Source organism: Hemiscyllium ocellatum, chromosome 3 (assembly GCF_020745735.1).
Source record: "Hemiscyllium ocellatum isolate sHemOce1 chromosome 3, sHemOce1.pat.X.cur, whole genome shotgun sequence".
In the NCBI taxonomy this organism is placed as follows: Eukaryota; Metazoa; Chordata; class Chondrichthyes; order Orectolobiformes; family Hemiscylliidae; genus Hemiscyllium; species Hemiscyllium ocellatum.
Genome location: NC_083403.1, coordinates 50,127,529 through 50,415,886, shown reverse-complemented (window position 1 = coordinate 50,415,886; position 288,358 = coordinate 50,127,529). Strand labels below are relative to the sequence as shown.

At 40.2% G+C, this 288,358-nt stretch overlaps 3 protein-coding genes across 10 annotated transcripts in view; 2 read left to right on the top strand and 1 right to left on the bottom strand.

Moving 5' to 3' along the window:
- The window catches only part of map7b (microtubule-associated protein 7b), a 142,308-nt gene extending 14,069 nt beyond the window's left edge, over nt 1–128,239 (top strand). For 2 of the 5 annotated variants that reach the window (XM_060849888.1, XM_060849896.1), the window contains exons 2-19: nt 53,893–53,952; nt 54,878–54,976; nt 60,705–60,779; nt 76,326–76,489; nt 79,348–79,465; nt 84,149–84,259; nt 88,741–88,863; nt 94,101–94,225; nt 100,284–100,420; nt 100,626–100,894; nt 108,348–108,507; nt 109,855–110,038; nt 114,190–114,291; nt 117,580–117,630; nt 117,713–117,782; nt 120,167–120,299; nt 125,311–125,546; nt 126,337–128,239. In XM_060849888.1, coding sequence (XP_060705871.1) covers nt 53,893–53,952; nt 54,878–54,976; nt 60,705–60,779; nt 76,326–76,489; nt 79,348–79,465; nt 84,149–84,259; nt 88,741–88,863; nt 94,101–94,225; nt 100,284–100,420; nt 100,626–100,894; nt 108,348–108,507; nt 109,855–110,038; nt 114,190–114,291; nt 117,580–117,630; nt 117,713–117,782; nt 120,167–120,299; nt 125,311–125,546; nt 126,337–126,347 — 2,228 coding nt within the window. In that variant the 3' untranslated portion in view covers nt 126,348–128,239. The remainder of the gene's footprint in view (nt 1–53,892; nt 53,953–54,877; nt 54,977–60,704; nt 60,780–76,325; nt 76,490–79,347; nt 79,466–84,148; nt 84,260–88,740; nt 88,864–94,100; nt 94,226–100,283; nt 100,421–100,625; nt 100,895–108,347; nt 108,508–109,854; nt 110,039–114,189; nt 114,292–117,579; nt 117,631–117,712; nt 117,783–120,166; nt 120,300–125,310; nt 125,547–126,336) is intronic. The other 3 variants (XM_060849904.1, XM_060849909.1, XM_060849918.1) reach the window with 2 other exon arrangements.
- Nucleotides 128,240–142,359: 14,120 nt separating this feature from the next.
- Nucleotides 142,360–206,529, bottom strand: LOC132805468 (uncharacterized). The gene is made up of 14 exons (XM_060820561.1): nt 206,189–206,529; nt 202,716–202,829; nt 201,433–201,552; nt 199,922–200,041; nt 197,392–197,514; nt 195,861–195,943; nt 184,446–184,571; nt 182,355–182,400; nt 170,918–171,051; nt 160,313–160,441; nt 152,250–152,364; nt 146,838–146,972; nt 145,868–145,993; nt 142,360–144,947 (listed from the first exon to the last, which is right to left on the bottom strand). Exons 1-14 carry the CDS (start codon nt 206,412–206,414, stop codon nt 144,823–144,825), a joined length of 1,722 nt encoding a protein of 573 aa, XP_060676544.1. The 5' UTR covers nt 206,415–206,529; the 3' UTR covers nt 142,360–144,822.
- A 7,736-nt stretch (nt 206,530–214,265) lies between these two features.
- LOC132832121 (bcl-2-associated transcription factor 1-like) lies at nt 214,266–286,104 on the top strand. Of its 4 annotated transcripts, none has more exons than XM_060849858.1 (12): nt 214,266–214,339; nt 227,585–227,732; nt 229,873–230,775; nt 233,960–234,700; nt 249,248–249,420; nt 255,916–256,021; nt 256,287–256,371; nt 262,184–262,365; nt 262,852–263,026; nt 277,443–277,595; nt 278,409–278,637; nt 285,652–286,104. In XM_060849858.1, the coding sequence occupies exons 2-12, from the start codon at nt 227,623–227,625 to the stop codon at nt 285,693–285,695; spliced, it is 2,901 nt and encodes a 966-aa protein (XP_060705841.1). In that variant the 5' UTR covers nt 214,266–214,339; nt 227,585–227,622; the 3' UTR covers nt 285,696–286,104. The 4 variants fall into 4 exon arrangements, with proteins under 4 accessions (XP_060705841.1, XP_060705850.1, XP_060705833.1 ...); XM_060849867.1 differs by having other exon boundaries at nt 277,440–277,595; nt 278,409–278,624; XM_060849850.1 differs by having other exon boundaries at nt 277,440–277,595.
- The last annotated feature ends 2,254 nt before the right edge of the window (nt 286,105–288,358 follow it).

Here is a 288,358-nt window from a genome sequence, read left to right as displayed (position 1 = left end):
TAAAGTTAATGGCCAGTTTTGCTGATTCATCATAGCATGTAGGGCGCTCTTAAATACGAAAAACATTGTGCTAAATGCAAGTGGCTCACTAATAGTTTTACGATTCTTGATATGGGTGTAAAATTCTTGCCTGTAAAATCATTGTCTAGCCCTAATGCATCACAGTAATCTGCAGTCCTTTTTTTTTCTTGTCAAAAACTTGAAATAACTGCCTCACTCTAATCTGTCAATGTGGGAACAATCTTGATTCCCTTCCTCTCTTCAATGCACATTTTTAATCTGGATTTTGCAAGAATCCTGAGCACTGACTTACAAGGAGTCTTGCTTCTAGATTTAGTGCCCTTGGTGGTGAGAATCTTTCTCTGTTTGTAACATTGTTCATTCAGTATCTCCATATCAAGTTTCATTCAAGACATTAAGCTGTCAAGCAGATGATCCGGTTGAAGAATTTTCAATCAGCCAAACAAAAATGAAAGATTAATCAAACCACTTCCATGAAGTTTTGCATGGTGTAAAATTAAAGATTGCATTGGGCACAAGGTGAAAGGGAAATCTTAAATATCTAGTAACATTCATAATATGAACATTTAACAACATTCCACATTTTATGGCCAGATCAGTTCTGCAGCAGGTTTTATATTGTCATTAAAAACAACTGAGGCTCATTGATCAAGGCTAATTGCTAACTTAAACCTGACACACAGATAAGCTTACTTTGCACCGTAGTCTGTTAAATTTCGAGAGGCAAAGAACACATTTCACTATTTAAAGTAAAAATTAACAATTTTATTCTTTAAGCCCAAAAGATAACATCAGACAAAACCTATTTACAACTCCTTTCTCTTAAACCCAACCTTTACCTACCACTCTACAATACTGGTCCAATTTTGTGTAAAAAATAATCTGATTAAGATTTCCAAAAAAACTGCATTCGAAAATGAGTCCGCTTTGTCGATTCACCTTTGTAGATTTTCCTCCCTAGATTTTTCTAGTTTGGCCTTTCTTTAGTCTTCTGCACAACCTTTCTTTTGGACAGGTACCTTTTCAGAGAGCTATTCAGCTAGCTGTCTATACTTATTGGTGTTCTTGGCAGTTCTTCCCCCTAACTGTTGAAAATGTCCAGTTTTATACTCCACAACATCAGATCATTTCATTGGTTTGATGCCGTGAAAACATTAAATTCAAATTCGATTGGATTTTGATCTCTGGAGAATAATATAAACTGGCTGAATTTTTGAAATTGTTTTTGTACCAGCTATTTGTCATTCAAATGTTACATTTTAAATTGTTCAGCACACCATGTACTTCAGTTCTTGCCAACATCCTCTGTCTTAAAGATACAGTACACACCTGCGAAAGTGCCTAAGTTATAAGTAGGTTGGGAAAAGAGTTAAGTTTTTTTGAGTTTTGTGAAACAAGAAGTTCAGCTGAGCAAGACTGAGATCATAAGAATCTGCAGTTAACTGTGGGGTGCTGGAGGCAAGGGTAGTGGTGGAAAAGTTCATTATGTGGAGCCATTTAACAATATTGAAAGCATTCAGTATGTAAGGTCAGTTAACAAGGTGAAAAGTATTCATTACGTGAAGCCAGTTAAGGTTAAGAACATTCATTGTGTAACAGCAGATGGCTTAATCTTGACTGATGCTTGTTGATTGTAATGGTCACCCAATCAATATGTTGCCTTATTTGGATGCTCCTTCCTGTAAAATGACTGTATAATTCATTAAGAAACTGCTTTTTCAGAGAGCACTGAACTCGTCTATGTGCACATGGGCAATTGTTCTCTCTCTCTCTCCAGGGCCTGGACTAAAGATGGAGGTAAAGCCATATTGTGTCTGAGCTTTGACTGAGGGAGCAATGGGATGACAGACCTACACCTTCATAACAATAAGGTGATAGATTGGAAAAGGATTAGTTTCGACAAGATATGGATGTCCTTGTACATCAGTTGCTGAAAGTAACTACACTGGTACAGCAGCGAAGGTAAATTGTGTGTTGTTGGCCTTTGCAGTGAGAGCATTCAAGTACAGCAGCAGAACTGTCTTGCTATAATTGTCCAGGACCTTTGAGCAACCATACCTGAAGTATTGTGTGTATTTTTGGCCTCATTGGAGGGAAGGGTGTTCTGGCTATGGTCAAGTGTAACAAAGGTTTATCTTTGGGAAGCCAAGACTGATGTATGATGAGAAACTGGGACAAGTTGTCCCAGAGAGACTGTACTGTCGTTCAGAAGAATGAGTGTGGAAATGTCATAGAAACGTTGAAAAGTCAAAACAGGACCGGGTAAGCACAGGAAGGATGTTTCCAGTGAGCAAGGGGTCGCAGTTTAAGAATATCAGTCCATTTAGAACTGAGATGAGGAAACATTTCTTCAACCAGAGAGTGGTGAGCCTTTGGAATTCACCACCATTTGAATATTTTCAAGACTGAGATATATTTCATGGAGCTTAAAAGTTCAAAAGGTATAGGAAGAAGTGAAGACAGGGTACTAAGTTGGATGATCAACTATGATCATATTGAATGGAAGTGGGTGACACGGTGGCACAGTGGCTAGCACTGCTGCCTCACAGCGCCAGAAACCAGAGTTCAATTCCCACCTCGGGCAACTGTCTGTGTGGAGTTTGCACATTCTCTCCATGTCTGTATGAGTTTCCTCCCACAGTCCAAAAATATGCAGGTTAGGTGAATTGGCCATGCTAAATTGCCCATAGTGTTAGGTGAAGGGGTAAATGTAGGGGAATGGGTCTGGGTGGGTTGCGCGCCGGTGTGGACTTGTTGGACCGAAGGGCCTGTTTCCACACTGTAAGTAATCTAATCTAATCTAATCTAAATAGCAGGCTCGAAGGCTGAAGAGCCTACCCATCATATCATTTGTATGTTTAATACCAGTATGAATGACATTTGGAGTTCACTGTTGTAGTTTAATAGCAACAGAAGTGCATACTGTATCATTACTTAAGGTATCATGAGCAAACATTGCCACATTTGCCTTTCTAGATTTTCTATTCCTGAGCTGCCCCATGCAGCACAATGGCATTTACAAGCTTAGTTTTTAAAAATATTTTGCTGGACACCAGGTACTGCACAATGAAGTGTACAGGCCGTGTGGTTTAGTGGTACTCTGAGGAAGGGCCACCGGACCCAAAACATTAACTTTTCGATTTATCTTCACAGATGCTGTGAGACCTGCTCAGCTTTTTCAACAACCTTTTTTTATTTATAGCATCCACAGTTTTTTTTAAAATTTAGTTTAGTGATGTAATTCCTCTATCTCCAAAACCCCCATCCCAGATACCAATTTTGCAAAATGAGAATAGCTTTGTGGTTGCATTGTAAGATCTTTGACCAATGGTACAACTCTAGTCCTTAGTATGGTGCTTTGTATGGTAGTATTTTAGTGAAACTGGTGACATTGGTTGCAGTTAAATAAAGTTTATTTTTTACATATCACTTTACAAAATAGAATTTAAACATTACGGCTTTATAAATTGATTATATGAAAATATATTTTTGGAACTGCTGACAATGTCAAGATGTAATTGAGAAATCCATTACTATTTTTGGATTAGTGTGGAAACAGACCCATCGACCCAACAAGCCCAGACCTACCCTCTGAAGTGCAACCCAACCAGACTCATTCCCCTATAGTTTATCCCTGACTAATGCACCTAACACTGAGCAATTTAGCATGGCCAATTCACCTAATCTGCACATCTTTGGATTATGGGAGGAAACCTGAGTACCCGGAGGGAACCCGCGCAGACACAGGGAGAATGTGCAAACTCTACACACAGTTGCCCAAGGCGGGAATCGAACTCGGGTCCCTGGTGCTGTGATACAGCACTGTGTGTAGCACTTGTCTGTACACTGGTCTGTGTAACCATCTCTATAGCAGTAATTAACTTCCTCGAGTGTATTTTGGAGTATCTTGAAGACATTACCAAAATGTAAGTTTCTTTCTACAGAGCAACTCCTCTTGCTCGCCATTGTTTTGCAGAAATTGAGTGCATAATGCCATAATGTAAAGATGAAACTCTTCTTACAAGATTTAGGAGAATTTGACCTGCCCTGAATCTTTGGATCCTCTGCCAGAAAATCTTTAACTACTTAGTGCTCTTAGTCAAGTGCGCTTCAGGGTGGTGTTTAACTATTTTGCTAGAGTCTGAAGATTCTTTTCTTTGGAAAAGAAAATCAAATGTAATTTAGGAGATTTAATTTTTTTTCTGTTCTTGGGAAAGAATTTAAAGTGGGATGAACTTAACCTTTTACAGAAATGAAGATAAGTCTGCGAGACTCTTGCATGGAAAAAGGAATAGTTCATGGACCCGTATCAATGCCCCTGGAATGTTGGCTTAACAACGTGTATTTCAAAGTTTGATGGAGGAACAAGGAAAACTGTTAACTTCTTAATGCAATTTAATATTATATTCATCAAATGTGAATTCAATGAAATATGTAAGACTGACTCGTTCAGGGCTCTCTATGCCCTGAAGTTCCACGAAACTTCAATTGGAACGGATTGGCTTAGAATATTACATCTGGCCATTTCCAGAGAATACAAAATCTTAAGCAGTCATGATACTGATTACCCATTTATGGCTACATTTCAATTAAGTCAAGGGACAGGCAGCAGAGTTGAGGCAGAGAAATCACAATAAAAATGATGTGTAAGAACTGCAAATGACTGGAGTTTATAGAAGAAATGTCCTGCAAATGGATTGAATTGCAGGTTTTGTACAAAGTGCAATCACTGGAAAGATTTGCAGAACAAAGACAACAAATTTGTTTAATTGCACCCCACTGGGATAGCTGGAAGTTGAGTTGTTCTGAGTTGTAGCAAAGTCCCCAAACTACAATCTGAAGAAGGGTTAAACGTTAACTTTGCATTCTTTCTACAGATGCTGCCAAACCTCCTGAGTTTTTCCAGCATTTTGTGTTTCTGTCCCCAGATTAGCTGTCTGGTAGACCCAGGTTAACAGAAGACACAGACCAGGTTTCTGTACTTAACTAATCTTATTAGACTATAGGTGCAGGAGTAGGCCGTTCTGCCCTTCAAGCTTGCAACACCATTCAATATGATCATGGCTGATCATCCTTAATCAGTATCCTGTTTCTACGTTATCTCCATAACCCTTGATTCCACTACCCTTGAGAGCTCTATCCAACTCTTTCTTAAATGAATCCAGAGACTGGGCCTCCACTGCCCTCTGGGGCAGAGCATTCCACACAGCCACCATTCTCTGGGTGAAGAAGTTTCTCCTCATCTCTGTCCTAAATGGTCTGCCCCGTATTTTTAAGCTGTGACCTCTGGTTCGGTACTCACCCATCAGTGGAAACATGCTTCCTGCCTCCAGAGTGTCCAATCCTTTAATAATCTTATATGTCTCAATCAGATCCCCTCTCAGTCTTCTGAACTCAAGGGTATACAAGTCCAGTCGCTCCAGTCTTTCAGCGTAAGGTAGTCCCGCCATTCCAGGAATTGACCTCGTGAACCTATGTTGCACTCCCTCAATAGCCAGAATGTCTTTCCTCAAATTTGGAGACCAGAACTGCACACAGTACTCCAGGTGTGGTCTCACCAGGGCCCTGTACAGCTGCAGAAGAACCTCTTTGCTTCTATACTCAATTCCTCTTGTTATGAAGGCCAGTATGCTATTAGCCGCCTTCACGACCTGCTGTACCTGCATGCTTACCTTCATTGACTGGTGTACAAGAACACCCAGATCTCTTTGTACTACCCCTTTACCTAAATTTATTCCATTTAGGTAGTAATCTGCCTTTCTGTTTTTGCCACCAAAGTGGATAACCGTACATTTATCCACATTAAACTGCATCTGCCATGCATCTGACCATTCACCTAACCTATCCAGGTCACCCTGTAATCTCCTAACATCCTCCTCACATTTCACCCTGCCACCCAGTTTGGTATCATCAGCAAATTTGCTAGTGTTATTACTAATACCATCTATTTAAAAAGCTGCAGTCCCAGCACTGATCCCTGCGGTACCCCACTGGTCACTGTCTGCCATTCCGAAATGGAGCCGTTTATCACTACTCTTTGTTTCCTATCAGCCAACCAACTTTCAATCCAAGTCAGTACCTTGCCCCCAATACCATGCGCCCTAATTTTGCTCACTAACCTCCTTTGTGGGACTTTATGAAAAGCTTTCTGGTAGTCCAGGTACACTACATCTATTGGATCTTCCTCGTCCATCTTCAGAGTTACATCCTCAAAAAAATTTCCAGAAGATTAGTCAAACATGATTTCCCCTTCATAAATCCATGCTGACTCTGTCCTATCCTGTTACTACTATCCAGATGTGTCGTAATTTCATCCTTTTTAATAGACTCCAGCATCTTTCTTACCACTGAAGTCAGACCAACTGGTCTATAATTTCCTGCTTTCTCTCTCCTACTGCCCTTATAAAGTGGTATGACATTAGCCACCCTCCAATCCGCAGGAACTCATCCCAAATCTATCGAACTCTCTGGAAAATCACCAACGCATCCACGATTTCTCGAGCTACCTCCTTCAGTACCCTGGGGTGTAGACCATCAGGCCCCGGGGACTTATCAACCTTTAGACCTAACAGTGTCTCCAACACCAATTCCTGGCAAATATAAATTTCCTTCAGTTCAGATCCTTCAGCCACTTGCCTCAGGGAGATTGCTTGTGTCTCCCCCAGTGAACACAGATCTGAACTACCAATTCAATTCTACTGCCATTTCTTTGTTCCCTGTAATATATTCCCCAGTTTCTGTCTTCGGGGACCCAATTTTAGTCTTCACCATATTTTTGCTTTTCATATACCTAAAAAAGCTTTTACTATCCTCCTTTATATTATTGGCCAGTTTACCTTTGTACCTCTTTTTTTTTCTCTCTGCGTATTTCCTTCTTGGTAATCCTCTGTTCTTTAAAAGCTTCCCAGTCCTCCATTTTCCCATGTATCTTTGCTATGTTATACTTTTTCTCTTTTATATGTCTCTTAACTTCCCTCGTCAGCCACAGCCACCCATGCCTCCTCCTAGGATCTTTCTTCCTTTTTGGAATGAACTGATCCTGCAACTTCTGCATTATACACAGAAATATCTGCCATTGTTCCTCCACTGTCATCCCTGCTAAGGTATTGCACCATTGAACTTTGGCCAGCTCAATCCTCTATAGTTCCCTTTATTCAACAGAAATATTGTCATTTCCGATTGTACCCTCTCCCTCTCGAATTGCAGATTGAAGCTTATTATATTATGGTCACTACTTCCCAATGGCTCCTTCACTTCGAGGTTCCTGATCAATTCTGGTTTGTTGCACAATACCAGATCCAGAATTGCCTTCTCCCTGGTAGGCTGCAGCACCATCTGTTCTAAGAATCCATCTCGAAGGCACTCCACAAAGTCTCTTTCTTGAGATCCAGTACCATCCTGATTCTTCCAGTCTACCTGCATGTTGAAATCCCCCATAACGACTGTAGTAACATCTTTGCGACAGGCCAATTTCAGCTCTTGATTTAACTTGCATCCCGACATCCAGACTACTGTTTGGGGGCCTGTAGATAACTCCCAAGAGGGTCTTTTTTACCCATAGAATTTCTCAGCTCTAACCACACTGACTTTACATCCCCTGATTCTAGATCTCCCTGCGCAAGGGACTGGATATCATCCCTTACCGACATGGCTACCCCACCCCCTCTGTCCATCAGTCTATCCTTATGATAGCATTTGTCGCCTTGAATATTCATTTCCCAGGCCCTGTCTACTTGAAGCCACGTCTCAGTTATCCCCACAATATCGTATCTGCCAATTTCAAAAGAACCTCAAGCTCATCCATCTTCTTTCTAATGCTTCGTGCATTCATGTATAGTATTTCTTTAGTTTGTTACTGCCCTCACCCTTCCCATCAACTCCTATTTCACTCACCATGATCCCTTTGAGTTTTCTGCTTCATTGATACAGTTGTGTTTCTTGACCTCCCTTGTTCTAGCTTTCCCTTCAATTTCCTTCTTAAACATCCAGTTGTTCCCCCCGCCCCAACTTAGTTTAAACGTAGCTGTGTTGCAGTAGCAAACCTGCTTGCCAGAATGCTGGTCCCCAACCTATTAAGGTGCAAACCGTCTCCCTTGTAGAATTTATGCTTAACCACAAAACATACTCCAATGATCCAAGAATTTAAATCCTTGCTTCCTACACTCGTTCCCCAGCCACATGTTCAAGTCCATTATCTCCGTTTCTGGCCTCACCAGCCTAAGGAACTAAAGCAAACCGGAGATAACCACCCTGCATGTCCTGCTTTTCAGCCTTCTTCCTAGTTCTCCAAAGTCCCGCTGTAATATGTTCCTCCTCTTCTTCCCGACATCATTTGTGCCGACATGTGCCACCACCTCTGGCTCTTCACCTTCGTCCTTGAGGATTTCCTGCACTCTGTCTGTGATGTCTTTAACTCTGGCACCAGGAAGGCAACACACCATCCTTAAGTCCCGCCTGCTGCCACAAAAACCCCGGTCTGTTCCTCTCGCTATGGAGTCCCCTGTTACCACGGCTCTGTGCGATGTCCAACTCTTCCGCTCTGCCTCCACGCCAGCTTTTGATTGACAGACCTGGCCGCCTCATGGACTGGCAGTGTCATCTGTCTCTACTGTTTCCAAAAGATTCAACTTGTTCCTGACAGGTACTTCCCCTGGGGTCTCTTGCACCTGTCTCCTCTCTGCCTTCCTCATCGTCTGCTCTCTTCTGTTCTTTTCTGGTATGGTCTGTGTAATAACCTCGCTGAAGGTCTTGTCCAGAAAGATCTTGTTCTCTTGGATGAGTCTAAGCTCCTCGAGTTCTTTCATCAGTGCTGCGATATGCTCTGTCAGCAGCTGAATGTGCACACACAAATTAATGCCAATAAATAACTATACACTGTTGACTTATAACTTGATTAGTTAAAGCTTGAGCTCCCTCATTAAGACCCTTTAGAAAAGCACTGACAGAAATTGGGGGAGTGGTTCAATGGGCCCAGTCCACAAGTTTCAATGAGATCTTTCTGCTTGCCAGGACTTTGTTTTTTGATCTCTTTTTCTCTCTTCAGGTTTTCTTCACTTCGTAAGAGGTACAAGTAATTGATTCACTAACTGCTAAGTCTTAGTTACTAGTTAAAGGCCACAGTTTATAGTAATTGATGAAAAATAAACTGACCTCATGTTCTGGGTATTTTACTGGACAAAAAAACGACACTATCTGTTTTTTGCATAGTCTGATGGTTTCTGCCAAATTCATTCACATCCACAAGCTGATCAGCTACCCAACCAGAAAGTTGTCGTCAGGCTGATGGGCTTTAGCATCTACAACTAGTCACAACACAATTAACCAGTCAGCAACCTGTTACTGGCTGAATCTCATTTTGTCCACACCCCCTCCAGCTCAACAAGCAGCCTCTCGCACTTCAAGTCAAGCAGTGAAGTTTTTTTTAAAAAAGGCTGCAATGTCTTTGTCCTTTTGCTGTAAAATTCTTTTCCATTTAAAATAAGTCTTTTCCATGAGCAGGTTCAAAAGGCAGAGCAACGAGGAATGAAATATCTGTACTGTATTATAAAAGATAAGAACATAATAGGCAAAAACCATATGACTGCATGAAATGGGTGGGTGAGAGCGTTCTCAAAAACAAAATTTCTCTCAACCATTTCAGATCAGGCAAAAGGAACTAGCTGAAGTTAGGATATCTGGTCTGCTTGTTCAAGTTGGAGCGAAGGGTCTGATTCTGTGCTGTACATCTGACTTTAAGTGCAATGGAACCAAGGGTCTAGTGTAAAGGAGGAATTGAAAGAAATTAGTAAGCAAACAAAAGCATTGAAAAACTTGGTGGGATTGAAGGCTGTTGAATACCCAAGGCCTGATTAATCTATAAACCAGTATTCGAAAGAGCAAATTGTTGGGTTGTCTTTTCAGTGCAAGTTCCAAAACCTCTGCAGATTTTTCTTGCTGTTAAGCATGCAAGGCGAGCAATTATACAGTTGTGGTCTCTGGTTGAATCTTAGGGATTCTTTAAATTTTGAAATAGCCAGTTCTTAATTTTATTTTTTGTTCCAGATTTTCTTTTTTAAACTTCATGCATGTTTGTGTTGGATCTTACATTTTAGTTTTCTCTGGATCAGTAAGTAATAATATCCCCCCCCCCCCCCCCCCCCCCCCCCACCCACCCCCACCTACCCTAAACGTAACTTCTTAATTTTGACTAATACATTTTAATACTGAATTTTAAAATTGTCACCTTATATTGTCATGCTGGAATTTTTTGCTTTCAAAAGTTAACATCATGCTGAGCCTCAATAACATTTTCATCTGAGCAACCACACAGACAACATGTTGGAATGTTTAGATATGCAGACTTCTAGAAATTTTTCAGTGCACCCAGTCATTGATTAGTTCCTTGCTTTTTAATTAAGCTACACAGTTGAAAGGTTTGCATTTTTCTAAATGAAGTTAGTTGAATTGAACAAACAAGTTGATTAGGGCAAAGAAACTAGATCTGTTGTAGCTCTTAGTTGTCAGGAGTGAAGATATGAATGAAAGCTTAAATAAAACCTGAAGTTTCAGTTGAAACATGTTGTTGACCTGATAATGTCTGTTTTGAAAAATTAGTTTTAAATATTTGATTACTGGTTGGTTTCAGAATAACTAAAAATAAAATTGTAGGCATTATTTATTTAATCATGCGTGCTGTTGCTTGGTCGTACCTCTGAGCTAATATTTTAAACAATATTCTACTTTCTCTTTGATTTTAAACCTATGCTCTTCTGATTTATAGCTGGTTTGTAGCTAGAGCCTTCAATTTTAGGATTCTGTCTCTGTCCAGCAGTCAGCTGTTTATGCAGCATCATTCCATTCTGTACCAACCACAGCTGAGGGGAAGGCAATGCCGTTAATTTGATAGTGCCAGTTCCTGAATTGGCTGAAAGTGATGCAGGAGCATTCCAGTATTCCGTGATATCCAGCTGAAGAGGCATTTATAGCTCCATTATATTTGTGTATGTCACTGTTGTTGTGGCAACCATTTTAATAGATGGTTCTTTATTTATTTAGAGGTTTTTTTGTGCTTTTTTTTTCTGAGCAAGTCATAAGTGGCTCTGCAGGAAGGAGAAAGACGTGCACCAGGATCTATTTGTGAGCATTTGCTGCAGGTCAGAAGAGGTAACCCTGCTAAAGCAATGTTTAATTAGGACATGGAAGGTGAGGAGCTGTAGGCCCCCAAATGCTGCACGGGTGTTCGTATTTGTTAGCTGTTATTCATCCAAAACAAATCTGTTTGAAATGCACAGAAGAATGGAGATTTTTGGAGGTTTTTAAATCTATTTCACCAGGCTGCTGGATCAGTGGCAACAGTAGTTCTGTGGCAAAGACTGTTGTAGCAGCATGCCCGGCTCAACCACTGCCAGAAAACGGAGGTTGAAAAAGACTACTGCAAAGTCAAAGCTCCATGGTTTATTCACTATTAATGAAGATGATGAACTCAAAAGAGCTAGATATTCGAGACGGCCAAAAGGTATTGTATCGAATTACTGGAGTGGCTACTGTAAGCTATATCATATGAACTGATGTAGGTAATCTTGATGTAACAAAATCATTATGAACTAATTTTGCATTATATTTGACATTTTTAAAAAAAATTGTTTTATTGTGCCCTTCTACTTTGCTGGCATTTTAGCCTGAAGATTGTTTCCTAAATGTACAAATGTCTTAGTCATGCTGGAAGTACAAAAGCATTGCATGGTATTTTTTAAAAACAAATTGCAGGCGTTCATTAATTTAGTGTAATTGATAGGATTTTGCTACATAGAAATTCAGAATTGTAATTTTCAACTGGCTAGCCTTGAACAATTGTTTTTCCTCGGCAGCAGTGCCTTTCAGTGATAGCACTGACTGCGTAATGGCTTCATAAAATATAATTGGTGCTTTGATTAGCCCAGAGCTACAAATTGCAATATGCTATTGTTTTTGTGTAGAAATTCAACTGTTTTGGATGAATACTAAACAAAATTCTGCTTTTCTCAAATGACCTTCACGTGCACTCCCATGATGTTGGTAAAACATGAGGCTTCATTTACTGGGTCATACATCTTGCTGTATCAATGTTTTCAGTCTACATTTAAATTTGATGTAAAGTTCTATGTAGATATTTCCTATTGAAGACCATTATACTTTGTGTTCTTTTAAAGTTAACCATGCAAAATAATTTAATATTACTTGCTAACTTTAAAAGTACCTGCAGTTCATTGCTTTGGACTGCTCCTGTCATTCCATTCAAATTAGTTTCTCCTCTGTCTACACTATAGAATGAATGTAATTATTGGCTGTGCATTATCTTGCTATAATAGTATGCAAACTAATAACTTGGCTTTTGCAGTACATTGATGAAACATGTCCTCGGATCGTTCCGATTATTGGCTATTGTGAAAGGACAGATGCAATGAGTTATGTTGATTTTGCGAATCTGGTAGTGGGACACTGCAGTTGATGATTTTTGCATTAGCTAAGTTCCAAAAATGCATACAATGAGCAGCTTTTTTTTAAAGCTGATTTTTATAAAATTTTGAGGCCTGGTTTCCAGTTCCACTATTTGTCATACTTTTTTAAATTGTTGTGGTTCTGTTCACCGAGCTGGGAGTTTTTCTTGCAAACGTTTCGTCCCCTTTCTAGGTGACATCTTCAGTGCTTGGGAGCCTCCTGTGAAGCGGTTCTGTGCTGATTCCTCCGGCATTTATACTGGTTTGAATCTGCCGCTTCCGGTTGTCAGTAGCTGTCCGCTGTAGTGGCCGCTATATAAGGTCTATGTCGATGTGTATGTTAATCGAATTCGTGGATGAGTGCCACGAATTTGATTAACAGACACATCGACATAGACCCTATATAGCGGACAGCTACTGACAACCGGAAGCGGCAGATTCAAACCAGTATAAATGCCGGAGGAATCAGCACGGAAGCGCTTCACAGGAGGCTCCCAAGCATTGAAGATGTCATCTAGAAAGGGGATGAAACGTTTGCAAGAAAAACTCCCAGCTCGGCGAACAGAACCACAACAACGAGCACCTGAGCTACAAATCTTCTCACAAACTTTGAACTTTTTAAAATTGTAAATATGTTTCTTTAAAGTACAGCACAAAATAAAAGCTGCTGAAAAACTTAATCTGGTTCTTTCTGTTGAATATTTGACTACCTTCGGAGTGTAAGTTTTTTTTTGTGAATCTTCAAATTTCAAGGAAAGAGTGGTAGTTATACTGATACAGGATTTGTGTTACTATAAAATCCATAATGAGGTTCTCAATTTCCATAAAATATTACTTTTTATAATGCAATTTTTTCACTTGAATTTAAACATACTTTTACTATATCTGATCACTCCTGTTTTCTTGAATTTGTTGTGAAAGGTTATGACAATACTTTGAATGTCATAAGTAGCAAAATGTTTTTCCTCTGGACTTTAATTGTGGACATTTTTGGAGGGGAAAAATAATAATTTGTGAAAAGGCCCAACTTGGGTCAAAAAGTGTGGCAGTTGATTAATGAATGGAGCAACTCTCTTTACTCTGTTCATAGTTGATTTTAGTTTCTCATTGTATGCTGGGGCAAGGAGAACCTCAAACAATTTCACTTTGAGCTGTGAACAGACTTCCATTTAAAACGTACATTTTATGTGTACAAAATGTCTGAAAGTGCTTTAAAGCCATTGAAGTATGTTGAAATGTAATTACCATTGTAGTGTCACAAAGTGAAGATATCCCATGATTTCTGAAGTTTATGAAGTACTTGGTTGTTTGACTTAGTTCCAAATTCCATAATACACTGTTGAGCAGGTATTAATGAAGGGTTTTTTAAAAGCTTGCAATGTAGGGGACATAATATGAAGGTGGTGAATAGTCTTCATTTCTTGCCATTGTATGTATTTCTACTTGTTGCACAGTTCTGGATTCATGAGTCAGTAGGAACAAAAATTTAGCTCCTAGTTTTTAAAACAACTCTTCTGTTCTGAATTTTTAATGAAGGAGCACCATCTTGTAACAGTGAGGCTGCCTAAATCAAAGTAACCCTCCTGACTCTCCTTTGCTGGTTGGGTGCAGTTGCACCAGCACTTGAGAAGCTTGACTCAATCAAGGACAGAGCAGCTGCTTAATTTTGCACCCCATCCACCACAGCTGCACGAAGGGAGCGGTGTGTTGTAAGATGCACTACAGCAACTCACCAAAGATTCTTTTGAAAGCAGCTTCTAAACCTGTGAACTCTAATATCACGAAGAACATGTGTATAGATGATGCATCAAACACCACAATGTACCCTGCCAAACCGCATCTTGCCCTGACTTGCAATACAGAACAGCCTCTGTTATCCAAACAAGACAGGCAGGGAGTATATTGTTTGGATAATGTTTTTACGGGACCTTGATCTTGTTCGGATAATCTGAAATTCAGATAACTGACGTTCGGACAGCTGAGGTTGTTCTCTATATTGTTCCTTCACTGTCACTGGATTAAAATCCTGGAACTTCCTTCCTAACAACAATGTGGATGCACTACATGACTAGGATTGTAACAGCAGTTCAGGAAAGCAACTTGTTAGTACCTTTTTGTTCTGAAGGAATTTAGGGGTGTGCAATAAATGCTGACCAAGCCAAGGCTGCCCATATCCTGTGAACAAATATATTAAAAGTTAAATTATTTCAGTAACCAAGGAAAAACAGGACACGTTGGAAGAGTCTAGGTAAGGCAGCATGAGTGAAAGAAACATTTTCAATTGATCAACAATCCTCAGAACTGAGGAGAGATGGATCGAAGATGCAGTGTCAGGCAGGAGAGATTAGATGACGACGGTAAAATGCTGATAGGCCAAAGGGGATCGTAATAGGTAAAGTTTTGTTTTTAAAAAAAATCTACAATATCTAGAGGTGTGAATAACTGAGTCTGTCTGAATACAAGAAATGAAAGTGTTGCTAACAACAAGATAACCTTTACGGTCTACATAGACAGATGTCACTAGCATTGCACCACTGTGACAGGATGTATTTGCACATGCAAAAATGGAAATTTATGCAGGCAACCATTGACTCGTTGTTCGGCTGTCCTTCACGCGGTCCCCACTGCACGCTGCTTGGCATGAGCGTAGAATCCCTACAGTGTGGAAACAACAGCCATTTGGCCCAACAAGTCCACACTGACCCTCCTGAAGATGAACCTACCCAAATCCATTCCCCATTACTCTACATTTACCCCTGAATAATGCATCTAACCTGCATACCACTTAACACTATAGGTGAATTGTCCTTGCTAAATTGCCCAACCTGCACATCTTTGGATTGTGGGAGGAAACCCATGCAGACATGGTGAGAATGTGCCAACTCCACACATTTGCCTGAGGCTGGAATCGAACACCGTTCCGTGGTGCTGTGAGTCAGCAATGCTAACCACTGAGCCACTGTGCACCCTGTGGTCATGTGGGCAACAAAAATAACTCCACCATTGTGGCGGACAGAAAACAGCCAAAGAAGAAAGGAAAGAAATCCGATGGGTAAAAGATGTTACAGAATCAAACTGGAGGTTATGATCCAAAATTGTGGAACTTAGTGGGTGCATCCCGAGTGCCCACCTCAAAAACAGGATGGTGGTTTTTCTTTTAAGTTTAGTTTGAACTTCATTGGAACACTGGCATCATTAGCTGCTTCTCATTTTGAAGATGACTTCTATGCAACAGTTAACTGATGTTTACTTTGAGACTGAGCAGACTGAACAGACTTCCCTGAAGTACTGGGATCCAGAGTGAAAGATTTTTTTTTCTTTGCTTAGTTTCATTTGTACGATTATATGACTGAAGCGTGATTTACCCTGATAGACATGTTACCACCACTTTGATAGTAAGCTCTTTCCAATGACTACTCTTAATGCTGACATGTTTCAAAGAGAAAATCAGGGAATTGTTTTGTTGTATTGCATTATGCCCTCTGGTCCTAGAATCTCCCACAAAGGGAAATAACCTTTTCTGTTATACCCTTGCAAATCCTCCCTCAATCTTGTACATTTCAAATAAGGTCACCTCTCATTTTGTTATATTCTAATGAGTGTAGTAGACAACAAAGAAGGTTACCTCCGAATACAACGAGATCTTGACCTGATGAGCGGATGGGCCGAGGAGTGTCAGATGGAGTTTAATTTAGATAAATGTGAGGTGCTTCATTTTGGAAAGGCAAATCAGGGTAGGTTCTGGGGAGTGTTGCTGAACAAAGAAACCTTGGAGTTTAGGTTCATAGTTCCTCAAAAGTGGACACAGAAAGGAAGGTGACATTTGGCATGCTTGCCTTTATTGGTCAGTGCATTGAGTATAGGAGTTGGGAGGTCATGTTGCAGCTATAAAAGGTATTGGTTAGGCCACTTTTGGGATACTGCATTCAGATCTGATATCTGTGCTATTGGAAAGATGTTAAACTTGAAAGAGTTCTGAAAAGATTTACAAGGAAGTTGCCGGGATTTGGAGGATTTGAGCTCGAGGGAGAGGTTGAATAGGCTGGGGCTATTTTCCTTGGAGTGTCAGAGGCTGTAGGGTGATCATATAGAGGTTTTAAAAAATCATTAGGGGCATGGATATAGGGTAAATAGACAAGGTTTTGTTTGCCAGGATGAGGGAGTCCAACGGTAGGATACATAGGTTTAAGGTGCGAGGAGAAAAGATTAAAAAGGGATTTCGGGGGCAACTTTTTCAGAGGATGGAGTATGTATAGAATGAGCTGCCGAAGGAAATGGTGGTGCTGGTACAATTACGACAATTAAAAGGCATCTGGACAGGTATATGAGCAGGAAAGGTTTCGTATCAAATGCTGGCAAATGGGACTAGATGAATTTAAGATATCTGGTTGGTGGGGACACATTGGACTGAAGGGTCTGTTTCTGTGCTGTACATCTCTTGGTCTGTATTCAGACTCCATCTACTCAACAACTCATAAGACAGCCTGTCCATACTTGATATCAGTCTAGTGAACCTTCTGTGGTCAACATCCAATGCCAGTATACCTTTTTTTAAAATAAAGGGCCGAAAGCTGTTTTCTGTATTCCGCTAGTGTTCTGACTACTGCCTTTTTAGTTTTAGCAAAATTTATGTTCAAATGCCATTCCATTTTGAAATAGAGTCCACTTTTATTTCCCTTCTCTATTACCCACTGAACATTGAATCACAAAAAGCTAGCCAAATCCCCCCTGCTCTATAATCTTCTGTACGTAAAAAAATATTGAGTTTGTGTATTGTTACTGCCAAAGTGCATGACCTCACCTTTCACCACATTGTATATTTCTCCCACTCACTGACTTAACCTGTCCTCTGCCTCTGCAAACACTGGATCATTCTTGCTACTTGGCACAAGTGAGGACTGCAGATGCTGGAAACCGGAGTTGAGATCACAGTGGTGCTGGAAAAGAACAGCAGGTCAGGCAGCATCCGAGGAGCAGAAAAATTGATGTTTCGGGAAAAAGCCTTTCATCAGGAATACCTTTCCATCTATTTTGTATCTGCATTTACCTTTTCAGCATCCAACCTATGATCTATATATTCAGCATTGATCTCTGTGGCACTCCAGTAGTTGCAGGTTGCCTTTTGAGTTGGCCAATCCTTTATCCATGCTAATATACTGCCTCCCAACACCATCGTTTGTCTAATTAAAGAGCCTAATGTGTAGTGCCTTTATCAAATGCCTTCTCAAAAAACTACATTCTCAAATATTACATTCACTTATTTGCCTTTTATCTATCCTGTCTGTTAATTTTTCAAAGAATTCTGGCAAATGTTTGTCAGGCATAATTTCTCCTTTTTGTAAAGCCATGCTGGCTCTCCTTGATTGTCATGAATTTCTAAATGCTGCACTGTGATAAGTAAAGATACACTCGACGTAGTCTCCAGAGGGACCGTTGGGCTGCTCACTCATGAGAGAGAACTGGTGGTGATTTAGCCTGTAGGTCACCATACTTTAGCTGAGGGAAGAAGTTGAGAAGGAGAGTCCTTCAGCTAGCGCACAAATTGAACACTGTTGGCATTACTCTGCAGCAAACCAGCCTACCTCTACTAATTACTTTTTTTAATATAGTAGGTTCTAACATTTTCCCAGTGCTAAGCTAACTGTCCATGTGTTTGTTGATAGAGGTCTGGTTGGAATGCCAGGTTTCTAGGAATTCTCGTGCATGTCTCTGTTTGTTTGGCTTGTCCTAGGATGGATGTGTTGTCCCAGTTGAAGTGGTGTCCTTCCTTATCTGTATGTAAGTATACTAGTGACAGAGGGTCATGTCATCTTGTGGCTAGTTGATGTTCACGTATCCTGGTGGCTAGTTTTCTGCCTGTTTGTCCAATGTAGTGTTTGCTTCATTCCAACCAGAACTCTATCAACAAATATATTGACTTGGATCCCATATACCACCCCCTGAGATAAAGAACACAAAATGGCATCACCATAGGAAGTGACATCACAACAGAAAATGACATCACCATCCCCAACCCAAGGAAACCCAAACACACAAATATAAAGCAGGAAATGCAGGTGCTTTGTTTGAAGGCTCACTGAAGAGGTTACCTGTATGGTGACAAAATGTCTGAAAATGAACCTTCCAACTCGGCAAGCAAACCTACATCCAGAACCTCCAACCTGAGCTTCAAATCTTCTCAAAACTCGCTAAGACATAAACTGCATTGACTGCTTTTTCTTTACTTGATTTGCTACAGTGTGGAAACAGGCCCTTCAGCCCAACAAGTCCACACCCACCCTCTGAAGAGTAACCCACCCAGACCCATCTCCCTCCGACTAATGCACCTAACACTATGGGGCATATTTAGCATGGCCAGTTCACCTGGCCTGCGCATCTTTGAATTGTGGAAGGAAACCCACGCAGACACGGGAGAATGTGCAAACGCCACACAGATATTCGCCCGAGGCTGGAATCAAACCCGGGTCCCTTGCACTGTGAGGCAGCAGTGCTAACCACTGAGCCACCGTGCTGCCCTAACTTCTTCAACCCTCCTTGTTAGCTTATCCAAAAGTCTAAATGAATTTCGTTACTGTGGTGAAGAGGGGTTAATTGTATCCCCTCTTATCCTTTCTGTCAATTGGAACAAATAATTTGCTCTTATCATATGAATGTCAGTTAAACTACTAGTTAAAATTCAGCAGCCGATTACAGGATTTCCTTGAATGAAAGAGTGAAATTTTTATTCCTTATCAACTGAAATAATAAAATGTGACATCAAACACACTAACAAGTGTAAAGCTAAAGAACTGAAAAATGTGTTGCTGGAAAAGTGCAGCAGGTCAGGCAGCATCCCAGGAGCCGGAGAATCGACGTTTTGGGCATAAGCCCTTCTTCAGGATGCCCGAAACGTCGATTCTCCTGCTCCTGGGATGCTGCCTGACCTGCTACACTTTTCCAGCAAAACATTTTTCAGCTCTGATTTCCAGCATCTGCAGTCCTCACTGTCTCCTAGTAAAGCTAAAGAATAGTGTGTCTCATGCAGTGATGCTGCTCCTTTAACAAGGTTATGCTGTCCTTGCTTTTTTTGTTGAGGTTGTAAAAGCAGTGATTCTGACAAGTTGAAGTTTGAAGGATTTTAGGGCCAATTTGATTATAGCTAACAGATACTACCTCAGGCAAAAGCCTTTCGAGTTCTTTTTTAATAAAAAGACAGACACGTGTACAAGAAAGGGGAGTGGCCAGTTCTCCCAGCTCAGCTTTTCTCTATATGGTTTGGTTTGGATTTTAGCAATCTGGCTGTTCACTGAAAGCAGGCAATAAGTGAGGCTGCTGGTCCAAGAAAGGGCTACATGGAAGAAGGTCTTCCATGCTGAATATCTCTGCCATCTCTCTTGTAAGACTCAGTTTGATTTTACCTTTTGGAGTGTTTATGGGGATTGTTGCAGGAATTTGGAAAAGCATCATTTAAATTGTGATAAGTTTTAGGGTTTTTTGATTAGATTAAGTTATTCCATATTCTGTTTTTGTTTTGTTCCATTTTGGTAATCTTAGCTTTACACAAACCAGAATTTAATGACAAGTGATTTGACCATCTGTATGTCTCCCGGAATAACCGTGTTACACCTGCTTAAAACAATTAGCAAAGTTTTTAGGGTCTGAGCTACTTCCTTAATGGTTTGAGAAGCCTGGCCTAGTCCATAATGCTAGTGCAAAGGAAGCATGAAGAATAAGTCTTCAAGATTTTTTGAGTTTTTAGAGTAGAACTTGAGACTATGGCTGTTTTAGTTATATAAAGTATTCTCAGCATTAGCAAGATATGCAGGGTCCTTGAATTCAGTTTTTTGATTTGATTTATTATTAGTGCTAGCTTTTAAGAGATTGAGGTGGAAACGTAAAGAACACATCTAGAAACATAAATGCTGCGGATCACAGTTTAGGCAACATCCATGAAGAGAAAGTAAGCTAGCGTCTAGATGCCTGCTCATCAGAGCTGAAATGTGGAGGGGGCAGCATTTATGATGCAGTAGTAGGTAGGGAGGGTGTTGGAGTGCTGGAGGAGAAAGGGTGTTGATAGCTCAAATTGTGATCGGGGGAATGAGAATGGCAGAACAATGGTGCATCTAACTGCCAGGCTTGAAAGAACTTGCAGTCCCATTGGAGTGGAGGTAGGGGAGAGAGGACATGACTACAATGTAATTAGCAATTTGAAGATGTTGGACTCAATATTTAAGCCAGAATCTGCAGTAATTTGTTCTGAGAGCAAGGCTTCCAGGTTCTGTTGTTAGGAATGCATTTTTCCTCTGCCCAAAAGCTGTTTTATGGAAATACAGTTCATTTGTATATTTCTGTGTCTGGAGTTTTTTTTAAGCTTGAAAATCTGTGTGATATTCTTCTCAATGTGAAACTTTTGGAAAGGTAAATTTAAAAATAGACTTTTCTTTCAGGCCTAACTGAGTTTGTTTTGTTTCAAATATTGATTTCAGCTTAGACTTTCTCACATTCCCTTCATAAGCTTGAATCAACCTGGACAGATGAGAACTGCAACCACCTTAATTCAGTGTTTCATCCACGAAAATCATTTTATTCCATGAAAATCTCAGTTTTAAAATTTGCAATTGGAAATTAATGATCTATATTTTACCATTATTATGACACAATCACTCTTCTTTCATACGTGCAGGTTGATTAATTAGTACCTTCCTAAATGTTTAAAACTTTTCCTCTGATTTTTTTCTAAAAATTTGCCCATCACTGTATTGGGCAGTCTGCTCTGTAATTATTCAGTCATCTCCTCTTCCTTTTTAAACAATGATGCATCTGTATTTCTAAATATGCTCAGGGATGCCCTTCTTCATGGCATTTGTGTTAGTGATTTATAATTTTTGTTTTGAGTGCAAATTTAAACCAAAGTCCAACTTTGCTTTCATTGTATATTTGTCACTGCTTTAAACTTCACCAGAAGGATTCCATTCTTTAACCAGTATTCTTGTCTATAATTTTATTTGCCTATTAACACCTCCATTAGAGTGCCAGCTTACCACACTACAAAGGATTAGGGTTTGTGCTTGCAGCTTCCTTGGACAAATTCTAGCTTGATTTGTGCTAGCTGATGTTGTGGTTCTGTTCGCCAAGCTGGGAATTTGTGTTGCAGACGTTTCATCCCCTGTCGAGGTGACATCCTCAGTGCTTGGGAGCCTCCTGTGAAGCGCTTCTGTGATGTTTCCTCCGGCATTTATAGTGATTTGTATCTGCTGCTTTCGGTTGTCAGTTCTAGCTGTCCACTGCAGTGGCCGATATATTGGATCCAAGTCGATGTGCTTATTGATTGGCACCCGTCCACAGATTCAATGTTGAGTTCAGTCTATACGTTTTATGATGAAGATGTTAGTTGCTTTTTCAAAGTAACACCTTTGCTGTATGTAAGGAGATCTCTGCAATGTGGGAATTTGACAATAACCGTGTCATTATCAGGAAACCAAATAATTGTCAAAAGCAATAGTTGTCTTAACTTGTATGTTTGCTCAAAAAATTTATAATGGGTATGACATTCATGATTTTACCTTGCTAGATTTAAAAACTGTAGCAATTTTCAGTACATTCAAGTATAGTCATTTCTTGTGTAAATAGCTTTCCAGCATTGCTAGTTGTGATTTTTAACATGTTTATCAATAATAAAATGCACAGCCGTATCAAAATGCAGGCCATTGTTTACCTTGAAGGAGAAGCATTACCAAAATCTAGGATATATACTATTTATTACGTTGACTAATAGAAAATTGTTTGAAATGTATTTCAAGCTGAACCAGTAATTCTTTGTTTATGCAAATATGCAAGTTCCTCAGCTTCCCTGAAGAGTTATTTCCGTCTTTGGTGGGTGTGGAAAAGAACACGACACTAAGCTTCATTTTGACACGTCAGCAGATCAGTGAGCAGTGAATTATTTTAATAAGGAGTGAGACTGGGATGGGTGGTAAAATGGATAAAATAATTCAAGGGGAAAAAAACACTCATTACTGCAATTCTGTAGAGAAGTGTGATTCATTTCAACATTATTCAACCAGTAGTGTAATGGAAAATGCAGGGCAAGTGCTCAAATTTAAAACAACTGGGACTGTGACAATAATATTAAATCAAACTATTTAATTTGAACGAACAAATCTGTATCATCTGTTTTAATTTGGAAACCCAGAAGGAAGCTGGTAATGAAGGGCCTGGCAACTACAATTACATGTTATTCTCTAGAAAAACCTGAATTTGGACAGCCATTTAACTATTTTGGGATTGTGATATACTGCGCAGAAACAGGCCATTCAGCCCAACCAGTCCATGCCATTGTTTATGCTCCAATCAAGCCACTGTTCACTGTCTAAATGTAACATTTTAAACATGTGTCCATTTCCTTATGCATGTCTAGTTTCATCCGCAAACACATCTACACTGTCAACATGACCTAGTTCCTGTTGTAGAGCATTTACATTCTTAGCATTATTTTGGTTAGCATCTGTCTCCTGAATACCCTTTTACTTTGTTTTAGAGGACATTGATGTCCTCTAGTTCAGCTCTTCTTTCATGAAGAAATACTTTTTGTGCCCATCCTAACAAAACCTTTTCAATAGTTTTAAAGGTTTAATTAGATTGCTCTGTTGTTTTTTTTATTTTCGAGATAAGGCACTCTACCTATCAGTCCTTTCCTGATGTTATATCAATGCATTTCTGGTACTTTCAGTGGGAGATGGGACATGCCAGTATTTATGGACACGTAGGTCCCAAATAAAGACTGAACTAAGACATTCTGCATGGAGTGTATGAGGAGCTAGGCGCTAAATTGAAAAGCAAACCTCCAAAAGTTATGAATTCTGGATTCTTAAGTAGACTGTGTGCAGATTTGCACAGAGTTAAAAAAAAAATTGGAAGAGGACAGAACGGGTTTTGATTCATGAGGCACTGGCATCGGTATGGGGCAAGTGGGGACTGTACTGTTGGGGTGGTCAACATTTGAACCATGCTGCAACCAGTGTTCTTGTGAACTGCATAAAACTAGAGAAAAAGAGAGGATTTTAAATTCAGTAGAGACAAGGGATCAGATATGAAAAATATCAAAGAAGGCATAAGGTAAGAGGAAAATTAGTCATACATGAAGGTCAGAGGAGCAAAAAGGGACTGAGGGTGCAACAGAAGCTAGGAATACACCAGCAATCAACGCTAGATGTTCTAAAGAGAACAATTGCATGCAATATTCATAATATAGCCAATTCATATACAGGTAATAGCAAATAAGTATGATAGTCATTATGAGATGGCTTCAGGATACCAAGGATTTGGATTTGAATTTTGAGGGCTACTTGACATTTTAAAACATAGGGATCTAGAGGGGTAGTATTGTAATTAAAAAAAATCCATTTTAAATAATCCGTAGGGTTCAGTTGTGGATGTAGAATCCGTTTGGGTGCCGATGAGAAATAGGGGAGTGAAGTCAATAGTGGGAGCGTTCTACAAACCCCCTAACAGTAACCACTGGGGTTGGGGAATATAAGAATAAATGTTAGGTGTTTGTGATATAGGGACAATAATAATCATGGGTGACTTTGCACTTTACAATTAGTGGCCAGTGTGAAGAATTCATAGAATTTCTTTGAGATGGTTTCTTAGAGTGTAGCATGTTTCGCAACCAACAAGAACAGATTGTATTGGTATTCTGTAATGTGACAGGATTAATTCATGATCTCTGGTAGCAGTAGCTGCAATGATTAAATTTTACCTGCATTTTGACGGAGAATCTTTGGGCTAAGACAAGGATTTTAAACCTAAATAAAAGCAAATGTATGCCATGAAAGTTGACCTAGCTGAATTTAATTGATATAGTAGGCTAGGGGTTAGATCAATAGTGACACAGTGACAGACACTTTTGGGGATATTTCAGAATAAGTATATTCTGACTATAAAGAAAAGTTGTAAAGAAAGGAACCTACCATCCATGAATAACTGAAGTTAGGCAAAGCATCACATTTGAAAAAGCTCATTACTGTGTAATGCTAATTCAGGTTAGGTGATTGGTAAGAATGTAAAGAATGACAATGTCTAAAATCATATTTGGCATGAAGAAATTCAAGTGAGGGGGAGCTGGCAGAGGATGTTTTAAGTGGATTGCATCAGTTTCTATAGGACTTTTTTTAGAAAATGAACTCTGTATTGGTTTTTTTTAAAAAGAAAAAATAGATAATAGATTAGTAGATAATAAGAAAATGACTGGATGAGCAAGTTTTTTGCTTTTGTCTTCAAGAGCATTAAAACAAAAAAAATCCAGTAAAGACTGTAACTCCTGAAATGGAAGGAAGAGAGGGACCTGATGAAATTAACGATTAAGAAAGAAATGATGATGAGCAAACTGATTTGATAGAACTCTGGACAGAGAGGTCTCTGAGTCCAGATGGATTTCTTCCTAGTCTTGAGGTTTCTAATGAGAAAATTTAATTCCTTACATTCAGGAAAGGTTCCATCAGATTGGAAGGTGGAAAATATAAAACCTGTATTCAAGAATAGTGAGTGCGCAATAATCTGTCAGATGATGTGTTATATGCTAGAATGTGAACGAGGAATGAAAAAGCACACTGTCACTTAAAAGGAGGATAACTACTGAATTTCGAGATGCAGCAGGATTTGGGTTTTCTGGTACAGGAGCCACAAGAAATTAGAATGAAGGGGCAGTATGTAATCAAACCTAATGGAATGGTGCCCTTGACGACACAGAATTGAATATAAAAGTAGGAATTTTATACTAAAGTTGTTATATCAGGCTTTAATGAGTTGACAGTACAAATATTGTGTGCAGTTTTCATTTCCTTTATTTTAAGGAAGTATATAAATATGTTGGGGGCAGTTCAGAGAAGTCTTACCTAGAATGATATTTGGAATGAGTGGGTTGTTGTATGACAGTAGATTGAATATGAGCAACCTGTCCAATCAAGCCTCACTTCATTTCTTTGAACAAATATAAGGTCCTGAATATGTAACACCATCTCTGAACAGATTGATTAGAGTAAGTTTAGGGAATGTTGTGGCAAAATGACACTGCCGTACCTCTGATTCAAGAGGCCTAGGTTTAGGTACCATCTGGTCCAGAGGTTGTTTATATCTAAGATCATGAATGGTCTTGGGAACATTGGTTGTGGGGTGGAAAGAAAAGTTTCCTCTTGTGAAGCAGTCTAGAATTAGAGTGCACTGGTTTTAAAAAAAAAGTTGCCCTTTCAAAACAGGTGAGAAGTTTGATTTCTAGACTTGTCCAACTTTTAAATTCAGAAGGCAGTGGAGACAGGGTCATTGAATATTTAAGGCCGAAGTGGATTGATGCTTCTATGCATTGGTTTGAGGATTATTTGAGGGGTAGATCTGAATATGGAATTTGAAATACAAGCAGCTCATCAATTATTGAATTTCAGAGCAGTCTAGAAGAGTCAAATAGTTTCCTTCGCTCCCATTTCATATGGTCATATGATAATTTTTGAAGCATACAGATCCTGAAGTACTTGACTAAGTACTGGCAGGATGTTTCCTTTTCACAGGGAGATTAGAATTAGGGGGCAGTTAAATCAAGTCTCCCTTTTAAGACTAAGAGGGTAATTTACAATAAGAAATTTTGGTTCCTAGTGAGCAATGGAGGCTGAATCAGACGGAGTTGGACCAAGAGTTGATGATAACTGCAGGCATTGAGGACAAAAGTGGAATTCACACCACAACGAGGTTAGCCTGATCTTTATGTTGGTGGGGCATGTTTGAAAGGCTAAATTACCTATTTCTGCTGCTGAGGGGACTAGACATTTAAGTAGTGTACCAAAACAGAAGTTGCTGGAAAAGCTCAGCAAGTTTGGCAGCATCTGTGACGAGGAATCCGTTAATGTTTTGAGTCCACTGACTCTTCCTCAGAACTGATAGCAAGGAAAATGTTGGTTTATATGCAGAAGATAGGGTGGGGGGGGAGCAAGTAAGGACTAAAACAATAGGTGGGGATAGAGCCTAAAAAGAGAACAGTTGGGCAGACAAAGGAGTGGGTAATGATCTGGTTAGGAGGGTGACAAGCTGTTAATGAAGACTGTTAGTGACTAACAATAGGTAGTGTGTAATGGCAGACTATGATAACAAGGATAAAAAATGAGGTCTGCAGATGCTGGAGATCACAGCTGAAAATGTGTGGAAAGGGGGTTGGACATGGGAGACTTCAGGCCCTAAAATTATTGAACTCCTATATTGAGTTTGGAGGCTGCAAGGTCCCCAAACCAAAAATGGGATGATCTTTCACCTTGCGCCGAGCTTCGCTGGAACACCAAACCTGACAGAGATGTTGGCTAGGGAACAGGGTTGTATGTTAAAGTGGCAGATGAATGGAAGCTCTAGGTCTTTCTTGCAGGCAGAATGTCGATGAAGCTATTTATGCCTGCTGAGCTTTTCCAGCAACTTATGTTTTTGTCTCTGATTTACAGCATCTGCAATTCTTTCAACTTTCGTTTTAAATACTGTAGCTAGAGCAGGTCACCGGTTTGGGATTATTCTAAAAGGGAGTCAAAAAACAGGCTGTTTAGCTTAATGTCTGTTTTGGGGGTAAAATGTAAGAGTATTATAAAAAATAATAGAGCATTTAGAAATACATAATATGAAGCAGCGTTAGCATAGTTTCGTGAAGGGGAAATCGTGCCTGACAAATTCATTAGACCAGAAGTGGATGTAATGTGTTTGGATTTTGAAATGGCATTTGAGGCACTGTATAATAAAGCTACTTAAGATGAGAATCCATGGTATTGGGGAAAGCATGGGTAGAGGATTGGCAAATTAATAAGAGCTGGGATAAGGAAGTTTTCAACCTGTAATTCATGTAATGCAACAGATCAGTGCTAGGATTACAATTATTTAAAATATCTTAATGACTTGCATGAGAATGTAATATTGCCAAATTTATGGATGCCAGAAGTAGGAAGGCAAGTGGTGAAGATCACTGTCTTCAGAGGGTTGTTGAATGATTAACTGAGTTGGAATAGAAGAGGTAAAAACAATGACTGCAGATGCTGGAAACCAGATTCTGGATCAGTGGTGCTGGAAGAGCACAGCAGTTCAGGCAGCATCCAACGAGCAGCGAAGAGCTGAGTGTCATTTACATAGACCTTTTTTTTGTCCTGGAGAAAGTTTGTACTGGTGTTGCCCAGGTGTCTAAATGAAGTCCCTTGTTTTTCTGATTTATGTAAATGATCCAGGTCTTGCTATTGCAGGGTACAGTTTCGTAGTTTACAAATGGCGCAGAATTGTAAATTGAGGACAATGTAGTACTCTAGAAGAGCATTGACAAGTTGGCATAGTTGGTGAATAGGCAACAGATTAAGTTCAGTCCAAAGAAGTGTGAGGTGATGCACGTCTGTACAAGAACATACAATAGGAAATGGTGCTATTCCAAATGATGACCATAAGCAGAGAGCTGGATGTACCCGTGCGAATCATTAAAGGTGACCGGAGTCTACAAGTCTTGATTTATCTTGAATAAAATTTATTTTACAGATTAGCTCTTGTTATTAAGGTAGTTGATTCTTCATTTGAAGGAACAAAAGGCATGTTCACCAATAATAGAGGAATTAAAAAATGGGCATTGGTTCTTGTAAGAAGTTTGAGGAGCTTGGATATTTTGGAATATGGTATGGTTGAAGATGTTGATACAGCAGGAGGAGAAATGACACCATGTTTTAAATGTGAACGGTTTCACTCCTTGAATCAGTGAAAATAGAGCAGAATGTGAATAGTTTGGAAATTGATGTTTGTCATGAATGTTGAAGACTGCTTAAGACTTCTTGTGCTAAGGGAATATTTTCTGTCTTACTTGTGGGACAGATAGATGTATTCCATTGGACTATCTCATGACTATTAGTAATGGATAATACCATTTGTCTTGAATTTTTTACACTGTATATTTTAAATTGTAAAAGAACAAACATAGTCTTACGGGTATTTCAAAACTGAAGACCTTGTTCATTAAATTTGTATTTTCTTCTCTTTCTGGTTTCCCTTTATGATGGGTCTTACATTTTGACTGTATTGAATACCTGAATTTATTGATAATTTTCACTGGATTCTTACAACTCTTGTGGGACTCTTGCCTCCTCCCCTTCCTGTCACCCAATCCTGTTCTGTTTCCATTTTACCTCTAGTCAAGTAACCTTCTCCCCATTTCACCCAAACTGATAACTATTTATTTGCCACCTTAGTTTTTGGAGTCAGAGTCATAGAGATGTACAAAACGGAAACAGACCCTTCAGTCCAACTCATCCATGCCGATCAGATATCCCAACCCAATCTAGTCCCATTGGATACAGCACCTGGCCTGTATTACTCCAAGCCCTTCCTATTCATATACCCATCCAAATGCCTTTTAAATGATGCAATTGTACCAACCTCCACCACTTCCTCTGGCAGCTCGTTTCATACACGTACCACACTCTGCGTGGAAAAGTTGCCCCTTAAGCCTCTTTTATATCTTTTTCCTTTTACCCTAAACCTATGCCTTCTACTTCTGGACTCCCCCACTCCAGGGGAAAGACTATCTGTCTATTTATCCTATCCATGCCCCTCATGAATTTTATAAACCTCTATAAGGTCACCCCTCAGTCTGTGTCGCTTCAGGGAAAGCAGCCCCAGCCGATTCACCCCCTCCCTGTAGCTCAAATCCTTCAACCCTGGCAACATCCTTGTAAATCTTTTCTGAACCCTTTCAAGTTTCACGAATCTTCCTGATAGGAAGGAGACCAGAATTGCAAGCAATATTCCAACAGCAGCCTAACCAATGTCTTGTACAGCTGCAACATGACCTCCCAACTCCTGTACTCTATACTCTGGCCAATAAAGAAAAGCATACCAAACGCTGCCTTCACTATCCTATCTACCTGTGACTCTACTTTCAAGGAGTAATGAACCTGCACTCCAAGATCTCTTTCTTCAGCAACACTCCCTCGGACCTTAGCATTAAGTGTGTACGTCCTGCTCAGATTTGTTTTCCCAAAATGCAGCACCTCGCACTTGTTTAAATTTAAACTCCACCTGCCACGTCTCAGCCCATTGGTCCATCTGATCAAACTCCCATTGTAGTTGGAGTCCTCTGTAATATGGACATTTTTCAAGATGTTACCATCTATTTCCCTACATTCTATATCTGCCATGTCGTTTTCCACAGTGAATACCGATGCAAAATACTTGTTTAGTATTTTCAACCACCTGCGGCTCCACATAAAGGCCGCCTTGCTGATCTTTGAGGGGCTCTATTCCCTTGCTAGTTACCCTTTTGTCTTTAAGAAGAATCCAAAGGGTTTTTACATTAACTCTAACTCTATTTGCCAAAACTATCTCATGTCCCCTTTTTGCCCTCCTGATTTCCCTCTTAAGTATACTTCTACTGCCTTTAAGGATTCACTTGATCTATCCTGTCTATACCTGACATATGCTTCCATCCTTTTCTTAAGCAAACCGTCAATTTCTTTCATCATCCAGCGTTCCCTCCACCTAGCAGCCTTTTCCTTTTTGTCCATACTGTCTCTGGACACTTGTTATCGCATTTCTGAAGGTTTACCATTTTCTAGCTGTCCCTTTACCTGTGAAATCTGCCCCCAATCAGCTTTTGAAAGTTCCTCCAATTTAAGAGTACGGCCACGTTTGACAGTATTAGGCAAAAGTAGGTCCAGTTTTTGCACCTTCTCTAGTAGGTACATCCACATACCGGATCAGAAAATTTTCTTAAATTCCTCTCCATCTAAACCCTTAACACTATGGCAGTCCTCGTCTGTTTGGAAAGTTAAAAGCCTCTACCATAACCACCCTATTATTCTTACAGATAATGGAGGTCTCCTTACAAGTTTGTTTGTCAATTTCCTCTGACGATTAGGGGGTCTACTATAAATAAAATCCCAATAAGGTGATCATCCCTTTCTCCTTTCTCATTTCCACCCAAATAACTTCCCTGGATGTATTTCTGGGAATATCCTCCCTCAGCACAGCTGTAATGCAATCCCTTATCAAAAACGCCACTCCTGCTCTCGCCTCTCTTTCTGTCCTTCCTATAGCATTTGTATCCTGGAATAGCAAGCCGCCAGTCCTTTCTATCGCGGAGCCACATTTCTGTAATTGCTATGATATCCCAGTCCCATGTTCCTAACCATGACCTAGTTCATCTGTCTTCCCCATTAGGCCTCTTGCATTGAAATAAATGCAGTTTAATTTCAGTCCCACCTTGTTCTCTGTTTTGTCCCTTGATTCACCTTTTGTTCTCAACTGTATCAGTGTTGGATTGATCTCTTTCCTCACTATCTCCTTGGGTCCTCTTTTTTTCCCCCCTCCCCACTAGTTTAAATCCTCCCAAGCAGCTCTAGCACATCTCCCTACCAGGATATTAGTCCCCTTCCAATTTAGGTGCAATCCATCCTTCTTGGACAGGTCACTTCTACACCAGAAGAGATTTCCAGTGATCCAAAAATGTGAATCCTTCTTCCATACACCAGTTCCTCAGCCATGCATTTATCTGCTCGGTCCTCCTATTCCTGCCCTCACTAGCTCGTAGCACCGGGAGTAATCCAGATATTAGTGCTCTCGAGGACCTCTTTTTAAAAAATTCCTGCCTAACTCTCTGTAATCTCTCTTTAGAATCTCATCCTTTCTCCTTCCTGTGTCATTGGTTCCAATGTGTACAGTGACCTGCTGGGCCCTCATCCTCCTTGGGAGCATTCTGCACCCTCTTTGAGACATCCTTGATTCTGGCAAAGGGAAACAACACACCATTCTGATTTTTCGCTGTTGGCCACAGAAACATCTGTCTGTACTTTGGACTCGACTTCCCTCACACAATTGATCTCTTGGAATCCGACGTACCCCTCGATGCATTAGATCCAGTCTCCATACCAGAAACTTGGCTGTTTGTGCTACGTTCCCCTGAGAATCGATCATTCCCTACATTTTCCAAAACAGCATACTTGTTTGAAATGGGGATAGCCACAGAAGACTCCTGCACTACCTGCCTACCTCTCTTACCTTTCCTGGAGTTAACCCATATATGTGACTGTATCGGAGACATTTTCCCCCCTTCCTATAAGTGCCATCCATCACATCCCCTTGCTCTTGTAAATTCCTCATTGCCTCTAGCTGTCTCTCCAACTGATCCATTCGATCTGATAGGATTTGCAACCAGCTGCATTATTGCAGATATAATCCTCAGGAACCCCTAAACTCCCACATCCGCCAAGAGTATATCTCTCTACTCAAGGCCATTTTTGCTTCTTTCAACCTACAGTCCCAGAAAATAACACTTCTGACCTTTTTACCCTCCTGTAGCAAGGAAGAGAGAAGGGTTGACTAGGTTAACTGTTCTGTTAAAAATTCAGTTTGTACATGAGGATAGGACTGAGTTAATCTATCAGCCGTCCACTGTGAAATTTGCTAGTTATTATTTCCATTTTGTATTGATTTAATGAATAATGACTCAATAATGATAGTGTCCCTACTCCTTGACCAGGAGACCCATGTTCAAGTTCAAGGCGAGTTATAAGGAACAGAGCTGAAAATGTGTTGCTGAAAAAGCGCAGCAGGTCAGGCAGCATCCCAGGAACAGGAAATTTGACATTTTGGGCATAAGCCCTTCATCAGGAATGAAAGGCTTATGCCCGAAATGTCGAATTTCCTGTTCCTTGGATGCTGCCTGACCGCTTTTCCAGCAACACATTTTCAGCTCTGATCTCCAGCATCTGCAGACCTCGCTTTCTCCTCGAATAATAAGGAACAGGTTGGTTAGGAAAATAGGTTTAAAAAAAAACTCTTGAGAGAGCTGCTGTGAAACAGTGGTGGTATCCCTACCTCCTGGGCCAGAAGGCTTGGGTTGAAGTCCCACCTTCTCTCAGGGTATCTTTCAACAATTTGGTTAGAAAATATCTAAGGGCTCTTCAGAGATGTGCAGTGATAGTGTCCCTATCTCTGAGCCAGGAGATTGGATTCAGGTCCCATTTGCGCCAGAGATGATGTAATGCCATTGCTGAACAGGATTAATGAAATTAATAAGGGGTCTTGTACAACAGTGTTAGTGTCCCTACCTCTGAGTCAGGAGATCTGAATTCAAGTCCCACTTGCTCCAGAAATGTAATAACATCTCCGCACTGATTAGAAAATAGATAAGTGCTCTTGTGATAAAGTGGTAGTGTTCCTACCTCGAAGCAAACTGAGTTTCATACTTAAGCATTGGCTGGTGATACTGTGGCATGTCCTCAAGATTTGAGATTTATGTGGATAGCACATTGAGAGATGGTCACACTGTCACTTAAGGGACAAGAGGAAGAAAGGAAATGGGTTACTGCCAGGAAGTCTCAAATAGCAGTAGTTCCTTGGGGTTCCACTCTCAAATCAGTTTTCTACTTTGGAAGCTGATGGTGCTAGTTTCTGAAGGCAGTGCAGTCAGAGCCAAGCTTCTCATTCTACAAGTGGCCCAATTGTACAGGAGGGGAGGAAGAAGAAAGGAGGAGCACTAGTGATAAGGGACTTATTAAGTAAGGGAACCGACAGTTGTCTGACTCCAGGATGATCATCTTAGTTAGGTCCACTATACTAGAAATCTAAGGGGACAATGGCACCTGTACAATCCAGACAGGTCATACTTGATCAGAGTTGGGATTGAGGTTCCTGTAGAAGTTGTGCTAGTCTGTTGGGAGGGCTTTAACTTAATTTGGTGAGGCTATGGGAACCAAGAAAAAATAGCAGTGAGTACCATGGATTGCAAAATACTTGAGTACACAGCTAACAGTAGTATAAAAGTTAATAGGTGAAGCCTGAGTAGGGGGAGAAAGAAGTCTAAAACACAGTTAATGTGCATGCATGTAAATGCAAGGAGTATAGTAAATTTGGGGAGTTAGGAACTTATTACAATGTCACTGCCATATCATAATTCTGCAAAGGTCTGGCTCAAGGAAGGGCAAGACTGGGTGTTAAATATTCCTGAGTATATGTTTTTCAGTTACGTTAGAAAAAGGAAAGGAGGAGGATAAACTTGGTTAAAAATATTGCAGTGCTGGAGAGGGAAGAGTCTCTGGTTCAAGGACAGTCACTTTGGCTGGACCTATTTAATAAGGAGGAGGGTGCAGTTACATTGCTCAGTGTACTCTATAGACCACCAATTCTTGAAGGATGTAGGGTCATAGTTATAGCATGGAAACAGACCGTTTGGTCCAACTAGTCCACTGACCATGTTACCAAACTAAAGTAGCCCCACTTGTCTGTGTTTGGCTTCTAACACACCAAATCTTTCCTATTCATTTATTTCTCCAAATGTCTTTTTAAATGATATAACTGTAGCTGCATCCACCACTTTCTCAGGCAGTTTATTCCACAAGAAAATTAGAAATCTAACATTTTATAGAGTAATTAGAATTGAGGAGTTCGGTTACTCAAGTATAGACTGGGATACTGGTAGATAACAGGGCAGTGAGATTCCTGCAGGAAACCAATCCAACTAGGAATAATGCAGTGTTGAGCCTGGTCAACACCTTGGAGGTGAGTCAAATGTCAGCGGGGGAACATCTAGGAGACTGTGGTATTGGAGAATGAAAATCAACAATCCAAAGTAAGAAAAAACATTTGTCAGAGAACCATCTTTAATGGAGCAAGAACAGGGCTGAGCAGAATTGATTTGGCAAAAGAGATTAGTGGGAAAAACAGTACCCAAGCCATCTGCTCTTTCAAGAAGTTACAGTTGTTATATTCCCTCTAATGGAAAAGATGGGAAAAACAAAGAGTTCCCTGGATGACAAAGGAGATAGAACTTAATGTTTGAAAGAGAAAATGCGTATGACTGGTGTAAAGTAGAAAATAAAGTTGAAAATAAACTGGAATTACTGAAGGTATAGGAGTGGGTAAGCAAGCAAATACAAGATTCACAGAGGAAATATGAGTAAAGACTGGCAGCTAACATAAGGGGAAGTCCCAAAGTTTTTAATAGGCGTATAGGTGATAAGGGAGTGAACAATAAAGGAGTTGTAGGACTAATCAGAAACCAAACCGCAGATTGATGCATTGAGGCAAGGGACATGGCTGAGGTATTAATGAATAGTTTGCACCTGTCTTTACATAAGAGGAGGGTGCTATTCAGACCATGGTGACAGAGGAAGAAACTCTGTCACTAGAAGAGTTCAACATTATAAAGGAGGAAGTTTGGATAAATTGTTGACACTTAAAACTTGAAAAGGCACCAGTTCCAGGTGAGATGCATCTAAGCATTCTAATGGAAGTGAGGGTAAAAATTGTGGTGCCATCAACCATAATCCTTTTGATCTATCTTGGACTCGGAGATGCCAGAAGACTGGAGAACAGAAAACATTGCACCTTTGTTCAAGAAGGACTGTTAGGATTAGACCAGCAATTACAAAGCACCATGTTTAATTTTGAGAAGCTTCTAGAAATACTTGTTTTCGGATAGAATTAGAATTAGTAATTGCATGGAGAAAGGTTGGTCGATTCTAAAGGCAAAATAGTGTTTCACTTGCTGGAGGTTTTTGAAGAGGTGACGAGAATGATCACTGAGGGTAATGCTGTTGATATAGTAGTATACATGGATTTTGAGAAGGTGTTTGATACAATGTAACATAATTGAGAGGGAAGTTGTATGTCATGATATGAGAGAGACAAAACTCAGATTGTACAAAATTGGCAAAGTCATAGAAAAGAATATAATGCTCAATTGATATTTTTTGAGCTGGAGGAAGATTCGTAGTGGAGTCCCCAGGTGGTATTGGGACCATACTTTTCCTGACATATATTAATGATCTTGGTGTGCAGTGGACAACTTTTGAAGTTTTGCAGATTAATTAAACTTGGAAGAATTGTAAAATATGAGGAGGATCATGTGGAACTCCAAAGCAACATTGACAAGTAGTGGAGTGTGAATAGCTGGTAAATGAGGTGATGTATTTTGGGGGAATTAACATTGAAAGCCAATATAAAATAAGGGATACAACATTAAAGGAAGTACAGGAGAGAGGGACCAGGGTTTACGGGGTATGCAGATCATTGAAGTTGGGACAAGTGGAGAGAGCAGTTAAGAGGATATAGTGTTCTTAATTTTACTAACAGAGGCATAGAAGACAAGATCAGGAAGCTGATGTTGAGCTCGCACAAGACTCTTGTTCAACCTTAGCGGGAGTATCACATACAGTTGTGCACAATTTGTAGGAAAAACATGAGTACATCGGAGAGAGTGCAAAAGCAATTTACCAGAATGATTCCAGGAATGATAAAGTTCAGTTATGAAGATAGTTTGAAAAAGTTGGGACTGTTCTCCTTGGGCAGAAGAAGACCGAAAATTTGATTAGAGGTTTTCACATCATGAGTGGGCTAGATAGCATGGGTGAAGAGAAGCTATTTTTCTCCTGTAAATGAGAAGGCATAGATTAAAGTGATGTGCAAAAGAATAGAGGATGACACTAGAAAAAGAATAGGATATGGAATATATGGCGTGGCAATGTAGTGGAGGGAGGTTCAGTTGAGGCTTTTAAGAAGACATTGGATGATTACTTGGTTAGAAGTGATGTGCAGGGATATGGGGACAAGGCAGGAGATTGGCATTAGGTAATAGAACTGGTGCTAACATGTTGCGTCAATACACCTCTTTCTAATCCGTAACGACTGATACCTCTGACCCCAGGTTCAGGTCCTACCCACTCCGGAGATGCATGCTAACACCGCTGCACAGGTTGATTTTGGAAAAATGTTTTTGAATAAAGTAAGGAAGTGACCAAGGGGTCAATTCCCACCTGCATCAGAGGTATGTCATAACTTCACTGAACAGATTGAAATAAGATGATAAATGGGATTGACAGAATAGACATGGAACAGATGTTTCCCCTTGAGGGGCAATCTAGAACAAAAGGTCATAGTTTTAGGCTAATGGGTAGCAGATTTAAGAGATAATCAGAAATCTCATGACATCTGGTTACAGCTCAACAAGTTTATTTGAAATCACAGGCTTTTGAAGTGTAGCCCCTTCGTCAGGTGAAGTGAGAGGGAAGTGCATAGAACACTATGTATGGGCAGAGAGATCAGAAGATCATACAAATGGTGTGAATGGAGTGCTGAATAATAAGACTGTACAGGTGACCAAAGGGTGTTAGTGGTGTGTGTGTGTGAAGTGCCAATAGCTGAATAACAACTGAAGGATGACCAAAAATCCGATTTAAATGAGGCAGAGATAATTACAAAATATTCCTGATGAAGGGCTTATGCCCGAAATGTTGATTCTCTTGCTCCTCGGATGCTGCCTGACCTACTATTCTTTTCCAGCACCACAGTCTTGAATCTGATCTCCAGCATCTGCAGTCTTTGCTTTCTCCCTGTTCTGCTGTAACGTGTGTTTTCTTATTACAAATTTGCTATAGCACAATTGACGAATTGGAGACACTTTATAAAATGTGAACTTTTAAAATGTGTTGGAAGTAATGTAATTACATCGCCAACACTTAAAGCAAGGGTTTACTATAACACGGGTTGCACAAGAATGTAACCATTGTGTTTATAGAAGAACTGTCTGTAATCCAAAACTGTCCAAACTAATTGAGATCAAACCAATTTATCGAGGAGATGTTGTCAAAACAGGACAGTAAGAAAGACTTTTCAGATGCAGAACAAGGTGGTGTTGGTGTTACATGTAGCACGCCATGAACCCAAGACAGTTGAGGCCGTCTCCCTAGGTATGGGACTTGGCTGTTAGTTTCTGCTCGAGGCAAACATCTGCAGCTGCTGGAATCCAAAGTAGACAGACAGGAAGCTAGAAGAACACAACAAGCCAGACAGCATCAGGAAGTGGAGACGTCAAAGTTTCGAGTGTAACCCTTCAGGTCAGTTTCTGCTCTGCAATTGTTGCGTATCTCAAAAACTGCCATGGACGCTTAGCCAAAGATTGGAGGCAGAATATCTTTGTGCACTGAAGTGCTTCCCAACTGTGAGGCAACATTCCTATCCGGCAACTATTACATGGTGTCCATTCATCCATTGTCGTAGCGTCTGCATAGTCTCACTAGTATTTCATTCCATGGGGCATTCTTGCCAGCAGCATATGAGTTGGCTATCCGTTTCTGCTCGCCGATAGTCTTAAGCATCATACCCATGAAGATAGCCTCTACTGTGATCTTGGATTCATGTCACACTACATGAATTCTGTAACCTTGCTCCATTTAAGTAACACTTTTTTTTTTCATTCTTCCTGCATTTACTTCAATTTTTATGGCCCTCTTGAAATATTTGCAGTTCGAAAGCACAAAAGGATGGTTTAAATAGTCAGTTCTGGTATAACATAGTTCCATTCCCATGCAGCCCTGCATTATAAGAAAATTACATAATAGCAGCACCATTTAAACTAGTGGAGCCCGAGTCACGTTTATAGCCAGTACAGGTAAGGAGTGTTCACGTTCTACAAAATGGTCTAAATTCTTCAATCGTATTCTAGCCAATTCCAGTTAGAGAACCTCGCATTATAGGGGAACCAAATATTTTTCTGTACATTATCTAAAGAGAGAGGTGTAGGTCACACCTAATTTACTGTTATCTGAATTTGAGGTTGTAGAATTAAATATTTGCTCCTTTTGTATTGGCAGCATAAACTACAAACTGTTTTAGACTTGTTCTGGTATGTTTCCCAATTTGTCCCTAAGTTGTTTACAATATCAATTGGAAAAATGCAAAGTTAGTCAACTATGCCAGTGTTCCTAGTCTTTCAAGAAAGTACAACTTGCCTTCTGAGAAGGAAACTGAAAACATACTTTGGAATGTGACAGTCTTCTATTTGTAACCACTTTTGTTTTGTACAGAGTAAGCCATTGATCTGTGATTAGTAACATTTTATGGAATAGTGTTCAAGAGTTGAAATCGCGCCATTTCAATTCTGCTCAGCTTTTGAGAAGCGAATATGGCAAGATCACTCAGGATAGTTTGGGGGTCTGTGAAGAAGAGTTCAAAGGTTCTAGGCATTTGGGAATGTGAAAGGGAGACTGTTAGAGTTGATAAACTAAGTGGGTTTTGTGTCATGACTCTGAAGTACAACAGTAGTTAAATAACTTTGTATAGTAAGGGCACAGAGAAGTTGTAGGAGCTCAGAAGGAGCTATGTGCCATTTAATTGTTTCATACACCTGAGACTGGATGTTGAAAAGAACATCAGCACTGTTTGCTGGAAGCAACTGAGCAAGATTAAAACTCTGCAAAGCTCCAGGCTTAGTACTGACTTGTGAAAGCCTATTATTTGTGAAAACTGGAGTTCTGCTGTGAGAAAGTACAGTTTTGGAGTCTTGGAGTATACTCCCAGGAAAAGAGGATGATGAATCGGAACAGGAGAACTGCTAAGATGGTCTGTGATGGTGTTGTTAATTGCCACAAGCTACCTTGTAATTCAGCTACTTTTTAAGAAATTTCCGAGGCAATCAAATACTGAACCAGTTGTTTGAAGTTTATTGCATTTGGCAACCAAATAAGCGCCCTCAAGTAATCAAGTTAAGTCTCACAGTCAAACTTGGCTTTAACTTGATTTAGTAGTGGGATTTAGCTACGATTCCAACCAAGAGCACCTGTCTCTGGATGTCCAGGGTTCAAACCTCATACAGCGTTGTTCTCTGGAATTCTGCTACTGAAAAGTCCAGAGTTGAATTCTGAAAGTATTTTCTGTCCTTCAGGTTCATGCTTTGAAATTATGGATGATCTCTTTGATTCTTCCACCCACAATATTGCAAGTCTGCAGCTTGCTGCCTTATAAATATCTTCCCTATTCCTTGTCGCAGACAGAGTTCCTACCAGACAGAGTGTGATTGCTCATTCTTTCAATCCAAGAGCAGCTAAGGTTCTCAAGTTTACGCAACCACAATGGAATGGCTGTTGAGTGGGAGTTTCAAGACCAAATTGGCAAAAATGAAGCATTATGATCCCTCGTGAACTTGAATGCATTTTGATTATCCACTGGGAGAATTGCTGAGAAATCCATGAGATAGTTGTTCTTTGTGTTGTGAGGTATTCAGTCACAATCTATCATTCACATATCTCTGAGTGGCTAGAATCAGGGCGAGTCTGAGGACTGGAAAAATCCCTAACGTGACACCCCTGTTATAAAAAGGGAGTGAGGCAAAAGATGGAAAATTACAGATTGATTGATCAGCTTAACCTTGACCATGGTTAAGATCCTGGAATCCATTGTGAAGGATGAGATTTCTGAATACTTGGAAGTGTGTGGTAAAATAGGGCAAAGTCAGCATGGTTTCATCCAGGGATGTCATGCCTGACACATTTTGTAAAATTCTTTTGAGGAAGTAATGAACAAGTTAGACCAAGGAGAAGCAATGGATGTTACCTACCTGGACTTAGTGAAGGCCTGTGACAAGCAAGATGCTGCACAAGAGGATACGGAGTATGCTAAGGTATGTATAGTGTTAGAGGCAAGATGCTGGCATAGATAAAATGTTTGTGTTATGAACTTGAATGCTGTTCTGCCCTGAAAGCTTACAAGAGCAGTCTGAGTACTGGAAAATTGAAAATATGTAGGAGTTGGTTGCTGTTTTGACAATAATTCTAATTCAACCAATCAGTTTAAATTATGCCCCAGATACTAAAACCCAATCTATTTTTAATTTATTGTTTTGCCAACATATGACCAATGAGACGATCTGATGTTGGGGATATTTTAAAAAAAAAAGTCAGGCATTATGAAAATCAGACTGTGCAGCTGTCAGAAAGAGACCCAAGACATTGAAACGCTATTTGTCAAAGGTACATTTTCATATGAAACTTACTCGCAATAAAAAGAAAGAAGATAATCTGGGGAGATATTAGCCGGAAGAAGACAGACTTCAAAAATGACAGCTGCTGTAGGGCTTTGAAATTTAAGTTGTTGTTATTTTAATAGTTGGAGCAGTATATTGTGAAGAGGTAGAGGCAGGTAATAAGCAGTTAAGATAAAGGGGGGGGTGGGGTTTAGAGTTGTAAATCATTTCATGTTCACTTTTAGAGTTAAAGAATAAATTGATATTTTCTTTAAATAGTGGAATTTGGGAATTCTCTATCACTCGTTTAACAGATTACAAGAGGAGGTCAGCTTTTCTGGGTGTTTAATTTAATTAAGAGGGTCTCACCACCAAGTTGCAACACTTGGCTGTCTGGCAGAAAGTGGAGAGTGGGGATAAAAGGATCCTTCACAGGATAGTAACTGGTGACAGCTGGATTTCCGCAAGGCAATGTTGGGACCACAACTTACACTTCAGACATTAACAATCTATATGAAGGAACTGAGGATATTCTGGCTAAGTTTGCAGATGATACAAAGATAGGTAGAGGGGCAGGTAGTATTGAGGAGGCAGGGAGAGTGCAGAAGGATTTGACAGGTTTAGGAGAATGGGCAAAGAAGTGGCAGATGGAATACAAGTTGGGAAGGTAAGGTACAAAATATCTTTGGTTAAAAAGTACAGAGGCATTGAGAACTTTCAGAAGTCTGAAGTGCAAACAGACTTGGGAGTTCCAGTCCAGGATTCTCTCAAAATAAACTTGCAGGTTGAGTCAGCAGTTAGGAAAATAAATGCAATGCAGACATGTATTTTGAGAGGATTGAATATAAAAGCAGGGATGTACTTCTGAGGCCCTAAGGCTCTGGCCGGACAACATTTGGAGTATTGTGTGCAGTTTTGGGCCCCATATCTCAGGAAAGATGTACTGGCCCCGGAGCAGGTTCAGAGGAGGTTCAGGAGAACGGTCCCAAGAATGAAAAGCTTGACATAGGAGGAACGTTCGAGGACCCTGGGACTGTACTTTGAGTTTAGAAGAATGAGAGGGGATCTAATTGAAACAGAGTACTGAATGGACTGGACAGAGGTAGGTGTTGGGAAGATGTTTCCTTCTGTAGGAGAAACTAGGACCTGAGAGTATGGGTGGGTTGCGCTTCGACGGGTCGGTGTGGACTTGTTGGGCCAAAAGGCCTGTTTCCACACTGTAAGTAATCTTTATATTCCAGCCCCCTTGAAATAAGCCCCAACATTCTATTAACCTTTTTTGACAATCTGCTGCATCTACGTTTACGTTTCATGCACTAGTGCCCCATTGTTCCTTTTTGTGGCAGATTTTTCTAGTAAGTCTCTTTTTTTAAAAAAAAAAATGCTCTTAGATCAGGTTGTCTCTTATTGGAGATGGTAATTGTATGGCATTTGTACAGTGCGAATGTTAATTGCCACTTTTCAGTTCAACACTAGATATTGTCCAGGTCTTGTTGTGTTTACTAAGACTGTTTTAATTTCTGTGGAGCCATGAATGTGCTAAACATTGCATAATCAACAAACATCCCCATTTCTGACCTGATGGAGGGGAGGACATTGATGCAGCTGAGGATGGTTGGGTCTAGGGCAGTATCCTGAAGAACTCTTGCTGAAATGATTGTCGTCCAACAACCACAGCCATCTTCCTGTGTCAGCTGTGACTCCACCCAGTGAAGAGTTTTCCCTCAACTCTCATTGATCTTATTTTTGCCAGAGCTCAGCTCTTTTTTGTTTTTTGTCCATGTTTTGAGCAAGGCTATAATGAGGTCAGGAGCTGAGTGGCCCCAGCCGAACCTAAACAGGATGTTTAGTGCTAAGTAGGTGCTGCTTCATAGCACTGCTAATGACCTGTTCCTTTAATGATTGAGTAGATTGTGAGGGAGATTATTATTAAGTTGGATTTTTCCTGCTTATTGTGTGTAGGACATATCTGGCCAATTTTTCACACTGTTTGGTAGATGCCAGTGTCACGGCTGTACATGGCTGGGGCGTGGCAGGTTCTGGAATATTGTTGCAAGGGCCCAGAGCAGTTTCTTGATATCATGTGGAGTGAATTGAATTGGCTGAAGACAACATCTGTGATGCTGGTGACCACTGGAGAAGGCCAAGATTGTATTTGCCTTCCTAACTAACGACTCAATCTGCAAGTTTGAGTCTTAGAGATGTACAGCATGGAAACAGACCCTTTGGTCCAACTCGTCTATGCCAACAAGACATTCCAACCCAATCTAGTCCCACCTGCCATCACCAAGCACATATCCCTCCAAACCTTTCCTATTCATATACCCATCCAGATGCCTTTTAAATGTTGCAACTGTACTAGCCTCCATGTTTTCACAGTTCACCTATTTGTAACTATTCATGAGCAATGGATTAAAACAAAACACAAAGAGTAAATTGCAGTTTACCGAGTTAGTGGGAAACCTGGGCCAGCTGGTTTGTGCAGAACCTTTTGACCCAGGGAGGAAGTGATGAGAGAGCCACCTGCAAATCTTGCTCCATTGACAAGGGCTCCCTCCTGTTACTTTTAATTTGCATCAGTATTGAAAATGCTGACCCTCAGGAATATATTGTTGGAAGTGACAAGAATACTGTAAGAGTACGGTCAGATTGTGGGATATTCATGTATTGCAAGCAGCCAAAACACTTCTCCAAATCAGCTAGTTTGTGTGATCTATCTATGCACGTGCAAGCAGGCTGTGTAACTAAGCAGATTTCTGTGTCTGTGTTGTATCAAATCTGTACATGCATGACTCTGGAGGTTTAAACTTGCAAATCAGTAGGGGCATCTTCAATAATAGATAATGAGGCTGTGAGAAGTGTGGCATGGCTTTGACGCTCAAATAAAGTGCTATTTTCAGGAAATTTTGAGGCCTGCTTCTCACCTTATCTCAGCACACCAGTTGAAAACCATTTGAAGACATGTAATTTGAATCCTGCATGTCAACTTTCTTACCCTCAAAATAACATATCTATTTTATTAAGTGAAAGGGTTGAATCCAAGTTGTGTTGAATGTAGTTTTGTTTGCATAAAAATTCCAAGTTAGACACAATGAAAACAAACTAAATGTTCTCATGCCTAAGTTTCTAACTCTGGTTTTGAGAAATTCATACATGATGGCCTTGGAATGTTGTTAAGTGATAATACTCATTGCTTTTCTTCAAATTTAAACTTTTTAAAAAATGAGAACATGCTATCAAAAATTATTCCATTATAACCTGATGTTCCCTCTTTTTTGTTTTGTCTATTTTCTCCTGGAGTTACAATTCCTTAGATCATTGGCCCTGTGGTTCCTTTTACATAAAGGCATCTTTAAAAGATACTTCATGGTCATGCAGAACTATTTATCCTATCAGCCTTGTGGCAGCTTGTTGGAAAAGTTATGCTTTTAGTCACACCTTTCTTTCTGACTGTATGATGCTACAAATTTTTCCCTTCTGACATATACATCCAATTGAATGGATGCAGTTTCAGCTGAATCTGGAATGCATCACTTGTTCAGAAAATACATTCCAGAACATCATAACTCGCTGTGTCATCATTTTTATATACTCTGGAAGGCCCAGTGACTGCAGAGATCAGTTAGTTTGTCTGAGTTTTTTGTTTAGTTTGCAACTATTTAAACAGGAATGCCTAGTATAATTATAATGCTGACATGCAGTTAATGTGACACAGACTGCTTTGGTGCTAGACCTGACATTACCTGGCTCCTTCTATTTCATTCTGGTATGATTTTCATTAAATAAACTTGCCTTGCATTTAGGGAAGCAGTCCAATACTTCATTTGATTGCTAACCTTTAGTTGGGTTTGCAGATAGATTAGTTTGTCAATTAAAGGCTTATTCACTCATTGGGCATTTTACAGAATAGTGATTGCAACTAAATAGCAGTGGGAAAATACTTGGAATCAGAGTACAGCAATTACTATGCAAGCTATGTTGAAAAATAAACATCATAGACTGGCAGTCAGCCTTTATTTATGACTGACAAATCCAGCCCAAGCTCTGTCTTTTGAGTACAGACTGTACGTACTGACACGTGGTTTGAAGTTGATGAACAAATTGTTCAGGTCTCAAAGCAATACAGAAAATGAAATATTTTTACAAAAATCATGCAATCCGGAAGTCAAATTAGCAAGCATTTTAGAAAGAACTCTCCAATCATCGCAACAAGGAAACTTTATCTATTCACCACCTAAAGGTTGAAGTGCTGTTGTCATCAGGTGATGGCTGTACTAATACAGGTTTTGGATTAGTGGTGCTGGAAGAGCACAGCAGTTCAGGCAGCATCCAAGGAGCAGCGAAATCAACGTTTCAGGCAAAAGCCCTTCATCAGGAATAAAGGCAGTGAGCCTGAAGCATGGAGAGATAAGCTAGAGGAGGGTGGGGGCGGGGAGAAAGTAGCATAGAGTACAATGGGTGAGTGGGGGAGGGGATGAAGGTGATAGGTCAGGGAGGAAAGGGTGGAGTGGATAGGTGGATAAGGAGATAGGCAGGTAGGACAAGTCATGGGTACAGTGCTGAGCTGGAAGTTTGGAACTAGGGTGAGGTGGAGGAAGGGGAAATGAGGAAACTGGTGAAGTCCACATTGATGCCCTGGGGTTGAAGTGTTCCAAGGCGGAAGATGAGGCGTTCTTCCTCCAGGCATCTGGTGGTGAGGGAGCGGCGGTGAAGGAGGCCCAGGACCTCCATGTCCTCGGCAGAGTGGGCTGGGGAGTTGAAATGTTGGGCCACGGGCGGTGTGGTTGATTGGTGTGGGTGTCCTGGAGGTGTTCCCGAAAGCGCTGTGCTAGGAGGCGCCCAGTCTCCCCAATGTAGAGGAGACCACATCGGGAGTAACGGATACAATAAATAATACTAGTGGATGTGGAAGGCTCCTTTAGGGCCTTGGATGGAGGTGTGTGCGCAGGTTTTACAGTTCCTGTGGTGGCAGGGGAAGATGCCAGGATGGGAGGGTGGGTTGTAGGGTGCGTGGACCTGACCAGATAGTCACGGAGGGAACGGTCTTTGCGGAAGGCGGAAAGGAGTGGGGTGGGAAATATATCCCAGGTGGTGGGGTCTTTTTGGAGGTGGCGGAAATGTTGGTGGATGATTTGGTTTATGCAAAGGTTAGTAGGGTGGAAAGTGAGCACCAGGGGCGTTCTGTCCTTGTTACGGTTGGAGGGGTGGGGTCTGAGGGTGGAGGTGCGGGATGTGGACGAGATGCATTGGAGGGCATCTTTAACCACGTGGGAAGTACCTCCCTCTCTCTAAGCCATGATTCCTGGATGTTATTAGGGTCCTTCTTTGTGAAGAAGCAAAGCATGATTTTAGTTTAGCCATTTTTAAAATTCCCCATTGAGGTCCCTTGTTTCTAACTGTAAGGGGCGTACATTGGTGCAACTAATGTCTTTCTCTTGACAGCAACTTTTGTAGTCAGTTCTTATGTTCCCTGAAAGTGTGCCCAGCTTCCTACACAGAACAGGAGGAGCACACCATGGCTTTGAATTCTCCAGCCAACATCTACCCCTTTCAACATTTTGGAAAATGCTTAATATAATATCAATTCTTGCCTTCTCTCCTGTTTCTAGTTACTATAGTACGTAGCCCTTAGAAACTATAAACCACCAAAAGATCTTAAACTTTTGCTTATAGTTTGTAAATATGTATCTGACTTTACCTACTAACGGCCAAACAGCTCTTTTCCATGGAACCTCTACTCCTACATTAGGCTAAGACAACATTGGATTTCCCATGGTGTCATTCTTTGTTTCTTCCCAACAAGCAGGACACCTTCCCATACTGCTTCACTGTAATGCTGACTGCAAGCACACCATTTCTATCATAGCCTCTCCATAGCTGATGTCAGCTCAGTGAACTTTCTTTCAGCTTCCTCTACTTAGGATATCTTTCCTAGGATGAAAACACTTCATGATATTCCAGCTGTGGTCTGCATCGTGCCTTATAGAGTTTTAATGAAACACCCTAAATTTATGCTCCTTTTCCTTTGAAATAAAGGCCAATATTTCAATTACCTGTCATATTACCCACTGAACTTGGATGCTAGCTTTTTGAGATTCATTGACAAGCAATCCCAATTCCCTCTGTTCTGCTTTCTGCAGTCTTTCTCTATTTAAATATTCAGTTCCTGTATTCTTGCTAAAGTGCATAATTCGACATTTTTCCCGTATCATGATATTCCATCTGTTAAGTTTCTGCCGCACTTAACCTGTGATATACCTGTTCAGCTTCCTTACACCAACCTCCTACCTACCTATTTTGGTGTCATCTGCAAACTTGGCTCTAGTACAGTTACTTTCTTTATCCAACTCATTTGTAAATACTGTAAATAGTTGTGACCCCATCATTAATCCTTGTGGTACTTCACTGGTTATAGATTGCTGTCCTGTGAATGCCATCCTGATACCAAGTCTATCTCTTCTGTTAGTTACCCAATTTTCTATTCATGCAGATATCCTGCATGGCCTCTTATCTTGAGCCTAATGCACGGTATGCTTACAAATGCCTTCTGAAAATCCCAACAGTCTATATTTGCTGCTTCCCCTTTCTCTATCTGATCCAAATGGCCTGATCCACAATGTAATGTTCTGGGAAACTGTCCCAAATTCTTCCTCATGGCTTCCTCTTCTAATATCCCAATCTGCATGAACATTGGGTAAATTTAATGTTAATGAACTGCCTTTGTTACATGCCCTCATTATTTCTGGGTTTTTTTCTCTGCCCATTGTATAGCCACTGATGGAGGACCCATGGACTGCTCCTATCAGTGTTGTCTTTTCATTTCTCAACTCCATCCTTATGGATGTTGCATCTTCCAATTCAAGATCACTTCTATTGTACTTATTCCATCCCATATGCAAGATGCAACTCTGGCTGGAAGGAAAGGGCAGCAAAGTCATAGAGATGTACAGCATGGAAATAGATCCTCTGGTCCAAGTCATCCATGCTGACCAGATATCCTAACCTAATCTAGCCCTATTTGCCAGCACTTGGCCTATTTCCCTCCCATCCCTTCCTGTTCATATACTCATTCAGATGCCTTTTTAAATAGTGTAATTGTATCAGCCTCCTCCACTTCTTCTGGTAACTCATTATAAACACGTACCACCCTCTGCATGAAAAGGTTGCTCCTTGGGTCCCTTTTTAAATCTTCCCACTTCCACCCTAAACCTATGCCCTCTAGTTCTGGACTCCCCAACCCCAGGGAAAAGACCTTTTTTGTCTATTTATCCAATCCATGTCTGTCATGATTTTGTAAACCTCCATAAGGCCACCCTTAGTCACCAATGCTCCAGGGGAAACAACAGCCCCAGCCTATTCAGTTGCATGCCCTTAAAGATTTAGTTCTGAGCTTTTATCTCCTTAACTGTCTCCATAATGGCTACACGATCATATACTGGGGAACTTCGATTATCTGAGCGAGATGGGCGGGCACTATTTCATTGATTTTTTTTATTATTCGGTTAATCGATTTAAATGTCTTTCCTCTGGGGCTCAGTTTTTAAAGTCTGCTCCCCATTCTGGAGACTGCAGCAGGACACAGCGCCCAAGCCTCCGCTCCCAACAGTGCCTCCCTCGCCCACCCCCAGAACCTCGTCTAATCCCTGGCCTCCAGTCCCATCCAATGCTGCCCCTGCCCCCCCAATCCTGTCCAACACCACCCCTGTACAAGCGCCCCCCGCCCACTCTCTGGGGCAGCCGGACCGGGCATCAGCAACAGGACTGCTGCTACTGCAGCTGCCTTTGTGGGGTAAGTCTCTAAATAGCTAGCGTGCACACCTGCACATGCAGGCACATAACTTTTTACTGCAACTTTTTGACAGGTTCCACTTTTACCCTGTACAGGACCATATTGGAGAGATTATCTGGGGAAGGGGGAGGTGTGTGGTTAGAATACACCTCTGTGTAGAACTCCAGGGAAAGTGTGGGGAGAGAGAAAGGGTGGGAGGTCAGTCATTTGGAGACTGTGCTGGTTTAATCACTGTAAACAAAAAATGCGATTACTTTTGAAAACACATCATTGATGTAATGTTTCTGTTGGGACCTTGATCTCCTTCAGATAATCCAATTTTTGGATAATTGGTGTTCTGATAATCGAGGTTTCTCTGTTAACCTGTATTTGTTCGGCAATTCATCTGTTTAGTTCTAAACCTTTTAGGGTGTTCTGCTGGCTCTGATTAGCAAACCACAGAAAAGCTGAGCTGGGAGCACTGGCCATTCCCCTTACATTGTATACATTTTTTTTTAACTCTAGCCTTTTGCCTGGGGCAGTATCTATTAGCCATGATCAAACCGGCCCAAAAACCCTTCAACTTAGACGTGAGTGTCACTTTTACAACCCTGTTTGGGGGGACAAAAAAAATCAAGGACAACATAACCTTTTAAAGGGGCAGCATTGCCACAAGTTTTACTCTGGGAATATCCCTTTGTTGGATTATTGATAACCAATGTTCTTTTTGATACAAACAGCACTAAAACACTAAAAATGTTAGTACAGGCTTGCTGGGCCAAAGGCCCCCTCCTGTGCTCTGACGCTATGGCCCTAAACTGCAAATGTACGCATAGTATTTAAAATCACAAATGAACCAATTTACATGGACTTATCTGCAGATCGGACTGAAACAGATTATCCACCTACTTGGTTCCAACCTCCAACTGCTGATCCCCTTAGGATTTTGTTTCACAAGATCGTCTCTAATTGACTGTTTTAAATTTGAGCAAACAGGCTTAATGTCTAGGTTTTCCTCAAGGCAATTCATACATTCCAGGTAATAGTCGAGTAATCCTTCCCTGAATTGCTTCTATTGCATTTATGGTCAATCTGTACATCTAGTGACAATATTTGAACAATACTCCTGATGTGATCTTTCTTGGTGTGATATGAGGTCATCCTGAGATTCCACTTCCTGTATATTTCAAACAAAACCCCTCTGCTGTTTTGCTGTATTCCCTTTATCAATAAAACGTAGAATCTATTAGCTATCCTGATTAATTGCTTTACCTGAACATGAACCTCCAGTGATTCATGCACTAGGACCTCCAAATCTCTCTCCACCTCAGCTCTGCAATCTCTAACCATTTAGATAATATGCTTCTTTTATTCTTTCTGCCAAAATGGACATTTTCCCACTTTCCCACAATGTACTCCATTTGCCAGATATATCTCAGCTTGCCTATGTCCCTTTATAGGCACCTCTGTCCTCTTCACAACTCACTTTTTCCTACCTTTCTTTGTGCCAAGAGTAAACTTAGCTACCATACCTTCAGTCTTTTTTATCAAAGTTATTTATTATACTACTTGTATTTTTCTGGCTGGCAGAATATCACCAGTTTATTCCTATTCTCTGCTTCCTATTAGTTAGCCAATCTTGTATCTACGCCATTCTGTTACTCCTCTGTGCCATAAGCTTTTGTTTTCTGCAATAACCATTGATGTGACACGCTATAAAATGCTTTCAGGAAATCTAAGCACAGTACATCCACTGCTTCCTCTTTATCTACAGTACAGTTTATTATTAAAGAGAACTCCAATAAATTAGTGTTATAATTATTTTTAAGAAAAATATTTCAGGAGCCTCCGGTACCGGTTAAGGATCTGTTAGGAACGTTAGGAAAGTCCACCTTAGGAAAGATTCTAAAGTAGCCCTCTAACCCAGTGAGTGAATACATTACTTGTTCTGAAATGGTCTGTTTTCAACAACACTTTGTTTTTCCATTTTCCAAAAATGGCAAGTCACCTGCTATACCTGGTCTCACCACTCACCAACTTCCCAGTTGCCTCCTACCTCTTTGAGCCTAGAATTTAGACAAAGATCATATTATTTCATCTTTCTTGGTGTGATATGAGGTCATCCTGAGATTCTACTTCCAGATAAGGCCTCAGGATTAATGTTGGTTCAGCTATATTCATTTTCACAGAAGTTGCCTGCATCAGCATCAGAACATGTTTATGCAGTTTCAATCTGGGATTAATTTCAATCTGGGATTAGAATGAAATAGAATGTTATAGTTAGCTTAATAAGCTAATATAAATCATTTAATATTTAACAAAGCAGTCGTCAGGTTTAAAAAAGAAAATTTAATTTCATTCTAATCCCAGATCGAAATTTATGTGGACTTATCGGTTTACTCATGTCAACTCAAATTTCCCCCAACAATTAGTTTAATATGGCTTTCCATTGACAAAAGCATGTTGACTCTGCCGCATTTACCTTCAACGTATCCAAGTGAGCCATTGTAATGTATTTAATGGCTTCTCACATTTTTCCTATGACAGATATTAAACTAACTAGCCTGTAGTTTACTGCTTTCTGTCACCCTTTTTGAATAAAGGAGTAACATTTTTATTTTTCCGGTCTAAAGGAACCATCCGTGAATCAGAAGTTTTGAAAAATTAAAACCAACACACAACACTCTCTCACTGATTACTACTTCAGAGATCCTACAATGAAATCTTATGATTTGGACATTTGTCAACTTTCAATTCCAATAAATTACTTCCTTTTTCCCTAGTAATTGTTGTCTTGACTTCCTCCCTACCTATCCCTGATTTATATTTCCAGGATGCTACTTGTATGTCCTCTCTAGAGAAGATTGCAACAAAATTTCTGTTCAATTTTTCTGCTGTCTTCTATTAATAATTCCCAGACTCCTTTTCTGTTGGATCAACACTTTGTTAACTGTTTAAAAATACTTGAAGCAACTTTGCCAAAGATATAAAAAGATAGGATAACTTATTTTCCTGAATCTTTTATTAATTTTTGTGTCATTTCTTCCATTCTTCTGATCTGCCAATTATCTGTGCAAAGTTGTGTTTTCTTTAGATTTAATATGATCGCCTTTTTTAAAGTTAACCACAGATGGTGTACCTTTAGAATTTTCTTATTTATTAGAATATATCTATTGTGTGTGTTCTGGAATGTCCCTCTTAAGTGTTTGCTGTATTGACCCATCTATCCTTTAACCTAAATTCAGTTTTGCTAGCTCTGTTTTCATGTCCTCACAATTGCCCTTGTTTACATTTCAAAATTGTACCCACACTTCCCTATTATAAACTGTATGTAAATGTCAGTCATATGATTGCTACCATCCAGGGGAGCTTTCATTCTGAAGTCAATACTTAATTCTATCTCATTGTTCAAAGCCAAGTCTAGTACGGTTCGCTGCCATTTAATGCCATAACGTGCTGGTCTAAGAAGCTGTCCCATAAACATTCAATGTACTCCACATCTAGACTACCTTTTCCTCACCTGATTTTTTTTTCTACTGTACATGTAGGTTAAAATCCACCATGATAATAGCTGTACTCTTCTGACAAACTCCCATTATTTCTTTCTTGATACCCTGTCCTGTTGTGTGGTTACTGTTAGGAGCGCTTGTGTACGGCTCTCACAAAAGAGCTCTTGCCTTGTATTATTCTTCATTGCTACCAAGAATAGTACTGTGTTCTGGTTTTCCTGAATTTAGGTTATCCCGCCACTCTATTGTGCTAATGTCACTATTAATTAACCGAGCCACTCCCCAACCCTTTCCTAGCTGCTCTATCCTTCTAAATATCACATACCTTTAGGTCACCTTGCAGCCACGTCTCAGCAGTGGCCAATAGATTGTACTTATTGCTGTTTGTGCTACTAGTTCACCTATTTTCAAATCCAGCACCCTAAGTTTTTTCTTTTGATTATCTCTCAACATATGGGAAGCTAGGGAGGAGATAGCAGAGCCATTGGCCTGGATTTTTATGTCGTCATTGTCAACGGGAATAGTACCAGAGGACTGGAGGATAGCGAATGTGGTACCCTTGTTCAAGAAAGGGAGTAGGGATAGCCCTAGTAACTATAGGCCAGTGAGTCTGACTTCAGTGGTGGGCAGAGTCTTAGAGAGAATGGTAAGGGATAAGATTTATGAACATCTGGATAGGAATAACGTGATCAAGGATAGCCAGCATGGTTTTGTGAAGAGCAGGTCGTGCCTCACAAACCTTATTGAGTTCTTTGAGAAGGTGACTAAGGAAGTGGACGAGGGTAAAGCAGTAGATGTTGTGTATGTGGATTTTAGTAAGGCGTTCGATAAGGTTCCCCATGGTAGGCTAATGCTAAAACTACGGAGGTATGGCATTGAGGATACATTAGAGGTTTGGATTAGGAATTGGCTGGCTGGAAGGAGACAGAGGGTAGTAATTGATGGACTAGGTTCATCTTGGAGTGCAGTTACTAGCAGTGTACCACAAGGATCTGTTTTGGGACCATTGCTTTTTGTTATCTTTATAAATGATTTAGAGGAAGGGCTTGAAAGCTGGGTAAGCAAGTTTGCGGATGACACAAAAGTCGGTGGAGTTGTGGATAGTGAGGAAGGAAGTGGTAGGTTACAGCGGGATATAGATAAGTTGCAGAGCTGGGCAGAAAGGTGGCAAATGGAATTCAATGTAGCTAAGTGTGAAGTCATTCACTTTGGTAGGAGTAACAAGAAGGTGGATTACTGGGCTAATGGTAGGCTACTTGGTAGTGTGGATGAGCAGAGGGATCTTGGTGTCCATGTACACAGATCTCTGAAAGTTGCCACCCAGGTAAATAGTGCTGTGAGGAAGGCATATGGTGTACTGGGCTTTATTGGTAGAGGAATTGAGTTCCGGAATCCTGAGGTCATGTTGCAACTGTATAAGACTCTGGTGCGGCCTCATCTGGAGTATTGTGTGCAGTTTTGGTCGCCATACTATAGGAAGGATGTGGAGGCATTGGAACGAGTGCAGAGGAGGTTTACCAGGATGTTGCCTGGCATGGTAGGAAGATCGTATGAGGAAAGGCTGAGGCACTTGGGGCTGTTCTCATTGGAGAAGAGAAGGTTTAGGGGAGATTTGATAGAGGTGTATAAGATGATTAGGGGTTTAGATAGGGTCGACACTGAGAACCTTTTACCGCTAATGGAGTCAGGTGTTACTAGGGGACACAGCTTTAAATTAAGGGGTGGTAGGTATAGGACAGATGTTAGGGGTAGATTCTTTACACAGTGGGTTGTGAGTTCATGGAATGCCCTGCCAGTAGCAGTGGTGAACTCTCCTTCTTTATGGTCATTTAAGCGGGCATTGGATAGGCATTTGGAAGTTATTGGGATAGTGTAGGTTAGGTAGGATTCGGTCGGCGCAACATCGAGGGCCGAAGGGCCTGTACTGCGCTGTATCTTTCTATGTTCTATGTTCTATATCTGCTGGTTTGTTCTTAGCTCTATTCTCTCTGCATGTCAACAGGTTTATTATTTTCCACATTAATTCTTTCTCTTTCATTTTCTGCACTCTTTGATTCACCACAACCTCCCAATTGTGGCCCTTGTTCCCACTATTTCTTTTAAAACCCACACTTCCCTAGTTATGTGGATTGCAAGAATACTAGTCCCAGTACAATTCAGGAGTAGACCATCCCATTTTCACCAGTATTGGTGCCGGTACCTACAAACTGGAACCCACTTCTTCCACACCAATCTTTCAGCTACACATTCATTTCTCTAACTTTGTTTACCCTATGCCAATTTGTATATGACTCAGTGCAAATAAATGGTAATATTCCAAAGATTTAATTTCTGCTGCTTTTCGTGCCTAAACCCCCTCATCTTTTTTCCTAGTTCTACCTCTGCCAAAGGTGCTGCCATGGACCTCAACAGCTGGATCCTCCCTCTCCCACTGTAAGTTGTCCTCCTGTCCAGAGGAGATATCCATAACTCTGGAAGTGAACAAACAGCTGTCCGGATTTGCGCTCTTTACTCAGTCGTCTCATTTAACTGCCCAGGGTGCGCCCCCAACCAAAAAATAATTTATCATTTCTACAGCCCCCGGCTATTAAAACAAGCTGAAAGAACCTCAAGCCTGTTGGACAGTTGCACATCTGACACTCTTGCACTGGTGTTCTGAATCTCTTTACCTGCCTCGCTTGTTTACTGTAAATAGATCTTGTCCTTGACCACTAATTGCCACCTGGTACCAAAAAATCCTCCTTCTCCTCCTCCCTGATAAGTTGCAGTGTCTGTAGTTCAGTTTGTAGTTCAAATTGTGGGCCATAGCTATTCAAATTTCAAACACTTATTGCTGATATGTTTGCTCTGCATCAGTGGTACCCTTGAGCTCCCATATGCTATTGCTTTGGCTTACCATCTGTACAAAATTCTTAATAAGATTTTAATTTATTTATTCTTCACTTGTATTTTTATGAATGACAGGTACTTTGTCAGCAAATACATAAACTGTATTATAACTTGAGAAACTTAACAAATGCTCATTCCTGATAAACTGACATCTGTCAGATCTGATGTTTAGTTTGAGCTTCCTGCGTTCTAATCCTCTTTTCAATGCAAGCTGATGAAATTATAGACTTTGTGGTATCACTTATTTTATGTAGAATGACTGACTCTTTCCAGTTTGCCTCACTGTGATGCTAAATGTAGGCTACTGACTTTTATATGAGCCTTCCATTCTTTCATTTTAGATCTATATTTATACTGCTTTGCTTCCCCAATTAATACAGTAAATTAAGGGACCACGTTTCTTTTTTATTCCAAAATTTTGCACATCAGCATTGATTTTTTTTATATATATATTGTTTCACTCCACCAGCTGCTGATGCACATGTGAAAGTGGAGGACCAAAAAGGCCAATTAAGTAATCACTCTATTTCGACTACTGGGCAAAGTGTGAACTCTGGAACCAAACAAGGTGTGTAGTTTTAAATTATGTACAGTTTGTGCTTTTTTTTTCAGTATGTGAGATTTCAGATGTCCAAAGCAAGACTTCAAAAGTGACATTTACATGTGTGTATTAAAAAATTATTTTGGCTCCCTTTTTAAATAATTTCAAGTCTCAATATAATCGCCAACGCTTGTAAAGTATAAAGATGATTCTTCAAAAATCTGCCTGTACTAATCTGAATCCTGTGTCATCTTGCCCTGTTCATGTCATTAAGGTACCATTGTCCATATTTACTTTTTTCCAGACATTTTGCCAGTACATCTAAGATTACCACTTGGTTTTACCTGTTGATTTTGCACTCTGCATTGGTTACACCTGTTCTTTATCAGGATGAAAACTTTCAGTTCCACCATTAATTTGGACCCATTGTGAATGCCATGTTTCTTTATTTTGGTTACCCTTGTTTTGCAATTCATGCAACAAATAACTAATTTGCACGAATTTTGATTACTGCCTTTTCAGTGCTGCTTGAGATTTGCCTGGTTCCTGTATGGTTTAGATAAAGTTTTTTTTTCTGATGGTAAAATGTCACTTATGGAAGTGTATTTCCGCGATGTTGACCGTTCACTTAAATCCTTTTGTTGTCTTGGTGAACTTTCTTCCATGTCCAATTACCAATTGTCAAGAGCAAGCTTCTTCACCATCTTTCTGTCTTATGGAAATTCTGTATATTTTCCATCCATCATTTACATGTACATATAACCCTGGATGCCTTCCTATGGCTGAGTTTTCCTTCTAATCTTGCATTCACACTGTTCTACCTCTGAAACTTATAATTTGATTATTGTCTTTACTTCAATAAATGTAATTCAGTCAATCTCTACTGACCACCATATTTTGCATCAGTTTTCTAATAGGACTTGAGACTAAACTATCTTTAACAAGTGGAATTCAGCACCCAAGTGTAGTTGACCTGAAATTATCTGTGTTTCCGTGTATTGAGATCATTCCTTGTCGTAGAAGGAAGATTTAAACCTGTGTTGTCCAGTACTTGCATATTGTGGCAGTTTTTGGAAGTGGGGATAGCCATAAGTGTACCTTGATGAATTAGTGTTGAAGTTACCAAAATAGTAAGTGAGAAACATTTTGTGGCAAGTGGGAGAAGGTTGGATTTAGAGGCTACATTTTGAAAGAGATTATGCAAAAAAGAAAAATGGGTATACTGATGGATATTTAAACAAGACGACTTGTTAAACATACCAGAAGAATCTCATTGAGACCTCATACTGTCTGATATGCTAAATGACCATAAGTTGAGTACAAGTGTTAGGAATTGAAATCAAAAAGTGTACTTCAAAAATCATTAGGTTATGGCACAAAGAGACCATTTGGTCCATTGTATCCATCGCAGCCATAAACAAGCCGCCCAGCCTAATTCCACTTGCCAGTATTTTGGACTGTAGTGCTCAGGTGCATTTCCAGAAACCTGTTAAATGTGTTCATGTTTTCAGTCTTGCTTTATCTCCCATCTAGTCTTCCTATCAACCACTTTAAATCTACGTCCCCGGACCCTGACTTTTCTACTGAGATAAATAGCTGTACCATCCACTCTATTCAGGAACCTCAATCTAGTCTATCTCAATCAAATTTCCTTGGGCCTTTTTTGCTTTATTGAAAAAAAACTTAAGTTTGTCTAACCATTCCTCAGATCTGCACTTTTCCCAGTTCTGGCTGCATCTTCATAAATCTGTTTGTACCCTCTGTAGTGCAATAATATACCTGCAATGATGTGACCAAAGCTATCCATGGTACTTAAGTGTGTCTCAACTCATGACGTATACAGTTCAATATCATGTCCCTCTTGCATTCTATGACTTCTCTAAAGTTAGAGAGGATATCATATGCTGTCTTAACTACCATTTTTAGTCTGTCTCCTACCTTCAGGGATATGTGGATTTGCATTCCAAGATGATGCATTCCCAGGATGCGGTTATTCCTTTTGCTTTAGTTGAACTTCAAGGAGTTAAATTCCATTTGCCACTTTTCTTTGTCCCCCACCTGACCATTAATATTTTCCTGATGTCCACCACTTTTTTTCTCCCTGTCAACTGTGTGACCAATTTCTTAATTGTCTGCAAACTTAATCATTTAGATTTGGCCATTGCACCTTTGGTCAGTGTTGAGAACATGTTTGCTTCGAATTCCTTCAATTATGTCTTTGAATGCCCCCCATTGCTCTGATACTGGTTTGCCTTCAAGTACTTATTTCCAGTTCACTTTTGCTGCTTAGTTTAATAAAATTGGCCTTAACTCAGTTGGGAACTCTGACTCTATTGTGTTGTTATCCTTGATCACCACTACCACCAAAATACTTTCCCACTGCTATTCCTTCCACATGCCCAGCCTAATCTTCTAAAATTAAATCCAGAATTCTGATCTTTCCTGTTGGGCTTGCTACATGTGGGCCCCCAAAAAATTGGAACAAACCTTAAGCATTATCACCCCATTCCCAATTCCCCCCTCTAACTCCTTTTCTATCCTGTCTGAAAGCCCTGCAACCAGCAATGATGTCATAACCCTGCCATCCTTGTCCCCTCGGGTCACACTTCTGTAATGGCTATGATCTCATCTAGTCTTATTTCTCCATGCCCTTAGTTTGTCTGCTTTACTTGCAGTTCTCATTGCAGTAAAGCAGATAACCTTGAACACTGCCAGATTTTATTTTCACTTTCTAACTTTGTTTTCTTTGCTTTCAAAACCCCTGTGTTAATTTTGTCTGCCATTTTAATTTGATTTCTCCCAACTGAATCTACCTTTGTTTCTACTCCCTGCCAAATTAGTTTTAACCTCAAAAACAGCAGTACTGAAATGTCCTGCAAGAAAATCAGTCTTGGTTCTAATCAAGTTCAGCCTGTTCTGCTCCTGTATATCCTAGGGTCAGTCCCAACATCAAGAGTCTAAAGCCTTCCCACTTGTAACAGCTGTCCTTCCACACATTCATCTGTTTTTATCATACAAAGATGTAGTACAAAAGAGGCCCTAAGTCCATTGAGTCTGTAATGAGGGAGGAAAAAAAAAGTCTACACTTATCCCACTTTCCAGCACTTGACCCTTAGCTTTGAATGCTTTGCAATTTAAGTGCTCATCCAAGTGCTTTTCAAAGGTTGAGGTTTCCTGCCTCCTGTCCCAAACCAGGCATTCCAAATCACCACCACCACCTGAATGATTTTTTTTCCTCAAAGCCCCTCTAAATCTCCTGTCTTTCATCTTAAAATGATGTACTACAGTTGGTTCTGCTACAATGCAAATTGACTTAAATGCAATTGATAGATTGAGACTGTTATTTGTAGAACACTAATGTTCCTTGCCTATTTTGGCTATAACACAATTCTGGCCCCATGTAGTTTAAATGGGGCAGCTATTACATGATTTTCTTGCAATGCAAGAACTCGTAAGAATGGAACTATAACATTATATCAAAATCAACAGTATTGTCATTGACCTTTCAACCAAACAGAAAAGCTGCTTTCTATCCTATCCAAGCCTCTCATACACCTTAATTAGGTACCTTCTTGGCCATCTCTGCTCCAAAGGAAACAACCTGAGTTTATCCAGCCTCTCTCATAGCTAAACTTCTCTATCCCAGGCAAAAATCCTGGTGAATCTCCTTTGCAACCCCTCTAGTGCAAGCACAACCTTGTTTGCTATCTAGCTCCCTAAATCCTGACTATAGGATTATATCCTGCTTTCTGCCTATTGATTGGATCCAATGAGAACCATAGCTGCTGGCTGTTCAAAACTCCCCCGAAAATACTGTCACACCTTAGTGCCCTACCAGCAAGGAGGCAACACAAATCCTGGAATCATCATTGCGGGTGCAGAAACAAATTACCTCTCATTCTGGTTTCTCAGTTCATCCTTATTTAGCCGAGCCAGTTAAAATGTGATGAATCAGCCTCTGGCTGCATACCCTGGATGAACCATCACTCATATACTTAGAACTGAATACTGGTTGGAAATCAGTATGCATTCTAAACTTTTGAACTGCCCACCTGTTTCTTTGACACCTTGATCACCAATTCCATCTCTGTCTGCATACTCTTGAGCTGTGAAGCAACCACATTGATCAAACATGCTGACCACCCAGCTTCACAGTTGCACCAGAGATGACAGCTGCTGTTCAAGCTCTGAAACTGAGCTCAATCAGCTCTAACTGAAGACTCTAGCAAAATGGTAACCATCTGAATTTCTCACAATGCATAGGATAATAATTCTTGAGGTTAAAGTAGTCCTGCTCTTGCTGTTCATTAAAAATAACTTTCCAATTCCCAAAACCCTTTACTTGAACTGATATACCTTACTGAATTTACTTATTTGATTTGCACATTTGTTGGTACATTACATGATAGAGAATGTAGAACATTACAGTGCAGAACAGGCCCTTCAGCCCTTAATGTTGTGCCAACCTGTGAAACCAATCTGAAGCCCATCTAACCCACACTATTCCATTTTCATCCATATGGTTATCCAATGCCCATTTAAATGCCCTTAATGTTGGCGAGTCTACTACTATTACAGGCAGTGTTGCATGCCCCTACTGCTCTGAGTAAAGAAACTACCCCTGACATTTGTCCTCTGTCAGCCCTCAATTTAAAGCGGTCTCTCATGCTAGCCATCACCATCCAAGAAAAAAGGCTCTCACTGTCCACCCTATCTAACTTTGATCATCTTTTATGTCTCAATTAAGTCACCTCTGAACCTTTAACAAAAATAGCCTCAAGATAATAGATGAATAAGTTAATAGAAATGTGTACTTCACAATCTTAAAAACAGAAAGAGGAAACTCATCTACTGGAGAAAGATGATAAAGGTTTAAAAATATAAGATCTCTTCCCAGTCTGCACTGAATTCTGACATGAACCAAACTTTCAAATCTACACTGTGTCCCCATCTAACTTAGATATAGCCTTTGAACAGTACACTCCAATTGAGTTTTAGCTGTATAAATGCATTAGTCGTGAAAAGCTCACTGGTGTGAGGAATGGTGTCTTGTCTCTCAGGTGCCAGGAAAAGGAGCAGTAACATTGTCATAGAGATGTACAGCACGGAAACAGATCCTTCACTCCAACTCATCTATACCGACCAAATATCCTAACCTAATCTAGTCCCATTTGCCAGCACTTGGCCCACATTCCTCCAAACCCTTCCTAAAGCGTATACCCATCCAGATGCCTTTTAAATGTTGCAATTTTACCAGCCTCTTCCTTTGGCAACTCATTCCATACATGCACCACTCTGAATGAAAAAGATGCCTCTTGGGTCCCTTTTAAATCCTTGATCCAAAGTCCTGAGATATGAAAATCAGTTAAAAGGAATGATTGATATTGGGGCAATCTCTGGAGTGCGTGACATATAGTAAACTATACAAAAAGAAAATTTAAAAGAAGATTTTTGTGCAGAGGATGGTTAGAATCTGGCATTCATTGACAATAAGCAAATTTATTTTAAAAGGACTTGTTTGTTTGCTTGTGGTGAGAAATATTGAAAATGATAGGAAGTGAACAGAGAATAGAATTTAAAAGCAAGCGCAGATTTGATTCCCTGCATGTCCTCATATTCTTCTCAAAAAATATATAAAATCTGACATTATTTATTTTCAGCTATTTATTTGTTATAAAAAAACTTTGAATAAACAAAATTAATTTTCACTGAACTCAAATTTACATCTGGAATAAAAATATTACTTGGTTTACAGATTTTTCTGTGCTTCGTGTTGATGACAAGCAAAGACTTGCAAAGGAACGTAGGGAGGTACGACAAAAGCAGCAAGGTAAGAAAATATGTACACTTGATTTTGTTTTTTAATATTTGAAATATTTTCCAGGTTTATTGGGCATATGGATTATATTATTTTTAATCAACATGTTCAAACCACTCTGACAAGTGGGACTCAAATAGACTTTCTGGCTCAGAAGTAGATACACCCATTTATCGATTGGAGTGGCAGTTTGATGCAGATGTTGAAAAGTGTCATATCTGAGTTTCAGGGATGCGATCACGCCGAAGTTGAGGCAGATAAATGGGTGACTGCCTTCCTGGCAAGTATTCAATCCAGGCGACCCCTGTGGCCCTTCCCCATTCAAAAAGGATGCGATTTTGATATTGTTGGCATGAGTAGGGTTATTACCTATCAAGGAATGGCAGCAACAGTAGCATGAAAAGTGGCACCATGGCTTACTCTGTTGCTCAGGCAAGGAACATCAAAGTGCAGGCAAACAGTGTTAGTTAAGGACTGTATACTTAGGGGCACAGATCTATTTCTTTGGCCACAAGTGAGACACCAGGATGGTATTTGCCTCAACTCCAGGGTCAAGGATATCTGAGCTGGCATAGGGCATTCTGATAGGGAGCGTAAACAGCCAGGGGTTATAGTCCATTTTGGAACTAATGACACAAAGGATGATGAAGTCCTGCAACAGGGATTTAAGAAATTGGGTCAAAGTTGAAATGCAGGACCTCCTAGGGATTATTCCATTTCGTGTTAGTGACGCAGATAAAGGAAGATAGTACAGCTGAATGTGTGGCTAAAGAGATAGTGTAGGAGAGTTTCAGATATCTGAATCATTGGGATCTTATCCAGGGTTGGTGGGACCTGTTCAAAAAGAATGGGTAAGTTTACTTGGATCAAAAGCAGAAATTTCTAGAAAGGATTAGGTCTGGCTGTATCTGTGGAGAGTTGATGTTTCAGGTCTAGTGACCCTTGTTCAGTTACCTGGATGCTGTATTTTGAGGAAGTAGTCATATCTTTTACATTAACTACTTCAGATTCGGTCAGTGGTAGGGACAGAAGGGGTGATGAGTGAAGCAGGCAGAATGATCCAGGAAGTAATGATAAAGGAACTTGAGTAACAGGTTTGAGATTCCTGCTTCCTGTGTAGGGGAAGTGAGGACTATAGGGAGGATGAGCAAACTGACTATAGCACTGTAGAACAGGGAGCCATTCAAGAGGGGGAGAAAAGATAAGTGTAGTTGTAGATAGGATAGTGTAATTATGGGATTAAACACTGTGTTCTGTGGCCAGGATGAAGAGTCCTGAAGATAGAGTTGCCTGCATGATGCCCAGATTCAGTATATCAGATTGGAATTTGGAGTGAGAGTATCTTATTTCAAGTAGATACCAACAATATAGGTAGAAAGAAGAAAGGGGGTCTGCTAAGAGGATATGAGCAGGTAGGGGCTCAATTATAAAACAGAACCGAAAAGGTGACAAGCTCCGGGTTAATGCCTGGTACATGAGCAAATTGGCCCAGTGTTAATAATATTAAAGAGGCAAACCTATGACTCAAAGATTGGTGCAGGAGAAACTGCTTCATGGGACATTGGCGCTAATACTTGGGAAGGAGAGAACTGTTCCAAAGGGATGGACTCCATATGAATTATGCTGGGACTAGAGTTTCAGCACATTATGTAACTAGAGCTGTGTATAGGCTTCAAACTAAGTAGTGATTGGGTGGGTTAAGTTGCATGGAAAATCATGGAGAAATGAGGGCTCAAGATGCTGGAGATCAGAGTAGAAAGTGTGATCCTGGAAAAGCACAAGCAGGTCAGGCAGCATCCAAGGAGTGGGAGAAATCGATATTTTGGGCATAAGCCCTTCATTGGGGGCTGTGTGTTTGGGGGAGGGGGGGGTGCTGCTGAGAGGTAAATAGGGGAAAGTGGCTGGGAAGGCAATAGGGAGATGGAGAAAGTCAGTACTGCAGATGCTCGCGAGCAGAGTTGAGGTATTTCACTGGAAAAGCACAGTGGACCAGGCAGCATCCAATTTCTCCTGCAATTGGTAGATTTGAGTTGGTGGATGATAGGTGGGAAGGAAGATTGTCAAGTAGGACAGTTCAAGAGGGCAGTGCCAAGTTGGAAGGTTGGATGTGGGATGAGGTGGGGGAGGGGAGAGGAGGAAAATGGTGAAATCGATGTTGATGCTGTGTGGTTGGATGGTCCTAAGGCAGAGGAGGTGATCTTCTTCCAGGTGTCGGGTGGCTTGGATTAGACAGTGGAGGAGGCCAAGGATTTGGATGTTCATGGGGGAGGGGGGAGTTAAAGTGGTTGGTCACCGGGCGTGTGCTTTCCGAGGGAGGGGGAGTTGTGTACAGGTCACCTAGCAACAATCGGAATGTGGGGAAGAAAATAGATGTAGAAAAACCATGTAAGAAAGGCACTTTACAATAATCATGGGGACTTCAATATGTAGACGGGCTGGGGAAATTCAGATCGGTAGTGGATTCCAAAGAAAGGAATATGTGGAAAGTCTCTATGATGGTCTTTTTGGAGCAGCTTGTGATTGAGCTTGCTAGGGATTGGACAATTGGTTGATATGAAATGAGGCAGATTTGATTAGGGAAGTGAATGTCAAGGAGCCCATAATGGGCAGTGTCCGTAATATGATAGGATTCACCCTGTAGTTTGAGAGGGAGAAGCTGGAATCAGGTATAACAGTTAAGTAAAAGTAACTACAGATATGAGAGAGAAGCTGTCCATAGCTGATTGGAAGGGAACCAAGCGTGAAAAATTGTGTGCAGCAGCAATGGCAGGAAGTTCTGGAGGAATTCACAAAGCACAGCAGAAATTCATCCCAAGGAAGAATAAAGGTACTAAGGGGAGAACAAAGTAGCCTTGGCTGACATTGCAAGTCAGGGACATCATGAGAAGCAAAAGAAAAATCACACAATGTGGTGAGGATTAGTGGGCAGCCAGAGGACTGTGACCCCTTTTTAAAAACCAGCAGACAATATCTAAAAAAAAAAGGAATGAGGGGGGAAGGTGAAATGAGTGTACACTAACCAATAATATTAAAATCGCAAGAATGTTTTGTAGATAAATCAAAGGTATGAGCGAGGCTAGGGTGAATACGGGACTGTTGGAAAACAACGTTGGAGAATTAATAACGGAGAACAAAAAAAGGTGGATGAATTAAATATGTACTTTGCATCAGTTTTCACAGTGGCAGACACCAGCAGCAAACCAAAACTTTGAGGGTCGAGTCAGAGGGGAGTATAGAGGCTATCACTCAGAAAATGATGCTGAGGAAACTGAAGGTTCTGAAGGTGGACAAATCACCTGAACCAGATGAACTACGTCATGGAGCTTTGAAGGAGATAGCTGAGGAGATTGTAGACGATTTGGTGATCTTTCAGGAGTCACGAGTCTGGAAGAGTGTTGGATGACTGGAAAATAATTAATGTAACACCTCTGTTTAAGAAGTGAGGGAGGTGGAAGATAGGAAGCTATAGGCTGTTTAACCTGAGATTAATCATTGATAAACTTTAAAAGTGCATTATTGAGAATGTCGGATGTGGGAACTTAAGGGGAGTTTACATGTTAGTGAGGATTCTATCTGCAATAAATGCTGTTGAATGCAAATCCTACCAGATTGAAGTGATCTGTGAGAGAGAGTTCGAGGCAATGAGGAATTTACAAGAGCAAGGGGATGTGATGGATGGCACTTACAGGAAGGGAAAAATTGTTGCAGATACTCACATAGATGGGTTAACTCCAGGAAAGGTAAGAGAGGTAGGCAAGTAGTGCAGGAGTCTTCTGCGGCTATCCCCATTCCAAACAAGTATGCTATTTTGGAAAATGTAAGGGGCAATGGCTTCTCAAGGGCATGTAGCAAGAACAGCCAAGTTCCTTGTATAAAGACTGGTTTTAATGCAATGAGGAGTATGTCGGGTTCCAAGAGATCAGTTGTGTTAGAGGACTCTTTTGTCCGAGGTTTCTGTGACCAACAGTGAAAAATCAGAATGGTGTGTTGCCTTCCTGGTGCCATGATCATGGATGTCTGAGACTGTGCAGAATGTTCTCAAGGGGGAGAGGGACCAGCAGGAGGTCATTGTCATTGGTGCCAATGTGTACATAGGAAAAGGTTGATATTCTGAAGGGAGAATATAGAGATTTGGGCGTGAATTTAAAAGGGAGGTCCTCGAGAGCAGTAATATCTGGATTACTCCTGGTGCTATGAGCTAGTCAGGGTAGAAATAGGATAGAGCAAATGAATGCATGGCTGAGGAGCTGGTTTATAGGAGAAGATTCACGTTTTTGAATCCTTGGAATCTCTTTTGGGGTAGAAGTGACCTGTACAAGAAGAATGGATTGAACTGAATTGGAAGGGGACTAATAGACTGGCAGGGAGATTTGCTCGAGCTACTTGGGGGTTTAAAATACTAAGATATGGGGGGGGGGGGGGGGGGGGGGGGGGGTGGCGTGGAGGGGTTTGATGGGATCCAAGGAGATAGTGAGGAAAGAGATCAATCTGAGACTAGTACAGTTGAGAAAAGAAACCAGTCCAGCTGTCTGGGACCAAGCAGAGAACAAATAGAACTGATAAATTAAATTACATTTATTTCAATGCAAGAGGCTGAACAGGGAAGGCAGCTGAACTCAGGGCATAGTTAGGAACATGGGACTGGGATATCATAGCAATTACAGAAACATGGCTCAGAGATGGACAGGACTCGCAGCTTGATGTTCCAGGATACAAATGCAATAGGAAGGACAGAAAGGGAGGCAAGAGAGAAGGGGAGTAGCTTTTTTTGATAAGGGATAGCATTAAGCTGTACTGAGGGAGGATATTCTTGGAAATACATCCAGGGTAGTTATTTGGGTGGAACTGAAGTTGCTGGGGTGTTCATTGTATTATAGACCCCCTGATAGTCAGAGGGAAATTGAGAAACAGATTTATAAGGAGATCTCAGATATCTGTAAGAATAATAGGGTAGTTATGGTAGGAGATTTTAACTTAGACTGGGACTGCCAGAGGGTTGAAGGTTTAGGTGGAGAGGAATTTAAGTGTGTGCAAGACAATTTTCTGTTTCAGTATGTGGATGTACCAACCAGAGAAGGTGCAAAACTACTCTTGGGAAATAAGGCAGGGCAGGTGATTGGGATGTTACTGGAGAAGCACCTTGGGGTCAGTGACCATAAGTCTATTAGTTTTAAAATAGTGATGGATAAGGATAGACCAGATCTAAACGTTGAAGTTCTAAATTGGAGGAAGGCTAATTTTGACAGCTTTAGGCAAGAATTTCAAAAGTTGACTGGATGTAGATGTTCGCAGATAAAAGAACTGCTGGAAAATAAGAAGCCTTCAGAAATGAGATGACGACAGTCTATTGACAGCATATTCTTTTTTGAATGAAAGGAAAGGCTGCTAGGTGTAGGGAATGCCTAATGACTAAAGAGATTGAAGGTTTGTTTAAGTAAAAGAAGGAAACACATTCAAAGTTTGTGAGAAGATTTGTAGCTCGGGTGCTTGTTGTTGTGGTTTTGTTCGTCGAGCTGGGAATTTGTGTTGCAGACGTTTCGTCCCCTGTCTAGGTGACATCCTCAGTGCTTGGGAGCCTCCTGTGAAGCGCTTCTGTGATCTTTCCTCCGGCATTTGTAGTGGTTTGAATCTGCCGCTTCCGGTTGTCCGTTCCAGCTGTCGTTGCAGTGGCCAGTATATTGGGTCCAGGTTGATGTGCTTATTGATTGAATCTGTGGACGGGTGCCATGCCTCTAGGAATTCCCTGGCTGTTCTGTTTGGGTTGTCCTATAATAGTAGTGTTGTCCCAGTCGAACTCATGTTGCTTGTCATCTGCATGTGTGGCTACTAAGGATAGCTGGTCGTGTCGTTTCATGGCTAGTTGGTGTTCGTGGATGCGGATCGTTAGCTGTCTTCCTGTTTGTCCTATGTGGTGTTTTGTGCAGTCCTGGCATGGGATTTTGTATAGCTATCCTTAGTAGCCACACGCTCAGATGACAAGCAACAGGAGATTGACTGGGACAATACTACTATTATAGGACAAGTCAAACAGAACAGCCAGGGAATTCCTAGAGGCATGGCACCCATCCACAGATTCAATCATAAGCACATCGACCTGGACCCAATATACCGACCGCTGCAACAGACAGCTGGAACTGACAACCGGAAGCGGCAGATTCAAACCACTACAAATGCCGGAGGAAAGATCACAGAAGCGCTTCACAGGAGGCTCCCTAGCACTGAGGATGTCACTTAGACAGGGGGCGAAATGTCTGCAACACAAATTCCCAGTTCGGCGAACAGAACCACAACAAGGAAGCATATGTCAGGTATAGACAGACAGGATAGATAGTGAATCCTTAGAGTATAAAGGTCAGTAGGAATACACTTAAGAGGGAAATCAGAACCAGAGCAGTGGGTCAGCGTACGAAGTGAAGGTAAAGCTTTTAATAGGATGAATAAACCAATTTAATGAACACGATGGGACTAGGAAGTGTCAAGTGTATTGAGGGAGAAATAAAAAGATCCTGAAAAACCGGATACAATGTAAAGCTCCAATTAGAGTTCTTTATACACGTGCAAGGAACAAATTCAATGAGTGGCAGGCACAGATTCAAATTGGAAACTATGTAGTAGCGATTATGGAGTTATGATTGAAGGTTGGTCAGAATTAGGAACTAAACGTATCAGGTTATAAGGTTTAGAGAAAACAATAGAGGAGTTGGAATAGCATTACTGAGTAGAAATAGACTTATTTCTTTTGAGGGAAGTTGAGTGGAAATAACCCAGTAGAAATTACGTGTCATATAGGCTACCAGGTAGCAGCTTAGAAGTTCTAGATTATGTAAGTGCTGAAATTCGGCAACCATATTACTCCACCAGTATTAATGGTGGAGGGGGAAAGTGTTGATCTTAGACTGGGATAGACAGTCTAATACTTGCTAGAAAGGTTATGAATTTCTAAAGTGTGGTTAGTTTCCTACGGCAGTGTGTCTTGGATGCGACAAAAGGCCAAAAATATTGCATCTAGTAATGAGCAATGAGTTTAATTTTAATTAGTGACCTAGTTGTTTGAGCAACTAGATATCATAACCTGATTGAGTTTCATTTCTGTAAGGAATAAACAAAGATCAGATATTAGAATTTGGGATTTAAGTAAGGCAGACTTTAATGGGATGAGGTAGAAGCTTTCCACAGTAAACTAGGAAGCTCTGCTAATGGGTAAAACAACCAAGGAACAATGGAGGATGTTAAAAGAAAGATTTACTGCTGCTCAAAAGCAGTTTGTACCTATGAGAAGGAAAAGCTCTACTTCCACAAAAAAGCAGCCATGGACATCTAAGGAGACTAGGGACAGCATAAAATTAAAAAAATAAAAGAAATCTAGTTTCATTTCCTTCCTTCAGATTCAAGATACTCATTCCAGAATGGGCCAAAAAGGTTTGAATACTATAATTACATTGCGGTCATTTTTTTCCAAAGGCTTTTGACAATTAAGTTATCAATGAGTCCTTTCTTATTACAAAACCAAAATAGCTCGATCCCTGTTCGGCTGGACCGCTCCAGAAGTTCATCTTGTAGACAAAAATTCGACCTCCATTGCATTAGTGCTAATTTGGTTAATTCAGGCTATGTTATTACTGTAAAAAATGAGGTCTGCAGATGCTGGAGATCACAGCTGCAAATGTGTTGCTGGTCAAAGCACAGCAGGTTAGGCAGCATCTCAGGAATAGAGAATTCGACGTTTCGAGCATAAGCCCTTCATCAGGAATGTACCACCTACATTATCTGCATTTCAAATTCTGATTTATACCATGTCCAACATTTACCACTGCATTTTCAGAGTATAAATGAGCACCATCAATGGTTATTGCTTTTTTTAAGCTCCATCCAAACTTGATTCTACGTCTTGGTCCTTCTGTCTGAGATCCTGACTTATTAATGCTGATCTTGTCCCTTTAAGAGGGCTGCCCAACCAACTATTTTTGTCTTTTATTATGAAATGCCAATTTAAATGGTTTTTAGTTCACAGTCTTGCTCATCTTGCAGCCAGAGTCATATAGTACAGAAGAGGCTCTTTGGCCCATTGAGTCTATAACATTGCAACTGCATTAAATCTATACTAGTCCCATTTTCCAGCACTTGGCTGTTAGTAGAGAATGATATCATACTCATGCACATACTTTACACGCCTTTATGTACTCATTCACATGCCTTCTTAAAGACACTATGAATCTATCCTGTCCTTTTCAGGGAACTGTCGTCAAGATTTTAGGTTAGATTACTTAGTGTGGAAACAGGCCCTTTGGCCCAACAAGTCCACACTGACCCACCGAAGTGCAACCCACCCAGACCCGTTCCCCTACATTTACCCCTGTCCCTAACACTACAGGCAATTTAGCATGGTCAATTCACCGAACCTGCACATTTTTGGACTGTGGGAGGAAACTGGAGCACTCGGAGGAAACCCACGCAGACACTGGGAGAACGTGCAAACTCCACACAGTCAGTCCTGAGGCAGAAATTGAACCCGGGTCTCTAGCGTGTGAGGCAGCAGTGCTATCCACTGCACCACCATGTGAAGATGGAGTTTAATTTGGATAAATGAGAGGTGCTGCATTTTGGGAAAACAAATCTTAGCAGGACTTATGCACTAAATGGTAAGGTCCTCGGGTGTGTTGCTGAACAAAGAGACCTTGGAGTGCAGGTTCATAGCTCCTTGAAAGTGGAGTTGCAGGTAGATAGGATAGTGAAGATGGCGTTTGGTATGCTTTCGTTTATTGGTCAGAGTATGGAGTACAGGAGTTGGGAGGTCATGTTGTGGCTGTACAGGACATTGGTTAAGCCACTGTTGGAATATTGCATGCAGTTCTGGTCTCCTTCCTACTGGAAAGATGTTGTGATACTTGAAAGGGTTCAGAAAAGATTTACAAGGATGTTGCCAGGGTTGGAGGATTTGAGCTATAGGAAGAGGTTAAATAGACTGGGGCTGTTTTCCCTGGAGCGTCAGAGGCTGAGGGGTGACCTTATAGTGGCTTACAAAATTGAGGGGCATGGATAGGGTAAATAGGTAGTCTTTTCCCTGGGGTCGGGGAGTCCAGAACTAAAGGGCATAGGTTTAGGGTGAGAGGGGAAAGATATAAAAGAGACCGAAGGGGCAACGTTTGCATACAGAGGATGGTACATGTATGGAATGAGCTGCCAGAGGAAGTGGTGGAGGCTGGTACGATTGCAACATTTAAAAGGCATTTGGATGGGTATATGAAAAGGAAGGGTTTGGAGAGATATGGGCCAGGTGCTGGCAGGTGGGACTAGATTGGGTTGGGATATCTGGTCGGCATGGACAGGTTGGACCGAAGGGTCTGTTTCCATGCTGTACATCTCTATGACTTTAAGTACCCCAAGATCCCTCTGTTCTTCTAAGCTTCATGCAGTACTGCCATTGACTACTCCCTTGTCTTGTTGCTTCCTCTAAAGTGCGTCACCTCCCACTTATCAGGATTAAATTCTATCTGACCAATCCATTTATGTCCTTCTGTAATCAGCTACTTCCTCACCAGGCATCCAATGTTAATGTGACCTGCAAATCTACTTATGTTTGCTCCTGCACGCACAAACTCATCTATGTTGTTCTTATAAATAATGAAAAATGAGGAACCCAAACTGATCCCTGTCTCACAAATATCCTTTTACCACTATGCTCTGCCTCCAGCCATTAAGCCAATTTGGATCCAACTTGCCAAGTTACTCTAGATTCCATGTAGATTAATTAATTAGCTCAACCAATGTCCTCTAGTGCCATACACAGATTCGCTCCTTGGACTCTAATGGGCCCTACTCTTTCCCTGATCATTCTTCCCCTTGATATGCCAATAGAATATCTTGGGATTCTTCCTAATGTTGCTTGCTAGTGTTTTTTCATGTGTCTCTTTGCTCTACTGATAGTTTTCTTAATTTTCCCCTGCACATTCTATACTCTGGGATCTCTGTTGGCTTGCTTCCTCTGTATCTTATATAGGCATGTCTTTTCCTTTTAAATCCATTGAGTCCAGATTTTGCTGGGCTTGTTGCTTCTATATTTCATCCTAAAAGAAATATGTTGGATCTGTATTCTCCTGAATTCCTTTTCACTAACATCGTCCACTATTCTGCTTTGGATTGCTCCTCAAGTTCCTGTTCCTGGTCTATTTTGATCAGATCCTGCTACATGTTTGATAAAACTGCCACTCCCACACCAGTGAGTTCCCTCCCCAACCAAAACCCTTTTTGTTTGCAGGCCATGTTTCTCTTTCAATACAATAATTTTGTTAATGGAATTTGCTGTCACTAAAATGTTCCCAACTCCCCTCTAACACTTATCCAGCTTTGTTCCCCATCATTGCACTATGCTTTGTAGGACTATATAAATCTTGATATTAAAATCTTGCTCTGAATCCATTTCAAGATATCTATCCTCTAAACCCTTACTACTATGCTTATCCCAATTAATTTTGGGGGAGTTTTACATACTTTGGTGAATTATCGACATATCTGCTCCTCAAATGGCCACTGTTTGAGGGTCCGTTTTTTGTATTCCTAAGCTCCTGCCCATCAAGTCTTATTTGACAACTTTGTAGATATTCTCTCCTTACTGCAGTAACTGACTCCTTAATGCAACACTACCTTCTCTTACATCGTCCTCTGTCCTCCTGAAGATCGTGTACTCTGGGATATTGAGTTGGCAAACCTGTACTACCTCCAATCATGTCTCTGCGATGGCAGCAACATTGCAGGTCCACAACCTTAACTCATCTGCCTGGTCTATAATATTCCTAGCATGGTGGTCACCCATTCCCTTTCTCTCCGTACCCCTGGCCTACTGTCTGACAATTTCTGAACATGCCTTCCATGTACCCTCAGTCTCATTGCATCATGGTGACTCCAACTGCTGCTTGAGCGCAAGTGTGTACAACTGGTAACATAGAATTATAGAGTTGTACAGCATGGAGACAGACCCTTTGGTCAGCATGGACAAATTGAACCAGATATCCTAAATTCATCTAGTCCCATTTGACTCATATCCCTCTCAACCCTTCCTATTTATACATCTATTCATTTGCTTTTTAAATGTTGTAGTTGTACCAGCCACTTCCACTTCCTCTGGCAGCTCATTCCATCCCCTGCATTAAAAAAAAAGTTGCCTGTTAGGTCTTTCCCCTCAAACCTATGACTTCTTGTATTGGACTTCCCCACTGGGCAAAAGACCGTGTCAATTTATCCTATCCATGTCCTCATGACTTTATAAACCTTTATAAGATCACCTCTCGGTCTCTAACGCTGCAGTGAAAATAGCCCCAGTCTATTTAGCCTCTCCCTATAGCTCAAACCATCCAATTCTGACAACGTTCTTGTAAATCTTTTCTGAAACCTTTCAACTTTCACAGTATCCTTTCTATAGGAGGAGACCAGAATTGCATGCAGTATTCCAAAAGTGGACTAACCAACATCCTGTACAGCTGCAAAATGACTCCCTGCTACTATACCCAATATACTGACCAATGAAGGAAAGCATACCGAATACCTCGCTGTAGGGAATCTAATCTTGAATCTAATCTATTATTCCAATTTACCTGTGACTCCCCTTTCAAGGAGCTATGAACCTGCACTTCAGAAATTTACTCTCCACATAAAACTATATAATTTCAGCTCAAGCTCCTTTATTTAACAAGTTGGATGAGGAAAGGGGGACAATAAAGATCAGATAAGGTTCAATAGGGAGAAACTGTTTCTGACGGCATTAATGGCTCGTAACCAGAGGATTCTGACTGAAGATAATTGGCAAAAAAAAATGCTGGGAGAAACTTCACAGAATTCTTCCAGCATCGCAACCACTATCAAATGATTTTGCACCTTAACATTGTTCCCAGTTACAATGCAATTGGAGATTTTGGATGCAAGTTTGCTCACTGAGCTGGAAGGTTCGTTTTCAGAAGTTTTGTCGCCACACTAGGTAATATCATCGGTGAAGCACTGGTATTAGTGACTTGCTTTCAATTTATGTTTAGGTTACCGTGGGGTGGTGATGTCATTTCCTGTTCTTTGACCCCATTTACAACCCTCAGTAAAAATCAATGTGTTTATTGATAGAGTTCTGATTAGAATGCCACGCTTCTAGAAATCACCACAGAAATGACATCACCGGAAATGATGTCACCACCCCAGGGTAACCTAAAATACTAAATAGAAAGCAGGTCACGAACAGCAGTGCTTCACCAGAGGCTCACTGATTGTACTGAATATGGTGGTGAAACGTCTGAGAACTAACCTTCCAACTCAACGAGCAAACTTACATTCAGAACCTCAACCTCAGCTACAAATCTTCTTTAAAACTTGCTAGCAATTGGAGATTAGTTCAGTCGAGCCTACAACCACCCCAGATTTCGCAATGGAGAATGTGATGGGAATTCACTAGATAGCAATCCCAAACCCAAAACCTCCACACAAACTTCCGCATACGTTATTGTTTGCCATTGACAGCATCCACGGGATATACTGCTGCTCACTCCATGTCTCACTTTTATATAGACCTTTTGATGAGTCACTATAGCTTCCTGCTATAGTAATTAACAACAATTAAATCCACTGTCTTCAGCTGATTTAATGGCAGGTAACTGTGTGGCAATCAGACAATTCCCTGTTTGACAAGTTAACAATGTTAACATACTTGATTATTCTCTTTCAGAATCTGACTCTATTTAAATCTGAAAAAGACTTAATAGAATTTGCCATGCATCTGATTTGCCATTTACTCAGTCAGTGTTTCTCTCGAGTAATCTGCGGACTGCATGCTTTTTAACTGACATCAGTGGAAAGTCTATTGATGTTATACACTTCAGTCATGGAGGAGTGACATTCAAAACAGCAATTACTAAACATTCATCTTGCTCATTTGCACTTACCTGAAGTTGCTATCAAATGTTTGCGTGAATAATGTTGTATGCTGTTTGTCTCATTGTCATTATAAAATAAGTTCTAGTTCAGTTTTTTGAACAGAAATTGGGTTCAGTGCTTAAAAAAATTAAAGATGAGATTACTCCACTATTTTAAATTGTCTAATTTGAAGCAAAAAATATTTTTTCCCACCTGCAAGAAATATTACCTATTTGTGTTCTCACAAAAAACCTTTCAGTCATTTAATAGTATTCATGCAGTCACAATGGGCCAAATTGTATTGTTCTTAAGGCTTATTGCTATGCTTTATTTTTCAGGAAATATTTCTTGGGTTGTCCTGAGAACTTTGATTCAGTGACTATAGCAATTTTAAATGGCGTTGAGGATTAAATAATTCCACATGTTTTGATATGATGGGATCAGTAATAATTTTTCACTTTAAGAATGCTGTTGTTCTATCTTGTTTCAGTGAAAATTACTTTCAAATACAATTGCAGAATGCAGGTCTTGAATTCAGAAGCATTGCAATTGTGTAATACAAGAAGCATTAGAATTTTGTTTCTCCGCGAATAATTAGTTAAATAGTTTGGTAGTCCAGACTTGAGGTATTACTGAAAAATACCTATTTGGTTGAAATATTTCATCTTTCACTCAGGGCAATTTAGAAGAACTGTTTTGAAATTTAAAATGGACTTAAAATTTGCAGAGAGCCTGACAGTTAGCTGTCAGTCATCACCAACTTCTCTGTGGAACTGCCTCTACCTATCACAGTCTACTTGCCAACCAATCAGCATTTCTCTCATATCATAAATTCTGCTTTCCTTTTATTGATATTCTGTTAAATTGTCTCGAGTATAAGATAGAATGTTTTGACAATGTATCTCTGAGCAGTAATTAGTGTTCTCACATCCAGCTATGACGTAGTAGAATATTCTCCTTCAAAGAGAGGGAAAATTGTCCAGGACAATTTCTAGTGAGAATTTTAACTACTTAAAAGCAAGCCATAGTCCCAGAAGACCATAGAGCTTCTCTCTTGTTAGAGTGAGGTAGCTGGTGGTAGTTTAACCTGAAGATCACCACACCTCAGGCAATGGGAAAAGTTGAGGAAGGGAACGCTTTTATAGTAAACTCACCCAATGAGGTCATTAAATCCACATTTTTGGCATCAATTGGCATTGCAAACCAGCTGTCCAGCCAACTGAGCTAACCCACCCCACTACATAAACTTATAGTGTGACACAAGGCAGCAAGGGTACTGAATTTAAAGTGCTTCTCTCTGCATGCACCTAAATGGAAGCTGTCTGCATGATGACACCATCGGATGTAGGAGTAGAAGTAGGCCATTCAGGCCATAGAGTCTGCTCTTCCATTCAGTGAGATCATAAATGATCTGATGATCATCAATTCCACTTCCTGGCTTCCCTTAGCGATTCAAAATTTCGGTCTTAGCCCTGAATATACTTAGCGATCATGCAGCTACCGTCACCTGTGGTAAAGAATTCCACTCACTATTTTAAATTTATTATATTCAATACTATAGCCATTTTCTGTTTCCCTGTTACTATTTCTCCAGTCTCATTCTCTGAGATCTCTTTAACTTTGGCCTCTCTCTTCATTTTTATGTATTTTAAAAAAGCTCTTGCAAGAAATATTAAGATGGATAGCAAGTTACCTTCAAAGTTTATTTCCCCAATTCTCTATCTTTCCATTTATCATTACCACATTTAATTAAAAATTGATGCTCTCCTTAAGTTCCCTGGTTAACGATGGTAAGGTGATTTATCCCACTTCGAGAATCTTTCTTTCTCACTTAGGTATATCTTTCCTGAAAGCCACAAGCTGTTTTCTTAAAATATATGCTATTTTTCCTCAACAATACTTGCAATAAACTCCTTTTAATTGTCATTTTTTAATCTAACCTGTTCAGACTCTATGACACAGGTGGGGTTGAACCCATACCTCTTGGTCCATGGGTTCAAGCCACTGCCACTGCACCTTAAGTGGGCCCTTCATTGTCTACTTCGGCAAGCTCTGCCCTCATTTCTTTGTAATTACCTGTAGAGCATTTGTTTTCAACACCAGTTCTTCTTCCTCAAACTGAATTCTGCCATGTTATGGTCACTGCTTCCTAGGGGATCTTTTACTTTGACCTGATTTGTTAAGTTTGCCCCATTGCACATCACCAGATCCAAAATACACTGATCCCCGGTTAGATCAATAACATTTTGTTCCAGAAAACTGTCCCAAATGTAAATCTGAATATGTCAACGTGTCTACCTTTTTGCTAATGTAACTGTTCCAATGTGCATTGATTGAAGTCCCCCATTATTAATCTACTGTCTCTTTTTTATATGCCCTCATTATCTAATACGTACAAACCATCCACGCTATAAATTTCTGATTAACACATACTGAAAAAATGATCATGTAATGCTTGCTTTCTAGGATGCATGCTATTTGATGACTGAAGACTATACTAGACAGGTTATCCATTGGCATTTCAGATTTGCTGGACTACTTTTAAATGTTTCCTTTTTCAATATTGCAATATTTCAATAAGGAAAGATCTTGTGACTTGCGGATTTTGTTTCATTTCATTTCATTTTGAAGCAAATTGTTGTGCTTCAGTTATAATTTTTTTAAATTTAGCTGCAAGGGACCAACTATTGCTTGAGAAAGAGGAAAAAGCAAGACAACATTATGAAAAACAACTTGAGGAGCGTAAGAAGAAAATTGAAGAACAGAGACTAAAAGAGGAAAGGCGACGTGCAGCTGTAGAAGAAAAACGGAAGCAAAGACTTCAAGAAGAAAAGGTACATTTTTGTGAAAGACTACAATAAATTAGAAAAATCTTACGTTGTGTGCATTTCCTTTTCTCCTTCCATCTGCAATCTTTCAACTTTTAAAACCCAAGCTGATTTGTTTGGTTTGATGTGTTCTGATTTTATATGAAGTTAATTTTTTTTTTACTTCGAGTCACTGTACTTGGTTTTTGGACCTTAGATTATTACCACTTGCTAAGTGTGAACCTCTTTAGCAGTGGAGATAATGTGAGGTCCAAGGGGAGATAGTGAGGAAAGAGATCAATCTGAGACTGGTGAAAAGAAGCGAGTTAAACAGTCAGGGCAGGCAGGGACAAGCAGAGAACAAGGTAGGACTGATAAATTAAACTGCATTTATTTCGTGCAAGAGGCCGAACGGAGGCGGCAGATGAATTCAGGGCATGGTTAGGAACATGGGATTGGAATATCATAGCAATGAAGAAACATGGCTCAGGGATGGACAGGATTGGCGGCTGAATGTTCCAGGATACAAGTGCTACAGGAAAGACAGAAAGGGAGGTAAGAGAGGAGGTAGAGTGGCGTTTTTGATAATGTATAGCATTATAGCTGTACTGAGGGAGGATGTTCCTGGAAATACATCCAGGAAGTTATTTGGGTGGAACTGAGAAATAAGAAAGGGATGATCACCTTTTTGGGAGTGTATTATAGACCCCCTAATAATCAGAGGGAAATTGAGACACAAACTTGTAAGGAGATCTCAGCTATCTGTAAGAATAATAGGGTGGTAATGGTAGGGGATTTTAACTTTTCAAACATAGACTCTCGACTATCATAGTGTTAAGGGTGTAGATGGAGAGGAATTTGTTGAGCATGTACAAGAAAGTTTTCTATTTCAGTATGAGAAAGTACCTACAAGAGAAGGTGCAAAACTTGACCTACTCTTGGGAAATAAGGCAGGTCAGGTGACTGAGATGTCAGTGTGGGAGCACTTTGGGGCCATCGACCATAATTCTATTAGTTTTTAAATTGTGGAAGATGTAAATAGGAGTGAAATAGATGGTGACATCTTGAAGAATGTCCATATTACAGAGGAGGGAGTGCTGGATATCTTGTAACACATTTGGGGATAAATCCCAAGGACCTGATCAAGCGTACCTTAGAACTCTGGGAAGCTAGGGAAATGATTGCAGGGCCCCTTGTTGTGATATTTGTTTCATTGATAGTCACAGGTGAGGTGCCAGAAGACTGGAGGTTGGCTAATGTGCCACTGTTTAAGAAAAGTGGTAAGGACTAGACAGGGAACTATAGACCAGTGAGCCTGACATTGATGGTGGGCAAGTTGTTGGAGGGAATCCTGAGGGATAGGATGTACATGTATTTGGAAAGGCAAGGGCTGATCAGGGATAGTTAGCATGGCTTTGTGTGTGGGAAGTCATGTCTCTCAAACTTGGTTGAGTTTTTTGTGGACGTAACAAAGAGGATTGAGGGCAGAGTGGTGGACATGTATATGAACTTCAGTAAGGCGTTTGACATGGTTCACCCTTGGAAGATTGGTTAGCAAGATTAGATCTCATGGAATACACGTGAAAACTAGCCATTTTGATACAGAACTGGCTCGAATGTAAAAGATAGAGGGTGGTGTTGGAGGGTTGTTTTTCAGACTGGAGGCCTGTGACCAGTGGAGTGCCACAAGGATAGGTGCTGGGTCCACTACTTTTCCTCATTTTATATAAATGATATGGATGTGAACATGAGGTACAGTTAGTCAGTTTGCAGATGACATCAAAATTGGAGGTGTAGTGGTCAGCGAAGAAGGTTATCTCCGATTACAACAGGATCTTGATCAGATAGGCCAATGGGCTGAGAAGTGGCCGATGGAGTTTAATAAGATAAATGCGAGGTGCTGCATTTTGGGAAAGCAAATTTTAGCAGGACTTATACACTTAGTGGTAAGATCCTCGGGAGTGTTGATAAACAAAAAGACCTTGGAGTGTAGGTTCATTACTCCTTGAAAGTGGAGTCGCAGGTAGGTGGAATAGTGAAGAACATGTTTGATATGCTTTCCTTTATTGGTCAGAGTATGGAGTACAGGAGTTGTGAGGTCATGTTGCAGCTGTACAGGACACTGGTTAGGCCACTATTGGAATATTGCGTGCAGTTCTGGTCTCCTTCCTATCTGAAGGATGTTGTGAAACTTGAAAGGGTTCAGAAAGGATTTACAAGGATGTTGCCAGGGCTGGAGCATTTGAGCTATAGGGCCAGTCTGAATAGGCTGGGGCTGTTTTCCCTGGAGCGTCGGAGGCTTGAGGTTATCGAGGTTTATAAAATCATGAGGGGCATGGACAGGATAAATAGACAAAGTCTCTTCCCTGGTGTGGGGCAGTCCAGAACTGGAGGGCATAGGCTTAGGGTGAGAGGGGAAAGATATAAAAGAGACCTATGGGGGCAACATTTTCACAGAGGGTGGTACGTGTAAGGAATGAGCTGCCACAGGAAGTGGTGGAGGCTGGTACAATTGCAACATTTAAAAGGCATCTGGATGTGTATATGAATACGAAGGCTTTGGAGGGATATGGGCCAGGTGGTGGCAGGTGGGACTAAATTGGGTTGGGATATCTGGTCGGTATGGACAAGTTGGACCGAAGGGTCTGTTTCTGTGCTGTATGTCTCTGTCTCTATGACTGTGATAGAGAAATTGGTGTGAACTAAATCAGTTCCAGAATAATTAACATTATTCTAAATGTTTTGCTGTGTAGATCCATTGGATTTGTGAATATATAATCAATGAAGATCATTTGGATTTTAACAAAATAGTGTCTCTTACTAGAAATATGTTGCATAAATTTAACATAAATTCATGCATGATAATGTAACTCCTCCTCTTGAAGGAACGACATGAAGCAGTTGTACGCCGCACGATTGAGAGAAGTCAAAGAATAAAGCAGAAGTCCAATCGGTGGTCATGGGGTGGAGCCCTACAAAGCAATGCAGCAATCAACCGAGATGGTATATCTTCTTTAACGAAACATTTGATTTTCCTGACACAACTTATTCTCCTGGGCATGAATGCAAAATGTTTGGACAAAATTGATAAATTTGTTGATACTTTTTTCCTGATTGTTTTTCATGAAATTTTAGAATTCAATTGTTATTGCTTTGGGTCGTAAAGGTTATTAAAAACTTGAGTATAGATAAGGTGAATAGATTTGGTCTTTTTCCAAGGGCAGGGAGTCCAAAACTAGAGGACAGAGGTTTAAGATGTCAGGGGAAAGATTTGAAAAGGACCTGAGGATTAACGTTTTCACGCAGACGGTGGTGTGTATATGGAATGACCTGTCAGAGGAAATGGTGCAGACAAACCATACAGCATTTAAAAGTCATCTGTTTGGGTTTATGAATAGAAAGGGTTGAGAGAGATTGGCCAATGGGCAAATAAGTCCATGCCAGATTGGGATGTGTGATCGGCACCGATGAGTTGGAGCGCGGGGTCTGTTTCTGTGTTGTATGACCCTATGACCATGACTGACTGTAGAAAATCTAATCATAATTATTAATCCATATTAATATAGCTTTCTAAAAAGGGGGTTCTTTCCTTTGCAGTAGTTAGTTTTCTTGGTTTCAAATTTTAATGTAAATGGTCAATGGTATTGGTGTGCAACAACAATTTTCATGAAATTCATTTTCATGAACATTAAACTTCATTTCTCTGCATCTTGAAATTTACTTTAACCATTGTTTTTTGTGATATTTTATTTTTGTTTGCATGCTTCACATGCCATTAAGAAAGAAGGGTGGTGATGCTATAGAAGTCTCAAATAATGTGCTATTATTTTTGTATATCTTTTACACCATATAATATGACTACAGCTCCATCCAAATAATCAACCTATTAAAATTGTTATTAAACATTTTAAATACTGAAAATGTTTTGTGAAAATTTAGTTTCCTGTGTGCACAGTTGTTTTGGATCTTCAAGTTAAGGATACCCTCTAATGTCCTGCATTACCACCATGCTACATTGAACACTTCAAATAGATCCAGCAACTCAACTGGGCATCCTTGAAATGCTGTGGGCATTGTATTAAACTGCAGTCTGTAACCTCCAGCCTGTCACATCCCCACTCTTCCATTACTATCCAGCAAGGAGATCAATTCAGTTCAAGGACAATCGCAGGAGGTCATGCAAGAAGCAGTGCCAAGCACACCTAACAATGAACTATTAACCTTGTAAAGCTATTGCACTGGACTATTTGCATGCCAGCCATTGGAAGCAGGATGTCATAGACTAAGTTATCCTGCATTCTCTGGATCCGACCTAAACTCTGCAGTCATGTCACATCTGGCATGAATGGTAGTTAATGAGCAGTATACTAGAGGAGGCAGTTTCATGAATATCCCAACATTCAGAGGGGGAATCCAATATAAGTAGTGCAAAAGACTAAGCCGATATTACAAAGCCAATCGTCAACCAATTTTTAATTCACTCCATGTGATATTAAGAAATAGCTCAAAGTACCATATACTACAAAGTCAGTGGGCCTTGACAACATTCCAGGAGTAGTAATTTTCCACTTTTATAAAGAAAGTATCAAAGCATGTCAATGAACCTGTTTGTGCGCCGAGTTTCTACATTTCAAAACTGTTGTCTGAATTCTTTAACCTGGAAATGGTCTTATGTTTGACATTGCTTTCTAATCATTGAATTAGTTGTTAGAAATTGCATATCTTAAATGATCATTGATTAAATGATGAAATGATTAAATGGTCTTGCAAGACCATTCTGGCAGGTTCTATGTAGTGGAATACTTACACTCTAAATGTTATTTACCTTGGTGTACCTGGCAAGGTAAATGATTTTTAAATATCTTTTTTACTGAAAGCAAGCTGTTAGTTGACAAAAGTGCTGAACTTGTTTCAACTACAGTCAGGAAAACCAGTTTCTAAAGTACTGTTTATTCGGCGTCTGGTTTGCATAAAGTGTAGATCTCCCCCCTCCCACAATACCCAAGACCTATTGTGGAAGTCCGAAACTGCGAATAGTCACAAACCTGTTCATTTAAATGGGAAACTTACCTTCCTGGTTGCCACCTGGTCCCTGGTTCTGGAACGTTCCCCATAATATGCTCAGGTAAACCGCGGGTAAAGCATGGAAAATTGACCTGCGGATATGGCGGACGGCCTGTGTAGTTTTCTCTGCTTTAATCCCAGCTGTTCCATTGTTATTAAAACACTGGTATCGACCTGACCACATGGAAAATTTACAGCTATGTCCGGTTGTCTGAACAAGACACATCGAACCCATCTAATTACTGTCCCATTATTCTACATTAGAATCAGAAAAATGATGGAAGGAGTCATCCCTACTACTACTTAAGCACGATGTGCTCAGCAAAAATCTTGTTACTGGTTTCAATTTGGGTTTCACCTACAGTCATTTCTCCTCTGACTTCATTACAGCCTTAGCCCAAACATTGACAAAAGAGTTGCTCTCCAGACTTAAGGTGAGATCAGAACAACTGCCCTTGACATTGATGCACTGTTTTACCAAAAAGCATCAAGGAGTTCTGGCAAAATTGAAATCGGGGGAAAATTCTTTGTTGATTTGGGTCATACCTCGCATGAAGGAATATGGTTGGTGGTTGCCAGAGATCAGTCACCCTCTCTTCAGGACATCTCTGCTGGAGTTCCTCAGGGTAGTATATTAAGGCCAGCCATATTTCCAAGGCTGTTTCATCAATGACCTACCTTTATATAATCAGACCATAAATGGCAGAAGTGTTTGCTGATCGTTATGAATTGAGGAAATTAAACAATGACTAAGTCACTGCATCCTATGTTCATTTTGAAGCAGGATTTGAACAACATCCAGGCTTGAGCTAATAAGTGTCAAGTTGTACTACACATATAAAACTGAACATTTTCAAACAAGAGAATCTGACCATCTCCTCTTGACGTTTAAAGCATTACCATCGTTGACTCCCCTTATCAACATCTGGAGGGATATTATTGACCAGAAACTGAATTGGAGCATCCATATAAAACTGACTAGAGGAGCATTGAGTTACCCCAGTGCCTATTTCTCATCTACAATACCCAAATCAACAGTGTGGTGGAATACTCCATACTTGCCTCAACACATGCAACTCCAACAGTAGTAAAGGGGTGTGACGCCATCCAGGAGAAAACCAACCATTCACAAGATGCACAGCAATAACTTGCCAAGGCTCTTCTAACATTTTGCAAACCTGTGACCTCGACCACTTGGATAAAAATAATAGATGCATAAGAGTGCCACATGTTGGCTTCCTTCCAAGCTGCAAAGTATCCTGCCTTAGGACTATATTGCTATTGGTTCACTGTCACGTGTCAAAGTTCTGGAGATTGATTGATTGCTAAAACTCACTGGTTGTTGCTTATTCAAAGGACTCCAACGGTTCCAAAAGCAACTCCTGATGATGACCTTGAGAACAATTGCGGATGGGCTTTAAATATCAGCCTAGTCAGTGAAATCTATGTTTAATGAGTTGATCTAAAAATATTATCCCTCTTAGTTGCACATCCCCGAATTTCCGAACAGAAACAAATTTCATCCTCCAGTTTGTAAACTCAATTTACAAACTTTCCTTAATAGCTTTTTGGAGAAGAGTTCCAGATTTTGACTCCATTGTTTGTGAAACAGCACTTGCTGAAATCAATCTGAATGGCCTAACATGTAAACATGTGCTTTATATGTTGCCAAAGAAAAGATGTTCTCTCTCCACCCCATCAAATTCTCCAAACATCTTAAACTTCAAATCCTTATCCAAAACCCCTGGGACCAGCTGGTTTTCGGAATTGAGTTTTTCAGATTTTTGAATACGTGTCCGTTCAACAGTGAAATCGAAAAAAATCTTACAGCAGATGCACCTGTGAGTACTAAGAGCCCTGAGACAGAATCGACACCTGCCAGTACAAGGCCACATCCCCACATCACATCTGAGCGACATGGGTCGAGTGGGTGTGGAGTTGGGTTGACTGTTTGCACACCAAATAACCTTTTTTTTTAATGGAGGAAAAAAAAATTCATGAAAACAACTTCAGATTTCAGAAAAAGGGTTGTACAAACCTAACCAATGTATCACATTCTTGTAATGACTCTTTTAGGCCAAGTGTAATTCCTTGAAACTGCACCAGGGCCTTTCAAAGGTCAATATCTCCTCCTTTTGAATAAACTAAAGTACTGCAAGTGCTGGAAATCAGAAACAATGTGCTGGAGAAACTCAACAGGTCTACAGCATCTGTAAAGTCCATTTTGATGACTTCAGAAATGAACCTCCTTCATGTGCCAGAAACAAATGTAGTTCTCCCAATTCCGTGAACTAACCAGAACACACTCCCATTTGAACTGCAATCACTTTGCAGTATTTTTCCTCCACTTATGTGGACAGCTCATCCATTAATCTATGTTTCCATATTAATCATGCATTAATTATATGATCTTTTCACTTCAAAAAAAAAGTTCAGTAGAGCCATTTCTGGGATAAATTTGTAACGCCGCTTAATCTTGCAGTTCAACTAAAAAAGACATGCTTTGTAACTTTCATAACTCTGAGGTGTATCTGAAATACTGCAGTTGGTCTTTCAAGTTTAATATTAACAAAGAAATGCTATATATAGGCAATCAACTGCAAATATTTCCATTTGTTTTAGATGCAGATAGGCGATCAGTATCTACAATGAACCTTGCAAAAAATGCTGATCCTGTCATTAGCAAGCGGCTGTCATCCTCATCTGCAACATTACTAAATTCTCCGGACAGAGGTACGTTCTTAGCCACTGGTTTTCTTCACGTAACATTTTGATAAAATACTATATCAAGTTTCTTTTGGATGGATAGTGTAATTTTTTTTCACAATCTCTAGTGTGTTTAATGGTAGCCATTTCATTATACCTGCCATCCCAGTTTACTTCCTCGCATGCTACTTTGTTTACGCATTTTTAATTTTTTGTTTGATTTTTTTTTAGTACAAGTCCTTTTCAATTTGTCTTTTTCATTGCCCTGCACCCAGAACCAGCAGACAATACTGTAAAATATGTATAATCGCATAGTCTTATGCAAGCAGTTAAATATTTTCTCTTGTGCAGTTTTTAAAATGCCTGGCTTTTTCGTGGTTTAGTGTCTTCTTCAAAAATATCCTGCAATTTTTTTAGCAACAGCTTTCCAGATTACCGGAAACACACTCTAGTATTCAGCACAAACAGGAATTGGGGGGTACCTGTTGTGAGCAAGATTGCTCATAAATAGCATCAGCAAGGTTTGATCAAAGCAAGAGAGATGCAGTCAACTTATCAGTTCCTTGAGCAAGGAAACCCTTTCTAGTTGATTGTCAGTTGCATAAAAATTCTGGACAATCATACTTTCTATATTAGTGCAATTTATATGTTAATGCAATTCTTAATTCCTGTTCTCTGATTACTAATCTCTGACTTTTCTTTGTGTTAATGGGTCTTTAAGTTGTCTTGGGTCTTGCCTGCGATTATGAAAAGATCTAAAAGGTGCGGGTGGATAGTTAATAGAAAAGACAAGTTAACAATATTTTTGATTTTTGTACAGCTCTCAAACAAAGGATTGCATACTTTTTAAAGTATCCCTGTAAGCCATGTTCTGTATCAACATCAGAAAAGTCCTGCTTCAAATCTAAACAAGGTTTTCAAAGAAAGATTTATCTAACATTTGTCATCAAACTGTTTATTGGCTGCACCATGAATTTAACTGTGAAACTGACTGCGAAGTGGATCCTTTTTGCATTGTTTCTCACAATAACAAATTAATTTAGCTTTCTGGAATCTTCTGTTTTTAACCTCCTAGGTTTGGTATTTGAATTTGCCCTCAGAGGCAGCATTAAATTACATTTTGTCAGTATCATGTTTCTACGAACCTAATCTTTAATCAATTACATTTGAATTTGAGGAAACTATATACATTTGGATTTTTGAAACCATTTGTCTGAGGTAGCATTTGTTTTTTCTGAGCCATTTAGCTGAACTAAGCATAAATGTCTAACATTTGAGCTTTCCTACTCTTGGTACCCTGCAGATGTATATTACTTGATGTGTTATAGAATATATGCTGCAACCTTACCAAATGTGGAATTGATCTGTAGAATAGAGCACAGAAGGGGACATTCAGCCTATCATATCTGTATTGGCTGTCCAAATGGGCAATTCTGTCTCCGTTATTTCCATCTTCTATCTTCTCCCTCTAACCTTGCATGTTATTTCTCTACTAATAACCACCAAATTGACTTTTCAATGGCCTGATTGAACCTGCATCCTGCAAGTTCTCAGGCAATGTATTCCAGATCGAAACCACTAGTTGGGTAAAAACGTATCTTTTCTTTGCTACTAATTTAAATCTGGGACCCCTCGTTCTTCTTCCTTTCACTAATAGGGAAATGTTCTCCTTATTTACACCGTCCAGACCCCTCATTTTGAAAGTCTCAATCAGATCACTCCTCAACCTCCCCTTCCAAGTGTATCTCTAAACTTCCCAATCCACCTGTGTTTTTATGTTATCCAACATCCATCCTCGACAACTTGAACATAAGGAAAAGACAAATCATTTGCTTTGACCCTCTTCTTAAACCATTTCCCATACCAACTGTCTCCCTCGCTAATTCAATCCCACTCCCTGGTAGCTGTGTTGAAGAAATGAGATTGTTCTCAACATGTCCTTCAGCTAAGGTTCTGGCTTCCTCAACAAGATCGCCCATCTCTTACTGCAAATGAGAATTTAACTCTTCATTTCACTCAGTCCACACTTGGGTTTCTAATTTTAAATGTTTAGTCTTGCATGCATGGGAGATGTACGCATCATGAAAATGGCATGCTGCTCAAATTTTTAATGTAACCAGTTTTATCGCAATTTACAGATAAGCTTCTAATCCACTGTTCTTTAAATGATTATTTCCAATCAAAAGGTTACATGTTTGTTCACTCATATCTCTATCCAACCATATTTATGTAGTTAACATTCCAAATTGTTAACACATGACTATATCTTCCAGTCATATCATATATTCACATCTCAAACTGTATGTACTTATGTGATTGTCTATTTTCCCATTCAGTCCCTCCTACTGCCTATACTGTCTGTTTTTTCTTTCATGGTCCCCAGCTTTGACTAGATTTTATTATTCCAATTCCCTCTTGAAAAACCTGCAATCTTTTACTCCATAAACTTGAGTTTACATAAGCCTTTGACCTATACCCTAAATCATATCAAATCTTGTTTACCCATAAGCCCTGTTTTTTTTTTGAAAAGTTCATGGGTGTGGGTGTTGCTAGCAAGGTAGGCATTTGTTGCTCAGCCTCAATTGGTCAACATTTAACTGCATTCTGAAATAAAGCTCCATGCAAGTCCATGTCATGGGTCTGGAGTCACATGCACACCAGTAAGAATATATTAATTTTTGGGTTGCTACATTGTAACTAGTGAGGTACTGCAAAGATTAATGCTTGAACTATCCACAATCTATATCACTGTTTTGGATGCAGTGATTTGAATATGGTATTTCCAAGTCTAAAGATGACACAAGACTTGGTGAAATTGAGAGTTTCGAATAAGATAAAATTCTTCAAAGGAATTTGGGGAGGCGAAGTGTGTGGTCAGAAGTTTGGCAGATGGGATACAATGTCGAAAAGTGCGATTTTCCATATTGGTAAGCAAAACAGAAATGCAGAATATTTTGTAAAGAGAGGCTAGGAAACATGGAACCTCAAGGGTACTTGGGTATCCTAGTTCATGAGCCACTGAAAATTAATGTGAGGACAGCAAACAATTAAGAAGGAAAGTAGTATCTTGGCCTTTATTGCAAGAGGTTTGAGTAAAGTAGTAAAAGTTTTTACTACAATTACATAGAGCTTTGGTGTGCAATTTTGATCTTAACCAACAGAGGGATTTGCTTGTCAAACAGGGAGTGCAAATAACTTGGAATTAAATTCCAATTTAATTCTGGAAAGGGATTGTCTCATGAGGAAGGATTAAATATTTCTATTTTCTAGGCTTATTAAGAATGAGAGATGATTTCATTCATCAGTTAAATATGCAGAATTCTTACAAGGCTCAATTAGGTAGAGGCGGGAAGAGATTTATCCTGGTTTGCTGGGGTTAAGGGGAAGTTGCAGGTGACACAGTCTCAGCATATGGGGAAGACCCTTTTGGACTGAAGTGATGGAAAATTTCTTCACTCAGAGGATATTGAATTGTTGAGGGCTGTGGAAATTCAGCAAATGAGTACGTTCAAGACTGAGTTTGATTTAGATTTCTGGATTTTAAAAATTCAAAGGATATGCGATAGTGCAGAAACAGTGTTGAAGTAGGAGGTCAGCCATGATCTAATCGAATAGTGGAAAGGGCTTGAAGGGTTGAATGACGTATTTCTCCTATTTGTGTTCTTATGACCTAATTGTAGAGTATTTATAGTTATTAAAGGAGTTAGTTGACTTAATGACATACAATTTTGTTTAAAAGTTACAGTATAGTTGGTAGGCATTGTTATTTGATTCAGTAATTTATAATTATGCAATAAGCTCCCTAATTAAAAATGTTAAAAAGCCTTTCATCAGTATGACAAGAGGATTTGATTTCCAGAGCAGTTTCACGTTACAATTTTGAAGCTTAATGTGTATTTTTGTTTGTAAGGCTCATGCATTGCAATTTTGATATTTTAATATGATCACTTCACACTACTATGCATGAAGTAAATTGTCTGTTTTGCCAATTCCATATAAATTCAGTTTGATACAAATTGCCTTTTCAAATATTTATATAACTATAAGGTTTCAACTTTTTAAATACTTCTGCCTGGTTACTTTGTGGCATGAAATATATTAAATGACATGATGCTTAATTAAGCTAAGGATATGTATGTTGCTGAAGCATCTATAATATCTCACGTAACGCTGAATTTGTTGGTAAATCATAGTACTATCCTGCTGACCAACCTAATGCATTTTTATATTCGCTGCTTCCTCCAGCAACAGCCCACTAAGTTATGTTGGCTATTATTTATGTACTTAACTGCAGTTATGCTGCCAATTGTGCTTTGTCGTTATCCCAGAAGTTTAAGCACTGGCGCAAAGCTCTATATGACCATAAATAGTGTTTAACCCCCCACACACAACCTTTCTTTTGTTCATGCCTCCTCAGAGCTGCTCTGCCAGTGCCTCTCTACACACTTTTTGTATATTTTATCTCTGAGATGTATTGAAATATGCTAACTTTTCTTAATTCTGCATAGCTCGACGTTTGCAGCTCAGTCCTTGGGAAAGTAATATTGTCAATCGCCTGCTGACGCCTACTCATTCGTTCTTAGCCAGGAGCAGAAGTACAGCTGCTTTGTATGGAAATGGTCAGGATTCAGGTAATTCTACACATTGAAATTTCCATTACTTTCCTAATTCTACAGTGTTAAAGTAATTATTTGTTTGCTAACAGACTAGTCAAAAATGGAAGATCTGTGTGTGTATGACATTTTAAAATAAATATGAAAACTTTGAAAGTTGCATACCAAACCCTTTTAGGTAAAGGGCAAAAGGTTTAGAGCAGATTTGAGGAAAAACTTTATTCACCCAGAGGGTGGTGGGAATCTTGAACTCTGTGTCTGTTGGTATGGTAGAGGCAGAAATCCTCATTTCTAAGAAGTAAAGCTATGAACCAAGCTCTGGAAAATGGGATGAGAATAGTTAGGTTGTTTCTGAGTGGCACATACACGATGGGCCAAAAGGCCTTTTTTCTGTGCCGCACATCTCTGACCCGTTCATGTAAAAATCGCATCTCGTTTCCTCAATGTCCTGATCCTGTCTTCCATCAAAATGTCAGAAGTAGGAGTGATCATTGTGCAATCATTAATGTTGCACCATTTGTTGCTACATAGATGTCGAAGTAGCACCGATCCACAGTCTAGACCTGGATGTTGTCCAGGTCTCACTGTATAAATGGCAAGTAACGTTTTATGCCGCAAGTGCTATCTCGAACAAGCCAGAAGCCAGTCAATGCTCCTTAACGTTCATTGGCATTACAGTTGCTGAATCCCTTGCTCCCAACATCCAAAACATTGCCATTACCAGAAACTGAACTGGGCCAGCTATGTGCAAGTGCAAGACAAAGGTTAGGAATTCTTTGTCGAGTAGCACATCTCCTGACTGCCCAGAGTCTATCCGCTATCTACAATCACAAGTCCAAAATATTATGCATTCATCCAGGCAAATGGAATCTCAAAAACACTCCAGAAGCTCAATACTATCCAGGTAAAGCACTGCGTTTGATCAGCACCTGATCCACCACCTTCATCATTTATTCCCTCCTCCACTGACAGTGACAACAGTGTATATCATCCACTTCACTGCCACAATTCACCTAATGCTTCTTCAGTAGTGCCTTCCAAATATGTACCATCTAGCACCTAGAAGGATAAAGGCAATCGATACAAAGAACACCATCACCTGCAAATTCCCCTCTGAGCCACATTTTATCCTATCTGAGAACCATATTGTTACTTTTGTCATTTGTCATTTGGTCAAAATTCTAGAACTTGTTAAGAGTACCTACAGTGCACATGCACTGTGGTGGTTCAAAAAGGCAGCTCACAATTACCCTCCATCACAAGAGCATTTAAGAATAGGCAATAAATCATGGCCTAGCTGTCAACACCCACATCCCATGAATTAATACTTTTAAAAATTATTACAAAAAGGAATTAGTTCTATAATAAGCCAACCAAACTGGAAAAACATTTACATTACTATTTGTATGTGCTTTGTGAATACCAAAATTATCAGAAGTAATTCCAGTAATGCAGAATATAAACCTTGCAAATGTGTAATTCAAGTCTAGTTTGCGAGATTCCTTGATTCAAAAGTATTGACAGATTTATCAGTGCAACTCTTATGCTTATTCAATTCTGGTTTATAAAATTGGTGGCCGTGATTAAGGTTTGCTGAGCTGGGAAGTCTCACGCTTCGGTTTCCATGCATCAATTTAAATAGTGTAGAAGAAGATGGCATTTGAGCAATGGAAGAGAGTGGATGTTGAAGACAGATAACTAGTATGGGTGTGGTCAATCCTATTTATCGTGTACAATGTTGTAGTTCTAAATTACTGTTGATTGATTCTGCTTTTTTAATTTGTTTACTCAGTCTTGTTTAGCTGAAATTGTATATCTGCCTCTGAAATACTCCGAATTAATGGTGGAGGCTGATACAATTGCAACATTTTAAAAGGCTTTTGGATGGGTATATGAATAGGAAAGGTTTGGAGGGATATGGGCTGGGTGCTGGCAGGCGGGACTAGATTGGGTTGGGATATCTGGTTGGCATGGACTTGTTGGACCGAAGGGTCTATTTCCATGCTGTACATTTCTATAGGAAAAAAATTGGATTTAAATTTAAAACTAATAAAGTCTCTGAATAAAAGTTAAAGCCATGGTGACAAATAAGATACCAGCCAACCTGCATCCATTTTAAACAAATTTGCCTACAAAACATCTTAAAGCTGCTTGTAAACGCATCAGCTATTAAATGTTTTCAGCTGTAAAACTTCCTTTTGTACCAATAAGGTATTTGTATTAATTAAAATCTGGGCTGCCACCGCCACCACAATTGGTTTTAAAATATGGCAGTGATGCAAGTTGACTGCTTTGTATGTTGCAAGTTAGGTTATGGGAAGATGATGACTATTACAGTAAAATGAAATAATTTTCAAAGTATTTTGTTTGGAATGATGCACTTCAATTTTGAAGCTTATTTCAATTAATTGCCTTGCATACTATTTTCCTGTTGTCCTTTATTTGAAGTGAAATCTGTCCTATTGATCTTTTCTAATAATCTTTTCTATTATACTGTGCTGCTAGTTTTTGATGTCTGCTCTCTTTGTAGTGTTTTTAGTTGAATGGATGTAATGTAAAACAATGCAAATACTTCATTGTGTTTCAACCAATCAGCTGTTCATAATCTGTTGCTTTGTCTCTATGGACAAGTGTAGTTTTCTTGATGTATGTTTTATAGTTGCACTTTAATACCAAAACCATTACTGTTGGCAGTTTGATACTCTGGTTTGTTTGGAGAAATGCAAAAGGACTCTAGTCAAATATGCATTTTTAACCAATTGACGACAACTGAATCCTAATGTGATTTTGATTTTACTGATGCTATATAGATGCACGTAATCGTACATTGAGATTTTGTAAAAGAAATAACAGTGAAAATAATTGTTTTACTTGTCAGTATTGGGGAACACTGTCAGCTACTTCTGACTCAATTAGGAATAAGTTGTCAGAGTCATCCTGTTTTACCAGAAGCATAGGCAGAAGTGAGGACTGCAGATACCGGAGATTAGAGTGGTGCTGGAAAAGCACAGCAGGTCAGGCAGCATTCGAGGAGCAGGAGCCCTTCATCAGGATTCCTGGAGTGTGGGGGTTGCGAAAGCCTGCTCAAGTTCTAAAATTGTTGAACTTGACATTGAACTCAGAAGTTAGTGGAATTCCCAAGCCAAAATTTAGTTGTTCTTCCAGCTTGTGCTGAGCTTTGCTGGACACTGCAGCAAGCTTGAGATGTTGGCCAGGGAACGAGGTGAAGTGGTTGGCAACTGGAAGATTGGGTCTTTTTTTTAATATATGGACAGAACATGTGTTCAGTGAAGTGGTCACCTAATCTATGCTTTGTTTGCCCTCTGTAGAGGAGATCACATTGATCAGCAAATGCAGTAAAGTAGATTGAGTGAAGTTAAAGTGCTGCTTCGCCTGAAGGTGTGTTGGCCCTTGGATACTGAGGAGTGAGGAAGTAAATAAGCAGGCGTTCAACCTTCTGCAGTTGAAGGAGGAGGTGCCTTGGGCCAGGGTATATTAAAGGGAGTGATCCTTGCAGAAGGCTGGCCAAGGAGGGAAAGGGAATGTGTTTCTGGTGGTGGCATCGAGCTGAAGATACCTGAAATAGCTAATTGGATGGAAAGGGGATCTTATCGTTGTTGTGGGAGGAAAAAGAGGGGGTGAGGCTGAACAGCAGAAAATCCGTCTGACCCCACTGAGGGCCCTGTCAACTACAATGTTAGGAAATCCTCAGTTTAGGAAGCAGGTGGACATTTTGGACGCTGCCTTGTCGAATTTGGCATCGTTGGAACATATGTGACGGAAGAACTGGGAGAATGAAATAGAGGTTTTACAGGATACGGGGTGCAAGGATGTATAATCGAGGTAACTAGGAGTCGGTGGGTTTATAGTGGCCAGTCTATCCTCAGAAATAGAAACAGATTATGGATATAGGTTTGCTTGCAGAGTTGGAATGTTCATTTTCAAACATTTCATCACCATACTAAGTAACATCTTTGTTGAGCCTCTGGATGAGGCACTGTTGGTGTAGCCTGCTTTGTTTATATATTTGGGTTTCCTTGGGTGGGGTGATATCATTTCCTGAAGTGACATCGTTTCTTGTTCTTTTTCTCAGGGGGTGGTAAATGGGATCCAAGTTGATGTGCTTGTTAGTTCTGGTTGGAATGCCATGCTTCTAGGAATTTATGCGTGTCTTTGTTTGTCTTGTCCTAGGATGAATATGTTGTCCCAGTTGAAGTGGTGTCTTTCCTCATCCGTATGTAAGGAAATTGGTGAGACAGGGTCATGCCGTTTTGTGGCTAGTTGGTGGCTAGTTTTCTGCCTGTTTGTCCAATGTAGTGTTTGTTATAATTCTTGCACATCAACTAGCCACAGGAATGACATCACCAACCCAAGGAAACCCAAACCCAAATAGAAAGCAGGCTACACCACCAGTGCTTCATCCGGGGGCTCACTGAAGATGTTACCTAATATGGTGACACATGTCTGAAAACGAACCTTTCAGCTCAGCGAGCAAACTTATATCCAGAATCTCAACCTGAGCTACAAATCTTCTCAACTTAATAGAAACAGAGGTCAAGGAAAGGAGGAGTCAATGGACCAGGTGAACATGAGAGTAGGGTGGAAATTGGAAGTGAAATTGATAAATATTTCCAATTCCAGATGAGAGAAGGAAGCAGCACCAATGATATTGGTATGTCGGAGGAAGAGTTGTGGGTGGAGGGTGGCATAGGACTGAAACAAGGATGTTCTATGTACCCCACAGAGATAGGGATAATTAGGGCCTTTTCAGGTACCCTTGACCACTCTTCTGACCTGAAGAAAATGAGAGTAGTTTAAAACAATGAGAACAAGCTCAGCAAGGCAGAGGGGAATGATGGGTGGGTGTGGTTCAGTCCTTTGTTCCAGGAAGAGGTGGAGAGCGCTAAGAACATCCTGGTGGGGGTGGATGTGTAGAGGAAGGCCCCTTTGCCAAAGTTGTCAAAATTAAATAATTTAGTTAGGATGCTTGGTAGAAGAGTCTTTACTTGTGCCATTTCAATACATTCGCTTGTTTCAGTTCAAAGTTGAACCACCTTTTCAGTTCATCCCTTGGACAATATGTCGGTTTTCATATCCCTTATAGGATAGACAGAAATGGTTTTGGTAGCTCTCTCTTCTTTGCATTTCTTTCAAGCTAATACCACCTGTCTTTTCTTCTCCTCCTTTCTCTTTTTTTCTTCTTCTTTTGTGCACTTCTCATGATACTGCAGTTATCCCAATTTGTCCTCGTTCAGTATCTGCCAGCTCTATTGCCCCACCAACTTGTAAGAATCTTCACAATAGGACGTCTGACTGGTCAAGGTTCGTAGTTGGCATACCTGATGTCAGTGGACAGAAGAAATCCCCTTATCATCCAAAGGTAAGTGGCTGTATTGCTATATTGTGACTCTTTCCATAATTTAACTATTTCTTGTTAAGTAATTTTTGTTTCTTTATAGTCATACAATCCCCACAGTGTGGAAACTGGCCATTCAGCCAAAGCAGTCCGCACTGACCCTCCTGAAGAGATTCACACCCAGACCCATACCCTACCCTATCCCTCTAACCCTACATTTCCCATGGCTAATGCACCTAACTTACAGATCTCTGAACTCTGGGCAATTTAGCATGCCCAGTCCTCCTAACTTCCACATCTTTGGACTTTGGGAGGAAACGAGAGGACCCAGTGAAAGCCACACAAACATGGGGCGAACATGCAAACTCCACACAGTCAATCGCCTGAGGTTGGAATGGAACACTGGTTCCTGTGAGGTAACAGTGCTGACCACTGAGCCCATTGCATTTGTACAAGTGTTCAATTCTGTGGGAGCAAAGAATCACTAAATCCTTAAAACACAATCAAAGAATAAAATGAAGTTTGTGCCAAAATGTTACAGTAAGTTAATTTGGTTTGAAAATTGGTTTTGAAATTTGTGATGAAGCAATCAGCATTCATTATTAACTGGACTTGTGAAAGGTAATCTGATATGTAGAAACGAATAATTTAAAATGCCTTCTCTTGCTTTTCCCATTTACTAAAATTTTTAGAGTCCAGTTAAGCTTGTTAAGTATAACTTTCAATAGTGACAGAATCTAGTGGTCAATGACCTGAACTGTAAAACCCTGTATAGTGGAGAAAATGTTCAGTGCTATTATGTACTTAAGGAAAATTTCTGAAATCACATCATAGTCTTTAGTTGAGCAAGGCATCTTTTTACTTTTTCTCAAACAAAGTAACACACTACATTCTTACTAATACTGTGCTTTCCTGTATTATCTATGCATACTGCAAAACCTGTACCTTTAATTACCTTAGTCATGAATGATTTATCATTGTCCATGAGAGACACCATCTGCTCCCTCAGGCCAACTTGCTTCCAAGCTCCCTTGTTAATTGTTTATCAATAGTTCTCTCCAAGTATCAACCTTGGTAAATCTGTCTCACTCCTCACCTCCGAAGTAAACAGCTTGGCCCCTCAGCCCTTGCAGACTATTGCATCATCATAAGCCTTTGTTTCCTCAGTCCTTGAAGTATTGCCATCTTTCAAATTTATGTCAGTCTTTTCTGTAACTCAAGTCGTAATCTTCAATAAGGTTTCTACTCCTGTCATAGTACTGAAAAGTTTCTTAGTGAAGAATGATAAATTTTGTGACTGTGCTAAAAATACACGATTCCTTCCTTTCTCAGCCTGTCTGCAGCAATTGGCATGGTTGATCACACCATCTTCTTCCATTACTACTTCACTGTTGTCCACTCAGATGGAACTCCAGTCACCTTATTCATTGACTATGATGAGATAAGAAAATCATTTGCAATAGCTTCTCTTCCCACTTTTGCAGGTTTACCCATTATGTTTAAATTAAAACCCCAAGTTCTGGACTCCCTCTGCCATGAGGAACATGCTTCCTGCATCTAACCTGTCTAATCCTGTTAGAATTTTACAGGTTTCTATGTGATCTCACCCTTATTTTTCTTAGGTCCTAGTCAATAAAATCCTAACTGATTCAACCTCTCGTGTCAGTCCTGCCATCCCGTGCATCAATTTGATAATCTTTGCTATACTCTCTCTCTATAGCCAGAATATCCTGTCTCAGATAAGGAGACCAAAGCTGCACACTGTTTCAAGTACAGCCTTGCTAATAACCTATATAGTTGCAGCAAGACTCCTTTGTTCCTATACTCAAATCCTCTCACTATGAAGGCTAAAGTATAGTATGCCACCTTTATTGCCTGCTCCACCTCTGACTGGTGCATCACAACATCCAGGTCTTACTGAACATTCTCCTCTCCCAATGTACAGCCATTCGAAGAATAATCTGCCACATTATTTTTGCTACCAAAGTGGATAACCTCTCCTTTATCCGCATTCTACTGCATCTGCCATGCATTTGCCCACTCACTCAGCCTATCCAAATAACACTGCAACATCTCTGCATTCTCCTTTCAACTCACCAACCCAGCTTTGTGGTGTTTGAAAGTTTTGAGATATTCAATTTAGTTCCCTCATCTAAGTCATTAACACATACTATGAATTGCTGGGGTCTTAGTACTGATTCTTGCAGCACTACTAGTCATTGCCCGCCATTTATGAAAGTGACCCATTTGTTACTACCATTTCCTGTTTACTAGCCAATTTTCTATCTATCTCAATACATTATCCCTAATCCCACACACTTTAATTTTACTCGTTCATCTCTTGTGTGAGACTTTGTCAAAAGCCTTCTGAAAGTCTAAATAAACCACATCCATTGGCTGCCCTGAATCAATTCTGCCAGTTACATCCTTAAAGCATTCTAGTAGATTTGGCAAGTATGATTTCTCTTTTATAAATCCCATGCTGACTGTCTGATTCTACTGCTGTTTTGAAAGTGTTCTGCTTTAAAATCCATGAAAATAAACCCTAGCATACTCCCCACTAATGTCAGAATCACTTTGTCTCTTCTTTTAAATAGTGGATTACATTAGCTACCCTTCAATCTGTAGGAAATGTGCCTGAAGATCTTGGATAATGCATCCAATATTTCTCTGGTCACTTCATCAAATATTCTGGAAGGTAGATTAACAAGCCCTGGAGACTTATCAGCCTTCAATCCCAACAGTTTCTCCAACACCATTTCTCTACAAATACAGATTGTTTCAGTTTCACCCACTGACTAAACCCTGTGTTCCCTTTCATTTCCATTATATCTTTTGTGTCCTCCTTTATGCTAATGTAATACCCCGTTTAAGAAGGGAAGGAGGCAGAAGATGGGAAATTATTAACCACTTAGCCTGACCTCCGATGTTAGAGTCCATTGTTAAGGATTAAATTATGGTGTACTTGGAAGTGCATAGTTAAAATAGGGCAGAATCGGCATGGTTTCGTCAAGGACAGGTAATGCTTGAAAAATCTGTCCGAATTCTCTGAGTAGGTAACAAGCATATTAGGCAAAGGAGAACAATTCAGCATGATCTGTTTGGATTTACAAAAGGCCTTTGACAAAATGCCGCACAGGAGGCTGCTAAATAAAAGCCCGTAGTGTTAGATGTTAATGGCATGGATAGAGGATTGGCTGATTGGCAGCAGCAGAGTGTGGAGATAAAGGGTGGCAGTGCATGACTGATGGAATTCCATCGGGGTCCATGTTGAGCCCACAACTATTCATGCTTACTTATTAACGAATTGGACAAAGCAATTGATGAGGGCTGTTACTAAGTTTCCAGGTAAGAGATTGGCAGGGGGATAGGTAGTGTTGATGAAGTGGGGACACTGCTAGAGGACTTGGACAGGCTAGAATTGGCAGATGGAACACGATGTGAGCAAATGTGAAGTTATGCACTTTGAGGAAGAATAGAGTTATAGACTATTTTCTAAGTTGGGAAAGGGTTTGGAAATCTAAAACAAAAAGAGGCATGGGAGTCTGAATTTAGGCTTCTGTTAAGGATAGCATACAGGTTCAGTTGGCAGTCAGGAAGGAGGCTTTGGTCAGGCCATATTTAGAACATTGAGTAATTTTGAGTCTCTTATCAAAGAAAGATTTTGCTGGCCTTGGGAAAGGACCTGAGAGGTCTGCAAGAGTGATCCCAGGAATGATGGGCTTGTCATATGAGGAGCAGTTGAGAACTCTGGGTCTGTACTTGGAGTTTGGAAGGATGAGGGATGAATCTTATTGAAACTTGCAGAATACTGAGAAGCCGAGATAAAGTGAAGATGGAGAAGATATTTCCACGAGGAGGAGAGACTAGGAACTCGGGGCACAGCTTAGAATGACGAGGCAACCCTTTAAAACAGAGATGATTTTCTTCAGCAAGAGGGTGGTGAATCTGTGCAACTCATTGCCGCAGAAGGCTGTGGAGACCAATCATTGGTTGTATTTAAGACAGCGATATGTTTTTGATTAGTAAGGAAATAGAGGGTTGCAGGGAAAAGGCAGGAGCACGGAGCTGAGAAACCGATCAGCCATGATCGAATGGTGGAGCAGACTCAATGGGTCGAATAACCTAATTCTGTTCCTATATCATATGGTTTTTGCCTTGGTCTTAGACAATGAATTTAGTTCGTAAGCCATTTCTTTGTTCTTTGTTTCTGACTAAGGGACATACATTAGTTTCCACCAATCTTTTTTTCTTTGCATACCCAAAGCAACCCTTAGTTTTTATGTTCCCTGCAAGTTTACCTGCATACCTTTTTTCCCTTCGTAATCAATCCCTTGGACCTCCCCTTAGTAACATGTCCTCAGTATGCTTTTTTCAATCTAATGCTATCTATAATTTTGCATTTAAACCATGGTTTGGTCAATGTTCTCTTTGCACACTTTCATCAGATAGGAAGAAACAACCTTTTCAGGTCACCCATTTGTTCTAAGAATGTTTGACATTGCGTATCCACTGTCAATCCTCACTGAAACATTTTCCCAATTCATCATAGCCTTACACAGTCATATTTTCACGTTTCTTAAGATTCAGAGCCACTATCACTGCAATTCGAGCTCTTATTTCATAGTTATATCTCCTTATGTAATCTATTTACAGAATTGTAGATATTTTCTAACCAGCTCTGTTCAGAGATATGATGCATGTCAAGTGGGGCTTGAACCCAGACCCCAGCTCCAAGGTAGTGAAACTCCAACGGAACCACAAGAGGCCATTCTTGCTCAGATATTATGACACAGCCCTGGAGCAGTTCTAGCCCTGGGGCACGGGCAGTACCACTACCGCAAGATCCCTAAAATTGGATCGTACACTGCCAGCAGTGGAGGTGCTATGGTTAGATATTTTCAAATAAGCCCATGCAGATTTATTATTACATGACCCTGGAGAAAGTGGGGCTTGTGGCCAGGCCTCCTGGCTCAGAAGTTGGGACACTACTACTTTTACTATTACTAAACTACAAGAACCCATTTTATAGGACCAGTTCAGATGTAGCATGAAACATCTCTTAAATCATTAATATGTATTGTGAAGAGTTGGGATCCAAAACTGATCTTTACGGTATTCCACTAGTTGCTGCCTGCCATTCAGGAAAAAACCCTGTTTATTCCTACTTCAACCAGTACACTATCCAAGGCTTAGTATTTGGCTTGGCTAAGCACCATTTCTCTTTTCTTAACTGAATTTCTGTTGTCTTTGTCCTACAGGGAGCTCTAGTTTTGTTTATCCCACCTTCCCTCTTTTGAGAGAATATACTTCACCTGCACGCAAACCATCTCCTCTTTGAAAGTTGTTCAGCTATGTCTTTCCTATAATTCCAGTCTGTGTTCTTGCCCATTGATTTATCCTTACTTGGAAAATGGTATTGGTCAATCTGTTATCCTAAACTTTTTTGGTTAAATGATCACTGTCCCATAAATGTTCCCTCACTTATTAAGTAATATACTTGGTGCATCTCATGCCCAAGAACCCAGTGCTTCCTTTCTTGGACTTAAACACATGCTCCTGTTGGAAATTTGCTACTCCTGATACCACATTGTTTGGGAAATATATTTACTTCCTTTGCATAATAAACTTCTGTTTTATTTTTGAAACTGAATCTGTATCATTGCATGTTTGTATTTCAGTAAAAGAACAATAAAACCAGATTTCAGTCTGGGATTTTAGTTGCTCACTATATTAATGTCACCTGGGATCATCACAACCCAATTAGAAATCAACCTTGGGCTTTTGATAGTTGTAATCTGTCAAAAGTATTTTGTTAGTGAATGTTTGTTACCATGTTATTTTTTGCATCTCTATTGGGGTTGGGTTTGAAACGAAGTGTAGTAGACTAGAAAGATTGAAAGTGTAAAATTGTTCCAGAAAACGAATCATTAAAGTTGAAAGTCCTGGAGATGTATTGGTCGTCATGAACTGAAGTATTATACAAAGTATGTGGATTGATAGATTACGTATTCCAGTATTTTTTTTTTGAGCGTCATCACATTGGTAGTAATAAAATGAATTTGGACTGGACTCGTCCTAGGTTGACAAAAAAGAAAAAGAGAGAGAAAATGAAAGGGAGAAGAATGCACTTGTAGCTTTAACCGCGAATGCAACAGTGAAAAAGTCAAATTCTCCTTTAATCGTGAAACATAAGTCACCAGTGCCATCCACAGTCCGGTAAGGCAGACATCTTGTTCTAGAAATGTAAACTTCTAGAAATGCATAGAACTGTAAACTTCTGAAATTGTGATTTGATGTATTTATTCCATAGTTTGAAATGAAACCTGAATGAAGAATATATAAGGGAAACTTAATTTTTAATTACTTTGTCTCTGTCTTTATGACTTCCTTTGTTTTTACTCTATTGTACTTTTTTAAATAGATCATCAACAAAAGTATCAACTTCTGCAGTGAATGAGAAACCTTTTGATCTGCCACCTGACTCAGTAAAGAGTTCATTAAACCTGCAACTACCTTCTCCAGGAAATGTTGGCCCAGTCAAAACTTCTGAGTGTGAGAAAAAGGATCAAGAGAAAGAAAGACTACAAGATGAAGAAAATGCAGATAAACAGCTTCCTGTCTCCCCTCCAACAGCATCAGTTAAGCAGCCCATGTCTGTTGAAGAGTCTGCTACAAAACCAGAGTGTAAAGGTATTGATGAAAGGAAAAAGATTAGCAAGGATTAAATATGGCCCCATTACAGGTGGGGTCAGGAGAATTTGTAATGGAGAACAGAGAGATGGCAGAGAAACTAAACAGTTACTTTGCACTTGTCTTCATGGAAGAAGATACAGAAAACCCCTCAAATACTAGGGGACCCAGGGACTTGTGTAACTGAAGAGCAAAAACAAGTTAGTATTTGTAAAGAGCTAGTACTGGGAAAATTAGCTGGATTGAGGGTTGATAAATCTGAAACAGATGAGCTTTATCAATGCTGAAGAAAGTAGCAAGGGAGATGGTGGATACATTGGTATTTAACATTTGTAACTCTATAGATTTTAAAAAGGTTCCTCCTGACTGGTCAATAGCAAATGTAACCCCACATTTTAAAGGGAGATTACAGAGTTATTGACCTGTTAGCTTGATGTCCATAGCAAAAGAAAATGTTGGAATCTATTTGAAAAGGATACAATAACCGAACCTTTGGAAAGAGTGGGAAAATTAGGCTGAGTCAACCTAGATTTACGAAAATGAAGTAATATTTGACAAAATTGGAGTATTTTTGAGGTTGCTTGGAGCTATAGGCTCTTTTTCCTGTTGTTCCTGGTCCTTTGGGTTTTTTTAGAACATAGAACATAGAAAAGTACAGCACAGAACAGGCCCTTTGGCCCAGGATGTTGTGCCGAGGTATAATCCTAATGTAAAAAATAATAACAACCTACGTACCCCTCAACTCCCTGCTATCCATGTGCCTGTCCAGCAGCCACTTAAATGTCCCTAATGACTCTGCTTCCACCACCACCGCTGGCAACGCACTCCATGCATTCACAAATCTGCGTAAAGAACCTACCTCTGACGTCTCCTTTATACCTTTCCCCTAATATATTAAAACTGTGACCCCTCGTACCTGTTAATCCTGTCCTGGGGAAAAGTCTCTGGCTATTGACTCTATATATTCCCCTCATTATATTGTATACCTCGATCAGGTCTCCTCTTTCTCTCCTTCTCTCCAGAGAGAAAAGTCCTAGCTTTTTCAACCTTTCTTCATAAGGCAAGCCCTCCAGTTTAGGCAGCATCCTGATAAACCTTCTTTGCACTCTCTCCAAATTCTGTGTCTTTTCTATAGTAGGGTCACCAGAACTGGATACAATATTCCAAGTGTGGTCTCACCAGGAACTTGTAGAGCTGTAGCAAAACCTCGCGGCTCTTAAACTCGATCCCCCTGTTAATGAAAGCCAAAACACCATGTGCTTTCTTAACAACCCTATCCATTTGGGTGGCAACTTTCAGGTATCTATGTACTTGTACACCCAGATCCCTCTGTTCCTCCACACTATCAAGAATCCTGTCTTTAATTCTATATTCAGCATTCCAGTTCGACCTTCCAAAATGCATCACTTCGCATTTATCCAGGTTGAACTCCATTTGCCATTTCTCAGCCCAGCTCTGCATCCTGTCTGTCATGCTGCAGCCTTTAATAGCCCTCAATACTATCAACGACGCCTCCAACCTTTGTGTCATCTGCAAATTTACTAACCCACCCCTCAACTTCCTCATTCAAGTCATTTATAAAAACTACGAAGAGCAGAGGTCCAAGAACAGAGCTCTGCGGGACCCCAGTCAATATTGACCTCCAGGCAGAATACTTTCCATCTACAACCACTCTCTGCTTTCTGTCAGTCAACCAGTTCTGAATAAAAATAGCCAAATCTCCCTGTATCCCATATTTCCTGACTTTATGAATGAGCCTACCATGGAGAATCCTTATCAAATGCCTTGCTGAAGTCCATTTACACCACATCTACTGCTTGATCTTTGTCGACCTGTCTTGTCACTTCCTCGAAGATTTGAGAGGCATGACCTGCCCCTCACAAAGCCATCCTGACTGCCTCAGAATTCTTTCCAAAACTTTGCTGACCACAGACGTAAGACTGACTGGTCTGTAATTGCCAGGGATTTCCCTATTACCCTTGAAAAGAGGAACAACATTCGCCTCCTTCCAATCCTCTGGTACGACACTCGTGGAGAGTGAGGAGGCAGAGATCTTTGCCAGCGACTTGGCAACCTCCTTTCTTGCTTCCCGGAGCAGCCTAGGATAAATCTGGTCTGGCCCTGGGGACTTATCAATCTTAATGTTTTCCAAAATTTACAGCGCATCAACTTTATCAATCTTGATCTGATCAAGCCAGTATCCTAGCTCCTCAAAGGTCTCATTCACAACAAAGTCCTTTTCCTGAGAGAAAACTGAAGCAAGATACTCATTCAGGGCTTCCCCTATCTGCTCAGACTCCACGCACAACTTCCCTACACTATCCTTGATTGGCCCTATCTTCTCCCTGATCATTCTGTTATTCCTCACACGTGTAAAATGCCTTTGGGTTCTCCCTAATCCTATTTGCCAAGCCTTTTTCGTGCCCTGTCCTGGCTCTCCGTCCACTTCTGAGCTCCTTTCGAGCAAGCCTGTAATCCTCTAAAGCTGTGCTAGATCCTTGCTTCGTCGCCTTACGTAAGCTGCCTTTTTGCTTTTGTGGAGAAGCTCCTCTGTTCTCGTCCTCCAAGGTTCCTTAATCTTACCCCTTCTTACCTGTCTCGGGAATAAATGCGTGCGTCACTCTCAACAACAACTCCTTAAACAGTCTCCACATGTCTGCTGTGCCCTTTCTGTGGAACAATTGTTTCCTGTCTGTACTTCCCAACTCCTGTCTGGTAGTGTCATAATTTCCTTTTCCCCAATTAAATGTCTTCCTTCAGTAACTGCTCCTTTCCCTCTCTAAGGCAATGTTAAATGTTGGGCAGTTATGATCACTGTCACCAAAGTGTTCTCCCGCCATGAGATCTAACACCGGTCCTGGCTCATTGCCGAGCACCAAATCTAAAATGGCCTCTCCCCTCGTCAGTCTGTCTACATACTGAGTAAGGACACCCTCTTGAACACACCTGACAAAAACGGCTCCATCCAAACCATCTGCACTTAGGAGGTTCCAGTCGATATTGGGAAAGTTGAAATCACCCATAACTGCAACCCTGCTACTTTTTGCATTTTTCCAAAATCTGCCCGCCTATGCGTTCTTCAATCTCTGTACTGCTATTAGGTGGTCTGTAGAAAACCCCAATGAGGTGGCTGCTCCCTTGCTGTTCCTGACTTCCACCCATACTGACTCAGCAGACAGACCTTCCTCAACAACCTTTGTTTCTGTAGCTGTGATGCACTCTGATTAATAATGCTGCACCCCCCTACTCGTTTTCCACCCTCCTTGTTCTTTTTTTAAATGTTCTAAACCCTGGAACATCAAGCAACCATTCCTGCCCCTGTGATACCCATGTCTCCATTATGGCCACAACATCATATCTCCAAGTACTGATCCATGCTGTAAGCTCATCACTCTTATTTCTGAAATTCTGCATTGAAGCAGACACACTTTAACAATCCCTCTGTTTCATCACATGAGAAACCTTCCCGATTAGATTCACTACCTTCTGTCACTGCCCCATCTGCAAATGTCCCCCTCTCGGATATGTGGCTCTGATTCCCATCCCCCTGCCAATCAAGTTAAAGCCCTCCCAAATCACACGAGCACATCTCTCACCCAGGACATTTGTGCCCCTACAGTTCAGGTGTAACCTGTCCTTCATGTACAGGTCCCACCTTCCCAGAAGGTATCTCAATGATCTAGGTATCTGAAACCCTCCCTCCCGCACCAGCCTCTCAGCCACATGTTAAGCTACGTTCCTCACCTCACTATCTCACGGCACCGGTAGCAAACCTGAGATCACCACTCTACTCATCCTGCTCTTCAGATTCCAACCTAACTGTCTGTAGTCACTTTTCAGATCCTGAATCCCTTTCCTGGCTATATCATTGGTGCCAATATGTACCCCGATATCTGGCTGCTTGCCCTCCCCCTTCAGAATCCTGTAAACCTTCTCCCTATACATCCCCTCGATTTCTCCCTCAGCCTCCTGGATGATCCGAAGTTAATCCAGCTCCAGTTCCAGTTCCCTGACTTGGTTTTCGAGGAGCTGTAGTTGGGTGCACTTCCCACAGATGTAGTTGACAGAGACATGTGAAGTGTTTCTCATCTGCCACATTCTGCAGGAGGAACATGTAACTGCCCTAATATCCATATCCTGCTACGCTGAAAGCCTGCACGGGACTAAACAAAGGAAGAGAAGAAAAAAAAAACTGAAAACTTACCGAGTTTACAGACTCTTAGTAAGGTTAGAGGACGTGGGTGGGAGGGAGGCCCTACAGTATGGGGTCTCCGGTATGGATCTCAACCACTTAAAAACTTCCCAGAAGTCCTTTACTCCTCCCTCGCACCTCTCGGCAAATGGAGGCCCTGACGCCTGAGGTAAGTGTTTTAAACAGTTAGACTCACCTTCCCAGAAGTCCTTCGCTCCTCCCTTGCACCTCTCAGCAAATATCTCAGGATATCAATATCCCAAGACATCCTAACAATGTGATAAACCCAATTGTTCTTTGTTAAAGCAAGGTACGTTACATAATATTGAAATAATACTAACACATCACAAACATATCTGTATAGTACTCACAATTGCAGGTGACCCAGTTTACACAGACTCACCTATGCATAAAATTGAAATAGGTAATTAGACTGATCCATGCCAACCTTCAGTTGTTGATCAGACGATTACTATTCCTGAGGAAGCTAGCTATTGCTCTGAGGCAGTTTCTTCTACTCCCATGCGTGCACCCTGCATGAACAATTCTTCAGCGATTGATCAGCTGATTATGGGAAAACATCACAAGTGTATCACATTTTCTATGATCAGTTAACCTTTCATCAGTGAGGATATGTTTGATTTTCCTGAAAGGAGCTTATTATAAAGTTTTAAATAACCATGACGCCATGTCAGCCTGCTCATGGCTGCTGATAAAAAGCTATTTCCTTGCAGGCTTTTGTCATCCATTCACTATGATATTTACACAGTGCAATCTTGTAGTCACCATCCTCTATTTTTGTTGACAAACAGTCAATTACTACACGTGGTGCCCTGTGTCTGGTTTTAAGTACACCGTGTCACTAGCTCAATACATCCGAGTTGTGCCATCTAATTCTTGATGTGCAACCCCCCCCACCCTCGCCCCCTTTTCAGGAAACACTTTTATGGCACCATCCAACTAATGGACCTTGCAATTAGGCAGGCTTCATAAGTGCTTTCTCATTTTGGTTTGTCCTGACAAATTTAAGATTACAACCTGCACAATGAGCTTTCACACAAAAGGTGAGTAAATAAAATTTAGAGTGCATGGGATTATAATTAGATACTCCTCAGAAAGAGGAGGAGGTGGAATAAACTGGTTGTTCTAGAGATCACAGGCTGTTACTAATGGTGTACTGTGGGATTCTGTTAGGTCCACATCCATAGCAGTTCATCATATACAGGTAGTTCTGGGATTATGGAATAGGAGAAAGCATGGACTGCAGATGCCAGAGATCAGAGTCGAGAGAGTGGTGCAAGAAAAGCACAGTAGGCCAGGCAGCATCCGGGGGGCAGGAGAATCGACGTTTCAGGCATAAGCCTGTTCTCCTGCCCCTCGGATGCTGCCTGGCCTGCTGTGCATTTCCTGCACCACACTTGGGTTCTGGGATAATGTGTGTTTTCGGAGTGCAATTTGGCTATAACGTCGTTGAAGAATTAAGGAATGGAATTTTCTAGACCATTTATCTCTGTTCACAATAATGCAATTCCAACAGGGATCAGTTTGATCCCTTTGTTCTGCGCATGCGCTAATGTCCAAGCAGAAATCTCCACGCTGTTCTGCGCATGCACTGGTGTCTGCGCTGGTAACCTTGCTGTTCTGCACATGCATGATGTTAGCGCTGTTCTTTGTGCTGTACTGCACATGCCAATGTCTGCTGCCAACAGAGCAGTTTTCTATGAGTGATACTATACAGAGAGCATCTTTCTTGAATTTTCTAAATGTACTGTTAAATTTACTTTTGGTAATAAATATGATTTCAACCTTCATTCAGGATGTGCAATTATTCATTTAAGGACCTCTCCTAATTCCTCCAACTCAGGCGCAAACTCCCTCCACTGTCCCTGATTAGCCCTGCCCTTACTCTGGCCATTCTCTTGTTCCTCAAGTGTAGAACTCCTCAAAGTTTTCTTAATCCTACCTGCTAAAGCTTTTCTATGCCCCCTTCGAGCACTCCAAAGTCCATTCTTCAGTTCCTACTAGGCTACCTTGTAATCCTCTAAAGCCCTGTCGGATCCTTGCCATCTCAACCAGCAATAAGTTTCCTCCTTTCTCTTGACTAGATGTTCGATATCCCTTGTCACCCAACGTTCCTTCAGACTACCATCCCTCCTTGGCTCAGTGGGACAAACCTGTCCAGCACGGTCAGCAGGTGCTTCGTAAACAACCTCCACATTTCTGTTGTACATTTTTCTGAGGGCATCTGTTCCCAATTTAGGTGCCCCAGTTCTTGCCTAACAGCATTGTAATTCTCTGACCACCTTCCCCATTAAAAAGTTTACAATACTGTCTACTCCTATCCTCCTTGAGTATAGTAAAGGTCATTGAAGTTGTGATCACCATCACCAAAATGATTTCCCAATGAGCGATCTAACACCTGGCTTGGTTCGTTGCCAAGCACCAAATTCAATATGGACTCCTCTCTGTTTTGCTTATCTACATATTACATCAGGAGCCCTTCCTGGGCACAGCTGACAATAACTGCTCCATCAAAACTATTTGAACTAAGTAGGTTCCAGTCAATATTAGGGAAGTTAAAGTCATCCATGACAACAGCCCTGTTACTTCTGCACCTTTCCAAAATCTGCCTCCCAATCTGCTCCTTCCTATCCCTGTTGCTTTGTGTGGCCTGTAGAAAACTCCAAATAAAGTGATTGCTCCTTTTCTTGTTTCTGACATCCATCCATACATACTCTGCAGACAAACCCTCCTTAACGATCTCCCTTTCTGCAGCTGTGATACTATCCTTGATTAGCAATGCCACTCCTCCACCTCTTTTACCCCCCCCCCCCCTCACCCATTCCTTTTGAAACATTTAAACCCTGGAACATCCACCAACCATTCCTGCCCCTGTACTATCCAAGTCTCTGAAATGGCCACAATATCATAGTTCCAAGTACTGATCTGTGCCATGAGTTCATCACCCTTATTCCTGATATTTTTTGCATTAAAATAGACATACTTCAGTCCATCATACTGACCATACTTTGCCCTATCAAGTGCCAACCCTCCCTTACAAACTCTCTGCATGCTGTATCTGGCTGTTCTCTACCTACTCCATCATTTGACCCATAGCTCAGGTTCCCATCCCCCTGCCAATCTAGTTTAAACCCTCCCTTTTAGTGTCTTCTCTTTTAAGAATCATGGGGTACATGAAACTATTCATGTACATTTAAATTGTACACCTAAATTCCAATATTTATTTTTCTATATACATAGAAATTGATCAAGTCATACTGTCGTCTACTCCTGGTAAAACCACAGCAGGTACTACTGATCCAGCAGAAGCTACGAGACTTCTGGCCGAGAAACGGCGAATAGCACGGGAACAGAGGGATCGGGAAGAAGAGGAGAAAAGAGAACAAGAGGAGAAAGAAAGGTACCTATGTTTGGGAGGCTGGGGAGTTGGAGATAATGAGAGGTAAAGTTGCATTCTGCCCATGTTGCGTTTACTCCTGTGCAGTAAACAATTAGTACAACCAGGACAAGACAAGTTCGAAAGTTGAATTGTCAAAATTACCATTTAATGACTTGGTTACCATAATGATAGCTGTGACAGACTGTTCGGTAAATCTTCAATTAACATTTTTCTTGAAATATTTGTATCAAAATAGGTTCCATTGTGACTGATGCAAAAACAATTTGACAGGAAGTCCATGCTGCAAATCTTGATGTAACATAGTGACTTAATGAGTCCCTGAAACATATCCTAGTGAAGATTTTTTACTTCTGATTTCATGGAAGCAGAATGCTTGTACTACAAAAAGAGGCAGTTCGTGTTGGTCCTTTGCAGGAGCAATTAATCTGCTGATGCTAAACAAAAACTAAAGAACTTTGGATATGTAAATCTAAAACAAAAGTAGAAAGTGCTGGAAAAACTCAGCAGTTCTGGCAAATACTGAGAGAAAGTAGTTCAGGTTTCTGGTTTATTGAGCCCTTAGAACTGCTTGTGGTACGGACAATGTCATGTGTGCTGGAGAAGGGATGGTGTGGTGGAGGGAGGGGAGAAGGTCTGAACAATAGGTAGAGATGGTGCTCAATGAGAGAGGGGGGGATAAAGCAAAACCTAGTTGGGCAGACAAAGGAATGGGTCACGGTCAGCCCGGGAGGATCATAGAATCCCTACAGTGTGGAAGCAGGCAATTCAGCTGAATGTCCTACTTCAGCTCCAATGTCTTATGGTATGAAATACTTGGCGAAGGAGGAAAGTTAGATATTGGAAAGGTTTCCTTTGCAGTTGTGGCTGTATTAATGATTATACTTGGGCAGGTTTCCAAGAGGATAATGAAATATAAAGTTATCGGTTACCTGGAAGTAGAAAGATTTTGGGGATGCAGGTAGTTTTCTGGAACTTTGTTTGATTAGCGGGAGTTTGAGGAACTTTTCAGATCATTTTTCTAAATTTATCTTGGTAGTTTTGCCGCACCTACTAAGTGAATCCTCGAGTGAATGGACCACTGTTATGCATAGCTGTATGACATCTGGATGTAGATGACATAATCAGTCAGGTGGCCTTTATGTATGTATCATGGGTGTCCAGCATTTTTGTTTTCCTTTCCAGCACTCATTTATTTTTTTTAAAAAAATTAAAAGTACATCGCATGATTTAGAGTTTTTAAGATGAGTGCAGACTTGAGCCTCTGATCGAAAGGGAATGCCTCCAAAGTGGGACACTTCTGTTTTGTACATGTCTAAACAGATGTTTATGGATTGCTGTTAAATTTAGGCAAATGAAAGAAGAAATGTTCAGACGAAAATCTGAAGAGAAAGCTCGTCGAGAAGAAGCAGCTCGGAGACTTGAGGAAGAGAGAAAACTTCGAGAAGCACAGCAAAAACTTGAAGAGGAGCAACAATTTCTGGAGGAAAAGGCTCAAAAAGAAAGACTTGAAATAGAGCGTTTGCAAAAGCAAGTAAGTGTTTAGTTTATTACTACTTTATGTAATGAACTAGTTTTTTTTCCCTACCATTTACAAAGACAAGGGTATCAGATGTAGGAGAACATTATTACCTGAAACTTCCAAGTCTCTCTCCATCCTAACTTGGGACTATATCACTGTCATTGAATCAAAATCCTGGAACTCCATAACACATCGGGTATCCCTTCTCCATCCTTTACCTGCAATGGTTTGTGCAGGCAGCTCACCTTGATAACACTTATAGAGACGGGCAGTAAATGCTGGACTAGCCAGTGACACTTAAATTCCAGTAACAAATTTAAAAGAAAAATTTAATATCTGAAGAGAAGTTAATGTATTAAATATTCAAATTTTGACAAACATTGAAGTCTTGGTAGTTGTCACGGAGCCACAGCTTATGCAAGATATGAACTTGCACTAAAATTAAAGATCATCTTTTTAAACAGTACAGTGTATTATTTTCTGCATTGGAGAAAGTGTAAAGCAATTTATAATTATTTCCAGGAATGAGGAACTTCAATAGAGGATAAATTGAAAAAGTTTTAACTGTTCTTCTCTTTAAAGGACAATAATGAGAGGAGATTTGATAAAGGTTTTTAAAATCATGAATGGGCTGGATCGATAGACAGATAGAGGCTGTTCCCCCTCGTAATTGAAAATTAAGATTCAGGGCACATAGATTTAAGTGATGCGCAAAAGAAATGAGGGTGATGTGAGGGGCAAAAGAATTCGGGCATTAAGTTGTTAGGGTATGTACGCCACTGCCTGGAAATTTTGGTGGAGGCAGTTCCAGTTGAGGCATTTAAGAGCATTGGATGATTACTTGGATAGAAGTGGTGTCAGGATTATGAGAAAGGCAGGAAATTGGAACTGGGTAATAGAACTGGTACAGGCACGACGTGTCAAATGGTCTCCCCTTTAAAACATTTCTGATTCTGTGATTGAGATACTTGAGCGCGTAATACCACAAGGATTCTAGGAGCTGCTGTTCCCCACAAAGCTGTGCTAATATAAAGATGTGGTGATAATATCAAACTCCCCTCACAATGTGACGAATTGATTGAACAAAGAATACCGCTGTCAACCCATTCTCTCCACACACACCCACACCCACACCCCTCACCAAGCTACACTTCAGGGTAAAGATTTTGTAAAAGAAATAAAGGACATCTGTATTGATATCTAATCTAGCAGTGCTCCAATCGGACACTAGCCTCTTCTTGAATGAATGTGGTTTGCTTTGTTTCACTGTTGGCTCGAGGTGTTTCATTATGTCACCTGTCAGATTTGAAGTTTCCTTATTAATTTGTTCACCATGTTGTTTACTTTTTCAATAACAGTACTGTGGATCAATCTAAAATACATTCTGGTAGTTTCCAGGGCATTGATCTGTACCAACGTTAATGACTAAATTACTCATTGATGTTTATGAAATATGTATGGACCTGATTTGCCCTGTACTAGCGTAATCCAGCCAGATGGTAGTAGGTACATAGAGCTGTCTTATGGCATTGCCTGTTTCCCTTACAGACATAATCAATTGAGAATCTGAGGCAGGCTAGGTATTTGTGGCTAGTATGATACAGCTATGCCTTATAAGTTAGAAAATTTGGCAATTTTTTTTTCTGTTGCTCGGAGCAACCTGTAGGAAAAATGTTTCAAGACTGCTATTACCTTGATGGCTTCTAGTAGCCATTCCCATTATTCAATGGCATTCAAGTAATTGCTGTAGAGCTGTCATGCAAATTGTGGACATCTATTTCCTAGAGCATGTTTCATACATATTTGGTATGGTTTGATACTATAAACACGAGTTGGCAAACCACTGCAAAAGACCGCTAGTCAACTGAGATTTAGTCATGCAATATTGTGTGTATTACGACAAAAGTAGGCCATTCAGCCTTGAGTCAATTAGATTGTAAAGAGTTAACTAGGGATTTCTGTGTTCACAGTAAAACCAGGAGTTTAGAATTCTCCAAAAACCCTTATATGTCCTAAGACGGAAGTCAGCAGAATGTACGGAAAGGCCTTGAAAACCAATAGGGTTGAAGCAAACAATACTAGGATTGTCAGAATAGGGCAATATAGGGCCTACATGAAGATACATACCTAGGACTTTGTCTGTTGGTTTGTTGTATGGTTATGTATTAAGAAGGTTGGAATTTGAATTACAGAATGTGCAGTCATTACTAAGGGTGTGTAAAAGTGATGAATTTCTTGTATTCAGCAGAATTTTATTTCAGCTACTTTAGAGTGGGCAATCCCTGCATATGTTTCAGTAAAACAGTTGTATACCTGTGTAAGAGTTAGACTGTATAAATTAAAAAAGGATACCTGTGTTCATAGTAAAACCAAGGGAGAATTTTCCACATGAACCTTGGTTATATTGTGACCATAGAAAATCTTATTTAATTTTTCAATTGTCTGCTCCTCCATTCAGTCAGATCATTGTTGATCTGATAATGCTTCAGTTTTCTGCCTTTTCTCCCAAAGCTCTTGGTTTCCATGATAATTAAAAATGTAAGTCTCACATGTAATATACTTATCGACCCAGCTTCCACAGTTTGCAGTTTAAAAAAAATCCTGAGAAACTCTCCCCTGTGAGAAGAAATTCCTTGTCACCTGTTTTAATTGAGTGACCCCTTCCTCCACAATGATGCCCTGTGGTTCTGTTCTCTCCTGCAAGGGGGAACAACCTGTCAAGCCCCCTAAACCTGTTTATATGTTTCAATAAAGTTCCTCTCCTTGTGCTAAATTCCATAAATTCAGATACAACATTGTGAAACACTCCTCATAACAAAATCCCTCAATGTTCAGATCAACCTAGTGAATCTTCTCTGTACTGCATTCCATTCCCAAAGTACATTCATATTCTAGGTATGGTCTAACTAGTGACTTGTATAGTTTTATCAAAATATCCTTACTTTTATACTCCATTCCTTTTGAAGTCAAGGGCCACCTTCCAATTTGCCTTCTATATTACTGACTGAAGTTGTATGCCAGCTTTCTGTAATTCATGCACGAGGAAACCTCTCCCAACCCCATCCCTCAGTATTGTAGCTTTCTGCTGGCTTTCTCCATTTAAATAATATTCACACCATCCCTTTTGCCAAATTACATAAACTCATGTTTTCCCCACATTATATTTGCTAAACCATCTATATCACTGTAGACTGTATGTCATCCTCACCACTTTCCTTCCTGTTTTTGTCATCTGCAAATTGGCTACAGTATGTTCACTTTTCTCATCCAAGTCATAGCATACATTATAAATAATTATTTTTCTAGCACTGGTCCCCGTGGCATACCACTAGTTGTAATTTCCGCCCTTGAAATATTCCCCCTTAGCCCAACTTTGACTTCTGAATTATAAATCTTCTGTCCATCCAAACATACTACTCTCAACATCTTGTGCTCGAGACTTATTAGATAGTCTTATGCATGCTGCCTTATTAAATAAGTTTTTATTGGTAATCCAAGAACTGTATAACACATTACTGGTTTTCCCCTTCTCCCACTAGTTACCTGAAAGATTCTAATAAATTTTCAATGAAGCTTGGGGCCTTAGTCTTGAAATTTGAGTTAACCACATTTCTGTGGATGTGGAGTCCGGCACTTGCAGGCCAAAACGGGTAGTGACAGCAGATTTCATCTCCTGAAGAGCATTGGTTTGATCTGATACTTTCACGACCATTGGTAATGGGGTTTAAATAGCTGATGTTTAAATGATCAACTGCCTCCATTAACCAGGAAGCCTGTGCTGTCCCCAAACTCACCCCTGTGAAAACCACAAAAGACAAGTTTAGGGACAGCACTTCCAATCTTCATGGTTTCATCTGGAGCAAAAATCAGGGCTTTAATTTGGTGTTAAACTGGAAATCAAATGGACATAATAAAGTTCACGTGCCTGGTTTCCATGTCTATTTGGATCGTTGAAAGAGCACTAATTGTCACCTGTTTGACTTAGACTGTTTTGTACAATTGTGCTTAATTAGCTCATTTAATCATTACTAACATTGTTGTCTTTTTGTTTTACATCTTGTGCGTTACTTTTGGTTCTTGTGGACAAGCTGAGAGTTTACAGCACTGAGTTTGCTGATTGTGGTTGTTCAAGTGATAAATCTGGTTAATTACAATGTTTTCAGAAAGAAGATGATGCTCGTGCTAGAGAAGAAGCTGAGAGATTGCGAATAGAACGTGAAAAACACTTTCAAAAAGAAGAACAAGAACGAATGGAAAGGAAAAAGGTAATGTGCCTGTTTTAGGGAATGTCTTTTTTGCTCACTTCTATGTTGCCTTGAATGTTCTGTCACGATGATGGGTTTTAGTGCATTTGCTGGTCACCCTTTGACTTAAAGAAATGGCCAGTTTTCTTTAGCCTAAAGAGGAATACCAACAAGATTTTGAATGGTCACACCTAATATCCGTTCACATGGTTTACAACAAGAGTTACAAAAGTAGCCCTAATTTAAGTGTTTTTTGTTTTTGTTTTCGCCTCCTGTCGCTTGCATTGGTGAAGAAAATTTGTTCTCGCCTTGGCTGGAATAACCTAACTTGGAAAAACTATGGATCCCATTTAGAATGATGTGGCTTTGTTCTGTGTACAAGACAGTGTGCATAACAAGAAATGTCATCTATTTTGTATGGACTAGTTCATGGATTCCCAAACCATGATTACTAGGCCAATTCTTTTGTTTTGGCCCTAGATCACAAGGAGGGCAGAGAATGAGCACAGGCAACATAGGTTCCTCCCATGAGCAAGATCTGTTTTTGTCTTGTCTCTGCCTGTACTTATTTGGGAGGGGAGAGTACCTTCAAATTACCCCACGTGTGACAACATCACATGAACCTGATTGGAAGATCATGCTGGGAAGACTGGTCATGCTGCACTTGGAGAGTTGGTGGCAGGCTTACTCTAGTAAAAAGTGAGGTCTGCAGATCAGAGCTGAAAATGTGTTGCTGGTTAAAGCGCAGCAGGTCAGGCAGCATCCAAGGAACAGGAAATTCGACGTTTCGGGCATGATTCCTGATGAAGGGCTTATGCCCGAAACGTCGAATTTCCTGTTCCTTGGATGCTGCCTGACCTGCTGCGCTTTAACCAGCAACACATTTTCAGGCAGGCTTACTCTATGAAGGTATCCTTGTGTAGCACGTTTCAGAGCTAATTTTTCTATGCATATATGTATGATATATGTTTATCTTTAATGTATGAGCTTTAATGATCAAATATTAGCTGTTACTATCCAGCTGTGTTGTTTCAGTTAGCATCTGGTGTCATCTCCATTTTAATGTTTCAAAATTCAGCACTCAGTGGGGGAGTGTTTGTGAAGTGATAGATTGAATAATGATTGACAATATGATAAAATATTGCACAGATGCCTCACTTTTTCCCCCCTCTATTGAATGGTGTGCATAATTGGATAATTGCAGGAATATATAGAAAGTTTTGTTGAGTAGCTAACTGAGATGTGGTTCAGTTTCCAGAAATGTCAAATAGTGTATTTTCAAGGTCAGGTACAGTGAAAAGAATTGCAGACTTTTGAACATTCTTAGCTTTCTAGATGTGTAGATGGAGCCTTTGTGTATATTTCAATATATTTTAGTAATAATTGTACATAATGGTGTGTAGGGGAGGAGTGTTTTGTTACATCCAGTTTCCTTGAAATGACAGCAGTTGTACTAAGTGCAGCATATTCAGTGTGCTCAGGCAGATTTCTCTATTTCTGGGAGATATCCAGAGCTTAGGGGTGAAGGCCTTGCATAATATTGGTTAGCTTTTTAATCCCAATCAAGCTGGAGTATCAATTAGATAAGTCTTCGAGTAAAAAGTGAGGTCTGCAGATGCTGGAGATCAGAGCTGAAAATGTGTTGCTGGTTAAAGCACAGCAGGTTAGGCAGCATCCAAGGAACAGGAAATTCGATGTTTCGGGCCAGAGCCCTTCATCAGGATGCTGCCTAACCTGCTGTGCTTTAACCAGCAACACATTTTCAGCTATCAATTAGATAAGGCCATAAAAAAGAATTTTAGATTTTATACATTTGGGCGTTTAATTTATTCAAACATTGGCTAAAATAGTGCTTTTCTGGCCATTCTTTAAAAGGTGATAGAGCTGTTGAAGCAATATTGATGTATTAAATTCTGTTTTAAGACAACATGTTGAATAATGGGGAGTATTTTTGTGAGGAAAGGCAAGGTTTAAAATAATGATTTCAAAAAGCTTGAATTTTCTGAGAAACTAAAAGGATTGCTTCCACTGGTTGTTGAATCAGTAATGGATATTGGATAACCATTTATCAGGACTGACACCAAGAAACCAAACTTGGAAAGAAAGCACCTGCATGATAGCTGTCCTGATTATTGCGCACAGGTTATCATGTAAATTCGTGAAAGGGAGTATGCCCATCATGTTTGCCCCTGAACAATGTCCACCTCTACCTCAAATTAACTTGAAAACAAGTCAAACATTTTAACGGTGAAACTGGACCTTACATGTCTACTTCACAGATAACACAAGAACCTATATTTTCTCCATTAACAGAATGTTGCTGATGTTATCCCTGCACTGTCTTCTAATATTAATCACTCCTGCAAACTGACCTTGGAGGGCCATGCAGAAAAAACAAAGTTAGCACAAGTGTGTCTATCACCCAAATGGGCAATATAAACATGAGCTGTGCCAGTGAGATGCCAACTGTATAGGTCATAGATTCCCACTGCTGGCCAATTGTATCAAATAACAAATTTTCGATTTTATTCTATATTTTGCATCTTTTTCACTGAGCACAGGATCATGGCAACCACCTACCTTTACTACATTGGTCAGGGTTTTACCATTAGGAATTAGATCTGCCTGCATTGTCTGAGTTTTTACAACTACCTAAGGATGATAGTCAGTGCTTTTCATTGCATACCAATGAGGCTTCAGCCAATCTGCACGCTCTTCTCATGTTATATAAATTGTGGTTCTCCCCCTCTAATCCCCTTCCCAAGTTTGGTTTCTTTTATCTAAGTTCTTTTATGTGGTTCCATAGCTCAGGGATTAGAGCACTGGCCTTTTAAACAAAGGTTTAACGTGAGTTTAAATCTCAAAGGCCTTGTCATCTTTGCGTCATTCAAGAGGGCATTGGATGATTATTTGGCTAGAAATAGTGTAAAGGAATATGGAGGAAAGACAGGAGATTAGCACTCTGTAATAGAACCATTGCGAGCATGGTAAGCCAAATGGCTACCCTTCTGTGCTGCAACAATTGTGATTCTTAGAGCAAAAGTAGTTGCCTTTTTTGTTTCCCACAATATTTAAGTTCTGAAGTAACAAGCAACTATTTATGTAAAGAAAGGGAATTTAAAAAGGTCAATAAATTCTTCCAGAAAATTTTCAGTGATTGCTGAATAGTGAGGCTTTCTGGGCGGTAATTTTTTGTGGTGTCCGTTGTGCAGAATGTTGATTTTGCTTAGTACTTAGCATGAGCAAAATGTTGGAATTTAATACATTTGGTAATTCACTTTCCATATTGACTGAATTTGTATCTTCTAGAGGCTTGAGCAAATCATGCAAAGAACAAGAAAATCTGACACTTCTGAAAAGGTATCCAGAACTTATGAATTATTCAAAATATCCTGGTATATGTATCGTTTTAGCATTAATTCATATGCACTTTCTTTCACAGAAGGATAATCGTGTAAGTCTAACCGAGCAGAGAAATGGAGAAGTACATAAATTAGCATCTCTCAATGAAGGTAACTTTTAAATAGTATTACCGAGCTGTGTGGATATTGAATTATGCAATTGAACTTTGGCCCTTCACTTCAAGTTTAGACTGTGTAGTCCAGAACAGAATGGTTTTTAACTTCTGGATTTGAGAGAACTAAGTGCCACCATGCTTAATCTATTCTGAAGGCTTTAATAGCCTGGCAACTCCCAAATGAATAGGAAACTGGCTAAAAGTTTCACGTTATAGTTATGAAAAGGTGAATGATACCATAAGAACAAACTTGCACTATACCCCTTGCACTGATTCAAAAAGCATTTACGTACTCACTGATCATCAAGAAATAGGACTTAATGGCTTTTAAATTGGTAAGTATATCTAGAAGTCCTCAAACCTGTTGCCAATGTCCAGTTATACCTGAAAAGCATCCATGTGTGATGCATAAATATAGATTTAATAGATGGATGCTGGTATCTATCCAAGTGGACTTGCATTTGTAACTTTTGCCACCAATATCTGATCTTCAGAAATAGTTCTGAGTATCGCAGGAGTCTGTCTAGCTAGCAGTCCTTTTATTTTAGATCAGGACCCATGAAACCCAAATTGTACAATTTGAACCCAAAATCTAATTTCTGAATTGTTTTCTCCCCACTGAGTGATTACAGCTTTGATCTCCAATTCCTTTGGTACTTGATCTTTGTTTTCTGTCTCACCTAGTGTTTTTTTTGAAAGGACCCTTCCTGGTTCCCGTTGAAACTTTAATTTCTCTGGGTGCGTTCCTCAAAGTCATTAAATTCATAGAATCCCTACAGTGTGGAAAAGAGGCCATTTGACCCATCAAGTCTGCGCTATCCCTCTGAATAGCATCCCACCCAGACTCAGCCCCACCACCTGATCCTTGTCACTGTGATAGGAAACTGGCAGAAACCTGCGCAGACATGGAGAGAATCTGCAAGTTCATAAGGACTGAATTTGAATGCATCTGTAGTGCTGTGAGGCACTGTGTTGTCTCTAAGGGAGAATTCAGCACACCAGCTAGTGTTTGATTGTCAGCTGCAGTAGTGGGATTTGAACCCAAGGATTGGTTCAAGTGTTTGTATTACTAGCCCACTGACATTATCAGTACTCCATTGTCACTCTGTTGCAGAAACTCTTTGCATATGTGGTTACCATAGGTCACATAGGAGTCTACCAGTCTCCATATGCTGGCAATACAATAAATCCTGCCCTGCTATTTTTATTGTTTCATTTAAGTAATTAGGTGTCAATTTAAAAAATCACTCAAAATTATCACTTGCTTTTTTATGTAGTTTAACTAGTTAACATGAATTTATATAATATTTCTTCCTTCTGCGCCATCAAAATGCTGCCCCACTTTAGAAAGGCCGGGAGGAAAATATTAAAATACATTCTAATCTACTCACTTAATCAGTGCCTCTGTCCCTTTCTAGAACCACTGTTTATTTTTTGTGACAGACTAAAACAGCATGTCTATCTGTCCCTCCCTGCCTCCTTCTCTGACCAGGTGTAAGCACTCATCCATGCTGCATTCAAATAAGCCAGCACTTCTGGGTAACCAGAAATTTTAGAGAGTTGAGTTAGCAACCAGTTCTAACTAGCCATAGGATCAACTACTTACAACTGTGTTTCAGCAGGGAGTTTGGTTATCACTGACTGAAACATGAAGAAGCTACAATTTGCTGTTACAGTCAAGTAAAATTTTATCAAGCTTGTGTTTGTGAGATTCTTAATAATTCCCCACTTAGCTTGTTATGCATTTGGCTTTGCTGTTCTCCAACAAACTAACTTTGGACTTCACAGAAATGTGTTGAATTGAACTGAATTGTCATTCATTTAAATTTCAGCATATAAGTTTATCCTACTCAAAACTCTACATTGAGGAGAGAACTTCTTGGCAGGAATCAATTTTGTGAACCTTCACTGATCTCCCCTCCAAATGGAAGATGCAGGCTGTATTTTTCCGTTAGTGAGAGAAATCAAAATTAAGGACCATGAATATAAGAACCACTGTTAAATCCAATTGAAAAGTTATGGGGAACTTCTTTCCCTCAAAGAGTCATTAGAATATAGAGCTTACAATTGCAAGGAGTAGCTTGGACAAACAAACATCACTGCATTATGAGTCAGCCAGATGGAGAAAATAATATGTTCGGTATTAGATGAAGTGGGGAGAAGGCTACTCTGCAACATAAACTCTGGCACTGTCTATTAAGGGCAAACACTCTTTTGGCATTCTGTGAATTCTACACTACATAGTATAGTAGAGTTAGTTACTGTAACTATAGTATGGTTAGAGCCAATAAATATTATGTGATGGATTTAATGATGTAATGTTAAACTTGATCAAGTGTTTTCAAAAAATAGATGCAGAAATAAGTATTTATATTTCAGCATCCAGCCAGAATCCTAACTTAACCGAAGCAATACCAAAAGTCCCAGAAGAAATGGTGGATCAAGAGACAGTAATTAAAAATGTGGACAATAAGGTGGAATTTGTAGACCATTCTCAAATAGATAAAGCATGGTAAGAGTGGTGTTAATTTAGTTAACAATGCTTTTGATACTTGAGTGCTAATCTAGATTAATTGAAAATAAATTAAGAAATATTAGCAAGTGCAATGCAAAAGCTATTGAATACAAGGTATGCTTACTAAATATACTCTGGAAAGTAATTTGATCAATTTTAGTCTTGCATCCTGTAATAGTTATAGAATTTCAAGACGGGGGGAGAAATGCCTCTTGATGTTTTACCTCCTGCCATCCTCTCAACTGCATGATACAACAACGATTAAGTTATTAATTGATCACAGCTGTCGATTTTTATCAGTTGGATCTGGTGTAGAATGGTGTAGATCTTTTTGTAGAATTCAAATGACATCTGCATTTCATTTAGACTCCCCGATCCAAAGTTCCACTCCATGTATTGATCTATTTTGAGCTTGTTTCTCTTGTGCTGCTATCACATTTTATGTTGGAAATAGTGTCGTATCTGCTATCTATAAATCTTTATTACATCATTTACAGAGCTGAAATATTCATGTTTCTTTGTAATTCAGCTCTCTGATACGAATGATCAGTTTTGCAGCATTTCAAAAGGGTTTATTTTAACAACAAGAAAACAGGAATAGGCCATTAGGCCCCTCAAGCCTAGCCTGTCAATTAACAAGATAACAGCTAATCTACCCCAGCCCTCGGTTCTTTTCTTTTATCCATTCATGGGGTTTGGCATATTTGGCCATACTTGGATAGATTGATTGCCCATCCTTAGTTGTTTAGAGAGTAGTTGAGACTCCACTACATTGCTTTTATGGTAGTTCATTGTAGCCTCTATTTCTGTATATATTTCAAAAATCTACCTCCTTTAAATACTGTCAGTGATCTCACACCTCAATTCTGTAAGATCGACCATTCCAGACATCTCAGTTTTAAGAGTGTTACAGAATAAGGAGATAATGTTCCCTAGTTTGAAATACCTTCACTTGTGGAAGCATTATCTCAACGTCTCACCATTAGAAAGTTGTCTGTTTCACCCCTCATTCTTCTAAAGCCTAATGAATAAAAGTCTAAACTGTTTCTGTTCTTGATAAGTCAACCCTTTCATGACAGAGTCTGCCTAGTGAATCTCTTCTGAACTGTCTCCAATGCTAGTATATCCTTCCTTAACTATGGAGCGCAAAGCTATACACTACTCCAAGAGTGGCCTCCACAACGGTTTGCATGGTTGTAACAAAATTACTTTATTTTGGTGTCTCCACTTGTCACCTGTACCTGAACATTGGGAACCCTCCAACCACAAGGGATGAACTCAGATTTCTCCAGTTTCCTCATTCCTCCAACCCCCCACCTTGTCTCAGTCGATTCCCTCGAACTCAGCACCGCCCTCCTAACCTGCAATTTTCTTCCTGACCTCTCCACCCCCACCCCACTCTGGCCTATCACTCTCACCTTGACCTCCTTCCACCTATCACATCTCCATCGCCCCTCCCCCAAGTCCCTCCTCCCTACCTTTTATCTTAGCCTGCTGGACACACTTTCCTCATTTCTGATGAAGGGCTTATGCCCGAAACGTCGAATTTCCTGTTCCTTGGATGCTGCCTGACCTGCTGCGCTTTAACCAGCAACACATTTTCGGCTGCGAACACTTCAGCCTTAGCTTTTGCACTGATGTGCTGGACTGTTCCATCATTAAGGATGGGGATTTTCTGGCGCCGCCTCCTCAGTGAGTTGTTTAATTTTCTACTACCATTCACTGGATGCGGCAGGATCAACAAGGTCATGGAACCACTGGAAATGGGAGAGAGCCTAAACTAATATTTCATGTCAATATTTCATATTGGAGGGGATTCTGAGAGAGAGGCAATTATTGATTCTGGATAATCAGCATGGTTTCATGAGTGGGAGCTTGCCTTTCAAATTTCATTGATGATGTGACCAAGAAGATAGATGAGGGCAGAATAGTACATGTTGTTTACATGGACTTTAGTAAAGCCTTTAACAAGGTTCTACATGGTAGGATGATTTAGTAAAGTTAGAGTACATGGGATTCAGGGACACCTTGCCAACTGGATACAAAATTGATTTGAGTGTATGTTATGGACTAGACCAGACCTCCTCAACATATATTAAGAAGGTAGCCCATACCCTAACCTTTTTCTTACTTTAAAGGTAAATGTCAGGTGCTGCATTCGATTGGTCAAATTACTCAATGTTGAGCAAAACATAGTTTATTCAAACACTATAGTCAAAATGCAACAGAGAGAAGAACTTGAATAATATTGGAAACTTAATTTGTAATAGTTCCTGTATTTATTATTCTGTTGGGTTCCAATGTATTGATATCCGATAAACCACTTTGCAAAAGGCAAATTCAGAAAATAGATTCGTCTTGCATGCCCAGGAAGAGAATCCCCAGCTTTTGGCTGTAATTGAGGGGGGGGGGAAAAATAGCTTCAGCTTCTTCAAGGCCCCAACAGCAACTGCTGCTGAAAAGCTAAAAATCCCCAGTTCTGTGGATGGTAACTTGGCTGCACTCATTCAGGCTGCTTTTGTTGTTCCAGCTTTTAAAAAAGATAAGTTTGGGAGAAGATTTGTAGCTCAGATGCTCGTTGTTGTGGTTCTGTTCGCCAAGCTGGGAATTTGTGTTGCAGATGTTTCGTCCCCTGTCTAGCTGACATCCTCAGTGCTTTGGAGACTCCTGTGAAGCGCTTTTGTGATGTTTCGTCCAGCATTTATAGTGATTTGTACCTGTCGCTTCTGGTTGTCAGTTCCAGCTGTCCGCTGCAGTGGTTGGTATATTGGGTCCAGGTCGATGTGCTTATTGATTGAATCTGTGGATGAGCGCCATGTCTCTATAATAGTAGTGTTGTCCCAGTCGAACTCCTGTTGCTTGTCATCTGAGTGTGTGGCTACTAAGGATAGCTGGTCATGTCATTCCGTGGCTAGTTGGTGTTCATGGATGCAGATCGTTAGCTGTCTTCCTGTTTGTCCTATGTAGTGTTTTGTGCAGTCCTTACATGGGATTTTGTACACTCCATTGGTGTTGCTCATGTTGGGTATCGGGTCCTTCGTCCTGGTGAGTTGTTGTCTGAGAGTGGCTGTTGGTTGTGTGCTGTTACGAGTCCTAGTGGTTGCAGTAGTCTGGCTGTCAGTTCAGAAATGTTTTTGATGTATGGTAGTGTGGCTAGTCCTTTGGTTTGTGGCATGTCCTCATTCCGTTGTCTTTCCCTTAGGCATCTGTTGATGAAATTGCGGGGGTATCCGCTTTTGGCGAATACACTGTACAGGTGGTGTTCTTCCTCTTTTTGCAGTTCTAGTGTACTGCAGTGTGTTGTGGCCCTTTTGACAGTGTCTTGATGCAACTTCTTTTGTGTTGTGTGTGTTGGGTTGGTTGCTTTCATAGTTCAGGACTTGGTCTGTGTGTGTGGCTTTCCTGTATACCCTTTGTGGTGAATTGTCCGTTTGGTGTTCTCTGTACCATCACATCTAGGAATGGGAGTTGGTTGTCCTTTTCTTCCTCTCTAATGAATCGGATTCCTGTGAGTGTGGCGTTGATGATCCGGTGTGTGTTCTCTATTTCTGTGTTTTTAATGATTACAAAGGTATCATCCACATATCTGTCCCAGAGTTTGGGTTGAATTTGCAGTAAGACTGTTTGTTCTAACCTTTGCATTACTGCTTCTGCTATGCGTCCAGAGATGGGTGAGCCCATGGGTGTGCCGTTGATTTGTTCATATATTTGGTTGTTGAATGTGAAGTGTATTGTGAGGCACAGGTCCAGTAGTTTGAGCATACAGTCTTTGTTGATAGGTTCCCATCTTGTTGTCTGTTCTGTATGTCCAGCAGGTTGGCTATTGTTTCTCTGGCTAGGGTCTTGTCGATAGAGGTGAACAGTGCCGTTACATCGAATGAGACCACAGTTTCTTCCTTGTCTATGTGTATATTTCTGATGTCCAAGAATTCCTGTGTTGACTGTATAGAGTGTCTGGATCCGCTGATCAGGTGTTTCAGTTTCTGCTGTAGTTCTTTAGCCACTTTCTGTGATGGTGTCCCTGGTAGTGATACTGTGGGTCTGAGTGGGATGTTTGGTTTGTGCACTTTAGATAGTCCATAGAATCTGAGGGTGTTGTTGCTTTCAGGTTTCATTCTCTGTAGGTCAAACCTGGTTATCTGTCCTTTTTTTTTGCAGGTTCCTCAGTATGTTGTTTAAAAAAGATACTCCAAGGCTTCATAAGCTATTTATCTTCTCATAGACTGCTCATGTACTTCCACACTTGAATACACATGACAATAAAATGCTAATTCATTTATTTTGTTATAAATGCTGCGTGCATTCAGATAAAAAGCCTTAAGCTTTGACTTTTTACCACTGTTACTTATTCTGGTTTATTTTCTGCACTCTTCTGCATATATTTGATGATCAGGATAGTATAGCAAAAAAATTAATGAAACATTAAATAATTGGAATATTGTAGCCACTTCTGGCAACCTTTTTTTGCCAAAATCGGGGAAACCTCAAATCTGTAACCAATGTCGATTAGCAATTTAGGTTGAGACGTTTATGGTACAATTCTAGTTAAAATCTAAATAGAACAATGCAATCTGTAAAACTACATTTGTAAAAGTCATTTGTTGCTGATCCTTTTTTTTAAACGTTTGAATTATGTTGCAGCATGATGTTTGTGTGGCCATGTGGCCTATTCTCCTTATCCATGAGTGGTGTATAATTGATATAAATTGAGCTTCATCTAACATGGCGATGTTTTGCTAACCTCTAACAATCTCCTGCTCAAATTTGGAGTCTTCTCTAAAAAATGGACTGGCAATGTTAGGAAGCCAGCAATGACTTTTTCATCTTACAGAATCTTTGGGAATGCTAGCCTTTTGGCAGATTAAACTCTAAAATATATTGTTGCTAATAAAATTATAATCACAGCTTACTTCTGAAAATATTGCTTAATCGTGGTATCCAAACCAAATAATATTTACTTGGCTGACTTTTTTTTTGTTGTTGTTTTGTTTTGAAACATATTCTTTAGTCCTGCTGCCGAGAAAATCATTAGAGAGAATGGAGTTTCTGTGCAAAATGAAAACTTTGAAGATTTTATTGATCTCTCACTTGAGATAAAAGCTACTAGAGTAGCCACAGAAACTAGAAGTGATAATTGTCAGGGTAAAGATGACATTCCTGTGAATCCTATTATTGCATTTGAGGAAAATGGATCTGTGGAGTTATTGACCAAAGTAGAAAGCATTCAAACTCATCAAACAACAGGTATGTAGCTAACTCACTCTGTTGGTGTATATAAGTTTTTAATGTTTTTTAATAATATTAATATTGTGTATGCAAAGTAGTAAGTTCCAGCACTTGAAGATATGGTAATGAATAGAGAAGTGGGTGTCTGTATATGACTGAAGTTTAAAACCCCAATTTCATGGAGGTTTATGAGGCTGAAGGAGTTTGAGATATGAGATGAAAATTTAAAAATCCAGGTTTATGTTGACTTAAGTGGTTGTTCCAGTAAGCACATGGTGATAAATGAACAGGGCATAGTTCTGGGATATTAGAAACAGTTTTCACTCAAAACACATCTATATTTTCTATCTAGCATTGATTTGAATCTGTGATATTGTTTTGGTTTGGCATCCGAGAAGTCCAACGTGCAGCTTTAAATTTAGAAATAGTTGGTTAGCAAGACGGTGATCAAGGCCAAATGCTGGATTGTCACTAGAGAAACAAAAGTTGAACTTTTTCCTGCATGTTCTGTTTTACAATGGAAATAGACAATAGTTTATCTTGTTCTCTCTCTTTCTGGTACTCTATGCATGTACTTTTGCAGGGTTGAGAAATAAATTGCTGCAAGAAAACTATTGTGAGACCTAGAAGATGGATTAAATGTAAAATTTGTTCAAATTATACTTTTTGGAAGGGTGCTCCAGAACACTGAATTTATACTTTGTCCCCATTTACCCTTTTGTGTTTATCTGATTTCCACATTTTGAATTTCTATTTCATAAATGTAACTACTTACTCTAATTTTATTTCTGTTCTTTATTTCCCCCAGAGGTGATTTAAGAACATTGAGCAGGAATAACAAAGTGTGATGTTCAGTAAGCACAGTCACAGCAACTGGATTTCCATTTGTTTCACATCATGAGGGATTGAAGTGCCACCATTTTGCTATCCAGCATCTAATTTTTAAAAAGCTAGAAACTAGCCGCAACTTTGAAAATGGAAATATGAACTTGAGATGTGGTTAGCGAGGAATTCATCATTGCTAACTGAACATCTAGTTAACTCTGATCACTGGTTAATCATGCTTAGTATGCATTGTATATAAACTGCTTTTCCAACATATTCCTTCAGGAAATTGACATTCTTCTACATAATATGACAAATGAGAATGACAAATTTGTGATGGTGAAGGGCAGTACTTCAAAACTAGCAGTACTTTCACTTTTCAGAAACCTATTACTTGAATAAGCCTGGTTGCGCTGAACATAGTTGGTAATGAGGCCGTATAGATAGATACTTAAACCAATTGTTTAAATATGGCATGGAGAGTTCTGCCAAGTTCTCTGTAATCTCATAAATGCCATTTTAGATACTTCTCTATTGTCTCCAATTCAGAATTTTATTAACACCAGGTCTAATAGAAAAATATCGAAAATAGTGTGTAATTAATTGGATCTAATGGCAAATCTGTGAATAATTAATAAAGGACCTGTTGCACAACAGTTGTTGTTTACCACAAGGATACTTTGAGGCACATTAGTTATGCCAGTTAGATGTCTCAAACCGTGTAATGATCTGATGAGAAGACACTTGAAATTTACATGATACAAGTTAAATATGACTAGTTTTCAATTGCCACATCAGATCATGAGATTAACTAAAAGTGATTTATGAAGTCTTAATTTGTGCTTGTTTCAGAGCAAGAAACTGGATTTGTACCTGGAGTTTGAGATGGCATTCCTTCTGTGACTTTCGAGCACTAGATTTTGAGTCTTTAAATTTAACTCCTTGGTAATTTACTGCGCAAATGAAGCTCATAACTCCATTTCATGTTTAGATCTTGCTGCTACAGAGCATGACTGTAAAACCTTGCACTTTCTCCTTGAGTAGTAAAATTATTGCAGACAATACTAAATATGATCAGAATTCAGTTTTTTTCTCTCGAGAATTATGATTAAAATACTTTGCGAGAGTCCTTTATTCATAAGTGATCATTACAGGAAATAAGTATATAAAATAGGTTAATTTAAAACCAGCTGGTGTACATTTTGTGATAAATGAAAGGCTGGATCTAAGCTTTTAAAATCTTCATCCATCCACAAGTATAAAAAAGCCATTTAGCATTTGTTCAGTAATCATTGTATAGCGGCATATTCTGTTCGCTTTCATTTTTTCTGTATCATCTATTCATCCATGTATATAGAAATTATTTAAAAATGGGGAAGAATCTTTACATTTTCTTTAGCTTTGTTTTAATCTGTATAGATGGGTGTACAAAAATTCTTTTGAGTTAATATTTTTAGATTCTAAATTGGTTTTCAGTTGTAATATGATAATTGCCACACTAATCAAGTGTGTGTTTTTTTTGCTGATTTACTTTTACCAGTGGAATGTTCTGAATTGATTTATTTTCTACTGCAGAGTCTATTCTTAGTGGTTCAGGTCTTTGTACTTCTTTCCTGCCTAATTGCAATACAAAACAATGAACTAAATGAATTTTGTGTTTGTGAATACATTTGGCCAATAAGCTGGCTTCTCGTACGAAAGGCACTTGAGTGAAGGCTCAGAAAAACCTGCTTGATTTTGAAAGAAAAATGCTCCCTTGTTTTCCACTTTCTCTACATTTCCCAACTTACCCAACTTTTGTAGTTCCAAAAGATGTTCCTCAAAATTTGTTGGAGACAAGTTGATGACTTGCACAAACAAATGCAATAAAATAATAGTTTCTGTAACTACTGTGTTTTGCACTTCTCTTGGTTCCAGAAAATTAAATTGAAAATGTGCCTTAGCTTATATTCACACCATTCTGACTGGAATTGGTTTATAGATGTACCTTTTCAGAAAAATATTGAAAAGAGGAGTTTGTGTACTTGTTATGGGTTTTTGTGTTTCAAAACTTACTTGACGTGCTCATATTCACTTCCATTTCAGTATTTAGTAACTTCTCTTGTTCTCACTGATCTAATTTTCCTTTATAAAACTCAAAGCAAGAGTTTAATCATGGAACATCCTACTATTAACAGTGGGACCTACCAACTGAGACTAAGCCCAATAATACACTTTTCTAAACTTACCATCCATACTAAGGCTTTTTTTCCCTCAGTCATTATTCTGCTACGTAATATAGGACATGAAATTTAAGATCTGAAGGGGTGAATCTTGTTATTTCTAAGATCATCTTTTAGAAAACGTCTGTATAATTGTGAGTTATGTCTTTTTAAAAGTATATTTTATCGCTTCGAACTTGCTATAGCTCAAATTATACACTTGACAATGTTCTCCCAAAAAAAACTGTCTTGAAGACTAGTTCAGCAATGGGCTAATACTACCAATATCCTGGACTACCTAGCTAATGATGTATATCCTTGAGAGTTTTCTTGGATTCCAAACACACTTCAGTTAAATTATGGAAGCTTCTGTCTGACCACCTAGCCTTTTGTAAGTGATCAGTTGTTTCTCCTCAATGTGATACTTACATTGAGGAAAATGTTAGTAGAAAACATGCTGTGGATGTAGAATTTTGATATCTCGCCAGTGCAAAGAGATGGGGACAGGAGTAGGCCTGCTCCAACATTCACTGCAATCATGACTAATAATCCAGTTTGTTTCCTTTTTCCCCCACACTACTTGTACATGCTTTTTATGTTATTGGTATTTAAAAATTTGTCAATCACTGCCTTAAACAATATCTTAGCCCCTGAAGACTGAATTTCAGTCCAGAATTGTACATTCTGAAGTGACTAAACATAGTGTTTGATCTATACTGCCTTCTGCAGGTGGTGTTTGAAGAAGTGGATGAATGGGATGCTTGGGTTGTTGTATGTTTCTGTCATTTATGCTCAGCCTCCACTGTAGCCTGATGGAGCTGTTTGATCTTTGGCACCTTTTGTAGATGCTGCTTCTGCATTTTGGGTGTGCAAAGCAGAGATTCCCATACGTCAATGGAAGTGTTAAATTTTTTTTAACCAGCGGCTCATGAATAATGCTGTAGTAATGGTTTGGCCCCTGGAGCCTGCTCTCTTATTCAATAAGATTGTGGCTGATCTGATTTGTAACTTACAGGAAATGGCAGGAAAGTAATCAGATCAGCCACGAGAAGGCAGGGAAGACAGTGGACAGAATGCCATACCCTGATCACCCATCAGCACCTTGCTTAACCATTCCCTCCCTGTCTCTGTTCATCTCAAATACCCACCCAGTCTTTTCAGGAAGTGTTCCAAAGACATTCAAATCTGAAAAATACTTCACCTTTGTCTGTTTGACATGTATTCCACTTAAGTTTTAAACAATTATGTTTGGTCCATGATTCTCTGAAGAGGAAACATCCTCTCCACATCCAGATTTGAAGCAATTATTTGCCCTGCTGGTAACCACTTGCTATGACTGAACAAAGTAGGGTGTGCTTTGGGAGTCTTGTGTCAATCGTGAATTTTGTTGATTGTCAGTGCCTCATTGTTGGCTTGAGAGAAGTCACTGATATTGAAATGCCTACCTCCAGGTTTGTAGCATTTTATGGAGGCATTGCAGGTGATATTTCCTTAGGGACTTGATGTCTAAACATTCTTCATGTCTCTGACCCATACAAAAGTAACTCTACTGCCCTCTAGACCATGAGCATAGTCAGGATTGAGGTCTCTTCCTCAGATGCTCAAAAGTTGCACTGGCAAATTAGAGGATGTGTTAAACTTCAATGTTGAAACTGCTCTGAAAGAAGACTCTTAAATGAGAATTATTCTGTTGTTCAGTAGCTCGCTGTGAGTATTGATAGTCAGGGGACAGTGTTGCATAACATTGTCTTTATGATATTTGGCCTAATGTGCAGTCTTCCCAAATGCTATGTTATGAAGGTGATTTGGAGGAGATAGTGATTTTGTTGTTCTTGGTTCTGGACTGGAAACGATACGGTTAAATATTTCTCTCACTTTCAGTAGTGAAGCTCCACACTGGTGGGAGCTTTTGTGGAAGTGGGATGAAATGTGGCAAAGAAGTTGGAGGAGAGTGGTGTAATAATGTGGCCTTGCTAGACTGCAGTTTGCATGTAGTGGTGGATCCATCGTTGAGGAAAACTACTTGCATGTCGTGCAGCAAGCAAAGAATGGTGACAAGTTCTGTAGGCAGCCAAATTTAAGAAATCCTCCTTGGTTGATGGTATCAAAGACTCTTGTGAGATGGCAAAACATCAAATATAAAGATTGCTGTGCTTTCTGTACTTCTCTTGGATTTATCTTTGCGCAGATCATGTCCACTCTCCTCCTTGATGCATAGAATCTGTCTGGTAGGAGCTCTTTTGCCAGTAGGAGGACGCAATTGAGGCGAAAATTTACTGTCTGCTGCAGAGAAGCTCACTAAGAATCCGGCTGTTAAATTACCACAGTCAGTCTTATCCTCTCTAAAAGATGGTGCCTCATAGATGCACTGCATGCTGTCCTCCAGGGGCCCGGATTTCAGTAGAGTGTAACTCTTCTCCTGGGTCCCTGGTGTCTGTCCACCATCTACAAAGTACAAGCAGCTCCAACAACATATCCAGGTTAAACAGCTTGCTTAGTTGGCACCACTTCTCCCCTGCGCCCACCCCCCACCCCCACCAAATCCAGCATCTTTGGTATTCTCGCAGTAGCAACCATGTGTGTACTCCAAATGATGTCCAGCAGTGGTCGATCAAGGTTCCTTGAATATCACCTTTTATGGACAGACAGCCGGCCATCTGCAAGTTCTGGGGCTGTTTGAGAACAGTGACTGGCTTGGAGAATTTCTTTGCTTCATCTGAACTTCAGTCCGAGAATGAGAAGCCCACGAGGAAGGGCTGCCCAGCTGATCTCTCCTATTTTCTGAAAATAAAATCCTTTTGTTGAATTAAGGATGAAACACTTATTTTTCTGAAAATTGTGTTTTGAGGAATATCCAGATCTTGTAATTCCTAAGCCAGATGCCAAAACTCCAGAGATTACTGTGGAGAACCATATGGAAGCTAGAGAACTTGGAGAAATGAAGCGACATCTTTAAAAATGCTGTTCAGCTCTCAGACTCCTCTGACTCCATGACAACCATTTAACAATGTGACAGAATTCCAAATGATCTATGCATTGCCTTCAGGGCTATTCTCTGACTTGTGGACAAGGGCCATAGCACCCACCTCCAGCCTAGGTTAAAACATTCCCCTCTATGCTTCTGTTTAAAGTGAACAATGATGACTGTGTCAGGATACTAAGTCAGGGCTTCTAAGGATCTGTGCAACAAGAGGGATGTGTCCATTAATCTGTACTACAGAACTACCAATCAAATGAAGAATGGCTCTTCATGCTCAACCATCCCAGTAACTAGCCCTTTCTCTCTTCCAGGGAGAAAGTGGGGATTGCAGATGCTGGAGATCAGAGTGAGTGTGGTGCAGATGCTGCCTGTGCAGGAGCAGCAAGAGTTGGGAGGGACCCATGATTGAACAGTTTGAGCAGTGATACAAGGTGAAACAGAATCTGATTGGGAAAGCTTCTCTCATACTGTCTATCATGTTCACTGCTGCAAGCACAGCTGTGATTTTTCCACTTCAAAGCATTTTTAAGTGTCTAACTTTGTTTGGACCACGGCCAAACTATAACCGGAGGTAACAGATATGGAACAACTTCTCATTTTTCTCCTCTCTTTAATTTTTTTTGTGCATTTTGTTGTGGCTTTCAAAGGTGAATTTGCCTACTGTTGGAAAAATGTCAGTTGTACTCTGGTTGCTCACCAGTTCAGGCTCTGGACTCTTGAGTTCCATAATGAGTGAGTAAATATGAATGAGATTCAGGCGTTTGGTTGGTGTCCAACTTCCTAATTTTCCACAATGTTTTCTAATATTTACAAAATTCACACAGACCTATTGTCAGTGTTTGTTAATAGGTGCTCAGGTCTACAGATGGTTGGCAGGATGGGGGTTTGAATGACATTATTGCTTTTAGGTCCAATTTACGAAAAAAAAACTTAGCCAAAACACAATTTTAAAAGTCAATGTGTATGGTGGGTTTAGTTTTAGCTTTTTCTATTGTTATGGGAATGTGTATTTCATTGTTTAGTCTAGCATTTATTATCACTCCCTAATTACCCTGGAGAAGGTGTTTGTGAGCTGTCTTCTCGAGTACCAGATCGATAGCACAGTGAAGGTAGATAGGATAGCAAAGAAGGCTTTCCTTTATTGGTCAGAGTATTGAATACAGGAGTTGGGAGGTTGTGTTGCAGCCCAACAGGACATTGGTTTGGTTTGGCCACTGTTAGAATATTGCGTGCAATTCTGATCTTCCTATCGGAAAGATGTTGTGAAACTTGAAAGGGTTCAGAAAAGATTTACAAGGATGTTGCCAGGGTTGGAGGATTTGAGCTATAGGAAGAGGCTGAATAGGCTGGGGCTGTTTTCCGTGGAGCATCAGAGGCCTTATGGAGGTTTATAAAATTTGAGGGGCATGGATAGGGTAAATAGAAGTCTTTTCCATGGGGTGATGATGTCCAGAACTAGAGGGCATAAGTTTAGGGTGAGAGGGGAAAGATATAAAAGCGACCTAAGGCGCAGCTTTTTCATAGTAATGTGTATATCGAATTGATGGTGGAGGAAGTGGTGGAGGCTGGTACAATTGCAACATTTAAAAGGCATCTGGATGTATTTATGAATAGGAAGGGTTTGGAGGGTTATGGGCTCGGTGCTGGCAAATGGGACCAGATTAGGTTGGGATATCTGATCGATATGGATAAGTTGGACTGAAGGGTCTGTTTCTGTGCTGTACACCTCTGACACTGATCCTTGGTATGTCAGGGGACCCACAGCGCTGTTAGACACGTTATAGTCCATGATTTTGACTCCACTCAGTGAAGGAATTGTGATTTTAAATCCTCCTGAGCAGCTCTAGCAAATCTGTCAGGCAGTGTATTAGTCCTCTTCCAATTCAGGTGCAATCTGTCCTTCCTGTACAGGTCACCTCTATCCCAGAAGAGATTCCAAAAATTAGAATCCTTTTTCCTATACACTAGCTCCTCAGCCATGCATTCATCAGCTTTATCCTCCCATTCCTACCCTCACTAGCTTGTAGCACCTGGAGTAATCCAGATATTATTACTCTTGAGGACCTCTTTTTTAAATTCCTGCCGACCTCTCTCAACCTCCAACCTTTTTCCTTCCTATATTATTGATTCTGATGTGTACAATGACCTCTTGCTGGTCCCTCTCCCCATTTGAGAACATTCTGCACCCTCTTTGAGACATCCTTGATCCTGGCATAAGGGAGGCAACACACTATTCTGATTTTGTGTTGCTGGCCACAAACATCTGTCTGTGCCTTGGATTACAGAGTCCCTAACACAATCGATCACTTGGAACCTGACGTACCCCTTATTGCATTAGAGTCAGTCTCAATGCCAGAAACTTGGCTGTTCTTGCTACATATCCCTGAGAATCCATCACCCCCTATATTTTCCAAAACAGCATACTTGTTTGAAATGGAGATAGCCACAAAAGACTCCTGCACTGCCTGCCTACCTGTCTTACCTTTCCTCGAGTTAACCCATCTATGTGACTGTATCTGCAACTTTTCTGCCTTCCCATAACTGTCATCCATCACACCCCCTTTTTCTTATAAATTCCTCATTGCTTCTAACTGTCATTCAAACCGATCCATTCGATCTGATAGGATTTGCAACCCATGGCATTTGTTGCAGATATAATCCTCAGTAACACAAACTCTTTCTAAACTCCCACATCCGACAAGGACAGCATATCACTCTACTAAAGGCCACTTTTGCTGCTTCCAATTTGCAGACCAAGAAAATCATACTGTCTTATTCCGCTACAAAGCACTGCTCCAGTCTAACTTAATACTTATGGCTTATATTTTTAGTTTAATCAAGAGATATCTCTCATTAAAACACATAAAGAACCCACTCTACTCACTGCAGACTTAGAGCAAAGCACCAAGGCCACACTTAAAACTATTAATTTATCTGTTGCTGTGCTGTGCTGTGACCTCTCCCAAGATAAGTTGTGAATTTCACTGTTAATTTTCCCAGACACTCCGATATCCAGCAATACATGAATTCAACAGCAAAGGCAGTAACTGTGCAGGTTCAGTTAGCAGTGTGGGTCTCTCTCGACCTGACCATGTGCTGCCTTTGTTTGTCCCTCTCTCTCTTTCTTTTTAAAAGTGATGTCCTGACTACTATTTTCTCCAAAGTTCCAAAACAATGCAACAGCATCTAAAACTGTAATTGCTGCTCCTGGAATTTGAGGAAATCACCTTCAATACGTGAAAAAAGGAGCAGCCTGTTTCAGCCAGAAATTTTCTTGTCTTCCACCTTGCTAATCACCATTTTACAGTGCTTGGGTTTCCAGAAGGCTCTTCGAAAGTCATTGGTTTTAAAAGACTACTTGAAAGATTGCAGCCTATGATGTTTGTAGTATATTAGTATTGATAGAGGATTGGCTAGCTATTACAAGATAGAGTTGGAAAAGAGATGCACCATGGGAAGGATGTATTGGCTTTGGGGAGGGTACATTTTGGGTACATAAGAATGATAGCTGGAATTCAAGAGTTCAGTAATGAGGAAAGATTATACAAATTAGGCCTGTGTTCTCTGGAATTTAGAAGGGGTGATCTGATCAAAATCTTCAAGACATGAACAGGAAAAGATAAGGCACTTCCACCGTTTGGGGATTCTAGCACTAGAGAACATTGTCTGAGAATTAGGGCCAGACCATTCAGGAGAGATCTTAGGAAGCACTTCTACACACAAAAAGGGTAGTTCAGATTTGGAACTATCTTCCACAAACAGCAGTGGATTTGGGCTCAATTGTTAATTTTATATCTGGAATAGTGTTTTTTGTGAAGCAAAGATCTTGGAGGATGTGGACCGAAGGCCAGTAAAGGGAGTTAGGCCACAGATCAGTCATGATCTCATTGAATGATGGAATAGAGTCAAGGAACTGAATAGCCAATTTATGTCCCTATGTTTGTTTTCAGGATGGAAAACTGTAATTAGTGATGGGGCCACACTTATTTACAATATATATTAAGGCTGAGAAATGTGTTGCTGGAAAAGTGCAAGAAGCAGGAGAATCGATGTTTCGGGCATAAGCCCTTCTTCAGGAATGAGGAGGGTGTGCCAAGCAGACTAAGATAAAAGGTATGGAGGAGAGACTTGGGGGAGGGGTGTTGGGAATGCGAAAGGTGGAAGGAGGTTAAGGTGAGGGTGATAGGCTGGAGAGGGAGAGGGAGTGGGAGGGGAGAGGTCGGGAAGAAGATTGCAAGTCAAGAAGGCGGTGTTGAGTCAGAAGGTTGGGATTGAGATATGGTGGGGGGAGGGGAAAGGAGGAAGCTGGAGAAATCTGCATTCATCCTCTGTGGTTGGAGGGTTCCTAGGTGGAAGATGAGGCGCTCTTCCTCCAGCGTCATGTTGCCATGGTCTGGCGATGGAGGAGGCCAAGGACCTGCTTGTCCTTGGCGGAGTGGGAGGAGGAGTTAGTGCTAGATTCATTGGTGCTGGTGTCCCAATGGTTTTCTCTGAAACATTCCACAAGTAGGCGGCCTATCTCTCCAATGTAGACGAGGCCATATCAAGGTGCAGCGGATGCAGGAAATGATGTGTGTGGAGGTGCAGGTGAATTTGTGATGGATATGGAAGGATCCCTTGGGGCCTTGGAGGGAAGTGAGGGGGGAGGTGTGGGCACAAGGTTTGCATTTCTTGCCATTGACGGGGATGGTGCTGGGAGTGGAGGTTGGGTTGGTGGGGGGTGTGGACCTGATGAGGGAGTCGTGGAGGGAGTGGTCTGTCTGGAACACTGATAGGGGAGGGGAGGGAAATATATCCTTAGTGGTGAGGTCTGTTTGGAGGTGGCGGAAATGACGAAGGATGATACGATGTATCAGGAGGTTGATGGGTGGTAGGTGAGGACCAGTGGGGTTCTGACCTGGTGGTGATTGGGGGGCGGGGTTCAAGGGTGGAGGAGATGCAGTGGAGAGCATTATCATCCACGTCCAAGGGGAAATTGTGGTCTTAGAAGGAGGAGGCCATCTGGGTTTTTCGGTATTGGAATTGGCCCTCCTGGGAGCAGATGGTGATTTTGCGGGGCGGCCGGTGGGAGGAGGTCTAACCTAGGTAGCTGTGGGAGTCGGTCCGTTTATAGTAAATATCCATGTTGAGTCGGTCACCCGAGATAGAAATGGAGAGGTCTACGAAGCGGAGGGAGGAGTCTGAGACGGTCCAGGGGTAAATTTGAGGTCGGGGTGGAAGGTGTTAGTAAAGTGGATGAACTATTCAACCTCCTAGTGGGAGCACGAGGCAGCGCTGATACAATCAGTGTAGCTGCGGAAGATGGACTGTTCCACATATCCAGCATCAGCAATCCTCACTTTCTCCTAATATGTTAAGGACCTGAATGAGGAAAGTAACTGTATTTAAGCCATGTTTGTGGATGACACAAACAAGGCATGTGGTAAGCATGACTGTCTACAGAGGGATGTAGACAGATTATGCAAGTGGGCAAAATGTGGAATATTTTATGGGGATGTGGGGTTACACTTTTGGGGGAAGAACAGAGGAGCTGACTTAATTAAATGGAGAAAGTGCAGGAGGTTACAGCAGAAAGATTTGTGCTGAATCCTCATGTATAAATCACAAAAAGCTAGCAAACAAATTCAGATAATAGGAAATGGAATGTTAGACTTTATTTCAAAGGGAATGCAACTTAAAAATAGGGAAATCTTTCTAAAATTATACAAGGCATTAGTTCGACAACACCTAGAACACTGATTTCGGAAAGATGGATTAACATTTGGAATCAGTCCAAGGAAAGTTCATGAAGTTGATCTTCAGAGGGAAGGGATTTTATTATGAGGAGATGTTGGTAAGTTTGGGCCTCATTGGAGTTTAGAAGAATAAGAGATGATCTTATTGAAATATTTAAGATGATGAGGAGACTTGACAGAGTGGATATGGAAAGCTTGGTTCTCCTTGCGGCACAGTCTTGGACCTGAGTTTATAATCTCCATATTGGGGGTCGTACATATAAGGAGTTTTTTTTATGACAAATAGTCCTGAACTTGTGGAATTCGTTCCCACAGAGGTTGGACTTTTAAACATATCCCAGGCTGAGAAAGACTTTTAATCAGAAAGGGAATCGGTTATGGGGAAAAGGCAGGCGAGTGCAGTTGTAGATTATCAATCAGCCATGATCTCATTCAGTGGCAGGGCAGACATGAATGGCTCCAACTTTGCTCCAACGTCCTATGTTCTTATGCTTGAGGACACTATCCTGAGGAACTCCTCTAGAGATGCCCTGGAGCTAAGAAGATTACCCACCAACTACCATGGGCCATCTTCCTATGTAGGCATGATGTCAACAAATGACAAGTTCTTCCCAATTCCCATTGACTCCAGTTTTATCATAAAATCATGGAGTCATACAGCATGGAAACAAACGCTTCAGTCCAAGATGTCCATCCTCACCAAGTTTATCAAATTAAACTAGTCCCACTTGCCTGTATTTGGCCTATATCCCTCTAGGCCTTTCCTATTTAGGTACCTGTCTATTAAATGCAGCTACACAGTTATAATATTTATCATTTCTTCTAGCCCTCTGTGAGATAATGTTGACCCTTAGGTCCCTTTTAAATCTTTCTCCTCTCTCCTTAAAAATAGTCCACTAATTTTGAACTCCACCACCCTGGGGGAAAAGACCTTTGCAAATCACTATCAATGCCACTCAATGATTTTATAAATCCTTTAAGGTCACTCTCAAAAAAGCTCCTGTGAAAAAGTCCCAACTTATCCAGCATCTCCTTATAACTCAAACCTTCTAGTCCTGGCAATATCCTAGTAAAACTTTTCTGAAGCTGTTCCAATTTAATAACATCCTTCCTATATCTGGAAAGTATATTATATAGTATCGTATTCCAAAAGCGGCCTCACCAGCATCCTTTACAACCGCAACATGATTTCCCAACTCGTATAATCCATAGTCTGAGCAATGAAGGCAAAAGGTGTTAAATGCCTTCTTAACCAACCTGTTAACCAACAAACAACTTTCGAATAACTATGTACGTGAACCACTAGGTCTCTGTTTGACAACAGACGCCAGGACCCTTCCTGATGAAGGGCTTATGCTTGAAATGTTGATTCTCCTGCTCCTTGGATGCTGCCTGACCTGCTGTGGTTTTCTAGCACCACACCCCCGACCCTACCATTAACAGTCTCAGTCCTGCCCCTGTTCATCTTACCAAAATACAACACCTCACATTTATTCAAATTAAGCTCCATCTGCCACTCCTCAGTTCATTTGGCCCATTTGATCAAGATCTTTTGTAATCTTAGATAACCTTTTTTAATATTCACTATTCAATTCTAGTGTCATCTACAAATTTTCTTACCATACCTCCTAAATTCTCATACGAATAGTTTATATAAATGACAAACAGCAGTGGATCCAGTACCAATCCCTAGTAAAGACCACTGGTCACAGGCCGGTAGTCCATGTGATCTAACTTTACTTCTCAGTGTACCATGCTGAACCTTGTCAAAGATTTTTTAAAGTCCGTGCAGACACGGTCCTTTGCTCTGTCCTCATCTATCTTTTTGGTTATGTTCTGAAAAATGTCAATCCAGTTTGAGATACAATTTCCTATGCACAAAGCTATGCTGACTATTCCTAACTAGTCCTTGCCTCCCTAAATGCATGTAAATCCTATCACTCAGAATTCCCTTCAACAACTTACCCACCACTGACATTAGACCCAAGATCCCACACTGGGAACATACTGTGCCCTTGCCACCCTCAGTGCTTCCTCCAAGCAGTGTCCAACATGGAGAAGCACTGATTAAAGAGCTGAGGCTACAGTATGTGGTAATCAGGAAGTTTCTTTGCCCAATCTGACCCAATACTATGCAAATTCATGGGATCCAGAAACAATGCTGAGGACTCAGGGCAACTCCTTCCCAGCTGTACACCACTGTATCAGCAACTCTGCTGTGCCTGTCCTGCCCAGGGATAGAGATTGGTGGTGTCTTGGACATTGCAAGGTAAGGTATTATTCTGTGAGTACATGGGACAGCTCTCCCAATATAGCCATTAGACCCCAGATGTTGGTAAGGAGAACTTTGCAGGTTGACGAGGTTGGATTTGTTGTCACCATTTCTGACATCCACGTAGATCTGGGTGATCTATCCATTTTCGATCCTTTGTTCAGATATTGTAGAGCTTGTTAGAGCTCTGAAATTAATCATTTAAGCATCAACTGTATTGCACATTGTCAGGCTAAGGCTGGCAGATTTCATGCAAAAGGACATTCATGAAGAAGATGGCTTTTTATGACAATTGATACATTGTTGGTATTAGACTAGCTTTTCAGAGCAGATTTTGTTAAATTCAAATTTCACTAATGCTGTGGTGGGATTCAGTCACTGCACTTCTGGATTACTAGGCCAGTGACATTACCACTGCCACCACTTCCCCTACAATTAACAGCAAACAGCTTGACAGTTGACAATAATGCCTACCGCAAATCCAAAAACCAAGTAAATCATGTGGAGAACTGCACCCAGAACCCAGCTGTACCCAGAGGGGCAGCAGAAAGGGCAGGAGAACAATACTGGTGAGAGATTCAATAGTGATGGGCATAGATGGGCTTTTCTATAACACAGATGTGAGTCCAGAACGTTGTGCTGACTCCCTGGGACCAGGGTCAAGAATATAACTGAATGGTTGCTGGGCTTTCTGAAGTCAGTGATTGTGGTTCACATTGGCATAAACAACATGGGTACAAAGAGGGTGGAGGTCCTGCACCAAGAATTAAGGAAGTAGATACAACCTTTTCAATCTGCTATCTCGTGGTTGCTCCCAGTGCCATGGGCTTGAGAATATAGGATAGGCAGCTAGAACAGATAAATGTACGGCTAAAGAGTTGTGGCAGGAGAGAGGCTTTAGATTCCTGGATGAATGGGTTCGTTTCTGGGGAAAGTCTGACAGGTTGAACCTGAGGGGAGGGAATGGTACTGTAGCTAGTTTTAGGGAACAAAGCAAGGCAAGCGGTATATGTGCTAAATGTCACTAATGTTCTTTAGGGAAGAAAATCTGCCATCCTCAACTGGTCTGGCCTACATGCGATTCTAGAACCACAGCAATACAACTGACACTCAACAGCTCCTGTCCCTGCTCCCCTCCATATTCCTGATGAAGAGCTTATGCCTGAAACATCAACTCTCCTGCTGCTTAGATGCTGCCTGACCTGCTGTGCTTTTCCAGTTCCATGCTTTTCAAATCTGCCCTCTGAAAGGCCAACCAAGCCACTCAGTTATATCAATCCTTGTGAAGTCTCAAAGAAATGAAACCAGATGACCACCCACCACTGAACTAGGACCAGAGAAAATAAGCGCAGAGAAGGCCCTGATGCCCCTGCAAGTCTTCCTTCCTAACATTTGGGGGCTAGTATTGGGAGAGCTGTCTCACAGCCTAGTCAAGCACCAGGCAGACATAGTCATACTCATGGAATCATACTTTTTGGACAATGTCTCAGTCATCACCATTGCCATGTCTACATATGTCCTGTCACACTAGCAGGACAGACTCAGCAGAGGTGGCAACACAGTGGTGTACAGTTGGGAGGGAGTTGCTCTAGGAGTCCTCAACATTGACTCGATCCCATGAAGTCTCATGGTTCAGGTTAAACATAGGTAAGGAAACCTCCTGCTGATTACCACATACTATCCTCCCTCTGTATTGAATAACACTTAGAGGGAGCACTGAGGAATGCAAGGGCCCAAAATATACTCTGGGTGGAGGATTTCAATGTCTACCAAGGATGGCTTGGTAGCAGCACTACTAATCAAGCTGGTCAGGTCCTAAAGGACATAACTGCTTGACTGGATCTGTAGCAGGTGGTGAGGGAACCAAGAGGGAAAAACATACTTGACCTTACCCTGACCAATCTGCAAATTACTGATGCTCCTATCCATGATCGTATCGGTAAGAGTGATGACTGCCTAGTCCTTGTGGAGATGAAGTCCTGCCTTCACATTATGAATAACCTCCATCGTGTTGTGTGGCACTGTCACTGTGCTAAATGGGACTGACTTCGAACAGATCTAGCAACTAAAGACTGGACATCCATGAGGCACTGTGGACCATCAACAGCAGCGGAATTATATTCCAGCACAATCTGCCACCTCGTGGCCTGGCATATCCCCCAATCAAACATTGCTATCAGTCAGGGAATTAACCCTGGTTTCATGGAGAGTACAGGAGGGCATGCCAGGAGCAATGCCAGAACCTGGTGAAGCTACGAAATAGGATTACAGATATGTCAAACAGCAAGTGATAGACAGAGGTAAGCAATCTGACAACCAACATTCAGGTCTAAGCTCTGCAGTCCTGCCACATCCAGTCATGAGTGGTGGTGGACAATTAAAGAACTCACTGGAGGAGGAGGCTCCACAAATATCTCCATACTCATTGGTGGAGGAGCTCAACACATAAGCTTAGTCTTGCACTAAGCATTCACAGTAATCTTCAGCCAGATGTGCTAAGTGGATGATCTATCCAGGCCTCCTCCACTGCTCCCCAGCATCACAGACACCAGTTTTCAGTCAATTTGATTCACTCCATGTGTTATCAAGAAAGAATTGGAAGCATTGGATACTCCAAAGGCTATGGAGCCTGATAATATTCTTACAATCGTTGTTAGAGGCAAGATAGTGCTGAGAAATGGTGCCGTGGTGAGGCAAGGGGCTCGAGGCTGGGTGATCACTTTGTCCTGATGTTGGTCTCTGTGTCAGGGTGGATAAGCATTTAAGAGGGCCAGTATTGTTAAACTTTTAACTTTATTTATTTATTTTTCCACTTATTTCTGTGCTTTAAGATGGCGACAGCAAGTGGCAACATTATACACATTTTTTACAGTATTTGTAACAATTAGACATGACAAGCACTAAATCAATAAGGCTTATGTTCCAGAAGGTGCCACTTCCCTGGCCAAGCTCTTCTATTATAGTCACAACACAGACATCTACCCGACAATGTGGAAAATTGCCCAGGTATGTCTTTTATACAAAAAAGCATGGCAAATCCAACCCAGTCAAATATTGCCTCATCAGTCTCTTCTCAATCATCAGTAAGCGATGGAACTTTAGTCAACAGTGCTATCAAGCCGCAAATGCTCAGCATTAACCTACCCAGTGATACCCAGTTTGGATTCCACCAGGGCTACTCAGCTCCTGACCTCATTAAAGCCTTGGTACAAATGTGGACAAAAGATCTTGAATTCTAGAGGTGAGGTGAGAGTGACAGCCCTTGACATTAAGGCTGCATTCGTGAATGGCAGCAAGGAACCCTCACAAAACTGGAATCAACAGGAATTTAGGGGGCCAACTCTCTTGTAGTCATACTAGAGGTCATACCTGGCTCATTAGAAGCTGGCTGTGGTTGTTGGAGGTAAGTCATCTCAGCTCCAGGACATTGCTGCAAGAGTTCTTCAGGGTAGTGTCCTAGGCCTAACTATCTTCAGCTGCTTCATCAACAACCTTCCCTCAATCATAAGGGCAGTAGTGGGGATGTTCAACATCATTCTCAACTCCTCAGATATTGAAGTAGTCCATGTTCAAACACAGCAAGATCTGGACAATATCCAGGCTTGGGCCCACAAGTGGCTAGTAACACTTGCACGACACAAAAGCCAGGCAATGACCATCTCCAATGAGAGACAATCTAACCACTGCCCCTTGACATTCAATGGTGTTACCATCAGTGACTTTCCCACTATCAACATCCTTGGGGTGGCCACTGATTAGAAACTCACCTGGACTTGCCACATAAATACAGTAACTAAAAGGGCTGGTTAGAGGCTAGCAAATTCAACAATGAGTAATTCCCCTCCTGAGTCCCAAAGCCTGTCCATCTACCAGGCACAAATCAGAAGTGTGATGGAATACCCCTCACTTGCTTGGATGAGTGCAACAACACTAACACCATCCAGGACAATGCTGCCTACTTAATTGGCATCACACCCACAAATAACCACTCCATTTACTCCAAATAACCAGTGTCTCTGATTTGCAAGGTGCACTAAAGAAATCCACCAAAGATGCTTCGCACCTTCCAAACTCATGACCACTTCTATCTAGAAGGACAAGAACAGCAAACACATGGGAATACCACCACCTACACCACCTTCCCCTTCAAGCCACTCACTCACCTTGGAAATATATCATTGTTCTTTCACTGTCATTGGGTCACAATCCTGGAATTCCCTCCCTAAATGCATTGTGGTGCCACCTATAGCACAGAGACTGTAGCGATTCAAGAAGGCAGCTCACCACCATCACTTTCGCATGGGCAACTAGGGACAGCCTATCAATGCTGGCCAGATATGCACAGACTACAAATGGATTTTAAAAAACTTGGGTGAAAGAGTTTCTATAGCCCAATTTGGAATGGAGCAATGGCACAAACACCACAATCTGCAATAAGCGCAAGTAACATGGACTAATAACAGCAAGGATACTAAAAGTTCTTCTCTGCCTCTCTCAATCTTAGAAACAAGTACAGTTGTAAAATAAAAACCACTTGGAGAAACCAGTGTTCACTGAGAGGTAAGGGTTATCTGCCACTTTGGGACTCATCAGGAAACAGAACAACAGCTGCATAAAACTGACTCAGGTATTAGATTAGATTAGATTACTTACAGTGTGGAAACAGGCCCTTCGGCCCAACAAGTCCACATTTGGCGGCACGGTGGCACAGTGGTTAGCACTGCTGTCTCACAGCGCCTGAGACCCGGGTTCAATTCCCGACTCAGGCGACTGACTGTGTGGAGTTTGCACGTTCTCCCCGTGTCTGCGTGGGTTTCCTCCGGGTGCATGATATGCCGGTCAGGTATCATGCTCCCACTGCAAGGACTGTCGAAAACCTGGAATTGGAACTGCCTTTACTTTCCTGGCTGAATGGAAACAATCCACCAGTCCACCCCCTCAAAACCTTTATTCTCCAGGTTTGTGTGTATGCATTTGATGTCACATTTTCTTATTTTTCTTGTGTTTGAGAGGGAGTAAAACTCTATTCGTTTTCACTCAAGAAAACTTTGGGAATTGCCTTTCCTTAATTTTTGATCTGGTTCACAAAGTTTAATTGAAGCATAATAGTGACGTGCTGAAAAAAGAAACAAAAAATATTTGTGGCGACTGACAGAGGGGGGTTAAAGAAAGGGCACATCACCCCTCTCCTGGTCATGACAAATGTACTTTGCTTTTCTTGTGTTTAGTTTTGACCACCCTGATACTCAGTTCTTAGGTGTCATCATCAGTTATCTCGCATTTAGTTTTCCACTTTCTGGTATAAAACAGCTTGAAGTAGGTCTTGTATTTCTGTTGTTTGCTGAGAAACATTGTTGAGTTGCTCTATCAACTGCCTCTCACTGAACACTGCTGCAAAATGAGAATCTGAAAAAAAAACACAATGTTCCAGTTACCAAAGGGTATTTCAAGGTAACATGTAGAGTTGATTGAGCAAACGATGTGATTTTACAGGGGTGACCAGTCAGAAAAAGCAAGTCCGCAAGTGAGACAGAGGGGGGAGTCATGTCTGCAAGGGAGCAGGTAGCTTACCAGGAGAGATGAGAATGGGCCGCTAGAAAGGGGAAGGGAGAGAAACAAGTGCCTGCTTTGGAAGGAAGGTGGAAGAAGCCAGCAGCTGCAAAGGGGTCTGGATAACTGATTGCCTGAGTAACTCTAAATTGAAATGGGATTAGAGTATACAGAACGACAGTCAGTCAGTCATCCAGAGAGTCAGTCTGTATACTCTAATCCCATTTCAATTTTTCATCTAAATACTTACTAAATGCTGTAATGGATCCTGCCTCTATCATTGTTTAAGGCAGTGAGTTCCTGATACCCACCTCTCTCTGGATGATCTGATTTGAAAAATAAGAAGTCCTGAGGGAAATTCATTTGGTGGATGCTGAAAGGTTCTTTCCCTTGTGGAAGAGATTAGAACAAGGGGACACAATGTAATATTAAAGATCTTTCCACTTTAGGTGAAATTTACTCAGAGTTGTGAGTGTGTGGAATTCTCTTTACCGAAAAGCAGCAGAGGCAGCATTGTTTAAAGCAAGGGCAAGAGAGGCAAAGGTTATTGGGGGAGTAAGCAGCAAAGTGGAACTGAGGTCACAGTCACAATCTTATTAAATGGCATATCAGGATCAAGGGTCAAAGGGCTTACAGATTACCTACACTCAGTCACATCTGAATGAATGAAAAATGATCATTCTTCAGCATAATGAATAAATAAACCAGGGAATTTGCAAATACTTTGGAAAACTGAAAAAAATTCTCTCAGAAACGAGAAAAAAAGATTTGTTTACCTTTTCTGAGATTCCGTATAGTTAAAAGGCCCAGATGTTGAAATCTAATTTCCTGGTGTTTGAGAAAACGTAAGACGTAACCAACAATCTCCCTGATGTGTGGTCTCAACATCAGGGTAAACATTTCTGTAATGGAGACAATCACATTACTGCCTGACCTCTGTTCTATATGTAATTATTTGCCACTAAAGTGTTTTACATGCTTGCAAACATTAAATTATATGTATTTAGATTTTGTTCAGCTGAGAAAAATCGATCCCGTTATTAAAACTTCATTTCTGGATGAAAAGCTGTGAGCGTTATAAACTTGTTGAAAGACGCATGTTTCTTTCCCCTTGAATGAATTGGTATGGTAATTTGGATTACGTACATTTGGAATTGCAATTGTCAAGACCAGAGAAATACAAAGGTTTTCAACTCCAAAGTTCTTTACTGACACACCATCTGAAAAATGGCCAGGTATGGTCTGCTCAGAACAGTATACTTTTTGATTATGACTGTTTCAAACTTGTTCAGCATTCTACTTGCTGTACTGATTGGTTTCCATAATCATTGCAAAACATTACATAACTCTAACAAAACAACTCTACGTAACACAGAGAAAGAAGAATAATTATGGTTCCCTGCTTTGCAAAGGATTATTTTTCTTTTTGGAAGAAAAAGTTATTTTTAGTCAAGTGTGTCATTCTGGCGTTTGGATCACACAAGAGAATTTGGAGTCAAACCACGGCTCAGCTTGCATGTGTACTCGATCTCAAAACCTTGCTCAGAAAATGATGAAGTAATGTTCCCGATCCTCTAATGAAATAGTATTATGTTATTAGCTTGATACCTAAAGGACATACCCAATTACATTTTCTTCTCAAAACAAATATATGTCTTCTACAAAAAAAAAGAACTTTCATAAAAAGTGACAAGGTAAGTTCATACATAAATTTAGCAAAGTATAAGTCTTTATTTCACATTTTACCATCTTGCCCAAGTTGGCTGATTATGTAAGCAGCCTGGAAGGAAAGGTCGATATTTCCAGACTGACTTGAGAGCATCAACAGGTGAGCTGCTATATTTGCATCTGATTCTTGTATTATGTGTGTTCTTATTATTTCTAGAAAAAAATAGAAATTCATTTAACGAGGTCAGTAACTAAGTTCAATACCTTGTAACATCCACAATCAGACCTTACACCTAAAAGAGTAGACTTTGGATCTATATGGACTTCAGTGAGGCATTCGACAAGGTTCCCCATGGGAGACTGGTTAGCAAGGTTAGATCTCACGGAATACAGGGAGAACTAGCCATTTGGATACAGAACTGGCTCAAAGGTAGAAGACAGGGTGGTGGTGGAGGGTTGTTTTTCAGACTGGAGGCCTGTGACCAGTGGAATGCCACAAGGATTGGGGCTGGGTCCTCTACTTTTTGTCATTTACATGACTGATTTGAATGTGAGTATAAGAGGTATAGTTAGTAAGTTTGCAGATGACACCAAAATTGGAGGTGTAATGGACAGTGAAGGTTATCTCAGATTACAACAGGATCTTGATCAGATGGACAAATGGGCTGAGAAGTGGCTGATAGAGTTTAATTTAGATAAATGTGAGGTGCTGCATTTTGGGAAAGCAAATCTTAGCAGGACTTATAACACTTAATGTAAGGTCCTAGGGAGTGTTGCTGAACAAAGAGACTTGGAGTGCAGGTTCATAGCTCCTTGAAAGTGGAGTTGCAAGTAGAGAGAATAGAGAAGAAGGCATTTGATATGCTTTCCTTTATCAGTCAAAAGTATTGAGTACAAGAGTTAGGAGGCCATGTTGCAGTTTTACAGGACATTGGTTAGACCACTGTTGGAATATTGCTTGCAATTCTGGTCTCGTTCCTATCGGAAAGAGGTTGTGATACTTGAAAGGGTTCAGAAGGGATTTACAAGGATGTTGCCAGGGTTGGAGGATTTAAGCTATAGGGAGAGGCTGAACAGGCTGGGGCTGTTTTCCTTGGAGCGTCAGAGGCTGAGGGGTGACCTTATTGAGGTTTATGAGGGATATGGGTAGGATAAGTAGACAAAGTCTTTTCCCTGGGGTGGGGGAGTCCAGAACTAGAGGGCATAGGTTTCGGGTGAGAGGGGAAAGATACAAAAGAGACCTAAGGGGCGATGTTTTCACAGACAGTGGTATGTGTACAGAATGAGCTAGTACAATTGCGACATTTGAAAGGCATCTGGTTGGGTATATGAATAGGAAGAGTTTGGAGGGATATGGGCCGGGTGCTGGCAGGTGGGACTAGATTGGGTTGGGATATCTGGTTAGCATGGACGGGTTGGACCGAAGAGTCTGTTTCTGTGCTGTACATCAATATGACTCAATGACTATAACTCTACCTTGAAAGGGCAGCTCCTAATTTTACAGCAGTGCCTGCTAGTTCTGGACTCGGCCACAACAGAAAGCAGCTTTTTCATGTTCACCTTGTAAGGACCATTCAGGATCTTATATATTCAATCAAGGCACTTCCTCTCTTATAAACTCCAGTGAAACAAGTCTAGCTAATCCAAACTAACTTCATAAGACAGGCCATTCATTCAAGATATCATATCTAACCAATCTCCCTTAAACTGCCTCAAATGCATTTACTTCCCTTCTTGAGAAGAAAACTATACACAGTAGTCAGGTTGTGGTCTCACCAGTGCACTGTAAAACTGAAGTGTAACAACTCTACTGTTACGTTTAATACCACTCATTGTAAAGGACAGCACTCATAGAAAAGGGTGGCATTCCATTATCCTTCTTGACTACATACTGCACCGGCATATTAACCACTGCATCATCCATCCACCAGAACCACTAAATACCACTGCATCTCAATTCTGCAACATTTAAGTCATACTCTGCTTTTCTATTTTTCCTGTTAACAATTTCATATTTTCCCACATTATACTCCAGCTGCTAGATTATTGCTAACTCACTCAACCTCTCTACATCCAACTGTAACTTTGTCTTCTTCACAGCATAATTTCCTACCAGTTTTGGTGTCAGCTATGAATTTAACTAACATGCTTCACTCCCCTCATCGAAGTCATCAATGTAAAATGTGAAAGGTCGAGGTTCCAGCACAGACCCCTGCAGAATTGCACCTCCACATCCTGCCAGCCAGCCAATCTGTGTTAATATTCTACTCCCTACATCATGTGCCTTACAGTCTGCAATAACTTTGATGTGGCACCGTATAAAATGACTTCTTCAAATAAAAGTCTTGTGTATCTATAGACTTCCTCTTGTCCAAGAGCATGTTACTTCTTCAATCAACTGCAATCAATTTGATGAAACCATGCTGACTCTTCTCCATTAGCTTGAGTTTTTCCAAATTCACAGCTATAATCCTGTTCATGATTGGGAACGTGTTAGAATCAATGAAAGATGGCAAGCTAAATGACCTATAGTCTCCCGTTTCCTGCCTCCTTCCTTGAATAAAGGAATTATATTTGCTACTTTTCACTCCAATCTTTGCTGAATCTAGAGAACTTAAAAAAATTTAACACCAAAGCAATAACTACCTCATGAGCAACCTCTTTTAAAATCCTACAATGAAGTCCATCAGAACCTAGAGACTTATCTGTCAATTTGCTTAGTACCACTTCTTACATAAGTGTAACTTTTCTAAGTTTTTCTCTCCACTCCTGCTTTTACAGCTATAGCAAATATAGAAGCAAAGTACTTGTTCTTTTCATCCACTATGTCCTTATTATCTACTATTAATTCCCCATTCTCATCTTCTACAGGATCAACTTTCAATACCTATTCTGTTCCTTTTTAGATACTGAGAAACTCATATACAGTCATTTCATTATGGAGTCATACTGTATGGAAACAGTCCCTTCAGTCCAACTCATCCATGTCAGCCAGGTTTACCAAACTAAACCTTTTGCCTGTGTTTGGCCCACATCTCTAAATCTTTTCTATTCATGTACCTGTCCAAAGGTCTTGTAAATGTGCAACTAAACCTGCATCTCCCACTTCCTCTGGCAGTTCATTCCATATGCACCCCACCTTGTGAAAAAGTTGCCCCTCAGGTCCCTTTTAAATCTTTCCCCTCAAACCTACGTCCTCTAGTTTTGAACTCCCCTACCCCAGGTTGCAATTCAACCTTTACATTCCTACCTGTCTTTCTCTTACACTTTCATTTTTTATTTCCTGATTAACCTTTTAATTATTTTTTATTATTTTTTGTGTTCTATCCAACCATCTGACATGTCACTTACTTTTACATAGTTCCATGTTTTTCTCCTCAAGTTTACTGCACAGATGGTGGGTGCTCCCTTTAGACTATTTCTTTATAGTAGGAATGTATTTGTTTTGGGTTTGCTGAAATGTATGCTTAAAATATTTGTCACTCTGTATCTTTGTTGACCTATATCCTAGTCTAGTACTTTGCTGCACCATCTCCAGTTTCTGAATGTCCTTCTAAATGTAGTAACCACAATAGTACATAATACTTTTGTACAAACTCAGAATCATTTGTTGTTTTGTTCAGTTTGTTTCTACACCAGAAACCACCTCTCCTATAATGTGAATTGTACAATACAAATACTGTTTAAAATTCTTCCCCAATTCATTATAAAAGATTATAAAATTATAAAACCTTAAATATGTATAGTGTTTTTTGTGGACATTGGCTACACACTAAGATACAGCTTCCCAATCATGGGTCATAAGCTCTCATGGGTTATCTGATGAAATACTGGAGTTGCAACTCCTATCCTGGTAATGGCAGGGCCAGAATGGGACAGGACCCAAGACACTGGAAGTAGAGATGCTCAACATCGTACTGTGTGCTCTCACAATGGAGATCCTGCCTCCAATTTGGCAATTCCCAGTTTTACCAACAGAACATTAGTTATAAATGAAGTGCAGAGATGATGGGCTGAATAGCCTCCTTCTGTGCTGTAACTTTTCTATTAGAAGGAGCAGAGTGTGAAACACAAACAGGAAACTTGAACTTAGCAGGCCCGCTTGAAATTAGTGCTTAGTTTAAATCAAAGCCATTTTCACTGATCCAAGGACCTTAACCTGCAGTGTGGAGAATCACAATTTATTGGATTAGACATAAATGGTCTTGAAGTGGCCTGTTTAAGTGTCAAGATCTGAAGTGATTTAACTCCCTAGTCCCTTAAAAATAGAAACAAAGACAATTGTAGCTTGGCATTACAGTAGAAGACATAGTTGCTTGAGTGCATTGATTGATAGGTCATTGCTGATCATTTCCACAAATCTTGTAATGAAGGCTTGGCTGAGCTCTAAAAGTCCCCAAAGCCACATCAATGGGTTACTTCATGTTGATAGTTTTAGGAGGCTAGTACGTAACTAATAGTTTTTGACGTGGTTACTGATTAGAATTATTTTTAAAGACAGATTAATTGCTTAGAAGAATTTAAAGTGTTTGAAAATTCTTCATGAATGAAAGTCTTTTTTTCAATCAAGTATATATAGATGAGAACTTGCTTAGGGTATTAAGAGTTTTTACATCTCCACATGAATTCTATGAGTGGTTATGGAAGTGACAGTGAGAGAAGCAAGGTGAATACCAGAGAAATCACAGAATCCCTACAATGCGGAAAGAAGCCATTTGGTCCATTGGGTCTGCACTAAACCTCCAAAGTACCCCCTACCTTTGTGTTGACCATGGCTAATCCAACTAGCCTGCAAATCCCTGGACACTATAATTTAGCAGGGCTAAGCCACCTAACCTGTACATCTTTGGACTGTGGGAGGAAACTAGAGCACCTAGAGGAAGCCCACGCAATCACATGGAGAACACACAAGCTCCACACAGACAGACCCCCAAAGGTGGAATCAAATCTGGGTCCCTGAGACAGCAGTGCTAACCACTGAGCCACCATGCCGATCTGACTTTTACAAAGAAAAACCAAAAGAACTGCAGATGCTGTAAATCAGAAACAAAAACAGAAATTGCTGGAAAAGCTCAGCATGTCTGGCAACACCTGTGAACAGAAATCAAAGTTAACGTTTCGGATCCGGTGATCCTTCCTCAGAACCCGGACCTGCAACGTTAACTCTGATTTCTCTTCACAGATGTTGCCAGACCTGCTGAACCTTTCCAGCAACTTCTATTTTTGTTTCTATTGGTTGAATTCCTAAAGAACTGAGTTAGGCCTAATAAACAGCCCATCTCTGTACCATCCCACCTCCTTGGTTGTCTTAGGAAGGTGTGACCCAATTTCATCCCACTGCCACCTCCCTGAAATGCTGAGTGAGGCCTTTTGAAAGCTGACATATATTTCCTGCCTCAGATCCCCAGAATCAGAAAGAAAATGAAAGTATTGTTGACTATCACCTACTCATTACATCATTGTAGAGTAGTAATGAATGAATATTGTTACCATTATTTGTGAGCTGAGCAATGCAAGCTGTGACGTACAGCAAAGATTCATCATGAATTGTGAGGAGCCCAAAGACCTGAAGCAGGACCACAACACATCGACTGTCAATAATATCCTGAAATGCAAATCAAAATGAGTTTCTAATGAAGCAAAATCCAAAACTACAATGAAAGCTTGTTTTGACCTTTTAAATTAAGCATTTCGCAGGTTTTTCTTGAAATGAGGAAGTTAAACAGACAGCCGTTCACAGAGAAAGGAGTCAGAGGATACCTTTGCACTCCTCAGTAATCCTGGTATCAGAAGAAAAGGGTTCCGCACCCAAGTGCAAAGAGGGTGGTTTGTGATCTGCTGTGGAATTGTGACAAAGCACATTCAGGTTTGTGCTCCTCTGACAATGGAACATCATTGGACAATCGATAGACCAATAGCGATGGGGAACAATGATTCATTTCTAGGGATAAGGATGTTATGAGGAAAAGTGTGGCAACAGCAGAAGTGCCATGACTTGTGAAGGGATTTGTGAATATGGTTTTGAGGGAGTGAAGGAAGAGCTTCTACCCCCATCCGTCCTAGTAAATGGTAGGATTGAGGGAGCATAGGGAAATATGGCTAGTTGAATGAAACAAGGTCAAGGGAAGTAAGAAGAATAGAATATTAGAATACAGAATGGTTAAAGCACAAAAGGTAGGATATTGTGTTCATTCTGTACCCCTACAAGAGCAACTCAGCCAGTTCCACACTATCTTCTGCATTTTTTTTGTTAAGGTGCTTATTCAATTCCCTTTTGAAAACTCCAGTTGAGTTTGCATCAGCCAAGCTTGGGTAATGACTTTACATCTTAACTAATCCCTGGCATTACAAAAAATCCTCAAATCATCATTGGCAACTTTGCTCATTATCTTGAACGTGTGCTGTTTGATACTCCTCCCCTCTGTCAAAGGGAACAGTCTCTCTCAACCAACTCTCTCTACCTCTCATGATTTTGAACAATCTTTATAAAATCTCTCAAATCTAGTTTCTTCATCAGGTTTCAGCAACTAATTTATGCAAGTTCAGACCCTGAATTCTGGAACCATTCGTGTGCATCATTTCTGCACCCTCTTTAAAACCTTCACATCTTCTTAAGCTATGGTTCCTAGAATTAGAGACAATACTCCAACTGAAGCAGAAACAAAATGTATAAAAGGTCATTCTAACTTGTTTGCTTTTGTATTCTATGCCCTTATTTACGTCACCACAGTCTTATTTGCTTACTCTTCGGAGGGTTGGTGTGGACTCGTTGGGCCAAATGGCCTGTTTCCACATGGTAGGGATTCTAAGATTCTCAAACTGCTATGTGACTTTCGTAGTCATGATTTGGAGATGCCGGTGTTGGACTGGGGTGTCCACCTGATGAAGGAGCATCGCTCCGAAAGCTAGTGTGCTTCCAATTAAACCTGTTGGACTATAACCTAGTGTTGTGTGATTTTTAACTATGTGACTTTCAACTTTATGTCGATATACACTTCCAGGTCCCTCTGTTTCTCACAGACTCATAGACATTTACAGTACAAAAGAAAGGCGTTCAGCCCAATTTCCCCTCCTGCTGACAAAGATCTGACTGCACTAATCTCATTTTCCTTGAATTGTTTTCCCAGCTGCGTGAAAGTTGGTGCAGCAATCAGTGTGCGCGGAAACGTGGAACAGTTGCCAGGGGTGGGGGCTATGCTAACACAAATGAAGTAATACAAATTAAATGCCACAAGACTTTCTCACTGAACCACCCTGTCAGGCATGAATTCCAGGCTTCCATCACCCTCTGAATTCTTTCCGCTTCTTGTTTGGAATTGTATCCTTTATTACTTTGCCATGTTCTCTCTGCCATGATGTACCAATTCACACTTCTCGGTTTATTTCATCCACCATGAATCCACACATTCCACTAGCTGGGCTTTGTTCATGAGTGAATGAACATTCTGCAGTGACAGAGAGAGAAACCTGCACAAATAAGGTTTGTGGTCAAGTACATAAATAGATAAGATTATGTGGAGGGTTAAAAGGGAGAAGACAGAAGAACAGCATGGTCACAAATGGATGTTGAGACATACTGCATCATCACTGACACTGAAATTCATTCACTGCGAAAGCTGTAAGACAGGTCTTTTCAGTACAGAAATCCCATTTGACAAATATGGTAACTAAAGTTTTTTAGAAGAGAAATGAGAGATAGAGGAGAAATGAGAGGTAGAAGAGAGTGAGATGAACAAGAAGACGTCAGAAAAGAAGGAGAAATGATCAAAGTGCAGCTGAGTGATGAAAACCATGTACTTATGATGGCTTTGATGAAACAAGTGGTGAAATTTTTAGAAACACTTATAGAAATATGGCTCTTTCAAAGCCCTTTACATAAGTTCCAGGCTGCTAATACAATAATCCATAAAGAAGTTATAAATAGCAGGGGTCTTATTCACGACTGAGCCAATATTCTGCAAAGTAAATAAAACTGAAAATCAATGGTTCATATCTGCTATGTTCAGCACTTGTTTCATCAAAGCCATCACAAGTATGCTGATCACTAAACTGCATCTTGACCATTTCACTTACTTTTCTGATGCCTTCTTGTTCATGTCTGCTATATTCAGTAATTCCATTCCTGATTTTCACTTTATCAATATTCTGCAAGTTTTTTTTACATTAATTCACTGTTATATTAATGCAGGTTGGGCTGATATTTACTGCCCATTTCTAATGGGCACCAATGCCGTGTGCTAGCCAGGGTAGAAATGAAAGAATAGGCAAGATGAACACGTGACTTGAGGGATGGTGTAGGAGGGAGGAGTTCAGATCTGTGGGACATTGGGACCGGTTCTGGGGAAGGTGAGACTATTACAAACTGGACGGTCTACACCTGAACCAGACTGCAACTAATGTCCTTGGTGGACCTTTTGCTACTGTTGTTGGGAGGTTTTAAACTAATCTGGCATGGGGTTGGAAACCAGAAGAGAAGACTACTAGACAGTGAGGTGGAACTGGAGACTGTAAGGATCACAAAGTTAACATTACCAAGGGGAAGAGTAGGCAGAGAGTAGATATACACAAAAGAACTGGCAGCCTGAAGTGCATATAATTTAATGCAAGGAGTATAGTGGGTAAGGCAGATGAACTTAGGGCCTGGATTGGTGCCTGGGAGTATGACGTTATTGCAATCACGGAGACTTGGTTGAAGGAAGAGCATGAGTGGCAACTAGATGTTCCAGAATATAGATGCTTCAGACAGGACAGGGAGGGAAGTAAAAGGAGGGGAGGAGTTGCATTGCTGGTCAGGGATAGTGCTAAAGGAGGACACTATGGAAGGCTTGAGCAGTGAGGCATTATGGGTGAAGCTGAGAAATAAGAAGGGAGTTACATGGTTGGGGCTATATTACAGGCCTCCCAACAGTGAGCGTGAGGTAGAAGAACCAATAGGTGAACAGATTATGGAAAGATGTAGAAGCAACAGGGTGGTAGTGATGGGAGATTTTAATTTTCTCAACATTGACTGGGATATACTTAGTGTCAGAAGTCTGGATGGGACAGAATTTGTAAGCATCCAGGAAAGTTTTCTACAGCAGTATGTCAATGGTTCAACTAGGAAAGGGGCCATATTGGACCTGGTATTGGGGAATGAGCCAGAAGCTGCAGTGGGGGATTTCTTTGAGAATAGTGACCACAATTCTGTAAGTTTTGGAATACTCGTAGACAAAGATGAGAGTGGTCCTCACGGATGATTATTAAACTGGGCCAAGGCTAATTATATCAAAATTAGACAGGAGCTGGGAAATGTGGATTGGAGCTGAAAAAGTGTTGCTGGAAAAGTGCAGCAGGTCAGGCAGCATCCAAGAAGCAGGAGAATCGGCGTTTCGGGCATGACCCCTTCTTCAGGAAGCGGGCCTTGGATGAATATCGGGAGAGTGGGACCAATCTTAAATGAGAATTCAAGCGGGCTAAAAGGGGTCATGAAGTGGGTTGGGGGAGCAGAATTAGGGAGAATCCCTGACCTTTTATTCTTATATAAGAAGCCAGTGGGTAACCAGAGAAAGGCTTTGTCCACTAAAAGATAAGGAAGGAAGGTTGTGTGTCGAACCTGAGAAAATAGGTGAGATTCTCAATTACTTTTCATCAGTGTTCACTGAGGAGAGGGACATGATGAATGCTGAGATTACAGATAGAAGTTGGTTTACTCTGGATCACGTTGACATAAGGAGGGAAGATGTATTGGGTAGGCTAAAGGATATTAAGGTGGACAAGTCCCTAGGACCGGATGTGATCTATCTCAGATTGCTGAGGGAGGCGAGAGAGGAAGTAACTGGGGCCCTGACAGATATCTTCACAGCATCTTTAAACACAGGTGAGGTGCCGGAGGCCTGGAGGGTTGCTCATGTTGTCCCCCTGTACAAGAAGGGTAGTAGGAATATTCCAGGTAACTACAGACCAGTGAGCCTGATGTCACTGGTGGGAAAGTTGCTGGAGAAGGTATTGAGGGATAGAATCTATTTATATTTGGAAGAGAATAGGATTATCAATAATAGGCAATATGGTTTTGTGAGCAAAATCGTGCCAACTTAATAGGGTTTTTTGTGGAACTGACCAAGTTGATAGATGAAGGAAGGGCTGTAGATGTCATACACATGGACTTTAAGTAAGATGTTTGAAAAGGTTCCCCATGGTAAACTAATGGAGAAAGTGAAGTCACATGGTGTGCAGGGTGTTCCAGCTAAGTAGATAAAGAACTGGTAGAATAACAGGAGACAGAGAGTAATAGTTGAAGGGAGTTTCTCGAATTGGAGAAAGGTGACCAGTGGTGTTCCACAGGGATCAGTGCTGAGGCCGCTGTTGTTTGTGATATGCATAAATGATCTGGAGGAGGACACTGTTGGTCTGATCAGTAAGCGTGCAGATGACATGAAGATTGGTGGAGTAGCAGAAAGCACAGGGGACTGTCAAAGAATACAGGAGAATATAGATAGACTGAAGAGTTGGGCAGAGAAGTGGCAGATAGAGTTCAATCCAGGCAAATGTGAGGTGATGTATTTTGGGAAGTCTAATTCTAAAGCAAACTATACTGTAAATGAAAGAGCCTTGGAAAAAGTTGATGAGCAGAGAGGTCTGGGGGTTCAGGTCCATTGTACCCTGAAGATGGCTGCACAAGTGGGTAGAGTGGTCAAGAAGGCATATGGTCTGCTTGCCTTCATCAGACGGGGTATTGAGTATAAGAGCTGGCAGGTCATGTTAAAATTGTACATGACATTGGTTCAGCCGCACTCAGAATACTGTGTACGGTTCTGGTCGCCACATTGCCAAAAGGATGTGGATGCTCTGGAGAGGGTGTAGAGAAGGTTTACGAGGATGTTGCCTGGTATGGAAGGTGCTAGCTATGAAGAGAGGTTGAGTAGGTTAGGATTGTTCTCATTAGATAAAAAAAGGAGATTGAGGCGGGACCTGATTGAGGTCTACAAAATCATGAAGGGTAAAAACAGGGTAGGTAGAGATAAGCTTTTTTTCCCAGGATAAAGGATTCAATAACGAGAGGTCATGCGTTCAAGGTGAGAGGTGAAAAGTTTAAGGGGGATGTATGCGGCAAGTATTCTACACAGAGGGTGGCAGGTGCCTGGAACACGTTGCCAGTAGAGGCAGCATGGAAGATTCACTTAATGTGCGTCTGGACAGATGCGTGAGTAAGTGGGGAGCAGAGGGATACAGATCCTTAGGAATTGGACAACAGGTTTAGACAATAGATTTGGATCTGCTCAGGCTTGGAGGGCTGAAGGGCCTGTTCCTGGGCTGTAAACTTTCTTTGTTCTTGTTCTAGTTGCCGAGAGGGCAGTTAGAAGTCAACTACATTGCTCTGGGTGTGCAGTTACAAGTAAGCCACCAGTTACTTTCCCTAAAAGATATTAGTCAACCAATTCCACCTTCAGCCATGGCAGGATTTGAACCCAGGTCCCAGAACCATACCTGGGTGTCTGGATTAATAGTCTAACAACAAAACCACTTGGCCATCCCCTCCTTTGGACATGATGAGCAATAACGTTTTTTCGAATTGAAGTGAATGAAGCATTTCAGTGTTACAATATCCTTTACGTTTGAAGTATATTACTGCCACATAGGCAAATTGACTTTTTACTATATTGTACTCACTTTTTACAGTCCTCTATTGTCTGTACATTCATAAACAAAATCAGAAATTGCTAGAGGTCTGGCAGCATCGGTAGAGAACAAGCAGAGTTCACGTTTTGGGACCGGTGACCCTTCTTCAGATTTAACTCTGCTTTCTCTCCACAGATGCTGCCAGACCTGAGTTTTTCCCAACAATTTCTGTTTTTGCTTCAGCGTCTGCAGTTCTTTGGGGTTTTTTTTGATCTGTAAGGCTTTTGTCACTTTGGTTTTTAAAAAAAAGTTCAGAAAAATGCTGGTTTAGTCAAAATAATGAATATTATCTGCCAGATTTTGGGGTCAGTAGCTGACTTCAAAGAAAGTTATCTATTAATTCTAGCAATCACTATGACAGTGGCTCCTATTTTCCTGATGATTTTTTAAATATGGCACCAAGTCATGGGGATTTCCAGCAGCAATGCAAGATGAACAACCAATCATGTTAATGTATTAAACAAACCAGAAAATGTACACCAGTCATTTTACTTTTAAGCTAAAACTTCAGAAAACGATATAACTGATTTGTACTTAGATCAGTTTAGATTCTCAGATAAACTTTAGGAAGAAATTTGCGGCATGTTTTTATTATAATGGATAAATGTGACATGCTACAATTTTAAAATTAGTTTTTCAAGGCTAATGAGAATGTTTATCAATAATCGTTCAGTTAATATGCATTGAAAACACAGGTACGCCTCATTCAACAAGGTGTAACATTTTCAGGATTCTTATAGACTGTGGTGCATCAACAGAGCACCCTCTGCAGAAAAGTACAAACAGTGGCAGCAACCTCCATGTTATTCTATGTATGTGTAGACTCCTGAAATTCATGCCAGTTTCAATGAATTAATGAAGACAAACCATTGGTAGCTTCCTTATCAATACCACTGCCAACTCTGGGTGATCATTTTCCATTTCTTTTCTAAGCTCATTGCCTGCTTCGCAAAATCTGGAGCACTGCAAATTCATGATGTACAATGAAAATAATGAATTAGCATAATTTGGTCTAAATGGCTCACTTTGTATTTTTCCAAAACCTAAAAACAATTAAGCGTTCGACATGCCATATATGCTCTATGTTACATTCCTCCTATACCATGTGGCTGTCCAAAGTGTATTTGAAAAGCAGACTTCTTGAATATCGGCCAATGCCAATCCTGGAAGGTAAGATAGCCATAGTCTGCACTTTACTTCTCACACCAGGTCGCCTTCAAAACCCTGTGACTTCACTTGGCACTTTTTTTGACAGCAGGACAGATAATCCTGCTGTGACACCATTTGCTGATGCTCAAATATCGTTTGTAACTGATCTTCAATTTGTTAAAATGGAAATTTCAGAGAAAATAAAATGTAAACTAATCAATCCCGGACTTCCAGTGAACAGCTATGTTTACAATACATAGGGATCAGAATTGGAGATACAGGTTGTTTTGCTATAACATATGCTTCGATAACGCAAGTTCATTGCAACGCAATTGATTAATTGGGGATGCTGTTTCTAAAGCACAAACTTTTAAAATGTGTGTTGGCTGTAACGTGATTACATCACCAACACTTTAAATGCTGTTTCTAAAGCGCAATTTTTCTATAATGCGGGGTTGCACAAGAACACAACCATTGCGTTATACAAGAACTATCTGGATGTCATATTGCCCTGTAATAATAATTCTCCAAGCTGTGCATTATTGGAGTGTGGCACCCTGAACGTATCACAGTGACTCCTGAATTTAACCTCAAATGGGAACTTAAATGTACAGTCTATCACTTAACATCAAAGAATTGTCACTGAAAATGCACATGTTGTGAACAGAAGCTTTCAAATTGTCATGACTTTGAAATGTTAGGGGAATTCTTGAGTGATTGTGTTTTCCATTTTAAATGCAATAACTTACCTGTTGAGTCTTACTTGTTGCTAGTTTTTGGATTATGTTTCCAACATAATTACTGACTCTTGGACTGGTTCTGTACATTAAGAGTAACTTCCCCAAAATTTTCAAGATATTCTCAGACACAATAGCAGCCTATAAAGAAAATAAAATCTTAACCAAATAAACCACAATGATAACATAATAAAAATACAGATTAACTTAAGGTTTACAGTAAGAAACATAAATAGAATTGTGAAATATTTTCAAAAATTATTTAAATAATAATTCAAAATCCTAAAAGAAATATTGCCGTTACAATGTGGCATTTCCCAAACACTTCTCAAAACACTCCCATCCAAGAAACTCAGCTGCTGATCAGATGTTAGAGAATGATGTTGTATTAGCGATTTTTGAGAAGAATTGTAGCTCAGGTTGATAAGTAAGTTAGCTCACTGAGCTGGAAGATTTGTTTTCAGATGTTTCGGCACCGTACTGGGTGATATTATCAGTGAGAGTCTCAGGATCTCACTGATGATGTTGCCTTGTATGATGATGAAATGTCCAAAAACAAATCTTCCAGCACAGCAAGCTGACTTACATATTTATGATGTTCTGTAGCCAGGACAAGAATTTGGCCCCAGCTTTGCTTCTTTCGGTGTCCAAAATGTACTTGGGTTGTGCGCAACACCTTGGGATTAATTGTCCTTTACTTTTACATCTCTGCTACAACTAGTGCATGAACTTGGTCTTTCTAGCTCAATGCTTTTACATCACTATTCATAAGCTCACAAAGCAATCAAAGGTCATCTATTTTATTCATATGCGATAAGGTATATTGATCTCTCCTACGTGTAAGTTTACAGAAAATGGCAAGATATGGAAATGTAAACATGAATCTGGCTTTGCCTATTTAGATTTAATTTCAAGTCTCTTTACTAGTATTAAACCAAAGTTTAATCTTTCAAAAAAGCGTTTGTCTTATATGGAACTAACATGATTACATATTATCAAATTAAAGCTGGTGAGGTAAAAGACACATGTGATGTAGAGAAGCTGTGGTTGTTCTCACAGCAGAGAAGATTGAAGGGAGATTTAATAGAAGGGTTCTATTAATAGAAGGTATAGAGTAAATAAGAATAGTTGATTTTGAGTAGGAGAGGAGGCAGTCATGCAGATTCAAGGTGTTGTGAATATCTAGTTTATAACTCAGAAGGTTTAGAACATAATTTCTGGATTTAGCAACAAACATTTTAACTGTAGGAAACAGGAGCACAAGATTGAGAAATTGATAAGTAACCATTTAAGTAAATGCGAATGAAACTAGCTTGGAGTTAATTAAAGATAATTGCTAACCCATAACTATCTTGCAAGGTTATGATTTGGAGAAGCTGGTGTTGGACTGGGGTGTACAAAGTTAAAAATCACACAACACCAGGTTATAGTCCAACAGGTTTAATTGGAAGCACACTAGCTTTCAGAGCGACGCTCCTTCATCAGGTGATTGAAGGAGCGTCACCTGATGAAAGCTAGTGTGCTTCAATCCATCATAATTTTATGCATGTTTTCAAACTATCACAGTCTCTTTGGGCAGAATCTTATTAGGCCCTGAGCAAAATGGGCTATGGTGAGAAGTGTCATAGAATCAGGAGAAATGTTTAGTGAGTACTATTGTAATGTCAAAATCATCTTGTTACAGCTTGTACACCTTTCTCAAGTGACATGGTGAGATTCTTGCTAGGCAGCAGCAAGTTCCTTATTAATGTTCATTGCTGCTTGTTAAATTCTTTGTTAACAGCCCAATTTGCCACATATTGTGATCTTTCTAAACTAGCCACTGAGTAGACCAGAGTGAGTTCTTAGCAGGGTCAACTTACCGGTTGCTAGGATATCAACATTTCAGGCACGCTGTATGAGTACTGGCCATATACAACCCACATCCACACACATTGACATCCAACATGTCAGTTCTATGAACCCTTGTGATCCCTCTCCAATCCACTTCCAGGACATTTCTACACTTCAATTCCGTGCCTCAGGCTACACCAGCATTTATCATTGTAATGCTGCAGCAAGGACACTTTGCACTCAAGGACATACACCCAACTTGTGGACTGGACCAGGCTGCACCTCTGGGCTGTTCATTTGCTCTCTTGGCTCCCACTCACTCTGAGCCTACTTGGATACTCGCAGCATCCTTCCCTTGTGGAGCCATTTTATGCTTTGTCCCCTCAAGCAGAGAAACCTGGCTCATACTATAGCTGCCTTTTCGAGGCAGTTAGCACAGGCCCAAAACCAGGAAGTTTGCCCTGGCTGTCAACAGGTCACCATCGAGCTCTGGTTAGGCCCCATTTAGAATACTGTGTCCAGTTTTGGGCCCCACACCTCAGGAAGGACATACTGACACTGGAGCGTGTCCAGCGGAGATTCACACAGATGATCCCTGGAATGGCAGGTTCCTGGGATTGTATTCATTAGAGTTTAGAAGGTTGATGGGAGATCTAATAGAAATTTACAAGATAATGCATGGCTTAGAAAGGGTGGATGCTAGGAACTTGTTTCTGTCAGGCAGGGATGTTAGGACCTGTGAGTACAGCCTTAGAATTAGAGGGGGTCAATTTAAAACAGAAGCCAGAGAGTGGTGGGTCTGTGGAATTCATTGCCGCAGAGTGCAGTGGAGGCTGGGACATGAAATGTCTTCAAAGCAGAGATTGATAAATTCTTAATCTTGCAAGGAATTAAGGAACACGAGGAGAGTGCGGGTAAGTGGCGTTGAAATGCCCATCAGCCATGATTGAATGGCAGAGTGGACTTGATGGGCCAAATAACCTTACTTCCACCCTATGTCTTATGGTCTTAATTCAAGGGGCCCAGTCTTTGCTCAGACAGTCCTGGCACAGTAAGTCGAATCCAGTTTCCGAAACCAGACCAGGGCCTGTTTGAGGCAGTCAAAATCAGGATCCTCTGCTCATAAGAGATGAGCCAAATGAAAGGCAGCTTGTCCTGAGTCTGTCTGCCCTGATGTGACCTGTTTAGTTTCTGAAATGAGAGAGGCAGGTACTGAGGGAGGCACAGGTATTACTGTAGGTGCACCCAAATGCGTGAGTATGCTGCAGTGAGGGCACGCATAGGATCACTGAGGTCACAGGTTTGGATGGGCAAATGCGAGAAGGGAAGATGTTGTGGTCATTCAAGAGAGTGGTGACATATGGCCCCTTTTTGGAACAAAGAACAAAGAAAATTTACAGCCCAGGAACAGGCCCTTCGGCCCTCCAAGCTTGTGCTGATCCAAATCCACTGTCTAAACCTATCACTCAATTCCGAAGGATCTATATCCCTCCTCACCTACTCATGCATCTGTCCAGATGTATCTTAAATGAATCTACCATGCCTGCCTCTACTGCCTTTGCTGGCAATGCATTCCAGGCACCTACCACGCTCTGTGTAAAGTACTTTCCGCGTATATCCCCCTTAAACTTTTCTCATCTCACCCTGAATGCGTGACCTCTCGTTATTGAATTTCTCATCCTTGGAAAAAGCTTATCTCTATCCACCTTTCAAGATTTTGTAGACCTCAATCAGGTTCTCCCCTCAATCTCCTTTTTTTCCTAAAAAACAGTCCTAACCTACTCAACCTCTCTCCATAGCCAGTACCTTCCATAGCAGGCACCATCCTCGTAAACATTCTCTGCTCCCTCTCCAAAATATCCACATCCTTTTGGTAATGTGGCAACCAGAACTGTAGAGTATTCTAAATGCGGCGTGTTCAATTTTAACGTGACCTGTCAGCTCTTATACTCAATACACTGTCTGATGAAGGTAAGCTTACCATATGTCTGTGGTATCCACCTGTATAGCCACCTTCAGGGTACAATGGACCTGAACTCCCAGATTTCTTTACTCATCAACTTTTCCCAAGGCTCTTCTGTTTACAGTATAGATTAGATTACTTACAGTGTGGAAACAGGCCCTTCGGCCCAACAAGTCCACACCGACCCGCCGAAGCGAAACCCACCCATTCCCCTACATTTACCCCTTACCTAACACTATGGGCAATTTAGCATGGCCAATTCACCTGACCCGCACATCTTTGGACTGTGGGAGGAAACCGGAGCACCCGGAGGAAACCCACGCAGACACGGGGAGAATGTGCAAACTCCACACAGTCAGTCGCCTGAGTCAGGAATTGAACCCGGGTCTCTGGTGCTGTGAGGCAGCAGTGCTAACCACTGTGCCACCGTGCCATGCCATAGTTTGCTCTAGAATTAGACTTCCAGCTCTCCAACCAACTCTCCAGTCTATCTATCAACTCCTGTATTCTTTGACAGCCCCTTATGCTTTCTGCTACTCCACCAGTCTTTGTGTCATCTGCACACTTACTGATCAGACCAACAATTGCCTCTTCCAGATCATTTACGTATATTACAAACAACAGCGGCCCCAGCACTGATCCCTGTGGAACACCACTGGTCACCTTTCTCCATTTCAAGAAACTTCCTTCAACTACTATTCTCTGTCTCCTGTTGTTCTACTAGCTCTTTATCCACTTAGCTGGAACACCCTGCACACCATGTGACTTCACTTTCTCCATTAGTCTACCATGGGGAACCTTTTCAAACACCTTACTAAAGTCCATGTATATGACATCTACAGCTCTTCCTTCATCTATCAACTTGGTCATTTACTCAAAGAACTCTATTAAGTTGGTAAGGCACAATCTCCCCCGGACAAAATCATGTTGCCTATCGCTGATAAACCCATTCTCTTCCAAATATAAATAGATTCTATCCCTCAGTACCTTCTCCAGCAACTTTCCCACCAATGACATCAGGGTCACTGGTCTGTATTTACCTGGGATATCACTACTGCCCTTCTTGTACAGGGGGACAACATTAGCAACTCTCTAGTCCTCTGGCACTTCACCTGTGTTTAAGGATGCCACAAAGGACGCCCTTTGTGGGCGGCACGGTGGCACAGTGGTTAGCACTGCTGCCTCACAGCGCCTGAGACCCGGGTTCAATTCCCGACTCAGGCGATTGACTGTGCGGAGTTTGCACGTTCTCCCCGTGTCTGCGTGGGTTTCCTCCGGGTGCTCCGGTTTCCTCCCACAGTCCAAAGATGTGCGGGTCAGGTGAATTGGCCATGCTAAATTGCCCGTAGTGTTAGGTAAGGGGTAAATGTAAGGGTATGGGTGGGTTGCGCTTCGGCGGGTCGGTGTGGACTTGTTGGGCCGAAGGGCCTGTTTCCACACTGCAAGTAATCTAATCTAAAAAAAGGTATCTGTCAGGGCCCCAGCTCTTTCCTCTCTTGCCTCCCTCAGTCACCTGGAATAGATCCCATCCGGTCCTGGGGATTTATCCAAATGATATCCTTTGATCTACCCAATACATCCTCCCTCCTTATGTCAACATGATCCAGAGTAAACAAACTCCCATCTCTAATCTTAACATTCATCATGTCCCTTTCCTCAGTGAACACTGATGCAAAGTAATCATTGAGAATCTCACCCATTTTCTCAGGTTCGACACACAACCTTCCTTCCTTATCCTTTAATGGACCAACCCTTTCTCTCGTTACCCTCTTGCTTCTTCTATATGAATAAAGGCCTTGGGATTCTCCTTAATTCTGCTCACTAAAGTTATTTCATGACCCCTTTTAGTCTGCTTGATTCCTCGTTTTAAGATTGGTCCTACTCTCCCGATATTCCACCAAGGCCTGCTCTGTTTTTAGCTGCCTGGACCTTATGTATGCTCTCCTTTTCCTCTTGAAATTTCTCCTGTCATCCACGGTTCACAAATCTTGCTCTTCCTATCCCTTGTTTTCAAAAGGACATGCCTATCCTGCACTTTCTTTGAAAGTCTCCCACACATCAAATGTGGACTTCCCTTCAAATAGCTGCTCTCAATCCACATTTCACAGCTCCTGTCGAACTTTGATATAATTGGCCTTGGCCCAGTTTAGTAGTCTTCCCTACGGATCACTCTTATCTTTGTCCACAAGTATTCCAAAACTTACAGAACTGTGGTCACTATTCCCAAAGAAATCCCCCACTGCAACCTCTACCACTTGGCCTGACTCATTCCCCAACACCAGGTACAATATGGGCCCTTCCCAACTTTCCTGGATGTTCCTTACAAATTCTGCCTCATCCAGATCTCTGACACTACGTCAATGTTGAGAAAATTAAAATCTCCCACCACCACCACCCTGTTGCCTCTACATCTTTCCATAATCTGTTTTCCAATTTGTTCTTCTACCTCATACTCACTATTGGGAGGCCTGTAGTCCAGCCCCAACCATGTAACTGCACCCTTCTTATTTCTCAGCTCTACCCATAATGCCTCACTGCTAGCCTTCCATAGTGCCCTCCTTTAGCACAGTCGTGATATCATCCCTGACCAGCAATGCAACTCCTCCCCCCCATCTTTTACTTCCCTCCCTGTCCTGTCTGAAGCATCTATATCCTGGAACATTTAGTTGCCAATCATGCCCTTCCTTCATACAAGTCTCTGTGATTGCAATAACGTCATATTCCCAGGCACCAATCCAAACCCTAAGTTGGTCTGCCTTACGTACTATATACTTGCTTTAAAGCATGTGCACTTCAGGCCACCAGTTCCTTTGCATTCATCTGCTCTCTGCCTACTCTTTCCCTTGGTAATGCTAACTTCATGATCCTGTTCCTTATAGTCTCTAGTTTCCTCCTCACTGTCTACTAGTCTCTTCTGGTTCCCAGCCCCCTGCCACATTATTTTAAAACCTCCCCAACAGCAGTAGCAAAAACTCCCCCAAGGACATTAGTTTCAGTCTGGTTCAGGTGTAGACCATCCAAATTGTAATAGTCTCACCTTCCCCATAACCCATCCCAACATCCCACAAATCTGAACCCCTCCCTCCTACAACATCCCTCAAGCCACGTGTTCATCCTGCCTATTCTTTCATTTCTACCCTGGCTCGTACTTGGCACTGGTAGCAATTCTGAGATCACTACCTTTGAGGTCCCCCTCTTTAACTTCACTCCTAGCTCCCTGAATTCTGCTTTCAGGACCTCATCTCATTTTTTTACTTATATCGTTGGTGCCTATATGCACCCGACAACTGGCTGTTCACCTTTCTCTTTCAGAATGCTCTACAGCCAATCAGTGACATCCCTGATCTGAGCACTGGGAGGCACCATACCATCGGGGAGTCTCATTTTCAGCCACAGAACGACCTATCTACTCCCCTTCTAATAGAATCCCCAATGACTATGACCCTATCAGTCTTTTTCTCGCTCTTCTGAACAGTAGAGCCCGCCATGGTGCCATGATCCTGACAACTGCTGCCCTCCTCTGGTGAGCCATCTCCCCCAACAGTATCCAGAACGGTATACCTGTTTTGGAGGAAGATGACTGCAGGGGATACCTGCACTGCCTTCCTACTCTCTCTGCCTTTTAGTCATCCATTCACTTCTCTCTCAATAATTCTAATCTGCGGTGTGACCAATTCACTAAAGGTGCTATCCACGACCTCCTCAGCATCGCAGACGCTCCACAGTGAGTCCACCTGCAGTTCCACAACTGCCATGCGGTGAAACAAGAGCTGCAGCTGGACACACTTCTTGCTAATATGCAAGTGTAAGAGTCAGGAACGTCAGCCACGTCCCTGAGCTCCCACATCAAGCAAGAGGCACATGCCACGGGTCTGAGGCGCCCTGCCGTTGTAAGCCTTAGATTTTAACTAACTAATACCAAACAATGCACTTAAATATATAAAAGAAAAAAAAACTTATCTTACAGAATCTTTTCTTCTGCTTAGATGGGGAATGGTGGGCTGGGGGGAAATACTATACGTGCAGTATCTCAGGTTTAGCCACTGCCCAAATATATACTAAGTCCTTACCTTCCAAGCAATCTCCTGGTCCCCAATGCCACATCTGCTGTGTCTCCCACTGCTCTTGGACAAGAAAATGGTAGAGCCAGTTGACAGAGTGAGTGTGAAGTATCAGAAAGAAGATGTTGGAATGGAGAAGAATACTGACATCTTCCTATAATGCGGGACATTCCTCCAGAAACTGAGACGAGGTGGCAACCTTGGAACAGGCTGGCATGGCCTGGTGTTCTGGCCTGCAGTGCTGGTCCTGGGGGAAGAGGAAGTCTCGCTTATGCACCACCTCAGTCCAGGACCTTGCCCACAAAGTACGGTGACAATTTCTCCCTTTTCACTTTGTCCAGGTCAAATGTCAGAAACCATGCAGGGCTGGTCTGACTGAACGTGCATGTCCAGGTGCACAACAGCCTTTTAAATATGGTGACGGTTCCAGGAATGCCAATCAATTCTAGGATCTCCAGGGAGTGATGGATTGATGTGGGAACAGCGTGTGATAAGATGGGACAGAAATAGAGCATGATATTCATTGTAAGGGCTGAAATGCCAATTAACTCAGTGACTTTGGGAAGATACAGCAAGAAACATCGCCTGCCCTGAGCAAACTTGTCCAATCAAACCTGACTTGACTTACATGTAAGATTCTGCAGCCCCCACCCCTGCACTTTGTACTTTTATTCATTTGTGGTTGTTAACAGGTTGTGGATACCAAAGGCTAATTCAACATTTGTTGCGCATGCAATTGCCTGTGAGAAAGTGATGATGAGCTGCCACCTTAAACATTCACAGTCTATGTGAAGTGGATCCATGTGCAACATTTGAAAGGCATCTGGATGGGTATATGAATAGGAAGGGTTTGGAGGAATATGGGCCAGGTGCTGGCAAGTGGGACCAGATTAGGTTGGGATAGCTGGACGAGTTGGACCGAAGGGTTTGTTTCCATGCCGTACATCTCTATGACTCTATGTGCTGTTAGTGAGCTCAAAGATTGAGCTTGTGAAAGTAAAGGAATGGTAATATAGTTCGATCTCAGTGATGGTGGAGAACTGGCTTGTAATGGCATTCTGATACATCTGCTGCCCCTGTCTGTTTTGGTGGTTGAGTTTGCAGGTTGTACGATGCTATCAATGGAGGGTTGATGAGTTCCTGCAGTTCATCTTGTGACTGTATACACTGCTGTCACTGTGTGTCTATGGTGGAGTGAGTGAATGTTAAGCCAGTGAACAGGGTGCTAACCAAGATGTTAGCTTTGCCATGGATGGTGTAGAATGTTTTAAGTGGTGTTAGGTTTGTGCTCTTCAAGACAGCATTCCATCACATTTGACTTGTGTCTTGTCGATGATGGACAGGCATTAGAGACTCAGGATGTGAGTTACTGACTGCAGAATTCCTAACCTGCTCTTGTAGCCGCAACGTTTACTTGGCTATCCCAGTTCAAGTTCATAGTAACCCCAAAATGTTAATAATAGGTGATGGTAATGCCACTGACTGTCAAGTGGAGCTGGTTAGATTCTCTCTTATTGGAGATTGTCAATACCTGGTACTTGTGCAGTGTGAATATTACTTGCCAATTATTGGCCCAAGTTTCAAGGGTATTCAAGTGTATTTGTACACTGACATAGTCTGCTTCAGAATCTGAGGAGACAGGAAGGTGCTGAACAATTCGCAAACATCCCCACTTCTGATATTATGATAGAGGGAAGGTCACTGATGAAGCAGCTGAAGATGGTTGGGCCTAGCACATGATCATGAGGATATACAGCAAAATGTATATCATACTAACATTTCTAGAATTGGGCTACTGGACATAGACTTCCAGTCACAAAAATACTGTTTGACCACCACCTTGGCTATCTGCCTCTAAACCAAATTTGGATCCATTTTGCAAAATTGCACTAGATCCCATGGGTTCTTAGCATTTTAACTATTCTGCCATGTCAGACCTTGTCAAAAGCCATCCTGAAGTCCATGCAGACTACATCAGCTATGGATTATTTGTCAAGTGCCATTATCACTGTGCTGTCATTTTATCCTGCTCTGCTGTACACCACTTACTTTGTGACTAATTTTTATCTTTTACGTATAAAGAGAGCGAGAGAGACAGACAGAAGAACACACCCATTAACCCTAATCTGTCTTCTGGTAAGCATGAAAGAAGTATTCCACCATAGACGATGATAGGCGGAATACTTCTTTCATGCTTACCAAGGCATAATGCAAGGAAGATACAGAACATTTTTCCAGCCAGCAGTGATGTTATGCACTTCCAATCCCTAGAATAACATAGCTAGATGCAGAATTAGCTTCTTTTACTAGGCTCACTTACATGTTTGAACCCCAAGTTTAGAAATGTGTCAGTGTTACATTCATTTTATCTATTTGTAAACACTTGAGGCAATTTTGCAAGTAGTCCTTAAATGTGGCTGATCTCAAGCTGCTCTCTGAGGTCTTGAATCAGACCACTCCCACCTGATTCTAATTGGAACCTTTTCTGCTGAAATAACGCACTGCTTTTAAGCAAAGGTGGAAGAACAAATACCAACCAACGATAGTGGGAACGGCTCTCCAAGCAGATTTCATTTTTTATTGTTTCTGGTTAACCAGTAATGCTGCAGTCAAACCCAATAAATAATGCTTGCTTGATTGATAACAAAATATATCATGTGCTTCTGGACACCACAGTAAGGCTAGTGCAAATGTTTTACTTTTGTTCACATTGAAGTCCTAAACAATGCAAATAATTTGAAAGCATCAAATATCTCCTACCGTGTTGGAATGATACTCTGTTAGAATGCTGAGAACAGAAAGAGCTGCTTCATTCACAAGTTTATTGGAGAACTTCAACAATTCATATAACTGAGGCAGGTAGTTCATGGCCACAATATCATTTTGAATGTCTGCTGTAATGAAGAAAAATTTCACCAGCACATTGTGAAAAACAATTCATGACATTTCTTCTCAAGCCAGAGCTACTCAACAAAACAAGATATAAACTCATTGAAAGCGAGGAGTGAATTTGGACTGCTTCCTATGAAGACTTTAATTCTGTGTTGAGTATGCTGTAATGTAGACTGACACAAGTGTTCTGACATTAAAAAAAAGCAGAGGCATGGGATCACGTTTGTTCAGTTTCCATAAATTAAATGCAAAAAAAAAAGGCACGAAAACAAGGTAGCAAGAAGAGAAGTAATGATCATAGAGTCATAGAGATGTACAGCATGGAAACAGACCCTTCAGCCCAATCCATCCATGCCAACCCAGATATCCCATCCCAATCTAGTCCCACCTGCAAGCACCTGTCCCATTCCCTCCAAACCCTTCCTATTCATAAACCCATCCAAATGCCTCTTAAATGTTGCAATTGTACCAGTCTCCACCACTTCATACCACATACCACACCTCTGTGTGAAAAAGTTACCCCTTAGGTCTCTTTTATATCTTTCCCCTCTCACCCTAAGCCTATGCCCTCTAGTTCTGGACTCCTCGAACCCAGGGAAAAGACTTTGTCTACTTATCCTATCCATGCCCCTCATAATTTTGTAAACATCTACAAGGTCACCCCTCAGCCTCCAACGCTCCAGGGAAACCAGCCCCAGCCTGTTCAATCTCACCTTATAGCTCACCTCCAACCCTGGCAACATCCTTGTTAATCTTTTCTGAACTCTTTCATGTTTCACAACATCTTTCCGATAGGAAGCAGACCAGAATTGCATGCAATATTCCAACAATGGCCTAACCAATGTCCTGTACAGCTGCAACATGACCTCCCAACTCCTGTACTCAATACTCTGACCAATAAAAGAAAGCATACCCAATGCCTTCTTCACTACCCTATCTACCTGCAGCTCCACTTTCAAGGAGCTACGAATCTGCACTCCAAGGTCTCTGTTCAGCACCACTCCCTAGTGCCTTACCATTAAGTGTATATGTCTTGCTAAGATTTGCTTTCCTAAAATGTAGCACCTTGCATTTATCGGAATTAAACTCCATCTGCCACTTCTCTGCCCAATAGCCCATCTGGTCAAAATCCTGTTGTAATTCGAGGTAATCCTTTCGCTGTCCACTACACCTCCAATTTTGGTGTCACCTGCAAACGTACTAACTGTACCTCTTATGGTCGCATCCAAATCATTTATGTAAATAACAAAAAGTAGAGGACCCAGCACCGATCCTTATGGCACTCCACTGGTCACAGGCCTCCAGTCTGAAAAGCAATCCCCCACCACCATCCTCTGTCTTCTTTGAGCAGTTCTGTATCTAAATGGCTGGTTCTCCCTGTATTCAGTGAGATCTAACCTTGCTCACCAGTCTCCCATGGGGAACCTTGTCAAACGCCTTACTGAAGTCTATATAGATCACATCTACTACTCTGCACTCATCAATCCTCTTTGTTACTTCAAAAACTCACTGGTCTGTAGTTCCCTGGCTTGTCCTTACCACCCTTCTTAAACAGTGGCACCACGTTAGCCAACCTCCAGTCTTTCAGCACCTCATCTGTGACTATCGATGATACAAATATCTCAGCAAGAGGCCCAGTAATCACTTCTCTAGCTTCCCACAGAGTTCTGGATACACCTGATCAGATCCTGGGGATTTATCCACCTTTATGCATTTCAAGACATCCAGCACTTCCTCCTCTGTAATACGGACATTACAGATGCTGGACTGCAGACGCTGGAAATCGGAGTCTAGATTAGAGTGGTGCTGGAAAAGCACAGCAGGTCAGGCAACATCCGAAGAGCAGGAAAATTGACATTTCAGGCAAAAGCCCTTCATCAGGAATGAATGAATTCCTGATGAAGGGCTTTCGCCGAAACATGGATTTTCCTGCTCCTCGGATGCTGCCCGACCTGCACAAATAGCATAGAATTTAAAAATTAGGTGAATGCCACTTAGGTCTGAGATGAATAGAAAAATTTAACTCAGAGGGTTGTGAAATTGTGGAAATCTCAACTAGAGAATGTTGTGGAGGCTCAGTCTTCGAGGATGTTTAAATTTGAAATTTCTGATTATAATTAGCGTACAGGGTTATGGGGATAGAGAGCAAAAGGCACTGAAGTGTTCAATTAGTAATGATTGTATTAAATGGCTAGACTTAGAATGTCCTGGTCCATGAAGCACAAAATGTTTGTGCACAGGTACAGCAAGTGATTAGGATGTCAAATGTTTATTACAAGGGAATGGAATATAAAAACAGGGATGGGTTGTAATAGTTGTATGGAGAGCTTTGGTGAAATTAAGTGGGAATGTCTGCTATAAGGAAGATGTAAAGTGGTTTCAGTAGAATTTAGACAGGCTTAGGAATTGAACAAGAACATGGTAGATGGAATATAATGTGGAAAAATGTGAGGTTATCAACTTTGGGAGGAGAAACAGATGTGCAAAGTATTTCTTAAATGATGAGAGATTGGAAAGCATTGGTGTACCCAGGCATTATTATCGATGAGTCACTGAAGTTGAACATTCAGATGCAGCAAGCTATTAGGAAAGCTAGTGGAATGTCAGCATTTATTGCAGGAGCATTTTTGAGTACAGGAGTAGTAACATGTTGTTTCAATTGTGTAGAAGTTTTGGTTGACTGCAGTTGGAGTACTGAGTGCAATTTTAGTGTCCTTATCTCAGGAAAGATATTATTACATTGAGGAAGTGCAACTAATGTTCACCAGACCTAGTCCTGGGACAGTGGGACTAACCTATAAAGAGGTCTGGGCAAACTTGGCCTGCATTTTCTCAAGTGTCAAATAATGAGAGGTGATCTCGTTTACAAAATACTAATTGAATTGGATAGGGTAGATGCAGACAATATTGTTGAAAATGTGTTGCTGGTTAAAGCACAGCAGGTCAGGCAGCATCCAAGGAATAGGAAATTCGACGTTTACCCGCAGACAATATTGTCCCTAGTTGGTAAGTCCACAAATAGCATAGAATTTAAAAATTAGGTGGATGCCACTTAGGTCTGAGATGAATAGAAAAATTTAACTCAGAGGGTTGTGAAATTGTGGAAATCTCAACTAGAGAATGCTGTGGAGGCTCAGTCTTCGAAGATGTTTAAATTTGAAATTTCTGATTATAATTAGCGTACAGGGTTATGGGGATAGAGAGCAAAAGGCACTGAATTGTTCAATTAGTAATGATTGTATTAAATGGCTAGGCAGGCTCAATGGGCTGAATGTCTTAGTATGTTCCTATTGAGGCCTACATCTGGAGTACCACACACAGTTTTGATCTTTTCTCAGGAAGCATTAGAAACAACTCAGAGGAGGTTCATTCAGCTGATACCGGGCATGAGCAGGTTATCTCAAGAGAAACCTGATATAGGCTGGGCCTGATTCCACCAACGTTCAGTACAACAGAATGTCCTATTATTGAACCAGGGAACTAATAAGACGAACCAGGAAATGGCAGAAGAGTTGAACAAATTTGCATCAGATTCCATTCCTAAAATACGCATAATCAAAGTCTGAAAGGGGAGGGAGAAGGAAATAGATACAATAATTATCATTGGAGAAGAAGAGCTAGGGAAACTAATAGGGCGAAAGGCTGACCTGATGGGTCACATCAGAATTTTAAAGGAAGTAGCTGTTGAAATAATGAATACACTGGTGGTAATGTTCTTGGAATCCTTAAATTCTGGGAAAGTCTGGAAAACTACCAATGTAACACAGCTACTCAAAAAAGGAAGGAAACAATAATAAATAAACAAACAAATTAGAGTAATTTTTGACATTGGGAAAATGTTAAAGTCTATTACAAAGGATGTAATAACAGAGCATTTAGAATCATATGTTATAATCAAGCAGGGTCAGCATGGCTTCATGAAGAGGAAATCATTCCTGACAAGCTTGTTATAGAAACAAAAACAGAAACTGCTGGGAAAGCTGAGCATGTCTGGCAGCATCTGTGGACAGATATCAAAGTTAATGTTTAAGGTCCAGTGACCCTTTCAGTGAATATTCAACCTGAAACATTTAACTCTAATTTCTCTCCACAGATGCTGCCAGATTTGCTGAGCTTTTCCTACAATTTCTGTTATTGTTTCCGATTTTCAGCATTCACAGTACTTTAGGTTTTTATTACGCTTATTGCAGTTCTGTAAAGAATGTAACAGGCAGAGTAAATAAAGGGGAACCAGTAGACATGTTTATGATTGGATTTGCAGAAGGCATTCACTCCTGGACTGCAAATCAGGTTACTTAATAACTAATATACTACCCTCAATACCATGGGTTCTTAAGGTGGATAGAAGATTGGGCTAATTAACAGAAGTCAGTCAGGATAAAGAGGACATTTTCAGAATGGTAAAATGTAACCACTGGAGTGCTACAGGGGTCAGTATTGGAACCACAATTATTTATAAGATACATTAATGACTTGGATGAGGAAGATAAATGTGCTATCAGTAAATTTGCGAATTGCGCAAAAATAGATGGGAACGCAAGTAGGGAAGATGGCATGGGAGTCTAAAGAGGAATGAGAGGGCAAAACACTTAGCAGATGAAATATAATGTAGGAAAATGTGAGATTAGGCACTTCGGCTAATTAACTGAATGTTAATTAAATGGGGAATATCTGCAGAAATCTGCAGCACAGAGGGACTTGGGATTCCTAATCCATATGAGACAGGAATAGGAGTAGCCCATCCGGCTCCTCACGCCTGCTCTGCCAATCAATAGCTTCATTGCTGATCTGACACTCATCACATCCACCTTCCTGCCCTTTCCCTGTAATCCTTCGTTTGCCCACTGATAAAGAATCTATCCCATCTCAGCCTGAAGTATACACAAGGTCTCTGCATGCACAGCTCTCTGTGACAAGGAGTTTCAAACACTCTCAACCCTCTGAGAGAAGAAATTCCATCTCACTTCAGTCTTGAATTGACACCCCATTATTCTGAGACTATATCTACTGGTCCTAGCCTCTCCCCTGATGGGAAATATACCCTCAGCATTTACCTTGTCAAGCCCCTTAAGAGTCCAATGTATTTCAATAAGATCACATCTCCTTCTTCTACACTCCAATGAGTAGAGCCTCAACCTGTTTAGCTTTGGCTCATATACAATCCCTCCATACGAGAGATAGTCCTAGTGAACTGCCTCCAATGAAATGATAGCTTTCCCTAAATAAGGGAACCAAAACTATTCAGAGTTCTCCAGATGTGGTCTCACGAGCACCTTGTTCAGTTACAGCAAGACTCCCCTACTCTTCTACCTCAAGCCCTTTGAAATAAGAGCCAACAATCCATTAGCCTTCCTGATTACCTACTGCATGTGTGTGCTAGCTTTGTGTTGCAATCTATGATTTTTCTCCAGTTAGATAACATGATGTTCTCTTCACTGTTCTAAAATGAACAACTTTATATCTTACTCTATTTGTCAAGATTTTGCCCATTTACTTAGCTTATCAATATTTCTCTTAAAATGTTTACATCCTTCTCTCAACCTGCCTTTCTGCCTACTTTAGTATCATCTAAAAATTTGGTTACTGTAGATTAATTTCCTTCCTCCAAGTCATTACTATGTATATTGTACACTAAACAAAAACAAATAAAAAACGTTCTGAAGAAGGCTCACTGGACCCAAAACATTAACTCTGCTTTCTCTCCACAGATGCTGCCAGACCTCCCAAATTTTCCCAGCAATTTCTATTTATGTTTCATTAATATATATTGTAAATAGTTGTGATCACAGGTTGCCAACCTGAAAAAGAACCCCTTATCTCTACTCGCTATTTCCTGCCAATGAACCAATTCTTTCTCCATGTTAACATACTACCTCCAACAACGAGTATTCTTATCTTTTGACTTAATCTTTTGTGAGGTATCTTGTTGAATGCCTAATGAAAGTCCAAATACAACACAACTACTGGTTCCCCTTTATTCTCTCTGGTTGAGACTTCCTCAAATAAACTCTAATAAATTAGTCAAACGTGACAACCCTTTCATGAATCCATGCTGATTCTGCTTGATTAGGTTGTGATGTTTTAAATGTTCTGTTATTACTTCCTTAATAACTAATTCCAATAATTTTCTAACTATAGCTGTTAGACTAATTGGCTTGTGGATATCTGCTTTTTGCCTCCCTCCCTTTTTGAATACCAGATGGAAACTGTTTTCCAATTAGATTAGATTACTTAGTGTGGAAACAGGCCCTTCGGGCCAACAAGTCCACACCGACCCGCCGAAGCGCAACCCACCCATACCCCTACATTTATCTAACACTACGGGCAATTTAGCATGGCCAATTCACCTGACCTGCACATCTTTGGACTGTGTGAGGAAACCAGAGCACCCGGAGGAAACCCACGCAGACACGGGGAGAACGTGCAAACTCCACACAGTCAGTCGCCTGAGGCGGGAATTGAACCCAGGTCTCTGGCGCTGTGAGGCAGCAGTGCTAACCACTATGCCACCGTGCCGCCCACCACTTCTGGTACTTCTCCAGAATCCAACATTTTTTGGAAAATTACAACCAATGAATCCACCTCTTCTGCAGTTGTCTCTTTTAGGTTCCTAGGATGCAATTTAGAGGGTGGAGGTTCAGCAGACTTATCTGCCTTGAGCACCATTAGTTTGTCTCATACCACTTTTTTTAGCTATGGTGATGGTATTTAATTCCTTACCAGTTTCTACATTATCCGCTGCAAAGACTGTTGCAAAATATCTGTTTACGTCCTATGCTATTTCTTTCTTCCCGAAAACCATGGGGAACCATAAATCACAAAAGGCTAGCATTCACTTCAGTAGGTAATAGAATACTGGACTTTATTTCAAAGGGATTGGAGTATAAAAACAGGGAGGCCTTGCAAATTCAATAAAAGGCACTAATCACACCACAGCTGCAATACAGCTATGGTCCCCATATAGGGTCATAGAGTCATAGGGATGTACAGCATGGAAACAGACCCTTCAGTCCAACCCGTCCATGCCGACCAGATTTTCCAATCCAATCTAGTCCCACCTGCCAGCACCCGGCCCATATCCCTCCAAACCCTTCCTATTCATATACCCATCCAAATGTATCTTAAATGTTGCAATTGTACCAGCCTCCACCACTTCCTCTGGCAGCTCATTCCATACACGTACCACCCTCTGTGTGAAAAAGTTGCTGCTTAGGTCTCTCTTATATCTTTCCCCTCTCACCCTAAACCTATGCCCTCTAGTTCTGGACTCCCCGAACCCAGGGAAAAGACTTTGCCTATTTACCCTATCCGTGCCCCTCATAATTTTGTAAACCTCTATAAGGTCACCCCTCAGCCTCCGACGCTTCAGGGAAAACAGCCCCAACCTGTTCAGCTCTCCCTATAGCTCAAATCCTCCAACCCTGGCAACATCCTTGTAAATCTTTTCTGAATTCTTTCAAGTTTCACAACATGTTTCTGATAGGAAGGAGATGAAAATTGCATGCAATATTCCAACAGTGGCCTAACCAATGTCCTATACAGCTACAATATGACCTGCCAACTCCTATACTCAATACTCTGACCAATTAACAAAAGCATACCAAACGCCTTCTTCACTATCCTATCTGTCTGTGACTCCACTTTCAAGGAGCTATGAACCTGAACTCCAAGGTCTCTTTGTTCAGCAACACTCCCCAGGACCTTACCATTAAGTGTATACGTCCTGCTAAGATTTGCTTTCCCAAAATGCAGCATCTCACACTTACCTGAATTAAACTCCATCTGCCACTTCTCTGTCCATTGGCCCATCTGGTCAAGATCCTGTTGTAATCTGATGTAGCCCTTTTCGCTGTTTACTACACCTTCAATTTTGGTATCATCTGCAAATTTACTAACTGTACCTCCTATGCTCGCATCCAAATCATTTATGTTAATGACAAAAAGTAGAGGAGCCAGCACTGATCCTTGTGGCACTTCATGGGTCACAAACCTCCAGTCTGAAAAACTACCCTCCACCACTACCCTCTGTCTTCTACCTTTGAGCCAGTTCTGTATCCAAATGGCTAGTTCTCCCTGTAGTCCGTGAGATCTAACCTTGCTAACCAATCTCCCATGGGGAACCTTGTCGAACACCTTACTGAAATCCATATAGATCACATCTACCGCTCTGCCCTCATCAATCCTCTCTGTTACTTCCTCAAAAACTCAATCAAGTTTGTGAGACATGATTTCCCACGCACAAAGCCATGTTGAATATCCCTAATCAGTCCTTGCCTTTCCAAATCCATGTACATCCTATCCCTCAGGATTCCCTCCAACAACTTCCCACCACCAATGTCCGGCTCACCGGTCTATAGTTCCCTGGCTTGTCCTTACCACTATTCTTAAACAGTGGTACCACGTTAGCCAACCTTCAGTCTTCCGGTACCTCACCTGTGACTATCGATGATACAAATATCTCAGCAAGAGGCCCAGCAATCACTTCTCTAGCTTCCCACAGAGTTCTAGGGTATACCTGATCAGGTCCTGGGGATTTATCCATCTTTATGCATTTCAAGCCATCCAGCACTTGCTCCTCTGTAATTTGGACATTTTGCAAGGTGTCACCATCTACTTCCCTACAGTCTATATCTTCCATATCCTTTTCCACAGTAAATACTGATGCAAAATACTCAGTATTTCCCCCATATATTAGTTTTAGAAGCAGTTCAGAGAAGGTTCACTAGATTGATCCAGGGTATGGAGAGACTTTCTTCTGAGGAGATATTGCACACATTAGGCCTGTACTCTTGGTGTTAGGAATACCGAGAGGAGACTTTATTGAAAAATGCAAGATTCTTCGGGGACTTGAAGGGTAATGTGGAGAGGTTGTGTCCCTTTGTGGGACAATCTCTGGCCAGATCTCATCAAATGGTGGAACATGTTCGATGGGTTGAACATGTTAGCCTGTTCTTAGCCTATTTCTTGCGATCTTATGATCATGAAACAAAAGCAAATGGAGTTGTAATTGGAGTAAAGAGACAACTCATTGGGTCCCAAGTGAGTGTAAGTTCCACAATAATGACTTCTCGGAAAACAATAACAGGAATTGTTTTCTGTTCTAATCTAATGTTGATTACTTCTGGGATGGGGAGAGCATTGACGTGTCTGCTAATAAAAAGTGGGCAGCATGGTGGCACAGTGGTTAACACTGCTGCCTCACAGCGCCAGAGATCCGGGTTCAATTCCTGCCTCAGGCGACTGACTGTGTGGAGTTTGCACATTCTCCTCGTGTCTGTGTGGGTTTCCTCTGGGTGCTCTGGTTTCCTCCCACAGTCCAAAGATGTGCGGATCAGGTGAATTGGCCATGCTAAATTGCCCGTACTGTTAGGTAAGGGGTATGTAGGGGTATGGGTGGGTTGCGCTTCGGCGGGTCGGTGTGGACTTGTTGGGCAGAAGGGCCTGTTTCCATACTGTAAGTAATCTAATCTAGGAAGATCAAGATTTAAATCAGTACATGGCACCAAAGAAAATCAAAATGGGGGCCAGTGTTAGTGGTCTGAAACTGTTGAACTGAAACAGTTACAGAAATCTGTAAAGTTCCTGATTAATGAAAGGTATAGTTCCTCAAACTTGCCTTGAGCTTCAGTGAAATATTGCAGCAGGTCAAGGACAGAAACATTAAGTATCAAAATAAAGTGGTGAATTAAAATATCAAGCAGTTGGGGAAATATGGGGTAATTTATTTGAGGAGGGCAAACAAAGCTAAGAAATACTCAATAAATGGGAAGATACTGAGAAGGATAGGGGAAGAAAGAGGTCTTGGAATGCACTTCCACAGATCTTTGAATGGGCTAAGACAAGTAGACACACTGATTAAGAGTACATACAATGCTTTGCTTTATTGGATGTAATGATGGAACTGTATAACATGCTGATTATGCTACAGCTAGAAACATTGTTCTGAGAGAATACAGAGGAGATTTACAAGAACGTTGCCAGGGTTTGAAAATTACCGTTATGTGGAAAGGCTGGATAGGCCAGGGTTGTTTTCCTTAGAAGAAGATGGTGATTTAGTCATGGTGAAAAATTATGAGAAGCTTAGATAGCATAGGCTGGAAAAACCTGCTTACCCTAGTGGAGAGCATAAATACTGGGGATATAGATGGAAGTGATTGGTAGAAAGATGAGGAGAAACCTTTTCACCCAGATTCTCGTTTCGGACAGAAGGGCTTATGCCCGAAATGTTGATTCTCCTGCTCCTTTGATGCTGCCTGACCTGCTGCACTTTTCCAGCAACATTTTTAAGTTTATTTTACTGTCAGTATCTTAGTTCAAATGGAGTTGCTGCCTTATTTTTACGCTTTATAATCTTCCTGATGCCTTCCCTACAATAGTGAATATTAACTTTTGCTACTGAGTTAACCAAGTCCTAACCCATCTGCAGATGTAGTAAAGCCTACTTGCTGCAGTATGGAGTGAAAATGACATTTTTTTGCAGTAATTTAACTCAAACACAATAATTGCCAGATTTCTAATGTATGGTTTCTGGAAATCCTTTTTCTTTAACTGTCCACTGGATATTTCCTGTGGCCACGTTTAGTGAACCTTATGCAAGAGCTGTCAGCACTTTCAGGTCAGTGCAGCCAGCCCCAGAACCTCACTCACTGTAATATCAAAGGCAAATTGCATTCTTACATTAAAAGTAGCTTTTAAGTATCCAGTTCTGTAAAGAATACAGATTCCAAATATGGTCTATGAACATGAGATGTACTCATTTTTATCATGATTTTGACTTCTAATATTGACACGCAAATCTTCAATTCCTCAAATGTCTCAACTAATATTTTCACAGGTTTTCATTTCTGAAAGAAATTCTGTTAGCTTTTGCAAAACTCAAAGCTAAGGAACAGAGAAGTAGTGGGGACCAGGGAGAGAGTATGAGTTGAAGTTACACCAGAGAAATTTTATCTCAGTGTTTCTGTACTGAACAGCAGCATGGTGTATGAAATTATTTGGGATATGAATTGTTTTGCCCTCCAAGTTCAAAACCATAGCCCAAATTTATGGAACTAAACCAGGAAGCAAAACAATTTGTTCAACCTGAAAACAGTAATTAATTAGGAATCAATTCAAGTCTTATGCATTGAATGATTCATATATGGTTTGATAGACGTTTCTTACAATCAGCCCTTCTGGGTAGAAATTAAGAATAAAGCATACATGCACCACAATTTTTATATCAGAATTAGTAAAAGATTATCACACATCCCAAAGTCATTTATCTCCTGAACATGGTGACAAAATTAAGTTGCTCTCCTCTTACCATTTAGGAATAAGTTCCGGAGGCAGTAACATGCTTGACAGCAGACCTATTGAAAGTAAAGAAATCTGATCAAGAAGAGTGAAACTAATGAACTTTACAACAATGAGAATAGTTCTGTAATTTTATTGTGTGTTTTTATATTTTTGAAAAGCATTAAATGCAGCTAGAAAATATTATAAGTTCCACCTCCAAAGGCAAATTCATAATGTCGACTGGGCCTGATGTTATAATGCAAAATTGAAGGATGTTCTGAATGGCGCCATCTTCACATTGTGTTTGCCACTTGTAGGAAACTCATTTTAAATTTCAGGATGAACACTTCTGATATGTCTGGACAGATCTATATAATCTTGGAATGTAAAAATCATTCATGCTTACAAATCAGTCTGATGGTGACCAGAAAAGGTTGCAACCTTATAACAAGTCTATTTGGCCCAATGTGGATGGAGAGTGGGAGTCCTATTCCCAGGTGATTACTGCTAGCAGCAGAATGGGCATTGTCCAACTGATAAGCTGTCGGTGCTAGTATTTCATAGTCAACATGGGGAGGAATACTTGATGCTGCTGGGTGAGGATATGATTAGAATCTGCTGTGATACTAAAAAGTCAAATATTTTTTGAGAGAGTAGACTTCATCTGCCTCTGCCACAGCGGCCTACCAGAACCTGAAGGCCTCGTCCCTCTTTCTGGATTTTAATCCCCCTGCCCCCAAGAACCTGCCTTCACCTGCACTTCACCAGGTCCTAATCATTATTTAGCTCCCTACCTGGCACAATACCCCTCTCCCACATGGCATCCTATCTCACCTAGCAGATTAATCCCTGGTAGCCTACCCACATGACACCCTCTCTCACTGGAACCCTACTGTAGTGATTGTAAGGAGGTCAGCCAGGTGGACCTCATAGAATGTGAGTTCCTTGACTGGGGCTGTTAATCTGGTCCAATCAGGGAGCCCTAGCCACAGATATAAACTGTTCACTCGGAGAACTGGCTATAAGGGAGCTGGATCAGTGTCAAGGAATCTCCATGTGAAAATAAATGTTGACTTGTGACAGGAAACCGGCCTCTGTGAAATTATTTCACCTACCTCCTAGTGACTTGGCATCCTACCCATCTAGCCCATGACAATCCTAGCACCCTACTTACCCAACAGCTTAATCTCACGCTTACCTTACTATTGATTAGTTTGACCCTTTAATTTGCTAAAGTGTCTGTGATTCTGTAAATTCTTTAAATGGCAGCTGACTGCTGAGAAAAGATCTTCGCCCAACAGTTTGGTACTATGGCAGAACATTCTGAATGGAAGTATGCCTCTGCATTTCTGAATTGGAGTCTCCTCTCAGACATGTAGAGAACATAGAACATTACAGTGCAGTACAGGCCCTTCAGCCCTTGGATGCTGCACCAACCTGTGAAAATTATCATCCATATGTGTCCAATGTCCATTTAAATGTCCTTAATGTCGGTGAGTCTACTACAGTTGTAGGCAGGCTGTTCCACACCCTGCTACTCTCTGAGTGAAGGAACTACCCCTAATATCTGTCCTAATCCCCTCAATTTAAAGCTATGTCCCCTTGTGTCAGCCTTCAGCATCCGGGGAAAAAGGCTCTCACTGTCCAGTCTATCCAACCCTCTAATTATCTTATACGTCTCGATTAAGCCACCTCTCCATCTTCTTCTCTCCAATGAAAACAGCCTCAGTTCCCTCAACCTTTCCTCATAAGACATCCCTTCCATACCAGGCAACATCCTAGAGAAAGAACGTGTGGAGTGGTAATCTGCATGAGATTGCCAAGCCCAGGAAATCCCAGCCCATTTGTTAGAAGAAATGGGTAAATTAGGAAAGGTAGAGTTACTCATTACTCATTTGATTTTGTTTTACCTGAAGCCATTCCTTTATGTGAATATAGCCCAAACAAACAGTTTACACAGATTTATAACCTAATGGAATTCTACCCAATGCCAAAATATTAGAACATTCCCAGATAACTTCCCTACCTCCTCCATTTTGTCATTGGTTTGACATAAATTATAATAATTCCATTTCATAATGTAGCAATCATAAGAAAATGAATTGCTCAGAAATCTCACCTTTACCACAGTGGAAGACATAAGACCCTGTAACATGTTGAAGAGCATGCCATCACCTACTTGAAGCATACTTGGATGATGCTGTGGATTGGATGCGATGTTGGTCAATGCAGAACAACTGTAATACTTAGAGGAAAGAACCCATGATTAAAATAGTGTAGTAGTCATGTAGTAGATGAACACGTTGCAGTCTGGCTGCTTATTAGGGTTTTGAAAAGGCAGATGCAAATACACAGATAGCTTCTGACTTTACCTATTGGATACTTGGGAGATCAGTACAAAGAAAGGAATTTCCAGACATTAGAATGGGGCAAAAAATGCGCATCATATATGTGGAGAGATGGCGGCATCACGGTAAACTCATTGAACTATAACTCAGAGACACAAGACAATAGTCTTGGAACATAAATTCAAATTCCACCACAGCAGCTGTTAATTGATTAAAATGTTAATTTAATAAATAGTTAGTACAGTTAGCAATGAATAAATCTGAAGTAATGGCAGCCATGAAACCATTGTTCATTTCTGTATGAACCCATTTGATTCACTAATGGCCTTTAAGGTAGGAAAGGGCAAACAAATGCTGACATCCCATGGAAGAACAAAGAAATAAAATGCACACTGTTACATAACATTTCGTAAAATCTAAACAAACTATTGGTATAAACTATATAATAGTTGTGATGCATATATGGAACAAACTGTCAAAGGAATTAGTAGAGATGGGTAAAATCACAACATTTAAAAGACATTTATACAGGTTCTTCGATAGGCAAATGGTACTAGTTCAGTTCAGGAAGCTTTGTTGGCATGGATGAGTTGGGCTGAAGGGTCTTTTTCTGTGCTGTACCTTTCTCTGACTCTATGATTCTAGTCAAGTTTACTGAAACAAGTGTAACTAATCCTACATTTTCACTTTGTGTTTCCTACTGAGCATGCAGGTTAAATATGTAAACAATGCATATTTAATTCATGACTTACACCCCGTTTCTATGTACAGAGCTTATTGTAAGTCAGGTATCTTGATTCAACTCAAATAAAGATAAGGAAACAACCTGCTGATTATCCTATATTGTCCTCCATGCTCAACACTACGGGTATAAAACATTTTCCGGGTTGGGGTCTTCAATCTCCTTCATCAAAAGCCTTGGTTTTTTCCACCACTGACTAAACTCTCCATATCTCGAAGAACGTAAATACCAGCTGGTAATTTATCGCAGGTGGAAAGGGAACCAACACAAGAGGATAACTTACTTAACCTCATTTCGTTAATTTAACTGTCACAGATGCAATTACCCATGACAACATTGGTAGAATAATTCTTCACCATCGACAAGAAGCACGTCAGTAAGTTGTTTTAATATAGCATCTCCCAAATCTGCAGCCTCCACTATTTAAACGGAGAAGGGCTTCATGACCATACGTGTACCATCAGCTTTCTCCTTCCCTTCAAGTCATGCATCATCCTGAGCTGAACATACATCTCTGGGTTAAAATCCAAGAACTCTTTACCTAACAGCACTGTGGCAAAACATATACCTTGAGCATTTGCAGTGGCTCAAAAACATTGCTTCAAACTTCTTAAAAACATCTAGGGATTGATAATGAATATAAACTTCTCCAACATTAACCAACCTCTGACATCTTTTTTTAAATAGAAAGGTTAATAGTTTTGGACTTGATCTAAAGCCTTTCTAGCTGCTTGCTTAAACCTGAACCAAACAGTTCCTGGTGCCCTGAATTGTGAGGTTTGTGCTGGGAGGGACAAACATACAAACAAGGAGCAGGAGTAGACCATGCAGCCCTTGGAGCCTGTTCCTACCTTGAACAGATCATGGTTGATGTGATTTGTCTACATTCCCAAAGCAGGAGATTCAATAACAATTCTCAAATGAGAAGAACTTTCATTCAACCGGTCTATTTGATTGGCTCCACCCCATCATGTGTGCTATCTAAAAGGTGCACTGTGGTACTTCAGCAATGTTCTTTTCAAAGCACCTTCCAATCCCATGACCTCTACTGTCTAGATGGACAAGGAAAGCAAATGCATGGGAGCTCCACCACCTGCAAGGTTTTCTGAAAGTCACATAACATCCCGACTTGGAGCGCTCTTGCCTTTCCTTCTGTAAGTCCCTAAGATATTGGAACAGAACTAGGCCATTCAACCAATTGAGTCTGCTCCACCATTTGATTATGGCTGATACGTTTCTCACACCCATTCTCCTGTCTTCTTCCTGTTACCCTGGATTCCCTTACCAATCAAGAACCAATGTATCCCTGTCTTAAATACTCTGAACAGTTTGGCCTCTACACTTTCTGTAGCATTGAGTTATGAAAATTAAACCCCTGCCCACTGCGCTGGCTGAAGGAATTCTCCCTCATCTCAGTTTTAACAGGTCATCCCTTCACTCTCAGGCTCTCCCCTTGGGTCCTCATCTCTCCTACTACAGGAAACATCTTCTCCATGTCGACTCTATCCCGGCCTCTCAGTATCCTGTAAGGTTCCATGAAATCTCCCTCATCTTTCTAAATTCCATCAAGTATAGATACAGAATCCTCAACCGCCCCTCATATGCCAACCCTTCATTCCCTGGATTATTCTTGTAAACCTGCTCTGAATACTGTCCAGTGCCAGAACATCCTTCCATAGATATGGGGCTCAAACCAGAGCCTTAGAGTCCCCAAGGGATCTTTTTTGCATCTGGCAGAGCTTTTCCTCATTGACCCACCTCATCTACTGTGCCCATTGCTCTCGATGTGGCCTCCTCTACAGCAGGGAGACAGGATCCCAACTCGTGGAATGTGTCAGGGAACATCTCTGCGACACGCATCAAACAACCCCATCACCCTGTGGCCGACCATTTCAATTTCCATTCCTCCCACCTTCCCCCCAGGACATGCAAGTACTGGGCTACCTCCACCGCCAAATCCAAGGCACTCAATAACTGGAGGAAGAATGCCTCATCTTCTGCCTTGGACCCTTCAACCACACAGCCCTTCACCAGTTTCTTCATCTTCCCAACCCCCACCTCAACCCTCCAACCCGACACCGACCTCTAAACCTGTCCATCTTCTTTCCCACCTATCCGCTGCACCCTCCTCACCGACCTATCACAATTACCCATGCACCAGTATCCACCTAACTTCTCCCCACCCCCATCCCCACACTTCTATTTATCTCTTACACCCCTGCCTGTCCACATTCCTGATGAAGGGCTTATGCCCGAAACATCGACTCTCCTGCTCCTCGGACTCTGTCTGACCTGCTGTGCTTTTCCAGGACTAGCCTTTTGATACTTAAAGAGCCTCTGCAGTACATCTCTGGTCTTGTATTCAAACCCTCTTGAAATGAATGTTAACATTGCATTTGCCATCCCAACTGCCAAATGAACCTGCATGTTAACCTTAAGAGAATCCTGAATTAGGATTTCTAAGTCCCTTTGAATATTAGATTTCTGAAGCCTTTCCTAGTGTAGCAAATAGTCTGCACCTCTAATCTTCCTACCAAAGTACATAACATCACAATTTCCCCCATTGTCTTCCATCTGCCAGTTCTCTGCCCGTTCTCCTAGCCTGTTCAAGTCCCTCTTCAGCCTTCCCATATCCTCAACGTTACCTATCCCTCCAGCTATCTTTGTGCCATTTGCAAACTTGGCAGCAATGCCTTCAGTTCCTTCGTCATTGTGGCCCCAACATTCACCCAGCAGAACTCCACTAATCACCGAATGTCATCCTGAAAAAGACCCCTTTATCCTTACTCTCTGTCTTCTGGCTGTCTGCTAAACCTCTATCCATACCAGTACCTTGCCTCTAACACCCTGGACTCTTATCTTATTTGGCAGCCTCCTATGCTGCACCTTGTCAAAGGCTTTCTCGAAATCTCCCTGTCCTTTCGATAAGACATATGTCCTTGGATATTTAGTTCCCAACCCTTGATCTCCTTGCAGCCATTTCTCTGTGATCCCCACAATCATGCCTGCTAATTCCCATATTCACTAAATACACACACAAAAAAACCCCACATTCCCTCCTAATCCCATCTCCAGGCCTAGTTATGAGATTTGCCAGGATGAATTCACCAGTAGATTTCTACCCACCCCCCCCACCTTGTATCAGATAGTCCTTAGAATCCAAGATGGATGCAGCTGATGTGGCAGCCTCAATAACATATTAACCTGAAGAGGAGGAACTTCTCCCGAGATACTCGGGTGCAAGAGACATACTATAGTCCAGTACACGCCACCCACGTATGAGTCAGAATTAGAGGAACTGGGCCTGGGGCGAAAACATCCCAGGAGAAGCTACAGGAAAAAAGAAGGCCTAATTGGAATGACGTTGGACAGATGGATCACATTGAGTATGAGATCATTGATTGGGGCTGTTAGCTATGTCCAATCAGGGAGCCCCAGCTGACAGAGATAAACAGGAGTCTCTTTCCTGATAGAGGAAATATAAAGTTCTTGCACAATGTTTTTTTTTACTGAGTCAGTACACACACACACAACCATAGGTGATGTGGGAAAAAAATATAAACAGGTATCTCAGAGAGTCTTCTCACTCAAGGGACTATCTCTAAGCTGGTTGGTCAGAGCCCATGTACGTTGAGCGTGTAAATAAAGGTTGACCTGGTGATGGGATACCAGCCTATGTGCAGTAATTCACAACCCCATGGGCAGAATGCACCCTCCCTCAAGTGTCATGGTGAGTAAAAAAAAATGGGTTAAGGTTAGAGAATGAAAAAAATAGATTCTCACATTGAGAAACATTTTTCCTACGAGTCTTAAATAGCAATTTGGAATCTTGCCCTTGAATGGCAGCCTCCTTATTTACATACATTTACATCACATTAAAACTTTATTCACCCTGTTTACATTCTACTCTCCAATCTTCTCTCCTGCATTTGACAGCACAAATTCCTGACAGGTAAAACAATGGGTACCTCTTGGCTGCAGCTCATGTTTGCTTGTCCCAGCATCATGCTAACTGCTTCTTCAGAACAATGTTTCTGCCTGGCCACCATACTCCTCAAACCTTTATCAATGCAACTCTGTGTCAAAAAATCAACCCACATCATTACCACATTACCACGCTTGCACTCAGACCAACTCAGACACCACTTCAGGCTTTCACTACTTTATTTTTGAGCTGGCACACACCTGTGGATTGTGTGTTTTCCCAGGTCATACATCTGTATAGGATGCTTTTATGCTGACGTGAAGACATGCATGTTATCACACTTAGCTTTTTTTTAAGCACTTATTGAATTTACTTGGTTACTGAATTTACTTGGAGGCTGCCTGCTCTGTGTGGTACATAGTGCCCACTGATTTCAGCACTGACTGACAAGCTGTCAGTCTCGTGTGGTCACATTGCTTTCTTAGCGTAAAAGATCTTTAGTGCTCAGTTACAGACTTTTACAGAGGCATCCTGGATGCAGGTGAAATGGGGTACAGACAACAATCTTCCAAAGATGATAATGAGGCTGTGGATCAGGATATTAATTCAGAGGACTGTCCGAGAGAGCATGATGTAGCCATGAATTGTAGGAACCAAGACACCACAGACAATTTTATTACAACCTGCTCCCTCCCTCAAGTGTCATGGTGAGTAAGAAAAAAATGGGTTAAGGTTAGAGAATGAAAAAAATAGATTCTCACATTGAGAAACATCACGGATAAGTTAGGTTTAGATTTTGTTTAATTGTTTGTGGTTCTGTTGCTATCCTGATAAACAGCCCCTGTTCAGTACAAAGGATATGCCAACATTGTTGTTTTTGTGGATCTTTGTTATTTTTGTAGAGCTCAACATTTTGAATAAATGTCTTGTTTTCCACGTGATCGTATACATGATATTGTCGGGTTGTCCCATTTTTAAGTATTAATAGCCATCCTGCCCTACATGATTGATTGGGAAAATGCAGCAGTGAGACATTGTAGTGATACAACATGGTGTTAAAGTTAGATAACTCTTGAGATATCCATTAGGAAATGCTATCCTAATTTGTTGTTCAGTGAACTCGATCATGACAGTCAAACGGTTTGCAGAAATCCTGAGGAATCTCCTATAAATCCTTCCATTATTGGCAACGTTTCAATGAACAAGAGTGTGTATAGACTGTCAAGACTTAGGAAGAGTCTGCTCATCGCTCAGATGGGGGTGACTTAATCAGGCCAAACAGTGAAATTATAGTGATTTGTTATTCACTATGGTGTAGTGCATGTGTCACCTCAGTAACTTTTCTTCTTCATCTGCCCCTCAACCACATCGAAATGCAGTCCTGAGATGGAAGGAGCTTGTTCAGTGATTGGTTTGGAAGGCTCAAGTAGTTGTTTCCTGGTGTCTTTGTGCCCAGACCCTGCTGAAAGCCTCCTACCAGATACAGGCTAACTCTGCTCAGGTTGTACTGCTGTGGGCTTTGGGATTCCAGGCAGGGAGGATCTGGAGGCACTGTACACCATTGGAGTGACCTGAGAAGAAGCTACTGGCGTGCCTGTGGGTGCATGATGGCACCATCCTGTCTCCCTGGAGTGGGGTCAAAGTCCGTTATCCATTCCTGCTGAAGGGCTTATGCTCAAAATGCCGACTCGCCTGCTCCTGCTGCCTGACCTGTTGCGCTTTTCCAGCGCCACACTTTTTGACTCTGATCCCCAGCATCTGCAGTCCTACCGTTCTTCCAGTCTATACGGGCAGCCAGGCACACACATGTTGGAGCCAGCACAGTAATGTTAAAGTGTGTGGGCTCCTTCATCTTTCGTTCCAGCTTACCAATAGCCTCTGGCAAACCTGCCTGATTTTCCTGGGCATTTTGACAAAGTCATTAATGGTTAGGAACAGGGGCATGCCCTCTGACTGATGTTTAGCAGGTGCCTGGTCTCCTATTGTTCTCAGACTGCCTTAGCCTTTTGGTCATTTGTCCCTCCACTGGCTGCGGAGGTCAGTGATCAGCTCACCAGATTGTGCTCTGAGTCAAATGTCAATAGAATACCCACTGAGGTGTATGTTTCTGAGCTGATTGAGGCTGCCACTGACCACCCTGCTAGTGTTTCCTCGGAGTGTTCAGTGCTTCCCTCCTTTGAGGTAAAGGTGATACCTGAAGGCACTGCTTCTTAGCAGAGATTTCCTGAGTGCTTACGAAGAAGAGAGGGAATTAAATTGCAGAAGATTGATAAAACTGAATGGACAAGAATAAGTTTTCAGTTGTGATAATGGGAGAGCAGCACAGCACGCTGCAGTGAAGTTTAGTGAGTTGTTGCCCACTGATGTCTCCCCACCCCCACATAGTGTTCCTCTTCCTTGGTTAAATCCAGAATTTTCTCCTCATTGAAGAGCTTCATATCTGTCACCACACACCCTTGCACCTCCCCCTCCCACCAAAATTATTTGCCCAGTTTCTGGGCTGGCTTATCCTGCAGTGTTTGTCCTGCAGTGCAACAGAGGGTGGGACTGAGTATGATGGAAGAGGATTCAAAAGCAGTTAGCGATCATGTATGAGCCAGAGAAGTGAGTGAGGGAGTCACACAGAGGACAAGGAGGTTAGTAGCTTTGGAGGATGAGGTGAGTGATACCTAATGTGGATATGGCGCATGCAATACTGAGGGTTGATGAGACAGGTATGCAGTGGCAGTATTAGAATGCGTGATAGCTGTGTGTGCGAAGTAGCAAACAGAAAGTGATGGGGCTTACCACTGTGGAGCACAGGAGATAAATTATTTTCTCTCCACAGGATAGGTATCCTCTCTAACTCGGAACACAGCAGTGCCTCAGGCTGCAATTTCTATCCAATCTGGCAGGATCTGTTGATGCTTTCCTTTGGCAGTCCACAAAATAAAGGTCTGTGCAACATCTGCACTGCTCTGTCTACCTGCACCTCCAGATCCCCTGCCTTGGAAGCAGGGAACTAGGTTGCCTTTCCCCTGCAACATTTTCTGTGACATGGTAGTTGTTGTTTCTGGCTTGCAGAGACGATAGTGGAGTTCAGCTGGGCTTTTAATGTGGAACCAAAGGTGTGTAAGGCAAAAGGTCCCTTCAGCAGCAAGCTCCTCCACCTCACTTGTCAGCAACTCTCTCGGAATCACAGCCCAGCAACACAATTGCATAATTAATGAGGTGGAAGATGGAAAATAACGTGAGAAAATTCTCTCTGGACCATGGAATTCACTTGCCACCAAATCATAATTGTAAACGGGAAACATCCATCAAATATGTTCTCTCTCCTGAAAATGTTTTACCTATACCTCTGAAATACATTCTATTTCAGCCTCTGCCTCAGTCCAACTGCTGCAAACTGCAGCAATACCTTTGCTATCCAATTCTTGACTCTTTGATTCCTCTCCTGATTGGACTATACCTGGCGATGCTTCAATTTTAAAATGCTCATTCTCGAGTTCACAGATTCCTTAGAATGGGATCGAGACAGCAAAGGGAACCAAGGATACTGATACAAAAACCCAAGAAAAGTTGCAAGATAAATAAACACAGCCCCAGATCTCATTTTATAGATGGATAGAATCTTAATTAGGCCACAGATTAAGTACCGAGTACTGCTCCTGTCTCTATATTGTGAAAAGGAGAAAGTGTAAAATGGTTTCTTCCAGGAAAAACAAATGCTATATTTAAAAGGAAGTTAGGTAAACACTTAAGGGAGCAAAGAATGGAAGGCCATGCTAGTGGGGCTAAATTAAAGAAAAGGCTTTTGTGGTGCATAAATACTGATATGGAGCTGATGGACTGAAGACCTTTAACTGTGCTATAAATGCAATGTAATAACATGCAAAACTTTGCCAGTGTTATTTCTTCATTCATATCTGTCTCCTGAAATTCATTGTACCCTAGTCCGCCATTCGTAAACAAATTGTACTACTCCTTCAAAAGCTCCTGCACAAGGATGTTTATATCCCCGTTTGCTTCAAATTACTAACAAGCTTTATCTTTGTCCAATATGCTCGTTCCATCATAGCCAGATTAAATTTATTTCTGTGTTTTGTGCCAACATGAAACTTGCTTCTTGAGTGTGAAATTAAGCTTCGTTAAAGATGTGGCACATTTCAGTTGCTGTGAAAGGATATGTGAACCTTGAACCCAACATCAGGAAATAATAATGTAGTCCTGTGATGACACATTTTTCATAGCTGTTTAGAGATAATGAATTCAAATTTCCAGTAAAGAGAACTTTATGGACTGTATGGTTTAGAGCAGCTTTGTCCAAAAAGTGCCTGAGGAAAATATTGTGGCCTGCAGAGGGGCCCTGCCATCCAACGACATGGTTTGCCAATACTGGAGTGTCATGTGACAGATTCACCTAGGAGATGGTCTTCCAATCAGAGGCCACTTCTCTTCAGAGATTACTGCTGAAGATTCAACTCACTGAGCAGCAAACAGCAAAGAGAAAAATGGCTTCAGATTGGAGGAGTAGTGAATGCTGTGAATGTCTCTACATTCACTCAGCCTGAGGCCTCAATGATGGGAAAGGCAGTAACAATGCTAGACTGGACTGAGCTGGTTCAGGCAGCACAAAAGGACAAGATGCTTGATGTGTAAGGAAGTGGGCCCAAGTATCTCAGTCTGAAAGACAATACCCTTCTAAAACCCACTTTCATATGACAGGTTGCACACCACTAGAAGTGTACACAATAGCTGTCAACTCCGTAGCTAGATGTCATTCCCCAACCCCTTTCCTGGTGATTGGGACTTGGAATTGATTCTCACAGTTTGTGGAAGCTCTCAATGAGAGCTATTGCTGTCTTAAATAACTGATTAAATTAAGTGAATAACAGACAGTTAATAATAGTCAAAATATAACATTTCAAGATCAGGATGAGTCACATTATATCTCTGATTCAAACCTGCAAGACTGCTGATCTTATATGATTGTGATCTTCTCAAAGAATTACTAATTACAACTTGATCTCTAGTTCACTCTTTTAGATTAGACTTACAGTGTGGAAACAGGCCCTTCGGCCCAACAAGTCCACACCGACCCGCCGAAGCGCAACCCACCCATACCCCTTACCTAACACTACGGGCAATTTAGCTTGGCCAATTCACCTGACCCGCACATCTTTGTGACTGTGGGAGGAAACCGGAGCACCCGGAGGAAACCCACGCAGACACGGGGAGAACGTGCAAACTCCACACAGTCAGTCGCCTGAGTCGGGAATTGAACCCGGGTCTACAGGCGCTGTGAGGCAGCAGTGCTAACCACTGTGCCACCGTGCCGCCCGGTGCAGATATACTGGAGTTTTTTACTTCAATAATTATGACATCTAGTGTTAATCCCAGTGATTTGATTTAGAATTCACAATGTGGGTGTTGGGTAGAGAACCATTAGCAGAGGTTTGAATCTAAGAAATGTGGGCAAACACGTTTAAAACTCCACACCTGTCAGATACCATCTGAGAAATAGCAGGTGATAGAGAAGCAGAACATTGCTCAGTTTGATACTGAGTGACCTGTCAATCATGTTTCATTTGTATGGATTTTTTTTTGAAGTAGTTTTATAAAACCTGATGCCTTTCCAGGCCATTTCAAAGAACATTTAAGTCAGCCACATTGCTGTGGGTTAGAAGTCACATATGGACAAGACCATGTCAACACAGCAGATTTCTTTCCCTAAACAATATTAGTCAACTATGTGGGTTTTAACAAAAATCTAAAAACTTTAAGATTACTGTCAATTACTGATTGTTGCTTCTTATTCCAGTTGATTTAGTTAACCGAGTTCAACTTCACATTGTGGGATTTGAATCCACAAAGCGTGCCCAGTAACATAAAAGCATGCACTGTACCAACATTACTCAGCCACCTAATTACATCTGAAGTCTCTGCATAAATGAGAACTTAGATTTCAGCAATCACACTGGAGCCATATTTTTACCCATAGGCTTCAACATCACTTATAAAATTATTCGAAGATTTCCCAGAAGACACTACTAAATACAGTCCACAACAGCAACATAAATGCAAAACTGTTTGTCATGAGTGATGACAGACATACATCAGTGAAGCAATTTGGATACTGGCAGCCTGCAAAAACCTCTATTTGGAAGAGAAAATCCCCACTCAAATACTCACTGGTTAGATTAGATTAGATTAGATTCCCTACAGTGTAGAAACAGACCCTTCAGCCCAACAAATCCACACTAACCTTCCACACCACCCACACTCATTTACCCCTGACTAATGCACCTAACACTATGGGCAATTTAGCATGGCCAATTCACCTAACCTGCACAGCTATTGGAATTGGGGGTGTTAGTAGCAACCTATTTTGAAGAGTTCCTTTAACGAACTGGTCCTTCACAATGAATGCTGGATTAAAGAGTGGATATTCATACAATTTTTCATTTCCTTATAATGCATCACTCTGCCAGTCTCTTATAAATGATAGTAAATGAGAGAGCATTGTTAACTGTTTACCTGGACTTCGGAGTCAGGAGATTGTAGCTGTAAGATTAGTACAGGCAGAGCTCCCTCCTTACATAGCAAATGTTGAGTATTTTCTTGAAAAGAAAATTTTGAAGTATTTGTGAGTTGTTACTAGTAAAGAACCTGTCTGCAGGTTGAAGCCAACTACTTAGAACTTCAATGTCCTGACTGACTGTAAACTGAGGTTCAAATGTCATATCCTTTGCGTCATAAAAGAGTGTTATTGCAACCTATTAAGCCATTGTGGCAGACCTTCACTAATGTGTTAAATTTAAAATTTTCATCAAATTTTAATTCCTTAACCGACAGTATTGTGTATGCACCTCTGCCAAATGGACTGCACAGGTTCAAGTAGACAGCTCACCATCATGTTGTTATAAATATGTAGGGGTACTGTACCTTTAAGAGAGTTGAAAAGCCAGCAAGGGCTGAGAGAAACAGAGAGTCCGGAACAAAGTAACAATGTAATATTTGATCGAAACAGCTAAGAGCTGTGTTGCTGGGATATAAAAACAAATTCAAACTTGGCCAACCAGTTTAAATTATGCCCCAAGTTACCAAAATCCAATTGAATTTGAATAAATAACATTTTGACAACACTAAATCAATGAAATGATCCGATGTTTGGGGTATAAATATCAGACATTTTGAACAGTCATCCAGAGTGGCAAAGAGCAGCTAGCATCAACAACTAGAGAGACTGCTTGCAGAAACATCTGCTCTCTTAAAAGGTACCTTTATCTATCAAAGACCTGTGAAGCAGAATCCCTAACAAGAAGAGAAGACAGAGGAAAATCTACATAGGACACTCTGCAAAGCTGACTGGTTTTGAAAGTGGTTTTTTTTTGTAAATTGTAATCGGGATTTTTATTGGACCGGTATTGTAGAGAGGAAGGTAAAAGATAGGTTTAGAGAAAAGAGTTGTAAATAGTTGTTAGTTAATTATTCTCTGTTGGTCATTTAAAAAGTTGTTAATTTTTACTTTAAATAGTTACTTTTGAGATAGTTCTTTGCCTCTCGAATTTTAACACATTACAGCATGGGGTGAATCCTTTCTGTGTGGCCAGTTTAAATTAGCAGAAGGTTTACCCCGTGTCGTAATAACATTCTCAAGGACAATTAGAATGAGCAAAGGCCACATCCAATCAATGAATTTTTAAGAATGGCTTCTGTTATGAGAAAACTCTGTATTTCTTCAATTCACATTTCTCGTGCATCCCTCACTCCTTTTACACCACTGGTGGCTCTGCTTTCTGTGCTAGAAGAATTACATAAATGTGAATTAATACTGTTTATTAAAGAAATGACACAAAAGTAAAACAGAAAGGCAGTTAGTACGTGATCTGCATGCTGAAGAGTTTGTTTCTATTTCAGTTTATGGAACAAGATTCAGTGTGTAGGCTATTTCTATGGATCAAGTCCAACTCTGCAATACGTATACACATTTAAATGGAAGGCACACTACATAGAACAGTCAATGACATGATTTTCCAATGCTTAAGCCAAACTTGCTGTAATTTACCTGATCTTGTAAGGTTAAGGATGGCACCTGCTGCATTTTGCTGCACTCTGGGATCATATGACTTTGCAAGACCCAAAAGAGGTTTAATTGCCCCTTCAGAAGCAATGGCATTTCTGTTTAAAACTGAAGGGTAAATAGTAAAGAAGATCAACAGGAGCTAGTTAACATGATTTTAACAAGTTAACACTATTGCACATGGTATTAACAGAATTCAAGAAGAGTCTCAACATACAAACTGAATGACGTTTTAGCATTTAGAAGAATTAACTTATTTATTGGTCAGAATCCTGAATGATATGGAGCTTATATACAAGCCAACGATCAGCGTTTCAAAGAGATACATTTCAACTTATGCATCGTTTTGTTATCATTCGCACACACAGAAAAAAACTTACTGAAGAATTTAACAGAGTAACAGGTTACTCCAGTCTGCTAAGGCATCCAGGACAGAGCCAGGCGTGGTAATGGACAATGTAATGGACAAAAGTTGTAACTTTTGTGATAGGTGTGTTCTTTATTGGTCTCTGTGCACAAATCGTTCCAATGGCAGAATCTTCTGAGAATGGCAAAGCTTTGAATAGGGTGGAGTGGGCGGGAGTGGGGGGAATGTGAATGAATCTTAATTGGGCAGAAGGACAAATGTCACATTCCCACGGTTATTAAGTTCTCAGAATTTTTCAGGCAGATCAGGTTTCCCGATCACAATTGGTGTGAGTCTCTTCTGCATTAATTTGCATTTCTTGAATATTATTACCAACGGTGGCCTGTTGGAGTTACCCTCTGGTTACAAACTAATTATACTGGAGACATGTACCTGGGAGTCCTCAATATGGACTTCAGACCTCATGAGGTCTCAAGGTATCCGATCAAACATGGGCAAGGAAACCTCTTGCTGATTACCGAAGAGGTGGCCTGGCTTGGTAGAGAGGTAGGAAAATGAAACTTGAAGTTTACGTTTGTCGGCAGCATTTGAAGGATCCTGGTCAATGGAAGGATCAACGGAAGGTGCACAGGGGAGGCCACCAGTAATAGGGCCAAGGGAGACAGTTAACAATGAGAGATGGTTTTAAAATGTCACTTGAAGAGTTACTTAAGGGCTTAATACTCTCACTGCTGAAAATGTGTTGCTGGAAAAGTGCAGCAGGTCAGACAGTATCCAAGGAACAGGAAATTCGACGTTTCAGGCATAAGCCCTTCTTTAGGCTTATGCCCGAAACGTCAAATTTCCTGTTCCTTGGATACTGCCTGACCTGCTGCGCTTTTCCAGCAACACATTTTCAGCTCTGATCTCCAGCATCTGCAGACCTCACTTTCTCCTTAATACTCTCACTGTTGGATTGACAAACTGTCCTGCTATCATGTTGCCTTTCTGGAAGCAAAAGCATTACAGCAGCAAGCTGATGTGGCTACAGAGTTGTGGGAGTGGATACAAGGACATGCGTACAGAGATGTCAGCAGCAGAGTGGGTGACAGTGTGGTGGTGCATGGGTGTGGGGTGTTGGTGTGGGAATGTGGGTGTAGGGTGTTGGTCTGAACACTAGTGTCAGTACGGGGGTTTGGGTGTGGGATGGAGTCTGGGTGTGTGTGGGTGTTGGTGAAGGTATTGATGCGGGGTGGAGTCTGGGTATAGGGGGTATTGATATGGGTATTAGTGTTGTTTGGAGTCTGGCTGTGTGGGGGTTCTGGTGAGGGTACGTGAGGCTGTTGGTGAGGGTGTGTGGGGTGTTGGGGTGGTGTAGAGTCTAAGTGCATGGGGGTGTTGGTGCAATGTCTAAGTGTGGTACTCTCAAAGCCACTTTGTGCCTGATTGAGGTGATGGACAAAGGGCAGTGCATTGCTCGCTGAGAGCTCTTACTTCTGACCCCCTGCCCCCTTCCTCTGCAATAGCACCCCTGGATATTCACCCAGATAGATCAGATCAGGTTGCTTCTGGATCCTTGAATTTCATGGTTAGCTTTCTGGCAGGAGCAGACTCCTATATGGCACTGCTGAGCACAGAAGCTGCTATGGCCTCTAACTGGCTGGCAGCTCCTACTGAACACAATTTGTGGCTCGTCCACTCAAATCCCAATCGAGAGGAAAGCCAATCAGTGTTCTGAGAACTCTCTGATTGACTGATTAGCAGGAGGTCCAGCAGACCTTCCTTGGAAAATGCAGCGAGGAATCTCTCAGTGGCTTCCAGCCAGCAAATGAGTTTCACTCTCATAATGGAAGATTGTCCACATACAGTAGCAATAAATGCTTGAATTAAAGGAGGAAGCTTTAAGGGAGATGTCAGAGGTAGGTTCTTTACACAGAGTGGTGGGTGCACTGCCAGTAGTGCTAGTAGAATCACATACATTAGGGATACTTAAGCAACTCTTGGATAGGCACAAGAAGATAGTAAAATGAAGGAACGTAGGTTAGTTTGATCTTGGAGTAGGATAAAAGGTTGGCACAACATCGAGGGCTGAAAGATCTGTACTGTGCTGTACTGTTCTACGTTCTTACGAGAGCACAAGTTAGTAGTTTTCCCATTCTATATACATACCGGAAGTAGCTAAGGTGGCCACACATGCACAGGAGTTGCACTGTACAGTGGCATCCCCAGAATGAAGCAGCTCCAGTATGGGCTCCAGGAGTCCAACCTGCACCACTGTCTCTTTGTTCACTGTAGAAATAATAGATAAAGGAAGGTGACGTAGATCATAAATACAAGTTTTGCATAAAGTTATATTGGCCTTGTTGAAAGATAAGAAAGCATTCTCTTTTTCAGTAGTGTAAACGAGCTTGAATTCCAGCACTTACATTAAAAAGGTCAGTGCTTATATTTACATGTATACAGGCAAATATTACAGTGCGACAAAAGTGTTAGGTGAATTAGTTAAACACTGAAGCAGGAAATTAATATAGAAAAAAAAGAGCGCCTCATCTAATTTTTAATTTGAGCTAAAATAAGTGATACTTGACAATATTCAATCTAATTAAAAAGCCAAGCATCTGCTATCATTGTCACTTCGCCTATGATGGATGGGGAGATAATGTAACTGTTTTCCATCTTGTTTGTGCCATTAGTACTCCGTTTCTGGGCACAACATGGAACTCAGCACAGGATGTCTTAAGGTTGAGTCTGATGTGAAATATGGTCTTGGCTAGAGATCAGACAGAGGTGCTCTGTTGTACTTCAAAAAAGCAATAATGTTTTAAAATTTATGTAAAGTACAAATGACATCATTTATGTGGCTTATGGCCGGATGTTCCAGGTTTTTGTTGGTTCTATGCCTGGTGCAGGCTGTAATATTTATCTTGTGTTTGGCTTTGTGATCTACAGGATTGGCTTGTACATGGAAATAAAGATGTTTTCAAAGCTTTTTGTCTTGCACTCATCAAGCCAATCACAAAATTGCTCAATTTCAAATGATCACAACAATGTATACCACAGAAGAAAAGGTGTTGATTGGTTGGTAAGTCAACTTGCCAATCAATCTGCACACTTTTCTCCAGAATATATGAAGTTGCAATTGTTTCATATTTGGCATTCTTGCATTTGTTCTGATGAGTGCAAGACCAAAAGCTTTGGCAACGTGTCTTTCTTTCCAAAGATATTTAAAAGTGTACCTTTGAAATTCTGACAAGTTTAAAGAGATTGCAGAAAAACTGTAACAAGCAATTTTCTTGTTATAATGATAAAACTACTTTGTTTTCTTTATAGTCACAGAGAACCTTAGTACAAAGGATAGTTCCTAATTCTCACCATGCTCAATGGCAGAATGAGGAATTAGACAATCTACATAGATAAGTTATTTGTGGGAAGAGGGAAAATGGCCAAGACATTTTGAATGCTTACACAAATTCTCTGTAACAGTGATCCATGGTTAATGGCCCCTCTTCACTCTCCTCAGACTTTTCACTCTTTCTACTGCCTTTCACATGATTAAATGCTCCATTCTTCCTGAACATTTTTCCTCAACAACTCATTACAATTATAGAACTCTTTCTTGGTTTTGATTTTTCCTGTTGTACATTATGATGTTAAGAAGTAAAGACATGTTGCCCACTCACCATTACCCTCCACTAAGAGATTGACCAGTGACAGAGAAGCTTTCCTCTGCACTTCTAGATCATTGGACCGTAACAAGTCATAATATGGCTCCAGATATTCTTCAGGCAATTCATTCTTCACTGGAAAAAGTAATAGACAAATGAATAATAGTCATCTTTTTTTTTATCAGACCAGACTGTTCTGTTTTAAAGGTGGTACTCATTTGTGGATTATTTGGTGAGTAGTGCCTAGCACAAATGGAGGTATGAGGGGCATGAAGATGATTGCAACACATGATGCATATGTGGCTGCCAATGGTTAGTAATGGCAGAAGTGGAACCAGGAGGCTGGTGGAGAACCAAAACAATGCATTGTGATGGATGCCCACTAATTGAGTGACTCCTGGCTCGGAGGTAGGGACACTGGCACTGCACCATAAGAGCCGTCTGTGTAGTTATGCTTAAGTGCATCTTTGACGCTGGTGGGATTTGCATCCAGTTCTCCTGGGTTAGAGGTAGCACTGACACTGCATCACAAGAGCCCTCCTGAATGTTGCCAGTTATGTTTTGACTAACCTGGTCAGGAAGGCTTTACCTGTTTTGACATACTTCTGAAGCTAAAAGATCGAGAATCTGGTCTCTAGCTCAGAGTTAGTGGTGGCAGTGGCTGGGGAATGGAGGTGGTGTCTTCCTATTATGGTGTGCCTCTGGCTCCCAAGGACCTGAACCAGGACTCGAAGCTCAGCTGTGGCTCAGCTCTCATGGCTCACATCAACAACCCTGGCTAGATAATGGCTAGATTAAACAACACATATTATCAACCTACACAGCTACCATCCTTTAATTGTTCATTCCCTTTATATTTTCCTGGTGAAATTTTATCATCAATATCATCTTTCTAGAATCCTAGCCTGTACCTTAAGCTTTGATAATGAGTGTACGTCTGAAAACTATCTGCCCAAATTACATAATCTGAAACCTATTTCTAGCCTTCTGGATATTAACTGTTATAATGCCACAAAATCAACTCAGTGCATTGTTAGTATGGAGTCATAACCAACAAAGAGGTGTATGCAACTCTCTCCATTAAGTCACTTGGTTATGTACAGCTTGAGGCTAAGCACTTCATTAGCACAGGGTGAGGTGAGTGGGTGCTCTCCAAGTATATCCCCAAAAGGATTGAGTCCATGCTATTGGTTTTATTCTATACCACACTCTTAATTATCTAGCCAACGGAGCTAACCAACCCCCATGCCCTTAGTAAGATATCTTTTAAAACAATTTTGTTAAAATACTGTACTCACACTGTTCACTGATGTGTAGGTAGTAGAGAGCAGCTGATTGCTGTAGACTTGGGTTTTCAGAAGCAGCTAATGTCCTCAAAGCTTCCAAACATTCAGTGTCAATCACTTTACTTTCTGAAGTTGTACAGGCAAATGAGACAACACAGTTGTTTTAGGGGAAACATAGGACTGAAATTACAGAATGAGACATCAGTGTACAAATGCTCAATATTTGTTGAAACTCTACTGACTGCAATTTAATGGAAGCAGATTTCTAAATTTTGGAATAAAACAAAGAACTGTGGATGTTAGAAATCTGAAACAAAAACAGAAATTGCTTGAGAAACTCAGCAAAACCTGGCAGCACCTATGGAGAGAAAGCAGACTTATTTTTTTTTCTGAAGGTTTTATTTTTTGACCTCTTAATCCACTTACATTTTTCTGTCCCTTTGCTTCTCCCGACTGTAGAATGCTGGACTAGATTGTAGGTGAAGGTGAGGGTTGCTGATGTTGGAGATCAGAGTCAAGATTAGAGTGGTGCTGGAAAAGCACAGCTGGTCAGGCAGCATCCGAGGAGCAGGAAAATCGACGTTTTGGGCAAAAGCTTTTCATCAGGAATGGGCTGATGGAGGTCTTTTGTCCAAAACGTTGGTTTTCCTGCTCCTCAGATGCTGCCTGACCTGCTGTGCTTTTCCAGCATCACTCTAATCTGTACTTGATTGTACTCTACTTTCTTCTCTGACATTTGTTTGGAACATGGCTAGATCAATTCACATCAATGAGCTGCTGTCTGATCCGTGATCTGACTCCATGTGCGACATTTTCTGGGTCTGCCCACAGTTTGTAGAAGGGCAGGTGATGTTAATTGATTGGGCAGTGGGCAACATTAAATTTGCTAACAGCGGGTTAAAGTTTTGTTTGCTCGTTTTCAGAACCTTACAGGTTATCCATCCCAACCCATCATGGTCAGGGACCTGTTTTGAATCTATCAACCTGTCATGAATACTCATTTACACCCTGGCCCACAGGAATACCTTTTACAGGTGGAACCCTGTTTGCCAAAAATGTAAAGCATGCATTCATAAACTTGACGATATACATGAGGTGCAGGAAAATCAATGTTTTGGAGCCCTTCATCAGAAATGCTGTGCTTATCCAGCTACACACTCTCAACTCTGATCTCCAGCATCTGCAGACCTCACTGTCTCCTAATATATATGAGGTGTGTACCTGCCAGGATAGACTTCCACTTTCAGTCTCCGATCAATACAACTTGCTTAATTTTCTTATCTCATTCATAACTAAGGTTCTGTGCAAGTACTTACTGTGTTAGGCATGCAGTTTCTTCATGAGAGGTTTTAGTCATGTGTAGTTTGATTTATTGTCATTAACTGCTTACAATGTTAGCAGTGAAGTGTGATCGGGCCTGCAAGCCTATTCAAGTGAGACAGCCACACTGGCCAATGCAAACAAATCTGACAAGGGCAGGCAAGCGTGGCTGAATTTGAAGCAGGGCATGATTCAAAAGGCCACCTATAGTAGTTGAATCTTTTTCCCATGAAGCCTTTGGTAAAAAGCCATCAGATTTGCTTATTTTTCTAGATCTAATGAATGTTCAGTGATGTGACAGTATGTGAGCTACTGAGTGTTACAGGTCCTTCAGTTTTAAGTGTGAACCCTAGTTGGTGTGCAACGCAGTCCCGCTGGTGCCAGTAGTGCTACAATGGTAGCTGCAATTAAATGGCAGATAAAGACTACACATGAGGCATCTGATGGAGATGCCTGTCACCCAAACTTATCCTCTTGCAATGCCAACTCACACTTATAGGAGCATGAAGCATTGAGTAGAAAGTGCTGCATACTGGCAGTAAGTAACAGATCATTCATTGTTTAGTGGCAATGAAGTAGGTTCTCTTAAGCTGCTCATGGGCTCTGACTTCTGCAGCCACCTCAGTCCAGGCTGCCTTTATCACCCAGGATAGCCTTGTTACTATCGAGAGGGAAAAAAAGTTCTCTTCTCTCCTGGACAACCTTCAGATGAACCCCTAAGGGGTCATCACTAAACTGTGGTGCTATTTGCTTTGCCTGGTCTCTGCCATCTCCAGAGGTGGGCAGAAGTGAGGAGCAGAGGGTGAATGTTGTTCCTGGGTTGCAGAGTGTGAAACACTAAGTGTCTTTTAAATATGGTCACGAAAAGATGTGGGTGGGAGGGGGGGCAGAATGTCCTGCCAGTTTAGAGTCCTGGAATTTTACAGTAAGGAAACAGACTTTGCTCATAAAAATTGGTGTTTTATGCAGACATGAATATGTAACGAGAAAAATGAAATTACACATGAATACGTAGCCTAGCACTGAATGGAAGCCTCTCCCACTTTTAAACCTACTTCAATACTTACTCTGAGAGAAAGTAAATTTTGCTTGTTTTTTGGCTGTTCAAGGTGAACACAATATTCACAAAGCCCCAAATAGGTCAATGACATTGCTCCCTTTTTCTACACTGTTAAAAATCAACACTCCAGCAACTTGAGGGATAAACAGAGTATGATATATGTGGTGAGTAATAAAGAGTAACTAAAGTTATTCACTGCAAACTCACTCTTGCAGCAATTTCTAATCCAACATGCTTACAATGGATCTGAACCCATTACAGAATTACAAGAATAATACTACTCAAGGCTGAATCAGTCAGGGCGATACAGTGGATGAGAGCTTAGCACTGCTTGCTGCCTCACTGCACCAGGGACCCAGGTTGCAGCATTAGGTGACTTTGTGGAGTTTGCATGTTCTTCCCGTGTCAGCATGGGTTTCCTCCGGGTGCTCTGAATTCCTCCCACAATCCAAAGATGTGCAGGTTAGGTAGACTAGCCATGCTAAATGTGAAGTTACGAGATTGGGGGTGGGTCTGAGTGGGATGTTGTTTGGACAGTCAGCACAGACACGATGGGCTGAATGCGCTCTTTCTGCGCTGTAGGGATTTTATGATCCTAATAATATAAACCTGATCAAATGGACCAGCATTAACTTTCTAAAAAAAAGTTTACAAATTTATGAACAGGAATGATTCTATAGTTCCAGCATTGGTTAATGGAGCAGTGACCTACTATTTTTGTCTACAGGCTTTTTTTAAAAAAACAATGCCATCCATTTAAAGTAAATTCTAGGTAAAAACTTGTTACGCAACTGTAACTTTAAACCTATTGAGACTGTATTAATATTCTAAGGATATTAAGTTATGCAAAGTGAATATTTATAATATTCATAAATTGTGCTACTAATGATGACAATAGAAAATAATATCATTGAAAAGACTATAAAGTTACAAGGCCCTCAATGAAATTTCTGCAATGTAATCTTTATATTATAAAAAAAATCATGAAAATAACTAAAACAAACCCAACCCACAATAAGCCATTATCCAAGGTAGGAAGTCAAGCCTACAATAAAACAAGTACGACTGGCTTTGAAGAAATGTTGCGTGGTAGGCACAAGCTTACCTTCTAAATGCTGCAAAAACTGTTGTGCAGCTTCTTTCTCGTGTTGTTGAAGAACTGGTTTGTAAAACCTCTTTGACTCAGGTTTATTCCGTTTCAGACAGCAACAGTTTTGTATGGACGCAAAAAAATCTTTTATTTTCTGCAAGAGGTTTTCTGAGGCCCTCCGTATCAGTTCCATAAAATTCTTCAGGTGTTGGCTGCATGAGTCACAGAACGTCTCCATCATTCAATTTTTTCCTCCCACACGACTGAAACTCTTGAGTTCTCAAATGTTAATGATATAAAGCTTTAGGAAAGCCAGAGGCATAAGAAGATTTGTTGTTCGAAGTTGTTTTCTTCATTGAGTCTGGAATGCATTCAAATTTATTAATTTGCAATTTGATTTTTAAAAAGTTGCTATTTAATATACACATTTATGAACGAGAGACACACAAACACCAAAGATCCCAACATTTAATGCACTAATGTCTATGTTCCAAAAGTACAGTCTGTTTAATTTGTTTTACTTTAACACACTCACCATGTTTTCAGGGTTGAATTTACATCGTCACTGCAAACAAAGGCCAACTTGTGCCTCTCTGATAATAAAGAGGAGTGGCTATAACAACGGCTCAGGGAGGTGCTATTTTGTCAAGCAAATCCACTTTCTCACTGGAATTAAAATCTGTGATAGACATTTAATTGAGAATGTGTAAACCTGTAAATGACCTTAAAACGAACGGATCAATTTTGTCTTCTAGTTCAGTATTCTACAATCCCAAAATGAAAAAGATTAGGAATTGAATATGAAATCATATATTTAGTGCAAAATTATTTGTTGTTCAACAGTAATGTATAAAATGTCAGGATTTGTCTCAGTGAGCAATCCAGTCGATGCAGGAGGTAATCTTCTGATTGATAATTTATTTTTTCATAACAGCATTTGCTAAATGCTTTTGAAATTCAAGTTTGTGCACAAGTTCCTGAAGAATTTGGGTTCATTTTGGGTGGCTGATGAGTTAGAACCAGGACTACTATTCTCTCCAGTGCGTGCTGCTGAGGAAATTTTCAAAATTCCTGCTCCCTGCAGAACACCAGGACAGCAACAATCCAAACTTCAGTTGTGGGACCCACTTCTTATTATCTGACCTCTCAGCAATAAGACTAAGGCATTTTCTTTTGCTTTGTATGTGCTAGCTTTGGATGTCAATGGTGGAATCAGGTGGTCTCCTCAAGTATCTATGAAAATAGGAGCATTTATAATAAGAAACCACAGGGTGGAAACAGTGTATTAATTTCATACAAACTCTCCTTCCATTTTGTTTTTCCCAGGTGGAGGGAATTAAAATACTCCCCTTACAAAGTCAGAACATGTGTACTCTTTTGTTAGAGGAACGATTAGAATTTATTGCTTGCCACACATAAAGGTCATAGACTAAATGTGTTACCATGGCATCAATGGCCTAGTGAAATGCAAACATGCTCTTACATCTGGATAGGACTTGAACATTTGCCAAAATGCTTTGCATTTTCTTTCTGTTGTTGCTTTAAATTTGGAGGTTAGATTGCCTCATAGTATGAAACAAAATGTAAACACAATTATTTTAGTAAACTTTTTGGGCTAAAAAAATTCTCACCTATGTTTGGTACAACAGTGAGGTAATACTTGCTCTGGTACTTTTCTTTTTCCGTGTTTATCTAATGCTGTTTTTGTAGTGCTCCCAAAAACTGTCTCATTACTCTTCTTTGACCTTTGATTCCCCTCCCCCGGCCCTCGAAAAAAGACTGGGGTCTTTTCTTTTGTTCCAATTTTTTCTTTTTAACAGACAGATTGTTTAAGGTGAGGTTGGTATTTAATTAAGAACAACCCAAACAGCATTATAGCTGCTCTTAAGACAAACCAATTTCAATGTTTAAATCATTGCTTATAAATAATCCTCCTGTTGTTCCCTGTATAATGCAATCTTTAATCAATCATTAGTTTACTGTTTGTATGTCTAGTCAAACAACTGCTTAATGTCATTGCGACTAGTGTTACAACAGCAGAAGTACATCAGAATAAGGACTCGATTATATAACTGATACGTGCATGTGCCTGTGCCAGTCCTGCCACTATTGAAGTGGTTGCCAGTTAATCAGCAGAATTTCAGAGATGCAGTCAACTGCTCTACTGAGCTGAAAACTGCTTAGTCAAATAGCTAGCCTAACACATTGAAACACATTACAATGGAGGGTCAGTTCCTTATAAGGAACAGTGGCGTTCATGAAATAAAACACATCCAGTGTTGGGAACAGAACAGATTATCTAGCACCTAAAGCTTTTAAACAGCTACTGGTTGATCTTAAAACCACCTTGTTGCTACAAGGAGAAAATTTTCAATCAAACAGCTCAGTCATCTCTTTTTGGGGCCAATGGATGTGAAGCAAAAGCCTGAGAGAACTCAAATTAATAAAGCACTTTTCATAGCATCAGATCTGCATTGCAGGCATCAGAGTGAATGTGATTTAGCTCTATCCTAAACATGGGACCAGGTGAGAAAGATTTGGAACTGCCAGCTGGGTGTTTCCATGCACCGACTGAAGCATTGGAAAAGCAACAATAAACTCAACCCTGCAAAGTCCTCCTTGCCAACCTCTGGGGTGTTGCCAAGTTGGGGGTGTTGTCTCACAAATTCGTCAAGTAATGGCCTGACAAAGTCATACACACAGAATCATACCTTACACACAATGGCTCACATATTACCATCAGTATCCCTGGTTATGTCCACCAGTAGGACAGACTGAGCATAGGTGATGGGACATTGATATATGTCCAGAAGAAATTGTCCTGAGAGTCGTCAACTTCATGAACCCTGTGAAGTCTCATGTATCAGGTCCAACATAGGCAAAGAAACCTATTGCTGATTACGACACATCCACATCCACTACCTCACCGTGGTGGCTGATTAAACAATACTCCTTCACATTGAAAACCATTTGTAGGAAGCACAGAGTGGCAAGGGCAAAAAATGTCCGCTGGGACGGAGGGTTTCAATGCCCATCACCAACAGCTGTAGCACTACAGATCAGGTTGGTCAGATCCTAAAGGACAAAGCTGCTGGACTGGGTCTACAACAAGTTGTAAGGGAACTAAAATGAGGGGAAAAAAACAAAACTGACTTAATCCTTACTAAGAAAGATGTGTCTGTCTATGACATATGAGTAAGTATAGATGCATTGAGGAAACCCTCATGATTCAGAGTAACCCCTACTCTACAATTAGCATCAAGTGGATCACCTCATTTGAATGAAGAGTGCAGAGGGCACAGCATGGAGCAGCACCAGGCATTCTTAAAAATGAGGTGCTAACCTGGTGAAACTACAAGAACATTTGCATGCCAAACAGCATAAATAGCAAGTGATATACAGAGCTAAGTGCTTCCACAAGCAATGCATTCCGATATATCCAATTGTTGATGGTGGTGGACAATTAAACAACTCACTGGAGGAGGAGGCACCACAAACATTGCCATCCTCAATGATGGAGGAGTCCGGCACACACTGAAGCATTTGTAATAACCTTCAGCTAGAAACATTGAGTGGTGATGCATCTGATCCTCCTCTGGAAGTCCTCAACATCACGGACGCCAGTCTTCGGGTGATTTAATTCACTCCACGTGATATCAATAATTATTTGATGGCATAGAATATTGTGAAGGGTATGGGCCGTGACGACAATTAGGCAATAGCATTAAAAATGTGTCCTCTGGAACTATTCAGTGCCAAGCCATTCCAGCATAGTCACAGAACTGGTGTTTACTCAACAGTGTGGAAAATTGCAGAGTTATGTGCTATAGCAGGACAATTCCAACCTGACCAATGAACAGTCCATCAGTCTACTCTCAATCATCAGTAAAGTGATGAAAGGTGTCAACAATATTGACACCAAGCAGAATATGCTTAGCAGTAAGCAGTTCAAGCCACTCATTTTGCACTTTGCCAGGATCACTGAGCTCTTGACTTCATGACAAACATGGCCTAAATATGAACAAAAGAGCTGAATTCCAGATGAGAGGTGAGCGCCAGCCATTGACACCAAGGCTACAATTGACTGAGTGTAGCATCAAGGAGCTTTGGAAAAACCAGTGAATGGGAATGAAGGGGAAAGATTTCTGCTTTCGTATCAGTCTGGAGAAAGCTGCAGTTTAGAGGGCTTTGGGAGTCCTCAACCAGGAATCATAATAAACCAGCATCCAAGTCCAGTAGGTAATACAGAAGGGAAATGAAATGTTGGTTAATCTCAGGCATGGAGAGATTTTCTTATGGGTAGAAATTGAATGGGTTTGGCTTGTATGCATTGGAGTTTACAAGAACGAGAGACAACCTAATTGTACCATACAGGATAGTTAAGAGAACTTCACAGAATAGCTGCTGAGAGATTGTTTCCCTTTGTAGGAACAGAGGGATTAATCTCAGTATGAGGTGGTTGCTCACTTAAAACTTAAAGGAAGAATTTATTCTCTCAGAGGGTGGTCAATCTGTGGAAATCTTTTACTGCAGAAAGCTGTAGAGACTGGCTCAGTGACTTTATTCAAAATTAAGATAAACAAACTTAAATCAGTAATGGGATCAGGTGTTATGGGAAAGGGAGGCAAATGTAGTTTAGGATTATCAGATCAGCCATGATCTCGTTGAATGACAGCCAGGTATGGTGGACAGATTGGGAGAAAGTGAGGACTGCAAATGTTGGAGAGTCAGAGTCGAAAAGTGTGACACTGGAAAAACGCAGCAGGTAGGGCAGCATCCGAGGAGCAGAAGAGTCAGAGTTTCGGGCATAGGGCCTTCATTAGCAGTGTGACATTAGGAATCCTGCTCCTCGTATGCTGCCTGACATGATGAACAGAAAGGTCTACTTATATCTTGTGTGTTATGTTTTGGAGTCATAACCAGCACAAATCAACATGGCTGTGGTTGTTGGAGCTCAGTCATCTCAGCTCTGGTATGTCTTTGAAAGAATTCCTTGGGGTAGTGTCCTTTGTGAGATTGCGCCCAGTAACTGCATAAAAGCCATATATTCAATGTGCTTTTTCTTTTGGTGTAACAGTTAATAAACTTTCCCTTTCTTTGACTCAAGGAAAACTTATTGATTGGACCATTATTGCTCAGAACAAAAATAGTTAACTACATATTAAAGAAATCTGGTATGAATTACTTAAATAATTTAAGTATTTAAGATTTTAAAGATAAGAACGTAAGTTTTTTATTGTGACCAGCTGAGGAAGACGATCAGAACTATTCACCCTTACTCACTTGGCTATAACGGTTCCTACCTACAATGATTTTATCAAGTAGCATCCGTTAGCCTGTATATAAGAGGGGAAAAATTTAAAAGGGACCTAAGGGGCAACTTTTTCATGCAGAGGGTAGTGGGCGTATAGAATGAGCTGCCAGAGGAAGTAGTGGAGGCTGGTACAATTACAATATTTAAAAAGCATCTGGACGGGTGTATGAATAGGAAGGGTTACAGGAATATGGGCCAAGTGCTACCACTGGGACGAGATTAGGTTAGGATATTTGGTCGGCATGGGTTGGATTGAAGGATCTGTTTCTGTGCTGTACATCTCCATGACTCTAAGCCTGTCTTTCCTGACTTCATACTGCGCTGATTGCTTGAAAGCTAAATTTGAAGCAAAGATCTCATTTCCAGATGCAAAACAGCTATTTCAGGCAACAAGCCCTGCTTTGTTTTATGGATTTTTGCTCATCAGTAGTTATAACAAGGATGTACTACCCATGCACTCTATTTGACACATTTTTAATCAACTTATTGAGCTTTGCTATGACACAATTATGGAGCAGGTGGGACTTGAACTTGGACCTCCTGGCTAAGTTCACTGTATTATAGACTGAGGAAGCCACTTGGTACCTGAAAGAAACAAAAACAGAACATTTTTGGAAAAACTCAGCAGGTCTGGTAGCATCTCTGGAGAGAATACTACTACCCCAGCCCTCTAACCGCAACAAGACAGAACCCCCCCGGTCCTCACTTTCCACCCCACTGACCTTTGTACATATCGCATCATCCGCCGCCACTTCCGTCACCTACAAACGGACCCCACCGCTAGACTTATATTTCCTTTCCCACCCCTATCTGCTTTCTGTAAAGACTATTTCCTCTGTGACTACCCCAACAGGTCCACGCCCCCTAACAACCCACCCTCCCCTCCAGGCACCTTCCTCTGCCACCGCTGGAATTCCAAAACCTGCACCCACACCTCCCCACTACCTCCACCCAAGGCCCCAAAGGAGCTTTCCACATCCATCAAAGGTTCACTTGCACTTCCACATGTCATTTAGTGTATCTGTTGCTCCTGGGGAGTGTCACATTGGGGAGACAGGATGCCTACTTGCAGAGTGCTTCAGAGAACATTTCCCGCACACCCACACCAATCAACCTCACCACCCCGTGGCTGAACACTTGAACTCCCCCTCCCACTCTGCCAAGGACATGCAGGTCCTGTGCCTCCTCCGACGCCAGGAGGAAGAATGCCTCATTTTCTGCCCTGGGACCCTCCAACCCCATGGCATCAATGTGGATTTCACCAGTTTCTTAATTTCCCCTCACCCCATCTTATCCCAGTTCCAACCTTCTAGCTCAGCACCGTCCTCATGACCTGTCCCATCTGTCAATCATCCTTCCCACCTATCCGCTCCGCCCTCCCCTCCAACCTATTACCTTTACCTCCCACCTCCATCCACCTATTGCACTCCCAGCTACCTTGCCCCTAGCTCCCCCATCCCATTTATCTTCCACCCCCGAGACTCCCAGACTCATTCCTGACGAAGGGCTTTTGCCCAAAACGTCGATTTTCCTGTTCCTCGGATGCTGCCTGACCTGCTGTGCTTTCCCAGTACCACACTCTTGTCTCTGGAGAGAAAGCAGAGATTACATTTCAGGTTCAGTGATCCCTTTTTAGAACTGATCTTCCAGCAATTTGTTTTTGTTTCTTATTTTCAGGATCTGCAGTTCTTTCTCTTTTTTTGGTACCTAAAATACATGACCTGCACAGTTGAATTTGTAGACTTTCAGTCACTTGACAGTTCAACACACCTCCCATGGTTAACATTTCTGTCTTAGGTCTGCTACAGTGGTCTTAGAATCTCTACAGTGTGGAAGCAAACCATATGGCCCATTAAGTCCACACGACCCATCCAAAGAGAATCCCACCCAGACCCATCCCTTGGACCCTGCATTTCCCATGGCCAATCCACCTTATCTGCACATCTTTGGACTGTGAGAGGAAACCAGAGCACCCAGAGGAAAACACACTGGCACAGGGAGAATGTGCAAATTCCGCACAGTCATCTGAGGCTGGAATCGAACCCAGGTCCCTGGCACTGTGCTAACAAAGCTCAGCACATGCTGCAGAAACAGCACCTCCCTTTCTGTTTGGGCACTTTACAACCTATAACACTAAACACATAGTTCCATTTAATTAGACACAACCCCCTCATCATCTCATGCCTTGTCATAAATTTGCTGTCAACTAGCTGACTTACTTTGTGTTATAAGCACCGACCATTATTCTGTATCGATACCTTTTCTTCACTACCATTAGCTCTCTATTTATCTTTTGCTCTGAGCACTTCACCATCTGTTCCACTTGCTCCTGCATCCCTTCCCTACTTTAGCAACAGCATAAAACCATCATTTTCCAAATCTCATCAAAGGTAAACTGTTGTCTCTCTCTCTCTCTCCACACACACACAGCCAGACTTGCTGAGATTCTTCAGCACTTTCTGCTTTAATATCTAAAACTGAGAGAGTGTTTCCTAACTCTTTGTTTTATGTTTTTCCCTATTGGTATCAGTGCATCCCACTTTGGAAACATTGGCTGAACTCCTCGGTTTTTCATCTCAGTTGAAATGTTAGGGGCGCAGCGCCACCAGTGGCAGGACTGGGGAGTGTCTATAAACGCCCGCCACAGCGCCCCGTGTGGTTGGAGGGAGAAAACCTGGTTAACAACGTACCCAGCTCATCATCGCCCCCGCGTGGTCCGAGCCCGGACTTACAGCGGGTCGGACAGTTGCCGGCGAAGGAGAAGAGCCGACCTTTGACCCTAATCGCGCAGAAGACAAGATGGAGTCCGGCGGTGTATGATGACTCTCGGATCGGCAGGTTTCTCGCCTCAGGTAGGAGAGGAGAGGAGAGCAGGGGTCTATCCCAGGAAAGCAGCCGGAGAGATGTGGAGGGGCGGGTGAGCTGGTGAATGAGGGCGGATTGTAAGGAGAGGCTCCTCACTTTCCCGGGATCGGCGTCGTGTGGCGCAAAAGGTTCAAAATGGCTTTTCCTGCCCCAACGGGCTTCAGCTTCTTAAAATAACAATAAATAAATAAATATCGGGATTAGTACCTTCGCCGCACGTTCGGGTGGAGCAAAATGAAATGCTCCGAAGATTCCATGAGTCGCTTGTTGCATGAAATTATTTCTCATGCCCAATAAACCGGAGCATTTTCTCAACAACCAGCTGTGGGAGAGTTGGCTGTAATTTCCATTTCACTTTCATTTGCGAAGGCCCACACTTTGTGTTTGGTGTCAGGTTAGGAACGGATCATCAACCATCCACTCTTTTATTGTGTTCCAGAGAACCAGTTTTCATCTATCTGTTCTTCCACAGATCAGCGCTTAATTGCATTGTCAATATTTAAAATGTCAAGATTGTATATCTCTTTAGGGAAATCTGTAGAGTTTTATTAGTTAGTCGTGACTGCCTCGTGTTCACTTTGGGACTGAAGACCTTATATATTTAACTGTGTAAATTCGATCAATCTGCAGTAAATATGATTTTTGAAATGTATGATACTGACCATTGGCATTCATAGCTAATATCCATTCTCGTGACCTGGCAGCTGTGAGGTGGTAACAGATCAGTTAATCATTGAAAGATCCTATCTCACCTTTTAGACCCATCTTAAAAAAACTTGTGCAAGAAGTGAGGAGGGACTACTTCTATTACAGTGTATCTTGTTGGATATTGGATATTTTTAAAGCTAAAAAATTATAAGTTATGACTTGCATTACCTTCATCTGGAGGCTGTGCTGCGATATGATGTATTGCAATTTTGATACTTCATACTTAATATTTTAATTACAGTTTTTATTACCACTTTTTATTTTCTGTTCTTCTCTTGATTGCATTGAATCTTACCAAGTTAGTTTGTTCAGTATGTTAGTGACTAAGTTATCTTTTTATATGTTTCATGGTCACAAAGGAAGGTGAAAAGCAGGATGATTGAGAGTTTTCTTGAATATCTATATAATTTGCTTACTATGAGTTGTTTATCTGCTGGAATGATGTATAATGTGGTGAAAACACTGGTCTTTAGCACCATGGAAACACAAGTAACATTCTGTAGGGAGGAAGTTGTCATCATTATTTCCTAGACCAATAGGAATTATGTGCTGCAGGTTACCAGAATAAAGTGAGACCAACCAAGAAAAAAAACCATAACTCTGGACCCGTCATGGCGAAGACAAAACAGGTCTAATTATCTTCTGGTTAAAAGACAGGCAAGTCTAGCCTACTCCACTGTGAATCAACATCCTCAGCAATCTTCCTGATAATATCAAATTACAGTTCATAACTGGTGGATAAAATCTTAGAACCTGTCCAAATGAGAATTTTCGGCACAGAAATTTAATGCAAGGGCCAAATGGTGTGATTCCACACTATAAGTTTTCTATAAAAATAAGCAAGAATTCCAAACTTTGAAAGAATTTGTGAAGTTTTACATTGAATGGTGGTAGATATGAAGTAAATAATAAAGTATATTTTACTGGTTTTGAAGTTGAGATAGTTTGTGACAGTATTTATGTAAAGATAAAATTGTACTCCCGCACTTGACCTGTGGCCAGTCATTAATTTTTGTTGAACTTCATTTTATTGCGGTGTTATTCCACACATGTCGTTTGACATTTGTCCAAGTTGCTGCTAGTTGTGTTAATCTTGGAGGTAACTGGAGCAGGCCTTTCAATTGTAAATTGTTGCCAAGTCTAATCCTGCTTGCATTCATCTACATGTGAGTAGAACATAAGCATTAAAGGATGGTCGGAATTGGAAACCTGGTTGATTGCCCCAGCCGACACCCAAAATCTCAGTAGTCTGTGGCGGTATTTTGGGATATACCTGGCTCAATCTCAGTGCAACCCTAGTCTGGAATGAAGTTGAGAGTAATTTGGTTGAACATTCAGTCCCCAGAGCCGATGAAATCCCTGTTCAAATTTTGAAACACTGCATATGGATTTCTAGGGTGGTTGCACAACCTTATATCAATTATCTTGGAAGAAGAATAGATGTCTTGGGGTTTCAGAGATGCTGTGTTGTGATTATATTCAAGAAAGATGGCAATGCTACAAACGATACCTACAGTGGAAATTCCTTGCAGCTTGTCACAGCGAAGATTGTTACAAATATCCTCATTTTCCTCTTCCTAGTGACCAAAGAGCTCCATTCTGAGTTGCAATGTGGTTTTTCACCCATCAAGAGGCACTTCAGCCATCGTCTTCATGTGGTGAATTGAGGAAAAAAGAAGGGAACAGCATCAACCACTGTACATGGTCCTCTCCATCTCATGAAGCCTTTGACTCTGTTCACCATATAGGGTAATGGAATATCTTCGTCAAACTTTAGCTGTCCTGAGAAATTTGTCACCATCCTCCTCTACTCCACGATGACGTATAATCTATAACCTTCACTGATGTAACCGCTACTGACTAGATATCAGTGATGATTTAGAGATGTTGGTGTTGGACTGGGGTGTACAAAGTTAAAAATCTCACAACAGGTTATAGTCCAACAGGTTTAATCGGAAACACTAGCTTTCGGAGAGATGCTCCTTCATCACGTGGTTGTGGAGTACGTGATTGTAAGACACTTTTGCTATAAATTCTGTGTTTTACAATTGTGTACTCCACAATCGCCTGATGAGGGAGTGTCGCTCTGAAAGGCAGTGCTTCCAACTAAACCTGTTGGACTATAACCTGGTGTTGTGAGTTTTAACTTTATATAAGTGATGACTGAGTTACGCAACACTCTGTATGTTGTTGCATCAACCCTCTTCTCCATTTGTTTTCACTGCAGTAGTGCACTTCACTTTCAGAAAACAACTGTCATGCAAGGAGACAATGTATGGAACAGACAAGAAGCTATGTCAGCTTTCCATCTCAAATCAAAATCATCCTAATGTGAGCCATTGATCTTCAGTGTGTAGATAACACCTGTGAGTGTGTTTGCTCAGTGCGGTTACTGTTCAAGCATGTGAGAAAGATGGGCCTTTCACTAAATACTTGAAAAACTAAGGTTTCTTTCTAATCAGCACTGTTAACACAACACCCACTACCCCAAAAATGGCAAGATTCAGAAAAGTATGTGGAGCATTTACCCAGTATTGGGTACCACATGGTTCCTATATATCTTGAAGACTTGGACAAATGAAGGCAGCTCAAAGCAGTGGTGAGGTACCATTAGGGCGGTCTTTACAAGATCCTCCATAGGCAGACAAACTGCAGTGTCCTCTCCGGGGCCAACGTGCGTAATGTTCATATGCCTGATGCTAAACCGCGAAGAAATTGTTCTGTTTGGAACTTTGTCATGGTAGGTGATTCCCATTAGGACAGTGGAAATCATCTAGGGATGTCCTCAAGGCATTAGTTAGCAAGAGACCTTGCTAACTAATGGGAGTCCTTGTTTTGTCATCGATCAAAATGAAGATAGTTCATTTGGGAAGGCACTGGATACATCAAGGAACTCTATCATGAATGTGTATCGATGTCTGAGAGAATGCACAAATCTACAAATACTTCATCTGCCTGACCTCTCAACCACACCAGACCTGTATGGAGTAGTATCTGTGGATCATGGTTTGGACTTGGCAGCCATTTCAGAATACATCAAACCAGAGACGAATCCTTTATTGGCTGATGTGCTCTGCACTTTTCAACTCTAATGTATTTCAAAATGTTGAATTTTATTCAAAAGCTATTGGGTTCAGGGTACATACAACATCCTTTATTATACCTATGTTAATTTTGATAATCCTTTTTAAATTGATTACATCCTCATTTAATTTTAAAGCTCAATTAGCCACAGAGTCATAGTTATACAGCACAGAAACAGACACTTCAGTCCAATTTGTCCATGCCAATCAGGTTTCCCAAACTAAATTAGTCCCATTTGCCTGTTTGACCCATATCCTTCTAATACATAAATAGGAAATGTTCTTTCCAAATGTCTTTTAAATATTGTAATTGTACCTGCATTTACCACTTCTTCTGGCAGTTCATTCCACGTATGAATTACCCTCTACATGAAAAGGTGCCTCTCTGCTCCCTTTTAAATCTTTCTCACATCACCTTAAAATTATGCCCTCTAGTTTTGGACAGCCTTACCTAAGGGACTTTCTGGCCTTTGCTATTCATCTTATCTATGCCCTTCATGACCTTGTAAACCATTACCTCCTATGCTCAAGTGAAAAAGGTCCCAACCTATCCAGCCACTCCTTTATAACTCAAACCCTCCAATCCTGGGCACATCCTTTGTAAATGCATTCTTTTCAATTTAATAATATTCTGGAGGTTATATTTAACCCCCTCCTCTAGTCTCGATGTGTACACATTTGACTAAGTATTTTTCATATGAAATATTAAACTCGACAGTAGACCTGTTCTTCCTAGTCTAGGTCAGTTGATGAATATGTGGCAGGGTAGTTTCATATCATGCACTTTTGCTGATGGCAGTTAGGAGACCATAGGAGGGAAGCAGGTCATGCAATCGAATGCTTCTTACAAAGTGGCTATCAGTTTGTTGTTTTTGGTATTGGCACCAGTTGCCAAGCTGCAGTTGTCACTGTCATGTGATGCATACAGCCCATTAGGTGATGTAACTATTTTCCTTGGTGGCTTGTGACTTCTACGTGCAAAATGAATCATTCGGCCTTTCATGTCGTAGTTTGCAAGCATCTTTCAAATACAGCTTGGGGCTGTATACTGGAAACTCACCATACTGGAAACTCTTAGGTATGCAGTCTCTTCCATTCTGCGAATGTTCCCTAGTTTTGTCTTTTCTGTGAATTAGATGCTTTCTATAGAAGGGCCCTTTCAAAATGATTAACAAGAAAGACATAAAGATTTTTATTTTGTGAAATAGTTAATAAAAGAACGATTTCAATTTATAAATTTTGAATATTCAGTCATATTTCTCATTGAGTGTTCAATAGAGCATTAGTTTTGGCATGGTTTTAAGGTAAGGGGCAGAAGGTTTAGAGGGGTTATGTGGAGAAACCATTTCACTCAGAAGATGGACAGGAATCTGGAACTCGCTGCCTGAAATGATATTAGATCCAGAAACACTCATAACATTTAAGTATTTAAATGTGCACTTGTGATATCAATGCATAAAAGGCTATGGGCCAGTTGCTAGAAAATAAAGATTAGAATAGTTGGGTGCTTGTTTTTAACTGTCACAGACTTAGTAATTAAACTTGTAACAGAAGCTGCAAAAAATGTACTATTTTATTTGAAACCAGTGAGGCCCATCAAGATTAATGGCTCTCACAAAAATCAGGATGTAATTCCAGTAAAGATTGAAAAACTGCATGAAAAGTTATTTTACTATCAGAATCGAGTGAGCTTTAACTTGACTGTCACAGTGCATTCTACTCCATCTTAGTAAATTGAAACATTGTTTGCAAATAAAAAGGATACTCTTTCAGCTGACTTGCACATCCTAAGCTTGAATCTGATGAGGCCTCCACGCATCATGCTCCTGATTGGCTTATTTGACTCATTCAAATAGTCACTGATGATGCACAAATACTTTGCAAAAGCCACTTTGTCAATTGAAGGCAGCAGAAGTGGTTTACTGAGCCGAGTGTCCCACTTCTCAAGTGTACTGTTGGCTAATGTAAAGACGACAGTTTGGAGAAGGTACTTATTTGTAGATGGGGTAACTGGTTTCTTTCTAATTTAGGTTTAGGTACAGTTTAGAACATTCAAACAGGACAAGGCGATCTGTTCTCTTCTGAGCATTGTTTCTTAAATCTGAAATGGAAATGAAATATAACAATGAAATATTGTAAAATGGAAAGGAGGACTGACATATGAATTGCTCAACCAGCTAGAAGTTTGAAGATAATTCTAGTTATTCCAGTTCTTAGATTAATTACAGAATTTATCTCCTTTTACAGAAGTAAGTCTTTGGGAAAAGATTTTAAACAAAACAACTAGATTCTTCAAACTCTGATATAGTATTTTGTGTGAAGGTGTGTTGTAAGAGTAACTTCTCAAGTAATTGACCATTCAGACTGTTCAGTCTTTAAGTAAGAGAACAATCAAGTATGATAAATCAAGTGTGTATTCAAATAGTTGTAAAAAGCTTCATTCAATGTATGTCAGACTTATCCTGTTAAAGGTTATTTAACATGAATCATTCAAGGTTAAACCAAAATAGGATAGGAGAATGAATGTACCATTGCTGCTGGACAATATGGAGCTTAAGCATAAACAATTTCATTTTTGTATAACTGTTCCAGCTGACAGCTTTAATTTTATCTGCCTGTTCAGAATTATATGCAAAGATAAATTTTATCAATTTTAAGTCACTGGAGGAACCAAAATGCTGCAGAAACTTCTTGAATTATGATTGAGTAATACAGTGAGAGATGATTGGGACTGGTCCTACCCTTGTTTTCAGGGTATTACAGTTGGGTTTTTAATTAGTTTATAGTAGAATAATTAAGTCACCTTCTGCCAAATTTGGAAAGCCAAAAAAGACAGATTTTATCAACCATTTTCGTGCAATGATTTTCTTTTGGTTTTGCTAAATTGGAGCCGTACACTTTGTTAATTTGTCTGTGACTTGCCATGAGAAATGATTATACTTAAATTTATAATTCTACTCTTCTGAAATTTTAATGAACACTTTAGCTTGCTTATTTAGTATGTAATTTACCTAGTATTTCATTGTATTTAATGCCCAATTTGAATGTTAGTTCACTTTTAACTTTGCATTGGCGACGAATTTAGAATTCTAAACATTGCAAATTTAATAACCTTGCCTGTCTGTTATTCGTTCATAGAGTGTGATTATCCCTGGCACATACAGCATTTCTTGCGCGTCCTCCTATTTGCCCTTAAGGTGTGGTACTGAGTCCAAAAGCTGTATATAGACCCATAGTTTGAGCATTTTGGCTCAGTGACAGTGAAGGAATGGTGATTATAGTTTTTAACGTTGTGTGATTTGGAGGGGAGCTTGCAGCTTGATGGTATTCCGTGTGCCTGCTGAGAGGCCATGGGTTTAGAAGATGCTGAGAAAGGCCATTAGCACATTCCTGCAATGCACGTTTCAGACTGTGCATATTGTTGTCACAGTGTGCCAGTGCGGAGAGAGTGAATGTTTTAAATTTGTGGATGGGTTGCCAATTAGAAGCATAGTTTTGTCCTGGATGATATTGAGTATTTTGAGTTTTGTTGGACTTATCCTGTAAATGGAGAGTATTTTATCACTTTCCTGACTTGTGCTCTGTAGATGGTGGACATGCCTTTGGTGAGTGAGGGCATAAGTCTCTTGCAACAAAATTCCCAAATTCTGACCTCTTAATGAAATGGAATAGTCTCTCGGGAAAATTATACACATCTTACTGCTGTGATTTCTACATACGTGACCCCTGCTGCTTACTGTGAGCTAAACCTTGTTCCACTTGGATTCCAGTAGCCTAATTAAGTGCAGATGGTTATAGTAGATCAGAGATATTTGAAATAAATGACAACTTTTTTTGGTGGTATGGTAAGTAGTGAGGCAGAAAATCTTCGACTAAAGAACTGCAGATATTGATGGGCTGAACACTGTTAAATGGAATTTAATCCTGAAAAGTGTGAGGTAATGATTTTGGGAATACTACCAAAATAAGGAGTACATGTTGAATACTAAGATCCTAGGTAGAACAGAGGATCAGAGGGCCTTGGAGTGCATGTCCATAGATCCTTGAAGCCTTAAGTAGATTAGATACTTAAAAGCAATTAATCAAGTCATTGAATACAAGAACAAGGAAGTTATGATGTATATGCAATAGTTATGCCAAGCTGGAGTACTGTGACTGAATGCTGGTGATTGCATTGGAGAGGATGCAGACAATGTCACCTGGGTTTGAATGGTTTAGCTAAGGGTGATTAAACAGGCTGGGGTTGTTTTCCTCAGAGCAGGCCTGATTTGATTTATGCAAAGTTATGAGGGATATTGGTGGGAAGAAACTTTCTTCTTTAGTAGAGAGATCAAAAATCAGGGGGCACAATTTTAAGATCAGGGGTGTGAGGTTTTGAGGAAAATAAGTTTTGCCCAGGGTTTGGTTAGCCATCCGGAACTCACTGCCGAGAAGAGCAGGAACACTCAAGATAATGAAATAGTATTTAGCTGAACACTTGAAATGCCATTGCATACAAAGCTATGGGCCAAATGCTGGAAAAAAAAGGCTAGAATAAATAGATTCTCGATGATTGGCATTGATATGGTGGACTGAAAGGCCATTTTCTGTGCTGGAAAAACTTCTGACTATATCATTTTGGTACAGAGGAGCATATTTGTGCTAACTATTGGCTTCTTTTTTATTTATTGAATTTTCTTTGCCAAATCTTTGAATATCTAGTTGTAAAGCATAAATAATTAGTTTGAAATAATAATATGAAAGAATTAGTGTTACAAAAACCTTCATAAAAACTAAGTTCTACTTTTGCTTATTTCCTTACTTTTAGTTCAGATAATGCTTCTGGTTAGTGCAGGTTTCTATTATGCTAAAACTGAGTGTAATGGAGCAATTGTAGCCAGTTGCAGTGTACAGAAGAATACTCTGGGAACACACAGTATCTTAAAATAAAGCGAAGGTCTAATCTCTAATTTGAATGCAAGATAATATTTGAATGAATTCACTACAGTGGCCTTGAACAAACTGACACTGACCTTGTCCATGCTTTTTGCCTTTTAGATACAATTTATTCAATGCCAACTTAAGAAGAACCTAATTTGTCCAAGTCTTAGCCATTCACATCAAGCTCAGTCCATCTTGATCTATAATGGATTTCTGTCTAATGCTGCATTGAATGTAGAACCTATTTTTCTGATCAACCTGTTCAGAGATGTTTTTCAACCTGGAGCAGTGGGGCTCGAACCTGGATTTCTCTGTCCAGTGGTAGGGACACCACCACTAAGTCAAGGGAAAGCTCCTAATTTACAGCCTATCCAAATTTAACACCCTCAACCAACCTTGCATTCCTATGTGTTTTTCAGTCTTCTGAGTTTGGTTTCTGTGCATCACAGTTGAAAGCAGAGTTATCAGCCATCTTGGCCTATTCTCTAGAATTCTATAGTTCGCCTCTTTTGCTTTTCTTCTGTATTTGTAGAGCCAGATGTTTGAACAAACCTTCAATTGGCTATTAGTTATCCTAATGAAGGTACACATTCCATTCTTTCCTTCACCTCAAGTACCATGAAATGTTTTATTAACATTGATAATTTAAATTTTAATCAGGTGAGATGGTTGAGCGCTGACACCTGCTTTTCTTTAAAGACACTTTTGGGCTTCACTATGTGGGCCACCATTTATTGCCTGTGTGTTTTTGCCCTAGAGCAGGTGGTAAAGAGCTGCCAACTTGAACTGCTGCATTCCACTTATTGCAGGTGACTCGGGGTACTTTTGAGAGAGGGAATTCCTAGGATTTTAACCTAAGACACTGAAGGAATGGCACTATATTTCGAAGTCAGGTTGATGAGTGACTCAGAGTGAAACCTTCAGGTGGTGGTGGTCCTGCCTTCTAGATATTAGTGGTCATGTATTTGGAAGATCCTGCCTCAGAAGCATTCTTGAAATTCCACAGTGCATATTGCAGATGGTGCAGTCTACTGTGGTGGACAAAATGGATGTTTTTTGCATGTGGTGTTAATCAAATGGGCCACTTTGTCCTAGATGGCATCAAACTTCTTTAGTGTTGTTGGAGCTACATTCAACCAGGCACATGGGAAGTATTCCATCACACTCCTGATTTTGCTTTGTAGATGGTGAGCAGGCTCTGGAGAGAATGGAGGTCTTACATGCTGCAGAAGCCCAGCTTCTGAATTGCTTTGAAGCCACATTATATGGGCTAGTACAGTTCAGTTTCTTGTTAATGGTAACCTCCAGGATTTTGCAGGTGGGGAAATCCAACAATGGTAATACAATTGAATTTCAAGGGTGATGATCACATGTGTTACTTGCCACTCGTCAGCCCAAACCTGGATATTGTCTAGTTCCTGCTGCATTTAGACATAGGCTGATTAAGTATCTGATGAGTTGTGGGTGGTCCTGAACATTACCCACATATCTCCACTTCTGACCTCCTAATAAAGGGAAGGTTATTGCTGAAGCAGCAGAAGATGGTTCTGAGCTGACTGTCCTTCATCTTCAACAATGAAAACCATCTTTTTCGCTAGGCATGACTTGAACCCCTTGATTCTAACTCTCATTTTACCAGGGGCCTTTGATACTATGGCTTTGATGTCAACAGCAGTCACTTTCATCTCCCCTGTGGAATTTTGTCTATAATCAGGGCAGAAGCTAAGTAGCCCCAGTGGAACTCAAACTTAAAAGTTGACGACCACTTCCATTACTTGACTTAACAATGGGCAGTAATTTACTAGCTTGGATTTTCCTGCTATCGTCCACTGACCCTCTTTGGTAATTTTTGACACTGCCAGTTGGATACCAGTATTATAGGTGCATTAGAACAACTTAAATATACACTAAATAGCTTAATTGTAAATTGATCTGCGTTGTCGATATCTTGAATTTGATCTCTGTTTCACTGAAGCTGGGGTACAACAAATATTTATTTGCTGTTACCAAACTGGCATATTGCCTAAAAAAGCACATTTTATTGAAGTTTCAAGCGCTGCAATCATCAGTGCAATTTACAAGAAAAGCAATTCAAAGGGGAAACTGACATTTATATTGCATGAGTGGAGAGTGCTGATTGGTTGGCAAGTGAACTTTCATTGGCCAAGGTAATACCATGGTGAATGCACCCAATAATGCTGTTTTAACAGTTAATTGCCATACATTGTTTAAATTTTCAGGCAAGGGGCCCTCCTTGCAGTGCAGTGATAGTGTCTTAATCCTGGATGGGATGCTTAGGTTTAGTTCCCACATGCTCCAGAATTGTGTAATAACATCTCTGAACAGGTTGAGGAAAAATAGGTTAGATAAAAAAAATTAAATCAGACAGGTTGACTCTGAAATTAGTTGCCATGCTATCTTTGTGACAGTACGAAATAGTCTCCAAGCATTTGTTCTTTCTGTAAATTATGTCCAGGAAATTTGATGTACCAAAGAATCTAATCACAATGGAGCATACACAGGCATTGTACTCCAACTGTTATATTTAATGGTGCAAAATAATATTGTTTGAAAATGGTAGGCGTTTCATAGTTGCAACCTGATGTTGATCAGCTTGTGTAATCTGCAGTGTTGCTTGATCAAGCAGCAGTTAAATTCTGGGATCTTTGGCTATGTTTGATGTTAAAGGACTAGGTAAGCTAAAACAGCATTTCAACTTAACAGCCGAGTCATAAAACATTTGTTACTGGAGACCATTGAATTGTATTATTCTTATCTGGCCCCATATTTATTCTGTTGTAGTGGAAGAATCTCCTTCAACGGCTTTATTCAACAGATGTTGAAGGATGATGTTTTTGCAATAACTTTTCTCAAGCTCCTGCTCCTGGCATTGTCACAAATATGGAAACCGGAGATAAGTGCTTGAAAGGCTACTTTCTGCTGATGATGCCACACTAATCAACCCTTCTTCCTCACAGAGCTGCAACTTTACGAGAATGTACTTACTAGTTCCTTGGCATGGCCTCAGACTATATCGGCTGGGGAGAGATTGCTTTTCATGTGATGCTGGCAGTACTTTTTTCTGTGAGATTATCCTTAGGAAAGGAGAGGAAACATCACTGAATGGAAAAAAAAATCTCAATCATCTAAGCTTTGCACTTTAGCAGTTAAGTTTCCCACTATTGATATCTGTTGGTCACTATAGAAAACCATCAATAACTGTGCAGACCTTACTTTTGATCATGGATGTTGTTTGAATTGTAAAAGAAAAGATGAGTGAACAACTTGAATATTCCATGTACTTCACTAGAGAATAGGCAAATGGCAACCTCATTCTCATTGTAGCCAAATTGTTAACCAAAGTGATAGATATAGAGCAGATGTCAGAGGCAGTTTCTATACTCCATGGTAGTGGCATGGGACACATTGCCTGCAGCAGTTGTAGATTCGCCAACTTTACGGGCATTTAAATGGTCATTGGATGGAATAGCATAGGTTAGATGGACCACATGTTGGTTTTACAGGGTGGTGCAACATCGAGGGCCGAAGGGCTTGTACTGCACTGTTATGTTCCATGTTGCATATGTTACATAACATGGAATATAAAACTCATTAACCTCTGCTCTAGATGGAAGTGCATTCTCCTTCCTTTTGTTCAAATAAAACTGCTAAAAAAAGGAAACTTGGGTGAAGAAAGCAAAACGTGACGCGCACATTAGCAAATGATAGTTTATAGAACATAGAAAATAGAAAAATACAGTGCAGTATAGGCCCTTTGGCCTTCGATGTTGCGCCGACCCAAGCCCACCTAATCTACACTAGCCTACTATCCTCCATATGCCTATCCAATGCCCGTTTAAATGTCCATAAAGAGGGAAAGTCCACCACTGCTACTGGCAGGGCATTCCATGAACTCACGACTCGCTGAGTAAAGAATCTACCCCCAACATCTGTCCTATACCTACCACCCCTTAATTTAAAGCTGTGTCCCCTAGTAATAGCTGACTCCATACGTGGAAGAAGGTTCTCATGGCCAACCGTATCTAAACCCCTAATCATCTTGTACACCTCTATCAAGTCACCCCAAACCTTCTTTTCTCCAATGAAAACAGCCCCAAGTGCCTCAGCCTTTCCTCATACGATCTTCCTGCCATACCAGGCAACATCCTGGTAAACCTCCTCTGCACTTGTTCCAGTGCCTCCATATCCTTCCTATAGTATGACCAAAACGGCACACAATACTTCAGATGCGGCCGCACCAGAGTCTTATACAACTGCAACATGACCTCAGGACTCCGGAACTCAGTACCTCTACCAATAAAAGCCAGTACACCATATGCCTTCACAGCACCATTAACCTACGTGGCACTATTTACTGCTGTGAAAATGTTAATCTGAAAGTACAATTAAGTGTGAGTGTGAAGTATACACAGTTTAATAGGGTTATTTTAAGTATAGCCCTGTAATGCTAAGCTCACTTTTAAGGTAACCTATAAAATATAAGACTTTTCTCATCCTCAGGTTCTGCACTGTTTTCAAAGTAAAATTTGAATATCAGAATGGTTCGATCTAACTCCCGATCTCATTCATCGAGATCAAGATCTCATTCTCGATCCAGCTCTCGATCAAGATCTCATTCTCGATCACGTTCCAGGAAAAAAAGATATAGGTAATCATTTAGGATGCTGGTTACATTTTGGTGCAAGATCAAAGTTTTTAATGTGTTTTTTTACAAAGTATTTTTGTAGACTTTCTATTTGTATCAATTAATGTTTTGTTGCAAACTTGAGTTACATGTTTAAGAATAATCAGAACTGTAGGACCCTAAGACTTGTGAAATTTTCATAAGTGTTTTTGCAGGGTGAGTGTATGTATACCGGGAATAGAATGGCTTTGAATGTTGAAGGCTCAGAATCCAGCTTTTAAATAAGACAAAGTACAAATAAGTGTGATTGAAAACTTCATACCTCTTTGCAAAGTACATAAGCTACTTCAAAACACCACCAAAATGATGGAAGCGTAATTAATAATTTCTTTAAAAACCAAAGTGCATAAGTATTTGACATAGTGAAGTGTTAACATGTGGTAGAGAAACCTAGCAATAAATAGAATATTTTTTTCAGGGAGCAAGTATTGGCAAAATGGAACAATTATCCAGTCTTTAAAGATCTATGATTCTACCAAATTTCATTGCAAGTACAAGTGAATCTTTTAATTAGTAGTTAGTTTTGGGCTTGGGATTCAGATCAGCAAAGATTTGGGTTAAGTCTCATTACTATAAATTGCTGCAATTTCACTTGATGAGCATTGATTCAAATCCAGAGCCCAAAGGTGGAAGTTTCGCTAAGCTTCATATCATGACTTTGAAGAATTTCCATTGATGCAAACTGTCAAGTTTTTACTGTTCCAATTTTTTTATGATCCAGGCATTTTTTTTGGATTTGGTGTCCATGGAGGACATCCGTACATTAGCTTTTGTTAACCATGTGAATTGGATTAGCATAACATGCCTTATCAATCTTTACATTTACTCCTAAACATTGAAATTAATTTTGACTTTTTTTTGTGAAGACCTTGTAATTTGAAATATCATGCCAACTCTCATCACTGATTAAATTTACTCTCTTGGGTTCAGAGGTGGAAGACAAAAGCTCCTTTAGAAATTACATTCTTTGGTATAACTTCAAAGAATATGTAATTCTACATGCAGTGTCTCATTTCAAGGTCAGAAGGATAAATATTGCTGCAATTTATTAAATATCTTTTAAAAAAGTAAATGTTAAAACAAGTTAATATTTTGAAAAACATAATGGTGTTTGATCTTCACTTTAATCATCATCTGAAAGTATTATGCATAGTTATATGATAGAATAAGAATAATAACAGTCAAACAGAAGGCTGCATTTGATGGAATTAAAAAACCTTCATGTAAAATTTGTATTATTGGGTTTGCATTTCTTTGAGAATGTACAGAAATGTTTTGAGCGTATAGAAATTTTATTTGTAGAATTGCTCAGGATTAAAACTTGATTCCATTTCTATGACAGATCCAATAACGTAGGTCTTAGTCAGCTGCCTTTCTTCTGTCTTTGTTTTTCTTTCAGAAGTTGGATTTTGAAGATTGAGTTGGTTGAGTAGAATTCATCATAAAAACAAAAAGCGACTTGCTTTTATGTAGCATCTTAACAAGTCTGTCAAACATCTCAAAGCACTTCTCTTGCAATGAACCTCTCTTTGAAGTGATGTAGGCAAATACGACATCCTTTTTGTGCACAACAAGATCCAGAAACAGCAGTGAGATGAATGGCAGTTAATCTGATAGGGAATATTGTATGTAGTCTGCAAGGAATGAGCTGGATGGGTTGAATACTATATGTTTTTCAAATCAAATGCATTGTAGTTTGGATTAAAAACCTTGGTGTAATTTTCCTAATGCAGGCAGGATATTTATTTAAAAAAAAATTCAGCCTGTTGAAAGAGTGTCTTTAGAATATTTCAATTGATATTGAGGCATGTATTAAAAGAATGTTTACTTGAATCTTTTCAATGATTTAGTTGTGTGTAATCAAATTTCTCTGTAATAGAACTTAAGAGCTTTGTTTGTACTCTAACACTATTTCTGTGATCTTTTAAGCTTTTGTAGTTTGAGAGTTAAAAGGGACAATATTTTTATACATTTATCAGCTTGAATATCTTTAAGTTGGCCAACATGAACTGCAATGGAAAACTTATTGTATTATAATTCTGTGATCTGAACTACTTATGGAATAAACTATTTGTTGTGACACTTCTTTTATGGATTCTCTCAGTTCTAGATCTCGTTCCAGATCCTACTCACGATCTCGAAGTAGAGATCGTAACTATGCAAGAGACTATCGGGATTATCGTGGTAACAGAGGAATGAGACGCCCTTATGGCTATCGTGGAAGAGGGAGGGGATATTATCAAGGAGGGCCACGATATTATCGAGGTGGTTATAGATTGAATTGGCAGAATCGAAGGCAGTCTCGTAGTCCACGACGAGGCCGTTCTAGGTCAAGAACACCAAAACGTAGATCCATATCTCAACGATCCAGAAGTCGATCTCGACAATCACATCGATCCTCCTCTGCTAGGTCACGTGGCTCGTCGTCTTCCCGTTCCTCATCACGCCACAGTCGATCCCCAGTGACTTCAAAACGGCACAAGCCCCTGGACAAACGTGGAAAGAAAACTGAAGGGATGGTTTCTCAAGATGAATCAGGAAAGATCAAGCAAACAGAAAAATCTGGAACAGACGTAAAATGTGAATCTGATTCTACTAAGATGCATAGTGAGTTTCGTAAAACTCCTCCAGCTCGAAGTGAGAGCTGGGCAGGACTTTCGACGTACAATGACAATAGTCCAAGGTCTCATCATAGTCTGTCTTCACTTCCCAGCCCAACTAGTCTCAGCCCAACACGTTCTGTTCCTTCCCGTCATAGTTTGTTGCAAGCTGTGCCACCTAGGCTGAGCTCATCACAGACAAGTCCACCATCCTCCAGTTTGCAGCACAGTCCTGAACAGCATAGCTCCTCTGGACATAGTGCATCCCAGTACAGCCCTTCTCAGTGTAGTCCATTACGAAAAAGCCCTACGAAAATTGTTCCAAGGGAAGAAGTTCGACTGAAACTGTCTGCCTTTTCTGGTGATACTGTGGATCAAGAGCCCCTTAAAGCCAAGTACCTGAAGAGGTATGTGTTCTTCATACAGGTCATTCTGCTATAACACGTGTTTTGTTAATGTGAATTCGCTACAACATGATTGACGAATTGAGGACACCGGCTAAACCATGAATGTTAAAGTGTGTATTGGTTGTAATGCGATTCCGGCCACATTAGTTTCAGTGGTGCTGCTATTTTTTGATTTTCTTATAACACAGGATTGCGTGAAAACGGTTTTGGTAGAACCAACTTTGTCTTCTGAAGATGAGTTTTTACAACATGATAGTAATAGTGAAATGGTGACAACAAAATGGGACTGACAACAACTAAACATGAATTAAGATTTAAGTATATTTGTTATTTTTAAATTAACCTAATATTCTAAACAACTTATTTAGTATTAAGTTGTTGGAGCAGTTGGGACTTGATTTTTGTTCTCAACCGTTAAATGTTGAAGTGTACTTTTAGAAAATATATATATATTCAAAAAATTGTTTGAAGAAACCAACTTTACAAAAGTTTCATCCCACTTCTCAGACCTGCACCCCTCTCCTTCCCCCCCCCCCCTAATAAAAGTTGTTCCACATGCTCTTCCCCAGGTCAACCCCCCATGCCCTTCCAACTTTGATAACTTTGTTGGACTTCCTTTCCCTTCAGCTGTCCACCAAAGTTCCTGTCCTCTAGTAACTCCATTTAATATAGTAAAATCACCTTGTTTATGTTTCCAGAGGTATTTTTCAGGATCATCGTGGTGTTCTGCTTTTGTTTCACATTTCTACATGTGAGGATAAGATGAGTTTTAGTGAGACATCTTACATGACCATACTGTCGAGAAAGCGAGTATACACCTTGCTTGGTCATGCCTGAAGAGAAGGAGTGCATGTATTGGTACTTCGCCCAACTGTTTTCTAGACAGAGAATGGCAGTGAATATTGCCAATATTCTCACTCTGACCATATGAGTGAGAATTGGCCCTGAAAGTAAGACTTTTAAAAATTTGCCATGTATCTTATCGTACTTAAATTTTCACCACTCACCACTAGTCAAAAATGGCACTGAAACTAAACCCAAGAACTGGCTATCAAATAAGTGTACGAGAAGACGGATGCTTTATTGTAAAACTTTATGGTAACATTTCAGGTACTGGGGTTTTTTATCCTTTGATAGAAACCATGGGAAGGTCCTCAATCAACACAGAGATATCCCTTAAATTGATAAATCAAAACAGTCTTCATTTTTCCAGTCTGTGTTATAAATGTGATGGTTGTCTTGCCTTCATGTAAAGATTAGGCTTTGACTATCTGTTTTACCTGCAATGGACCAAATTTCTAATGTTTTTTTTTATAGCTTCTTTCACTTAAATTACCCAAAATCAAAACAAAATTCGTCATTTAAATTATATATTTTTGCATGAAACAGTCTATACTCTCATGCAGCAAGGCCTGGATAACATTCAAGCTTGGACTAATAAGAGACCGAAAGCATTCATACCATCTAAGTGCTAAGCATTGACCATCTTAATGGTCTATTCTTCCACAACTCCAAAACAAATAAACTACCTGAATGGGGCAGTTGGTAATGTTTTGGTTATATAACTGCAGTATAATTTGGAGATGCAGGCTAATGACCTGAGTTTGTCTTCAACTGCGGTAACTGGGCTGGTGGAATTTTAATTGAAATATAATGGTACGGAAGTGGAGTCCCTACCCCTGGACTAGTAGCCCGGGTTCAAGTCCCATGTGTTCCAGAGGTGTGTAATAATATTGCTGAATAGGGTGATTAGAAAATTAGGTTAACTTAAAAAGAATGTCAATAATTAAATTTTAATTCAAGTTTAGTTGTCACCATTACTATCCTATTGTAAGAATGTTATCAATATGTGTCAGGGGTCGGGGAAGTGAGTGGTGAGTTGAGGGGTCTGATTAATGTTTATTCATGAGTTAGACTAGGTTTTTAAACCTTTAACTTTTCCTGGATAACTATAAGCTCAACTGAAGGGGAATCTTCCAAATTCTCTGATTTCAATGGATTACTTTGGACAGTTCCAAATGCAGGATTTGCCCATTGAAATTTTCAATTTTCTGGGCAGTTCCCACAGCATCTGCAGTGTCTGGGATTCTACAGGGTCACAATGCACAACCCAGTTTATACAAATACAGCAACTATCTGGCCACGCGAATTTCTGGTCTATTATCTCAAATTTTGGGCACCGCACATAAGAATTGATGTAGAGACTTTTGAGCAGACATGGAAACAATTTACAAGAATGTGTCCAGGACTGAAGGATTTCCGTAATATAGAAAAATTGCTAAAGCCGTGCTTGCTCTCCTTGACAGAGAATGTTTAGAAGAATTTTTATAATGGTGTTCAAAATCAGGTGAGCTCAAGACAGAGTAGATAAGAGAAACTGTTCTTACTGATGGTTTGAGAAGTAGTGGGATGCAGACTCAAGATCATTGTTATGAATGAATGATTTTGTTGCCACGTATTTTACAGTAAGGATACAATAAAGTACAATGAATGGCATTCATTTATCATAATCTGGCACCAATTTGTATAATTTAAGAATAAGGAAAAAAATACAGAATATAGATTGATAATGTAAAGGGAAATTTTTTTATGCTGCACGTTGGTTTGATCCAGAATACACTGCCTGAAAATGTGGTGGAGGCACATTTCGCAATTGTTCATAATTTTCAAAGGAGGATTTGGACAAATATCTGAAGAGAGAGAACATTTGCAGATAGAGCTGGGACTGGTTAAATTGCTCTTGGTCACCCTCTATTTATTTATTTGTTTTGCTTTCCTTTTGTTATTGGCTTACTAAATTGATTCTAAACTTGATTTGCTAAGTGCTGATATCTGCAATCAAAAGTCACTTAGTTACTTTTGATCATTTGATTTGGACATAATTTGAGAAATTGGAGCTGCTATGAGCACAGAAATTAGACTAAATGAATTAAAGAAATGAACTACATTATAAACTGTAAATGGCATAAAATCATATTTTTAAAAAATGATTTTTTAAAACTTTTCTGACCTTTTCTTGTAGACTGAATACATGAGAGAAGTGATGATTAATGTTGATTTAAGAACATTTTGTGCTGTCACAGACATTGCTACTGAAACAGGAATTAATCAAGCTTTTAATAAGTAAAACTTTTAAAATGTGCAGAATCTTTTTGTTGCATTTCTTATGGTTTTTATTTTATAGGTACACCGAGGATGAGGAGAATAGGACCTTTGTATTGGACAGAGGAGATGGAAGAGAGAAAGATACTCAAAAAGAAAGAGGACTGGAGAAAGATAAGGCAAGGGGGAGGGAATGGGGGGATAAAGGAATAGATTATGGTAGTTCTAAAGGTGAGTACTTCAGAAAAGAAGCAGAAAAAATGCCATACTTAACTGAGTCCCCAGAAAGGCATAGACAGTGTGTTGTAGATGCATTATCTGATGAGCTAGATCATTACAGACCTAAATATCAGTACAGTGTGACCAATCAAGCAGAGAAGGAAAAGGGTTATGGAACTGAATCACATTGGAATTTTGACAGTGAAGAAAGTAAATATAATACAAAAATTGTAGTCAAAGGAACAAAAGACCATGAAAGGTATGAAGATGAGAGATCTTACAAATTTCATGTGGCTAGCTTTTCAGCTAGTGCAGCAAAAGAGAAGCTTAGGGAAGAAGACAAATATGCAGAGAAAAAATATGAGGAAAGAGCAGCACCAAAGAAAGAACCTGCTTCACCTGAGCCAGTGAAAGATGAAACATTCAAAGAACTGTATGATCCAAGCTCCTCACTCCCACAGCAGAAGAACACAGATGTCCGAGAAAGGGACAAAATGTCTTTCACAGAGGAAAGTCCGCCCAGAATAAAACCTCTGGCCACTACATCCTGTCAGCCTGAAGTGAAATTGAAAATGATTTCACCCCATTTTGAAGACTCTGTACGGTAAGTTGCTGCTTGTTTGTGTGTTGTATTTCTTTGCTGAATTTGCCTTTCTTGTTGATTTGTCTCTATTTATACATTCATGCTGTTTTTTTCCCCTTTTTATATTTTTTTTGCAATTCAGATTAGTAAAACTAATTAGTTGTAACTAAAGAATGTTTGTGAGTGATTTAGAAATGATCATTTGCAAAAGTTAATTTTCATCTTCTTAAAAATGTCACAGATTAGTACCACATGCTCATAATAGAAATGTTTAATCTGTTGATTTAGATCTGAATTATTCAGTACTTTTTGTCTTTGCTGTTCAGTGCGGCCTCTTGTGACACAATGGTATAGTCTTTACTTCTGAGCCAGAAAGTCACGATTTAAGTCTCTCCTGCCATAGAGGTGTGTCATAACATGTCCAAACAGTTTGATTAAAAATACTAGGACAAAAATTTAGTGTTACCAAGTATAGATTTTCTGGCTTGCCATGTCAAAAATTACAGACACATTGAGTTAATTTTGAAATTTAATGGCTATGGAATTACTCCACAATTCTCAGGCCTATCATGGCTGAACACTTGTCTTTCCCTCCCACCTTCCAGCTCTCAAACCACCTTAGAGACAATGTCATCTAGGTGATGTATGAAAAGCAGTAAACATGAAGGACCAGTATGGGGAAACAAAATTGGCTGATAAAATTCCTTTCTGACTGGCTTTTGCGAAGGGTATCTTTTCAGGAAATTGAGGGTTTATATAGTTTTTCCGTAAAGAGAATAATCTTCTTTATAGTGTGATCTTGGCTCCAGTTAGGTACTAGTTTACCTCTGTTTTTGAAGATACCGGTCAACAGTGTGTTTTTGGAGGCTCTCTATTGTCTAGGAAGTGGAGTACTGTCTAACATAAATACTGGTCTTTTTTTAATAGGCTAAGCCGGTGTCTTCTGGTCCTTACCAATCTGTAAAATTGGACTTATCTATACATAGGAATGCTATTCACTCATTAGATCTTTTGGAATAAAATGCAGTTTCCTTTCCTTTAGAAAATATGTCTTGGGTCAAACAAGACTTTGGAAGACATTCTAATCCAAGGCAAATGAGCATTATTTCACATTTGAATTGATTTTATGAAATTATCCAAAGAGTCCAGTTGTAGTGGCATAGCTGACTTTGCTCATTTAGTAGTGCAGAGACGTCAATTCAAATTCTGCCATGGGGTAAATGTGGCATTTAAATTCTGTATATTAAATAAATTTGGAATTAAAATATAGTTTCAGAAATGGTGACCATGAAATAACTGGATTATTATAAAACTTTTATAGTTTGCTATATCATTTAAGAAAGGTGACTTCCTGCCTTTACCTAGTGTGGCTTATATGGCTAGGGGTGGCAGAGATAGTAGCTGAATGGTAATGTCACAGGGCTGATAATCCAGGATCTCATGCTAACGTTATGGGTTTGAAACCCATCACAGCAGATGGTGACATTTGATTTTAATAAAAATCTGGAATAAAACAAAAAGCTGATTTAATGGCCACCATGTAACTACTGTTGACTTATTGTTTTTAAAATATTCTGTTTCTCTAACGTCCTTTGTATCCACATTGATATGGTTGACTCTTAACTGTCCTCTGAAATGGCCAAGATAATCATATAATTCAGGGACGATAAGGGATGGACAATAAATGCTGGGCTCAAACATTCATGCTGATATCCCATGAATGAATTTTAAAAAATGATTCTGAACTCCCTTTGAAATGATGCAGCTAAACCACGAGACTGGACTGTAGCTGTTTGAGGATGGCTTATCCTCTAGCGCAATTGGGGATACCCAATGATGTATACTTTCCATGAATTAATGAATAATTCAAGGAGGGAGTAACTGGAGAATTGAGAAAGAAAAGTCCTTCACTGCTTCAGTAAATTCCCTTTTAAAGGTTTTCATTTTCTTGTTGTACCAGTGGAAACTGACCTATTTTTCAGATTTTTAGACCCCCTTTGGCCCAATGCAAAAGGGATGTTTGAAAATATTCTGTCGAGTCGCATGGCCTTCTGATAAATGCAGAGACGTGACTTCCTCAGAGTAGTCCTACTACAGAACTGGAATCCTACCTCACGGAGATAGGCTCTTTGGCCCAAACTGGTCCATATTGACCAAAATGTCCATCCATGCTAACCCCATTTCCTTGTACTTGGCTGTTATCCTTCTAATGATTTCCTATTCATGTATTTATCCAACTGCCTTTTTAAATGTTAATGTACCTTCCTCAACCCCTTCTACTGACAGCACATTACATATGCGTGCTACCTTCTGTTAAAAAAAAATTGCCACTCTGGTTCCCTTTTATTCTTTCCCCTCCAACCTTAAACTGATGCCCTTGAGTCTTCAATTCTCCAATCCTGGGAAAAAGAGAGTACATTCACCCTATCCATACCCCTCATCATTTTATACACCACTATAAAGGTCCCCTCCCCGCCCCCTCAGCCTCCAATGCTCTAAAGAAAAAATCCGAACTTGTTCAACCTCTCCCTCTAACTTAGACCATTACGTCCAGACAACATCCTTGTAAACTTCTTCTGCACTCTTTTAAACTGTTGTCTACAGATTTGAACATTCTTGTTTATTTTTGATGTAGACAAGTTTGCATTCAATGTAATACCAGTCCTGTAAATATATATGCAGTTTGACTGAGGGATAGACTGGCAACTGTCGCTGTGTGGTTAACTTCAGAGTAAAATGTTCCGTGTATGATACCTTTTATTTTGCCCCCAATTATGTAGTAGCAAAGAAGTAAATATAGTGTATTTCCATGGAATAGGGAAGGTTTGGCTGCTGCATGTTTGAGCTTTACAATTCCTAAAAGTGTAATTCAATGTTGACAGATCTTTTCCAATTCCACCCTCCTCCTTTTTAAAGTCTTGGTATATTCATACCAATGTCTTTCTGCTTCATTTTTGTTCTGGGATCTATTGACCAATGACTTTTAAGACCAATTAATCAAAGTAGCTGTAGTGGTATTATATTATTCTTTCTGTGTGATGTTTTTCTCATGTTGACCTAGTTATCTGATGAGGGTGAAATATTATAGACAGCCAGTCAGTTCAATCCACTCTGATATAGTGTGGACCTTTTGCCAATGGTGTTGGATAGGAAAAGAAATTTTCAAATTTTGTTATCGACCTTGAAGTGAATGACTTTCAAAGAGATTAATTTCCTAGTAACCGTCTTGTTGGATTGGACAGCGACTTATCTGAGCACGATGCTTTCCAAACCATCTTGGCTTGGAAATATATTGGTATTCCTTCACTGTTGACTGGCTTAAAATCTTGCAATTGCCTTCCTAGTTAAATTGTAGGTGTGCCTGCCTTCAGTGGACTGCAGCAATTCAAAAAGGCAGTTCAGCAGCATCTACTCCAGCACAGTTTGAGATGGGCAATAATTGCTGCTCAAGCCAGCAATGCCAACATCCTGGGAATAAATAAAAATTCATGTGTTAAGACTTTTGACTGTAATAAACACATTCATCAATTTAGATTAGTAGATGACTACTTTGTTAACCTGCTGAAAAAGTCTTCCATCCTAACTTGCAACCAAAACTCACCATTATGTTTATATATTTCTACTGCTCCCTAAATATAAGACTACATTTCTCCTGAAACTCACAAACTGCAGCATGTTATGACACTGGGTAAATCCTCCTGCTTAATTTAAACCAACACAGAAAAGATTTATCCCATGCAGCAATGTGTAAAAATTTGAGTGGCCAAGAACTATTTAAAGTAAAATTAACAAATTTACTTGAAGTATAACCGAGAATAATTAACAACCATTTACAACTCCTTCCTCTAACCTATCTTTTATCTTGCCTTCTATAATACTAGTCCGATAAAACTCCCAATTAAGATTTACAGAAAAATTGAAATTTTAAAACCAGCCAGCGGTCGAATCTTCTCTTCATCTTCGTTGGTAGATTTACTCTCCAGGTCAGTGTGGAAGTTTTTCTCTGGGCAAATTCCTTCTCTAGATAGGTACCTCTGAGAGTTCTGACTAGCAGTCTATGGTTGTTGGTGTGGTGGCAGTTCTCCTCCCAAATGTTCAATTTTCCCTGGTCTTATACCCCAAAGCATTGGATTGTGTCATTGATTTTTAAGATTGTCAGTATACTCCATTCAAACTTGATCAGAATTTGATAATTTTCGAGGTATAATTTAAACTAATTGGCCTAATTTTGAATCTGTTTTGTCATTTCCAGGCAACCAGCTACCCCAGTAGCTGGAGCACATGTTACAATGTGTCTAACTGAGAACACTTGGTGCTGTCACTGCTAGCTTTTACTCTTAAAGGTATAGTGGACCCACATCATCTAAACAAGCAAGATCTCTTCTTTCTGACCCTCCAGGGTGCATCTTGCAGAACCTTTTCATTTGAAAAAAAAATTCCTGTTCATTCAATCTCCTCTGTTTCCAAGGTATTCTGATATGACTTCCTAGTTTTTTAACTCCCCATAATCCTTGTTTCTTCTCTGTCATCCTCAACATTTCATTTGTTGCTGAACTGAAAAGTAGTCCTGCTCCATTACAGAGACATGGATAGAGCAGGCTCAGGAATGGCTGACCTTTCCATTTCTATCTCGGGTGACTGACTCAACACAGACATCTACTATAAACCGACTGACTCCCGCAGCTACCTGGACTACACCTCCTCCAACCCTGCCCCCTGTAAAAACGCCATCCCATATTCCCAATTCCTTCGTCTCCGCCGCATCTGCTCCAAGGAGGACCAGTTCCAATACCGTACAGCCCAGATGGCCTCCTTCTTCAAGGACCGCAGATTCCCCCCAGACATGATCGACGATGCCCTCCACTGCATCTCCTCCACTTCCTGCTTCTCTGCCCTTGAGCCCCGCCCCTCCAACCACCACCAAGACAGAACCCCACTGGTTCTCACCTACCACCCCACCAACCTCCGTATACAGCGTATCATCCGCCGTCATTTCCGCCACCTCCAAACAGACCCCACCACCATGGATATATTTCCCTCCCCTCCCCCCCTATCAGCGTTCCGCAAAGACCACTCCCTTCGTGACTCCCTCATCAGGTCCACACCCCCCACCAACCCAACCTCCACTCCCGGCACCTTCCCCTGCAACCGCAGGAAATGTAAAACTTGCGCCCACACCTCCTCCCTTACTTCTCTCCAAGGCCCCAAGGGATCCTTCCATATCTGCCACAAATTCACCTGCACCTCCACACACATCATCTATTGCATCCGCTGCACCCGATGTGGCCTCCTCTATATTGGGGAGACGGGCCGCCTACTTGCGGAACGCTTCAGGGAACACCTCTGGGACGCCCGGACCAACCAACCCAACCACCTCGTGGCTCAACACTTTAACTCTCCCTCCCACTCCACCGAGGACATGCAGGTCCTTGGACTCCTCCATCGGCAGAATATAACAACACGACGGTTGGAGGAAGAGCGCCTCATCTTCCGCCTGGGAACCCTCCAACCACAAGGGATGAACTCAGATTTCTCCAGTTTCCTCATTTCCCTTCCCCCCACCTTGTCTCAGTAAAATCCCTCGAACTCAGCACCGCCTTCCTAACCTGCAATCTTCTTCCAGACCTCTCCGCCCCCACCCCACTCCAGCCTATCACCCTCATCTTGACCTCCTTCCACCTATCACATCTCCATTGCCCCTCCCCCAAGTCCCTCCTCCCTACCTTTTATCTTAGCCTGCCTGGCACACTCTCCTCATTGCTGATGAAGGGCTCTGGCCCGAAACGTCGAATTTCCTGTTCCTTGGATGCTGCCTGATCTGCTGTGCTTTGACCAGCAACACATTTTCAACTCTGATCTCCAACATCTGCAGACCTCACTTTTTACTCAGGAATGGCTGTTGCAGGTTCCGAGATTCAGATGTTTCAGTAAGAACAGAGAAGATGGCAAAAGAGGGGAAGGTGTTGCATTGTTGATCAGGGACAATATTACAGTTGTAGAAAGGATGTTTGGGGACTCGTTAACTGAGGTAGTATGGGCTGAGGTTAGAAACAGGAAAGGAGAAGTCACCGTGCTGGGAGTTTTCTATAGGCCTCCGAATAGTCCCAGAGATGTAGAGGAAAGGATAGCAAAGATGATTCCGGATAGGAGTGAGAGGCAGGGTAGTTGTCATGGGGACTTCAACTATCCAAATATTGACTGGGAACACTACAGTATGAGTACTATAGATGGGTCAGTTTTTGTCCAGTGTGTGCAGGAGGGCTTCCTGACACAGTATGTAGACAGACCTACAAGGGGCAAAGCCACTTTAGATTTAGTACTGGGTAACGATCCTGGCCAGGTGTTAGATTTGGAAGTAGGTGAGCACTTTGGAGACAGCGATCCCAATTCTGTCAGGTTTACTTTAGTGATGGAAAGGGATAGGTGTATTCCACTGAGTAAGAGTTACAGCTGGGGGAAGGGAAATTATGATGCAATTAGGAAAGATTTAGGAAGCGTAGAATGGGAAGGAAATTGTAGGGGATGAGCACGTTAAAAATGTGGAGCTTATTCAAGGAAAAGCTCCTGTCTGTTCTAGATAAGTATGTACGTGTCAGGCAGAGAGGAAGATATAGAACGCTTGAGCCATGGTTTACTAAGAAAGTGGAATCCCTGGTCAAGAAGAAGGCTACGTCAGGACAAAATGTGAAAACTCAGTTAGGGTGCTTGAAGGTTACAAGAATGTCAGGAAAGACCTAAAAAGAGAGTTCAGAAGAGCCAGGAGGAGACATGAGAAGTTGTTGACGGATAAGATCACGGTTAACCCTAAGGCTTTCCATAGGTATGTCAGGAATAAAAGAATGACGAGAGTTAAATGAGGGTCAATCAAGGATAATAGTGGGAAGTTGCATGTGGAGTTAGAGGAGATGGGGGAAGTCACTAAATAAATATTTTTTGACAAGAGTTCACTATAAAAAGTGAAAATGTTGGTGAGGAAGATACAGAGATACTTGCACTAGACTAGAAGAGATTGAGGTTCACAAGGAAGAGATATTAGAAATACTGCAGAGTGTGAAAATAGGCAAGACTCCTGGGTTGGATGGGATCTATCCTAGGATCCTCTGGGAAGCAAGGGAAGAGATTGCCGAGCCTTTGGCAATGATCTTCAAATCATCATTGTCTACAGGAATAGTGCCTGAGGACTGGAGGATAGCAAATGTGGTTCCCTTGTTCAAGACAACCCTGGTAATTACAGACCAGTGAGTCTCACTTCAAGTGTTGGTAAAGTGTTGGAAAAGGTTATAAGAGATAGGATTTATAACCATCTAGAAAAGAATAATCTGATCAGGGGCAGTTAGCATGGTTTTGTGAAGGATAGGTCATGCCTAACGAATTTTGACTTTTTTGACATAGTGAGTGTAGATGAGAATAAACCGGTTGATGTGTATATGGATTTCAGCAAGGCGTTTGATAAGGTTCCCCACAGTAGGCTATTATACAAAATGCGGAGGAATTGGGATTGTGGGAGACTATAGCAGTTTGGATCAATAATTGGCTTGCTGAAAGAAAACAGAGGGTTGTAGTTGATGGAACATGTTCAACTTGGTGTCCAGTTACTAGCGGCGGTGTTGGGTCCACTGCTGTTCATCATTTTTATAAATGACCTAGATGAGGGCTTAGAAGGGTTAGTAAATTTGTGGACGACACTAAGGTTGATGGAGTTGTGGATATGATGAAGGATGTAGTAGGTTGCAGAGATACATAGATAGGATGCAGAGGTGGCAAATGGAGTTTAATGTGGGCAAGTGTGAGGTGATGCACTTTGGACAGAGTGATCGGAATGCAAAGTACTGGGCTAATGGTAAGATTCTTGGGAGTGCAGATGAGCAGAGAGATTTCGGTGTCCAGGTACACAGATCCCTGAAAGTTGCCACCCAGATTGACAGGGTTGTTAAGAAGGCATACGGTGTTTTGGCCTTTATTAATAGAGGGATTGAGTTCCGGAACCAGGAGATTATGCTGCAGCTGTACAAAACTCTGGTACGGCCACACTTGGAGTATTGTGTACAGTTCTGGTCACCACATTATAAGAAGGATGTGGAAGCTTTGGAAAGGGTGCAGAGGAGATTTACTAGGATGTTGCCTGGTATGGAAGGAATGTCTTACGAGGAAAGGCTGAGGGCCTTGAGGCTGTTCTCGTTAGAGACATACAAGATGATCAGAGGGTTATAGTGTAGGTGGGATGGGCTTCAGATTAGTATGACAGGGCAACGCAAAATCGAGGGCCGAAGGGCCTGTACTGCGCTGTAATCTGATTTCGCTGCACTTTGGATACTGCCTGAACTGCTGTGCTCTTCCAGCACCACTAATCCAGAATCTGGTTTCCAACATCTGCAGTCATTGTTTTTACCCCATAGATGAAATGGGCATCCTCCGAAGACAGCACAGTCCAAAGCCACAACCACTACCATTTAGAAGAACAAGGGTGGCAGATACAAGGGAACAATACCACCTGCAAGGTTACCTTCAAATTCCCCTGCAAGCCACTTAGCATCCACACTTGGAAATATATTGCTGTTTGTTTGCTGGGTCAAAATCTTGGAGCTTCCTTTCTAATGGCATTGTAGGGTGTACCAAGTGGACTGTAGTAGTTCATGAAAGCTGCTCACCACCACCTTTATTGAGGGCAATTAGGAATGGGCAATAAATGGTAGGCCTACAGTGATGCCCACATGCCATGAATGAATTTAAAAAAAAATAAAATTCTCTGTCCAAAGTACTCTATTTTAGCTTGAATTAAAGAAAATACTCATACAGATTTGGAGCAGGAGTAAACGCTTTGAGTCTGCTCTGTTATTCAGTAAGCTAGTGGCTGATTTGATTACACCACATTCCTGCCTAGCCCCTGTCATCTTTCACAGCCTTTCTTAACAAGTAACTATTAATTACCCTGTCTTAAAATGATTCAAGGACACTGCTTTTGAGAAAGAGTTTTAAAGACTCATGAACCTCTGAAAAACATTTCTCCTTATCTCAGTCTTAAATGAGTGATGTCTTATTTTAAAATGGTGATTCCTAGTTTGTAGGTGCATCTACAAGCCCTTTCCAATGTGAACTCTAGTCAAGACTGCTCAGGATCATATGCTTCAATCAAGTTGTCTTTTATTCTTTTAAACTCCAGCGGATGCAATCCTAACCTGTCCAAACTTTTTATCCAAAGGACCACCTGTCCATTCCAGGTATTTATTGATGAATTATAAAGATTTACAGCACAGAAAATAGCCGTTTGACCCATCATATTTGACCCAGCCAAAAATATGCACCTAACTATTCGAATCCCTTTTTCCAGTACTTGGCCTATAGTCTTATTTGACTTGGCATTGGAAGTGCGCATCTAAATGCTGCTAAAATGGTTTGGGAGTTTCTATCTCAAGGTAACGAGTTCCAGATTCCCACCATTCTCCAGGTGAAAGATGTTTTCCTCACATCCCCTCTAAACCTCCTCCTTATCCTGGCCATTGATCCTGCCAACAAAATGAATATTCCTTACTGTCTATCCTGTTCATGCCCTTCACAATTTAAGCATTGCAATTGTCTACCGTCTTGGTCTCTGCTCCAGGAAAGCAATCCCAGTCCATCCAATCTGTCATCTTAACTAGAACTCTGCAACCCAGCCAATACTAAGGTAAATTTCCTCTGTGCCCTCTCCACTGCAGTGATATCTTTCCTGTAATGTAAATTTCCAGAACTGCACATTGTGCTAAAGCTGTGGCCTAATCAACATTTTATACAGATCCAGCATAACCTCCCTGCTCTTAAACTCTTTGCCTCAGTAATAAAGGCAGTTATCCCCTATGCCGCCCTCCCCACTTTATCTCCTTGTCCTGTTACTTAAAGGGATCAGTAAACATGACGCTCCTCATTCAACCAGTTCTGGATCCAATTAGCCTAATTTTCTTAGATTCTAAGGGCTCTTTGTTATCAGCCTTCCTTGTGGAACCTTATCAAAGGCCTCACTGACGTCCAAGCAACTACATCAAATATATTGCCCTCACTACACACTTGGTCACTTCTTCAAAATATTCAGTCATGTTGGTCAGACATTAACCCTGTACCAAAACAATGTTCTTGATTAATCCTTGCCTCTCCAAATGTTTATTAATTTTTTCCCTTAGAATATTTTCCAGTAGTTTCCCTGCCACTAGGTTTACACTAGCTGGCCTGTAGTTTCCTGGTTTGTCCCTTTCCATTCTTTATTAAAGTTACCAGTTTTAATCTAGTCAGCCTTCTTTCTGAACTGCTTTCATTGTATCCTCCCTTTCTTCAGGACACCAATACAATATGTCATACTCTAAATGTAGTCTCAACCAATGACCTGTTTAACTGGAGTGTAACCTCCTTTTGCTTTCTACTTCTATTATGATAAATAATAAAACTCTACGAACTTTTCTAATTACTTGGTGTAACCTTATGAGATTCCTACACTTACCAGAGCCCAGCAAACTCACCAATCAGATTTTTTTTCATATTCTTCCAGACAATTTCACAATATAACCCCTTTGCCAAATATTTTGTCCACTCACTACATCTCCCTACAACTCATTTGTAACCTAATCATGACCTATTCAGAACTTATTTTCCTACCAATTTTTGTGTCATCAGCAACTTTAAGAACCATAACTTCATGTCTTCACTCATTTACATAAATTTGTACCAAGTCGCGATAGCAGCACTGTGGCACATCACTCATTACTACAGGTTGTTCTGCTAAAGCGCATGTTTCATTAGCATGAATTGGCTATAATACGATTGACAAATTCTGGATATGTATTTGCTAATATGTTACTCTACATCATGAACTTTTATTTTTAACAATACCCTTTGATGTGTCACCATTATCAAATGCCTTCTGGAAATCTAAATTTCTGTTTATCCACAGTATATGTTGCTTCCTCAAAAACTTCAATAAATTGGTGAAACATAATTTTCCTTTCACAAAATCATATAATCAAGCAGTGTCCACCTTCAACTTTTCTAAGTGCCCCTCTAAAATATCTTTTAGTAATGACTTATATCATCGAAGGATTTAGGAAGGATTTTAAGCTAAATGGCCTGTAGTTTTATGCTTTTAGTTACCTTTTTGAATAAGAGTTACATTTACTATTTTCCAATTTAATTGAAAGTTTTGAACAGAGAAACTTTGGAAAATTAAAAGCATCACATTGACTATCTTACTAGCTTTCTTTTGAGATGGTAGGATGAAGTCTATCAGGTCCTAGGGACCTTTCAGCTTATAGCATTAATAGTTTGGTTAGTCTAATTTTCCTGAGTTCCTCCCTACCTTCAATTTCTTGACTGAATCTGGGCATGTTGTTTGAATCCTCTATAGTGAATACTGTTGCAAAATACCCATTCAATTCATCTACCATTTTGTTGTTTTTGTTATTAATTCCGCAGACTTGCCTTCTGACAAACTAGTCCATACGTTGTTGGAAATTTTCCTTTTTAGTTGGAATGTATTTCATTGTTGTATTCTACTTTAAATGTCTACCGTGGCATTTCCAATGACCTATTCTTTAACCTAATTTATCATAGAGTCACAGAGTCATACAGAAGACACACCCTTCAACAAAATCTCCAACATAATGTGGAATATAAGTAGAGCATTAGCTTTTATGGAGACATTACGTATTGGTTTCTTGCTGTGTCTTATGGAACAATTACAGTTTAAGATCTGAGATGTTTTTCTCAAATATTTTGTAGTGCTTATTTGCATGATTTCTCCAGGAACTTAATATCAAGTAGAAAACTAGTTTTCTCCTCCACCACTTCCTGTACCCTGAAAACCTAGAAAGTGTAATGGTGCAATTTGTTGAAAAATGAAATGAAAGCAAAATATACTTTTCATTCTTTTAAGTTTGGCCAACATCGAATTGGAGCAGAGTTAGCAGTCTTTGCTTAATTAGAAATATGGGAGCAGGAGTAGGTCAGTAGGTCCCATGAGTGTGCTTCCCCATTCTAGGTCATGAGCCTCAACCGCATATTTTCACACTATACCTAAATCCGTTGCTGTCATGTAATAACTAGAAATCTATCAATCCTTGACTTAATTCATGACTCAGCTTCCACAGCCAATTGGCGTTGAGAATGCCAAAGATTCATCTCACACTCAATGAAAATGTTCTCCCTCATTTTGGTCCCAAATGGATTGTGTTTGATTCTGAGAATGCCCCCTGGTTTTAGACCCTTGGCCAGAGAAAACAGCCTTTGTGTCCTCCCTAACCACCGTTTTAAAAATTTTGCACATTTCTATGAAATTGCTGCTCATTCTTCTAAACACTACAGAATACAAACAGTCTGTTCAATCTATCCTCATAGGAAAGCCTCAGCATCCTAGGAATCAGTCTGGTGAACATTTGCTGCACTTTTTCAATGGCAGTTATATCCTGCCTTGGGCAAGAGATCAGAACTGCACACAGCGCTCCATGCGCCATCTCGCCAATATTACAGTTAAAGATTTTTTTGGCTGTTGTCCTCAAACTAGGAGAACGTGAGGACTGCAGATGCTGGAGATCAGAGTTGAGTGTGTGGTGCTGGAAAAGCGCAGCAGGTCAGGCAGCATCTGGGGAGTAGGGGAATCGACGTTTCAGGCATATGCCCGAAACATCGATTCTCCTACTCCCCAGATGCTGCCTGACCTGTGCTTTTCTAACACCGCACCCTTGACTCTTGTCCTCAAACCTATTGAAAGAAAGGCTTACCGTTAACATTTTGAATTGCTTACTGCACCCATATACTAGCTTTTAGTGAGTTATGAACAAGGACTGCTGAGTCCAAAAGTGGCATCAACACTTCCTAATCTTTCTGCATTTATGAAATATACTATCATGCTATTGTTTTAAAAAGTGAGTAACTTTATACTTATTTGCAATATATTTCATCAGTTGTATTCTTGCCCATTCATTTAGCCTGGACAAGTCTTCCTAAGGGTTTTTGCATCTTCCTTTCAACTCTCATTCCCACCACATTTTGTATCATCTGTAATCTTCGAAATATATCCTAAATCCAAATCATTGAAATGGATCATGAATAGCTGGGGCCCAAGCACTGACCTTTGTGGTACAATAGTAATCACAGCCTGGTAAAAACAAGGACTGCAGATTCTGGAAACCAGACTCTAGATTAGAGTGGTGCTGGAAAAGCACAGTAGGTCGTCCGAAGAGCAGGAAAATCGACGTTTCGGGCAAAAGTCCTTCATCAGGAATAATCACAACCTGCCATCCTGAAAAATGATCTACTTATTCCTCCTCTGCTTTCTGCCAATTAACCAATCCTCACTCTATGCTGATATATTATCCTAGTACCATTGACTTTAATATTATATAATAATTTCCTTTGTAGGACTATATCATATCTCCTGAATATCCAAGTACACCACATCAGTAGTTCCTCCTTATCAACTTTGCTATGAACATGCTTAAAACTCTATCTGATTTCTCAAATATGATGTCCCCTTCATAAATCAGTGTCGTCTCTGTCCAATCAGGTAATTTAATGTCTTAATATCCAGTAATCCCATTCTTTTTAATAGATTTTAATATTTTTCCTATTACCAGTGTCGGTCTAACATATGAAGTGCCTGGTTTCTCTATCTCCTCTTTTCTTAAACACTGGGTTAAAATTTCAACCTTCCAACCCATTGCAGAATTAATAGAATTTTGAAAGATGATTGCCAATGCTATCACGCTATCTCTAGCTATCTCTTCCAAAATCCATCTCTTCTAGGATGAAGGTCCTTGGGTCCCAGGAACGTTTCAACTTTCAGTCCCATTAATTTCCCCATACCACTTTTTTTTTAGAAACTAATTTCTTTCAATTCCACAATGTCCTTAGACTACAGTATGATAGAATTTACCATTAATTTTGATAAAGATGGGATTCAGTCTAAAGCTTGACTAAATCTAAACAAGGGTGGTTTTTAAGGTGTGAGGAGGACGTTGACCGTGGTGGATTTGACTCAAAACATTATTTCTGGTTCTCACTCCAACAATGGTTCCAGACCTGTTGAGTTTCTCCAACATTCTCTAGTCCTCTGTCAGTATTCCCCTTGTTGCCCTGGGGCTGTTAGGAGTCATCTCTGTGGTAATGGAGTTGTACAAAACCACAGATTAGATTTTTTCTTAGGGGTTGCTCCATCCACAGTTGTTTTCACCTCTCAATCTAATTACTCTTATTATCTCCTCTGATCTGAATTTGAGCTTCCAATTTCTATCTATTGTTAAAGCTATTTTCAAAAAAAAACTTGATCCTTGCCTTTTTACATCATCAGATATTGAGAGGTTGGAAGATTCACTTCCTGAAGGACATTATAAATCCAATTCCATTTTTGTAGCCATTCAATTGTCCCCAAAGTTTTGTATTAAGAGTTCAATTTTGCAAGAATAAATGGTAGAATTTGAATTTACATACTCAGACTATACCAACATCACAAGGCTGTTGTATTTGAGTGAGGAGGAAAATATTAATTGGCATCTAAATAAGTACAGAATACACAGAAGTCTTTAAAATGTAGTTTATCCTTCTTTCCAGACCTGGGAGTTCTTTGACAACTGAGAGACTGCTTTCCTGTGCTCTTGTCCATTCCAGCAAGAAAGAGCAAGGATTCCGCTCTATCTTTGATCATCTTAAGTTGCCTCAGTTTTACAGAAGTTCTTCAGAGTCATTTATTCAGCATATCGTGGCCCTGGTTCATCATGTTAAAGGTATGTTGGTGCCTGGATAGATGTATCATTGTGAAAAGCATGCTAGAATCAATTTATTGTTTTGTTGCATAATTTCTCAATTCTGAATTGTCGTAAGAGTAGTATAACTTGATTTATGCTGCCACACTCAGCATTTTTGCTATCGCAGTTCAGTTTAAATGAAGATGTACAGGTAAGCAATTATTTCTTGAAAGGGGGAAACAAAGCACTTTTACTTGGTTCTTTATTTTTGTTCAGTAAAAATATTTCCCAAGAAAATACTGAGATGTAGAAATGAAATCATCCCATCCCTAAATAATTTTGAGTATAGTGACAGTGGTCGCTTCATATTACCATGGTAACATTCGTTTTATTCAGAGTTTGAGGGTTAACTGTTAAAGTGGGAGTACACTGTATGCCTTTTCTCTTGTGTTGAATCTAAAAAGTATCCAGTTTGTGCATTAAATCTCTATTTTATAAATGAAATTGTTGACACAATAGAACTTGTTTCCATGTACCTGAACATTTTCATTTACTCCATCCAAGTGCTCACTTACTAATATGAGGATATAATATACATGTCGGAAGGTTATTCTCTATGTTGGGCAGGGGGTATCACAGCCAATCTTCATGCATTTGAGCATGTGAATTTCTAATAGGAATTCTTAGCCAGTGATTTGAAGATCAAAGCTTGATTGCTGTGTTAGCACCTGCCCCTTACTAAATGGGGGTTTTAAGGTTAGTTGCAGCACTCCGAACTGCTATATAGTGTTTTAAAATGCTAAATCATCAAAGGAGCGTAAATATTTGCAATTTTGGATGCAAAGTTTGACTAAGTTGTTTATCTGAATGTTTCTGTACTAACCTGACAATACAGGCTTAAGTTTTGGTAGTGTGCCTCTTTCCACATTCTAATTGGCCTGTGAAAATGGACCTCCTTAGTTCGATACAACTATTTTGAGATAGTCGTTAATGCTTTTGTAGCTTTTAATCTGCAAATAATTGGTCGAACATTTAAAGTGCTTTATCATTTGTAGAGAGAGGCATAAATCAGATTTTCTTACAATGAAATCCAAAACTTGTGATAACAATATTGATGTTTCAAACTGGGGACCTTAGTAATTTGAAGTATTGCCTTTTGTCTATTGATGTGTACACTTCGAAATGCATTGACTTTGAAGTTTTCAGCATTTACTTCTTTAATAATTGTCAGCTGTTCATCAATTAGCATCTTAATTGGGCCATTACTCTTCCAAGGCTATAGATAACTTTTCATTTCCTTGTAAATGTTCTGTCTTAATAATGGAATTAGAAACGACAAAGTTTAACACTGAGGGAGGAACTTGATTTGAACCATATTCCCTTTGTTGGAGGAAAATGGGGCACATGGTCTACCTTTTCATGTGCAACATTTTCAGGCATTCTGAGGAACTCACCATCACCTTTAATACCTATTGTTTCAGTTCATTTGTTCAGAAATGGTATTCTGTTTTAAACTTCAAGGAAATCAATGTCGTATAGCACAAATTCAATATGTGGCTCAATATTTTAAGAGAGCATTGGTAACTATTAAGTGCAGTGATTTAAGTTTTTAAATCTATAAAATCTTTAAAACCAATAACAGCAGATATTGTGCTTACACATTAGCTATGATGGCAACAAAAGTTAATTGTTTACCACAAGACATTGCTGCTTTGAAAACTGAAAAATGTCATTTTATTTGACTGACTGACTGATTGGTACAAGAACTTGGTTTCAACCACCTTAAGACTTACAATCTTAATTTAAGTGACAATTCAGTGCACTAATGTGAGTGTGCTCCATCTACCCTCGATGGTGGATCTAAAAGATCCCATGGAAATGAATGTAAAACTCTATGGCTCAACTAGTATGCTATCCAATATTTATCCCTCCAGTTACACGATCAGTTACAAATAATCTGTTTATCTATCTCCTATTTCTGGAAGTTTGTTTTATTTTGCTACAATATAACAGTGTCGTTGTTAAGGTAGTTCATTAACTGTGAAGTTCTTTGGGACACCATGAGGCTATGAAACTGCAATACAAATGCAAGTTATTTTCTCAGCGTATACACACACTATACCTAGAATACTAGCACTAAAGCCTGCAAAGTGATGCTTGTAAACTAGTATAGATAATTTATTCAAAATAAGTATATACATTTATGTATATGCATAAACATTCTAACATTCACGTCATTGGAAATAGACTTTGTCAACAACTTTATAGTATACACTCTAGACAATGCAGTGATTTTTTCTTTTACAAACATAAAAAGGATTTAAATATTATTGTCAAGTCTATTGACTTCAAATTTAGTGAATTTCTTAGCTGAAATATTGAGCTCTTCGTTCTTCCTAAGAAAATGACTTGCAATGGAAGTGTAAGCTTCAGATAAAATTGAAACTTTTGATTTGAAGTATCCTGAGCTGTATGCTGTCACAATTTGGAAAGAGCATAGTATTTCAAAATGTTGTGTTCATGTAATTGCTAAATATTTCAAATACACTGAGAATCTGTATACTCTAGATACTTTGCTTTTATTCATAATAATTCAGTGATGTTTGTACTTCTTAAATTAATGCTATTTGTAATCTGAATAACTAAAGGAAATGAATAGCTGGGGGTAACCTCATTAAAATCCAGAGGATAGATATACGCTAGTATGGTAGGTTAGCTGATTAATAATTCCAACTTCCTAAGGCTGGCATACATTGTTAGGACAGAGTATGGTTTACATTACGCTGGAATGCTTACTGCTGATACAGGTTGCTCAGTAGTCATGTCGTTCTGATGTTAAGAAATTGTAAGGATTTTTTAAAAAAAAAGTTTGAAGTCAATAAGCTCAAAAATATGTTGTATTTACCATTAAATTTAACCATGAGATTGCAGTTTTAGATCTTTTCTATTCAGCCATTATTTTTATAATGCAAGTTTGACTAGTTTATGGGCTGGGGTCATTGAGGGCATGGGAATGACCATTGGTGGCTGATGAGTTCAGTGTAGCTGACATCTGATGATGTCTGCATTGAGCACTTGGCATTTGTTATAGTTTTTGCTAAGTTTTTGAATGCAAATTCACACTTCAATAGTCATAAATAATTTTATATATGATGTATAATTTGGAGCACTATTTCTGTTTGTTTGCTTTGTGGATCAGGGGAATGTTAGTTATAACTTTAAATGTCACAGTGAACTGTATCTCTTTCACTTGGGTAAACGTGAATTTATTTCAAGGGGTTATCTGTATACAGGATTCATTGATTGATTTCATTTGTGGTGCCGTTTGTAAATATCCCCTTTACATTTCTCGCCAACTAAAGATAATGCAAGGTTTTTAACAGATTTAGCCATTATCTTGATTAAAACTGATGATTGCTTAGTTGGATGACCCTTAATTCTCAACCATTGTTGAAGGGGTGAGTATTTATGTGGAAGGGTCTGGCTGCTACACTTGGTATACCCTTAAATTATTATGCTTACATTTTTCACACAATTCTAGAAATACTTTTTTTTCTTGGCCCAATGATAAATTAAGTTTGTGTTGTTTCATCTACTAGGTAAATCTTCATTCACAATGTTCTAGAAGCTATTGTATAGCAGGTTATAAGAACTGAAAATTTAACTTGATACATCTCATGCTTTTTGCAAAACAACGGTAAGTTCCTGTGAGGTACTTTGTATGCAATATGCACTGTGTGGGCACCTCTTTTAAAGAAGTATATTTATTGCAGTCCTACAATATATGAACATAACTTCTAGTGATTTCTTTAAGTGTTACATTGATGTTTAACTGAGCACATTATTAAATATCACTTTAGTTAGTCTCTGGGATTTATCTGTAACATTGTCGACACTTACCTAAGGTTTATGCCTAACGTTATACATGATCTATAGAGCTAATCCATAAAATACTTAACTGCATACACTATAGATTGAAAATTGTTCTTTATAGGGTTTTGAAAGCATTACAATAAGAATGTTTTTGTGCTCACTTTAAAGCAATATTTGTACAGATTCCTGAGCATTTTCTTTTATGCATGGTGACAGATCTGAACAGTGTGCATCTATTTCCAGCATTTCGTAATTCAGCAATGTTTTGGACATGATTAAGTATTGGCAGCACATGCTAAATTCAAACTTCCAATTTTAATGATATTAATATGGAAAAATTACATTGAGCAATTTGCATACTCGCATGCTAGCTTTTAATTGGGCATAACAATGTTTTGTATAGTAGACCCCCATCAGTTTTCAGCTTAAAATGACAAGTTTGACTTTATGCTACAGTAATAGTTTTAGTTAATAAATTGCTTTTGTAATTTACATATTTAATTGGTGCTGTAAAGACTTGTAGCTGGAATGTCAAGGCATAGATGACACATATAATTCAATTTCTAAATAAAAAAAATCATTGATTCCACTATAATTATAATTGATTCTTGTAAGAAATAGATTGTTTTTATCTTAAACCTATCTTTTCAAAATTCACAGCTACCAAGTAGATTTTTGTAAACACTAAATTTGTAGATAATTTATTTTAAGAAAATGAAACGTGAATGAGTGAAGTTCAAAGTACTGTACTTACACTTTTCAAATGTTTTCTTTATCAAAGGTGCTTCTATTTTAAATTAAAAGGTTTGAAGGTAGTAGCTTAGTAGTTAACATGCTATAGCTTTGGCCCATGTTGTAATTTTGATGAGGATTGTGCATCTGTTGGAGAGAACTGTTGTGAACCCTGATCACATGAATGAACATGTGCTTCACGGTGGATTAAGCAAAAACTGACTTTAACTTAATCTGTGTGTCCAGGGCAAAGCCTTTTTAACTTGGATATGGGAGTCTAACTTTCCCAGGGTTGAGATGGTGATGGAAGAGAAAAAAAATGCATATATTTTGAAATAGCCAGCAGGTAGCATTTTTCTTTTGGAATATACTTCGTATATAGATTTACAAAACATTACACTGTTTGACTTTTGAGTGCTTAGAGATTTTCCATAAAAACTGTTAAACATTGACGCTACTAACTCATGAGCAAGAGGAAAAGGAGCAAAAACCTCCCCATCTTCCTCTCCCTAGCCAAAATTTTTAATATTCAGTTAATTATTTTTGTAGTAATACTTAGTTGACTATTGGATATTTAGAAGTTTTTTTTGTGTAAACATAGTTCAGGTTCTCAGAATTCCATAACTTGACACAGTTTTGTATGAAATACAATGTGATTTAGCCACTTTGTATGTGCATAAATGTAATTGTGTTATCTTATGCTTTTTATAACTTTTCTGTTTTTGAACATCATGTTTGACAAACTGTAAACCTACAGAAATGCAGAGAAAACTTGCACCTAAGAGTTTCCCCATCATTATCAATATTAAGTCAGATGAATATATGTACATTAAATTGATTAATTAGAATTTTTTTTAATCCACCAATGTTTAGTCACCATGATCATTTTCTAGTGAAATAGTTATGAAAATAAAATACATTAATTATGTTAGTGCACCAGTACACTGTTACAGGTACAGTTCTTGTGCTGAGCTAAAAGCCCAGTGATGTTTTCTTTTTCATTGCAAATAGGTCATGGCAATCCTGGGATGTGTTCATGTATTGAAATTCCAAGTCCCATGTTAAAAAATATAATAACGGTTGAAAGATACAGATGCAAAAAGCACAGGCAAAGTTGAAGCTTCTGTCTTCCTGGAAAAAAGGCTTATAACTGAATTGCTAACAACAAAATTCCTCTGCACTCCTTGTTGGGTTTCATGGAATTATGATCGAGGCACTACTGTTGTAGTGACCCATTGAAGTGTTTATGGTTGGTTGTGAGGCAGTTTCTGGATTTCGGGCGGTAAGTTTTCCCATAGATATTGTACTTGTGATTTTATTAACCAGTTTTTTTTCCATAGCCAAGTTTGAGACAGTTGAATAATTTTTCTTGAGATTGAAAAAGGGATATATTGTTGATCAACTTGAAAAGGTCTTCATTGCATTGCTAACTTTATAAGTCATCTAGGAGTGGGAAAAATTGTTTTATGTTTTAAAAAGATACTGCAATAAATAGTTCATCCAGCTCCAGGATATGCTTTCAACTGTGTTTGGTGATAAATCTCTATCCATTTCTTCAAACTAATATGCAGTGTGGATAAGGGAAAAAAAAACTTGCAAAGTAAATAACTGTTCTGTTCACCGGAAAATTCGAAATGCTTGAGGGTCACATCTCATGCAATGCAGCAGTTGTAACTTTTATTTGCTGTTGCACTTCAGAGTTTGAAAATTGTATGACCTTAGGTGTATGAATATGGTTGGAATGACTGCATTGAGTCAACATCTGTAGCTAAGAATGTAATCTTGCAGCCACTACATTTACTGCATGATTCCATCTATTTCCTACTTCTGCCAGATTTCTTGAATATGTACTAACATTTATCTTCACAAGAAAGGAGTATCTGACGCAAAAATAAACTAACTTCTGTATTTCTCCTCTAAAACCAACAGAACATTATTTCAAGTCAACAGGAATGACCCTAAATGAGCGCTTCACTATGTATCAGAAGACAACAGAAGACCATGGAGCTAGACAGAAAAGTCCTGAAATCCACAGGTATACAGTTCATGGTACTAAAATTTATTGATATTTTTAATGGCATGCGCTAATTGTTCTGTTTTTCCAAGGAAAAATTAGTGACTTTTAAAATATGCAATACTGCAATTTAAGTTGTTTGGAGAATTCATCTTGAAAAAGTGTGCTAATTTTATTATCTGGAATAAGGGAGAAAGTTGGATGGATGTGGTGATATGAAAGGATGATATAACTTGATTTTCACTGCAACACTAAAGTCTCCAAATTTGTCATTATTGATTTTTAGGAGAATTGATATTTCACCTAACTCTCTACGAAAACATACTCGCATCACAGAGGAAGATGCAGGTTCTAATGAAGATAACCGAAAGGTGAACAACGTTATTATAGATTTTTAGTTTAATCAGAACTTAAGATGTTCTGTTTTAATTTTATGTACCTTTATTTGAAAAATGTTTTTTAGTGTATTGTGAAAAGCATGGTTGGAACTAAAACTCAAAGATATGTTTCAAAGATTAAGCCCAATTTCCCAACCCTATCACATCACTTATCTCTTCAACCTATATGCTTTATGTGTACTGCTCATTTGTGTTGATTTGATTTATAATTACTGACATTTTGACAGTACCAAATAGTCTAATGGTGAGCATGTAACCACTATTGATTGTTGTAAAAGCCTATTTCCTTCACCATTGTCATTTTTAGGGAATGAAATCTGCAGTGCTTAGCTTGTCTGGCTGACAGAGAATTCCAGACTGATGGCAATGTGGTTGAGTCTTAACTGTTACCCAGCCTATAAAGTCTAAAGGAAAGAATAAAATTGGACAGTGCATTTAGCATCGACGTAGGCACTAGAAACAAGAACAGACAGCACAGACCTGTTGACCCTGCGAAGTTCTCCTTTCCAGCATCTGGTGCTTATGCCCACATTGGAAGAGCTGCTCCACAGATTATCAAGCAATAGCTTGAGATTGTCACTCTCATACTCATGGAATCATACCTTACAGTCAAAACATAAGACAACAGCATCAGTATGTTCTTTCCCGCTGCTAGGATGCACCCAGAAGAACTGGTGGCAGAAAGGTATACAGTATGAAAGAAGTTGCTCAGGAAGTCCTCATCATTGATTCTGGACCTCATGAAATCAAATGTTTTCAAGTCAGACAAGGGCAAGGAAACCTCCTAATTATGACCTCTGTTCTGGTCAATGGTAAACCCTAGGGTATTGATAGTGGGGGATTCAGTAATGGTAACCCCATTGAATGTCATGTTGCAGTGGTTAGGTTGTCTCTTGTTTGGAGATCGTCATTGCCAGACATTTATGTGGCATGAATATTACTTGTCAACTCAAGCCTGAATATTGTCCAGATCTTGATGTATTTGAGCATGGACTGCTTCAGTATCTAGGGAGTTGTGAATGGTATGGGATGTTTTGCAATCATTGGCACACATTCCTGCTTCTGATCTTATGATGAAGGAAAGGTCATTGATGAATTAGCTGAAGCTGATTGAATCTAGGACATACCCCAAGGAATCCCTGCAGAGATGTTGTGGTTCTGTTCGCCGAGCTGATATGTTTTGTTACAAACGTTTCATCCCCTTTCTAGGTGACATCCTCAGTGCTTGGGAGCCTCCTGTGAAGCGCTTCTATGCTGTTTCCTCCGGCATTTGTAGTGGCTTGTCTCTGCCGCTTCCGGTTGTCAGTTGCTGTCCACTGCAGCGGACAGCAACTGACAACTGGAAGCAGCAGAGACAAGCCACTATAAATGCCGGAGGAAACAGCATAGAAGCGCTTCACAGGAGGCTCCCAAGCACTGAGGATGTCACCTAGAAAGGGGACAAAACATTTGCAACAAAAACTACCAGCTCGGCGAACAGAACCACAACAACGAGCAGTTTCCACTGGTACAACAAGAAAATGAAAACCTTTAAAGGGAATTTACTGAAGCAGTGAAGGACTTTTCTTTCTCAATTCTCCAGTTACTCCCTCCTTGAATTATTCATTAATTCATGGAAAGTATACATCATTGGGTATCCCCAATTGCGTTAGAGGATAAGCCATCCTCAAACAGCTGCAGTCCAGTCTCGTGGTTTCGATGCATCATTTCAAAGAGAGTTCAGAATCATTTTTTTAAATTCATTCATGGGATATCAGCATGAATGTTTGAGTCAGCATTTATTGTCCATCCCTTATCGTCCCTGAATTATATGATTATCTTGGCCATTTCAGAGGACAGTTAAGAGTCAACCACATCAATGTGGATACAAAGGACATTAGAGAAACAGAATGTTTTAAAAATAATAAGTCAACAGTAGTTACATGGTTGCCACTATAAATGCCGGAGGAAACAGCACAGAAGCGCTTCACAGGAGGCTCCCAAGCACTGAGGATGTCACCTAGAAAGGGGACGAAACATTTGCAACAAAAACTACCAGCTCGGCGAACAGAACCACAACAACGAGCACCCGAGCTACAAATCTTCTCCCAAACTTTGAATCCCTGCAGAGATGTTCTGGAGCTGAGATGACTGACCTTCAACAATCACAACCATCATCTTATGTGCCTGGTAATGATTCTGACTGGACGAAAGTTTCCCCCTTCATTCCCATTAACTCCAATTTTGCTAGGGGTCCTTGATGCTACATTCTGTCAAGCGTAGCCTTCATGTCAAAGGCTATCATTCTCATCTCTCCTCTCAAATTCAGTCTGTTTTTTCATTGCTGAAGCAAGGCTGTAATGAGGTAAGGAGCTGATTGACCCTGTTGGAACCCAAACTGTGCATCGGTGATCAGATTATTGCTGAGCAAGAGCTATTTAATAGCACTGTTGATGACACCTTCCATCACTGTACGGATGACTGACAGTAGACTTGTAGAGCAGTAATTTAGTGAGTTGGATTTGTCCTGTTTTTGTCTGCAAGACATACCTGGGCAATTTCTACATTGTCAGGTAGATGCCAGTGTTGTAATTGAACTGGGACTGCTTGCATTAGGGGTGCTGCAGGTTCTGGAGCACAAGCCTTCAGTACTATTGCCAGGATGTTTTCAGGGCCATAGCCTTTGCAGTATCCAGTGCTGCCAACACTTTCTGTTTATCATGTAGATTGAATTGAATTGGTTGATTTCAATGATGCTGGAGTGCACTAGAAGAAGCCAAGATAGATCATCCATTTAGCCCTTCTGGCTGAAAATTGTTGCTGTGAATGCTTCAGCTTTATCTTCTGAACTGATGTGTTGGTCTCTTCCATCATTGATTTTGGGGATACAGAGGAACTTTGATTATCTGAAGGACACAGGTGGGCAGTATTTTGTTCGGTTAATCGAATACCGGATAACATAGTTTAGCCAAGCATCAGGACCTTGTGGTCTTGCCAGATAGTTCGAATGCTGGATAATCAAGGTTCCTCTGCATTTGTTCAGCTTGGTCTTCAAATGAGTTGTTTAATTGACCACCACCATTGATGATTGGGTGTGGCAGGACTACAGAGCTTAGATCTGATCCACTGGTTGTGGGATGACTTAGCTGTGTCTGTCACTTGCTGTTTGGCATGCAAGTAGTCCTAATCTGTAGCTTCACCAAGTTGGCACCTCACTTTTAGTTATACCTGGTGCTGCTGCTGGCAATTCCTGCTGCATGCCCATTGAACCAAGTTGATTCCCCTGACTTGATAGTATTCGTTGAATAGGGGATATACTTAGCCATGAGTTTGCAGATTGTGCTGAAGCACAATTCTGTTGCTATTAGCCCACAGCACTCATGGGTACCCGATCTTGAGTTGCTAGATCTATTTGTAATCTATTCTATTTGTGAAGGCAGGACTCTGTCTCCTCAAGGATTATGCAGTAGTCGCTTATGCAAATATTGTCATAGACAGACAGGTTCATCTGCAGCCAGCAATTTGGTGAGCATGTCGAGTATGTTTTCCACTCTTGTTGGTTCCCTCACTGTGCTGCAGGGCTAGCCTAGCGGCATTGTTCTTTAGGACTCGACCAGTAATGCTTGCTGTTGAACCATTCTCGGTGGTGGACATTGAACTCCTCTACCCGGAGCACATTTTGTATTCTTGCCACCTTCTGTGATTTTCCAAGTGTTGGTCAACATGGAGGAGTACTGATTTATCAGCCAAGAGACGTTTGTACGTGGTAATCGGAAGGTTTCCTGCCCATGTTTAATCTGAAGCTATGAGATGTCGTGAAATCAATGTTGAGGACTCTTGGGGCAATGCCCACCTGATTGTATACCACTGTGCCACCACCACTGCTGGGTCAGCCTTGTTTGTAGGACAGGACATATCCAAGGATGGTGAAGGTGGTGTCTGGGGCATTCGTGTCAGGAGTGATTCTGGCAATATGACTTCTTCATTCACTTGATTAGTCTGTGAGACAGCTTTCCCAATTTTAGCAATAGCCCCCAGATGTAAGTAAGGCGCCCTTTGGTCTTACAGGGTTGTTTCTGCCATTGTCTTATCCAGGGCATAAGTGAAGGCAGGTAGTTGATCAGGTTGATTTCTTTGTTGAGATCTTGTAGCAACTGACAACTGAATGGCTTGTTAGGCCATTTCAGAGGGCAGTTGACACTTAACTACATTGCTGTGGCTCTGGAGTCACATGTAGACCAGCCCAGGTGAGGATGGCAGATTTCCTTCTGTGAAGAACATTAATGCACCAGATGGGTTTTTTTGATAATTGACTGTGCAATGTTTCATGTTCATCAGTAGATTCTTAACTCCTGGCTTTTGTTTTGTAATGCTTTTCAGATTTCACCATCTGCCATGGTGGAATTTTAACCCAGTCCCCACAACATTAGCTGAGTTTCTGGATTAATACCATTAGGCCACCCCCACCCCTCTAAATTCAAGACAACTGGATGCATGCAGTAAAATTATGCTTTACCTCTGTTATCAGAATTATCCATCACAAGATCCAGTAATTAAAGGATATTGTGTTATCTGTATGCAATGTAACATTGTTCCACTTAAATACTTTAATCTTTGATTTTTTTTGCTGCTATTTACATTTTGTTTGTTTTTAAGATGTGGCAGTGCTGGCAAGATAGCATTTATTGCCCAACCACACTTTTGTCTGAAGTACTCGTCAACTGTGTAGTATTGGGTTGGAATTGTATGTCGGCAAGATCAAGTAGAGTAGCAGGTTCCCTTCCTCCTCCTCCTCATTATTTTAAAAATAGTTCTTTCACAGAATGTATGCATTGCTGGCTGGAGCATCATAAATGGCCCATCCTAAGTTTCCATTGGGTGGCTGTTCAGCTGCTTTTTTTGAACCGTTGAAGTCCATGTATTATGTTGAAGAAAGGAAGCTGAAAGAAAATGGGCACTGCAGACCTATTAGCCTTACACCAGTACAGGAAAAATACTAGAATGTCTTATAAATTATGTGATTATTGAAAGTTTAGAAACCTGATTGCACAGATTTGCCATGGAATTGTCATGACCATGAAGAGTGTTTGACAAACCTGAGTTTTTTGAGGGTGTACTTAGCAGAGTCGCTAAGTGGAAATCGGTGGCTATGGTATACATCAACTTTGCCAATTGACAAAGGCAGCTGATCACCACCTACTTGTGGGTATTTGGGAATGGACAGCAATTTCTGCACTTAGCAGTGATGACTACGTCCTGTAAATGAATAAGTTGTTTATTTTTCATCTGGTTTCTGTTTCTTTGTCATTTCTGGAAATCTGATAACTATCTTTAGTAATTGTTCCTCTTGACAGTAAAATTGAGTAGATGTGAAGTAATCAATATCTTTTTTCTTTGTCCTAAGTTCCAGCTTTTCTGTAATATTGAAGTGATCTCAGCACCTTTTTTTTAGACTTTAATTTGCAGTTTGGAATTCTTTATTGCTTCTGATTTCCTTTGAACATCACATGCAAGTTGAACAACTTGCTATTGATTTATGTCAGTAGCAATCATCGGCGAACACTGCTACTTCTGACATTTTTAATGTCCATCATAAATCACGGTGACTTGAGGAACCACAAAAGATTCTTCAGTAGTTTTGTTGATACCACATTAAAATTAAACCTTGTGATTTGTTTGTACCATATATTTATGGAATCATTATTTCAAACAAGGCAAGTGTTAAGCATTAAACTAATTTCAGCCATGTGAAAGTTTTCCATTGTTTATTGCTTACAATCTCAGTTTTTGTCTGTAAAATAATTAGGCAGAGAAAAAAGTGAGGTGTGATTCAGTTGACTTGCGCCATGACATTGATCAGCGTAGAAAGGAGAAAAGTAAAGAACGTGAAGGTTCACGAGAACCTACTGCATCAAAGAAGATTTCCTTGGAAAAATCAGGGAAAGAACCTAAAGAGTACAAAGATTACAAACCCTTCAAGGAAGGAAGGTGAGATTGTCTTTTAAAGTTTAGTTTTGTTAATTCACACTTTATCTGTTTAAATGTTAATGTTACTTTTAACCATAATGGAGATATTTAACTTATAGTAGTAACATGAATGTTTCTTTCTCAGTACCAACATTTCCAGGATTAAAAACATCGTGAAATAGCATACCAATATTGAAATAAACATAACAGGCATCATAAGAAAGGATGATTACCTTCATTTTTTAATTACCTGTTAGTGGCTTTTGCAGTACAATGTTTCATATTTGAGGCCAGCATTTTAAATATTTCCGTGTCAGCTTGTGTTTATTTATAGAAAAGTAAGGTAGGTGACTTTTTAAAAAAAAAATACACTTGTTGTCTATCTTTCATTTTTATTGGAATATTCTCTGGAGTTATATTAGTGATAGCAATAAGTGGATTTCTGGCAATCCAATTTTTTTTTGCTTTATGAAGTACAGTTATTTTTTATTAATATATTTCTTCTAGCAAGTATAGAAATAAAGATCGGGATCATTCTAGCTGCTCTTCATCTTCACCTGAACCCCATGAGGACAGAGAAGTCAGAAAAGAAAGGGATGATGGATCTAGTGGTTTTAAGTCATTCCAAGGTCATCCAGAAAGTGCAGTTTTTCAAGGGCGAGGAAGACCGAGGGGAAACTTTGTAAGTGCATCGTGATGCTAATGTTTTGTTTTTAAAAGCATTTATCAACTAGAAAAGCATTCTTTTTTTTTAAAAGAACTGTGTAAAATACCAGGAGTAAGATTAAATCATTATTTCAATATCAATTGACCAGCGAGAAAGATTGCTGTTCTTGTTTTCCTAATTGGAAGGTCACACTGCTAAATCTGCTGAGCACTTTGGTTCTGCAGCTGAACACTTACGTTTGTTGATCCTTGACTATATTATACAGGTGATGAGATAATGTTGAATCATTAATCTGGGATAAAATAACAGTCATTTAGACAAGTTTGTTAAAGACAAATAGTCTTTACTCAGTGAGCTTTTTGAGGTAAAAGCAGCTCATTGACAATGTTAATGCTGTTGATGTTATGGATGTGAAATTGTAAAAGGTATTTCTGAATGTGCAGGCAAAATTAAAGCCTATGGAATAGAAGTGACAGTGTAACATGGATACAAATTTGACTGAGTGACAGAAGTAAGGGGAGGGGTGAATAGTTGTTTTTCTGGCTGTAAAGAGTTCCCTGGGGTCAGTATTAGAATCATTGTTTTTATATTAATGGCTCCAACATACATGCACAAGGCACAATTTCAGAATTTTGAATTATTGTAATTATTGGATGTTTGATTCAGACTGTGTGAAGTTTGTACATTCTCCTGGTGTATGTGTGGATTTCCACTGGGTGCTCTGGTTTCTTCCCACAATCCAAAGATATGCTGGTCAGGTGGATTGGCCATGCTAAATTGCCCATAGTCTCTAGGAAGTGTAGGCTAGGATTAGCCATGGTAAATGCAGTGTCGTGGAGATAGGGTGGTGGTATATATCTGGGTGGTATGCTGTTAGGAAGGTTGATGCAAACCTGATGGACCAAATAGCCCCTTTCAGCACTAGGGATTCTGTGATTTTATGATTGTCATCCTCTCTCAGTTTACAATGAGATGCAGAGAATATAGGTTGATGTAATAGACAGAGGTATAGATTACATTTTAGTGCAGAGGCATGTGAAGTGGTCGATTTTGTGAGGACAAACAAGGGGAGGGGCCATAAACCTAAAGGACAGAGACATAAGACCATAAGACATAGGAGTGGAAGTAAGGCCATTCGGCTCATCAGGTCCACTCCGCCATTCAATCATGGCTGATGGGCATTTCAAATCCACTTACCCACATTCTCCCCATAGCCCTTAATTCCTTGTGACATCAAGAATTTGGTAAGAAGAATAGAAGCATGGACTACTTTCTAAAGGGTGAGAAAATTCAGAAGTCTGAAGTGTGAAGAGACTTGGGAGTTCTAGTCCAGGATTCTGTCAAGATAAACTTGCAGGTTGAGTCAGTAGTTAGGAAGGCAAATGCAATGTTGGCATTTATTTTGAGCGAACTTGAATATAAAAGTGGCTCTGCCCAGACCACATTTGGAGTATTGTGCGCAGTTTTGGGCCTCCTATCTCGAGCAGGATGTACTGGCCCTGGAGTGGGTTCAGAGGAGGTTATCAAGAATGATCCCAGGAATGTAAAGCTTAACATAGAAGGAATGTTTGAGGACTTGGGACTATACTCGCTGGAATTTAGGAGGTTGAGGGGGGATGTAATTGAAACTTGGAGAATACTGAATGGTCTGGACAGAGTGGATGTTTCCTCTGATAGGAGACACTAGGACCCGAGAGTATAGCCTCAGTGTAAAGGGAAGACCTTTTAGAACGGAGATAAGAAGCGTCTTCAGCCAGAGAGTGGTGAATCTATGGAATTCACTGTTAGAAGGCTGTGTAGGCCAGGTCATTGACTATATTTAAGACTGATATAGGCTCTTGATTGTCATGGGGATCAAGGTTTACGGAGAGAAACAGGAAAATGGGGTTGAGAAACTTATCAGCTGTGATTAAATGGCAGAGCAGACGCAATGGGCTGAAGGGCCTAATTTCTGCTTCTATGTCTTACAGTCTAATAAAGGAAGTGGCTGCACAGTAAGTGGATGCATTGATTATAATCTTCTAAAATTTCTGGATGCTGGAAAGAACTCAACAGATTGGAAAAGGGCAAAAGTAGCATCTGTGTTCAAGAAGGAAGGAAGGCAAAAAGGCAGAAAATCATTGACCAGTTATTTGAATATTTGTCATTAAATTTATTTTGAAGAGGGGAGAGGAGTGGATGAAGGACAGTCACTAGTTAAATTGATAAAGTACTGGCAACGTGCGAGTTCATGGTTTTGGGGTGATTATATTAGCATGTATAGAGGCGCAATTAACTAACTGGAAATGAGGATGAGATAAATGGATTACTTTTGGAAAGACATAAAGCGGAACTAGTTGAATGTCACAGGAATCTGGATTGAGACTTCACCAGTTTAAGATCACACTAATGGTCTGCAAGAAGGAATTGGCCATTGTCACCAAAGTTGCTCATGGTTCAGGCAGTCATTTGAAAGAAAAACAGCTGTAGTGCGGGAGTCCCTTGAGTCTAACTTTCTTGATAATCGGTGTTCCATTTCAGAAAATAGTGAGGGTGATGGTCCCTCAGGGGATTTCAGCCAGAGCAGAGTCAATTGCACCATGGGTAACTCGTCTGTGCAGCAGAGGCGGAAGAAGAATGGAAGAACAATAGTTATGAGATTGCATAGTCAGATAGGCATTTCTCTGGCATTGAATTTGACTCCAGGATGCCAAGATAGAGAATGTCATTAGAGATATAGAGATGTACAGCATGGAAGCAGACCCTTTGGCCCAAATCAACCATGCTGACCAGATGTCCCAACCCAATCTAGTCCCACCTGCCAGCACCTTGCCCATATCCCTCCAAACCCTTCCTATTCATATACCCATCCAGATGCCTTTTAAATGTTGCAATTGTACCAACCTCCACCCATCCTCTGGCAGCTCATTGCATTCACGCACTACCCTCTGCGTGAAAAAGTTGCCCCTTAGGTCTCTTTTATATCTTTCCCCTCTCACCCTAAACCTATGCCCTCTAGTTCTGGACTCCCCACCCCAGGGAAAAGACTTTACCTATTTATCCTGTCCATGCCCCTCATAATTTTATAAACCTCTATAAGGTCACCTCTCAGCCTCCGACGTTCCAGGGAAAACCACCCTAGCCTTTTCAATCTCTCCCTGTAGCTCAAATCCTCCAACCCTGACAACAGCCTTGTAAATCCCTTTTGAACCCTTCAAGTATCACAACATCTTTCCGATAGGAACGAGACCAGAATTGCACACAATATTCCAACAGTGGCCTAACCAATGTCCTGTACAGTCGCAACATGACTTCCCAATTCGTGTAATCAATACTCTGACCAATAAAAGAAAGCATACCAAACGCCGCCTTCATTGTCCTATCTACCGCGACTCCATTTTCAAGGAGCTATGAGCCTGCACTCCAAGGTCTCTTTGTTCAGCAACACTCCCGAGGACCTTACCATTAAGTGTATAAGTCGTGCTAAGATTTGCTTTCTCAAAATGCAGCACCTCACATCTATCTGAATTAAATTCCATCTGACACTTCTTAGCCCATTGTCCCATCTGATCAAGATCCCATTGTAATCTGAGAACCTTCTTCGCTGTCCACTACACCTCCAATTTTGGTGTTATCAGCAAACTTACTAACTGTACCTCTTATGCTCCCATGTCCAGGAGTGGCAGTAGACCATCCTCCTGAGGGAAGAGAATTGGCCAGAAGTTGTAATCCAATGTGGTACCAATGCCATAAGTAGAAAGAAGGATGAGATCCTGAAGACAGATTTCAGGAAGTTAGAAAGGAATTTAAAAAGTATGACCTTGAGTAATAATCTCTGGATTACTCCTTGTGCCGTGAGCTCGTGACCAGAAGAACAAGGCCATCGAGTCAGAGATGCACAGCATGGAAACCTTTTCAGTCCAACCCATCCATGCCGACCAGATATCCCAACCCAATCTAGTCCCACCTGCCACCACCTGGCCCATATCCCTCCAAACCCTTCCTATTCATATGCCCATCCAGATGTCTCTTAAATGTTGCAATTGTGCCATATCGTGGCTGGGGAACTAGTGTAGAAGGGAGAGAATCAGAGTTCTGAGAAACTGAAACCAATTCTGGGTCAGGTGTAACCTGGACAAGCTGGATGGGTTACACCTTAATTGGACTGGGACTGATATCCTGGCAGGGAGTCTTACTGGTGCTGGTCTGTTAAATTTAAAATCGTTTGTCAGTAGGATGGCAACCTGAGGGGCAAATTGGGAAGGAGTAAAGTTGGTAACAGGAAGTGGGAAAGACTAGAAGACAGAAGAAACAAAACTGATCATCGCATGTTTTAAAAGCAGAATGATGTCAAAAAGACGGTGGTTAGGGCACTCGACCAGAATGCATGCAGCTTGCACAGCAAAACAGATGATCTATAGGCACAAATACAGATATGTAGATATGATCTAATTATCATTACAGAAACATGGCTGTATGGTGATCAGGATAGGAACTGAATATTCTAGAATATTTGATGTTTAGGAAGCATACACAAGAAAAAGGAGGCGGAGTTGCATTGAAATTAAAAGATTGAATCAGTACATTGGAAAAATAATCAGATATCCTCCCTTGCGAATGTACACTGTTTGGTTGGCGTTTCAAAACAGCAAGGGGCAGCAGACATTGATTGGATGTATTTACAAACTACCAAATAATCATGGTTGGGTGGAAAATGTAATTAATCAGGAGATGAGAGCAGTATGTAGCATGGGCAACACAGTTATCATCATTGACTTCAATCTACATATAGGTTGGGTAAACCAACAGAACCCTCAAACTATGGAGGACAACTTTCTGGGCACTTTAGGGATGGTTTTCTAGAGTACTGTGTTAAGGATCCAACTGAAGGATATTCTGTTTTAAAACCAATATCATGTAACACAGAAGGATTAATTAACAACCTTGTAAAAGAACCTTTTCAGGTTATGATTTTTAGTACATTAGAAACTTATGTTAGTTTGAAAGTGAGGAAGTTCACTTTGAAGCAAGGGTGTTAAATTTGAATCAGGGAAATTATGAAGACATGAGGCACAAGTTGGATGACATGCTGTAAGATGGCAATGGATGGTCTTTAAAGAACTATAACATAGTTTACAATTATACATTCTTTAAGGTGCAAGAACTCAAAGACCAGTCAACCATAACAGTAACAGAGGAAGGTCAAGATTGTATAATATTAAAACTGTATGAAGTTGTCAGACATAACAATAAATTTGGAGGTTTTTAGAAAAGCTAACAAAGAGCAAGAAACTGATAAGGAAAAGGCGAATGGAGTATGAATGCGATCTTGCAAAAAAAAACCCGATGGACTTTTAAACCTTCTATAGGTATGTAAAGAGGAAATGTTTGGATAAAACAAATATGGATCCATTACGTGCTGAGTCAGATGAACTTATATTGGGGAATAGATAAATATAGGAGAAACTAAAAGGTCACTTTGTAATGATTTTCACTGAGAAAGTACAAGAAATCTCCCAGAACTGGAGCATGAGGTGCTGAAGGGAATTTGTATTAACAAAAATATTATACAGATGTAATTAATGGGGCAAAATGTTCACAATTAACTAAGTGTACATGATATACTATAACCCAGAGTGTTGAAGGTGGTGGTGATAGAGCTAGTCAATTCATTTGTGATTATCTTCTAAAATTCACTAGATTCTGGAAAATGCTGCTGGCCGTACTGTCTTTTCCTGCAGTTTCTATTTTTGTTTATGGAACAGAAAGTCTGTAATAAGGTGGAACTAATCAGCAACATCACCTGATCTCCCACTTCTCGATTCAACTGTTCCTGTATTTCTTGTCCTTTCCTCTGTTATCTCTACACTCTTCCCATCCAGCCTTCCACATTCTACTTCTGTGAACAGGGGATCATACAAAACTCTGCTGCTTGTGTCCTGACTTTTAGAATACTGCATTCACTTCTGACCTCCCTTCCATAGGAAGGATGTTGTGAAACTTGAAAGGGTTCAGAAAAGATTCATAAGGGTGTTGCTAAGATTGGAGGGTTTGAGTTACAGTAAGAGGCTGATGAATGAACTGGGACTTGTTTCCTGGAATGTCAGAGGCAGAGGGGTGACCTTGTAGAAGTTTCTAAAATCATGAGGGGCATGGATAGGGTGAATAGTCAAGGTCTTTTTCTCATGGTAAGGGAGTCTAAAACTAAAGGATGTAGGTTTAAAGTGAGAGGGGAAAGATTTAAATGGAACCTGAGCAACAATGTTTTCATGCACAGGATGGTACAACAATGGAACTGCCAGAGCAAGTGGTTGAGATGGGCACAATTACAGCTGTTAAAAAGCATCTGCATGAGTACATGAAAAGGAAGGTTTTAGAGGTATATGGGCCAAGTGCTGGCAAATGGGACCAGGTCAGTTTTGGTCATCTGATCGGCATGGATGAGTTGGACTGAAGAGTCTGTTTCTGTGCTGTATGACTCTGAGGTGTCACCAGACATGATTTCCGCCAGGGAGCAAGAGACAAAACATGGAACTATAGAACTGTTAGGGTTCATCAGGAGTCGAGAAAATGCTAGAACCTGTCCCCGCAGGACTGTGTTCTTGGGCCTCTGCTTTTTGTAGTTTGTATAAATGACTTGGATGAGGAGGTTGAGGGGTGGGTTATTAAATTTGCAGATGACACAAAGGTTGGAGGTGTCGTCGTTAGTATAGAGGGCTACTGTAGGATGCAGAGCTGGGCTGAGAAATGGCAGATGGAGTTCAACCTGGATAATTGCGAAGTGATGCATTTTGGAAGGTCAAACTCGAATGCTGAATATAGGATTAAAGACAGGATTCTTGTCAGTGTGGAGGAACAGAGGGATCTGGGTGTGCAAGTGTATAGATCCCTCAAAGTTGCCACCCAAGTGGATAGGGTTGTGAAGAAAGCATATGGTGTTTTGGCTTTCATTAACAGGGGGATCAAGTTTAAAAGCCGCGAGGTTTTGCTGCAGCTCGACAAGTCCCTGGTGAGACTACATTTGGAATGTTGTGTCCAGTTCTGGTCATCCTACTATAGGAAAGATAGAGGCTTTGGAGAGGGTGCAAAGAAGGTTTACCAGGATGCTGCCTGGACTAGAGGGCTTGCCTTCTGAAGAAAGGTTGAATAAGCTTGGACTTTTCTCTCTGGAGAGAAGGAGGAAGAGAGGAGACCTGATCGAGGTATACAAAATAATGAGAGGAATAGATAGTCAATAGCCAAAGACTTTTCCCTAGGGTAGGATTGACTGGTATGAGAAGTCATAGTTTGAAGATATTAGGAGGAAGGTATAAAGGAGATGACAGAGGTAGATTCTTTACTCAGAGTTGTGAATGCATGGAATGCATTACCAACGCAGTGAGTTGAGGGTTGCGTAGGTTAAGTTACTATCATTTACATTAGGATTAAATCTCGGCACAACATCGTGGGCATAAGGGCCTGTCCTGTTTTAAAAGGCATCCTGCTGGTATATGAATAAGACTGGGTTAAAGGCCCAAATGCTTGCAAATGGGACTGGATTAATTTAGGATATCTGGTCGGCATGGACAGTTTGGACCGAAGAGTCTGTTTCTGTGCTGTACATCTATGACTATGACTGTGAGATAAATAATTTTGGATAATAATGATTTGACTGGGCACGGTTATCATGGATTTGTGAATGTGAAGTGTCTCGATGAGCTTGGAGTTTTGTTTTAAGATGTTGTGAACAGTACTTGCGACCCAGCTGTTCACGATATATATTAGTGATTTTGGAGGTGGGGACCAAATTAATAGTTTCAAATTTACAGTTGAGCTAAGTGTTGATGTGTATTTTGAAGTAGATGTAAAGTAGCCTTGAGGATTTGGATATGCTTTGTAAATGGAAGAGAATGTGGAAAAATGTAAGATTATTCAATTTGGTAGGAAGAACAGGTAAAGTATTTCCTAAATGGTAAGAGGTTGGAAAGTTTAGGTCTGCAAAGTGACTTGGGTGTCTGACAATACATTACTGAAGGCTAATGTGCAGGTGCTGCAAACTATTAGGAAGGCTAATGGGAAATCAGCCCTAATTGCAGGAGGGTTTGAGTACAAGAGTTGTGAAAATGTGGAGATGCCAGTATTGGACTGAGGTTGACAAAGTTGGAAGTCACATGACACCAGGTTATAGTCCGAGTTTTGGGCGAGTCTAGAACCAGGGGACACAATTTTAAAAATAAGGGGGATGTCATTTAGGTGCAAGATGAGATGAAATCCTTTTACTCTTGAGTTGTGAACATTAGGAATTCTCTACCCAAGATGTGGTTGCTCAGTTTTTCAGAATGTTTGACAGATTTCTGATTAGCATCATACAGGGTTTTGGGGATAGGATAGATAAAAGACATTGAAGTTATTGGTCAGTTATGATTGTGTTAAATGGCAGGGCAGACTCAATAAACTTAGTGGTCTGCTTCTGATCCTGTGTTTCTGTCTCACGAGAGGTTGAAAAAGTTTGAGGATACAATAAGTCTGCAGTGGATAATTTTAAAGGGCACAAATTTGGGAAATGGGAAAATGTCATTCCACTTTGGTAAGGAGAATAATAAAAGCAGAATATTACATAAATGGAAAGAGATTAAAATGCTACAGTACACAAGGATCTGGGTGTCCTTTTTCATGAAGCACAAAGTCAAAATGCTAGTACTACAAGTATTTAAGAAGGCAAATTGAACGTTGCAAAGGTGGGGTGACTGATAGGAGGAACAGGATATACAGAGGTTTTCCTGTAGCTGAAAAGGGGCTTTGATAAGACAGCATCTGGAATACTGTATACGGTTTTAGTTCCTTACTTTAAAGAGGGATATATTTTAAGAGAATGAGTCAGCTCATTCCTGGGATTTAAAAAAAAAGTTGACCCGTGTGGAAAGGTTTAACAGGTTGTCATATGTATGTTGGAGTTAAGATCATCTTGCATGCTTCTAATTGGAAAAAAAATGATTCTGACATGGCTTGACAAGATAGATTAAAAATGTTTCTTCTATGGGAGAATCTAGAAATTTGTGAATGCTGTTTCAAAATAAGGGGTCTTCCATTTAATATTGGGATGTGGAATTAATTTTCTCTGAAGAATGTTAGTGTTTGTGATTCTCTTTTCCAGCGAGTGGTGGAAGCTGGGTCATTGAAGTTAGACAGGTTTTTGATTTGACAGGGGAGTTGAAGGTTATAGAGGAGATGTAGAAAAGTATAATTAAGGCCACATCATGAACAGGCTTGAGGAGCCACATGATCTACTTCTGCCTTTGAACATAGAACAATACAGCACAGTACAGGCCCTTCAGCACTCGATATTGTGCCGACCTATGAAATCGATCTGAAGCAAATTTAACCTATATTATTCCATTATCATTGATATATTTATTCAATGACTATTTAAATGCCCTTAAAGCTGGTGAGTCTACTACTGTTGCAGGCAGAGCATTCCATGCCTTTATTAATCCCGGAGTAAAGAACCTACCTCTGACATCTGTCCTATATCTATCATCCCCAGTTTAAAGCTCTGCCCCCTCATGCTTGCCATCACCATCTGAGGAAAAAGGCTCTCATTGTCCACCCTATCTAATCCTCTGATCATCTTGTATGCCTTTATTAAGTCACCTCTTAACCTCTTCTCTCTCATGAAAACAGCCTCAAGTCCCTTAGTCTTTCTTCATAAGACCATCCTCTATACCAAGAAACATCATGGTAAATCTCCTCTGCACCCTTTCCAGTGCTTCTACATTCTTCCTGTAATGTGCGACCAGAACTGTAGGCAGTACTCCAACTGTAGCCGCATCAGAGTTTTGTGCAGCTGCAGTGTGACCTCATGGCTCTGAAACTCAATGCCTCTACCAATAAAAGCTAACACATCGAACCCCATCAATCTGGGTGGCAACTATCAGGGATCTATGCACATCGACACTGAGATCTCTCTGCTCATCCACACTACCAAAAATCTTCCCTTTATCCCAGTACTCAATTCCTGTTATTCCTTCCAAAGTGAATCACCTCACACTTTTTCACATTAAACTCCATTTGCCTCTTTGCAGCCCAGGTCTGCAGCTTATCTATGTTCCTGTGTAACCTCCAACATCCTTCCACACTGCCCACAACTCCACCGACTTTAATGTCATCTGCACGTTTACTGATCCATACTTCTACGCCCTTATCCAAATCATTTATAAAAATGACAAACAGCAGTGGCCCCAAAACAGATCCTTGCGGTATACCACTAGTAACTGAACTGAAGGATGAACATTTCCCATCATCCACCACCCTCTGTCTTCTTTTAACGAGCCAATTTCTGATCCAAACCGCTAAATCACCCTCCATCACATGTCTCCATATTTTCTCAATAGTCTAGCCTACCCCGGGGGACCTTACGAAATGCTTAACTGAAATCCATATACACCACATCAACCGCTTCACCCTCATCCACCTGTTTGTTCACCTTTTCAAAGAACTCAATAAGGTTTGTGAGGCACAACCTACCCTTCGCGAAACCGTGTTGACTATCCCCAGTCAAATTATTCCTTTCTAAGTGATAATGGATCCTATCTCTTATAATCTTTACCAATACTTTGCCCACAACTGGAGTAAGGCTCACAGGTCTATAATTACCAGGTTTGTCTCTACTCCCTTTCTTGAACAAGAGGACAACATTTGCTATCCTCCAGTCTTCTGGCACTATTCCTGTAGACAATGACATAATAAAGATCAAAGCCAAAGGTACTGCAATCTCCTCCGTAGCTTCCCAGAAAATCCTAGGATAAATCCCATCTTGTCCAGGGGACTTACCTATTGTCACACTTTCCAGAATTGCTAACACCTCCTTGTGAACGTCAATTCCATCTAGTCTAATAGCCTGTATCTCAGTGTTCCCCTCGACAACATTGTCTCTTTCCTGTGTGAATACTGACAAAATATTCATTTAGCGCCTCTCCTATCTGTTTGGACTCCACGCACAACTTCCTATAATTGTCCTTGACTGGCCTTAATCTTACTCTAGTCATTCTTTTATTCCTGATATACGTATTGAAAGCTTTCGGGTTTTCCTTGATTCTGTCTGCCAAGGACTTCTCAGGTCCCCTGCTCCTCTTAGCTCTCTCTTGAGGTCTTTCCTAGCTAACTTAGAACAGTCAAACACCCTAACTGAACTTTCATGTCTCATCTTTCTTCCTGCTAACTAGATTAAATTTCTTTAGTAAACCATGGTTCCCTCACTCGACCACTTCCTCCCTGCCTGACTGTTACATGCTTATCAAGGACCTGCAGTAGCTGTTCCTTGAACAAGCTCCACTTTTCAGTTGTGCCCTGCAATTTCCTTTCCCTTCCTGTGCATTCTAAATCTTTTCTAATTGCACCATAATTGCCTTTCGCACAACTATAACTTTTGCTCTGTCCCTTTCCATCGCTAAATTAAACCTAACTGAATTGTGGTCATTATCACCAAAGTGCTCACTTACCTCCAAATCTAACACCTGGCCTGGTTCATTACCCAGTACCAAATCCAATGCGGCTTAGCCTCTTGTTGGCTTGTCTACATACTGCGTCAAGAAACCCTCCTGCACACATTGGACAAAAACTGACCCATCGAAGCATTTCCAGTCAATATTAAGAAAGTTAAAGGCCCCCATAACAACTACTGTTATTTTCAGTCCTATCCAGAATCATCTTTGCAATCCTTTCCTCTACATCTCTGGAACTTTTTGGATGCCAGTAGAAAACACCAACAGGATGACCTCTCCTTTCCTGTTTTTAATCTCAGCCCATACTACCTCAGTAGACGAGTCCTCTTCAAATGTTCTTGCTTTGTTTATTATTGCCTTGCAAAATGCCTTGTTTATTATTAACGCTGCAAGTATGAACTCTAATCCTTTGTGACTTTGTGCCTCAGCTAATAGATAAATATTTTAACTGCTGTATTGGAATGTTAAATTTAACTTAAACATCTTTTATCATATCTAATTGTTTACAATCTAACTAGTCAATATATCACAGTACTGCTGTGATCTGTACTCTTGATCTTAGAATATTATGTCACCAGTAACAGTTGGTTGTTGAGAAAAAGAGACATGCAGTTGAAGTTTTTTTGTTTTATACTCATCAGAACAATTGTAAGAATAGCAAGTTTCATTTAAACAAAAACCTGGGGAAACACTGTTGCCTGGTGCATTCTACAGGGAATGGTTCCACCGATCACAGCGTACTTGCAAGCCAGTTAGCTCCTGTATTTCTCATGCTGTATAAATTATAGTTTCCTTTGAAATTTGTCATCCTGTAATGTGTTCTGATGAGTGCAAGGTGAAAAGTTTATACAGCCTGCTTCTCAGCAATCATCAACCATGTTGGAGAATTTAATCCATCCCACTTTGGTCTATTTGAGTGGAATAATGATTGCATATTCAAGTTTCCATAGTTGTTTTCTTACTGAGGAGTTGGAAATTTGACATAGTATTAATTATGAATATGAGTGGTATTCATCATTCTATGACACTAAGGACCATATTAATGATATAAAAGTCTTGCCTGCTGAATATCATCTTTACCTATGTTGCAAGACTGAAAAGCAACGATCATTTCAGTTTATTAATATTCACATTGTTTTTAAATTTGTTTTGGGAGGTGCTGGGCTTTGTCACAGTCATACAGTACTGTATTATTTCTGTTCATTTTGTTTTTGAGAAAAAAATATTTTTCACTATTGGGAAGATGACCAGGAACATGAGCAAAGCCACATATACATTTAAGATTTGTCATTACTTTGTTTGCTCCAAATGATTCATACGAATGTATGTAGAAGAAATAATTTTTTGGCGTAATAATATGTAGCAGAAATGAAAACATACTACCCATCTGTAAGTGAGTCAGATTGAAATATCTTTATAGGCACTTACAGTTATAGCCTTGTATAAACTGCAATGATATTGAGCCTTTATATAACTTATAAGATAATGAACACTGTTATAAAGCACAAAATCAGTTGAGAAGAGGTTGCCAGGCTAAATACTGGTAAACAAATGTTAACAAATCATTAAGCCTTCAAAGAAATGTTCTTCAAAATAAGGATCATCTACTACATGTTTCTGCTGTGACACTTACCACTGGAAATGCAAAGAAATAAAAGTGCACCCAGCCCCCATAATTCAATTAGTAAATTCATCTTGTTTATGATTGTTATGACACTGTGTAAACCCCTTTGCTAATTTCAACCTGACACACAGAGAAGCTCACCTCATGCTATAATCTGTTAAATTTTAAGAGGCAAAGAACTATCCCAGAGGTCACTATTTAAAGTAAAAATTAAGGTTTATTCTTTAAGTACAACAGAGAAAATTAAAACAACAGTTACTTACAATTCCTTTCTCTTAAACCTATCTTTTACCTCCTACTCTACAATGCTTCCAATAAATTCCCTCTTAAATCTATGACAAATCACTTTCAAATCCAATTGTCATCTCCGGATGTTGAATTTTCTCGATAGATTTCTCAACGTCGACTTCAGTGTTTGAGGTGAGCTTCTCTGTGTGTCAGGTTGAAATTAGCAAAGGGGATACCCAGTGTCATAACAGTCACAAACAAGATGAATTTACAAATTGAATTATGGGGGCTGGGTGCACTTCTATTTCTTTGCATTTCCATTTCTTATGGACAGGTACCTTTCAAAGAGTTACTTTGCTGGTAGTTGTTGCTTGGCAGCTCTTTATTGTTCTCCCCCTAACTGTTCAAAATGTCCAGTTTTATACCTCAAAACACCTGATCATTTCATTGGTTTGACGTCATCCCAAACAGTGAAATTCAAATTCGATTGGATTTTGTATCTGGAGCATAACTTAAACTGGCTGAATTTGAATTTGTTTTTGTTCCATGGCAGTGCAGCTCCAGCTATATATTTCAACCAAATGTTACATTTTTAAATTGTTCAGTGCAACCTGTGCTTTCAGTCAGTTCTTGCTAGCTTCCTCTCTCTAATGATGGTTTCTGAAATTTTAAAATGACTACCTTGCAATGTTCTTGGTATCCATTCTTATAAACCTAGGTTCAGGATTCATTCTTGTAAATTTATATTATACAAGTTCAATTTCACATAAAACATTTTAAAATAATTCTTGCGAATGCAGGATGAGTTATAACCACGGCGCAAAGTTCTGAGGCTTTCATTGAAATGATCTGGTAATGTAATAGAAAATAAGTAGAATACGATGAAGGTCAAAGAAGAGAAAAGAATATAAAGTTTTAAAAGCAGAAAATATTAAGTTTTGTTTCACTGAATCAGGATTGTTAATTATAGCAATGACTGATCTGTTTTTTCAATTCCATCAAGCCTCCTTGACTAGCTTTTATCTCCCCCCACTTTTGATTTACTTTCTAAAATATTTTGCTGAAAGTAAATGCAACTGAAAAAGCATCTAATAGATTCTGTGTTTTGACCATTTAGCAGTTTCGAATAAGAGGTGGCAGAGGGAGAGCCAGAGGAACTTTCTCTGGTTCGAGTACTGTTTCCACCAGTACTGCAAACCCAAATTTTCAAAAGCGATCCAAGGAGGAAGAGTGGGATCCTGAATATACTCCAAAGAGCAAGAAATACTTCTTGGTGGGTATTGGCAATCTGTTCTAAGAATTTGTTGCTTTTTATTTTGCCCCCAGATGTGGCAACATTGGTTTGCTTAGGAGTTAAGTGGGGATTTTGTTGTCTGTTATGCTAAATGAATATTGTAAATCTGCTGCTGTTGTAATATTTCTTCAGTCATGGGGACTGTGCACATTGCTATCAATACTGAAATTGATTTATAAATATTAGTTTAGAATAATTGAAGCTATATTTTGAAAATATTCAGTCATGTAAAAAATGGTTTCCCAACTTCACTTGCAGCTATTATGCATGGATTGTCAAATAAGGAATGTCTTAAGGGTGGATAAAATGTTGCCAATTTCTCATGAGACCATTTCTGGGCTTTGACTACAGTTATTATGAAATATTCTAATCAAGAAATAAAGTAGTCGGTAGCTACCACTCTAATAATTGACATCTTTGTTGATACTTCTTGAATGTTCAATATTTAATTTATGCCAGCTCGAAGAAGTGTGTTTTAATATTTATATTTGTTCAGGTTTTATGCTCAGCTTCTTATGAGCTAAGATTGCTCACCCTGTAGCATTTTGCCCAGTATTTCTGATGACTACTCGTGTATATTTAATGAAGTTAGCTTGGACCTAATGCATATTTAAATTAGTAGTAGTTCAGATTGTTACAGTAGTCAGTATACTTTTTAATGATAGGTTTGCATGTAGCTGTTCTTACCTGTATGAGTAAACGACAATCTGGTGGGGGAATTCCAGAACAAAAAAAGAAATAACCTGATTAAAATGGTGAAGTATTTCCTGTTCTTTTCTCTCTTCATGGTAGCATGATGACAGAGATGATGGGGTGGATTACTGGGCCAAAAGGGGAAGGGGGCGAGGTACTTTTCCAAGAGGACGTGGGCGATTTATTTTCAAAAAATCGAGCAGCAGTCCAAAGTGGACACATGACAAATATCAGGGAAGCGATGAAAAGGAGGAGGAAGAAAATGGAGGAATAGAAGATGAAGAGGAGAGAAAGGACAGACACAAAGAGGAAAAGGTATATTTTTTTGGTGAGAGCTGGATTAACACTTGGATTTTCTAAAAAAAAATTGTATTTAAACATGTTTCAACAAAATTTCTGTTTTTGTTAACTTCCCTTCACATTTTCTTCTGCAGCTGGGAGGAGAGGAGGTCCAGGCCACAACCCTACCCAGATAGCCATATTGGTAGCTGCTTTCATCAGTGCATCAGGGGGTCTATCCTATTTAGGTGGAACAGTCTGTTTTCTGCTTCAGCTGGTAGCTAGGTCAAGAATTGAATATAGATTGCTATAGCCATTCAGACCTATGCTATATGTGGAGGTGACAGTAAACTGTCCTTTTCTGATTCACTTTGAAATGTGCTGTGTATCTAGTAGTCACAGATCCAGTTTCAATTAAATGTCTGTACAGACAGTATTCTTTTTAAGGTATGAGCAATATTGAAATTTCTACAGGTCTTGTCTACAAAAGCATAATTTTATTTACACCCTTTTGTGCAAATGTTAAAATGAAATATTTTCCAACTCTGAAAATTAAAAGATGCCAAATTGATTGCTATGAAGAATCGTATAACTCAAAATTACAGGTAAATTTCTTGCCTGTTAATATTTTGCTCTAGGAGTTTAAATGTTCTGTGCCTACATTGAAGTATTTGTGACAGAAAGATCTGAAACTCATGGAATATCAAATGCAACTTGTGCAATGTATCATGATGATCTGATGACTCTATCTTAGTTTACAGCTAAATCCTTAGATAATTATCTGTTCCAATACAAACTGCTGGTGTCAAATATCATGATTACCATGCAAAATTATTTGAAGGACAGGGATCCTAAATATACATAGGACTAACAATTTTTGGAAAGCAATTACTAAATGGTCTACCAACATTACCAAACTAACTTTTCTGTATGATTAGATAATGCAGAGACTAATTATATCAATAACATTGAAAATTTCAATCAAAAAGATTTTATCTGTAGTCTTTTAAATTTGGGCTCCTCAATGTTTCGAGCCTAATCGGATTTCCTGCCTCTTTGCATAGGCACCATTTAGCAAAATCTGTTTGGGTTCTAGTAGGGTAAAAATTGATATACATTTCACTTTTTTGAGCAAAGCGATATGGAGCAAGAATAGGTTAGTCAGCCTTTGTGTCTTCTCTGCTCTCAAGGATGATGGTTGATATGACTATGGCTTTACTTCCACTTTCCTGTCAGTCCCACATAACCTTGGACTCTGTTGACAATCAAATATATAACTTGGCCTTGAGTATATATAATGACTTGGTTTCCATTGTGCTCTATGGAAGAGAACTTCACTGACGAAAGATCTCTGAAGGAAACAATTCTGTTCCATCTTGAATGTGAGACCCCTAATTTTTAAACCCCAGTCCCCTGGTCCTAGACTCCCTGCAAGGGGGAAACATCCTTCCAGCATCCTGCCTGTCAAGATCTCTCTGGATCCTGTTTTCCTGTAAGATCATTTCAGCCTTTTGATAATTAAGAGTCATGGAGATGTATAGCATGGAAACAGACTTTTCAGTCCAACTCATCTATGCTGACCAGATAGCATAAATTAATCTAGTCCGTTTGCCAGCACTTGGTCCATACCACTCTAAACTTTCCTATTCATATACCCATCCAATTGCTTTTTAAATGTTGTAATTGTACCAGCCTCGCCATTTTCACTGGCAGCTCATTCCATACATCACCAATCTTTGCAAGGAAAAAGTTGCCCCTTGGCTCCCTTTTCAAATTTTTCCCCTCGCCCTGCCCCACCTCAGAGAAAATACTTTGTCTATTTACCCTATCCATGTTCCTCATGATTTTATAAAATTCTATAAAGTCACTGCTCAGCCTCTGATGCTCCAGGGAAAACAGTCCCAACCTATTCAACTTCTCCCTATAGTTCAAACCCTCCAACCCTGGCAACATGCTTATAAATCTTTTCTGAATCCTTCGAAGTTTCACAACATTCTTTCGATAGGAGGGAGATCAGAATTGCACTCAATATTCCAAAAGTGGCCTAACCTATGTCCTGTGCAGCCTCAACATGACCTCCCAACTCCTGTACTCAATACTCTGACTAATAAAGGAAAGCATACCAAATGCCTCCTTCACTATCTTATCTGTCTGCAACTCCACTTTCAAGGAATTATGAACCTAAACTCCAAGGTTTCTTTGTTCAGCAACACTCCCCAGGACCTTACCATTAAGTGTATAAGTCCTACTCTGATTTGCCTTTCCAAAATGCAGCATCTTCCATTTATCTAAATTAAACTCCATCTGCCACTCCTTGGCCCATTTGATCAAGATCCCATTGTACTCTGAGTTAACCTTCATTGCCCAATACACCACCAATTTTGGTATCATCTGCAAACTTACTAACTATACCTCAATGTCATTGATATCATTCACGAAAAACAGTGGACCCAGCACCACAACTTGTGGCACATCCCTGTCACAGGCCTCCAGTCTGCCATTCTACAAACATGCTTAACCTTAACTCAACATGTGACCCATTCATTCTAGGTCAGGTGAGCCATCTCTGAAGTGCTTAACAATAATACCCTTTCTAAAGGTGAACAAAAATGATTATTACTCTACAACTATGTTCTCTCATGTCCTGGGCAACTGTATAGACCTTTGATAGAGGTTCTGAAAAATATTCTATAAAGGACCAAATCTGCTCCTCCCCCAGCTCCATAGTATACCTGTGGAATATCTCTTTTTTTTTTCCTCTCTCTCTTTCTCTTCCCCCCGCCCGCCCCCCCACCCTCCGGACCATTCGGATGCAGACCGTCACTGTTTAACCACAATTATAAACACTCGCACTGCCACCAACAGCATCTCTTCCAACGTAATTCCTGCCCACTGCATTGCTGCTACAGCTCACAATTCTGCATGTAATCCTGGGTCACATGCAACTCCCATCTCAATCTCATGCACTACCTCCTTTCCATAGCAGCAAGATGGAATGAGTTTTGGGAAGTCATTGTTTGTGTTAAATTTTCAAGGCAGTTTTCCTGACTTAAGAAAATTCTAATCCACCAGGACATAAAGCAACTGGCAACACAGCACGTGTGTTGACAGCCCTTATCTATGCTTTGCGGTATACAATATCAATATGTGCTCCATAATTTTAAATTTACCACAGATTACTCCTTTCTGCTCGCTGAAGATCTCTGTACTTTGGACCTAAGATTTAGACTTGCAGTTGCAACTGCATTGATTGCAGCTATTTTAGCCTTTGCATTTTTGTTTATCTGTAGAAATTTGTTTATTAAAACACAATTTAAGACAGCAAATGGATTGGTGAGGCTAAAATGAAGTTCTCCCTTCTGTCCTAATTAATTACACGTAGTAATACTTAGGATACATGCACTGACTGTGAAACTACTTTAAACAGCACAGGAGCAAAAAAGCAAATAAAATTGAAATGGAATGTGAAAGAATTAAGTGTATTTAAGTTTCATGTTAATTTCATATTGAACCAGGAATAGTGCTCCGAACAGTAGTAGTTTAACATGTCTAAGTTTAATTGTTTATTTTATCTGCTTGATGCATTAAAGACAGTAAGTTTTTGGTTAAATAATGTTCCTGCATTGATTTACAAAAGTAGTGTTGAAGAGAACCATCTTTTTAATTAACTGTGCCCTGTTTCATTATTGTGGAAAATGAATGGAGAAGGGACAAGTTATATTGCATTTTCCCTCAAGTCCACTCCATTCTCTCTTTTTTTTTCTCATTTCCTTCCTCTTCTCCTAAAAGAGTTCACTAGGGTAAGTTTCTATGGGCACTCAGGTTCTTGCAGTACCCAGCCCTAGAGGAAGTTATCTGGATAGGAATAATGTGATCAAGGATAGTCAGCATGGTTTTGTGAAGGGCAGGTCGTGCCTCACAAACCTTATTGAGTTCTTTGAGAAGGTGACTAAGGAGGTGGATGAGGGTAAAGCAGTAGATGTGGTGTATATGGATTTTAGCAAGGCGTTCGATAAGGTACCCCACGGTAGGCTAATGCAAAAACTACGGAGGTATGGCATTGAGGGTGCATTAGAGGTTTGGATTAGGAATTGGCTGGCTGGAAGGAGACAGAGGGTAGTAGTTGATGGACTAGGTTCATCTTGGAGTGCAGTTACTAGCGGTGTACCACAGGGATCTGTTTTGGGACCGTTGCTGTTTGTCATCTTTATAAATGATCTAGAGGAGGGGCTTGAAAGTTGGGTGAGCAAGTTTGCGGATGACAAAGGTCGGTGGAGTTGTGGACAGTGAAGAAGGATGTGGCAGGTTACAGCGGGATATAGATAGGTTGCAGAGCTGGGCAGAAAGGTGGCAGATGGAATTCAATGTAGCTAAGTGTGAAGTCATTCACTTTGGTAGGAGTAACAAGAAGATGGATTACTGGGCTAATGGTAGGCTACTTGGTAGTGTGGATGAGCAGAGGGATCTTGGTGTCCATGTACACAGATCTCTGAAAGTTGCCACCCAGGTAAATAGTGCTGTGAGGAAGGCATATGGTGTACTGGGCTTTATTGGTAGAGGAATTGAGTTCCGGAGTCCTGAGGTCATGTTGCAGTTGTATAAGACTCTGGTGTGGCCTCATCTGGAGTATTGTGTGCAGTTTTGGTCGCCATACTATAGGAAGGATGTGGAGGCATTGGAACGAGTGCAGAGGAGGTTTACCAGGATGTTGCCTGGCATGGTAGGAAGATCGTATGAGGAAAGGCTGAGGCACTTGGGCCTGTTCTCATTGGAGAAAAGAAGGTTTAGGGGAGATTTGATAGAGGTGTATAAGATGATTAGGGGTTTAGATAGGGTAGACACAGAACCTTTTACCGCTAATGGAGTCAGCTGTTACTAGGGGACACAGTTTTAAATTAAGGGGTGGTAGGTATAGGACAGATGTTAGGGGTAGATTCTTTACACAGTGGGTTGTGAGTTCATGGAATGCCCTGCCAGTAGCAGTGGTGAACTCTCCCTCTTTATGGTCATTTAAGCAGGCATTGGATAGGCATATGGAAGTTATTGGGCTAGTGTAGGTTAGGTAGGATCTGATCGGCGCAACATCGAGGGCCGAAGGGCCTGTACTGCGCTGTATTTTTCTATGTTCTTTTCTATGTAAGTTATCATTTTTGCAGCTAGACAAGGTTGTTTGTCCACTTAAGGAATGATACATTACAATAGAGTCTGATCATTTCCTGACATTCATACTTCAGATAACGAGAAGTATGAATCCTGGCTTAATTTCCCTCAAACCCGGTTGCTCGGACAAGGTATTTTGCTGCTAACGGACTCCTAGTTTGAATAGTTCTCAGATTTCTGGAAGTGTTATGTTTGTTTGTTAATAGAGTAGGATAATGATTACAGTATTCATTGGACAAAATTGTCTCCTTTGTACCAAGGATCTGGTGGTTATTTAACAACCTATGAAAGGCTTTAATGTAAACTGTTGTAGTATTTTTGAATAAAAAAATGAGGTCTGCAGATGCTGGAGATCACAGCTGCAAATGTGTTGCTGGTCAAAGCACAGCAGGCCAGGCAGCATCTCAGGTGAATTCTCTATTCCTGAGATGCTGCCTGGCCTGCTGTGCTTTGACCAGCAACACATTTGCAGTAGTATTTTTGAAACCCGGTGTACGTTTTTTTGGATTAAAAGAACCTTAATTAAATGACAATTTTGTGGTATAGAATATATTACTATATTTTAGATTTTATTCCATTGCTATGATGGTATTATGGGTCAATTACCCTTGCTAAACTAATTATCAACCTAATTGTAACTTATAGAAAATAAATTCAAAGTATAGTAAAATTGCCTGGTGAAACAAGCAAATTAAGAGCTTTTATTTTGATCATTCCTAAAGTTGCTTATTTGAATTTCAAACTGCAGATTTTGTTTGCATCATTTTAAGATCATCCTTTAATTGGAAGTTTTACATTAACACAATTATTATAAAACTTGTGACAGCAAGCTTAATTTGTTTGATGATTTACATATGTGATAACATTTGGTAACAAACTTTAAATGTTTATTTTGGGAACTAACATTGCCTAAAAAAGTTTACTTTAAATAGCATTTTTTACACCATTTAAATTGTTCATTTTGTTATGTATTGATATATGTTCATTTCAATAATATATTTTACACTGTCAATATCTCATATCTACAGTGAGGAGTCTTTGACACTGCGATAATCTGGTTTGTCAGACAGTTCTAAGAACTGAGCAATATGGGTTTATTTTGAAGTAATTAGAAATAGTTTGAAAATGACAGGAATAAGAAGGGAGAGCATATGATTACTTTATAAAATTGAATGCTTGCTTTTAAATTAACAGAAATAGATTTTAAGAAAAATAAAATATAGTAGTCATACTAAAATGTACAGGGAAGATTATTTAAAACATTAGGCATGATTTATGGATTTTAAAATGCCTAGTGGGTGGCATGGTGGCACAGTGGTTAGCACTGCTGCCTCACCGCGCCTGAGACCCGGGTTCAATTCCCGACTCAGGCGACTGACTGTGTGGAGTTTGCACGTTCTCCCCGTGTCTGCCCGGGTTTCCTCCGGGTGCTCCGGTTTCCTCCCACAGTCCAAAGATGTGCGAGTCAGGTGAATTGGCCATGCTAAATTGCCCGTAGTGTTAGGGGTAAATGTAGGGGTATGGGTGGGTTGCGCTTCGGCGGGTCAATGTGGACTTGTTGGGCCGAAGGGCCTGTTTCCACACTGTAAGTAACCTAATCTAATCTAATCTAATCTAAAATGAATTGTAAAAGACGACAATGACAAGACACTTTTAATGCTATTGGTGATATTGTATTAATCTGAATACCACTTTGTCCATCATGTAATGGCTTAATCATGGATATTTATGAATGAAAAGCACTGAGTTTTTGAAAAATGAAAATGTAAAAAAATTACAATGGGCTAGCCTCTGAAAATTTAACAAACTTTGAGCACCTCATGATCTACTTTTATAAGATGACAGATTCCAATTTTTGTTTTCTGTATATGTTCTATAGTTAATTTTTCTGTTTAATTCATAGGAACATCACATTTAAAACTATTTCCAACAGCAGGAATAAGATGAGCATCTCCCTCTGAATCGTACAAGTGGATTTTCGTCAACCACTTTATTGATCGTTGATTTATTACCTAACATTAGCTTTTAATTAAATATTAATGTTAATTGGGGAAAACATCTTGGTAAATCTGAATTAAAATCTTCTAGTTTTTGAAGGTACTAAGTGTCTAATGTCTAATTTAATTGTTGGCTGTGAACTATCTGTATTGAGTATATAGGCAGTATTTTTTAGATATTGATAACTGCATGGCTTAAATGAAGTGGATGATCAATATATACTATAAAAAGCACAGTTTCAGAAAATAAACATCTTGTATTGTATTTGAAGGAGTAAAAGTTTGGGCCTTTTTATTGTAATTGTCTGTATTTTGTCATTTTGTTCTTGGCTTTCTCAAATAATACTTACTGAAACATTTGCCTTGTCTCCTCTTTTCTTTAAATAATGAGTTGTAGCCTACTGTTTCACGTGGCATCCACTCTGTTCTTGCGTAACTTCTGACCAACTTGTTTCGTTAAGAACATATTAGTTGCAGGGTTAGGATATGTGGCTCCCTGAACCTGCTCCACCATACAGTATGACTGTGGGTGATCTGATTGTGGACTTTCCTGCTGTTTGCTGCTCCATAAGCATCACCTTCCTTGCTCGTCCAAACTCTGATGGAAACATTACTGAATTGATAATTCGTCCATTCAAATATTTTTGGGAGTATGCAATCTATGCAAGTTATCAACTTCACCACTGAAGAAGAATGTAGAGTGAAGGGAAGAAAATTGAATTCTGTTACATTATTCAAGTTTTACTAGATACTCAGCTTCAACTTGGTTCATTTGAAAGCACTTCTGAAGTCCGAACATTACACATTAAAACCTCACTCCAGAGTTTAAAACATTATTTGGGCTGATAATCCAGTGCACCACTGTGGCAAATACTGTGCATTCACTGACACACCTAGTTGAAGCTCAATCCATTCAAAGAAAGGAAGGAGTTTTGTATGGCCAATATTTATCAATAACGACATAGTTATTTCATTCATTTGTAAAATTCTGCTGTGTATAATCTGATGGCCAGATTGATTTTTTTTTTAAAAGTGCCTTTGTACCTTCTGGGTAAGATATTATACGAATGTAAGTCATTGTTTGAAACAAAAAATGGTCATCAGAAATCAACTATAAAATATCAATAAATGCACTTTCTAGTTGTATAGAAGGCTGTACTTTATTTTTGGTGAGCAAATGAGTCAAGTTCATTTCTCTCCAGCTGGTTGGTTTATGCTGCTCGCAAAAGAAAATTTGTTTCCCATTGGTTTGCAAACTTTTATGCTTTTTCAATTATAATTTATTTAACTAAAAGTTAAGGTAAACGAATCGTTCAGCCACATTCTAATTTAAATTGGACTTTAATGGCTTAGTAAGCCATCCCATTCAAATGCAACTAGGGATGAGCAACAATGTGCACATTCCAGAAAGAATAAAGATACAAAAGGATAGCATATGGCAATCGAATGCAGATTTTCTGCAGGGGCAACTCAGCAAGTCCGATCAGCCTATTTTAAAACTTGTGTACCCTTGCAGTTCTGGAAACCTTTTCAGATAATTCCAGCACACATGTGGGCAGTGCTTTCCAGATCTGAACCAATTGTTGTTGCATTACCACAAGTTTCCCTTTCATCTCTAGTTCTTTTACCAATTACCTTGGTGTTTTCTGGTTTTTAACTTTTCTATGATGATTTTACCAATTACTGTGCCCAAACTCATGATCTTAAGCACCTTCTCTCCTGTGGGGTTGGCAGTCAAATTTTCAGCTACAGGTCTATTGCATTTGTGTAGAGGGAATAATTCTGCAGAAGGAACTCTAAAAGGGAATCCTTGTTAAAGCTTCGCTTTTCAACTTTATCAATAATTTGTGTGATACCATTAGGATGTATCCTTAAAATTGTTGCTGGCACAAGTATGTATGAGATAGTATTGCAGATAAACAAACTTGGGTGATTTATTTTTGGAGGAATGGCCTGAATGTAGTACATGTCCTTCAGCAAAGACAATGTATTACTTCTGCATTCTGTAAATGCATTTAAACAGCATGCAGTTATCATTGGGGTTCTTGAGGTGCATTGGTAGTGGCCCTACCTCACGACCAGAGGCATAGGTTTAACTTTTACCTGCTGTAGAGGTGTGTCGTAACATGTCTACAGGCCCAGGTTTAAGTCCCACCAGTTCCCAGAGGTGTGATGACGTGATTATACATTACCATCATACAGTTACCTATTTATAGATCTAGAACAGCAGGAGCTGGGGAAATATTGGTTTCACAACACCAGTTTTTCACTTTCAATTAGTTGTAAATTTCTAGCTAGGGCAGTTAGAAATATTATTCATGCTGTATAGAATGCCTTGTCCTAGCCACATTTAGAAAACTTTGCCTGTTATTTACTTATATTTGGTGAGAGATGTTGTGACTGTGGTCTTTTATATAACTCCAATTCTACAAAGGGTTTAAATGATAATTGGACAATGTGTGAATTTGGAAATTAATGCCTTGTTTGCCTTTTTAAATAAAATTCACAGTTCCCTCATTCTGCTGTCATTGTTATTTACATTGTTGGGATGTCACTTGGGTAGCATAAGATGGTTTTTTGATGGTTCAGTTACTGGGAACAAGGGTCACAATG

Coding starts and splice junctions, on each gene's coding strand:
- LOC132805468 (XM_060820561.1), bottom strand. CDS start 206,414: ATGATGGAGACGTTCTGTGACTCATGCAGCCAACACCTGAAGAATTTT. Junction 171,052..182,354: donor CCGGAACTTATTCCTAAATG/GTAAGAGGAGAG, acceptor TCTTCATTACAG/CAGACATTCAAAATGATATT. Junction 145,994..146,837: donor CAGCCAACTTGGGCAAGATG/GTAAAATGTGAA, acceptor TCTCCATTACAG/AAATGTTTACCCTGATGTTG.
- LOC132832121 (XM_060849850.1), top strand. CDS start 227,623: ATGGTTCGATCTAACTCCCGATCTCATTCATCGAGATCAAGATCTCAT. Junction 230,776..233,959: donor AAAGCCAAGTACCTGAAGAG/GTATGTGTTCTT, acceptor TTTATTTTATAG/GTACACCGAGGATGAGGAGA. Junction 256,372..262,183: donor CTAATGAAGATAACCGAAAG/GTGAACAACGTT, acceptor TAAAATAATTAG/GCAGAGAAAAAAGTGAGGTG.